Source organism: Mesoplodon mirus, assembly GCF_964341445.2.
Source record: "Mesoplodon mirus genome assembly, chromosome: 16".
Lineage (NCBI taxonomy): Eukaryota > Metazoa > Chordata > Mammalia > Artiodactyla > Ziphiidae > Mesoplodon > Mesoplodon mirus.
In genome coordinates this window covers 40,288,991-40,577,348 of record NC_138992.1, presented here as the reverse complement: position 1 = coordinate 40,577,348, position 288,358 = coordinate 40,288,991, and the positions used below count along the sequence as shown (strand labels likewise).

Here is a 288,358-nt window from a genome sequence, read left to right as displayed (position 1 = left end):
CATGGATGAAGATGCTGAGGAATGAGGTCAAATAACTTGTTCAAGGTCACAGAGCCAATAGGTAGCAGAGCTCCACACTCGGTCCACAGTATTAACCACTGTTGTTTAGAGTAAGGGATACACTTCAGCCCTATTCTCATGCTAGCCCCACCTCAGCCCAGCCCCTTCCTAACCCCCCTCAAAAGAGAAGGAGTTTTTATTTGATTGGCCAAAGCCCATGACCTTCATTGGACCCCATATTAATGGGGAAGGTCTCTCTCTCCTTAAAGGCATGAACCACGCTGTTCTCTGTCTTTTCTCTGGGTCCTATGCCTGGGTGAGAAGGTAAACTTGGGATTCTTTTGGGGGCCTGACTATCTCTCTTGTCTTTGTCACTGTCACTCTTTGTCTCAGCATAGAGACCTGTGCAACTACCCCCATGATTTCAAAAAGGGACAAGAGAGGGAGGAAGAGGCGGGGAAGGAGGGGGAGAACTTTTGACCAGGGCTGGGACTGAGGCGTAAGGGACTTGCACAACCAAAAATGTCATATTACTTTGAACCTCATCCCTTGAAAATTCTAGGGAAGACAAGATGATGGGTAGGCCCAGGTTACGTACATCCTTGGGTCTGTAATACTATCCTAAAAGCCATAAAACCACTCAATCTTTAACATATACTTCCTCATCTATACCGGAGACTTACTGAAACCAAGGTCATGCTTACTCATGCCACCAAGTCAGTGCTACTCAGTGATAAAGTGACACCATCCATCTTCACCACCAACAAAGAGAAGTTATAGACTGGACACTGAAGAGGTGGTAAAATAAATGGGTTTGGCTTTTATTGCTTTTTAAATGCTTTGCCTTTTGATGCGTTTAGGCAAAGCATGTTCTCTAATTCCCCCACAGTCCTCACTACTCCCTCATGTTTTCTACTCCAGCCAGCTTCTCTCATTTAGATTATCTACCTGGCCCCCAAAGGCACTTGCCTTTGTGACCCCTTCAAGGACTGAAAGAAAAAATAGGGGATTCAGCATTAGAAAAGCAAGTTCAAACCTCGGCCTTTCCTCTTTGGTGATCCTGGATGTCACCAAAGCCCAGAGGTCTTGGCTTCTGCTGCTGTGAGGACTAAAGAGCGGCTGAGCATGCAGCGCTTTGTTAACCACAGGGCACCATGTCAATGCGAGTGATTATAATGATGACGCAGGAGCCAAGGCTTGGAGCTTGGCCACCTGCCATTGGTTTGGCTGCCCCTGAAGGCTCATGTTAAATGAATCCAGCAGAAATCAGGACACATGGGGCAGAGGGAGGCAGGGTGGGAAATGTACTCCTATTGATGTTACTGGGAAAAAATAATTAGTAAGGAGAGTGGTATGGTTAAGTCCTTTGTAACCAAACAAGGATCTGGGGTCAAATCCAGCACACAGAATAGGTCTACACCAGCCACAAAAGCGCTGGGAGGAGCTGGGTGGGAGGCAATGTGCAAAGTGTCTGAGCACAAAAAGAACCTCCTACCCCCTCTGGGAAGTCTAAAGAAGGAAAGAATTACTATATGGAAAATCATTGTTTTACAGAAGGGGAAAAAAATATTCCGGTTGCAAAATCAAGAGAGCCCTGATCAAGAGAACGTAAGGACTGAAGAAAAGATGGCTAAGAATAACCTCTCAACATCCAGAGGCCTGTGGGATCCAGATGGACACTCCTTCCAGCTGCATCCTCCTTCAGGCTGGCCCCAGCTTCTCATCAGACCCCTGCTGGGCAGATTTAATTTTCCACTGAAAAAATTTTTAGCTGTCACACTTCCTCCGCTCCATTAGCCCAGGCTGCTGCAGGCCTTTCTTGCTCCTTCAAAACTCCTGCAGGGCAAGTGCAGAACGTATCTCAGAAGGCAGAGGGGAGGTTCCTGAAGTAAATGGGCCTTCACTGCCCAGGTTCCTCCATTCATTACAATAACTACCGAGCACTTACCTCTTACCAGAACCTGTTCTCAGGGCTAGGGGTAATTACATTCATGGAACTTATATTCTGGTTAAAGAAATAATAAATAACAAATAAATAAAGTATCACCATATTCATTCATTCATTCACTCATTCACTCGTTCTTTCTCTGAGCTTGCCACTCTTTAGCCTCAGGTTTCTCATCTGTAAAAAGAGAATGATAACACTGGAGACAATGTATAAAGTAGGGGTCAAGTACACACCCATTCAGAAGTCTGACAACAGCAAGGTTGATGAAAATGTGAAGAAGGAGAGTACTTGTGCCCTGCTGGTGGGAGTGTGAATTGGGAGGCCACTTTGGAGATCAACCATCAGCATCCAAGATAGGCACATCCTTGGTGACCCAGCGATTCTGCTTCTCAGTGTGCATCTTCTATATCACACAGGAGACAGACACAAGGATGCTCACTAAAGCACTGTTTGTAATAGCAACAATCAGAAACCACCTAATGATCATCAATGAATAAATGCACGGTGCTATATTTTTGCAATGAAATATGCAGCAGTGAAAGTGAATGAACTAGACCTACTTGTATCAACCTGGATAAATATTGAGACCATAATGGTGACTTTAAAAAGCAGATTGCAGGATATCTACAAGAACAATAATTTATATAATTTTCTAAAACCCCACACTGATATCTTATAGTTAAATATATCTAGTAAAAGTATAAGAACATGGATGAGAAAAATACATACCAACTTCAAAATAGAGATCACCCCAGGGAATAGGGGAATGACAATTAAGTAGATGGACACCAGGCTTCTCAAAGATAGCCAAGAAGCAAGTAGACAGTCACATATTAAGATCAAAGTGTTTAGGGAAAATAATCATCAAACTGGAATTTTATGTTCAACTAAACTGTTGTTCAACAATGTGAGTTAAACAAATATTTATTGAGCACTTGCTATTACTAAGCAATAGCCTAAGCCCCAGAGACATGGAGTTATATAAGCCCAGGGGCATATGCTCAAGGAGCATAAAGTCTGGTGTTCCTTTCCCCAGAAATTACCAAATCCATGAGAAGATCATCCAAGAGCTGCATTAAGAGCTTTGGCCAAGGGCTTCCCTGGTGGCGCAGTGGTTGAGAGTCCACCTGCCGATGCAGGGGACACGGGTTCATGCCCTGGTCCGGGAAGATCCCACATGATGCGGAGCGGCTGGGCCCATGAGCCATGGCTGCTGAACCTGCGCGTCCAGAGCCTGTGTTCCGCAATGGGAGAGGCCACAACAGTGAGAGGCCCATGTACCGCAAAAAAAAAAAAAAAAGCTTTGGCCAAATGTATATTTGGTTTCCAAACCAACATGATGTTTTCCCTGAGGTTCCTTCCTTCAGCAACAGAAAAATCAATGACACTATAACACAAGGAGTCAAAACCAGTCTAAGGCTAAAGCCTTGATTTAGCCAATTGTAGTGACCCAAGAATTCTTCAATGATAAATCTAGAAAGGCCAAAAGAATGAACAGTAGTTGGGTTGAGGACATGGGCAGTTAACACCTTTCCTACATGGCTGTAAGTAAGCTCACATTTTGATCTCTATCTGTGTCTCATAAATCTATATCTCACTGGGTTGAGAACTTTGAAAACAAATTGAGATTTAGTACTCTCTCAAACCCCAGCTTAGGTGAAGGTGGAGATCACATATGATTTATTTACCACTGCACAGCAGGTGTCTAGCACGGTGCCAGGATTATAGCTAGCATTTAATAATTATATTGGGTGATTGGCTAAAGAATGAGATCCCTTCCAGAGAGAGTGATTCTCAAGTCTTTATAGTAGTGATATTTAAGATGAGTATTAAATGTAATAATACTCATAACATTAATGAGAATAACATTAACTAACTTTTATTGAGGTCTTTCCATATTCTAGGCACTCTGTAGATTATCTCTACCCTGTGAGCTAGGTACTATCATAATTAACATTTTACAGATGATTAAACTAAAACATAGAAAGTTTAATTAACTTGCCCAAGGTTCCATTGCTATAAACTGGTAAAGTTGAGATTTGAACCCCAACTGCTGATTCCAGAGAACATGAACCTGATTGAGTAGCCCACTGGGAGCCATCAGTTCAACAATGTCACTCAACAAACAAATGTGAAACAGTTATTATACACCAGTCTCTAGGAATACAGGGTGCATAACAGTCCCCGTACAAGATGGTTGAGAAGAAAAACTGAGGAGTTGATAGTAATAGCTGCCCTTTATTGAGCCGGGTATTTTGCTAGGTGATTTACCTGTATCATCTCATTTAATTTTCTCAATAAACGTTTATGGTTATTATTAACAGTATCCCCATTCTACAAATTAGGAAACTGAGGCATGGAGATATTAAGTAACCTGCCCAGGATCACGCAGCCCAGTGATGGAGCTGTCATTTGTAGCCAAGCAACTTGACTTCAGGGACAGAGCCCTCATATCCAAAACCATCACTGCAAAGTGACATGACAGGCAGTGTCACAGAGTATGTGTGCAGAAGAGTGGAAGAGCAAGAGAGGGTGATGAATCATGCTCCAGTGGGTCAGAGAGAATCTCACAGAGAAAACTTCAGTTTGAGTTTTGAGGTACAGAGAGCAATTGGCGGGTGGCGTGTGCATGTGTTCTGTGCATGTTCTCGCACCACCATGTGGACAGGGGCTGGGAAAGAGGAAGCATTCCAAGGTTAAAAAAAAATAGAAAAGGCTCAGAAGTATGGGCATTTGGGGGATTACAAGTAATTTCAGGTGGCTGGAGAACACGTTGGAGGGAATGAGAAGTAGGGCCAAAACAGTGGTCAGGAGTCCTCTGCAAATTCCAAGCTATGGGAGGACAGTCCCAATATGCTGTTTAGTCCTACCCACGAACTCAAAGTTCCAGCAGGAGCTCAGGTGATGGGAGGCGGGGAAGAACCTCTAGAGGTACAGGAGCAAACAAGGAGAAGCCAGCTCTGCCAGCCTTGAAGGCCAAGTGGTTGCGGGACAGTGACATGCCAGTGCATATTTGCCCTTTCCCATACAAGGAGCAAGAGGTGCCCACAATTGCTATGAGGGAGCAGCTCCATTAAATGGAGCTAAGTGGCTCACCAGACCCACGGGCTCTGCTCCAGAGGAAGGGGGCAGGCCTGGGATCCACCAGGGCCAGCCAGACCACCGAGGAGGGACAGGCCGCACATAGCGCCACCAGCTGGCGCAGGGAGAGTTTTCCTGCACACTCATCATTCACCACTTCCCCTTTCTCCTCCTCACTCCCTCTTGACGCCTCTCTTCTTTGTCCTTGGTCTACATTATTTTCCTGAGCATCCAATACGCAGCAAACACGGTTTGTGCTCAGCCAGGGATTCTCATATATACAAAAGACATCACGGTTGGATGGGGAACAGATGTTTCTACCCATTAAAATTTACATGAAAACTATAAACATTCCTCTGATGGGTGAAATAAGTGGAAGCCTCCATGAAACTGTGAAGTCATCTCTCCAGGAGAGTTCAGCAGGAGTGATGCACGACCCAAGGGCAAGTGGGATTATCATTTTTCTCAACATTAAAGCACAATCTGAAGTAGAAAAAAGCAAGATCCCTGGAAATGACATGTAGACTCAATATTCTTATCTGTATCCCACACTAGGGCATTCACAACTTGAGGGTTAAGAACTTGCATAGCATAGATACCATCATCGTAATGAACACCCTAATGAATTATACTGGGCATCTATCCATTTGCACGCTCAGATTATATAATTTACTATGTGGTTTGGTTTCAGGTTTTGGATCCTGTTTTTGGTACCTTCAAACTGCCACTGAGAAAAATAATTTATTCTGGCTTTCACTCAATAAGTTTTGATGGAGGACCTATTAGGTATTAGGCCAGGTAGTTCAAGGTACGCGAATGAAAGCAACACAAGCTTCGCCCTCAATAAAGGCACAATCATTGAACCCACATTTAGTACTAAAGTGTCTGTTCACCAAGAAGGCCAAGCCCTGTCAGCACACAGGGGCAGGACCACAGTGAGACTTCAAATAGGGAAAGGGGGACACTGTACCTGAGAATATGGGCATGGGGCCCCCCATTCCTACTGCACTGAGACAGCCTCTGCCCTCCAAGAACACAGACATACAAAGGGCAATGAGAAGAGAAAAGAGCAGAAGTATCCTCATATAGAAATTGGTATTTGATATTTGAAGGTCTAACTCCATTAGTTCCATTACATCAGATTTTCCAGCTATGGCTGTTAGTCCCTTCTGGGTTTCAAGAAAATGAGACATACCCAGCTGGGAACTTCTTGTAAGAGAGGCAAGAAGCCATCTTGACAGCTGCCCTACTAAGCTTCAAGGAGAACACAAATTTTGTGCAGGTTACCACACTAGCTCTATGTTTTCACTGAGACTCCTCTTTGCAAACTCTGAACACTACCTTGAGCCATGTTCATTTTTTAAATGGTAGTGGATATTATAAAAGTACAGGCACCTTGAGGCTCTAAGGGAGGTTTTGGGAGGATCAGAGCCAGGAAATGGAAAGCTAGCAGAAGCCAAGACTCTCACACTGTCTCCCTCCTTCTCTCCACATGGCTTCTCCAAGTCTGCTTCTCACTGCACATCTGTTTCTTTCTTTTCTCTCCACACACCAGCTTTGTCATCTTCTCACCCCATAGCTCCACATCCTGTTGCTCCAGCCACACAGAGAGACAGACTGTCTTTCAGTCCCAGTTCCAAAGCCCCAAGGGGGAGCACCTGATTGGCTCAGGAAGGATGACACTGCCACTCTTGATCCAATCAACTGAAGCCTGAAAGGTGGGGCTATGTAGCACAAACATGGTTGTCACAGAGGAGGCTTAAGAGGATGAAGGAAGGGCATTATCAGATGAAAGGTGTTGTGAACTGAGCACCACCACAAGAGGTGTAACTAATCTTCAGTATTTTGTCATCTTTAAGTTTCTCCCCTCTCTTATTTTATAGCTTGTGGCTTCTTTTTACTTGTAACTACTATTGTTTCATGCTTTCTATTTACTTCCTTTCTCCATGTCTCTTGGCTTCTGTGCCACTTTACTACCAGCATCTCTCAGAGCGAATGGAATTCACTCTCCCCCAAAGTAGATTGGATTGGATTGGCTTTCCAACCTCAACTGACCTGTAGCTGTCTCTGGGCCAGTCATCAACTCGGCAGTCCATCAATCCCTGGTCCCATCAGCTGTGGTCAGGGTAGTGGGGTTACAAGGCTACAGAATAGAAACCAAGAATAAAGAGCCGTCTAATCTTGCTTTTCCCAGTAAAGAATTATGGGCCTGCCAGTTTTCCTCAAAAGTACTATGAGCTTTTAGCACACAGATTATAAAAGACCTGTCCTACCTCCAGACCCTCTCTAGACATAAAGTGAGCTCCTCAGGAATCTCTATGAGCATTTAAATTTTTCAAACAATAACCAATTTAGCATTTCATATACATTTAATAAAATTACTACTGTGCTATTCACTGTACCCCCAACTGATATTTTAATAAGACTTATTCTTTTCAGATACAGCTGACCTTTAACAACACAGGTTTGAACTGTGCAGGTCCACTTACACACAGATTTTTATCAATAGTAAATACTACGATACTACAAGATCCAAAACCCACAGTTGGTGTGAATGCAGAACTGTGGATACAGAGGAACCAAGGATACAGAAGGCCAGCTATAAGTTATATGCATATTTTTGACTCTGGTGGGCGCCCCTAACCACCATGTTGTTCAAGGATCAACTGTACCTACTTCTGAGAATCTTAAAGTCAAATAGGGCAAGTAATTGATAGATTAAAAGAAAAACTCACATATCACAAGATCATTAAAACTGCTACATAACTTCTTCGTGACTGAGGCCTTACAATGTTGGAGATAAGATTGCGATTCTTCCTGTAAAGTCATCTGTAGATTGCTTATTTAAATAAGTAGAGACAAGCAGTATACTCTCTCTCCTGTTCTGCACTGAGTAATATGAGCTAATTAATATTAAATGTTACAATGCCTCAGCTCTCACCATAAATTAGGGAAAAATATAACACACAAACACGAAGTAAGAGGAAAGAATATATCACTGAGAACAAAAGAATATATCACTGAGATCCAATGAGAGTTTTAGAAAAAGACAGACACTCAGAATCAGAAGTCAGGAGACATAACCTGTCCAAGAAGAACTATAGCCCCACTTCTCACAATGAACCCAAATCCTGTTTAGAGCCCCCCTCCGCCGCAGGTCTCTCCCTCCCATCTTGTGGTATAAAACAGCTTTTACCAAGTAGGAGTTCAACATAAACTCCAGGGTAATTTCTCTTGAGACACTGGATCTAAAACTGAATAAATCCTTATTAGCAAAGTCCAAAAGTAGCATATGATATCCAGAAAATCTGGAGTAAAAAGCAAAATAGAACACGTATGTGCATGTGGGAAATCCAGTGAGTTGAATTACTGAAAATTTAAACACAGATATTCCTAGGTAAGTCTTTTAGAATGAAAAACCTGTGGAAATACATTCATTAGACAGTGAACCCCTCAGTAACAGTAACATACTGTGGTGTCACAAACTACCCCAAACCTTAGTGGCTTAAAACAACTATAATTTATTAGCTCATGACTATGGGTCATTGGTTTGGGCTAGACTCAGATGGGTGTTTTCTTTCCCCTGGTCTCACCTGGGCTTACTCTTGTCATAATTATCACCTAGCAATTCATCAGGGACTGGATGATCCAAAATGGCCTCACTCATGTGACTGAAAATTAGTGCTGGCTCTGATCTGGGCTTCTCTCTCTCCATGTGGTTTCTCACTACCAAGGAGGCTGCCTTCTTCCCATAGCAGCAGCAGAATTCCAAGGAAGCAGGACTGGAGGCTGCAAGCCCTGGAACTCCCATAGTTGAGAACTCCCACAAATATCTCTCTTGCCACATTCTATTGAAGACAGCAAGTCACAAGATCAACCCATATTCAAGATGGTGGGAAAAAGACTTCACCAACTGATGGAAGGAGAGGCAGAGTCACACTGTTAGAGAAACAGGACACAGAGATGGAAGGAGTTTGGGGCCATTTATTTCAGTCTGCACAAGCAGGGATACATTTTAATGAGCTCTATTCTCCCTAGAACCTAGTATAAAGTTAGGCATACATAGAGGATATTTCAAGTCTGTTGTTACATGAATATACAAGTCTTTGGAAATACAGCCAATCAGTTGCCCCTAGGTGAAAATGAAAACTGCCAGCACTTTTTAAAACTATGGTGTTAATATCTTGCTCAACTCTACTCTTATATCACCATATTTCCTTTTCTTCTACATCTATTGGTATGAAAATTTATTTTCTCCCAATAACTGAGCTTGGCTGAGGTTAATTTTGACATCTCCTTGAAAAATTGTGCTAGTTCTCCATACTAGCTTCAAGTATCAAAATAACATGGATCATTCTAGATATAATTGTGTAAACTGCTTATAAGTATAACTCTGATGTTCTGCTCCACAACATCTGGAAACACAACCACAGTCCTTTACCAAAAAGAAGGCAGGCTTACTTGTAGCTCATCACAAACAAACTGGGGGACTATTCTACACATTCTGTCTAGGAAGGGAACCCAGAAATACCCTCCTTTTCAATTCTTCCTCCTTCCTTTTCTATCTACATGCCCTTCCCTTTTCAGGAAATGTGATACATATTTGCAGCTGAGTAGTTTTGTCAGACTGCTTCTCACCTCTAGAACTTTGGAGGTCCAACAGCATTTTCTCATTTCTTTCTGTCCCTTTCAGTCCAAACTGACAGTGCTTCTGCTGGTATAAAATTATCAAGAACATTGTGGGTCTCCTGTGTGTGTCACAAGGATTCACTCTATTAAGCAAGAGGCTTGTCCCCAGATCTCTGCAAGATAATCCCATCTGTGCTTTTGCTTATACTGAAATGGATGAGGGACAATGCTTTTAAGCTTTCCCTAGGCTCTCTGGTTTGATTGAGGGGATCTGTGAGCCACACCCTTCAAAAAGCCTTTTGTGTGACTGGATACTCTTACGGTTTTGAACCTTCTGAGGTATTAGCAAAACGTGGTACAGCCACACCCTCAGCTTTTTCTTTAGAGCATATGCTTTCCTAACAATAAATCTCTCAATTTTAGAATCTTTTGCAATCTGGATAGGCTGAGAGTTTCCTAAAACATCAAGTCTTGGGTCTTTTTTGTTTAACCATGATCTCTGTCCTCTTGCATTTTACTCTAAGCAACAAGCAGAAACCAGGCTGCATCTTCAACACTTTGCATGGAAATCTCCTCAGCTAAATATCCAAGTTCATCATTTACAGGCCGTGCTTTCCACATAAATGCAAGTCACAATTCTGCTAACCTTTCCATTATGTAACAAGGATCCACCTTCCTCAGTTTCTAATAACATGTTCCTCATTTCCTTCTGCTTCTTCATCAGAAGTGTCCTCAAGGGCCAGATTTCTATTAATAGTCTGTTTACAACCATTTAGATATTCTCTACAATGATTCTTCTGAGCCTTCATCAGCAGAGACTTTAACATATATATTTCCACCATCAGTCTAAGGCAATTTAGCTTCCTCAAAATTTTTCCAGCCTCTGCCCACTGCTCAATTCCAAACCTATTTCAACATTTTTAAGTATTGGTTACAGCAGCACCCAACTTTCAGGTACCAAAATCTTTATTAGTTTTTTACTGCTGCTATAATATATTAACACAAATTAAGTGGTTTAAGATAACACACATTTATTATTTTACAATTCTATAGGTCAGAAGTGGGACAAGGTCTCACAGGGCAAACTAATACAGATGTGTTGGCAAGGCTAGCTTCCTTCCTGAATGTTTGTGGGGAGAATTTGTTTTCTTGCCTTTTCCAGTTTCTGGGGGCCACCACATTCCTTGGCTTGTGGATCCTTTACTTCCTCCATCTTTAAAGCCAGAAATGGCAGATTGAGTCCTTTTCATGTCAACCTCGCTGACCCTCCTTCATCATCACACCCCTCTCTGACCATAGCCAGGAACAGTTCTCTGCTTTTAAGAGCTCATCCAGATAATACAGGAAAATATCCCAGTCTCAAGGTCTGTAACCTTAATCACATCTACAAAGTCCCTGTTTTCATGTAAGGTAACATTCACAGTTTCTAGAGATTAGGACATAGATATTTTGAGGAGGCCATTATTCTGCCTACCACAGAAAGAAACTTCTATCTTGTCTAAGTCACTATTATTTTGTCCTTTGCAATAAAAACCAAATTGGCATCCCAAATGATATAATCCTCCTGTCCAGTTTCAAGGTTTTGAGTGGTTAAATGTCCTGCCTTTTTCAAGTGCTGTTTATAAGGCAGGACGAGGTAACAGTCCACTGAGAAGTAGAGATAACAAACAATGTCCTATGTAATCTAAATGTACCTCACTTTATTTAAGAGTTACCCAAGATTATATATATAATTATGATTGTTGTAAACTGAATCATATTTTAAATATACCAGGAGAACTTACTATGGAGAATCATTTATAAAGTGAAACAATGCTTTATATAGTGAATAAGCATTAACTAATATACATTTTCAATCCAGATTTTTACATATTTTGTTTGACTAAAGTAGGACATACCTACATATAAGATATGAACATGTTACATAGCTGCTCTTTATTTTTGGATGCCTATAAGGTACTAGACTCTGTGCTAGATGTTTTAAAGAACTCAAAAGACTTTTAATAGAGTATTAATGTGTGTTTTATTACTGAGAATATTTATCTCTGCTAGAAAAGACAATTGAAATAAGTGGAGATTGAAACTCACAAAATGTAAGTAAGTTATATGAGTTTAAGTTAAATTTAGGGGAGATGTTAAACACAGACAATGAGCCAACAAGTAGCTTGTGAGAATTAGGCAGAATTCTTCAGTTATGGGCATCCAAGGGCTCATGCTTTCAGAAGGTGCTTTTTACCCTTAGTAAACACCTCGCTGAGTTCCCTCTTTCAGTGGGTGTACCCCAATCTATTCAGCTACAGACAGGAATTTAGGAGTCAGGCTTGACTATTTCATCTCTCTCTTTCCTCACATCCAATCCATCCCAAAGTCCTGTTGATATACCTTCAGAATAGTTCTTGATTTCATCCACTTCTCTCCATTTCTCCCATAATGGCGCTAGTCCAAACTACTGTCCTCTCTTGTCCAAATTTCAGCAATTGCCACCTAATGGGCTTCTCTGAATTCACAGACTGCTGAGTTATTGCTTTAAAACACAAATCCCAACTTGACCTTCCTCTGCTCAAAGCCCTTCACTGGCTCCACAATCTTTTTAAAATTTTGTCTCTGTGAGAAACAGTCCCTGCCTCCCACTCCACTCCTGTCTCCCTCCATGTTCCTGCCGCCCCCCCTTTCTAGACTATTTCAATATTCTTACCTCCTTTCCTTTGCCAGAACATGCCAAGTTCTCTCCTCCCTCAACCCCTGGCTTGAAACACTCCTTTCCTACCCAGGGATTGAGGGAGGAAAGAACTTATTTATCCTTAAGATCTTGGCTCAAACATCATTTGCTCAGAGAAGCCCTTAACCCTTAAGTCTACACTAGATCTCCTGATGTTTACTCAGATTTTTCTCGACTTTTCCTTCCTAGGGATTACCACAAGTCCAAAAAATATTTATTAAGGACTTATTGAGCATTCTAGGCACTGTGGACACAGCAGTAACAAAGCAAAGTTTCTGCTCTCATACAGTATACATTCTACTATACTAAGTTTGGTGGTTATTTGGATAATGTCCATCTCCCCCTCTAGTCTACAACCTCAGTGCAGGCAGGCACCTCACTGACTTATTCACCATTGTATCCCCAGTGCCTTACACTGTGCCAGACACAAAGAAGGTGCTTAGTGAACATTTGTTGAATAAATACACCCTCACAGTCAACACTCCCTATAGTACAGTTCATATCTTATCATTAAAATCTAGTTTCTGTACCAGAATCACACTTTCTCTAGCACCCATGGGCTTAAGGTAATTTTAAGTGGTGCTTCAGCAGTGCTGACCCTTCTGAACAATAGCTTTCATTTATATAGTAGTGAACAAAGTAGATAGCCACATGTAAATCAATGAATTTAGAACACTCCCTCACACCATACACAAAAATAAACTCAAAATGGTTTAAAGACCTAAATATAAGACGTAACATCATAAAACTCCTGGAAGAGAAGATAGGCAAAATATTCTCTGACACAATTCATAGCAATATTTTCTTAGATCAGTCTCCCAAGGCAAAAGAAATAGAAACAAAAATGGGACTTAATCAAACTTAAAAGCTTTTGCACAGCAAAGGAAACCATAAACAAAATGAAAAGACAAGCTACAGAATAGGAGAAAATATTTGCAAATGATGTGACTGACAAGAGGTTAATATCTAAAATATACAAACAGCTCATACAACTCTATATTGAAAAAGCAAACAACCCAATCAAAAAATGGGCAGAAGAACTAAACAGACATTTCTCCAAAGAGGACAAACAGATGGCCAACAGGCACATGAAAAGATGCTAATTATTAGAGAAATGCAAATCAAAATCTCAATGAGGTATCATCTCACACTGACCAGTACGGCTATCATCAAGAAGTCTACAAAAAACAAATGCTGGAGAGGGAATGGAGAAAAAGGAACACTCATTCACTGTTGGTGGAAATGTAAACTGGTGCAGCCACTATGGAAAATAATATGGAGGTTTCTTTAAAAACTAAAAACAGAACTACCATATGATTCAGCAATCCCACTCCTGGGTATATATCCAGAAAAAACAAAAACTCTAACTCTAAGAGACACATTCACCTCAATGCTCATAGCAGCACTATTTACAATAGCCAAGACATGGAAACAACCCAAGTGCCCATCAAGACAATTATCTTAAGAAGATGTGATACACACACACACACACACACACACACAGAATGGAATATCACTTGGCCATAAAAAAGGATAAAATATTGCCATTTGCAGCAACATGGCTGGACCCAGAGAGTATTATACTTAGTGAAATAAGTCAGACAGAGAAAGATGAGTATTATATGATATCACTTATATGTGGAATCTAAAAAATAATACAAATAAATTTATATACAAAACAGAAACAGACTCACAGACAAAGAAAATAAACTTACGGTTACCAAAGGGGAAAGTGAGGTGGGGAGATAAATTAGCAGTATGGGATTAATAAATACAAACTTCTATACATAAAACAAGGATTTACTGTATAGCACAGGGAACTATATTCAATATCTTGTGATAATCTATAATGGGAAATAATCTGAATATATATATATATATATATATATATATGTATATATGAATCACTTTGCTATATACCTGAAACTAACACAATACTGTACATCAACTCTATTTCAATTTTAAAAAGCAGAGAGGAAGGAGTAAAATCCCTGTTTAGTACAGCAGAGAAAGCTGTAACTAAGGGTGGAGCCATTTTGGGAGGCTCTGAGATCAAGATCAGCAGAAATAGAGAGTGGGACTGGGAAGGTGAGCAGAAATCCGCATGATAAATGGAAGGCCTGTGCCTGGAAGGGTTGGCTACACCTTTACATTTTGAGAACAACTGTCAGCTGAAGGAATTCTCCTTGGAAAAAAACAAGAAACTACTAAAGAGAGTGAATGATCTTTTCAGGGAGGACCAGGATTGCTGGTTCATGTGCTAAAAACTGCAGTTGGGCACCTCTCCTTTTGCCTGAACTGCATGCATTCTCCTTTCTTTTAGAACCCCAATTTTGCTTTGGGGAACCACTCATCTTGCATTGCCGACAGTCTGGTCAATCAAGAAACTTGCAGACTGAAGTTTGACCAAGGGGTGACCTCTTGACCAAGGGGTGAACACCTGACCCAAATGAGGCCAATCAGATCGTCTAACAGACCAACACAAAGACCAAATAGAGCTCAAGTTCTTTCCTCCACCCTGAAGAAGCTGTTGGTTGCTAAACCTTGGTTATTGCCTAGAGGTGAATCCCCAGTGATATTCTGGTTACTGTTGGTCCCCACTCCTGTCTTACCCTGACCCTGGTTCTTCTATTTTACCCTAAACTTTATACACTACCCCGTATCTTTTCTGTAAGTTTCCTTCACATCCAAAGAATCATGACTATTATATAAACCCAGAGTCAAGCCCTTCTCAGTTAGCATTTGTCTCCTCTCCCATCTACCCTATAGCAAAGGCTACCAGTCCACACACGCTAGTTCCAGGCTGACAATGACAACTTCCTTGCAAAGGATCTGAAGACCTATACAACATGAAAAAGCAATGGTACAAATTAGAAGGACCTAGATGATCAAACATTTGACCTCAAAACTAAAAACTAATTTTAGTCAGTATACCTAGAGAGATTTAAGACAACAGTGCTTAGAAAATGGGATTCTGTAAAAAAGGAACAATAAAAAATAAAATAAATAAATATTTTTAGGTTATTAGAGAGGCTACAAGACAAAGTCACAGAGATCTCCTGGAATATACAGCAAAAGTCCAAGAAATAGAAAGTATAAGCAAAATGTTGAGTCATATAGAGGACTTATCGAGGAATTATCCCCCATATGAGTTTCAGAAAGAGAAAATAGTGAAAATACAGGAGATGAAAATAGGAAATAAATAACAGAAAAAAATTTCTCAGAGCTAAAGAAAGATAGATAGCTTGAGATTATAAGTGTTCAGCAGGTACAGAGCAGAGAAATAAAAAAGACCCACACTGGCATACATCGTTGTGAAGTTGCTGAACATCAAGGACAAAGGAAAGATCCTTTTGTCCTGAGACCAAAAAAAAAAAAAAAGGAAAAAGTTAACTATAAAGGACAAGAATTAGATCAGTGTCACATGCATCAGCAACAATAATATGTTAGAAAATAGTTCTCAAAGTTCTAAGGGAAAAATTATTTCAAACCTAATATTCTGTACATAGTCAAGCCCTCAATGAAGTGTGAGGTAAAAATAATGATATTGTCTCCCATACAAGAACTTAAAAAATGACCTCTCACACAATCTTTTTGGAAAATAAATTCTTTTAAAAGTAACCAGCAAATCAAACAGAAAATGAAGGAATCCAAGAAAAAGGAAAACATGAGACCTAGTAAACCGGGGACCTAAACCAGTAGCCCAATTTTTTTTAAAAAGCCTAGGATAATTGTCGTGCAACAACTTAGGAAGTAATCAGTCCAGTTAAAACAAAAAATTGGAGAGCTCTGAGAACAACTCTTCAAGAAGGAATGGATTCATATTGATAGTCTGATTAAGCAGCTGGGTGGACTTGGTGATAACGTGAAGCTATATGCTTCTTTTGTCCGCAAGAAAAAAGGCAAACAAATTCAGGGGTGGAGGGAGGTGAAAATAAGAAAATCAGAACCCAAATATGAAGCTAACTAAAATGCAGAATGATTTTGAGTCATTGTGAATGTGAGATGGCAATCCATGTGATGTTGATGTTTGGAAAAGTCTGCTTCATGAAGCTCAGTTTTTGTGACATATGACTACATTTCTTTCCAACTGCACATCAATGTTCTACGTGAAACAATATTAACGTGAATCAAAAAATTGTAAACATCTTTGCTAGTGTCCCATTCTTACTGAAAAATAAAGATTCAGGAAAACCACAAAAGTATAGCTTAGTGAATTACTTTGTGGAGAATATCCATTTAATCTTCACTCAGCTCAAGGAATAGAACTTCGCCGCCCACCCAGAAACTCCTCCATTTTCAACATCCCAATTTCAACCCTCCTGGTGATTATAAGTAATCATTTCCTTAGCTAACCATTTTATCACCCAAATGTGCATCCTTAAACATTCTAGTTTAATCTTGATAATTCTTCAAAATTTTAAAACTTTTTAAAATTTCCCCTCCATCCCTTTCTTTTTCTTGAACTTTATCTACAGAAGAACATGTAGTCTGGACTTTGCTGAATGCATACTCATGCTGCAGTTCTGCCTGCAAATGGGCATCTGGATCCAGAGACTGGATCAGACTCAGGTTCTAACAAGACTGTAGGTGATGATGTGTCCTTCCTTCCTTCCTTCCTCCCTTCCTCCTCCCTCTTCAGTGACCCATTGGATCTTTTTTTTTTTTTTTTTAGGAAGAAAATTATAAAACTTTAATTAAAAATCTTTTAAAAGACCTAAGTGAATATAGAGTTATACTATGTTCATGAGGGGAAGATTCATTGTCATAAACATAGTTATTTTTTTCAAATTATTCTACACATTAAGTGAAAATATAATCAAGATATCAATAGGATTTTTTTTTAATTTTTTTTTATTAGTTTCTGCTTTATAACAAAGTGAATCAGTCATACATATACATCTGTTCCCACATCCCTTCCCTCATGCATCTCCCTCCCTCCCACCCTCCCCATCCCACCCCTCCAGGCGGTCACAAAGCACCAAGCTGATCTCCCTGTGCTATGCGGCTGCTTCCCCCTATCTATCTACCTTACGTTTGGTAGTGTATATATGTCCATGCCTCTCTTTCGCTTTGTCACAGCTTACCCTTCCCCCTCCCCATATCCTCAAGTCCATTCTCAAGTAGGCCCATTGGTTCTTTACTAGCATATTGTTTAGCCTCCACATATGTGGTTTTTGCAGTTTTTTCTTATAGTTGACTTCTAGTCTCATATATATCATTGTGGTCAAAAAAGATGCTTGATGATTTTAATCTTCTCAAATTTATTGAGACTTGTTTTGTAACCTAACATGTGACCTATCCTGGAGAATGTTCCATGTGCACTTGAAAAGAATGTATATTCTTCTGCTTTTAGATAGGATGTTCTATATATATATTAAGTTTGTCTGATATAATGTGTCACTTAGGGCCAATATTTCCTTATTGATTTCCTGCTTGAATGATCTGTTCATTGATGTAAGTGGGGTGTTAAAGTCCCCTACTATTATTGCATTACTGTCAATTTCTCCCTTTATTTTTTTTCATTTGTTTATTTTTTTATTTTATTTTGTTTTTGGCTGCATCGGGTCTTATTGCAGCATGCAGGATCTTCGTTGCGGCATGCAGGATCTTTTGTTGTGGCACAGGCTCTTCATTGCAGCGTGCACGTTTCTCTCTAGTTGTGGTGCATGGGCTCCAGAGTTCACGGGCTCTTTGTTGTGGCAAGCAGGCTTCTCTCTGGTTGCAGCATACAGGCTCTCTAGTTGTGGCATGCAGGCTCAGTAGTTGTGGCACGTGGGCTTAGTTGCCCCACAGCTTGTGGGATCTTAGTTCCCTGACCAGGGATCGAACCCACATCCCCTGCATTGGAAAGCAGATTCTTAACCACTGGACCACCAGGGAAGTCCCTCCCTTAACAAACAAATATTATATTTGTTAATATTTGTTTTATGTATTTAGATGCTCCTATTGGGTGCATATATATTTATAATTGTTATATCTTCTTGTTGGATTGATCCTTTGATCATAATATAATGTTCTTCTTTCTCACTTGTGACAGTCTTTGTTTGAAAGTCTATTTTGTCTGATATAAGTATTACTACTCCAGTTTTCTTTTTGTTTCAATTTGCATAGAATACCTTTTTCTATCCCCATGCTTTAGTCTGTGTGTCTTTAGATATGAAGTGAGTCTCCTGTAGGCAGCCACTATATGATTTTGTTTGGAGCATTTAGTCCATTTGCATTTAAAGTAATTATTTATAGGTATATACATACTGCCATTTTGTTCATTGTTTTCCGGTTGTCTTTGTAGTTCTTTTTTTGTTCCCATCTTCTTTTGCTCTCTTCCCTTGTGATTTGATGACTATCTTTAGTATTATGTTTGGATTCCTTTCTTTTGTGTGTGTGTGTATCTATTATAGGTTTTTGATTTCTAGATATGTATATGTGTGTGTGCATAGATACATAGATAGATAGATAGATAGATGTAAAATTATGTTAAATTGAAGATCTCTTAAGTTTAAATGTGCTCTAATATTCACCCTGCACCCACATTTATTTTTGACCTCACATTTTACATCTTTTTGTTTTGTGCATCCCTTAACTATTTATTGTGATATAGATGATTTTACTACTTTTGTCTTTTAACTTTCCTACTATATTTGTAAGTGGTTTATCTACCACCTTTACTGTAAGTTTGTCTTTACCAATGAGACTTTTCCCTTTGTAATTTTCATATTTCTACTTGTGGTCTTTTCTTTCCTGTTTACAGAAGTCCCATTAACATTTCTTGTAAAGCTGTTTTGGTGATGCTGAATTATTTTAGCTTTTGCTTATCTGTGAAACTGTTTATATCTCCTTCAAACCTGAATGAGAGCCTTGTTAGGTTGAGTATTCTTGGCTTTAGGTTTTTTCCTTTCATCACTTTGAATGTATTGTGCCAGTCCCTTCTGGCCTGCAAAATTTCTGCTGAAAAGTCAGTTGATTGTCTTATGGGAGTTCCCTTGTACATAACTAGTTGCTTTTCCCTTGCTGCTTTTAATAGTCTCTCTTATCTTTAATTTTTGCCAATTTAATTATAGTATGTCTTGGTATGGACTTCTTTGGGTTCATTTTATTTGGGACTTTTTGTGCTTCCTGGATCTGGATGTCTGTTTAATTCCCTAGGTTAGGAAAGTTGTCAGCCATTATTTCTTCAAATAAGTTGTCTGCCCTTTCCTCTCTCTCTTTTCTTTCTGAAACCCTATAATGTGATTGTTAGTGTGCTTGATGTTGTCTCAGAGGTCTCTTAAACTATCCTCATTTTTAAAAATTCTATTTTTCTTTTTTGTGTCCAGAGAGGGCGATTTCACTACTTTGTCTTCCAGTTCACTTATCCATTCCTCTGTATCATTTAATATACTGTTGATTCCTTCTAGTGTGTTTTTTATTTCAGTTATTGTATTCTTCCACTCTGATTGGTTCTTCTTTATATTTTCTAACTCTTTGTTAAGCTTATCACTATGTTTATGCATTCTTCTGAGTTTTTTGAGCATCTTTATGATCATTACCTTGAAATCTTTATTGAGTAGACTATTTCCACTTTGCTAGTCCTTCTAGGGTTTTGTCTTGTTCCATCTTTGGAACATATTCTTCTGACTCCTCATTTTGCCTAATTATCTGTGTCACCTCACTTCTGAATTTTCTATTTCTGATTTATGTTGTTCTTTCCTGTCTGGTATTATTTTACTAATATGCTTTAGCTCATTTTGAAATAGAAGGGTACCATTTTAATCTGTAGGCAGGTCTTCCTGGCATGCATTCATTGTTTATAGGGATATCATTCTGCTCCTCACTCTTTTTTTCTTATAATAACTTTGTATGCAATTTGACCTCAATAATTTTCTGTTCTTTATTTTTATGTGAAGTTTATTTTCCTGAAAGAAACAGTAACATAGTTTTTCTAACCTCACAGAGTTTCCATTCAGTGTAGACATCAGTAACAGTTGTTTTGTTATTGGTGCTGGTGATGGTGGGTTTTCTCTTTCTTTTTTTTTGAAAGGTGGAGATTGTTCAAAAATATAATGCCTTGATTTCTAAGACTTTCTGTCTATTCTCTTCTCTCATTTTTTCCTGGACCTTCTCTTTCCTTCCTCTCTATATTCCCTATCACAGTCATTTTTTATTCTACTCCCAACAGTTTCCCCTCAAACTGCTGGATGGGAGCTCTGGCTGATCCAACCCCTTCAGATCTTACCATGAGCTCCTTGTATTCATTCAATAGTGGAAGGTAAAAGTCTTCTCACATTTGGTTCTTTTCCCAAATTGGCTTTCCATGCTTGTCAGTGAATATCTATTGGGTTTCTCCTGGTCTCAGGGATGGTCTGTTACTTCCCTGTGGTTTATTCTTTGCAGATACTGATACCATACAGTTTCTGAGGTTAGTAGTGGTTTGTCTTCTCCTGCTTGTGTTTTGGGGTTCCTGGAGATTCCTTACAACCTAGTTGTATTGTAAGTGTTGTCCATAGGTTATTTACTTTATTATCTAGTTGTTCTGTCTGCTTTTATGTGAGAATTCAGAGAAAATGAAATACTATTTCATGGCCACTCCCCTTGCCACTGCCATCTTCTCCAAGGCCCCAGGTTAAGAATCATTTATATGTATGTATCAAAGAATGTACCAAAGCATTTTCATTCAATTTATAGAGCATAGTATGATGATGAAAAGTAATAGTATGCTGGGTGCAGCTGAGAAGGGGAGAGGAAGGAGGTATGGAGGGAAGTGAATTGAGCACTAATTTCCTCATCTTACGCAGTGAGGGAACTAAGAGATACCTTCTAAAGTTGGTGGATAAAATGACAATACACCTTGATTACCCAGAGGATTCTCTGAAGAACTGTTAGAAAAAAATAAGAAAATTCAGTAAAGTGGTTAATTGTGAAATTAGCTGATAGAAATTAATAGCTCTGCAACATAATTAACATCTCAAGTGCTTGCTATGTGGCAGGCACTTTTCAAAGAATTCTTCAAAAATAATTTGCTTAATCTTCTAAACAATTCCCTGAGGTAAGCACTATTATTATCCTCATTCTACGGAAAAGGAAACTGTGGCACTTAGAGAGATTCAATAACTTGCCCTAATTCACAAAGCCAGAGACCATATTTAAATTAGGCAATAAGGCACCAAAAGCCTACGCTTTGGTTGCTATGCTATTATACCACTGCTTCAGAAAGAAACCACCACCAATTCAAAACTATAACAAAGAGAATATCTTGTTAATCAAAGCACAAAATAGACAAAATGTTTGAGAATCATATAAGAAATGTGCAGACCTACCTGAAAAAAACCTTTAAATTTCTATGAAGACACACAAAATAAGATTCAAATAAATAGAATTATATACTTTAATATTAAACAAGGCAAGACAATAGTAATAAAATATCAACTCAATTATCTCTAAACTTTAAATTATCTCAAAATTGTTCAATTATCTCTAAATTTAATTTGATCTCAATTTTTTAAAAACTAACATGATTATTAGTGGGACTAGACAAATCGATTCTAAAGGAAAAAAGTATGGGTTTCATATGGACTATAAACATGCAGGATACTCCACGAAAAAATATTTTAAAAAGAATAACTGCTGTAGAGTGGGAAGGATTGCCCTACCATATATTTTTAAATAACATAAACCTACAGTAATTGAAAGTTTGGGACCAGCACAAGAACAGAGAGACAAATCAATGCAAAAGAGATTCAAATACATATGGAATTGTTATATATGTTAAAGTTAGCATTTCAAAACAGTAGAGGAAGTTAGATTATTCAATAAAGGGAACACTGGCTAAACATTTAGAAGAAAATAAAGCTGGAACCTTTTATTCCCCCTATATTAAAATAAATTCCAGGTAGATCAAAGATTGAAAACTGGGAGAGATAGAGATGTTGCTTAAAGGGGACACATTTCCAGTTGTAAGAGGAATAAGTTCTGGGGATCTCACAAGCTACTTGTTTACTCACTATCTATACTTAACCCTCCCCCTAAGTTTCATCCATTCTATTTGTTTTCTTTTCTTCTATAGCAGAATTGAATATTCTCAAATAACAAAGCAAATACATAATATACATGGAAGACTTTCCTTTTTCATCTTGTACCCTTCTAGGCTTTTTGAAAAGAAAAAGTTATAATGGGCCTGAACTACTCCAAAAATACTAATAATTGACAATAAAAATGAAAATCTTCTATACCTATATCTATGGATGATTATAAAGATTTATCCATTATTAATGGTTTTACATTGAAGTATTAATTTATTTTAACAATTTTTATATGGTTTCTCTGTGTCCGAAGATTTCATAGCTAAGAGTTCCATTGTGTAAATCACCAAGTAGATCATGAGAGGAAATACAAAGCAACAGCTAAGACCTCAGGCTTTGAGGTCAGGTGAATGTGGGTTTGAATCCTGGCTGTTTAACCAAGGCGAGATATTAGAACTCTGTTGCCAGTTTCCCTATCTGTAAAGTGGAAACAATAAATAATAAGACTACTACTTCCTAGGGTCATTGTGAGAAGGAAATTAAATGCATGTAAAATGCTTAACACGTTGCCTGGAACATTTTAAGTTATCTGCTATTAGCCTCATTACATTGAGGGTGAGGCCACAACTTACATTTCATGTTCCCACAAAGGCCTAGTATTCGTTCTTGGTAAAACCTTAGTGAGTTGAATCAACTGTAGCTTCCATAGAGAAGAAAAGGGTGGGAGGCAGGGGAGACCAAAGCAAAAACAGTCAATATGTTTAAAAGGAAGCAATTAAGGAGAATAGCATCAGCTAATATGAACCAGCCTCTAAGACTTGCAAAGTACCTATAGATTTCCTAACAATTAGTCCTTATGAAAAGTTTTGTTTGTTCCTTAGGAAGAGTCTGAGATTTTATTTAATTACCTTGATTTTGGTCCCAGGTCTTGGCAATATTCTTCTGGCATCCTCTACTCCATGAGGTTTCAGGACAGGCAAGTCAAAGCACAGCCCGCAGGGATTTTTGTTCTTCCCCAGCAGTAGCCTCTCCATTGTTAATAATTCAGTGGATTTTAAGGAAGCAATTGTTTAAGGGATAATTCTGCTTGGCTTTGTAAAGAGCCCTGAGACAGTAGATGCACAGTCTGGCTGGTACGAGAAGCCAGTTCAGCAAGGAATCAGCCCTAGGGCTGGAGAGTCTTCCGGAAGAACTGACCTTTATGATTGCCTCTGGAAACCCAGATGTTGATGAATCGGGAAGAGAACACATAGGACTTGAATTCCAGAGGATGTAAATTCTGATCCTAATTCTGGCACTCACAGTGTCTGAGCATTTCAGTTAGTGTTGTTCATTCACTTGTTCATTCATTCATTCAATATCTGTTGCTCATCAACCATGCTAAGTACTGGAAATATAGACATGAATAAAAACAGTTATCTCTATATCAGATAGATATATTTATTAGCGATATAGATGGCAGCATTCCCCAGATATTTAGTCAAATACTATTCTGGGGACTTCCCTGGTGGTCCAGTGGTTAAGAATCCGCCTTACAATGCAGGGGACGCAGGTTCGATCCCCGGTCAGGGAACTAAGATCCCACATGCCACAGGGCTACTAAGCCCACATGCCACAACTACGGAGCTCACACACCACAACTAGAGAGCCCACGTGCCACCACTACAGAGCTCCCGTGCTGCAACTACTGAGCCTGCGTGCTCTGGAACCCATGCACCACAACTCGAGAGAAGCCCACACACCACAACAAAGAGCCCATGCACCGCAACGAAGAGGCTGTGCACTGCAACAAAAAGATCCCACATACCGCAACTAAGACCCAATAGAGCCAAAAATAAATAAATAAATAAACAGATATTTTTTAAAAAACATTATTTTGGGTGTTTCTGTGAGAGTGTTTTATGGATGAGATTAACATTTAGATGGGTAGACTTCAACAGTAGATTAGATTATAATTTTAATCACTAGGGTAAAGTAGATTGCCCTCCATAATGTGAATGGGCCTCATTCAATCAGTTGAAGGCAGTTGAATAAAAAAAAGACCAAACCTCCCCTAAGAGAGAATTTTCCAGCAGACTGCCTTCAGACTTTCTCTGCAGCTCTTCCTGCTGGCCTTCAAACTGGAACATCAGCTCTCCCTGGGTCTCCACCCTGCTAGCCCATCCTGAAGGCTGGACTTGTCAGCCTCCATGATCACACAAACCAATTCCTTATAGAAAAAAAAAGAAAAGAAAAGAAAGAAAATATAAATACACACACACACACACACACACACACACATATACAATCATCCCTCAGTATTGGCAGGGGATTGGTTGCAAGACCCCTGGGGATACTACAGATGCTCAAGTCATTTATATACCCTTATATAAAATGGTGTAGTACAGTTGACCCTTCATGTGCACAGATTCAGAACCAGCAGATACAGAGGGCCCTAATATATATATCTCCTATATGTGTATGTTTGGATATGTATATGCATGCTTGAATATATATATATTATATATATATATATTATATATACATATATATATATATATAATATATATATGTTCTCTGGAGAACACTGACTAATATGTCTTTCTGAGAATTACAAGGTGTTCCAAGGTTGATACTGGCCCCCACTGAGGGAGGGAGAGGGGACTCCCGGCATCCTTGGGCAAGCACACCTTGCACAACTATACACAGCAGCCATGTACGCATGCTTCTTGCCCAAGTCATTACTGAATGAAGGTCTTTTATCCTCATTACCCTTAACACTAGCAATAGCATATGACAACAGATAGGTGAACTGTGGGCTGGAAAACATCAATATATTTTGGTACTTTCAGTCAAAAAGATGACTAGCAATGAAATATGATGGGAATTGATCCAAAATGCCAAAGACAAATATGAAAAATTGAAAGATGATAGATGAAAGTTAATCTATAAAGAAAAATTCATATATCAGTGAGAAAAAGATGGATAACACAATGTTTAAGAGGGAAATGGACATGAGCAGATAGCTCTGTAAATGGAAAATAAAAGCACTGTTCAACGTCAGTAATAACCAAAGAAATGCAACCTCGCAACAATAAAAACACCACTCTGCCTATCAAACGGGCACAGTTCAGCTAATGTGTGTGTGGGTATAGAGTAACAGGCACCTTCCAGGCTGCTTGTGGGAGGGTAAACGGGTCAATGTTTCTGAAGAACCATTTGAAAAAAAGTCTCAAAAGTCCTTAAAATGTTTATATCCTTTGGACCAACATACACACTCGTAGGCATTTATCCTGAGGAAACTGAAAGACACATGAAGATTTATGAACAAAGTGTTCATTAGAATGTTATTTTTAATGGTATAAAATTGGAAATAACCTAAATGCCAACAATAAGGAATGAATAAATAAAGTATAGTCATTAATACAATGAAATAAGATGCAACAATTTCTTCAAATATTTTTCTGCCCTGTCTTCTTTCAGGGACTCCAATTACATGTATATTATAGACCATTTGAGTTGTACAATAACTTACAGAGACTCAGTTCATTTTTTCATTCTTTTCTCTGTGTTTCCTGAAGACGTTCACGCCCTGGCATTTCTAGCCTGCCCGGGACATGGAAAAAGAGGGTCTTGGCAGCAAAGCAAGTCCTCATGTAAAGAGATTCAGTATTGGTATTTGGAAGTAGGACAGGCATGAATGGAAATGGTGAGGTCCAAGAAGATGCAGGCAGAGAACCAACAGCTGCTCTGGTCTCAACCTGGCCCTTCCATAGGTTCAGGTCCCAACATGGTTTGTGAACCAACTTCACCATCAACTGAGATTTTATGTGTATCTCCACACCCAGGGAAAGAATTATGCTGTGGGCTGGGACAGGGGCAGGAAGGAATGCCTCCACAAGGCCAGGAAAAAAAGGGAAAGAGAAGACAGAGTCCTAGGTGTAAGCTCTGCCATGGGGAAGATTGTACAAACAGCCCTAGCTGTCTTCCACTCCTATTGGATGGCCATCCGCCATCCTTGTCACCATCCATCCCAGTATTGGTCAGTGGAACTTGGCAGGTTACAGCCCAAACTGGGCAGGAAAAGAGAACAGCTGGGGCCTGATTGAGCCTGTGAATGAGGGTGGAGAAGGCTAAAAGCTGGAGTCAGATGGGCAGGGTGCAGTCTGGCTGACAAAGGAAAGGGTGCCATGCTGGCCACCATCCTCAGCCACAGTTCAGGCAAACCAACCAGTCCAGACAGAGCAAAGTACTGTATTTCAAACACCAGCTCTGTGCCAGACACTGGAGGGCAGAGGCTGCTTCAAGTGCTTTCCACTGAAGGCCAGATCTGCCTTGGAACAGAGAAATGGGAAAGGAGGTGGAAAATCAGGGTTACAGCTGGTCCATAAACCATGAGGCAGGCAAACATGGCAGGACTGGGTGTGGACCACTGGCATCCTTGTAGCCAAGTGCTCTGAGTTTGCTGTCAGCGACTGCTGTTGGGCCACATTAAAATGTATTCCTAGGTGATACTGAAGAAACATTCCCAGGCGCCAACCATATTTCTGGCGGTCTTTCTTCATAATCCTTGTGTTTTCAGTTTGTAGAAAGTTCAGAAGCTATCTATAATTTATTCCTTCAGCTTTGTCTCCCTCTCCTCCTTCACACAAACCCTCTACACTGGGCAAACCCATGTACACACCGATCCTCAACAAAAGGCTTCCATTTCCTGCCTCCACAGCTTGACCTTCAAAGTTCCACCCCTCACCCAGGGCCTTCCCTCTCCCCACATGTCAGGGAGAACACACACACACACACACACACACACACACACCTGTCAAGAACTATGAAGGGTCTGAGATTTTGCCCCACTTGCAACCTAACAACTGAGTCACTCACAATTTCATGGATGTCACTCACAGAAGCTACGAGACTACTGGGTCAAAGACAAAGGGTTTACCACTCATGGTGCAGCAAGGAGCCTCAGCATCAGCACATTCGGTGCTGGTTTCCCAAGCTACAGTCCCCACAGAGCAGCATGAATAGGGCCAGTGAACACTTGATCACACAGTGGATTTCACTACAGGAGAGGAATCAGGGCTTAGGGAACCTGAATTTTTTATAATGAGCAGTGAGCATGCCTACCCCTTGTTCTGAAAGGAGACATCATTGCTATCCTCCAAGAGAGTTCGCTATAAACACATCTTGGAAAAGATAATACCAAACAGAAAGCAGCCAGTTCACTCACAAGACAAACAGAAACACAATAGGCACATGGAGAGTTGTCTCCCAAGAGCCACCAGAATAGAGACTTTGGAACTAGACTCACTTCTGTTCAAATTCTAGACCCCCTTCTTACTAGCTGTGTAACCTTGGACATGTTTCTTAACTTCTCTGAATTAGTTTTCTCATCTGTCAAATAGATATAGTAGCATCCACCATAAAGTTGTTTAGATTGAATTAATAATATCTGCATAATGCTTAGTAGTAGAGTGCTTATACCTGATCAGAGCTCACTAAGTGGCTGGAATCATTTTTATGACTAGCTGTCCAAAATCCATAAGTCTTTAAAGCCCAGCATGGTTGATCCCTTTGTGGAAGCTCTCCTGCCCCTCCCCCCATCCCACCTTCCTACTTCTCACCAACCACAGAAAGCTCAACCTCCTTCTAAAGTCGCTGGCCTCTCCTCAGTTAGCTGTGTCCCAACCAGGGATGACTCTTGCTCTGTTGTTTAAGTCTTATCATTTCACTGAAGATGTCTAAGTCTTGTCTTCCCAGCTGGAGTATTCCATTCTAGAAGTCAGGGTTTCTGTATTCTACCTCTCAGTATCCGCACAGCAGGCAGCATGATACCTGGTACACACTCCAGAAAGCATTGACAGGAAGATTATCCAGCTCGAGGCAACTGAAAAATATCACATTCTTGGGTAATTAGACCCCTCTCGGCTACACAAAAGTGTAGCTGAGGAAAACAAGACAGAGGCCCTTCTTGACAGAATGGAGGATGAAGCCTGGCCTGTTGCCTGAGAGCTGCCAGCCCAGCTCTGGCACCACAGCCCCCAACTCTCAGCCCTGGAGCCAGACTCTCCCTCTGCATGACTTATCTCCAGCACTTACAGGAGGGACCTGTCAGGACCCCTGGGAGGAGTTGTTCCCTTGGCATTGGGAGAGAAATCCTGGCCACAAGGAGGAACTTGTTTGAAAAGAGCCCGTTGATTCGAAGTCCAAAACATGTTACCCCGTGGAAAGCCAACTTCCAGCCAATCTCTGGAATAAAAAACAAACCCCCTCTGATTAAATGCCATGCCCCAGGGTGGCAAAACACACGCACCTCTAACCTGGCTCTGAACTGGCAAACCAACAGCATCTTCTGTGGGCATTTTAGTCTTTTGTAACCTCCTGACAGCTGATTAAATCCAGATGTGCACTGCAGCCTTCTCTGGTCAGCAAAGAACAAACAGGCTTTCCCAGCCATACCCGTCCCCTCCCCCAGGGCCGGCCTCTGAGCAGTCACCCTGAAGCTCTGGCAGGATCTGGGGGCTGCATCCCAGCTCTCATCTTGCCCACACCTAACCATGGCCACTTGGGAGAAGAGCTGGCTCACTGCAAAACTCTGACAAATCTTCACCTCTCACCTACCTGGAAAGCACCCTTTCTTTTAAAAGTCAAGGTGCTGAAAACCAGTAGTATTATTTTATTTATTTATTTTTGGCTGCATCGGGTCTTAGTTGTGGCATGCTGGATCTTTCCTTATGGTGCGCGGGTTCTTTGTTGCTGTCTGTGGGCTTCTCTCTAGTTGTGGCGTGGGGGTTTTCTCTCTCTAATTGTGGCATGCGGGCTCCAGGGCTCCAGAGCATGTGGGCTCTGTAGTTTGCTGCAACGCAGGCTCTCTCACTGAGGCGCGCGACCTCAGTAGTTGTGGCACGTGGGCTAAGTTGGCCCGTGGCATGTGGGATCTTAGTTCCCCAACCAGGGATCAAACCAGCGTCCCTTGCATTGCAAGGTGGAGTTTTAACCACTGGACGACCAGGGAAGTCTCAAAACCAGTAGTATTAGATACTACAAAATGTATTGATGGGGAGTGAACCTAGCCTGTGGTTTTGTGCATGAAGAGTTGCAAATTGGGAGCATTCACTCTCCTCCCTTCTCTACTGAGGTTCAGTGAGAGGGAAAGCCGGGTGCAGACACAGCACTGGCGGCCACCACAGCAGGAGTAGGGGCGGGGAAGGGGGGGCATGCCACCTGCCTCCCACACTCCCGAATGGGAAAGACCTTGTACAAGGCCTCTTGCCTGTTTTGTGAAACCAGAGTAGTACCACAGGCTGTCCTAGTGTGTATGTGCTGGGTGTGGTGAGAACAGAAGCAAAAGACAACCAAATCAGGAGAGAGCACGTGGTGGCCATTCCAACATGGAGGCTGCGACCGCACAGTGGGAAGCTAAGGAAGAGGTGGGAGGCTGTGAGGGTGGGAGTGTGGGCCCCACTTCACACAGCTAATGAGGAGACACCTCACTCTGTCTCAGAGGGCCCTCAAGTCAGACCTGGGGTCCAGATCTAGCTCTCCACTCATGAGCTGAATGGCCTGGGTCAGGTTGCTTACCTCAGTTAGCTTCGAATTTCCTCCTTATGTGAAATGAGGAAAGTATATTAATATTATTTTACAAGGCTGTTGTGCAGCTCAAGTGCATGTTGAGTGGTCGGTAGAGAGCTTGGGGAACGGTATGGGCTCAGTGAGAGACAGTGATTTTTAAATCTGCCTCAGCTGACTATCACCAGATGGCTACCAAGTTGGCTTCAGAGTACAGAGTCTTCTTCCCCAGAGATTATGTGAGAGGAATCATCTCTGTTCATCACCTGGGCCAGGGAGCAGGGGCAGGGGATGGTGGTTCACTGCAAATCCCATCCCAATCAAGGACTGGCCAAGCGCATCACTCTCTCCATCCTGATAAAGTCCTGCCTGCCGCCATTCCACGTTTCCCACCACCATCTCCATCCAAGGAGCTTGGAACCTGAAAATCTGGGGGTTCACAGTTTTTTGTTGGAGTCCCTCTGTTTCTCAAAAAGCTTTTCAGTGAATGCTGCAATGTATTTATTATCTCTGGGTCTCTCAAACTGGGGCAGCTGGACCTACTGACATGGAAGCTACAGGCTACACCAGGCATGTGTTCCCAAAGCATCAATTTCACTGCATAGTATTAATTTAATACATTTTACTCTATAAAGAAAGACTTGTTGTGGAAGAGTCATGGCGGGATGGGGCTGGGATGCTGATGTGAGAGAAGTCTGGGCCGAGGCCACCTGATGTTTGTAAGGCAGATGGTGCAGGTGGCCCCCAAACAACACTGCTCCGACCCCAGGGCCGCAGCTGAAGTTTCCAGATACCATCGCCACCTTCCTTGGAGATCAAGCCCTGGCCCGTGACCCAATTCTGGCCAGAGGATCCTATGGGGAAGTCTGCTAGGGGAAGCAGCAGTTGAGGGGCTTCAGGGGAGGGTGTTTCCTTCCAAACAAAATGAGATCTATGGGAGGAAAGGTCCTCTTCTTTAGCCAGGTGACCTTCCACACTAGGAGCCTAAGGCAGCAGCAGCCATTTTCTGACCCCGAAAAGACAGGCACACAAACGAGCCAGTGTCCAAGGACCCCTGAGAAGGTGGATGGAGGAGACCAGGTCATGGTTAACCCCATCCAGCTCCAATAACCAACCCAGAGAGGCTTCTATTCCCCTCTCTGCTTTAAGGGTTGGTGTCAACGTTCCACAAACACAGTCGAATTTACTGACTTTCACTGCCCTTGCGTCAAAGTCCCTGGAAATTTGACAGGGATTGCCCAAAGCTGAGAGAGTTCCCTAAAATCATATGCAAAATGCTGTGTGGCTTAAGGATGTTTTCATTGGAGAAACTCAACAGTTTTCAAAGAGATCTGTGACGCAAAAAAGGTAAAGGATCTTTCTCCTCCCACCCGTGTTTATTGCAGCATTATTCACAATAGCCAAGATTTGGAAACAACCTAAATGTCCTTGGACAAATGAATGGATAAAGAAAATGTGATACACGTATGTAATAGAATATTATTCAGCCATAAAAAAGAAGGAACTCCTGCCGTTTTCTACAATATGGATGAGCCTGGAGGGTATTATTCTAAGTGAAATAAGTCAGACAGGAAAAGAAATACTGTATGGTATCACTTACATGTGGAATGTAAAGGAAACAAAATCCAACTAATTTCATACATACAGAGAATATGTGGTATAGCCAGGGGCTGGGGTATAGGGGAAATTGGGTGATGTAGGTCAAAGGGTACAAATTTTCAGTTATAAAAAGAATAAGTTCTGAGGATCTAATATACAGCACAGTGACTATAGGTAATATAATACAGTATTATATACTTGAAAGTTGCTGAGAGTAGAGCTTAAGCATTCTCACCACAAAAAAATGTTAACTATATGAGGTGATGGATGTGTTCATTTTCTTGATGTTAGTAATCATTCCACAGTGAACATATATATCAAATCATCATGTTGCACACTTTAAATATATGCAATGATATTTGGCAATTATTCCTCATTAAAGTGAAAAAATGAGATAAATGTTTTTAAAAAAAATCAGCCATCTAAAGAAATATCAGCCGGGCCCCACCAAATTTTTTACCATTCAAAAGGACCTTAGAGGCCATCAAGACCAATGCCCTTGCACTGTGAAGGAAAACAAAGTCAAGAAGTACACTGACTTGCTAATGCCACTCAGCTAGTGGGGAACAAGGCTGGGACTGGAACCCAGAGCTCAGAGCACTAACCTTTCCCCCGGTGGTCTGTTGTACTGCCTGAGATTCCACCATCAGAATTTCCTCTTCTGAATTAATAAGCCCTGAATCCACATACAAGTGAGTAGACATTCCTGCCATATGCTCTAAGGCACGCTGTCCCTCCCTTTTCATGCTGTATTGTTATTGTTTATTTAATTGCCTGTCCTGCCCTCTAGATAGACCCTCTTGCAAGCTCCATCAGGGTAAAAAGCTTGCCATTGTCTCCCAGGATCTAGCACACGAGGGCTCTTAATAAATATTCATCATTTGAGAAAATGAATGAATGAATGAATGAATGGAAACCACCTCCTAAGAGAACGGCCTTTGTAAGTTTACATGAGACTCAGTGTAAGCAGCTACTTTCCTCCTCAATGCTGCTGAGTCAAGGCTCATGGAGGAAAGAGGACTGTTAATGATATGATGAGGAAGAAAGGAAACAAATCCACAATAGCGTTTGGAGGAGGGCTGGCTGAGGCGAGAAGCTCAGTGGATGTAGAAAAGTCCAGAGCACCTGCCTCCAATGGAGAGATGCAAGCACATGTGGTAGAGGAGCATCTGAGAAGCCCACACAGACTCTGCCTGGTCCACGGCACGGTATAGGACTCACCAGTCTGCCAAACCAGCGCCCAACCTCTCCAGGCACCAGCAGGTGTTTTCCAGCCACGAACGCTACTGTCATTGCCCATGCCCTTCTCCTTCCCCAAGCGCAACTTCTGAGCCATTAATTTTCTTTCAGCATGCAGGGAGCATGCCAAGAACTTCCTGTCACTTGTGAGTCATGGCCTCTGGGCACAGAACATCTCCCTAGGAAAGTGAGGGCTGTGGGGCCCCCACGCCCTAAGGGAAGCTCTGTCCAAGGGTGCGCTGACCCAAAAGAAGCACCCAGGAAAGGCCCTGTCAGAGATGCTGTGATAAATCATGCAGGGTGCCATGGAAACCTCACTGGGTGGCCAGGGCTGAAAGAACTCAAGAGCCAGCAGAAAACCAGGCATGGACCTGGGCATGGGCAGCCTGATGTTTGTTCTGAGGAGCCCAGGTTTGACAGGGTTATTGAGGTACTTGAATGAGAAAATGTATGTGAGATTGTTCCTCAAGCTGTAAAGTACTGTTACTACTAGTTGCTGTGGCTAAACAAAAACTAGACATCAGACCTACGGGACGTAGTGTTCCCTGTTCCTCCTTTCTATTCCCTTTGACTACCATTTTCCAGGAAAGAATAAGAAGGGAGCTCTCAGAATGTCATGATTGTGGAATTGAGTTCAACTGGATTTGTTGCAGGTAGCCATTTATAGTCTCTTCACTAGTGGGAAGCTTCAAAGACTAGTACAAGGGACAGGAGAAGGAGAGTGACATTCATGCCCGGAACTGTACCCATTGAGACCTGCAAACCAAAGGCAGAAATGGCAGCCTGGTAATTTTGCACACACCTTTCAAGGTTGCCTTTATACTCTGGGGTGTGACTACTTGTTACAATCCCACTTGAATCTATCAACAAATATTTATTCAGCACCTGCTCTGTGCCAAGACTGTGTTGGACAAGTGGCTTCCAGAAACTATCCAAAATCCTTCCCTTCCTTAAAATTCTAATGCATTCCTCATCAAACAACAGCACTGCATGTTAGTATTCTCATCACTGCTTTGATCCGGGTGCTGAGGGCAACAGAGACACTTGGAAATTTACCTCCGTGTCAAATGCTATCATTTTCCCAGTTTCCAATTATATCTTTTTCTGCTCTCAGCTTTCTATAGAATCTGTTCTCTTTTACTTCTTCCTTTCTGTTCCTCACACAAACTAAACACACACATACATGGAACTAAAATGCTGACAATTTCAAGACACTTTGCCCCTGAGGGTCTGTTTCCTCACCTGAAAAATGAGGGTGTTAAAGAAGGTAAGTTCTAAGGACCCTTCCAATTCTGTCTTTCTGGGACACTGAGGTTCTAAATAGGAAGGTCTTCATTTTTAAATAAGGGAAGGAACTCAAGGCAGGGAGAAGCACTCAGGTCATGGGCAAAGCAGAGATCAGAGACTCTAACATTGTGGAGTCACTCTGCTCCATGCCCAGCATGTAATAGCCTGAACTGCAAGAGACACTCTGCACATGCCCAAAACAGAAGGAAAACTGTTAGACTGGGGTGAAGGATGAAACATTAAATGATAAAAGGCTCAATGTTCTTTAGGGAGCTCTTTTGTCACTAGGTCTTTACCAAGAGGGTTGATTCTGGCCTGAAATTGGGGATAGGAGCCTGGGATGGCAGCAAGTCAAGGAGGAGCAGGCAAGAAGAGGATGGCTTTTTATCCCTCCTTTGACTGGACGTCAACCAGGCAGCATTGATGCGTGGCCCCCTGGAAGCCTCCTCAAAAGGAGGGTTGGGTAGCCCAGAACACAGCCACCCCCAATGCTTGTACAGAAGGACAGAAAATATTCCACAGTAGTCATGGCCTTCTCTGTCCTCACGTATTCTTAGTGCCACTCGGAGAGAAATGGAGGAGAGAATAGCCCAGAATGACTAAGTGGACTTGCATTAAAAGGGCAAAGACTATGGACCAAAGAAAATAATTCTTTCCTTGAGGAGGAAGCAGAAGGCAAGCCAGCCAGCATGAGCTGGAGTCTGAGAGAGGAGAAGGCCGAGGGAGAGCAAAGACAGGGGGAGGGCACAGTGGGTGTACTTGGGTACTTGGTGCAATTTGGAGGAGATGTGACACTCCAAGAGGATTGTTGTTTCTCTATGTATCATGCATGGTATCACGCCCCATCCAGGGAGTTCAATAAGATTTATATCCCTTTCCAAGGTTTTATTGAAGTGTTTCTGGAAGTGTTTCTTTGAATGCCACCCTTTGCTAAGCCTGTTGCAAAGGCACCCCGGTTGCATCCTGGTACACTTTGGAAGAGCACTTTATGCCAGAGGTGACCTCAGATCTGTTATTTACTGGGTTCATAGAGTGTGCATCAGGGAAACAGCCTGGGGTTTGAGGTCAAAAGATATTGGTTTCAATTATTAATTGCCTAAAGGAGTTTGGCCTCTCTCCTTCCTCATTTTGAAAAACAGATGATAATTTCTGAAAGAATATAGTATATATATGGTGGTCCTCAACCATGAGACCACCAAATCACCCTGAGCTTTTTGTAAGCACACAGTCCAAAAAGGAACAAAGTACTGACACAGGCCACAACATGGACACATCTCAAAAACATGAAGCCAGACACGAAAGGCCACATAGTGGATGATGCCATTTATATGAAAGGATGAGAGACGGCAAATCTATAGAGGAGTAGATAAATCTACAAGGAGTAGATTAGTAGTTGCCTAGAGCTGGGAGGTGGGAATGGGGAATGATGGCAAATGGGGTTGAGGTTTCTTTGGGGGGGACGGAAATTATTTAAAATAAGATTGGTGATGGTTGCACAACTGACATTAATAACCTTTGAGTTGTACACTTAAAATGCATGAATTTTACGGCAGGTAAATTATGTCTCAATAATGCTTTTAAAAATATACATGTCCCTTGTTACCCCCAGTTTGAAAGTCCTTGTGGGGGAAAGAGGGGAATGTGTATTCTGAAAGAATTTCTTCCGACTGGTGCTTACGTACACCTTCCCTGCCTCCCCATGAGAATCACTGACACAAGCCTTTGAGCAGTCCATGGGGCCAGCATCGTTGGTTGTCCCCCGAAAGCTGACTGAAAAATCAGAATCTGAGGCCCCACCACAGAACTGTGATTGTGGTTTGAAATTGGTGAGAATATCGAAGATTGAGAAGCACGAATCTAGAACAGTCTGCAAACAATGAGTCTCCTGCCCTCATAAGGTCTTACCTCTTGCCCTGCCTTCATCCTTTTTGTAGCCAACATTTGCTAGGAAAACGTCTTTCTCTGAGAACATTCTTGCCTTTCTAAAGCCAGGTAATAGAAAAAAAAAATAGCTTTTCTGAAAATTAAGGTTTATTGGTTATAAACACTAATCAGTGTTGCCGGCCTGCCTCAAAGCCTTGACCAGAAGATGTTTACGTGAGGTTGCAACCGGGAGTGAAATACCAGGCATCCAAGGGGTGCAGCCCATTTACTGTAGCTGAGAGGCCGCCCCACAGTCTGTCATGTTGGTAAGCTGCCCCTACTGATGCTTCTCTCAGGAATCCCACTTAACACAAATATCAGCTGGTTGGACTTGTGCACTAGAAAACAACCTAAATGTGAGCAACTCTTCCATATTTTGTTGCTGCAAAGTGAGTGATACAGCAGGGGCCTGGATCGTAATTGCTCCGCTTCTGGCCTGGAGGACAAGCAGAAACTGAATTTGGAAACTGCTTTGGGGACTGTTAGTTGCAGGAGCTAAAGGCTGCCCCATCCCCAGAGAAGATACAGGCATTGAAGTTAACCTCAGATATCTACATAATAGAGGCTTTTCCTTGCAACTTTTACTGTAAAATTCTTACTTTACTCTTAAGAGACATTATCTCAATTGCCTTAGAGATTTTGACTATCTCTAAACCACAAAACAGTTTAGAAAGCATTATGTTGTTTTAGCACGATCCCACAGTGTTAGGCAAGGCATTTAAAGAGTCCTGTCCTGCTCTGTTACTCAAGGTGGCAATCCAGCCCAGGGTTCACACCTGCCTTTCTTTGGTCCCATAGGTATCTTCATTTTGATCATTTTTTCCTTCATCACCACTACCTCCAAATGCGCAAGAGAAAGGAAAGGTTGCCAAAGCTGGGTTAGTCAAGTCCCTATTCCTCTGGAGGTATGGGGACAATAGTGGACAATATTTTTATTTTTTATGTGATGCTCCTCCCTGAGTCAGAGAAGTCAAACTCACAAGGGGATTCAACATAAAATGGCGGATGAATTCTGAGCCAAGTTAAAAATAAACTTTAGAAATTGATACAAAAGTACATTCATTCACTCTTTCCAACAGTGACAAGTGTAAAGAATTTTCTAAACTCTGCAAAAATGTAAAAAGCTTTCTTCATGTATTGCCTTACTTATGCTTGTTGTGGGCAGATAAAGAATGAATTCATGACTGCTGGGGCTCTCGAGCCAAAGATGTAGAAACAAAAGCTGGAAAGGGGAGAAAAGGGAGAAGACAGTCTGGAGCTGGGACAGGTTAGCTGTGGCTGACCATCTGTGGACATCAGATGCGGCTGCTCCAAATACAGCAGCCAGAGAGCAGCTTGATGATATGAGGCCCTTGTGATGTCTTCCACACACCATAAAAATGACACGATGTGCCTCTCAGGGCCCTCGTTTTACTTCCCAAGATTTGAAGAAATATACACTCAAACTATGACATTGGATAAGGGACAATTCTTGCAGCCTAGATTCCCATCACCAGCCACAAGAGCCATTCCCAGCAGAGTCTGACACTACCTCCATCTATGTGTCATTATGAATAGCCATATTAACCTATCAAATTGATCCCAGAGATCCCAACAATTACCAAAAAGAAAAGAATAACTAGGAACTATATTCAATATTTTGTAATAACCTATAAGGGAAAAGAATCTGAAAAAGAAAATATATATATATATATATATATATATATAACTGAATCACTGGGACTTCCCTGGTGGTGCAGTGGTTAAGAATACATCTACCAATGCAGGGGACGCAGGTTTGATCCCTGACCCAGGAAGATCCTACATGCCATGGAGCAACTAAGCCCATGCGCCACAACTACTGAGACTGTGCTCTAGAGCATACAAGCCACAACTACTGAGCCCACACGCCATAGCTACTGAAGTCCGTGCCCCTAGAGCCCATGCTCTGCAACAAGAGAAGCCACCACAATGAGAAGCCCGCATGCAGCAACAAAGATCCAACTCAGCCAAAAATAAATAAATAAATTTATATTTTAAAAAAGAACTAGGGCTTCCTTGGTGGCACAGTGGTAGACAGTCCGCCTGCCGATGCAGGGGACACAGGTTCGTGCCCCAGGCCGGGAAGATCCCACATGCCACGGAGCGGCTGGGCCCGTGAGCCATGGCCGCTGAGCCTGCTAGTCCAGAGCCTGTGCTCCCCAATGGGAGAGGCCACAACAGTGAGAGGCCCACGTACCACACACACACACACAAAAACTGAATCAATATACTGTACACCTGAAACTAACATATTATAAATCAACTATACTATAATTATAAAGAAAACAATAACTACATCCAAACCAGAGCAGCCTTGGGTGATTAAAAAATGTTTAACGATGTACCTTCAAAACATGTTTGTTGGAGGAGCTTCAAGATGGCGGAAGAGTAAGACGCGGAGATAAGCTTCCTCCCCACAAATACATCACAAGTACACCTACATGTGGAACAACTCCTACAGAACACCTACTGAACGCTGGCAGAAGACCTCAGACCTCCCAAGAGGCAAGAAACTCCCCACGTACCTGGGTAGGGCAAAAGGAAAAACAGAGACAAAAGAATAGGGACGGGACCCGCACCAGTGGGAGGGAGCCGTGAAGGAGGAAAGGTTTCCACACACTAGAAGCCCCTTCGCGGGCGGAGACTGTGGGTGGCGGAGGAGGAAAGCTTCAGAGCCACAGAGGAGAGCACAGCAACAGGGGTGCGGAGGGCAAAGCGGAGAGATTTCCGCACAGAGGATCGGTGCCGACCGGCACTCACCAGCCTGAGAGGCTTGTCTGCTCACCTGCCGGGGTGGGAGGGGCTGGGAGCTGAAGCTCGGGCTTCGGTCGGATCCCAGGGAGAGGACTGGGGCTGGCGGCGTGAACACAGCCTGAAGGGGTTACTGTGCCACGGCTAGCTGGGAGGGAGTCCGGGGAAAAGTCTGGAGCTGCTGAAGAGACAAGAGACTTTTTCTTCCCTCTTTGTTTCCCGGTGCGCGAGGAGAGGGGATTAAGAGCGCTGCTTAAAGAAGCTCCAGAGACGGGCACGAGCCGCGGCTATCAGCACGGACCCCAGAGACGGGCATGAGACGCTAAGGCTGCTGCTGCCGCCACCAAGAAGCCCGTGTGCAAGCACAGGTCACTATCCACACGCCCCTCCCAGGAGCCTGTGCAGCCCGCCACTGCCAGGGTCCCGTGATCCAGGGACAACTTCCTTGGGAGAACGCACGGCGCGCCTCAGGCTGGTGCAACGTCACGCCGGCCTCTGCCGCCGCAGGCTCGCCCGGCATCCGTACCCCTCCCCCCCCCGCCTGAGTGAGCCAGAGCCCCGGAAGCAGCTGCTCCTTAACCCCGTCCTGTCTGAGCGAAGAACAGATGCCCTCAGGTGACCTACACGCAGAGGCGGGTCCAAATCCAAAGCTGAACCCCGGGAGCTATTCGAACAAAGAAGAGAAAGGGAAATGTCTCCCAGCAGCCTCAGGAGCAGCAGATTAAATCTCCACAATCAACTTAATGTACCCTGCATCTGTGGAATACCTGAATAGACAACGAATCATCCCAAATTGAGGAGGTGGACTTTGGGGGCAACGATATGTATATTTTTTTCCCTTTTTCTCTTTTTGTGAGTGTGTATGTGTATGCTTCTGTGTGTGATTTTGTCAGTATAGCTTTGCTTTTACCATTTGTCCTAGATTCTGTCTGTCCGTTTTTTTTTTTTAATATTACTTTAAAACTTTTTTTCTTAATTCTTTTTTATTTTTCATTTTAATAACTTTATTTTATTTCACTTTATTTTATTTTATTTTATCTTCTTCTTTCTTTCTTTCTTTTCACCCTTTTATTCTGAGCCATGTGGAGGACAGGCTCTTGGTGCTCCAGCCAGGCGTCAGGGATGTGCCACTTAGATGGGAGAGCCAAGTTCAGGACACTGGTCCACCAGAGACCTCCCAGCTCCACGTAATATCAAATGGCAAAAATCTCCCAGAGATCTCCATCTCAACACCAAGACCCAGTTCCACTCAACGACCAGCAAGCTACAGTGCTGAACACCCTATGCCAAACAACTAGCAAGACAGGAACACAACCCCATCCATTAGCACAGAGGCTGCCTAAAATCATAATAAGGCCACAGACACCCTAAAACACACCACCAGACGTGGATATGCCCTCCAGAAAGACAAGATCCAGCCTCATCCACCAGAACACAGGCACTAGTCCCCTACACCAGCAAGCCTACACAACCCACTGAACCAACCTTAGCCACTGGGGACAGACACCAAAAATAATGGAAACTATGAACCTGCAGCCTGCGAAAAGGAGACCCCAAACACAGTAAGTTAAGCAAAATGAGAAGACAGAGAAACACACAGCAGATGAAGGAGGAAGGTAAACACCCACCAGACCTAACAAATGAAGAGGAAATAGGCAGTCTACCTGAAAAAGAATTCAGAATAATGATAGTAAGATAATCCAAAATCTTGGAACTAGAATGGAGAAAATACAAGAAACGTTTAACAAGGACCTAGAAGAACTAAAGAGCAAACAAACAGTGATGAAGAACACAATAAATGAAATTACAAATTCTCTAGATGGGATCAATAGCAAAATAACTGAGGCAGAGGAATGGATAAGTGACCTGGAAGATAAAATAGTGGAAATAACTACTGCAGAGCAGAATAACAAAAAAGAATGAAAAGAATTGAGGACAGTCTCAGAGACCTCTGGGACAACATTAAATGCACCAACGTTCGAATTATAGGGGTCCCAGAAGAAGAAGAGAAAAAGAAAGGGACTGAGAAAATATTTGAAGAGATTATAGTTGAAAACTTCCCTAATATGGGAAAGGAAATAGTTAATCAAGTCCAGGAAGCACAGAGTCCCATACAGGATAAATCAAAGGAGAAACACACCAAGACACATATTAATCAAGCTATCAAAACTTAAATACAAAGAAAAAATATTAAAAGCAGCAAGGGAAAAACAACAAATAACACATAAGGGAATCCCCATAAGATTAACAGCTTATCTTTTAGCAGAAACTCTGCAACCCAGAAGGGAGTGGCAGGATATATTTAAAGTGATGAAGGAGAAAAACCTACAACCAAGATTACTCTACCCAGCAGGGATCTCATTCAGATTTGACAGAGAAATTAAAACCTTTACAGACAAACAGAAGCTAAGACAATTCAGCACCACCAAACCAGCTTTACAACAAATGCTAAAGGAACTTCTCTAGGCAGGAAACACAAGAGAAGGAAAAGACCTACAATAATAAACCCAAAAACCCAAAACAATTAAGAAAATGGTAATAGGAACATACATATTGATAATTACCTTAAATGTAAATGGATTAAATGCTCCAACCAAAAGACATAGATTAGCTGAATGGATACAAAAACAAGAGCCGTATATATGCTGTCTGCAAGAGACCCACTTCAGACCTAGGGACACATACAGACTGAAAGTGAGGGCATGGAAAAAGATATTCCATGCAAATGGAAATCAAAAGAAAGTTGGAGTAGCAATTCTCATTTCAGACAAAATAGACTTTAAAACAAAGAGTATTACAAGACACAAAGAAGGACACTACATAATGATCAAGGGATCAATCCAAGAAGAAGATATAACAATTGTAAATATTTATGCACCCAACATAGGAGCACCTCAATACATAAGGCAAATGCTAACAGCCATAAAAGGGGAAATCAACAGTAACACAATCATAGTAGAGGACTTTAACACCCCACTTTCACCAATGGACAGATCATCCAAAATGAAAATAAATAAGGAAACACAAGCTTTAAATGATACATTAAACAAGATGGACTTAGTTGATATTTATAGGACATTCCATCCAAAAACAACAGAATACACATTCTTCTCAAGTGCTCATGGAACATTCTCCAAGATAGGTCATATCTTGGGTCACAAATCGAGCCTTGGTAAATTTAAGAAAACTGAAATCATATCAAGTATCTTTTCCGACCACAACACTATGAGACTAGATATCAATTACAGGAAAAAATCTGTAAGAAATACAAACACATGAGGGCTAAGCAACACACTACTTAATAACCAAGAGATCACTGAAGAAATCAAAGAGGAAATCAAAAAATACCTAGAAACAAATGACAATGAAAACACGATGACTCAAAACCTATGGGATGCAGCAAAAGCAGTTCTAAGAGGGAAGTTTATAGCAATACAATCTTACCTTAAGAAACAAGAAACATCTCAAATAAACAACCTAACTTACACCTAAAGCAATTAGAGGAAGAAGAACAAAAAAACTCCAAAGTTAGCTGAAAGTATGCTAACACATATATATGGAATCTAAAAAAAAAAAAAAAATGGTCATGAAGAACCTAGGGGCAAGATGGGAATAAAGATACAGACCTTCTAGAGAATGGACTTGAGGATACGGGGAGGGGTAAGGGTAAGCTGGGACAAAGTGAGAGAGTGGCATGGACATATATACACTACCAAACGTAAAACAGATAGCTAGTGGGAAGCAGCCACATAGCACAGGGAGATCAGCTCAGTGCTTTGTGACCACCTAGAGGGGTGGGATAGGGAGGGTGGGAGGGATGGAGATGCAAGAGGGAAGAGATATGGAGATATATGTATATGTATAGTTGATTCACTTTGTTATAAAGCAGAAATTAACACACCACTGTAAAGCAATTATTCTCCAATAAAGATGTTAAAAAACAAAACAAAAAAAAGTTTGTTACATAAAGCAGATTTTGGTGATATGTCCCACTTTAGGTTTATCTTCCTGTGTGAAAGACAGTACATTACAATCTGTGGCTGTTTAATGTTATATATCTAATGACTAGAACCTATTACTGAAGAATAACAACAGCTTGATAATTTACATGCACATTGTTGTTTCTTCAAAGTTAAGTGAGTTTCTTGGCACATAATGCACTAGAAAACACTGTGGGAAAACATCTGCCGTATTCTCCATGCTGAGGGCAAGGAAGCAGTGTATTGACTAGTGATTACACTGTTTGTATTGGAAGTGTTATTCACTTTGCCATTGAAATCGTCAGCTAGGGAAGGTAAAGGCTTGTGGATCCTCCCAACTTGGCCCAGAAATAGAGTTCAGGTTCCAGCTGCTCAGAACCACACACAACTGGAACAGTCCTCTAACCAGATATAATGTAGCTGGGGGCCATATCAGCACCACTTGTCAACTGATAGAGCCATTTGGCAGGTCGAGGGTCTCCTCGGAGAAGTCCAGAAAAGAAGCACAGTGTTTAACATATTGTATTTTGGGGAGAGATAGTAAATTAAATGTCAGTTTGATGGAGTAAGTAAAGGAAACTTACTGGGGTAAGTAGGCGCTAATTATAATTGGAGAAAACAAATTGCATCTGGCAGCATGAAAAGAAATGATCAGGTTAAAGAAAAATTTCTTCTGTTTGAAGTGGGGAAATACTTTGGAATCTGAAGGGGAGTTACTACCTGGGTAGGAGAGAGAGGAGAACATTATGAACTTAGAGAATGAATATGGTATGTTTGATTCTGGTTGAAGTACAGAGTTAATGTTGAAGATAATGAGAAAGTGAGACCAGACTGAAGAGGCTGGTTGTTTATCCTCTAACTGTGATGACGTGAAAATTTTTATCTTGCAGGCCAACTTTGTTCAATAGGGATCAGCTGCCCGGAACACGGTGTCAAGGATTCCAAGTCAGTGTTTGGGCTTTTATGAAAGAGCTGTGGTTGATTAGCAATGTCTTGTCCTGGGCGTTGAATGGTGATGCACGTTTCATTGGCTTAGTCCTAAAGTAAGGAGCACCGTTAGAGGTTTGAAAGCAAAACTAACTTGATTAAACAGAGAGATAGTGCTCATATCAAGCCTATTACAAGATAAAATTTGCCACTAAATTTTTAAATTTCAAACCTTGTGCTGAAAAGAAGGTGGAATAATAATTGTATCTTGGATTTAACTTGTTTATTGATTCATTCCACGGATATCTTTGTGTGCCTACAAGAAGCTTGGCACTATAAATAAACGATAGGCAAGACAAATGCTCCTGAGCTCCAGGAGTTCACAGTCTAGTAAAGGAGATGGACAAGTAAACTGACCACAAGAACTACAGAGGAGTAAACTGAGGAAACTGTGATTGGCTGAAAGTGGCCCAAAGATATCCACGACCCAATTTCTGGGACCTGTGAATGTTAACTTATATGGCAAAAAAGGCTCTTTGCAGATGTAATTAAGTTAAGGATCTTGGGATGGGGAGATTATTCTAGATTATCTGGATGGGCCCTAACTGCAATCACATGCATCCTCATAAAAGGGGGAGAGAGGGAGATTTGACACACACAGAAGAGGAGAAGAGAGTGTGATCACAGAGGCAGGAATGGAGTGATGCAACCACAAACCACAAGCCAAGGAATGATGGCAGTCAGCAGAAGCTGGAAGCTGGAAGAAGCAAGAAACAGCGAGATTCTTCTCCCTTACAGCCTCTGGAGGGAGCATGGCCCTGCCAACACTTTGATTTTGGCCCAGCGATACTGGTTTTGGACTTTGGGCTTCTAGAACAGTGAGGGAATAAATTTCTGTTGTTCTATTCCACAAAATTTGTGATAATTTGTTAGGATAGCCATAAGAAACTAATACAGATGTTCTGTGAGCTCAAGGGAGCGTAGTTCATTCAGGGTTCCTGGGTCAAGCTTGGGAACTAATTCTGGCTGATTTAAGCCAAAAAGTTTCCTGAAAGGCTATGGGGGTTTCGAGGAGGTTTGTAGGAGACTTATAGAATCTAGAAGGGCTGGAGCAGCAAGCTCAGAAAATGGGAAGGACCCCAGAAGGTTTCAAATGCCAAGGGGGAGGAACAATCCTTCTAGGAGACAGCTGCCCCTGCCATTGGAAACGAGAAATGAATTCTAGCCACCTCTTTTGTCTTTATATCTATCATTCATTCATGGTCCAAATTTTCAGAAAGTAGAATCTGATCAGATTGCCAGCGAATGGGAGAGAAATCTCCCCCCATTCATATTCCTCAGTGGGAAGAGGAATAAGAGTTCCCACAAATACTACACATAAGGGAATTCTTCCCCAAATTCAGTAGGGGTTTTGGATGTTAATAACCAGAAACAACAACAACATACCAGGAGACACCTAATCCAGCCTTGGGTGGCTTTTGGGAAAAAGTGATATTTAAGCTGACCTAAAGAACCAGTAGAAGTTAGCTGTCAGTGTTTGTAGAGTTGAAGTATTTCACAAGCATACACACGCACATGCACATGCACACACACACACACACCCGAGGTAAAGCCCAGAAATGCTGATATCTCAGCTAACTGATATACTCAGCACTAAACAGCTGATCAGTCCCCTCTCCCACTCTGACATGTCTTACTCTACTTCTAATTACAAAGTGTGAAATCGATCCAAAGGGATTTGGAAAGGAGAAAGGAGAATAAGGGATTCAACCAAGCAATACCACATATGACCCCTCCGTACCTCACTGTACCTATGTCCTCAGGACTTTAGCTGGAATCCCACACAAATCATGACACTGAGAGCAAACAACGCCATTGCTGCAACTAATGAAGTGTGTATTATATTGCTTAGCAACCCGCACTGTTTGTGTGTCTAACTCCTTGTCTGGACACATATGAGTATAACTTTGGCTCTCTGGAGAATGTAACTGAGTCACAAATCCATGTTTATGAGATTGGGGGAGAATAAAACCATTATTTAGCTAAGTGGTTGCCCACAGCTCCTGAAATAAAGCAGAGCTCTAAGCCCTTTAGGTGAGATGACTCAGAAGACCGTAGGGAGGATAATGAGGATGAACGCTGATGACAAGTTTCAAGAACAGGCTAGGAAAAAATTCTATTAATATCATCCTTCTAAGGAGAAGCAGAAGATGCAGTCTGGGGGTCTGTCAGCCAGGGCACCTGTGAGGAGGGCACCAGGGCTGAGACAGTCAGTAGGATTTATGCCAGACACAATCAAGTCTCTTGCTGTTGTTCTTAAATTGGGCTTTTATACCTAGGAGTTTATTACAGGGAAGATGTAATACTCATGATCTGTGGATAAGACTGAAAGCAAATTTACTGAACATTTAGCTAAAGCACACCCAGCTATTTACATACATCCTATATTGTTATGCCTATACATTAGCCTGTAAGCAAGCAATTTTGACCACTGGAATCTTTCACTTCATGCCACAGGCTCCTCCTCGGCATCCTGGTCTGCGTCTCCCTTGCCCTGACACCCTATCTCAGTGCCACGAGAAGCACAGTCAAAGAAAGGTGTCAAATAACTCTTCTGCCACTTGGTACTTTTACGCCATGAGCAACTCTTCAAGTCCCAAATTCCTCATCTGTAAACTGGGCAAAATAACAGTAATTGATAGGGTTAATTTAGTGGAAATTGAACAAGATAATATAAATAAAATGCTTATCACTGCCTGAAACACTCAATAAATGGTAACTATATCAGGTTAGAATCCTAGCTATACCATTTACCAGATGTTGCCCTTGTATAAACTACCCATCTATCCGAGCTTCCATTTTCTTCTCTGTAAAAGAATGATAACAATGCTTAACTTACAGAATTCTTGAGAACACTAAATGAGATAGCCTATATAAAAGAGCCTGGCCCAGAATGGGCATTCAACTAATATTCATTGATCAGAGGGAATAGCTTTTTTGTTTCTACCCACTGTTTCCTCTTGTGTGGATTAAGCTGATGCTTGCATATTTGGGACTGTCTGGCTCTTTCTTCCAAACAGATAAATCTCTCTAAGTTACTAAGGCTTTTATAAACAACTTAAGGAGTGAGACAATTTCTCCTATAATTTGGTGTCCCTCATACCTGGCTTACATAGATACACAATAAAATAAAAAATTAAATTAAAAAAGAATTTCTCCTCTGTCTCTGACTTCTAGCCCTGTGCCAACCTCCCAACAGCCCCCAACTCCATCTCATACTGTTTCCTGAGATCTTATTTATTGCTTTGATGAAGTAAAGAGTAGGCTCAGAAAGTACAATACTGACAACAAGATTAAATTCTGAAAATTATAGATCATTTCCTTTCCTGCAATTAGATTAAGAGAAAATTTTTTAAACCTCTTTCTTTAAACTATTGAAGTCACTATTTAAACCATTATGTGAAGTTAATGTGATTAGGAGAGGTAGGAGTGATTCATGCAACTCAAAAAGTACACAAGTTGATCCATGAGGGTGTGGGAAAAAAATATGGGAACTTCAATTCAATTAGTACAATAGTAAATGTATATAGTGTATAAATAAATAAATTCTATATACAGGGGGTGCATACCCAAAAATTGTGATGCAATTACAATTTACATAATCAAAAGTGTTTGGAGGGCTTCCCTGGTGGCGCAGTGGTTGAGAGTCCGCCTGCCGATGCAGGGGACACGGGTTCGTGCCCCAGTCCGGGAAGATCCCACACGCCGCGGAGCAGCTGGGCCCGTGAGCCATGGCCGCTGAGCCTGCGCGTCCGGAGCCTGTGCTCCGCAACAGGAGAGGCTGCAACAGTGAGAGGCCCGCATACCACAAAAAAAAAAAAAAAAAAAAAAAAAAAGTGTTTGGAGATCATTGACTTAAGTTGCATATTTAATGTCACAATTTCCCATTATTCTTATATCCAAAACTTATCATGACATTTCAACTTCATTACTATGGATCTGTAATTAGAGTTTCTCACATAAAAGCCTTAGAAGGTCCGATACCTTTATTACATTTATGAGGGGAGGGGAGGGGTAGGGAAGGAAACAGGGGATTAAATTTCTTTAAATCTGAAGAGAATAACTTCATCATCTCATGTATCCTGCTAACATTTCTATGACTAACACCCCAAGTGTTGGCCAAAGTAGAAGAATACTTGTGAAAACTTGAGTTTTGTCAGCCAGTATAGAACAATACACAAACACTAGGTCCAACCTGAGTCAACAGAGACCAGCGTTCTCCCCAGGAACACAACGCTCAGTGTGGCCCTGGCCAGGTGTCTGATTTGCTGCTCTCTCTACCTGCTCTCCTCATCCTTGACTCTGACCTGCACATGGTCCTTGGCTCTTAGCTTCTGAGGTTGTTTGTAATCATGTTCTGCTACCCTTTGCTTGTCCGTTGTTTTTTTGTTTTTATTAATGTATAGTTGAGTTAAAATATTACATTAGTTTCAGGTGTACCGCACACTGATTCAGTATTTTTACAGATTATACTCCATTAAAAGTTATTATAAGATAATGGCTATAATTCCCTGTGCTGTACAATATATCCTTGTTGCTTATCTGTTTTATACATAGTAGCTTGTATCTCTTAATCCCACACCCTTATTTTGTCCCTGCCCCTTTCCTCTCACCTCTGGTAACCACTAGTTTATTTTCTGTATCTGTGAGTCTGTTTCTGTTTTGCATATACATTTATTTGTACTATTTTTTAGATTCCACATTTAAGTGATATCATGTACTATTTGTCTTTCTCTGTCTGATTTATTTCACTAAGCATAATATTCTCTAGGTCCATCCATGTTGCTGCAGATGGTTTGTCTCTTGCTTAAAGAGATGTTAAGTCATGACCGGGGACCCCAAGGATGCCCCAGGCTTGTGTTGGGCCACAGATCATTAATTCAAATTGCCTAAACAGAGCAGTTACGTGAGATCTTCTTAGAGGAATGTATTTTCTTAAGTATTATATATTTTTAAAATCTCCTTCACTTCATTATTGAAGCTTCTCATTCCACTGTCTAGCCATCCAGGCACAAATTGAGGTGCAGTGTCGATTGTGTACAAGTGCCTAGAGTGTGGCAGATATGCCCACTCCCATGGGCAGCTCTTGCCCCCACATTCAAGGCTGCTCAAGGCCCATTAAAGCTGGTTTCTGGACATACTCATCATCTGGGAAGGACTCCCTTTCTGTTAGCTGAATAACCATTATTAATAAAAGGCCACTAATGAGTCAATCCTAGTCTTAATTATTTGGACAAGTCATCACTGACTAAGTTTCCTCTCATACTTGTGACCCAAGGGTTTGGTGCCAACATGGAGGAGTTGCTTTCTCTTCTTTGTGGTCTTAGGGTCAAAAGTTTAGCCAGCTGGAATACAAAGTGAACTAGTAACAGAGACAGAATTTTAAATAATTTTTCAATATAAATCAGATTTTTCATTTAAATGAAATTTCAAATTTTGGTTATTGTTAAAATGCTTTTATGACTCTTCAACACTTCATTAAGGGTCTTCTTAAGAACCTCCATGTTCTCTCCCACCCAACCTCTTATACTTCTATTTCATGCTTCCAGAATATTTCCCTTCCCCTCTGACACCTTGAATCCTGCACCATCTGATCCAGCTGTCCAAACCTACCCTATCATCAAGGTCTAATTCACGTCACACATTCTCCTAGAGCTTTTGCTGATATTTGCAACCCATACTGATCTCCCCCTTCTCCCCATATTTGTAACAGCCTCTGTCAATTTATGCCACTTTCTGCTCTTCTCCAATGATGCAAGGAAATCTTGCATGAGTTTAATAATTATGAGCATATTTGCTTTCACCACACCACCAAACTCAATATTCAATAACATACTAAGTATTTATGGAGCTACATTCAATCAGCATATTTAGAACTTTGACCTGGAGGCTGCCTGTTTCTGTGTTAATCAGAGGAGATGTGCCCCCAGGCCAGGAAGATCCTTGGTAGGAAGGAAACAATGTTCCTAGAAACAACACATGCCAGATTATTGGGTTATTAACCTAAACCTTCCTACATATTAATGATATGATAGCTACTGTTTATTGAATTTTTTAATTAAAAAAAAGAAAAGTATAAAGGACAATGTTATAATACTTGTCATATCTATTTCAGATCGAGTTTTTAGAGAAAATAATGTTACAGGTATATCAGAAATTCTTTTTCCCTAGTCCCATTACTCTCCCTCCCTAGCCGTTGGCAACTAATATCATGAATTTGTGTGTATCCTGATTGTGTTGTTTATTTTATTTTATGCACACACACACACACACACACACAATGGATCTCTGTTACATTAGTTGCCTCTAATGAAAAACACCTTCCAGAATTCACACCATTCAGTAGACCCCTCCCTTGAGTCTGATCTGGCCTGTAAGTAGTAGAAATGATGCTGGGTCATTTCCATGTCTAAGCTTTAAGAATGTCCAGCTGCTTCCTCTTTTGCACTCTTGGGAGCCCTGACCCACCATGTAAGAAACCCAGCCTATCTGAGAGACCACATGTACATACCATGTGTAGTAGTTACATGGAGAGGGTGAAGTCCCAAAATGACATGGAGAGAGAAAGTCCAGCTGTCCTGAGCCCTTGCTGACTCAGCTCCAACAGACCTGCCAGCCACCAAATGACTGACCAGCAGAACTGCCCAGCTGAGCTGAGCCCAGATTGCAGAACTGTAGCCAAATAAAATGTTTATTGATTTAAGCTACTAAGTTTTAGGGTGGTTTGTTATAAAGCAAGAGATAATCATAACATGTGTTCATAAACAATATTATTTTATGTGGCTTTTTTTAACATGAGTGTTATCAGTGTACATAACATTGTGAAATTTGCTTTTTCTTAGTCAACATTATGCTTTTAGGTTTATTAATATTAAATCCATAGATCTAGTTCATTCATTTTAATACTGTACATTCCATTTTATAAGCAACACAATTCGTTTTGAAAATTGGGTTGTTTTCAGTTTTTCTCTGTCACAGACAAAGAAGTAATGGGCATTCTTATGTAGGTCTCCTTGTGTTTATGTTTGAGAATTTTTCTAGTTTAAATATCTAAGTGTTATTGAAGATTTTCCATGTACTGGGCACTGTATTACTAAAACAAATCTTTTAGGTAGCCAATATTATCCCCATTTTACAAATGAAGGATCTGAGGCTCAGAAAAGCTAACTGGCTTAAGGTTACATAGCAAATAAGTTATAGAACTAGGATTTTATTGGGTTTATCTGACTCCAGAGCCTACATCCTCAACGTCTATGGTGTTCTGTATAAAAGTAGCCTGTGGGGGGCTTCCCTGGTGGCGCAGTGGTTGAGAGTCCGCCTGCCGATGCAGGGGACGTGGGTTCGTGCCCCGGTCCGGGAAGATCCCACATGCCGCAGAGTGGCTAGGTCCGTGAGCCATGGCCACTGAGCCTGCGCGTCCGGAGCCTGTGCTCCGCAACGGGAGAGACCACAACAGTAAGAGGCCCACGTACCGCAAAAAAAAAAAAAAAAAATCCTGTGGATCTATGTCTGTTGATTTTATTTCTTCACCAGAATTATAAATCCTTTGAGGGTTTATAATTACAATACTATTAATAATAATAATAGCTACAACTTATTAAGTACTTATTATGTGCCAGATGCTGTGCATAACATTTGAAATACTATTTAATTTCATTTAATCCTCACACAAACTGATGATTGAGGTACTATTCCCGTATTAGAAATGAGGAAACTGTGAATTTAAGTAGCTTACCCAGAGTCATACAGATAGACAAAGGCCTAAACAGAAACAAATCCAAGTTCTGCAGGGCTTGGGGCTTAAACAAGCTGGAATAGGGAGGCTCTCTTAAAGAAAAAGAATTCAAATATACAAATACAAAATTAGGTATGAGAGTGAATAGTGAATATGCCAAATGAAAATAGAAACCACAACTAATTACTTGAGTCCCAGGTATGCAAGTCTCTTTCTTCTGAGATGGCTTTGGAAAATTTCCCTGAGAAGCTCACAGAGAAAATGCTCCCTGTTTGCTACCTGGCTTCCCCTCACCATCTAGAACACTCTGCAACTCCCTTCACTCACAGGGGCTGTAATAGGGAGGGGCTCTGAGGTTGAACCAGCATTAGCTCATGATGTCTACCTCTGGGCAGAGCTGGGGCTTAATCTGGTCTACTCTTCTCCAAAGCCTAGATCTCAGGTGCCATTTTGGATTCAGATAGTCCAGAGAGCCTGGCACATGTGCTCAGTACATATTAGGGAGCCACACTCTTGCATGGCTCCCTCATGTCACAGTTAATTTTCTTCACAGTATCTATTATTACCAACAGTTATCTTATTTGTGTATTCCTATATCTATTGGCTGCTTGTTCCACTAAAACATAAACTCCATGAGATCAGGGACCTTGTCTACCTTTCTTCCACACTGTATCCCCAACATCTAGGATGGTGCCTAGGCCTCATTCATAGTATAAATAAACATCTGTCGAATAAATGAGTAAATAAATATTAGATGAATAAACAAATCAAAATTCTTTTGGATTACAATAGCTCAAAGCTTAAAGAAGTCATACAGAAAAAGGTTTGTAATGGTTTGTAGTTTTTGAAACAATGAGTTCACATAACCTTCTTAAAAGCACATTCATACTTTGCACAAATCATGCATTATATTAAACTCATTTTCTATCAAAATATTCAATATTTCAAATCCCAGGTGTGATCCACAGTTCTTGAGCAAGAGTCATTATCCTTCCTCTATAGTATTTACAATAAGTTTGCAATCTAAGATAAAAATATTTGAGAATTATCTTTATTAACACGGTAATCAAAAAGTCACACCACATATATTTTGGAAATCAACAGACATCTAAAAGAACTAGCAGTAGTAGCTTCTTTTTCCAGTGGAGAAATGTCAATTTTGCCCCTTCATGGATGATTTATCCTAACAAATCATCAGGAAATCAAAATAAGGAGAGATGTTCATTTCTAGACTATGAATCATATGAGAAAATTGCAGAAACCCTCTGTTTTATATCTTTTCACACTGGTCTATTTGACTATTTCATTTTTTATCTTCATTTCACATTTAACTAACATGATTAAAATTAAAAATAACAAACTTGTTTTCTTAAATTACATAATTGTTACTGAGGAAAAATTACAGACTATATGAAGTTATTGTGTGAGGTAAATATTTGAGGTTAAAATGTCTTTTGTTTTCTGTTCTTCTATTAAATATGGCAAAAAATATCCTCAGAGTAACCATAATTAATGTTTCATTGGGCATGTTTCACTTGCCTGTTGACTTTCCAAGCATCCCACAAGTCTCTGTTTCTGTTTATTTTGGTTAACAAGATTTCCAAATCTTCAGCCAGTATTGTGATGAGATTTAAGAGTATACTTCCAATATCAATTTATTTATATTGCTGTCAACTGTATGTGTTGGGATAATTAACTGACCATCTGAGAAAATTTAATAGATACCTCACTCCTTACACCAAAATAAATTCCAGTAGAACCATACACTTAAATAGAAAAAAAAAGAAAAGAAAAGAAACCACAAAAGTCCAAGAAAAAAATATAGGGAACTTCTACTTCTTGTAATAGTAACTTAGGTAATTCAATTGACTGTCCTCTTAAGAACAACACGGGAAAATATTTTTAAACACATACCTAGTATAGGATCCAACTATTCCACTCCTAGATATTTGCCAAAGAGGAATAAAAGTATATGTCCACACAAAGACTTTTACATGAATGTTCATAGCAGTTTTATTTGTAAGAGCCAAAAACTGGAAACAATCCAAATGTCTATCAATAGGTGAATGGATAAACAAATTGTGGATATATATACACAGTGGAGTACTACTCAGTTTTAAAGACCCAAATGTAAGGCCAGAAACTATAAACTCTTACAGGAAAACAAAGGCAGAACACTCTATGACATAAATCACAGCAAGGACCTTTTTGACCCATCTCCTAGAGAAATGGAAATAAAAACAAAAATAAACAAATGGGACCTAATGAAACTTAAAAGCTTTTGCACAGCAAAGGAAAACATAAGACGAAAAGGCAACCCTCAGGATGGGAGAAAATATTTGCAAATGAAGCAACTGACAAAGGATTAATCTCCAAAATTTACAAGCAGCTCATGCATCTCAATAGCAAAAAAACAAACAACCCAATCTAAAAATGGGCAGAAGACCTAAATAGACATTTCTCCAAAGAAGATACACCAATTGCCAACAAACATGAAAGGATGCTCAACATCACTAATCATTAGAGAAATGCAAATCAAAACTACAATGAGGTATCACCTCACAGCAGTCAGAATGGCCATCATCAAAAAATCTACAAACAATAAATGCTGGAGATGGTGTGGAGAAAAGGGAACCCTCTTACACTGTTGGTGGGAATGTAAATGATACAGCCACTATGGAGAACAGTATGGAGGTTCCTTAAAAAACTAAAAATAGAACTATCATACAACCCAGCAATCCCACTACTAGGTATATACCCTGAGAAAACCATAATTCAAAAAGAGTCATGTACCACAATGTTCATTGCAGCTCTATCTACAATAGCCAGGACATGGAAGCAATCTAAGTGTCCATCAACAGATGAATGGATAAAGAAGATGTGGCACATATATACAATGGAATATTACTCAGCCATAAAAAGAAACGAAACTGAGTTATTTGTAGTGAGGTGGATGGACCTAGAGTCTGTCATACAGAGTGAAGTAAGTCAGAAAGAAAAACAAATACTGTATACTGACACATATATATGGAATCTAAAAAAAAAAGTGGTTCTGAAGAATCTAGGGTCAGGACAGGAATAAAGACGCAGACGTAGAGAATGGACTTGAGGATATGGGGAGGGGGAAGGGTAAGCTGGGACAAAGTGAGAGAGTGGCATAGACATATATACACTACCAAATGTAAAATAGATAGCTAGTGGGAAGCAGCTGCATAGCACAGGGAGATCAGCTTGGTGCTTTGTGACGACCTAGAAGGGTGAGATAGGGAGGATGGGAAGGAGACGCAAGAGGGAGGAGATATGGGGATATATGTATATGTACAGTTGATTCACTTTGTTATAAAGCAGAAACTAACACACCATTGTAAAGCAATTACACTCTAATAAAGATGTTAAAAAAATAAGAATAAAAAATAAAAAGGAGTGAACTACTGACATATGCAACAACATGGATGAGTCTTAAAATAACTATGCTGAGTAAAATAATCCAGACAAAAAGAGTAAATACTTTCATCCTTTCATTTAAATAAAATTCTAGAAAATTCAAACTAGTTTTCAGTGATAGAAGGTAGATCAGTGACTGCCTGAAGATGGGGCGTTGGAAGGGGGAAGAGGGTAGGGAAGGAGGGATTACCAAGGGACATGAGAAAACTTTTGGCGGTGATAGATTCATGATTTTGATTGTGGTAATGATTTCTTGGTTATATACATATGTCAAAACTCATCAAATTGTACATTTTATATATGTGCAGTTTACTGTGTGTGGACTATACCTTAATAATTAGCTCAGCAATAGTTAAAACAATGACTTCAATAATATACCTTGACAAAATAAGTGATAAGGTAAACAGAATCTGGCAAGATTTATCAAAAAAAAAGAAGAAAAGTAAAAAATAAATACACTAGGATGAAAAAGGGGGCAGAAGTATACAGAAAGTAGATATCAAAAATCATAAGAAATATACAACATTATGCCAATATATTTGAAAAAGACACTTTTAGAATAATTTTACTTACCAGAACTGACTTAAGGAGAAATTTTTTAAAACCTAAGTAAACTAACAACCATTAAAGAAAGTGTTTCAGTGTTTTAAAAATCTACGCCTCTTGGACACATACACACACACCCGCACACACACACACCACAAATGCCAAACATAAAGAGTTTCATAGGCAAGTTCTAGCAAATACTCAAAGAACAGACAATCTCATTCTTGTGTTCCAGAGAATAGAAAAGACGAATTCTGCAGTTCATTTAACAAAGCTAATATGACCATTCTACTAAAACAAACTAAGGAGATTATGAAAAAGGGAAATTATGCACTAATAACATTTATGAATATAAATGCAAAAGTCCTAAATAAAATGCTTCTTAAATTCTGAGTATATTAAATATTCCTCTTTACTGAACTGTGTTTATTCTAGGAATACAAATATGGTTTAATGTTAAAAAATTTATTAGTGTACTTTACCTCATTAACAAAGCAAAAAAAATTATGAGTCTTTCAACAGTTGCAGAAAATGCATTGATATAACTGAAAATCCATTCATAATTTTTTTAAATCATAGAAAACTAAGAATAGAAAGGAATATCCTCAATCTGAGAATAGGAATCAACCAAATTCAAACATCTTATTTTATGGTAAATGATAGGTCTATTCCCTTTAAAGTAGAGAAAAGTAAAGGATGCCCATTATCACTGATTCTATCCTACAATGTACTGGAAGACCTTGTAAAACAAGAAAAAATAATATAAGGGTTACAGATGAATAACAAAACTGTCATTACTCACAGATGATATGCCAACAGACAAGCCAAAAGAACTTACAAACTATTAGAGTTCAGCAAGTTATTAGGATACAAGATCAACAGGCACAAATCAATTACTTTCCTATGCACCAGCAACAAAGAAGTAGCCACAGTAATTTTTTTTTTGGGGGGGGGGTACACGGGCCTCTCACTGTTGTGGCCTCTCCCATTGCGGAGCACAGGCTCCGGACACGCAGGCTCAGTGGCCATGGCTCACAGGCCCAGCCGCTCCACGGCATGTGGGATCTTCCCAGACCGGGGCACGAACCCACGTCCCCTGCATCGGCAGGTGGACTCTCAACCACTGCGCCACCAGGGAAGCCCAGCCATAGTAATTTTTTTTTTTTTTTTTTTTGCTGTACGCGGGCCTCTCACTGCTGTGGCCTCTCCCGTTGCGGAGCACAGGCTCCGGACACACAGGCTCCGCGGCCATGGCTCGCGGGCCCAGCCGCTCCGCGGCATGTGGGATCTTCCGGGATCGGGGCACGAACCCGTGTCCCCTGCATCGGCAGGCGGACTCTCAACCACTGCGCCACCAGGGAAGCCCCATAGTAATTTTTAATAGCATGTTTTTCACAAAAAATAAATACCACCTATGCCAAGGACTAAATCTACAATTTATGTGCAGTATTTTTGTGGAAAAGGTTATAAAACAATATTGAAGGACACAAAACACAATTGAAGGGTTAAATAAATGGAAAAAGATGTGATATTCATAGATGGGAAGCCCCCACATCATCAAGAGAGCAAGTCTCCCAAAATGAATCTAGATAAGTCAGTACAAATCCAATCAAAATACCAAGACTGTTCTTTGTGTATCTTGACAAGCTAATTCTGAAATTTATAGGAAAAGCAAAGGGCCAGAAATAGCCAAAGCATTTTGAAGAAGAACACATTTGGCAATTAAGCTATAGTGAGTAATACAGCTTAGGACTGGTACATGGACAGTCAAGTATATCCATGAGAGATCACAGAGAGCCCAGTAACAGAACCAAAAATATAAAAACTTGATATTTTCAAAGACAGCCCTAAAAATCATGGGGAAAGTATCAACTAGTCAGTAAATAGTGTTGGAATAAATAGTGATCCATGAGGGAAAGAAAAGTAAAATTAGATCCCGATTAAACAGCATATACAAAAATAAATTTCAGGTAGATTAAACACTTAAATGTGAAAAGGAAAACATGAAAACTTTTAAACTAAAATATAGAAAAATGTGCTTATGACTTTAGGGTAAGGAAGGATTTTTTAACCAAAACATAAGTAAACCATAAGGAAAGACTGAATTTAAAAACCTCTGTACAACTGAATCACTTTGTTTACACCTGAAACACACACAACATTGTAAATCAACTATACTCCAATAAAGTTAAAAAAATAAAATTAAATTTTAAAATATTTATTGAGCAAAATGATACAAAATTAAAAAATGTACATCAAAGCATACTAGTAACAAAATGACAATACAAACTACTTCAAAGCAGATACTTGCCATGCAACTGAAAAGATTAGTGTCCAGAATATGTAAAGAGTTCATACCAAAAAAATAAGAAAGTCCAATGTTTAAAGTGGACAATTCTCAGAGAAAAAAGTCCAAATAGTCAATAAAAATATGACAATATACTCAGTTCCACTTGCAGTTAAATACAATTTCACTAACATACAATTTCACTCCCTCAGAGATTGGCAAAAACCACCTGGAGAGTAATTTTCCCATAAGGATGGAATAGCTTATGGCTGAACAATTCCACTTCTAGACAAAGTCTTGCTCACATGTACAAAGAGACATGCACAAGAATAAATTTGGGAGCATTGTTTATAGTGGAAAAAAATGGAAAACAACCTAAATGTTCATCAATAGGAGAAAAAGTGAATTGTGGTATGTTCATTCTATGAATATTACTCAGCAATTAAAATTAAAAACCATAGCTACTTGTATCAGCATGGATAATTTGAAAAGATATGTAGAGTAGAAAGAGTAGGTTGAAAGAATACTCACAGGACTATAACATTTACGTAAAGTTTTACAGCCCACAAAACAATACTATAAAAACTTGATGGGGCTTCCCTGGTGGCGCAGTGGTTGAGAGTCCGTCTGTCGATGCAGGGGACACGGGTTCGTGCCCCGGTCCGGGAAGATCCCACATGCCGCGAAGCGGCTGGGCCCGTGAGCCACGGCCGCTGAGCCTGCGCTTCCGGAGCCTGTGCTCCGCAACGGGAGAGGCCACAACAGTGAGAGGCCCACGTACAGCAAAAAAAAAAAAAAAAAAAACTTGATGGACAAATTCAGAATACTATTTCTGGGAAGAGGAATGAGGTCAGAGTAGGGTTCATTGTATTTGTTAGATTTTAATTCTTTTTTTATTTCATTTATTTTTATTTTTTAATTTAGATTTTATTTCTTAATGAAAACACATCTAAAGTAAACACAGCAAGATGTTATAATAATGTAAAGTTCTGTGATATATACAGAGGTAGTTATTATGATATTGTACTATATACCTTTTTGTATGTTTAAAGTATTTCATAATTTTAAAAAGAAAAAGATTGTATAAACAGATACTGAATAATAGTCTGGTGACAGAGTAATGTTGAGGAAAAACACAGTAACCAAGGTAATCAAGTCATTAATGAATGAAGACATGTGAATGCATACATGTAACAAGGAAGGGTGGGTGAAAGCAACAGAGAGGGCTATCAGGCACCATCGTCTAATGGCATGTCTTTCACAGGGTCTGGGATGGAAGAAGGAGCAAGCAGCCTATTTATCAACATTAAATTTAAATCCCATTCTTTTTACTCATAGTAGTGGTTTCTCCAGTGCAGGAACCATCAGAGTTCTTTACGTAGGTATTAGTTAACCAGCTCTGCTAGCTCAGGGCTCAAATAAAAAGATCTCTGTTGACCAAGATTTCTGCTCATGACCATGGGGCATGACAGTGTTTCTCAAACTGTGGTTGATGGCACAGCACACTGAAATTTCTGAGTCAGTGGTGAAGGAACACGTTGTGGCAGTACTGCAAGAAGGAGAAAATTGGATTCTGTTCTGGCTGTTAGGGGATTCGTTCCAAGGGAGACACTGAAATCCTCTCTAAGATGGAATGAACCTGAGCCAATCTAATTATCAGAGCACTTAGAATTCTCAGTAGAAGCAAGTGAAGCTCTGAATCCCAGGAGAAGAGCTTAACTCCTACAGAGAGCACCCCCTCCCCACAACACCTCCCCCCGCAAAATTCAAATTTGGTATTGTCTAAAAACATCTTGCCAGGATTTGTTTATGTTTCCAGGTTTCCATGGATTTTATCTACATTATAAAGTGTACTCCAAACATCAGTTAAAACTGCATTTTTTATTTACTGGAGGTAGAAAATACTAACACTGACCGGTACAGAAAACCTAGAACACAAAATGACTCTTCTGGCACTTTTAGCAGAGTAGAAATCTTAAGCTGTTTTATGACATTTTATGGGTGTGTCCAGCCAGCAGGCCTACTAACAGTCAAAGAAACAATAGAATTATAGCATCTCAGATAAGAAACTTACCTTACTCCCCAGAGAAAACAAATAAACATTCCTCCAAGAAGTAAGAAATCTCAGAACCACTGACATTGTTTTACTTAAGATTTGGAAAGGGACTTTCCTGGTGGCGCAGTGGTTAAGAATCCTCCTGCCAATGCAGGGGACAGGGGTTCCATCCCTGGTCCGGGAGGATCCCACATGTCATGGAGCAACTAAGCCTGTGTGCCACAACTGCTGAGTCTGTGTTCTAGAGCCCGTGAGCCACAACTACTGAGCCCATGTGTCACAACTACTGAAGCCCATGTGCCTGGAGCAGGTGCTCCACAATAAGAGAAGCCAGTGCAATGAGAGGTCCATGCACCACAGCGAGGAGTAGCCCCCACTCACCGCAACTAAAGAAAGCTCATGCACAGCAGTGAACACTTGATGCAGCCAAAAATAAATAAATTTATTTTAAAAAAAGATTTGGAAAGACTTGAGCACAAAACTAAGCCTAAAGATGTCAGCTCAGAGAAACAAAACATTACAGCTAAGATTTGGGGATGAAGATGGACATAGGCCATTTTTTAGAAAGACTGTATTTAAGTAGTGGCAAACTGGGGTTTCTTAATATAATTTAGAAAGGGACTGAGTTGTTAGAAGGTGTTCAAAGATTGACTGGTGCAAAAAGAAGAAAAGGAAGAGGGTCAGGGACAAGAGTACAGAGGGAGGGAGACAGGGAGAAGAAACTGTCCTAGTCAAGGAGACATAACCAGGCTTATTATTAAAAAATTATAGTGGTTTTCTGGAGTGATAAGATCTTCTTTTCAATTTTTTAAAATACATTTGTATTACTATTAAAATGGACTAAATAGAGAATGAGTAACTAAAAAACAATGTCAATGGCTCTACGTAGCTTTAAAAGCTGAAACTAAAATTAATGGAAAAGAGCAAAAGATCAAAAACAAGTCAAGTACAAATTTTAAGCCAAATGGGTGAACTTTCCATTCATATGTCAAGGTTTATTACATGGTTATGTTATTTAAAAGAATGTAATATTTCTTCAGGGTTAGGCTAAGGAACCAACATAAAAGAACACAAAATGCAGAACTTATCCATGCAACTGTGGAAACTTGAACTATGACTGAGGTGACATTACATTCTAGTATCAAAGGGAGAAATTTGTTCAACAAATATTATTAGGACAATTAATTATGCAATCAGAAAAAAAAACATAGACTCCTATCTCATATCACTTGCAAAAATAAATTCCAGGTGAATTAAAGACCTAAATAGAAAACATGAAACCTGAAACTTTAGGAGAAATTATAGAATCTCTTATGACTTCAGGACAAGAAAGAATTTCTTCAATAAATTAACAAGTAAGCAAACAAAACCCACATACTATAAAAGAAAATATAGATAAATTTGGCTACTTTAAAACTTAAGAATTCTATACATAAAGAAACAAAGATTGCTAGAAGAAGATCTACTTGTAACTCATACAACTGACAAAAGATTAGTAACAAACCAAAATATTAAATATTAAACTAACATTAAATATTAAGTCAATGTTAACATTAAACAGTTAAATCAACCTGAGTATTTTCAATCTTACATATCAGTAAGAGGAAGAAAAACAATAAGGAAATGGACAATATAATGAACAGGCAATGTACAGAAGAGGAAATCCAAATGTCCTATTAAACATATGAAAATATATCTATCCTTATTAGTAATAAGGAAATTAAGAAATGAAACAAGATTGCAGTTAACATTCATTAGACTAGAAACTTCAAAGTCTGTGCTATGGTCTGAATGTTTGTATCCTCCAAAATTCATATGTTGAAATTCTAGCCCCCATATTAGGAGGTGGAGCCTTTGGGAGTGATTAGGTCATAAGGATGAAACCCCTACAAATTGGATTAGTGCCCTTATCAGAGACCACAGAGAGTTCTCTGCTCTACACTACATGAGAGTACAATGAGAAGTCAGTAGTCCACAGACCCAAAGAGGCCCCTCACCCAAACAACCATGCTGGCACCCTGATCTCAGACTTCTAGCCTCCAGAACTGTGAGAAATAAATGTCTGCTGTTTATAAGCCACACAGTCTATGGTAGTTTGTTATAGCATCCTGAACGACGAAGACTGTCAGTGCCAAGTGTTCATAAGGATGTGGAGCAACAAGAGTTCTAGTACCCTGCTGGAGTACACCTACTCTCCAGAGCAATCTGGAAACATCTAATAACGATGAAGATGTGCAGCCAATCCACTTCTAGTATGTACTAGTATTTTCAGTGCAGAAATGTATGTAATTGCAGAAGAATTAGAAACAACTTAAATGTTCATCAACAAGAGAATAGATTTGTTAACCCAAAGTTAAGATGAAAGAACAAAAGGTACATCTGTCAGCATGGGTCAATCTCTAAAACATATTTTTGAGTGAAAAAAAGACAATTTGCAAACAGATATATACACACACTCACATATATGTATATACACATACATACATTTACTTATTCTAATATATACATATTTCCCATGAAATTTTAAAATAAGAGAAAATAGTTCTCTTAGAAAATATAGTGTTTATGTTACATAAATATGAAGTAAGAGCATATGAACGTTTATAAAAATGTTAAACTTCAAATTTTGACTCAAAGAGAGAAAAAGGGGAATAGGGTTAGAGGCAGAGAGCAGAATTCAACAGTATCTGTACTGTTTTCTTTCTTTTAAAAAAATCTGCAACAAATATGGCAAAATGCTAAGATTTGAAAGAGATAGGCAGTGGGTACAATTCATCTAACGAATATTCATATAGAACATGCTGAGCACTGCTGCCGGTGAGGGAGCAGCATGAACAGAACAGCCAAGTCTCCCCCCAACACATAACTTACAATCCATAGCAGGAAACAGACCATGTAAATATAAAATAAATATTTATGTCAGACAGTAAGTTCTATAAAGAAAAATAAAGCAAAATAAAAAGTTAATAGGGTGGGGTATTATTTAAAAAGTGAGGTTATAAACACCTACGGTCAATTACTTTTCAACAAAGGAGGCAAGAATATACAATGTAGAAAAGACAGTCTCAGTAAGTGGTGCTGGGAAAACTAGACAGCTGCATGTAAATCAGTAAAGTTAGAACACTCCCTCACACTATACACAAAAATAAACACAAAATGTCTTAAAGACTTAAATATGAGACATCATACCATAAAACTCCTAGAAGAGATCATAGGCAAAACATTTTCTGACATAAATCATAGCAATGTTTTCTTAGGTCAGTCTCCCAAGGCAATAGAAATAAAAGCAAAAGTGAACAAATGGGACCTAATCAAACTTATAAGTTTTGCACAGCAAAAGAAACCATAAACAAAATGAAATGATAACTTACAAAATGGGAGAAAATATTTCCAAATGATATGACTGACGAGAGCTTAATTTCCAAGATATACAAACAGCTCATACAACTCAGTAACAAAAAAAACAAACAACCCGATCAAAAAATGGGCAGAAGACCTAAACAGACATTTCTCCAAAGAAGACATACAGATGGCCAATAGGTACATGAAAAGATGCTCAACATCGTTAATTGTTAGAGAAATGCAAATCAAACTACAATCAAACAACACTTCACACCAGTCAGAATGGCCATCATCAGAAAGTCTACAAATAACAAATGCTGGAGAGGGTGTGGAGAAATGGGAACCCTCCTACACTGTTGGTGGGAATGTAAATTGGTACAGCCACTATGGAGAACAGTATGGAGGTTCCTTAAAAAACTAAAAATAGAGTTACCATAAGATCCAGCAATCCCACTGTGTGTTTGTGTGTGTGTGTGTGTGTATATATATATATATATATATATATTCCATTATACAATTTTTCATTTTAGTAGTTTGGGATTAGCAGATACAAACTACTAAATATAAAACAGATAAACAACAAGGACCTAATGTACAGCACAGGGGACTATATTCAATATCTTGTAATAAACTATAATGGAAAAGAGTCTGAAAAAGAATAAATAAATAAATAAATATATGTATACATATATATATATATATATATATATATATACCTGAATCACTTTGCTGTATACCAGAAACTAACACAACATTGTAAATCGACTATACTTCAATTTTAAAAAAAACAGCGTGAGGGACTTCCCTGGTGGTCCAGTGGTAGAAAATCTGCCTTCCAATGCAGGGGAAGCAGGTTCGATCCCTGGTCAGGGAACTAAGATCCCACATGCTGCAGGGCAACAAAGCCCGTGTGCCATAGCTACTGAGCTCGCACGCCCCAACTAGAGCCTGCGTGCTACAAACTACAGAGCTCACACGACCTGTAGCCTGCACACCACAACTAGAGAGAGAAAACCCACACACCACACTAGAGAGAAACCTAGCACCACAGCAAAGAGCCCGCGCCACAACGAAAGATCCCGCGTGCCTCAACGAAGACCCCACATGCCGCCGCAACTAAGACCCGACACAGCCAAAAAAAACGAATAAAATAAATAAAATTTTTTAAAAAGCGTGGGATTTCCCTGGTTGTCCAGTGGTTAAGACTCCACACTTCCATTGCAGGGGGCACAGGTTCGATCCCTGGTAGGGGAACTGAGACACCACATGCCACACGGCACAGCCAAAATTTAAAAGAAAAAAAATTTTGTGTGTGGTTGCTATGAAATAGACAAAAATGTTTTTTAAAAAGTTTTTTTTAAAAAGCGAGGTTAGAAAGTGACTCTAAGGAGGTGACTTCTCAGCAGAGAAATGAACTAATTAAAGGAGCCAGCAATGTTTATTGTTTCTTTTCACATAAAGAAAATAATACATTTCCTAGGAACATAAAAGAAGACATGAATACCTAGAGAGACAACCCATATTCCTGGACAAATACTCTAAATATATCATTTTTCCCCAAAATCAATTGGCAAAATAATTTTAAGACCCATCCAGAAAAATAACTGATATAGAATAATGAAAGAAATATTGAAAAAGAAGCATATTGAAGGGATGTTTGCTTTACTAAATATTAATAAACCTTGTAAATCCACAGTAATCAAAATACTGTGTCTAAGTTCAAGAGCAGACAAATCATGGGGAGGGGGAAGGGTAAGCTGGGACAAAATGAGAGAGTAGCATTGACATATATACACTACCAAATATAAAATAGATAGCTAGTGGGAAGCAGCCACATAGCACAGGGAGATCAGCTCGGTGCTTTGTGACCACCTAGAGGGGTGGGATAGGGAGGGTGGGAGGGAGATGCAAGAGGGAGGGGATATGGGATATATGTATATGTAGAGTTGATTCACTTTGTTATACAGCAGAAACTAACACAACAGTGTAAAGCAATTATACTCCAATAAAGATGTTTAAAAAAAAGCAGACAAATCAATAGAAAACATAAAAAGTCCAGAAATAAACCTGTAGGATATGGGTGATATATGACATCAGTGGGGGAAAACGGATTATTTAAGTGTTATTATTACAACAGCCAACTAAAAAAAAATCCAAGTTTTTTCTAAAAGTTAGATTCCTGACTCACTCCTCACTTCAAAATTGCAGATGACAAAACCAGCAGAAATGAAAGTCAGCATCTCTGAACCTAGGTGTTTAACAAAAAACCTAGAATATCATATGTACAAATAATGTATGGCAGATGAATGAATAAATGAATGAGATAGACCTAGAGCTCCTTCCTGAAGAAATGAAAGAAGTTCTCTTGCATTATATTATTTGTCTTATTCATTCGTTTCTTCATTTAACTCACATGTATTGCTCACTTGCTTGGTGTATTGCTCACTTGCTTGGTGTCATCTATATCTCAGCATATAGGAATGATTGAAAGCTCAATGTGTCCTTCCAGGTTGATCATACTTCTCCCGTTAAAGGGCTCCATCCAGGTCCAACTTTTGGGCAGACCTCCTTTTATCTACAAGGTCCTCAGCATCCTCTAAGCCTCAGTATTTGTCCCTTCCATTAGAGGAGGCCGGATGTGGTCTGCTGACACTTTACTAATGAAAAGCCTGTTTCTTCTATCTCCTCCTCCTCAGCAGTACGCTAGAATCAGAACCAGGCTCAGAGGTAGCAAGGCCTGTGGGACTAAGCCATTCAGAGAGAAAGTAATGTCCAGGTCAAATCATCACTGTCTGACCATGAGAACCTTCTAATCTGGGCCTCCAGGGACACTGACGGGAGTAAGACCCAAGGCTGGCCTTCATCAAAGCTCAGAAACTGCAGACATTTTCAATTTCTCTTTATGAGCACTTCCTCAGACATAAATACAACACCCCAAACACTTACTTATCTTCTACTATTTATGGAATAAACATTAATGCTTCCAAGTTTTCAAAGACATCTGACAGTCAAAGAATTCCTTAATAATTTTTATGAAGAACTGGAAATCCATTACTGGAGCTCTCTCAAAACATTCTCAGTAAAACAAGAAATCTTTCATTCTGTGCAGAGGTTAGTTTATTAAACCTTTATTCATCTTACAGCAAAATCAGAGGTTAATAACTAAGGTGTTACTTATTTCAATGGTCTAGTCCATCAGTTTTTTAAATGTCTGCACACTTTTCACTTAATAATTTACTACCCACCCTCTTCTACCCCCACAGCCTACTGCGAAAAAAGTGAATGTAAACTCTGGTAATAGAAAATGTTCTGGAAAATAATCCTGTCAGTCATATTGATAGCTAGAATGATTTGCCAATTTTTACAGCTATCATAACAGCAGCCTGTGATTTGAAGTCTCATAAAAAACAGGAAGCTCGTGCTTTAAGATGTGCCTGGAATTCCTAATGCGACGAGAGAAAATTGTGATCTATTGCTGCCACCAGCAGGTCATTCTCACAAAACGATATTTTCCCCTTCGCTCTTGGCTTTGTTTCCAACTCATCTACAGATATTTCTTGAATACCAGATTCTTTAATCAGGATAATTATTACCTAATAACGAATCTCTTTCATGGGTACCCTCAGTAACAATTAAATTTTTTTAAATCTACTGTATATTACATTTTTTTTTCTTTTAGAAATAGGTCTAATCTTTTCCCTTGTCTATTCCTACTTTCATTTTTCTTCATAAGCTCCCCAATTCTTGCTTTTTTGAGATAATCTTTCTGGTAAGTGTATCTTAATTTGAGAACAAGTGATCTGACTGCTACAAGACGTTCCTTAAATTTTCATTTAGCTTGCAAGTTTAAGGCTGGAGAATACAAGTGAGTTCCAAAGCCACATCATCCTGGGATTATAACCAGCTTCTACCGCTAACTAGCATTGTGCTCTAGGGAAGTATTTAACTTTTCTAGGCCTAAGTTTCTTCCTCTTTAAAATGAAGATAATAATATGTACATCTCAGGATTGTCAAGATGAATAAATGAAATAATGACTATAAAGCATTTAGCAAAATGTCTAGCACATAGTAAGCAATAAATAAATGATTTATAGTTTTTATTACCCAAAAGGGTAAAAATTAAATGACTTCTACACGATCAGAAGCCAAATGAGACAGTTCTGCCTAGACCTCCAGATGGCAGACTCCCAAGCCAGAGCTCTGACCATCACTCTGCTCTGATGCTGACTTTATATTTGTCCCTTTAATTTTAAGGCTCTGGTTCCCTTGAGATAGGCATAGAAGTGCTGCAAGCATCATTTTAAAAAAATGAAGTCTTTGATAGTCCCAGAATTATACAAACCATTAGGTTCACTGGATGTCCCACTAACACCTGATAACAGCTTTCTTCCCAGTGGATGAGAGAAGTGGTGTTTCCATGGTAATATTTCTTATAAAATACATGGATTTCTCTCGAAGCTTTGAAATTTCCTTCTTTTGAGGAGTTTCAGAGAAATAAAGCACCTATCCGTTATTTGTTTCTGTCAAGCGACACCATTAAATATATTCATGGTGGAGTGTAACTAAGAGGGTTGCTCGCCAGTGCAATTAGTGGAAATGATTTCTAGTCTAGGCCAAGACAGTAACCAACGCCACAGATCTTCCTTGCCTGACACTGGTTGAGACCGATTCCTTGGATGTCTTGCTGAGGAGCTTCCGTGAAGTACAAGACAGGAAAACATGAATTCCCATCTAGCCTTGCTCTAAAATATCATGGAGTCAGGAGCTGGGGAAGACCAGAGACGTCAGACAATGTCTTAAAATATTATCCTGCAACTAGATTCTCATTATACCTCCCTTTCTACTTGAACAGTAGCTATTTTGGATTTGCTGTCTCATCAAATGTTAAATTATATGTTGATTATTCCTATCTGAAAATGCATTCTAACAAAGGATTTCCAAAGGCTTTTCCACACTTTGGAGATAAACTTGCTGCATAGAAACTAAATGCTGGAGGTGAGTGAGTTCCAGGACGAGGGAGAGAATTTACAGTGTTTGCTTCTTAAACTAACTAACTCTATTAGACTAGAGAGTTTATAAAGGGTCATGGATCATTAGCAAGTGATAGAAAACTCTGGCTATTAATCTCATCTCCGTGCACAGGCATTAGAGACTTCTTTATTGCTTATTCTGGTTTTTTTCTTTTTTTTTGAGGGTCTGAATGAGCAAAGAAAATATTTAATAGTTTGTTTTGAAATTAATCTTCTTTTGGAAGATTAAAGATGAGATGCTTCATCTGTAAGGTGGAGAACACTAAAACCACAAACAAGTATAACATGGAATCTCTCTGTAGGATTAAATTAATACTTTTTGTTCTTTTTTTTTTTTTTTTTTTTTTTTTTGTGGTACGCAGGCCTCTCACTGCTGTGGCCTCTCCCATTGCGGAGCACAGGCTCCGGACTAGCAGGCTCAGCAGCCATGGCTCATGGGCCCAGCCACTCCACGGCACGTGGGATCCTCCCGGACCGGGGCACGAACCCGTGTCCCCTGCATCGGCAGGCGGACTCTCAACCACTGCGCCACCAGGGAGGCCCTGTTCTTTTTTACATTAATTTATTTTGTCATTATCAAGAATTAAAAATTATTGGGCTTTCTCTGCACACGCAGGATCACCCTAAGTATAGTCAAAATTTTGTCTCCTTTCTGTTTGATCTTTAAAATAACTTCTAAAAGATGGTTGGGAATCTTTTCATTCAGACTCAAGGTCAGGATGGGCAGTGTTAAGATAAAGAAAACTTGGTTATGGTTATCACAGGGGAAACGTGGTGGGGGAGGCATAAATTAGGAGGTTGGGATTAACACATACACACTACTATATATAAAATAATCAACAAGGACCTACTATACAGCAATGGGAACTCCACTCAATAGTCTGTAGTAACCTATATGGGGAAGGAGTCTGAAAAAGAATAGATATACATATACGTATAACTAAATCACTCCGCTATACACCTGAAACCAACACAACACGGTAAATCAACTACACTCCAATATAAAATTACAATTAAAAAAATACAATAAAGATAACTTGGCAATATCTATGATGGAATTCTGATTGTTGTGTCACATATTACCTTCACAATGCCTTGTGAGGTTTACATGAACTTTAGTGTTCCTGTTTCAAAGAAAGAAAAGCTAAAGATGCACAAACGATCAAGAATAAGACATACACACGTTGGCTTTCATGTGAATGTTGCTGTTGAATTTAGATGACTGTTAGATCACAGGAAGATCCATCAAAAGAGCCATCTGATGGATGGACCTAGAGTCTGTCATACAGAGTGAAATAAGTCAGAAAGAGAAAAACAAATACCGTACGCTAACACATATATATGGAATCTAAAAAACAAAATGGTGATGAAGAACATAGGGGCAGGACAGGAATAAAGACGCAGATGTAGAGAATTGACTTGAGGACACAGGGAGGGGGAATGGTAAGCTGGGACAAAGTGAGAGAGTGGCATGGACTTATATATACAGTACCAAATGTAAAATTGATAGCTAGTGGGAAGCAGCCATATTGCACAGGGAGATCAGCTCGTGCTTTGTGACCACCTAGAGGGGTGGGATAGGGAGGGTAGGAAGAAGATGCAAGAGGGAGGAGATATGGGGATATATGTATACGTAGAGCTGATTCACTTTGCTATAAAGCAGAAACTAACACACCATTGTAAAGCAGTTATACGCCAATAAAGATGTTAGAAAACAAACAAAAAAGAAATGCTGAGAAAAAAAAAAAAAAAGCCATCTGAAAGGAGGTTTTACTTACCACCTGTCTGTTTTGACCGTGTTGTTAACTTCAGGGTCCTCATCTCAAACACAGTAATAGTACCTATTTTACAGCATTGTTGTGAAGTTTTAGTGAGATAAGAATGTTAAATGTGGAGTATAATAAGTGCTTAATAAATGGAAGTTATTATCAATCTTAATAATTGTATTTTTTATTATCAACAGGATCCAATTGATGTTCAGATTGACAGGTTTCTGGATCAGAACTAACCTTTATTTTTTTAATTAATTTTTATTGGAGTATAGTTGCTTCACAATGCCGTGCTAGCTTCTACTGCACAGCAAAATGAATCAGCCATACACATTCATATATCCCCTCCATTTAGGACACTACAGTGCATTAAATAGAGTTCCCTGTGTTATATAGTATGTTCACATCAGTTATCTATTCTATACATAGTATCAATAGTGTATATGTGTCAATCCCAACCTCCCAATCCCTCCCACCCCACCCCTTTCCCCCCTGGCAACCATACATTTCTTCTCTACGTCTGTGTCTCTATTTCTGCTTGGCAATTCAGGTCATCCATACAATTTTTCTAGATTCCACATATATGCGTTAATACATGATATTTGTTTTTCTCTTTCTGACTTACTTCACTCTGTATGACAGACTCTGCATGACACTCTCTAGGTCCATCCACATCTCTACAAATGACCCAATTTCATTCTTTTTATGTCTGAATAATATTCCATTGTATATATGTACCACATTTTCTTTATCCATTCATCTGTTGATGGACATTTAGGTTGCTTCCATGTCTTAGCTATTGTAAACAGTGCTGCTATGAACATTGGGGTACATGTGATTTTTTGAATTATGGTTTTCTCTGGGTATATGCCCAATAGTGGGATTGCTGGGTCATATGGTAGCTCTATTTTTAGTTTTTTAAGGAACCTCCATACTGTTTTCTATAGTGGCTGTATCAATTTACATTCCCACCAACAAGGTAAGAGGGCTCCCTTTTCTCCACACCCTCTCCAGCATTTATTGTTTGTAGATTTTTTGATGATGGCCATTCTGATGGGAGCGAGGTGATACTTCATTGTAGTGTTGATTTGCATTTCTCTAATAATTAGTGATGTTGAGCATCTTTTCATGTGCTTGTTGGCCATCTGTATGTCTTCTTTGGAGAAATGTCTATTTAGGTCTTCCACCCATTTTTTGATTGGGTTGTTTGTTTTTTCAAGGTTGAGCTGCATAAGCTGCTTGTATATTTTGGAGATTAATCCTTTGTCCGTTGCTTCATTTGCAAGTATTTTCTCCCATTCTGAGGGTTGTTTTTCATCTTGTTGATGGTTTCTTTTGCTGTGCAAAAGCTTTTAAGTTTAATTAGCCCCAATTTGTTTATTTTTATTTTCATTACTCTAGAAGGTGGGTCAAAAAGATCTTGCTGCAATTTATGTCAAAGAGTGTTCTGCCTATGTTTTCCTCTAAAAGCTTTAATGTGTCTAGTCTTACATTTAAGTCTTTAATCCATTTTGAGTTTATTTTTGTGTATGGTGTTAGGGAGTGTTCTAATTTCATTCTTCTACATATAGCTGTCCAGTTTTCCCAGCACCACTTATTGAAGAGGCTGTCTCTTCTCCATTGTATATTTTTGCCTCCTTTGTCAAAAATTAAGTGACCATAGATGCATGAGTTTATCTCTGGGCTTTCTATCCTGTTCCATTGATCTATATTTCTGTTTTTGTGCCAGTACCATATTGTCTTGACTACTGTAGCTTTGTTGTATAGTCTGAAGTCAGGGAGCCTGATTCCTCGAGCTCCAATTTTCTTTTTCAAGATTGCTTTGGCTATTTGGGGTCTTTTTTGTTTCCATACAAATTGTAAAAATTTTTGTTATAGTTATGTGAAAAATGCCATTGGTAATTTGATAGGGATTGCATTGAATCTGTAGATTGCTTTGAGTAGTATAAGTCATTTTCACAGTATTGATTCTTCCAATCCAAGAACATGTTATATCTCTCCATCTGTTTTAATGGTCTTTGATTTCTTTCATCAGTATCTTATAGTTTTCTGTGTACAGGTATTTTGCCTCCTTAGGTGGGTTTATTCCTAGGTATTTTTTTCTTTTTGTTGCAGTGGTAAATGGGATTGTTTCCTTAATTTCTCTTTCTGATCTTTCATTGTTAGTGTATAGGAATGCAAGAGATTTCTGTGTATAAATTTTATATCCTGCAACTTTACTAAAATCATTGATGAGCTCTAGTAGTTTTCTGATGGCATCTTTAGGATTTTCTATGTATAGTATCATGTCATCTGCAAACAGTGACACTTTTACTTCTTCTTTTCCAATTTGGATTCCTTCTATTTCTTTTTCTTCTCTGATTGCCATGGCTAGGACTTCCAAACTATGTTTAATAATAGTGGCAAGACTGGACACCCTTGTCTTGTTCCTGATCTTAGAGGAAATTCTTTCAGTTTTTCACCATTGAGAATGATGTTTGCAGTGGGTTTGCTGTATATGGCCTTTATTATGCTAAGGTAGGTTCCCTCTATGCCCACTTTCTGGTGAGTTTTTTATCATGAGTGGGTGTTGAATTTTGTCAAAAGCTTTTTCTGCATCTATTGAGATGATCATATGGTTTCTATCTTCAATTTCTTAATGTGGTGTATCACATTAATTGATTTGCATATATTTTGAAATCCTTGCATCCCTGGGATAAGTCCCACTTGATTGTCCCACTTGATTTTAATGTGCTGTTGGATCTGGTTTGCCAGCATTTTGTTGAGGATTTTTGTGTCTATGTTCATCAGTGATATTAGCCTGTAATTTTCTTTTTTGTGTGTGATATCTTTGTCTGGTTTTGATATCGGGGTGATGGTGGCCTCGTAAAACGAATTTGGGAGTGTTCTTCCCTCTGCAGTTTTTTGGAAGGTGGTACTTTTCTAAGAATTTGTCCATTTCTTCCAGGGTGCCCATTTTATTGGCATATAGTTGCGTATAGTACTCTCTTATGATCCTTTGTATTTCTGTGGTGTCAGTTATAACCTCTCCTTTTTCATTTCTAATTTTATTCATTTCAGCCCTCTCCCCTTTCTCTTGATGAGTCTGGCCAAAAGTTTATCAATTTTGTTTCTCTTCTCAATGAACAAGCTTTTAGTTTTATTGATCTTTGCTATTGTTTTCTCTTTTTTAAAAAACTTTACTGGTTGCTTTCTTATATTTTTAATTTATTTTATTTATTTCGGCTGCGTCGAATGTTAGCTGCAGCACGTGGGACCTTAGTTTCAGCATGCAGGATCTTTTGTTGCGGTGTGCGGGCTTCTATCTAGTTGTGGCTCATGGGCTCCAGAACCTGTGGGCTCAGCAGTTGCAGTGCGCAGGCTCTCTAGTTGTGATGCATGGGCCCCAGAGTGTGCAGGCTCAGTAGTTGCAGCATGCGGACTCTCTAGTTGTGGCACACAGGCTCTAGAGTGCACGGGCTCCATAGTTGCAGTGAGCAGGCTTAGTTGCCCTGCAGCATGTGGGATCTTAGCTCACTGACCAGGGATCGAACCCATGTCTCCTGCATTGGAAGGCAGATTCTTCACCACTGGACCACCAGGGAAGTCCCTGCTATTGTTTTCTTTGTTTCTATTTCATTTATTTCTGCTCTGATCTTTATGATTTCTTTCCTGCTAACTTTGGGTTTTGTTTGTTCTTCTTTCTCTAGTTGATTTAGGTGTAAAGTTAGGTTGTTTATTTGAGATGTTTCTTGTTTCTTGAGGTAGGATTGTATTGCTATAAACTTTCCCTCTTAGAACTGTTTTTGCTGCATGCCATAGCTTTTGGGTCATCGTGTTTTTGTTGTCATTTGTTTCTAGGTATATTTTGATTTCCTCTTTGATTTCTGCAGTGAGTTCTCAGTTATTTAGTAGCGTGTTGTTTAGCCTCCATGTGTTTGTATATTTTACAGTTTTTTTTCCCTGTAATTGATTTCTAACCTCATAGCATTGTGGTCGGAATAGATGCTTGATACGACTTTAATTTTCTTAAATTTACTGAGGCTTGATTTGTGACCCAAGATGTGGTCTATCCTGAGGAATATTCTGTGAGCACTTTTGAAGAAAGTTTATTGTGCTGCTTTCAGATGGAATGTCCTATAAATATCAATTAAGTCTATTTTGCCTATTGTGTCATTTAATGCTTGTGTTTCCTTGTTTATTTTCTGTCTGGATGACATGTCCATTGGTGTAAGTGGGGTGTTAAAATTCCCCACTATTATTGTGTTACTGCTGGTTTCTTCTTTTATGGCTGTTAGCATTTGCCTTATGTATTGCAGTGCTCCTATATTGGATGAATAGATATTTACAATTGTTATGCCTTCTTCTTGGATTGATCCCTTGATCAGTATGTAATGTCCTTCCTTGTCCCTTGCAAGTCTTTATTTTAATGTCTATCTTGTCTGATGAGTATTGCTACTCCAGCTTTCTTTCAATTCCCACTTGCATGGAATATCTTTTTCCATGCCCTCACTTTCAGTCTGTATGTGTCCCTAGGTCTGAAGTGTAGACCTTGTAGACAGCATATGTATAGATTTTGTTTTTGTGTACATTCAGCTAGTCTGTGTCTTTTGGTTGGAGCATTTAATCCATTTACATTTAAGGTAATTATAGATATGTATGTTCCTATTACAATTTCCTCAATTGTTTTGGGTTTGTTCTTGTAGGTCTCTTTCTTTTCTTGTGTCTCCCACCTAGAGAAGTTCCTTTAGCATTTGTTGTAAAGCTGGTTTGGGGTGCTGAATTCTCTTAGTGTTTGCTTGTCTGTAAAGCTTTTGATTTCTCTGTCGAATCTGAATGAGATCCTCACTGGGTAATCTTGGTTGTAGGTTTTTTCCTTTCATCACTTTAAATATGTTCTGCCACTCCCTTCTGCCCTGCAGAATTTCTGCTGAAAAATCAGCTGATAACTTCATGGGAATTCCCTTGTAGGTTATTTTTTGTTTTTCCCTTGCTGCTTTTAATATTTTTTCTTTGTATTTAATTTTTGTTAGTTTGATTAATATGTATCTAGGTATGCTTCTGCTTAGGTTTATCCTGTGTGTAACTCCATGTGCTTCCTAGACTTAATTGACTATTTCCTTTCCCATGTTAGGGAAGTTTTTGACTATAATCTCTTCAAATATTTTCTCAGGCCCTTTCCCTTTCTCTTCTTCTGGGACTCCTTTAATTTGAATGTTGGTGCATTTAATGTTGTCCCAGAGGTCTCTGAGACTGTCCTCAATTCTTTTCATTCTTTTTTCTTTATTCTGCTCTTCAGCAGTTATTTCCACCATTCTATCTTCCAACTCACTTATTCATTCTTCTTCCTGTAATTCTGCTGTTGATTTCTTCTAGTGTATTTTTCATTTCAGTTATTGTGTTGTCCATCACTGATTGTTTGTTCTTTAGTTCTTCTAGGTCCTTGTTGAACATTTCTTGAATCATCTCAATCTGTGCCTCCATTCTATTTCCAAGATATTGGATGATCTTAACTATCATTATTCTTTATTCTTTTTCAGGTAGATTGCCTATTTACTCTTCATTTATTTGGTCTTGTGGGATTTTACCTTGGTCCTCTGTCTGCAACATATTACTCTGTTTCATTTTGTCTAACCTACTGTGTTTATGGTCTTTCTGCAGGTGGCAGGGTCGTAGTTCCTCTTGCTTGTTGTCTGGCCCCTGGTGAGTGAGATTGGTCCAGGGGCTTGTGTAAGCTTCCTGGTGGGAGGGACTGGTGCCTGCTCTCTGATGGGTGGAGTAGAGACTTTTCCCTCTGAAGGGGAGGGTCTTGCCAGGTGGTGTGTTTGGGGGTATCTGTGAACTTAGTACAACTTTAGGCAGCCTGTCTCCTGATGGGTGGGGCTGTGTTCCTGTCTTGCTGGTTGTTTGGCATGAGATGTCCAGCACTGGAGCCTGCAGGCAGTTGTGTGGGGTGGGTCTTGGTGTTGATATGGATATCCCTGGGAGTGCCACGCCAATTAATATTCCCTGGACCCAGGAATTCTCTGGTGGCCCACCATCCAGGACACTACGCTCCCACCCCAGAGACCCAGGGAACCAAGAGCCCACAAGCCTCACAGTGCAGCCAGACAAAAAAGAAAGAAAAGGAAAGAAAAAAATGAAAAGGAAAACAAACAAAACTAAAGACAAATAGCAAAAACAATAGCAAACAAACAGCAGCAACAATACACACACACAAACACACACACAGAAAAAAAAAAAGACAAAAAAAAATCAAAGAAACCAAGGGAACAGACAAGCAAAGAAAAGAATTCTAATATGAGAACAGTCAATAAGGACTAAACTGACAAAAACAAAGAATGAAAACACAATAACAGAAAGCAAACAAACAAAAAAAGCAAAGAAAATATACATATAAAAACAATGAAAAAAAAGTAAATGAAAGTAAAAAACAGCAATTATACTCCAATAAAGATGCTAAAAAAAAGAAAAGAAAAAACAAAGGACAAAAACAAGAAAAAACCCACAAAGCAACAAAAAAGTAAAAATAGAAAAATAAAAAATTGTATATATTGAAAAAAGATTAAAAAATAAACATAAAAATTAAAAATAAAAGATAAAACATAATAAAAGCTACAACACCAACAACTGAGCAAAATGAAACAAACAAAAGAAGAAGAATAGTACCAAGAATATTTTCCTGGGGCCTCGTCTGTCAGTGTCCTTGCTCCCACAGTGAGCCTGAGCCTATCCGCGCCTCCCCAGGAGGCCTTCCAATACCTCTAGGTAGGTCTCTGGACCTACTGTGGGCACTGTGGAGCCAGCCCAGACTCTGACCTGGCCCAAGTATCACATGTACTTGTCCCTAGAGTCCACTGCTGTGAAGGCTGGACCAGTCTCAATTGTTGAAACACTCATTGTCTATTCAGGTTTCCACAGACACAGGAATTACCCAGCAGATACTGGGGATTTAACCCACAGCTTGTGCAGCTGCACAGAAAGATTTCCATTTCTCTTCCTTAGTCGCACCGCCCCTGGAGCTCAGCTTTGATTTTGACCCCACCTCTGTGTGTGTGCCGCCCTCAGGTGTCTGCTCCTTGCTCAGGCAAGGGGGAGTGAAAGCAGCAGCTGCTTGGGGCACGTTTACTCACTCAAGCCGGGGCAGGGTTACTGCGGCCACAGTTGAAGTGTCTACAAGTTGCCTGTGGCAGCGGGACTGAAAAGCAACTGTAACAGACTGTGGCGTGCTCGCTCTGGTAGGTGTCCCTCCCAGTGCCCACAGAGGCAGGAACTGGAGAATGAGGGCGGTGGCGGCCCCACCCCCATCGCACCTGTCAACCATGGCACCTCACTTTCCAGGCAGACCACTCTTCCCCTGGGGGCATTCCTGGCCACGCGTCCCCTCACTCCTGTCCCCTCTGCTGTATCCATGCAGCCAACAGCGTTCCTCTCCCCAGATCCATCCTCCCAACCCCACGCTTTAGCACCCAGTCTTCACCAGCACTGAGAGACTCTCATCCCAGGCAGGGGCACCCAGGGCTGATTCCCAAGGAGGCTTTGGGATTGACAGCGCTCAGGGTCCTGAAGCCCAGGCGGACAGAGGAGACCCCAGCCCAAGGTGGGAGCAGGCTCGCTCAGGTGGGAGCCCCTCCCAGCACCCATGGAGGTGGAAGAAGCTGACAGTTGGGGAGAGGGGTTATAAGGGCAGCTCCGCCCCTTGCGCACCACTCAACAATGACACCTTACTTTTATGGTATCTCAGGCTTTTTCTGCAGACTTTCCTGGTTGTGGAACTCCTTACTGCTGTCCCTTCAGGCTGTCTTTTCACAGCCAACAGCTGTCCTCCCCCTGGGTCTGCGCTGAAAACCCCCCTTTCCAGCACCCAGCCCCCTTTCGCAACAGGCAACTCTTGATTCAGGCTGGAATGTGCAGAGCTGCAGTGTAGACCTTGCGTGCAGTTCCTACTTTGTCCTGCCTTCCACAGAACATCTGCTGCATTCTCTTTTGATCCCCTGAAGGTCCTTTTCTGTCCCAGCTGACCCCCCACTATGAGGAAGTTTTCCTGAGTGTGGGGACTTCTGCTTACCTTCAGCTTCCCGCCAGGGTTGCTGGTCTCTTTTCTTTTTTTTTTAATTTTTGTTGTCTAGTTTTATTGAGATATACTTGCCATGTAGTGCTGTGTAAGTTTAAGGTGTACAGCAAAATGATTTGACTTACATGCATCATGAAATGATTATCACAATAAATTTAGTGAACATCCATCATCTCATATAGATACAAAATTAAAGAAATAGAAAAAAATATTTTTCCTGTGATGAGAACTCTTGGGATTTGCTCTCTTAACAACTTTTATAAATAACATGTGGCAGTGGTAATTATACTTATCATTTTGTGCATTACATCCCTGGTGCTTATTTATCTTACAACTAGAAGTTTGTAACTTTTTAAAGCACATAACTCATTTTTTACTATTAAAAATGTTTTTTAAAGAACCTACACAAAGCATGAACACATCTACAAATCTCTATATTTTCATCTCCTAGCTGGTCCCTTTTTTGATTCCTCCTTTCTTTTTTTCTTCTTTCATTCTTTTAGGTGTCTGAAGTCTTCCGCTAACGTTCAGTAGATGTTCTGTGGGAACTGTTCCATCTGTAGGTGAATTCTTGATGTACTTGTGAGGAGCGACGAATTCTTCAGCCTCCTGTTCCACCATCCTGTCTCCCCACCCACTCACACCCCCACCACTTACTGTGTTTTCTTAAGGCTCTAGTTCTCCACGACTGATAGTGGGTCTTAGTGTATACGAAAAGTAAACATCAATGCTCTTTGGCATCCGGTCAACCTTCTCAATCATGCAGTTCCTTCTTAATTACCTTTCAAGGGTACAGTGACACCTAAGAATTTTGTCTCTGGCAACAATATGTCAATATATATAACGGACCAAAAAACCCATTTTTAAAAGTGCCTTCACTACAAGGAAAGTCTTGGTACTCATCTGATGGCTTTTTCCTGTCTCCCATTCCTTCTTGTTTCCATAGAAAAGGTTAGATACCGTTGGACACTCCTTCCTTCAAGTTCCCAATCAGTTGCTGAGAATCTACTCACTATGGGCCATGCCCCAGGGCACCTGGACGGGAGCCTGCTTGACATTCAAGGAACGGCGAGGAGGATGGTGGGCATGGAGTGGAGTTACTGAGGGAAGATGAGGTCATAAAGGTAATGCAGCCAGATCATGTCTGCCTGGGGCCATTGCTAGGACTTAGACTCTCACTGTGAGAAGAATGAGGTTTGGAGGGAAAAAGCAAAACTTTTTTTCCTTTGTTGGTAAGAGCAAAATTACCAAATTATTAAAAATGGATGCCCTAGTATTAGGTACCATGTCCCCATCACCCTGGGCATCGTCACAAGGGCTTCCACAGACACCCCCAGGTTTGAACCAAATGTTCAGATTGGACTATTGCTCGGTCCTACAAAGTAACCCATGGACTGGGAGCTGAACAGGGGCTTTGGCTCCACATCCGTCACCTCCCTCTTGCTCTCTTACACTTGCCTACCCTTCCTACTTTCCCTAATCTCCTCTCCAGGAACTCCGCATCAACTATAAGAGTGAGCACGTTAGTGGCTCTTCTGTGGGATGAGCAAAGTCCCTTGTTCTAGCTGAGATGACAGAGCCGTGGGCCCCTCCTCACAGCTTATGGACTCTGGTGTACCGTGAGCTGTCTTAACTTAGCTTTGCCCCTGAGCAGAAGAGAGCATAAAAGTCAGGAAGAAAGAAAAAAGTGTCACCCACAATGGCCTTAGTGCTACATTTTTTGCTGGCCCCTAATTAGAAACTGATTTTCAAAGCCAACCCTGAGGGGAAATTACGGCTACATTTCCATCCTGACCATGTTTAATGAGGCCTCCTGAAGAAAACAAGAAGTTTCTCCTTGATGGTTTTCCTCCTATGGTTGAGAAGGTGTGAATGAATAAATGGAGACAGATAACAGCAACTGGTTTCCTATAATAAAGCTGGCAGTGTCTGCTATTCCAGTGATTGAATTTTAAAATATAAACAGGATCCAAAGAATAAAGGTTAACGTGACACCCTATTGTGATGGTTATTGCTAACAGTAGAAAATTGTCATTACTGTGTTAACATTTCCAAGTGCTGATATAAGCCACAGGCTATTAGCATTACTGCTGTTTTCATTATGACAGATTAAATAGCAATCATATAAATAATCACACTCTGTCCAAAACTTGAAAATAAATTCAACAATGCCTAAAAAACTCGTAGCCTATATGTACATCAGTCTTTTTTACAAAACCCTCTTACAAACTACTTTTTCAAATCTTATTGGATACCACACTCCCCATCATCCCCAGTTGTCTAGTGAATGGTTCTCCATATGTTGATGTTCATTAAGATTGTGCAGACTGAGCATTATTAGGGGGATGTGCTTCTTTCCCAACATTCCAGTAAAGAGAGCTCGATTAATATTACTCCTGCCTCTCTTTGCTCCTTTATTCCATAACCCCTGGGAGCAGGACTGACTTATCTGGCGCATTTGTCAAGAATAATTCCACCTTGGCATGTGACGAGTTCTGGCCAATATAAGTGAAAGTGGGGCATGCAATTTCAAGAATGGGCCCTCAATGAAGAGCTTGTCCTCCTCCTTCCTGTCTGCTGTAATACAGACTACTGCTAGACCCAGTCTGGACCGCAAGGCAGAAGCTTTATAATAAGAACAGAGAGATAGCAGCAAGCTGGGAGCCTGGGTCCCTGATGGCTGAAATTACCACACCAGCCTGGACTACCAACCCAGACTTTTAACTTAAGAAATAAACTTCTGCCTCATTTTAGCTCCTGTTATTTTGGATTCTCTGACAATTATAGCCACAGAATGGCAGCAGAGAGTCTAGGAATGCAGGGGCAGGGGGAGATGCAGCCCAGGAAAAGGAAACTCAGTCAATAAGTCCAAATGAAAGAGTAAAGTGATTAAGGGTGAACAGAAAGTAGATGAACGGTGGTGGGGGAGAACATATTTGGGGAACAATCTAACAAGTCACGATCTATATTCATACACAAGATTTGTATTCACCTGCACATATAATAGATTCTCATTAATAAGCATAAATACACTAAATGAGTTAATATTTATAAAGCACTTAGAAAAATCCCTAGCACACAGTAAGTATTATAAAGGTGCTACTAACTAAAAATAAATAAATAAGAATGAATGGTGTGGTGGTTAATTTTGTGTCAAGTTGGCTAGGGTATGGTGCCCAGCTGTTTAGTAAAGCACTGGTCTAGAGTCTGTGGTGAAGGTATATTTTAGATATGATTAAAGATTACAATCAGATGACTATAAGTAAAGTAGACTGACCCTGTACTGATTCTATTTCTCTAGAGAACGCTAATACAAATTGAAAGTTAACATAAACCTGTACTAGAAGCCACTGGAATTTGTTTGTTGACAGCTGGGAGGTGGGTTGAGGGACCAGAGTAGTCAGACTAGAAGCCTTGTTCAACACACCATCCATCACTCCCCATACCTCCTCTCCTCTCACAGCCGCCCTGAGGAATAACCTCTCCAGGACCCTAAATGTTCAGTCACCCTCCTTTCCTTGACAGTGATTTAGAGCAGAAGATGAGAGGGCCAATAATGGTAACAGTCTACCCCAGCACTGGGAGTAAAGCTTTATAGGCACAGTGTTTCTTTTTGGGGTGATGAAAATGTTCTAGAGTAAGAGAGTGGTGATGGCTAAGCAACATTTTTTTTTTTCCGCTACGCGGGCCTCTCACTGCTGTGGCCTCTCCCATTGCGGAGCACAGGCTCCGGACGCGCAGGCTCAGCGGCCATGGCTCACGGGCCCAGCTGCTCCGCGGCATGTGGGATCCTCCTGGACCGGGGCACGAACCCGTGTCCCCTGCATCGGCAGGCGGACTCTCAACCACTGAGCCACCAGGGAAGCCCCTAAGCAACATTTTGAATATAATAAATGGAAGTGAATTATTCACTTTAAAATGATTGATTTTATGTTATGTGAACCTCACCTCAATAAATTCTTTTCTCTTTTTTTTGGCCGTGCCTTGCAGCATGAGGGATCTTAGTTCCCTGACCAGAGATCAAACCCATGCCCCCTGCAGTGGAAGCACAGAGTCTTAACCACTGGACCGCCAGGGACGTCCCCAATAAATTTTCAATGATGAATTTTATGTGATGCGAATTTTACCTCAATAAAATATTTCCACCTCCTTCCTCCTTGACGAGACATAGAAAGCCCAAGCTCTCCTAGTGCCTCCATGTCATAGCTTTTCCAGGGAAGCATTTCCTCATGGGCAGCAAAGAGTTCAGTATTACACTCACTTGGTAACAGACCTCAAGCCAAGTCCACCAACTAAGCTACTGTCGATAATGAAAGGGATATCTTGGCCTCCATATTGACTCTTTATTCCCCAACCTTAACAAGGCATAAAGGCTGAAGGACGCCAGGGCTGATGGCCCCCAGTAACTGAGGTTGTCCACACCAACTCAGTCTTATCTCCCATGACCACGTGTACCCCAAGTACAGAGTGGCTGCGACATTTGGAAGCCTTACCTGGAGTCAGGAAACTTCTGCTCTGCTTTTACAATACATGCTTTCTTTTTCCCCATCCTGAATATAAGTAACCCTAAAGCTGGATGCAGCCTACTGTGTCTTGTGAGTTTGTCAATCTGAACGACCTGAGCAGAATAGGTGGTACAATCAAATCAATTGCATCGACAGTAAAATATCATTTCTATACTGTTCTGTGACAGTATGAACATCTATGTGGACCAAATATTTCCATCAATATAAAAATAAAGATAACAGGGCTTCCCTGGTGGCACAGTGGTTGAGAGTCCGCCTGCCGATGCAGGGGACGCGGGTTCGTGCCCCAGTCTGGGAGGATCCCACATGCCGCGGAGCGGCTGGGCCCATGAGCCATGGCCGCTGAGCCTGTGAGTCCGGAGCCTGTGCTCTGCAGTGAGAGAGGCCGCAACAGTGAGAGACTCGCGTACAGCAAAATAATAATAATAATAATAATAAAGATAACAGCAAAGGTAAGGGATAAGATGTTGAAGTGAGCTTCCCTCCCACCCCATGCTACGTCCCTACCTATGACATTAAACATATTTAAAACTACTCAAAAATGTCTTTTGTATTTGCTGATATTTCCTCAAAAAATAAAAATAAAGGAATTGTTTGGTCTGCTTTGTTGGATTTTCATTATCTCTTACTCAAAGAGATTTATAATTTTTTTAATAAAGATTAAATTACATTTAACACTTTAGGTTTTCAAATAAGTGTAACAAACTCCAACAAACCATTCTGTCTGCATCAATAATGATTTTTTTCCCACAGTTTTTTTTTTTTTTACCATAAAGGCTGTATGCTGAACTGGTTTTGATTTTGTAGACAACAAGGGCTCTCAGGGGATGAAAGTTTGTAATGGCTTGAAGCAAAGAACACAGAACAGCTATAGAGGAGTGCCACAGGAAGCTATTCTAAACCAAAAAACAAACAAACAAACAAAACTCCGTGCCACACAAGGTAAGAGAAAATAATACCCCTTAGTTGCGTCCTTCCTTCAACAACAAAAATAGCATGTCTACAAACCCCTCTAAGGCCCAATATACTAATTCGGAACCAACTCAGAGAAACAGTGCCATCTGCTGATTACACATGCTGTTTGCTGCAAGTCACAGAATTTCAATCTTGCCAACATTAATATGACAAACACTAAAGTTGCCAGGCAAGGGACTTCCCTGGGGGTCCAGTGGGTAAGACTCCCCACTCCCAACGCAGGGGTCCTGGGTTCAATCCCGGGACCCCTGCATTGGGAACTAGATCCTGCACGCGTGCCACAGCTAAGAAGCCCGCAGGGAGCAACTAAAGATTCTGCATGCCACAACGAAGATCCTGCATGCTACAACTAAGACCCAGTGCAGCCTAAATAAATAAATAAATAGATAAATAAATAAATAAATAAATAAAATGAACAGCGATACTTAAAATAGAATTATACTGTATTATCAGTGGGTAATATTTTTTTAACATAAATAAATAAATAAAGTTGCCAGGCAATGTGATGTACGCCTAGATTGCAATACTCAGAAACAAAATGACAGCAGGGTTTTTTGACTTGTTCCTTTATCATACACCCTGTTCAATGGATGGATAGATAGGCTGTCGGGAAGTTGAATTCTACAGATCAGAGCTACTCACATTTTAATTCATCATTAGTGATTCAGTCCTAATGAGAATGTGATTAAAATGTCTTTGAATGTGATTAAAATGTATTTATGTTGTCATTGAGAGCAAGATTTTCACATGAATATGTGTCAAAGGTGTATTTGTGTAATTAGAAATGAATCATGTATGTGACTCAAATAATACCCATTGCACTGACAACTTTTGTCAGCTCGTGCAGCAGATTGATGGAAATCATGGAATCAAAAAGGGAAATCTCTATGCTGCCAGAAGGGAAAAAAAAAAAAAACCGCTGGCTCTGCCTTCTTCAGTGTCAAGCACAGCTCCATGCTCAGAAATTGGCTTAAAAAATACCCTGGAACTGAGGTCTCTGAGCAAGGAACCCGATCATGGCAGCTAAGGGGGAAAAACAACAAAGTATTCATTCATTCATTCATTTCTTACTTAAAAGTAGCTGTCTTGTACCAGGGACTATACAAGGTACTGAGATATTAGGATGAATAAGATAAAATCCCTGTCCTCAAAGAATTCAGCTTAGCATGAGAGGGAGAAAGGTAAATAAACAGTTACAAACTATGTTAAATGCTACATAGCAGAGGTACGGACTAGGAGTAGATGATGGACAAAAGAGTTTTTTTTTTTTTTTTTTTTTTTTTTTGCGGTACGAGGGCCTCTCACTGTTGTGGCCTCTCCCGTTGAGGAGCACAGGCTGTGGACGTGCAGGCTCAGCGGCCATGGCTCACGGGCCCAGCCGCTCCGCGGCATGTGGGATCTTCCCAGACCGGGGCATGAACCCATGTCCCCTGCATCAGCAGGCGGACTCTCAACCACTGCGCCACTAGGGAAGCCCAAGAAGAGAATTTTTTATAAATTGAGTATCTACAACAGAAGAGGTGCTTTGTATGTGTAACCCAGATGTTAACACGTACTCTTTACCACCTGCGTTCAATGAGTTTGAACCCCCGCAAACCTCCGGCCTGTCAGAGTCCCAAAGGCTTCCTCGATTCCCAAGGGCTGGTGGGTACTGTGCTTCTCAGCCTCTGGCCTGCTGTGTCATGCACGCTGCCTTTGTCCCATGTCAAGTGGATTCCCTCACCAAACTCAGCCTCTCTTCTGAAATTCTGGTACGATTTCAGGGTGGGGCAGAGATGAAGGGAACGTTACTTTCCACATTACTTAGCAAACAACCAACTGGAGAACAACTGTAATTCAAATATCCTCCCTGGTTCTCATCACAGAGAGTTTCCCTTATCTAACCCAGTCCCAGAGTCCCACCGTATTCTCCCCTCACCCTTCCCTCTCAGATGGTCTCCAAAATTCCAAATTTTTCTTCCTCCATTACACTTTGACAGCAACCAACACCCACGTTCTTGAAAGGCTCACCCAAGTATTAACACATGTTTTTCCAAATGCAGTAAAGACAGTATTTCTCCACAGACACAGAAAACACATTTATGGTTACCAAAGGGGAAACGGAGTGGGGAGGGATAAATTAGGAGTTTGGGATCAACAGATACACGATTATATATCAAATAGATAAACAACAAAGACCTACTGTATAGCACAGGGAACTATATTCAGTATCTTATAATAGTCTATAATGGTAAAGAATCTGAAAAAGAATAGATATATATGTATAACTGAATCACTTTGTTGCACACCTGAAATTAACACAACACTGTAAACTAACTATACTTCAATAAGAAAATAAAAAATAAAAAGATAATATTTGTCTACCTGGCTGGCCATATATTACTTCATTTAAGCTTCATAACTACCCTCAGACATATCATTGAACAGATAGGAAAACTCAATTCATCTAAGACAATACTAACCCTATGTCATAGGTTGCTGATGCATGGAAAGCACTTAGCATTTAGAACACAGTAATAAACACTTAATAAATGTTAGCCATTATTATTTTTATCACTATAATATTTGTTCTATCTCTTTTGTAGCTACACTTACTACCTAGGTAATATCCTCCAATCTCATGACTTTATTAAATACCATCTACATGCTGACAAATCCTAAATTTATCTCCAGCCTTGACCAATGCTTCTGAATTCAACTCATGTACCAAACTGCTTATCTAACATCTCCACTGGATATCTAATAGGCATATCAAACTTGACATAATCAAATGTGAACTTGTGCTTTTCCCCCACAAACCTCTCCTCTCCCAGTCTTCTTATCTCAGTAACTGGCAACTCCACTTCTCCTTTGGCTCAGACCAGAAACCTTGGATCATTCCAAATGACTCCAAGATCACTTGTGATTTTTCTCCTTTTCTTATACCTTTCATTCAATCCATTCAGATACCTTGCTGGCCCTGCCTTCAAAAATATGCAGAATTCAACACTGCCCTGCTACCACTTGGTCTAAATCACCAACACCTCTTGACTGGATTATGGCAAGAGCCTCCTAACTCATCTCATTGTTTCCACCACAGGCTGTTCTCATCACAGGGCAACTCAGATCATGACTTTCCTTGGCTCAATTTCCAGAGGTTTTCCATCTCCCTCAGAGTAAAACTAAAGCCCTCAGGGCTTCCCTGGTGACGCAGTGTTGAGAATCTGCCTGCTAATGCGGGGGACACGGGTTCGAACCCTGGTCTGGGAAGATCCCACATGCCGCGGAGCAACTAGGCCCGTGAGCCACAACTACTGAGCCTGCGTGTCTGGAGCCCGTGCTCCACAACGAGAGGCCGTGATAGTGAGAGGCCCGCGCACCGCGATGAAGAGTGGCCCCCGCCTGCCACAACTAGAGAAAGCCCTGGCACAGAAATGAAGACCCAACACAGCCATAAATAAATAAATAAATAAATAAATGAATGAATGAATGAATGAATGAAAAGCCAAGCATTTGAAGCCCTTAAAAAAAAAAAAAAATACTAAAGCCCTCAAAGTGGTTTTCAATGCCCTGTAACATTTGACCCCCCATTGCAATCACCTCTTTCACCTCAGCTCTAACTTGCTTCTTACTTTCTCCACACGGCCTCTGGCTGTTTCTCAGATATGTCGAACACTCCTTCACCTGTCTCAGGACCTCTGCTCTTGTGGTTCCTTCTGTCTGGAACACGTTTTTTCCAGAGAATGTCATGGTTCTCAATCCCTCAGTTTTTTCAGGTCTCTGCATAAATCCACCCTATATAAATAGCAACCCCCAGCCCCACCTTGTTTAGTATCTCCCTTATTCTGCTTATTTCTTTTCATAGCACTTATCGCCATGTGCAATATTATATATGTGTATTATTCTCACGGTGCTAGAACGAAAGCACAATGAGGGCAGAGACTTTGCCTATTTAATTGTTATATGCATAACCCCTAAGACAATGTCCAACATGTACTAGGTACTCAATAAATATCTGTGGAATGACAAATGAGTTTAATCATTTAATCAAAATTAAGAAAGGCAGGAATTTCAAGAAGTTTACCAATATCTAATGTGAACAGAATTCAAGATAAAGACTGCAAAGAGCTCACTGCATTTGTCAACTAGGGAGTTGCTGGGATAGAGGCCTTGAGTGTTGGGAAGGGACACATTAAGAAGAGAACTCTCTTCTGAAAATGGATAGTAGTGATGATTGTACAACATCGTGAATGTACAAATAGTAATTCATTTTGTCATGGTCTATTTTTCAAATGTGGTATAAAGCAAAACTTATGATACACGATTATCTGTAAGGCACTGAAGGAAGCAGGCCTGGAAAGACAGACAAGCTGGACTGCAATGAAGCTGCAACACCGGCCTCAACTGAGGAGCTCTGGAACTGGAATGATCCTGAAGGGTTGGCCCAAATTGAGGCAAGGAGGCTGGGCCTTTCTACCCTGCATCAACAAATCACTGGATGCCAGCCACCCACGGGAGGGAGGGTAACCTTGAGTGAGGCGGCTCCTTTCAGCTGTGGGATATTCTTAGGGAGAGATGTGGCTATGAGTGGTCAGAGGCAGCACTCCCAATAGCTGGGTAAATGAGCACATTGGTCCTGAAGGCGGCAATCTGGGCAATACACCCTAGTATCCACTACAGTTAAGATAGACAATAAAGTTGCTAGTCTCTTATCATTTTTTTTAAGATTTTACACCTGAGAATATGTAATGCAAGATATATATTGGAAGACGTTTTATATGCAAAGCCTCATATAGAAGGCATATACAAAGGGCCAAGAAACATCATTTTTGCTTTTTATTAGTTGACTACTTCCTTACCGACAAACTTGATCCCCAAACTGCCAGTTCATGAATCCTAGATGTACAAATGCCCAGGCATGGCACTACAGATCTAAAGAACTCAGATTTGATGATACACAATTGAGTCTTTATTCAACACCTCAAGACAATATTCAGTCTAAAAGAAATTTCCCTAAAAGGAAGCAAAAGTTGATTACAGAAACCCCAATTGGAGATTAAATGAGTAACTCCTTTCTCCTTGCAGACTTCAGTCTTCTAAAGCTTGCTTTGTACATTAAAACTTTCTATTTAATGTCAACAATTACTACAGAAACCCCTTGACATGATGGTAGCTGAACCATTAACCAGTGTACAAACAATGCTTGGTGGACATGGCTTTACAGTCTGAAGTCCCAGATTAGAAACCAGTACTTTGAAGTGTCCAGTACTCCTCCCTGTCATGCCACAACCCATAGACCACTCTCACCCAAACCGCCCTGCAGCAACTATTATATCCAACTGAATCTTCAGCATTAGCAATCCTAGTCTCTGATTCTCTTTCTCCTTTGAGCTGTAGTTTAAACTTATCAAATTTTTCAGTTGTCTCCCACATCTATGTCTAATATTCCTAATCAATTTAGATTTCCCAAGGATAGAAACTGGGCGTTTTACCTTTTAATATTCCTTATGAAAATTCTTTAGAAATTATTTAATGGGGCTTCCCTGGTGGCAGAGTAGTTGAGAGTCCGCCTGCCGATGCAGGGGACGCAGGTTCATGCCCCGGTCCGGGAAGATCTCACATGCCGTGGAGCGGCTGGGCCCGTGAGCCATGGCCACTGAGCCTGTGCATCCGGAGCCTGTGCTCCGCAACGGGAGAGGCCACGACAGTGAGAGGCCCATGTACCGCAAAAAAAAAAAAAAAAAAAAGAAATTACTTAATGAAACTGCATGAATTATGGAGTTATTAATAAACAATTATAGGATGATAGAAGTATGGCTTTAATGTTTCAATATTTAAGAATAGATACAAAAAATTAAACAACTCAGTTTTGATTATTATATCAAAACTATAATACATTTTGCAATAAAATATATTATTATAATTAAAATAATTCTATTTGTTTTCCAAAATTACATTTACTTACTAGATTAATTTTTTAAAGGGGGTTATATAGCAGTAGTTTGATTGGTTATATTCTGAAAAAAGAATGACACATTTTCTCTTATTCTTTCAAGAAAAGGATCTGTAAGATTTAAATGATCTCCAGAAAAATGTTTCCATTGCTTCAGCTGTGACATGGAGACAGGTTTCAGGGAGTCAGACTTCTGCTGATGTGTACCAAGCTGACAATTTCTAAAGACAGGGAATTTTTCCAATGAATCATCTGAAATAAGTAAAACAATGAGAAAATCCTTAGGCCAATCAATATCCTATTACATACAATACTTTTTTAATATATAATGAGTTTATATGATTTGTTACATTTGATCACCATGGTTTATGTTAAAATAAGCAAATTCAATTAATTCATTCCTTCTACAAATATTTATAAATTGTTTACAATGTGCTGATTTGAGCAATGGGGGCCAAAATGGTGAACAAAAATAGACATGGTCTCTGTTTTCAAGGACTTTATGGTCTAGTGGGAGAAATACACATTAAACAAATAATCATCCAAAGAGATGTATTACAGGTCCACAATTCCTTACCTAAAAGCCTGTGGGGCCAGATACGTTTCCAAATTCAGAACATAACTGTAACAATGTGGGTTAACGCTCCATAATCAAACTCATTAATATTCTGCAGCAAGGGCTTCCCTGGTGGCACAGTGGTTAAGAATCCGCCTGCCAATGCAGGGGACATGGGTTCGAGCCCTGGACCGGGAAGATCCCACATGCCCCGGAGCAACTAAGCCCGTGCACCACAACTACTGAGGCTGCACTATAGAGCCCATGAGCCACAACTACTGAGCCGTCCGGCCACAACTACTGAAGCCCCCATGCCTAGAGCCCGTGCTCCCTAAAAAGAGAAGCCACCTCAATGAGAAGCCCACGCACTGCAACAAAGAGTAGCCCCCACTCACCGCAACTAGAGAAAGCCCACGTGCATCAACGAAGACCCAACGCAGCCAAAAATAAATAAAATTAAATCTTTAAAAAAGAGAACATCAGACTGGATAAAAAAGAAAATCCAGCCTCATATTATTTACAATGAAAGATACCTAAAACATAAGGACACAGAAAGATTCAAGGTAAAAGAATAGAAAAAGATATACCAGACAAATACTAACAATAAGAAAGTCAGTGTATTTGCTGTACACCTAAAACTAACACATCGTAAATCAACTATCCTCCAATAAAAATTTTTAAAAGTCAGTGTAATATATTAACTAAAGACAAAATGAAAGCAAAAGACATCAGGGATAAAGCAATCACTACATAATAATAAAATAAATAAATAATAATGAAAAAAATTTTACAAAGAAGATACAAAATATATAAACCAAAAATTGACAGACTAACAAGAAACTGACAAATCCACTGTCATACTGTAAGATTTTAACATATCTCTTTCAATATCAGATATGTCTAACACAGAATTACGTCATTAATAGAAAAATGGGCAAATGATATGAGCAGGTGGTTCACATAAAGGAAATACAGCTCTTAACCATAGGAAAATATACTCAACTTCACTCATAATAAAGTTAAATTAAATTAAAACTAGACCAATATACCATTTTTTTACTATCAGATTGGCAAAAATCCAAACAATTGATAATCCTAAACTGGTAAAGCTGTGGGGAAATAGCATATTGTTGATGGGGTATAAATGATACAACCCCCAGTGGAGGGCACCTTAGCAAGATCTATCAAAATTACAAATGCACATATTCTCTGACACAGAAACACTGATAATTTACCTTATAGAGATATTTGAATATATGGAAAAAGATGTACGAATAAAGATATATACTGACTGGAAAGAACCTAATTATACAGCTGTAAGGTCAGATGAATAAATTATGGTCTATTCATACAAGGGAGGATTATATAGCTGAGAGAAAAAAAGAATGAGGAAACTCTTTAATGATACGGGAAGATCTCAAGATACTATTCAATGAAACAGGTACAGAACTATACACATATTACACCACCATTTATTGGGGGGGAAACTGGGCAAGAGTTCCTTGCATATGCATAAAAATATATCTAGGGCTTCCCTGGTGGCGCAGTGGTTGAGAGTCCGCCTGCCGACGCAGGGGACATGGGTTCGTGCCCTGGTCCGGGAAGATCCCACATGCCGCAGAGCGGCTAGGCCTGTGAGCCATGGCCGCTGAGCCTGCACGTCCGGAGCCTCTGCTCCGCAATGGGAGAGGTCACAGCAGTGAGAGGCCCGCATACCACAAAAAAAAAAGAAGAAAAAAAAAAGAAAAAAGAAATATATCTAGAAGGATACACAAAAAAGTAATAATACTGGTTTCACATAGGGTAGCAGGACTAGAAACTAGGCAGATGACGGCATTATGGGAGGAAGAGTTTTCACCATATACATTTTATATTTTTAAATAGTTGAGACAGGTAACTATATTACCAATTTTTCAGTTAAATTTGTAAATTTTTAAATCTGTAAAATAAGAAAAAATTAATTCAGTAACAGAAAAATTGACTAATATGGCGAACTCTAAACTAAGCAATTAAGAGAATACACATTCTTTTCATGTACAAAAACATTTACAAAGTAAACACACCAGGCCATACACCAAGTCTCTATAGTTTCCAAAGAATCAATATCATGCAGACCATATTTGCGACTACAGTGCAGTAGCCAAAATTCAATAACAAAAACTAAAATACATTTTAAAACATACTTTTAAATACCTCATGAGCCAAAGAATGAATTATAATGGAAAAAAAATATTTAGAACTGAACAATAAAAAGACTGCATATCAAAATTATGAGACTCAGCTTAGAGGAAAATTTACAGCCTTAAATTCCCATTTCAGAAAAGAGGACTGAGAACCATTAAGCTAAGGATTCAGCTTTAGAAAATAAGAAAAAAAAATTAGATAAATACAGGGGAAAAGAGAAATAATAAGAGAAGAAATTACTAAGATGGAAAAATCATACTATAGCGATCAGTGTGGATTATATAAAATGTAAATTCTTCCATGTTAGTCTTCTACAGTTTTACTTCTTACACCCATCCCAACACAACTCATCAAGTGGTTTCCAACTACTGGACAACGCTTGCTCAAGTCCTGCTCCTGATCCAGTACCTATTTGAATGGTGTTAATTCTGGAGGGTTGATGCTTTCAGCCTCATTTAAGCAGCACGAGCAGTGCATGAAGCACTGAGAAGTATGGCAACCCATGCTTACTGCCCCAGAAAAGATGACCTCAGTAGGAGTAAGTTCTACACAAGATAAACAGTAGGGTTATTCTGTCAAGTGTTATATTTTGTGTGACACAGAAATAAGGATTAAAAACATTTCCCTAATTCTGAAGTCATTATTATCAGGATTTGAAAGATTTTACCAATAGGCCAAATTTTTCACAACTGATTCGGAAATAAGAAGCTAAATTGAGAGAACTAATAAGGTTCTAACTAAAATTTTCTCAAATATCCATGTGGCAGCTGCCTTGTGACCTGAGGAAAAAAGAAAACTAACATATGCAAGGGAAATATTTTAGTTATTCTGTATTTAAATATTTTCAACTACTAAAGAGAGACCAATTAACTTTACCATCATAACAATTAAAATACAACTAACCTGTATGATTTTCTCCTGTACATTCACAGTCAAGCAGGTCATGAGTAACACAATGTGAACTTTCATGTAATGTGAACAAATTTTTAAGTTCTTCTACTGAAAACTGAATATGATCATATGTCTTGGTTAGGTCTACAACTGCCCCAGAAAGACCTTGCTTACTGATCTGCCTTTGATAGATCTTTTCTTCTATTGTACCTGAAGAGAAAACATTCATTAGATTTCCTTCAGATCTTTACATCTGTTATTTTTGTAGGGTAAAGCATGTTTATTAGTATACTAGCTAACAAAATAACAGTATTCCTGATATTGAAGCACAGATTAACAAAAAAGAACTTTAATTATTCAAAGGGAATACATTTTTGTCACACTGAAGGGTTATTACCTGTGGTTAGGAGTCTGTAAATATGTACAGGATGTTTCTGACCATCTCTCCACACTCTAGACATTGCCTATAGAAAATTAATGAGAATTCTGAGAGTACAAGTAGAAACTAATAATAACCCTTCCCACATAAGCAACTTGCATTAATACAATCAAGATTAGGAATTCTAGATTTCACTTACAGCTTCAAAAAACAAAGCCCAGGCATACCTAAGCATTCTCCACTTCAAATTTTTTTCCTGGGATAAAGAAAGGGATGAATGAACACTCACTGTGGTACTGTAAAATAATTACAGGGTGCCATGCAATAGTGAGAGGGTCTATCTGCATCAAAAAATGGGACAGCGAGTTTGGGCAGTAAGAATGCAAAGAATCAAGTATAACATAGCATGGAGGGTTATTCTCAGTCCAAGAGGCTAATGATTCACCCCTAAGGAATCCCTAGGCTACCTGCAATCAGCTCAGGCTCTAGGTAGGTCTCTGTGGTTTTAGGATTTATCAATGATACTGTACAGTAAAAGGTTGATGTTCAAACCTTGCACATTCCAAAGAAAAGTCTGGCCTTCAACCAGCTCCTGGAAGCCCTGGAATATCCTGCCCGATAAGAGCATCTTAGTTTACCTGGGGCCTTGGGCCACACCAAGTAGTTTATGCTAACAGTGTGATTTAGGTGGGGACTTGGGCCAGTTGACCTCTGCAGGGATTGAAGACTGAGCAACTAAGGTCAGTCACACAGGCATCCATGCCTACATGACTGACCTCCAACAAAAACTCTGGACACCAAGGCTCAAGTGAACTTCTCTGGTTGACAATATTCCATGTGCTGTCACTCATTAATGTTGGGAAAACTAAGTGTTGTTCCATGCAGATCTAGTGGGAAAGGACAACTGGAAGCTTGTGCCTGGTCTCTCCTGGACTCTACCCTATGCACCTTCTACCTGTGTTGATTTTAGTCTGTATCCTTTCACTGTAATAAAACTTAACTATGAATATAGCTGTTCTTCTTGATTCTGTGAGTCTTTCTAGTGAATCACTGAACCCGAGGGTTGTCTCCAGGTCTCCTAACACAGATACCATATGAGGTGCAAATCCATAGGTAGAAATCTCAAAATACATGAAAATGGACTGTATTCTGAAGAAAACCAAAGGCTGCTTCTGAAATATTTCCCTAAATAAGCTAATTTTATATCTTTACCATACCCTGCACAAACACTGATCACAGTACCTGTAACACTTTATTGTCTTCCCCTGATGGTCATGAGGATCCTGAAGGCCCAACTACACAGTATATTAGAGCCTAGAGACATACAGGTTTGGGTGTGAATCCTGGCTCTGCCTCTTATAAGCTATGTGACTAAGAACTAGTTTCCATATCTTCATCTGTAAAACAGGGCTTAGAATATCCACACTTGTAGGATTATTGTGAAGATTAAACAGATGTAAAGCACTTAGCAGAGTGCCTGATACAAAATAAGGGTTCAATATGCAGCAGTTATTATACATCATCATCATCCTTGTATCCCCAGCAGGCACTGTATCCCCCATAGGCATTCTATAATGTTTGTTTAATGCATAAACAGTCCTACCTGGATATCAGTGGCTGGATTCCAATCAATGTCATAGAGAATTAAGTGAGATCCTCCAATAAGGTTAAGTCCCACACCACCAGCTTTTGAACTTAACAAAAAAATAAAATCAGAAGAGTATTTACTATTAAAGCCATCAACAATTTGTTGCCTTTGAGAGATCTGTGTTTGTCCATCAAGTCTTGTATAAGCATATCCATGACGCTTGCATACTTCTTGTAAAATATTCAAGGTTTGTGTATAGTTGGATACCAACACCACCCTGTCAATCAAAAAGAAAGAATCTTTATACACAATTTAAAAGCAATATTAGATTTTTTTTAATTGAAGGAAAATACCATGATAATACTATCACTGATATTTATAGAACATCCAACAATGACCTTGTACAATTAAAACACAGATTCTCCTTCAAATTCAATTTTAAAATCAGTATCTAAGAGGGAATTCCCTGGCCATCCAGTGGTTAGGACTCTGCACTTTCACTGCCGAGGGCACAGGTTCAATCCCTGGTTGGGGAGCTGGGATTCCCACAAGCCACGTGGCCAAAAAAAAAAAAAAGTCAATATCTAAGAGACTTCTAGCATCAAGATAGTGGAGTAAAGAACTTTCTGCTTTCTTCACCTCTCTTAAGTCACCCTAAGAACAGCAGGAGAATAAGAAACAGAAATACAAACTCTATGTTTAATGAAACAGGAGACATATATGAAAACAGAGAATAGTGGAATGGTGACCTGCTTAGGAGTACAGAGAAAGTGAAATTTAAGTGCCCAAAGAGAGAGATTCCAATAAGAAACAGGTACAAGTTCATTCACACCATAGAATCTCGTAAAGGCAGCTCAGAAGAAAGGAGTTTGGACTGGAGCTACTACAAGAGCACTGGTAAGTAGAACTCAGGCCCTCATCCCATGTAACTAGTTGGCTTTTCTTTCTCAACTAGAATGTTTATTCTCTGGAGAAAGCAAACCAAAGAAACTTAGACCAGGGAACTCTAGAAGGCAGGGATACAGTGACAAACCAAAATGAAAGTCTGCATAATGGATGGTAAGATCCCAGTCCCCTTTTTCTGCCAACTCCCAGAACACCAGCAGCCAAGCATTCCTCTCACATTCCACACCCCAAGAAAGATATTATTGGAAGATTCATCTCTGGAATGACTTATTTGAATGACCCCAGAGAAAAGGTCCACAGATAGGGAATCCCCAAATAAAAAAGCCAGCTCGCTACCTGTTACCTAATGCAGGTCAGCAGTCCACAAGCCCTGCCCATGCACACAGAGCATTCAGTTAGTGTTTTACTGCCTTACTCTTAAATAAAAATGGACACCAAGGGCCACCAGCTACTTGAAGCCAGCCTCCAACATGAAAAATAGAAACCAAAACAAATAAACAGAAAAAAAGAAACATGAATAAAACAGAGCAATGGAGGAAACAGAAGACAATTTTAAGGACATAATTAATACCCTCATATAAGAGATAGCATTCATAAGAGGTGGCAATAAAAAAGAACAATCAAGAATAAGAAAATTATCTTGGAAATTTAAAATGACAGCCAAAATAAAAATTTAATAGGAGATTTAGAAGAAAGAAAGAGAATCTTCCCGGAAATAGATTAAAAAGGAAAAGTGATGACCAATAGGAGAGGAAAGATAAAAGAATTATAGAATCAATCCATGAGGTTCAATATATGACTGACAGAAATTCCAAATAAAACAAAAGAAAATTGTTTTGTGAAAGAGACTTCTTCCCAGACATGGGGTCTTCAGATTAAAACGACTTACTATAGAGTTTTCAGTTCAATAAATGAAAACATGATCCATATTAAGGCACATCAAGATTATAACTCAGGACTTCCCTAGTGGTCCAGTGTTTAAGACTCTGCGCTTCCACTGCAGGGGGCAAGGGTTCAATCCCTGGTCATGCAAGTTCTGTGTGCCACCAAAAAATAAATAAATAAAATAAAATAAAAGCCATGGGAAGCTATTAAAAAGCATTATCATATTTTAAAAAAGATTATAACTCAATGTATAAAGAATGAAGAAAGATTGCTAGAGTTTTTCATGAAGAAAATATGGAAAAGACAAGAGATAGCCATATAAGTACATGGTCTGGCAACATACTATGGGAGCTGGTGATTGACTCTGAGAAACAGGATGCAAAGGGGGAGAGATGGAACTATGAACTCCTGTCTTTTTTAATGATAAGCCCTTTAACATTTTGAAAAAATAAAAAATTTAAACAATAAAATATGGTAAAAAGTAAAACCAGAATTTATCTAATAGCTTAAGTTTGATAATTAAGCAAAAAATAAAAAACAGATCAAGAATATTTCCTACAAGTTTTATAACTAGTGGGGTAATTATTAGCACTAGAAATTTTAAAAATAAAGCAAATGTTTAACAGTTAGAATTCTCTTAATTATCTATGCTAACAAGGTAAAGAGAATGTATATTTGTATTCCTGTATCAGTTACCTTTGGCTACATAACAAACCAAACCAAAACTTAGTGGCTTAAAACAACAACCATTTATTTTATATTTAGCTCACAATTCCGTAGGTTGGCAATTTGGGCTGGGCTCAGCTAAGAGGTTCCTCTGCTGGTCGTGGCTGTGCTGACTCAAGCATCTGCAGTCAGCTGCCAAGTGGACTGGGAACTGGCTGACTGGTGAGGGGCCTCGGCTGGGAAGCCTCATCAGAGTTTCTCAGGTCTCTTACCCTCTAGCAGACTAGCCCAGGCTTATTCACATGGTGACAAAAAGTTTCCAGGAAGCACAAAGGAGGACAAGCCCCACTGCACAAGACCTTTTCAAGCCTCTTCTTGTGCCATGTTTGCCAGCACCTCATGGACCAATTCAAGTCATGTGGCTGAGCTCAGAGTCAGAATGGTAGATCACCCAAAGTTACCCAGCAAAGGAACATGGATATACGGAGGGAGAATTTAAGACCATTTATGCAATCTGCCAAAATTCCTATACTAATTTCAGTCATTTTTTCCTTCCTTTTCTATACTATTACAGGGATGAATAACATTATCTAAACATAGTTTTTCTGATACAACTTTACTGGACTGGAGGAAATCTGGCTTTAGAATATTTTCCCCCAACAAGTTCTTACAAGGCTAGATGTAGACTGACGGGATAGGTGACTATCTTGGTAAAAAGTCTTGGACAATCCCCTTCCAGAGGTCTAGAACCCCACCACACATACATACCACTTTCAAACAAGGTTATTATTTTTATGGTCACTATACTGTCCCTGAAAGCAGCTGAAATCCGTAGGCAAGGCTGCCATGTCAGGTAGAGTGCAAGCTGCACCCAGCACAAGAGTGTCCAACCAAGAGATGCACAGGGGGTGGAATTCGGCATGAACTCTACTCTCCAAGCCATGAAGACTAATGCGTGAATGCAACAACCAGGAGGGAAGAGGAACTTTTTAAATTTTGAAGTATTCTTTTAAAAAATTCCATAAAAGGGCCACCAGCCAGACAAGCCAGGAGTTCTCAGATATGCCTCCACCCAATTCGAATTCATCTCAATATGCACAAAAGCACTGTAGAAGAGTTCTGTCTGTAGACCGAAAATAGAACTATCCAGTTCTAGTTAACAATAACACAGTATATCAGGTGTAGACAGTAATACTATCCCTGAAGTCAAACACTGTGAGCAACTTCTAGCTACATATTTTAAAGGTTTAGGAGATGTTTGTGCATAGGCAGCTCAGATGTGGAAAACCTGGCCTCTATACCCAATTGGCCATAAAAAAAAAGGGGGGGGGTTACAATTCAATAACAACAACAACAAAAAACAACCCAATTTTAAAAAATGGGCAAAGGACTTGAATAGACGTCTTTAAAAGAAAATATACAAATAGTCAACAAGTACATCAAAAGATGCCCAACATTACTAATTACTAGGGAAATGCAAATCAAAACCACAATGAGATATCATCTCACACCTGTTAGGATGGCTACTGTCAAAAACAAAGCAAAACAGAACAGAGAATAGCAATGCTGGCAAGGTTGTTGAGAAATTGGAACTTTTGTCCACTGTTGGTGAGAATGTAAAATGGTGTGGCCGCTACGAAAAAGATTATGGAGGCTGCTCAAAAAATTAAAAAGAGAATTATCATATGACCCAACAATCCTACTTCTGGACATACATTCAAAGGAATTGAAAACAGGGTCTCAAAAAGGTGTTGGTACAGCAACATTATTCATAATAGTCAAAAGGCAGAAGCAGGGCTTCCCTGGTGGCGCAGTGGTTGAGAGTCCGCCTGCCGATGCAGGGGACATGGGTTCGTGCCCCTGTCCGGGAAGATCCCACATGCCGCGGAGCGGCTAGGCCCGTGAGCCATGGCCACTGAACCTGCGCGTCCGGAGCCTGTGCTCTGCAACGGGAGAGGCCACAACAGTGAGAGGCCCGCATACAGCAAAAAAAAAAAAAAGGCGGAAGCAACCCAACTAACCATCAACAGATGAATGGGTAAACAAAATGTTATATATATGCAGTGGAACATTACTCAGCCTTAAAAAGGAAAGAAATTCTGACATGCTACAACATGGATGAACTTCGAGGACACTATGCTAAGTAGAATAAGCTAGTCATAAAAAGACAAAACATCATATGATTTCACTTATATAAGGTACCTACAGTAGTCAGATTCATGGGAGACAGAAAGTAGACAGGTGGTTGCCAGGGGCTGGGAAAAAGCAGGAATGGGGAGTTGTTATTTAATGGGTATAGCTCAGTTTTGCAAGATGAAAAGAGGACTGGAGATTGGATGCACAACAGTGTGAGTATACCTAACACTAATGAACAATACGCTTAGAAATAATTAAGATAGTAAATTCATGTTATGTGTATTTTACCACAATTTAAAAAGAAAGGTCCATCTCTTCAGATAATGTGAAGCAACAGAACAGTCTGTGCCACTGATGGAAGTGTTATTTCTTCTTTCATCAGACAAGGCAGGATCTAGTTTTCTTAGGATACACAAGCAGTCAAAATGACTCCAACCCAACCCCTACCCCCAAATTATATTTTTCTTCCTCATTCCTTCCTTCCCACCACAAGAGGGGAACTTTCCTCTAGAACATCTTCAAGGATAAATCCTCACACCTACAGTCACACTTATCTCTTCTCATTTCCTCTAAAATTCTGTTCACTCATATTCCTTGTCCAAAAATAACCACCTATCCCATGCTCAGAAAAAAGGGAAAAACAGAATCCAGTGAAGACAAGATGCAAATAAAAGTCTAACTAAAAGTTTATACTCTAAGTTCAAACTGGGTCACAATCTGCATATATATATACATACATTACACACTCTTGTATATATAAAATATTATCTAATAAAACATTTTAATCAAACTGTATTAAAGAGTTCATAGAAAGTTGCCTTATTTTAGTCACTTCATTATTATGAAAAATAAATCTAAAATTTTTCACAAGTCAAATGATACTATTAATGCTCCAAAGAGGTTAAGAGGTTAAGTAGATTCCTTGACAATTAAATATTATTATTTTGCAATCTTTTCTCTGCATCTTTGCCTTAATTCACAAACAGTCTGAATACCTCTTACAAGAATAATTAAGACATAGTCCCTGCACTGTAGGTGCTGACACAGAAGAGAACTAATGATTACAACATAACGTGAGAAGAGCTCCATTAGAGGGAGGTACAGGATGCTAAGGGAGTACAGAAGAGGGGCATCTAACTCAATATGAGGCCACTGGCTTCTAAGAGGAGAAAGCATCCAAGCTGAGTCTTAAAGAAGAGAAAGTTGGCCAGAAGAATGAGAAGTGGAGGTACAGCAGGCATAGGAACCTGAAACAGGTAAGAACAGAGGTGAGAAGTAGAGCAAGTTACAGGTTTTGCAAATAGTCTGGTATGATTGGACCACATGATAAGAGTGAAGGAGTCAAGAAGTATGAGGCTGGAAAAGGAGGCACCACCCAGGTCATGAAGAGTCTTGCTCAATGTGCTATAGTTTAGAAATTTCTGGAAGGCAACAGGAATCTTTGAATGATTTTTAAGAAAAGGAGTAACATGTTCACATTCATATTTAATATAATTTAGGGCAATATTGATATGCAATGGGATTGAAAGTAAGAGGGACATAGTTTATAAGAGACCACCACAACCCAATCAGTAATTACAAGAATCAAAACAAAAATCTTGGTGCTGTACAGCAGTAATTAACACAACATTATAATTCAACTCTACATCAATAAAAAATAAATTTTAAAAAATTTAAAAATTAAATTTTTTAAATAAAATTTGAAATAGTTACTAAAAAAAAAATCTTGGTACCTGAAAGGAAATGGATTCCTGAAATTAAGAAATAAAATCAATAGAATAGAATGTAGTGACTGGTGACATTGGGAAAGTGAAGGAGAAAAGTAAGTCTAGACTGACGAGTGTTTTTTGCTTGCATTATGGTACCATTCATCAAGCCAAGGAATAATAAAAAAGGATCAGTCTTGCAATGGCAAAATGATAAAGCTGGTTGAGTACATGAGAAGTTGAGGTCCAGACAGATTTAGATGTCCATTATATAAAAAGAAGGATGTGGAAACTAGAAGAGAGGCTTGGACTAGAGATAGAGATTTTGAATCAACACCCTGTGGATGATAGCTGGAACTACAAAGAGTAGAGCTAAACCAGGAAGGGTGTTTAGAGTGAGGAGGAGGCTGAAGAGAAAGCCCTCAGGAGTATCAATGTTTCAGGACAGAAAAAGAACAAAGGATTCTGAAAGTGATAAAGAAACGAGTTAGGTGTTATAATACCAAAAGACATCTCTAGGGTTTTTTAAATATATGTATTTACATTTAGTTTTTTTTAAATAAAAACTTACAGACACATTGTTAATGATAAGTTTACAAAAGACTGGGAGCTAACCATGCCCCCAAAGAAGAAAACAACTTATTTTTAATGTTTTCTTCTTTTCAAAAAGAGGCAGTGAGGGGAGGGACTAAGGACAGGGTCTAAGCTGAAATTCCATAAGCACTTACAAGTGGTATATTAAATTGACTTCTTACTTTTCATCAGGACAAAGTTCGTGGATAACAGCTAAGAGCTTTGACAGCACCTGTAGTTTTCCTGACTCTTCCTCAGTAAACATGAGTGGGTTGTAATCAGCGGGAAACACATTTATCAAGCCTTCATATAGATTCCTTTCTTCATTCTCATCCCAAGTTGAGCTGCATTCTTTTTCCTGTTCAAAAGGATGACTGTCAACACTGGTTCATGTTTTTTTAATCGGGAGGGAAAAAATGCTAAAATTATGGGGAAAAAACTGAAGATTAATAGCCACCTTAAAAGCCCAATCTAATTGTTATGTTAATCTTCATAGGTCACAATCTGGTCATTTTTGATTACAGAGCAGTTCTAATGCTGTCTCCAAATGCCTGTTCCCTGAACCCCACAAGTGCAGTATCATTGCCGATGTGTGATTGATGGGGAGGTGGGTAGCAGAGAAATAAACAGGAGGAAAATAGAGGGCAAACAGTTCTAGGAAATCTATCCTCTCCAAAACCCTGAGACTTCTCATCATTGCTACCTCTTTTTCTCTCTTCTTCCCTCCTTCCCTCCCTATTACTTTTCTCTCCCAGTTTGCAGGCTCACATAGCACCTCCCAGGTGATATTCAAAATCAAGTACAACAGTCCACTCAATCTTATCAATTTCTTCTACAAGAAGGAACAATTCTGCCAAGAATTTAACAGAGAAATCTATTGTTATTTATAATATTTTGTTTATTTTACCAATAGTTTTTATATAATTTTATTCCAAAGAGATTATCACCACCTCTGAAATTCCCCCTCAAACTGCCTAGCTGACATGTGAACACATACTGGAGATTACATTTGTTAATGACTGCATCACTTTTTTAGATAAAATTTCTGGGATTGGCAGTTCTCCTCACTCTCTCCCACATTTACCAGATTTATCATTGTTCTTGAAACTTTGTTCAACCTACTACCCCTGCCTGGAATGCGCCATCTTTTTTTTGCCCAATTATCCCAATCCTATAAATACTTGAGGACCCAATGCAAATTCCACCTGATTACTCACATGCCCCCTTTGGGGGGCACTGACTTTTAACCTTTATGGTTACACAGTACATTTCAACTTCGAATTTATTTAATTATTCAATTAACTATATACTTTTTTTAATAATTCCCTAATTTTTTTTTTTTTTTGCAGTACGCAGGCCTCTCACTGTTGTGGCCTCTCCCGTTGCGGAGCACAGACTCTGGACGCGCAAGCTCAGCGGCCATGGCTCACGGGCCTAGCCGCTCCGCGGCATGTGGGATCTTCCCAGACCGGGGCACGAACCCGTATCCCCTGCATCGGCAGGCAGACTCTCAACCACTGCGCCACCAGGGAAGCCTGATTCCCTAATGTTTTAATGTGTGTTGTAATCCTTTAATAATACTAGAAACATCTTAAGGGCAGTGAATCAAGTAGTATAAAATGCTGGGCACAAAGTACTAATTTTAATCTGGCTTATTCCCCAAACATAGCAATATTTGGGTAAAGTCATTTGATTAAAAATACTTGGAACCCTAAGATATTTACATAACTGGGATATACATGAGAGGAGAGATGGTTGCTGGCTGCTTTGGAAAACTAAAATGCCTACACCTTGGTGAGGTTATCAAAGGACCACAGACCCAGGGTCTAATCCACAGCTTTTCATGTTCAGAAACTTGCATATGCTTAAGCTCTAGGGAAATGAGCCATACTAACCAAATTAAGAGAATGAATAAATCAGAATATAAATTTGTTGACCTATAAATGAGACCTGCCTCTTTAAACCAACTGGTCTATGCATTCTGTCCTATTAAAGGTGCATGGGGAAGCCAAATCATTAGCAGAAAGTTGTCTGGTGAATATTAAATCAAAATACAAGGGAGATGAATGATCTTAATGCACAAGTTCTTAGCCAGGAACACATAATCAGAATCACTTGGGAGAGCTTTTTTAAAATCTTCATGACTGGGTCCTACTCTCAGAGAATCTGAATCAGCTCATATGTGTCTGGGCTGGACAAATGTAGTCTTAAAAGCTTCCCTGAAGACTGTAATGTATAATCCTAATTAAGAATCAACTAACAGATAATATCTTTATGCTGAGACAGCCTGATGCACGGAGGTGCATCACAGAGACTTACCAGTTAGATTTCTCACATCAACTAGACAAGGCAATCTCTTCTCTGACTCTCTGAAACCCAATACTCTTCAGTTATGAGTTGTAATATTCAGTTATAGTTGTAATAAAAATTCATCAAATTGCCACAATAACATTATCAGGAAGTTATTATTGTCTCTGTGTTTCAGTTAAGACAAACTAAGGCTCACAGACACAACCTGGCCATGGTTAAACTTGCCTTTAGTTAAACAAGTAGTAGAGTAGGGACTGATACCTAGTTCCAACACCAAAACAGAAAACTCTCAGTACACCCCAGACTGTCTTATGTTCATTAATATCCAAATGGTCAGCTCAACTATGTAGCCATTAAAAATCATACTTGTAGAAGGCATCTAATTTGGGGAAATGTCCACAATTTATTTAGTAATAATAATAATAATAGATTTTTAAATAATAAGCATAGCATCATTAGAATTCAGTTCCTCTAGAAAAGACTACTTATGGGTATCTTTGAGTCCATTTCCTCACCCAAAAATGGGGATGGTAGTAATAGTACTTACTCCATAGAATTTTGTGAAGAATAAATAAAATAATACTCGAAAAGTACTTAGTGTTTGGTACATGGTGTTTAATAAGTATTAACTAAGATTATTAATACCAAATGTGGTTTTCTGTGGCTGGAGAGCTTTATCTCTTTGTAACAAATTATTCAAAGTGGTATTGCCAGGTCACAAGATACATAACATTTTAAGGTTTTTGATACATATTGCCAAACTGTCTCCCAGTTGTACCAATTTACATTGTAACCAGTAGATGATCTTTATTTTCTTCTTTGTGATTTTTTGAATTTTATAGATTTCATACAACTATCATGTATTACTTTTATGAGGAAAAAATAAATTATTTCTTAATGGTAAAGTCTGTATTTGTTAGCTCTAAACAAACGGACTGGCTATATTAATATAAAATAGGAAGGGAAACCAGGACCGAGCATTAGATGAGGCGCCAAAGGGCAGGGGGCACAAACTCTAGAAGGCAGAGCCTCAAGCCCATTTCATCCCTCGTTCAGCTCTATGAATATGGGCATGCTCTGAAGAACAAGCAGTAGGCTGGATAAACTCTAAAGAATCACACTGGAGAGGCTGCACAGCTTTTGGAAAACCCACAAATGCAACCCCAGGGATTAGTCCAATCTGCCCTCTTAGGTTCACATGACATAGAACCCTCAGCTCATATTCCTGATGCAGGCTCATACACTACTTACCTTTACTGAGCTGAACAAAAGGCAGGGGTGATTGCACAGTTTTTTAAGAGCTCCAATACATATTAGATGAGAACTATTTTCCAACAGTCCTTGAAGACAGAATCTGACAGCCTGAGAATTCAACAGTTTTCGATAAAGTTCAATCTGTAGGGCTCCTGGTCGGCAAAAGACTACATTCTCTATCTTAGGTGGGAGATATTTACTTATGACTTCTTGGGTTCTTCTAAGGACAAAGAGCCTAGTGAGGCAAGTAAGTTCAGCTGCTCTTCTCTCTCCTAACTCCTTTTCTTCCTATGGAAAAACAGCAGACTTAAAAGTGTTTTAGAGAAAAAAAAAAAAAAAAAAAAAAAACCACTGGGCTGGCCAAAAAGTTCCTTCAGTTTTTAAGTAAAAATAAAAGACACATTTTTCATTCTCACCAAGATCTTTATTGAACAACACATTCACCGTTTTGTTCCACTACCTACTGCCATTTTCCAGGCAACTTCATAATTCCATCTTTCCAAAACTTTCTGAATTTTTGAGCAAAGAACTGTTCCAGGTGCCTTTTACAGTCTTCTAGGGAAGTGAAATTTTTTTCCACTAAGAGAATTTTGTAAAGACTGAAATAAATGGAAATACTAAGGTGCAATGTCTGGTGAATACAGCAGATGAATCAGAACTTCCCAGCCAAGCTGTAACAGTTTTTGCCTGGTTATCAAAGAAACATACGTTCTTGCGTTATCCTGATGGAAGATTATGCGTTTTCTGTTGACTAATTCCGTATGCTTTTCGTCGAGTGCTGCTTTCGGTTGGTCTAATTGGTAGCAGTACTTGTTGGAATTAATCGTTTGGTTTTCTGGAAGGAGCTCATAATAGAGGACTCCCAATCCCACCGTATACACACATCACCTTCTTTGGATGAAGACCGGCCTTTGGTGTGGTTGGTGGTGGTTCATTTCACTTGCCCCACGATCTCTTCCATTCCACATTATTGTACAGTATCCACTTATCATCGCCCGTCACGATTTGTTTTAAAACTGGAACGTTTTCATTACGTTTAAGTAGATAATTGCATGTGGAAATACGGTCAAGAAGGTTTTTTTTTTTTTTTTTTTGCTTAACTTATGTGGAACCCAAACATCAAAGCGATTAACAAAACCAAGCTGGTGCAAATGATTTTCAATGCTTAATTTGGATATTCTGAGTATGTCGGCTATCTCCCATGTGGTTTAATGTTGATTAGTTGTTCTCAATTAATGTCTTGATTTGATCGCTATCAACTTCAACTGGTCTACCCGACCATGGAGCATCATCCAGCAAGAAATCTCCAGCACAAAACTTCACAAACCACTTTTGACACATTCAATCAGTCACAGCACCTTCTCCATACACTGCACAAATCTTTTTTCTGCATTTCAGTTGTGTTTTTACCTTTCTTGAAATAAGAAAGCATAATATGCCAAAAACGTTGCTTTTTTTCTTTCATCTTCAGTATTAAAATGGATACACAAAAAATCACCAATTCTGATAAGTTTTTTTTAAATGCACGCTGATATGACAGCTGTCACAATACAATCTAACAAAATTGTTTCAAACGAAGTTAAAGACAACTAAGCGCTACTAGAGCCAAATCTTACAGAAAAAATCAAACGAACTTTTTGGCCAACCCAGAACATGCAGTTAAATGAACGTTAAACATTTTATAATGATCAACCATTTACTAATTGCTTCCCTTCAGATTTTTTTTAAATAAAAGAAATGAAATACAGTTTAGAATAGAAAAGTCAACAATCACCTCTTTAAATGTTTAGCACAATCATTTAATTAAGTGAAGCCACAGTCTCCCAATACTTGTTTGTTTGGCTATTGCCACCATTGAGAACCACTGGAAATCAATAATCCACAAACCGAATTGTCTGAAAGTAAGCTTTTATGAGAAGACTGTAACAGTACATAGTCCTAAAATCATTATCAAAGCACTAATAGAGCAAATTCGTGGAAGAAAATATTTTAACAAGTAATCGATCCTAAAACTAAGCTTACAAGAAATTACTGACACAAGGTACTGCTGACTATTTCAAAATCATTACACATTGTTCGTTAAATAATAGTACATTTTTAAAGTCAAAATACAGTATGAATGAAATTTATGTTTAAGTTCTCTACATAGGGGACGTCCCTGGTAGTGCAGTGGTTAAGAATCTGCCTTTCAATGCAGGGGACACGGGTTCGACCCCTGGTCCGGTAAGATCCCACATGCCACGGAGCAACTAAGCCCGTGCGCCACAACTACTGAGACTGCGCACCTAGAGCCCATGCTCCGCAACGAGAAGCCACCGCAATGAAAAGCCCGCGCACCACAAGGAAGAGTAGCCCCCGACTCGCCGCAACTAGAGAAAGCCGGGCGCAGCAGTGAAGACCCAACGCAGCCCAAAAATATAAATAAATAAATAAATAAATTCTCTACATAGAATCTTTTGAGTGTATAGAACTTCACAGGGAAGCTTAAAATAAATCCCATATGTACATATTTGTTTCTATATAAATCACAGAAAATTTCCCTTATATTTTAAAACTATTCTCAATTTTTATTACAAAATAATTGGTTCACTGGAGAAAGGTCAGAAAATATAGTTATGCAAAAATAAGAAAATTAAAGCCAACTTTCATCAACCAGAAACAGCCAATGCTGCCAAGACTTTTTATGTATATCTTCAAAACCATTTTGTTTGCATAAATATGTAAATATATTAGATGTTTTATTTTTATTTGTAACAAAAACAAGATCTCAAACCACAAAGCTTCATGGGAACAACCAACCAGTTTGGCTTATCACCATATTCCCCAGTGTCTGGCACTTAGCATTTGGCCCACTTTAGGTATTTAATATGTAAGTGTTGGGTAAATAAATGAATGTGATTTTATTTTTAAATAATGTATCATAAACATTTCCCATTCTATTAAATATATGCATAAATCATTATTTTTCCTTTTATATATATATAATTTTAATTTTATTTATTTATTTATTTTTGGCTGCATTGGGTTTTCGTTGCTGCACGCGGGCTTTCTCTAGTTGCTGTGAGCAGGGGCTACTCTTCGTTGTGGTGCGCAAGGTGCACAGGCTTCTCACTGCAGTGGCTTCTCTTGTTGCAGAGCACGGGCTCTAGGTGCGTGGGCTTCAGTAGTTGTGGTGCACGGGCTTAGTTGCTCTGCAGCATGTGGGATCTTCCTGGACCAGGACTCGAACCCATGTCCCCTGCATTGGCAGGTGGATTCTTAACCACTGTGCCACCAGGGAAGCCCAATCATTATTTTTTATATAGTTCCTAGTTCATGGAAAATGCTCAGTAAATATTTATACCCAGTTTTAAGGCTTTTGATACATATTGCCAAACTATCCTCCAGTCGTACCAATTTATAATCCAATCAGTAGAGAATAGTACTCCTATGTATACTTGCTATTACAATGTAAATCTAACCAACTAAAACATCAGTAGAAAAGTACAAAAGTTACTTCATGGTTATTTGGTTTACCTCTTTCAATACCAGTAAAGATGAACGTTTTTATGTGTTTTACTGTCATTTATAATTCTCTGTGAAGTGCCTATTTATGAACCTTTTTCAAGTGATAGGGTCATTTTCTAAAGTAAGAAATGCAAAAGGAGTTGAACGATTGTGGGTAAAATTTTAAAAATCACTCCACTAATTTACTTTTTGTAAATTAAAATAATACCCAAGTTATGAATGATTTTCCCAAACTGCTCATTTTTAACCTAGTTATTAAAGTAAATTATACCTCAGAAGCAGAAGGTTGTCTTGATTTAATAATGGGTTCTTCATATATTTTTCTATAAGATGGCAAAGAGCCTAATATTCCTGGATTTACAAAATCAATTAATGCAAAAAATTCTTGGAGATCATTCTGAACTGGAGTACCTAAAGAGATAAAAGTGATGAGAGGTCAAGTTTGTGTTTTACAGTATCAGGTCTTTATAGAAATTTGTACTCTCTTCCCTAAGAACACTAAATACAAGCAAAGTCTCAAACTAAGAAAGACCAGCTAAATCAAGTTTTAAAAAATTAATAATCGTATAAAATTTTAACTCTGCTTTTAACTGTGAACTGAAGTCTATTTAGTACAGCATTTTGGCTGAGTAAAGGCTCTAGAGTCTGACTGCTTGGGTTCAAATCCTACCTGCATCACTTATTCTCTGAGTTACCCTTAAAAGTTACTTACCCCAATTTTATTTGCTGTAAAATTAGGATAATAATAGCAGCCCCTAGGGTTGTGAGGATCAAATGAGTTAATTCATATACTATTATGCCTGCAGCACAATAAACGTTCCATAACTGTTAGTTGTTATTATTATAATTGTGTGACTCTGGACAAAGTTGCTTAAGCTCTTTTAAGTTAAACTCGGGATTTTTTTCACTTATAAAAGTGGGAAGAGGGCTTCCCTGGTGGCGCAGTGGTTGGGAGTCCGCCTGCCGATGCAGGGGGCACGGGTTCGTGCCCCGGTCTGGGAGGGTCCCACATGCCGCGGAGTGGCTGGGCCCGTGGGCCATGGCCGCTGGGCCTGCGCGTCCGGAGCCTGTGCTCTGCAACGGGAGGGGCCACAACAGTGAGAAGCCCACATACCGCAAAAAAAAAAAAAAAGTGGGAAGATAATAATTTCCCAGTGGTGTTACAATGAAAAGTAAAGACAATGGATGTGAAGTGCCTGACATTTAGTAGACACAGTGAATGGTACTTATTAATACCTTACAAAGTTATCAGATAAAATTGGGATCTTCATTGATCCTAAAGACTGACACAGACTGTAACGGATTGATATACCCTGCACATACTACATACTCAATAACATTCGGCTAACTAATTTTCAAAAAGACACTAGCATGTTTCACTAATTATAATAATATCAAGTGAACATATATATCAGCATAGTAAAACAGCATAATTTCAGATGAGTTTCAAATAACAGACTACAAAAAGTTGTCCAAAGATATAAATAATAGAAGTAAATAAAAATGCACTTATTTCAATAACAGACAACACGAATTTTTACAATGTTAAGGAGTTTCATGATCACTTCCTTTGAAAGTCAATGCATAGACTCGAGGTTGGACCAATGCTTACTAATTTTTTTTAATACACCTAGTTAGTTCTAAATTTTTTTAGACACATCATAGAATTAGAGAAAATATATTTATATTGGTATGCATTTTGTTAAACCTTTAAAAGAATATCCATGACAAGGATTAATAAAAATAGGGGGAATAGGAAAAGCAAGAAGGAAAGAAGGGAACGAAAGGTACAAGGATCATTGTGGTTGGCTTCCAGACAGTCACCCAAATGATGAATCCAAGCTCATCATGGTAGTTCTACCCCTTCGCCAATGACTTATATAAGAACGGGTTTGCCTTAGACTGGGTTCTCAGAAGCAGAGCCTGAGATAAGGATTAGGCACACATGATTTATGGAGAAATTATTCTCAGGAGAAAGGGAATAATGGAATCAGAAAATGCAGGGGAAGAAACTAACAATTTAGCTTGAGCAAAATTACAGGGAGCCTTAGAGCATAAACTGCATTATAAAGTTGCTCCTGAAATTATCCTGAGGCAAAGGAGATGGCATTTTACTTGCTCCTCTATACGAGTCAATCACTGATCAAGCTGCAGGGGAGAGAAGGACCTCTCACTCAACCAATGATAATTCTCCAGAAAAGGCAGGAGACATGGGTTGTTTAATCAACAGTTCCAGCAGCTATGGGGTGGGTCCAACAGCCCAGAAAAGGGGAGCTCGTGGGGCACCGACAGTTTCCACCAACCATATGTGACCCATCCTGTCCAATGAGATATAAAAGGAAGTCAGGGAGGAGCCTGGGAGGACCCTGTTCTCCTTTAAATATCACCACATCTAGATGTGATGTCTGCAACTGCTCTGGCCACTTGTTACAAGCATGAATATGAAGTCAACATCAAACGTGGCACAGCAGAGAACAAAAAGAATCAGAATCCTTGACAACACTGTTGAGCTGATGTATCCCCACCCCTGGAACATGCCCTAGCTCTAGACCTGCAGTTATGTGGGAGAATAAGCACATTTGATCCACATATCTGTTACTTACACCTGAAATCACGCCAACTGATACACAAGGGAAAGAGGCAAAAGCAAAGCTGGAAAAAAGAAAGGCAGACCATAAGAAGGGGATCAGAAAAAGGATTTAGGGCAGAAAATAATAAGGAAAAAGACTAAAGAAGAAAAAGAAAAGAAAAGAAGGGCCTACAAGATAGCCAGTACACTAGTATAGTATCATTCTGAGTTGTCACAAATGTTGTCTAGAAGTAGTTTAGTCCCCAGTTCGCTGCGTTTAGTATTCTTTTCTAATTCTAGACTATGCAGAACCTGTAGAAGAAGCTAAATAATATAACATTAATAAAAGTCGAGCAGCAAAGTCCTGTGACAAGAAAAAAGGAAACACTAAAGATTTTCAAGTAAAGTTTGTATGTTTACTAAAACTATTTTCAGGGCTATGGAAGTGAAACTTCTAGGGAAATTGAGAGAACTCTTTCTCTTTCCCTACCTCTATCCCAGCAATAAAAGCTTTTTCTTTGTTTTATTGTTTACTTTTTAAGGAGACATAAATCTACCACCCAACCCAAGTACTGGAACATTGCTAATAACCTACAGCTGTATCCGCATCTATTATCTCCATAAAAAGCTCTAAGAGCTCTTTATACATATTCATACATGTATCTTTCCTTCAGGTCCTATAATTCCACTTCTAGGAATCTATATAGAAAAGTATGTGCTTGTAGATATCCATCACCACATTTCAAAATTATGCACTATCATAGGAAAATGTTTACATTAAGTGTATTTTGGTGTGCATGTGTGTCTATGAATAAAGACAGATTTTGTATGTATATATAAAAAAGAAATATATATGTATGTTCTCTGTGTGCATGCGTGTGTGTGAATAACGAAACATGACAAAATATTAATGGCTCATTAAGAAATTGAGATTGAAGGATGATTTCCATTCTCTAGTTTCTAAGCATGCTATAATATAGCAATATGTCTATGTATCTGTGTGTGTCTGTGTCTGTGTGTGGTATATATTTTTAACTCTCACTTTTTAATGAGAACTTTGCTTCAAATCTCAGATTTTTCTTTTTTATAATATAAAGAAAGGATATCTAACAGCTAATGAAGGATATCTAACATAATAAGATATTGTGGATTGAACTGTGTCCCCTCAAAATTCATATGTTGAAGCCCTAATTCCCAATGTGACTATATTTGGAAACAGGGCCTTTTAGGAGGTAATTAAGGTTAAAGAAGCTCATAAGGGTGGAGCCCTAATCCAATATGACTTGTATCCTTTCAAGAAGAGAGAAAGACATAGGGATGCACACACTCAGAGAACAGGCCATGAGAGGACCCAGCGAGCAGATGGTCATCTGCAAGGTGAGGAGAGAGGCCTTAGGAGAAACCAAACCTGCTGACATCTTGACACTGGACTTCCAGCTTCCAGAACTGTGAGAAAATACATTTCTGTCATTAAAGAAATTTACACCCAGTCTGTGGTATTTTGTTACGGCAGCCCTAGAAGTCTAATACACCTCTATTAAATTTTAATTTAATTTAATTTTAATTTTAAAATTTCCAGTAAATATTAACTAAATATTCTTCACAACACTGGCCTAGATAGCAGCAGGAAACAAAATCAAATTACTTTCATTTGATTCTTAGATAGCTTCTGAGCACCTATTATATATGTAGCACTGTACATACTCATACAAATGTTACTTCCTAATAAGACACAAATCACATTGGGAGTAAGATATCCTGCCACTGTAAAAAAGAAGAATTTATTCAGGCAATTCTAAGGAGATAAAAACCAACTGTAGGTATTTCTATTTATTTATTTATTTATTTATTTATTTTTGCGGTACACGGGCCTCTCACTGCCGTGGCCTCTCCCATTGCGGAGCACAGGCTCCGGACACGCAGGCTCAGCGGCCATGGCTCACGGGCCCAGCCACTCCGCTGCATGTGGGATCTTCCCGGAGCGGGGCACGAACCCGTGTCCCCTGCATCGGCAGGCAGACTCTCAACCACTGCACCACCAGGGAAGCCCTGTAGGTAGTTCTAAATGTAAGAGGTTAGTTAGTGCTAGTTTTCACCTACATTCACAGCTCAGGAGCAACAGAGACAAGGACAGGAAAACAGAAACAAGATAAAGAAGACGAAGTACAAATAAAGGGGGCAATGCTAATTCCTCAAAGGAAACAATCTCACTGGTCATCATCAGGACAGTCCTTCTGAATGAAGTCCCAGAATCATTTTCTACTGAAAATATTAAATTTCATTTGTAACGCTAGTTGAATTGGTATTTGCTTATAACTGAGAATATTAGTAAAACTGTCCGTTTTTGCTAAAGGACATTATCTGTTTTTCAAATAGAGGAGAATCTATTATTTTTTTTATTATTCTATTATTATTACCTAAAAGTAATCTTTTAGGAGAGTTTCTCACTTTCCCTTTTTATTTCTTTTTCTTTCCCCTTCGAATGTCAATCTTTTTAACTCCATAGCTGTTACTACTCTTTAAATAAGCAATATTGACCCCACATTGAGCAGTAAAAAGAAACAGTCTCTGCTTTTTTCTTCCAACACAGTGTAACTAAATTCAGCTAAATCTTTTTTCCATTGCTTTTCTGGCCCCAAGGATCTCAAAATCAAAAGATAGTCAAGAAGTATAAGGAATCCACTTAGTTTCTCAAATAGCCAAAGATACAGAAATTAGAAATTACCTAGATTAAGTTTTCCATTTCCCCAACTCATTTTTTTCTTTAAAAATAGCCTCTACTGGGGCTTCCCTGGTGGCGCAGTGGTTGAGAGTCCGGCTGCCGATGCAGGGGACATGGGTTCGTGCCCCGGTCCGGGAAGATCCCACATGCCGTGGAGCAGCTGGGCCCATGAGCCATGGCCGCTGAGCCTGCGTGTCGTCGCGGAGCCTGTGCTCTGCAACGGGAGAGGCCACAACAGTGAGAGGCCCAAGTACCACAAAAAAAAAAAAAAAAAAAAAAAAAATAGCCTCTACTAAATGTTCAAAGTCTGTTTTTCTATTCTCTGGTTTCCATATCACCAGTATTACTGACAAACATTTGTTGAACATCTACTAAATTTTGGGGGTAGATATAACTGTGAGATTTGAACCCTGTCCTTTTTATCTTTATTATCTTTAAGTGACTAAATGTGAAGAATGTAAAGGTCATTTAACAGTTCCCAAAATCATTTCTAAAAAGCAAATATAGTTTTAAAAATCACATTTGGTAATGGCTAATACAATCCTTCTTCACAAATTGGAAGTCAAATGATCACAAATTACTTAAAGATGGGAACCCTCCACACCCCAACTCAACGAGAGCACAACAGGGGGGGTTTTCTCTGTTGCTCCAGGACATACTTCTACCCTAAAGATGTGGAATGGAGGAATAAACTCTTGGTCACACCCTGTCTCCCTCCTCATTTAAACTTCAGAGGAGAGCTCTGACATGCATATAGGACACATGAAGGACACCATGAGATATGATGTAATAAGGATAATCATGCCCTACCCATCCCTTCCAAGAGGATTAAAGATGATAGGGAAATAGAGCCGTAAATAGAAAACGGAAGGGTCGCAAACCTTAGTAATGAATACAACTCTCTTCTTTCCTCTGCTACCACATAAGACCAAAGTGAGGTGTGGGAGAAAAGCTACACTGAGTTATTCAGGCCTAATTCTAGTCTAGGCCTTAAGCTAAAAAGGATTGGGTAGAAAAGGATTCTTGTATTTACAGTCTATCTCATCCTTCCAGACAATCTGGGCCAGAAGCTTTGGCCAGCAAAAAACCATATGCATACAGCACAAACATATAAAAATAAAGGATATTTATATTAAACACTTACCATGTATAGGGTAGTCTTCCAGGAACTTTACATGGATTAACTCATTTGACCCTCACAACAACTCTATGAAGTAGATGGTCTTACTATCCCTATTCCACACATAAGGAAATTGAGGTACAGAGAAGTATAACTTGCCCAAAGTTGCACAGACTTGGAAACCAAGCACAAGCAGTCTAGTCCCATCTCCTACCTTCTTTACCATGACACCATTGTGTTTATTCCTCAAAGAATCCAAAATCTGGATTGCAGAACATTACATAGGATTTAAATAATTCAGAATCCTACCAAGACTCAACTAACATAGGTTTATTAGTATGAATTCCACTCAATACCATCAAGTCTCTGGATGCCAAACATCATATTACAAGTTCTGCATATTCACTAGGCAAAAATACCATCATATCTCCCCAAAAGTAAATACAGACCAGTTAGAATTATCCTTTTCTCACAGGCGAGGCTAATGAGGGCTGTAGCTGTCTTAATGGTACTGTTCTTCAAACGATGCCCTTCATCACAAATTAGAAGATCAAATTTTATATTCTTAATTTGATCCAGGGAACGAAGTATCATTTCGTAACTGATGATAAGAACAGAATAAAATGGAGATTTGGTGAATTCTTCTACTTTGTGGTCCTAAAAAAAAAAAAAAGATAATATTTAACAAATCATGGGCAAAAACTGTGTGAAATCAAATTTAAGCAGCGTATTCCTGACAACCATTAACTAGGTATTAGAATATGTTAACTCATGACCAAATTGTAGGGCAAGATTCCATTTATCTGCAAAGGGTCAGAGTTACTTACACTTGAAAAACTGCTACGTAGAGAGTGAAAACTGCAGTATTGATTTGAAAATCTAGAGATTTAGTAAATGACCAGGGCTAAACTTTTAAAAGTCTCTTACCTGATCAACAGTAAATATCTTGATCCTTTCACTTCCTAGCCATTTTTGAAATTCTTTCCTCCAATTATTCACCAAGCTTCCAGGTGAGACAATAAGTGTCTTCTTTATTACTGGCTTGCCACCGTAGGGTCCCTGACACTGTAGAGTCCAGATGAGCGAAATACATTGCAATGTTTTCCCTAAACCCATTTCATCAGCAAGAATAGCTCCACATCTGCCATTCACCCTATGAGAAATAATTATACTTCCTTCAATTACAAAAGGAAAATATTTTATGTCCCTAACATCATCACCTATTAGTCAAGAACCAGAAGTTGATATTTTGTACGTAGGATGAATTCTAGCTCCCACTAAACACTTTTTCTAGCTCTTCAATCAGCTGATTTATGACATATCTCTTTTTTGCACTTTGCTAATTATATTCATTACATATTTGTCAACTAAATTACTAAAACAACTTGAAATTAGAGTTGAATCTAAATCATCTGTTACTATCATGTATCTATATTTAGAGATTAGAAATGAATCCCAATTTTATATCTACTTTGAATAATTTAACTATAACCATGCTTCTCATCACCAACAGTTGAGCAGTTTTTATCAGTTACAGTATTAGATATCAAAACAGTTTAAAATATATTGAAATGTAAACCAGAAAGATCTATTGGTCTGTATTTATGATTCTCTGGCAGTAAATGAAGTCCTCAACCAAAACAGCTCCTTGAGCTGTAAGAAATATTAAACACTAACTATTTGATCTAATACATGTAATTTAGTAAAACTCTCATCCAACAAACCTACTTGGTTAATGTAATTTAAAATTAAATATTATAAGGAATATAATAATAAGTAAGTGGCATTTTATACCACTTCATAGTTTTTAAAGCTCTTTGAATGTATTAGATATACATTTTAAAAGTTACAAAATCCAAAGGAATTAAGGATATTACCAAAAATATGTGTAGTTTGTTAATCCATTGTATTTCTTACTAGTAGAAAGAATAACCAAAAACAATTTTATAGGGGACTTCCCTGGTGGCCCTGTGATTAAGAATCTGCCTTTCAATGCAGGGGATGCGGGTTCGATCCTTGGTCAGGGAACTAAGATCCCACATGCAACGGGGCAAGTAAGCCTGCGCACCACAACTACTGAGCCCACGAGCTCTGGAGCCTGCACACCACAACTAGAGAGAAGCCTGCGCACTGCAACAAAGAGCCCGCACGCCGCAATGAAAGATCCCACAGGCCTCAACTAAGACCCGACGCAGCCAAAAAAAAAAACACACACACACACAATTTTATATATGTTCTCCATTTCAAAGGGTAGAGAAAAAATTACAAACATGCATCATAACCACTATTATTATTTTAGATCAACAATTTGCCACTGCAAGATGTCAGCTAACTGAGACATAGTGAGTGGCAGAGAGAAAATAGTGATCCGTCATCCACCATCCATCATCCATCATCATGGTATAGGAAAGAGAACAGGAAGACTTCCCTTGAAGAAGACGAAACTTGAGCAGAGTTTTAAAGGTAAATAGGAATTCACTACATTAATCAGGTAGATCAGTATAGTTGGAGCTTGAACTGAATTCCAAGCAAGAAAATAAAAGCTAGGAAGCTGGCAAAATAGGAAGAAGACAGAAGATGAGGATACTTATCCTTGAAAGCTCAGACTGTATCTTATAGGTCAGAATCTCCCAAACATCAGTCTTTCATGACTACCATTACAATTTTTTGCCATACATGTGATACTACGTTATTATTTATTATTTTTCTTTAAATCAACTCACTTTTTTACTTAGATTTATTTGAAAACTTTCTAAGCACAATTTATCTGGGAAACAAAAAGTTTAATGTGCTATTTCTTTCTAATTATTCATTAACTCAATATGCTACTATTAAAAGTAAAAAATAAAGTTTGTCCATGTATACCTAAAATGATCCCATACACAACCCAGTAAAGTGCATATCACAGATTAGGAAACACTGCTCTAAGTTCTGAGAATTGTAATAATTTTAAGCAAGGAAATGCCATGTTCAGAATTGTTTTCAGAAAAATCAAGCTGGTGATAAGGAGAATGAATCTGAGAAGTATCAGAAGCAGATACACAAGTTAGAAACCATTGCAATAGTCCAGATAAAATATAATTTTATGACACCAGTTATTAGAGCTGCTACAGTGAGGTGCCAGAAATAATTAGGACCCAAATGATATTTGGGAGGTCAAAATAATCAAAAGTTTAGGTTTGATTAGATAGAGAAGGTGAGAGAGAAGAAATCAAATATGGTTCTCAGGCCAAGTGAGATAAGATCTCCAAAAGGAAGAACAGATTTGAGAAAGAACATGAATCTAGAAAGTTTCTAGGAAATAGTTTTCCCTTAACTTGTCATCATTCAACGGGTTCTTAGAGTTTGGGGGAATTTACATTTCCAACTCCCTAGTAAATGACCAATATAAAAATCAAGGTCCTATGCATTAAAAAAAAAAACAAAAAAGGACTGGAAGGAAATGTACTAACATGTTAGCAGAGACCTTTGATTTCTTTTTACCCCCTTTGTCTGGTTTGTATGTATGTATGTGTCTTCTATTGATACTTCAACTGTACTTCGACTACAATTCTTTAAGAAAACTCAATTTTAAAAGGGGAGGAGGGGGACTTCCCTGGTGGTGCAGTGCTTAGGAATCCGCCTGCCAATGCAGGGGACATGGGTTTGATCCCTGGTCCGGGAAGATCCCACATGCCGTGGAACAACTAAGTCAGTGAGCCACAACTACTGAGCCTGAACTCTCGAGCCTGCAAGCCACAACTACTGAGCCCACATGCCACAACTACTGAAGCCCACGTGCCTAGAGGCCGTGCTCCGCAACAAGAGAGGCCACCGCAATGAGAAGCCTGCACACCATAATGAAGAGTAGCCCCCACTCGCGGCAACTAGAGAAAGCCCGTGCACTGCAACGAAGACCCAACGCAGCCAAAAATAAGTTAAAAAATAAATTTAAAAATAAAATCTGCTTAAAAAAAGCTGGGTGGAGGGCTTCCCTGGTGGCGCAGTGGTTGGGAGTCCGCCTGCCGATGCAGGGGACGCAGGTTCGTGCCCCGGTCCGGGAGTATCCCACATGCCACGGATCAGCTGGTCCCGTGAGCCGTGGCCGCTGGGACTGCGCGTCCGGAGCCTCTGCTCCACAGCGGGAGAGGCCACAACAGTGAGAGGCCCGCATACCGCAAAAAAAAAAAAAAAAAAAAAAAGCTGGGGGTAAGGAGGGACTCTTTCTTTGTGTGTGTAAGTAGAGGTGAGATAAGAAGAAAATCTTTTTGCAAAATCTTCATAAGCCGTATGCCCAGTGCCTAGAAAGACGTCTGGCACACAGCATCCATCAAGAACTACCTGCGGTGGGCTTCCCTAGTAGCGCAGTGGTTCAGAGTCCGCCTGCCGATGCAGGGGACACGGGTTCATGCCCCGGTCCGGGAAGATCCCACATGCCGTGGAACGGCTGGGCCCGTGAGCCATGGCCACTGAGCCTGTGCGTCCGGAGCCTGTGCTCCGCAACGGGAGAGGCCACAACGGTGAGAGGCCCGCGTACCACAAAAAAAAAAAAAAAAAAAAGAACTACCTGCGGAATAAACATACACATTAAGTACCATTTGCCATTCCTACCAACTAAAATATGTGCGGTACCCACTGAGACGCATTATATATCAGGCTTGTCCTAGAAAACCATTATGTTACAGGTTAAATCAAAGCTCAGATTAAACAAATTATTTTCCTACCTCATTCCCATCACACATTCATAAAGGAATATGATCCCTTCTTTCTGATGTGGTCGAAGGTGAAATACAAGGTGAGGATCTATCACTACATCCACAACAGGAAAACGGTTCTTATTGAACATCCACTGGTGATTATTATCTGGTCGTAGCATAACAAGGGAACCTTAAGAAAAAGAGAAAAGTATAATTATAAATGTATTCCAATTTCACTCTGTCAGTAACTACATTACCTTTGCTCTTGTGGCAAAAAAACTTTGAAATTCAGTAACATCAATACTAAGCAAAGGTACAAAATTAAAAAAATAAAATCTCTTGCCTTATTGATGTAAGATTTCATGCAAAGAATTGCGAAGAGCTTTCCAAACTTCATGCCCAAAAGTGCTTTGAAACCACTGAAATTCACTGTTGTCTAATAAAGAATTCAGCCACAACACTTAATAGTGCAGTATTCAGAGCAAAGAGAACTATTTCCAACTCAAAGCACAGGTTGGAACTTTGCCAAGATGCTCTTTCTAATGCTCACAGCTTCTTATTCTGGAAAGGCTTTCCAAATTTAAAATAAAGGCTCCCTTTTTTCATTCTTGTGCTCACTAACAATGACCATTACTCCTATTATTCAGAAGAACTGAGAAAGAATGACAAATTTTCCATTGACTTCACCACCATTATTTGCTTAAAGTTAATTACTTCATTCATAAATGTAAAATTCATGAATCTTTGCAAAGCAGCATGAAGTAACCTTCAAATAACAATGTAATTCTTTAGAAATATGCTAATACAATTTATAAGATTTATTAAAAGTCACCCCAAAAAACAAAATCAAACATAACTAGAAAGCCAGTCTCAACTGATAAATCTGAAATCAGAAAATAAACTCATCAAAATAATTTTTTGGATATATTTGTATGTCTACATCATGGTTAAACAAAATAAATTTTAAAAAATAAAAAGAAAAAAAGAGAACAAAGATGAGAAAAGGAGATTTTTAAAAGATGGGTTCCAGGAGATCAAATACGGGAATGCCCTGGCGGTCCAGTGCTTAAGACTCTGAGCTTTCACTGCCGAGGAGGCGGGTTCAATCCCTGGTCGGGGAACTAAAATCCCACAAGCTGCATAGTGTGGCCGAAAAAAAAAGGAGATTAAATAAATAACCATCAATGTGGAAATACATAGTCACAGGAATGAGAGTCTGATTGTGTTTACTGGTAGCAATTACCCAGAGGAAAATTTTCTGTGATCTTCCCACGTTTCTGAGCAACCAGGAATTCACCTCTCATTTTTGAGGTGAATTCCTGGCAGGTAGGGGACTAGGGAGTGAACATGGAAAACTTGGCCCTTGGGTTTCCTCTATATCCCAGTAACAAAGCAAGAGTGTGGGCCTCCCTGGTGGCGCAGTGGTTGAGAGTCCGCCTGCCGATGCAGGGGATGCGGGTTCGTGCCCCGGTCTGGGAGGATCCCATATGCCGCGGAGCGGCTGGGCCCGTGAGCCATGGCCGCTGGGCCTGCGCGTCCGGAGCCTGTGCTCCGCAACGGGAGAGGCCACAACAGTGAGAGGCCCGCATACCGCAAAAAGAAAAAAAAAAAAAAAAAAAAAAAAAAGAGTGTATGCCTTGTGGATTTCCAACCAAGAATGGCCCCATTTTTTTCTATCTTTTAAAAAGGACAAAGGGAAAAAAAGAAGATAGAGGTAAAGATGATACACAGCTCAAGCAAGAAGGACCACAGAATCATAAGTCATCTAACAAAGTACCCAGCTTCAAGAAAAAACCTAAAGCACACAGCAATAGGACACCAATTCAAATCTTAAGATGCTCCTCTACCTTCACAATGATGAGGCATCATTCAATGCTAACAAAATCTGTCATGCTTTAGTTTTAAGTGTACAACTTAGTCCTAACCTTAGCAAGATAAAAAAAAGACAGAGAGAGAATAATCAACTATTTACCATTTACAAAAAGGGCTTGCTTACACACACCCACACATGCTCATATACACATATATATAAATTGACAATAAAATTTTTCATTCACTCAGTCAACAAATATTTATCATACACAACATATACCAGGCACTCTAAGTCTCTATGGTAGTTATTAGAACCCACATTTTACACATGAGGAGGCAAAAACATTAAAGAAGTGACTCCCCCAACAGGTTGAAGAACCAGTTAGTTCAGTGGTAAAACCAAGACTCTAACTCAAGTCTTTGACTAAGTACAGTATTCTTTTCAGTTCCCCACAGCCCTCTATTATTACATGACAGGAAGGCAAAGAGAAATAAGAATAAAGGAGAGAAGGAGGCTTGTTAAAAGAGCTAGTGGGACAGACAAAATATTAGATAAAGAGAAAAATCAGAAGCATAAGCTTCCACTCTCTAAATTTCAATTAAGGCTCGAACAAGCTAGAATAGAGCTAGGAATTTTTAATTTGGGGGTTTTAATCTCAATTATGCCAACAGTTATTTTAATTCAAGCAAGTCAGTTCATCCTTCTGGGACTCAGTTTACTCAAATGCATAGTGAAGGGATTGGTCTAAATTACCTGAAAGGTCCATTTCAAAAATTCTATGTTTCCATAATACTTGCAAGAGGGGAAAATAGTTATTTTAATACTTTTATTTATGATTATTTTAATAGTTATTTTAATACTTTTATTTTACTATTGTTATGAAAAAAGCCTATTCTCCAACTTCTACATCTACTACACTATAATTCAAATTTCTTGTCTGTCTCCTCACCAAATGAGAAGCTCTGTCATGATAGTTTCACCTCTGGGCCCAGTGTATAAAAGGCACACAAAAAATACTTGTTGACTGAACAATCAAATTTTAAAAAGTCATAAACAGACATGGTTTTATTTTTTATGTAATTTTTTAATTCATTAATGTGAAAATTAACTTTATGAACTGAATTCTCGTGAATAAAATTTGAATTCTTTACATGACATCTGACCTTTCAATATTTTAATACTGAATTAAATCACTAATATACGTGATCAAAGCATATGGTCTTCAAAATGGAAGCTCAAAAATACTCCTAACTCATGAATTTACTAATTTTTCTCCCTACTAAAGATATCAGATTTTACTCAAAATCATATACATGTATGTATGTGTGTATACATCTACAATTTACACAATTTTCCTTTAACACACGTATAGTATTTTGATTACTGTATTCTTGCAATTGTATTTACTTATGAAATAATTCTCACACTATATTGTTACTCATCTTCAACATTATCCCTTATGTCAGACTGTATGTCTGAAAAATAATATATACTTTTACCTGAAAGCTTTAATACAAAATTTAAACTTTAAATTCACATACCAAAACATCTTTAGACAGTAAAAACATAATACTCAAACTAGTTTTGAAATCTTACTTGGTGCATATGGGTCATGGCGTGGTCTGCAATTTTGGAAACTGTTCTGTCTATTTTCCTTTGAACTTAGTTTACAGACACTTTTGAAAGGGTTAGAGAAACACTTCTTGACAGCTTGAGAAGAACATAAGGCAGTAGAACTTCCTCCTCCAAGCTGAAAACATCTGCCACTGTTGAAATCATCTCGAGAGATTATACCCATGACTTCTATTTCTTTTCCACCAATCATCATTGTTTGGCCCTCTTCAATCTTTTCAAGCTCTTTGAATTTATATCCAATGCCTTTAAATTGAGAAGAAAAAATTTAATTTAATTTATTGACACTCTAAAATGACTTAATTAGTGTAACCAGAGTCTTCTTCTTGTAACTGTACAGAATAAAAACTACTTGGAATGCAAATAGCCTCATATAACCATTAGCCAAAACAAAAATATAATTTATCATTTTAGTAAAAACACACACACATACATGCAAAAATCAGAAGGCATGAATAATTATATAGTTATAAAAATTAGGCAAGTTTTAGAGAGGCAAGGCTTTTCTTAATTACTGAAAATACAGCCTATTGTATTCATAGTTTTGCCATCTGCTGTCTGTAGAAAATCAAGCCAAGAAAAGAGTTTGATAGACTATATGGACCCTCCTTTCTTGTGAACAAACTAGAGAAATACCAGGGCAGCTCTATTTCCACTTGGAAACAGCTGGAAATGTGCAGAACTAGCAATAAAAACAATTTCTACCACAACTAGTACCGTACTGTTCCACCTGAGATAGCATAGTAAAAATATATTTGTCATAGAAGCCACTGATAGTCCAAGTTCTAGCTCCTGAATAAAAAGTGGCATATTTTATAATATCAAACTTGAGTTATTATTAATTCAACAGACATTTATTAAGTGCTGCCATGTGTAAGGTGCTGATGCAATATAAATATGAGTAAGTTAGTCAGAGTCTGTTTAAAATGAACTCATTAACCAGACAGAGTGAGGGAATTTTAGACTCCTATGCTTGTCTACATCAAATGCATGGTTTCTGTGCGACTAGGAGGGGCAAAAACTGTGTACAACAAAAACTTTTTTAAGTCTCTAAAAACAAAAAATAAAAGATCATCACATTTTAGAAAACATGACATGACCCTTTTAAAACTAGCTGGAAATTGCTACAATTCCCTATTAAAACTGGGCTAATAGTTACAATCCATGACAATTGGTAACTACATAATATACATTCTTCAATTATTTATGATAGAGGTCTGATACAGGAAGAAGTTATTTGGCTGCAGTTCCTCAATGCTAAAGACCCATCCCTCCATTTCCCAAACTATCTCAATTTAACAATAGTCTTGATCTCTCCACACGAAGGAAGAGAATAGTTTTATCTTCATATAGAATCCAACACTATTAATCCAATTCCTATTAATCACATGAAAATGGGAGATAAGAATAAACATAATTTTGAGGCACCTTCAAAAGTCTCTAATTCCAAGATCTCTCATTTCACTCTGATCCATAGAGATGACTGTCTCAAACATCTCTAAGTCTCCAGAAGACTTTCTTTAAACTCTTGAACTCTGTTTCCCACACTTGTTCTTTTCTGGGTATTGTGTAATGACAGTCAATTGAATCTGACGACATTATCACAAGCTATTAGCAATTTCAGCATTACAGCCTTCAGTTTTCTTAGAGTGTTTATTCCTACATTAACAATATTTAAATGCTGTATATCCAATTTATTTAAAAGAAAAACCGCTTGCATTATAGGCAATAACTTGCAAGATTAACTCCAGGTTGATATATTTATTAATGTTATAATTAAGCAACCAAGTCTTATGTTTGGATGTTTTCACTTTGAAAGCCAATTAAAACCTCCATTAATGTTTAAACCAGTGGATTCAACTCCTGCTGGATATGACAATCATCTGGAAACCTAAAACACATGGATGTCCAGCCCCTCTCCGCACCATCCAGACCAAATAATCAGAGCCTCAGAGGTCAAGGCCTAAGCACTGGCATTTTTTAAAAGCACCGTAGGTGATTGTGCTTGGGTAGTCAGAGCAAAAACCCACTGTTTATAACCTAATTTGCATTTATCATTACTTGCAACTGAAAGATCATTTTATTACAAACTATACATACTCAAAACCATATATACTATACCTTATGGGTAACAGATGTTCCAGGGTAATTCTGATAATTTTTACCTCTCTACATAGCTTTAGAATATAATTTCACTAAATAGGTATAAACAAGTTCTCCAAAAATTTTGCCACAATCTACCCTAACTAACAACATGGAATGTGTACTGCAATTTTTCTTTTTAAATTTCTCTAAACACTAAGAATAACTGTGAATATATAGCATTTGTTCAATATTTTTATAATAAAAAATTCTATTGCAGATAATTCCATTCAGCCTCAACTCTTGCCTCTTTGTCACTGCACTTCATACACTACATTCCTGAAACACTGAAGTAGTTTTGCCTGTGAACCTGTACATATGCCTTGCCCCTTTCTCATCCCCCACAAAATTATCCATCCTTCAAATATTACCTTAAACAATAACTCCTATGAAGCTTTCCGTTAGCCTCGAAGGTCAACTTAAATGGTCCTTCTATATATGCTCCTATTGTGCTTAGCAAAAATTCTCATTGAAACAATTACCTTAGTGCTTCCTAATTATCAATTACATTGCCCTGCCCCCACTAAACTATAAACTATATCCATCTTTGGATGCTTACTCCTAGCATAGTGCTTAGCACATAACAGTTACTGAAAGCTATAAACTATGGTGTTTTCAAATGAATGAGTGAACTTGTAGAACAGATTTTATAATTATGGGCCACACTCAGAACTGAACAGTAAGAGACAACGCAAAAAAACCATAATGGTTTTAGGTACTCTGATTTGTGGGCTAATTTGTACAAATCATGCTGGCAACATTTTATAACGGAAATAATGGTAACCTCTAATTTGTATGTATTAATCTAGGTCATGTCTAGTCATTATCTCCTTGTTATTTTCAATTTTTTTTTAGGTATCATTGAAGTTAAATATCATTCCACTCCTAATACCAACATTTTTTTAACTTTTAATCACTCAGCATTCTGGAAAAAAAAAAAAAGATGTAAAACACACCAAGACAAACTGCTTTATCTCACAAAAATGCCAATGTAACTGTATATACCTGGCTGGCCATTTTATTTTTGGAGAAAATGAAACCATGGGATGAGATTCATCTCACTGAGTATACATAAGACTGTCAGACTCACGATTAAGAGATAATTTTATGTTTATGAGATAATTTAGACATGACAGTCAATTAAGGAACAACTTTATAAAACCCAATTACATTTCAATTTTGTAGCCAGAGTATATATTAATTTTAGACCAAATCATAAACATCAGGTAATATCACAATACCTCTTCCAATGTCTTTGCCTTCCAAATCCTTTAATGTAAATGACTTTCCTTTTACAATAAGAACAGCATCACCTTCCCACTTTTTGTGTTTTTTCTTTGAAGGCTTACACCAAACAACACTGAAATATTTAACTAGGCTATCAGGTTCCTCTTCTTGTTCCTTAGACACTGTTACTTCTTTAGGGGCTAAATGAACTAGAATAAAAAATAAAATAAAAACCACATTATTAAAGATGACTAATATTTAAATAGTAAGATCATTCAACAAATAAAAGCACAGGTGAATTAGATTGAATTAAGTATTTTTTCATGCACATGTTAGCATTTTATAAACTGGGAAACTGCAAATGTCACGTGCTAACATTACCATGAGTATGATGAATGTAAATTTCTTATCATCATACAAACTATGTTGAAATAAAATAACATAATAATCACTGGCAACATTTTAAACTCTACTAATTAAAGATAAAATTTCAGCATCCATGGAAAAAGATCTATAATCACATTTTGAATAAACAACTGATTTAATTAACAGTGACAGGACGAAATCAAGGAAAAGTAATATAAGATCACAGAGTTCTCTCAAAGAAAAACCTGTTGTTTTTTCAAATAAGAACAAAGGTAAAACAGTAAAGTAGCAATCAGACTAAATTTCATTAATATACTCTTGTCTCCTAGTTAGGGAGCAATCAGGTTGGACCACTGATTCTGAGAATTCAGTAGTATATAATCAGGAAATCAAAAGTTTCTTACAAAAGTCTATACTCCTCTTGAAAACATTTCCAATATCACCTTACAAAAACATATCCAAACAGTCTAACACAGAAAATTCTCCAGCAATGGGGAAACTAATTTATGGTGATAGAAACCAGAAAGTGGTTGCTGCCGCTACAGTTGGGAAATTGACTGGAAAGAGGCAGGAGATAAAAACTTGTTCTATTGTCATACTGAGTGAAGTAAGTCAGAGAAAGACAAATATCATATGATATCACTTATATGTGGAATCTAAAAAAGGGGTACAAATGAACTTATCTACAAAACAGAAACAGAGTTACAGATGTAGAAAACAAACTTACCATTACCAGGGGTAAGGCAGGGGTGGAGGGAGGGGGAGGGATAAACTGAGAGATTGGATCGACACGTACACACTACTATATATAAGACAGATAACTAATAAGCACCTACTGTATAGCACAGGGAACTCTACTCAATACTCTGTAATGGCCTATATGGGAAAAGAATCTAAAAAAGAGTGGATATATGTATATGTATAACTGATTCACTTTGCTGTACACCTGAAACTAACACAACATTGTAAATCAACTATAATCCAATACAAACTAAAAATAAATAAATAAAAGAATTTGTTCTGAGTGACAGGTACATGCGTATATACACTTAACAAAAATCATCACTGATCATTTAAGAGCTATACATTTTATTGCATGTAAATTATAGTTCAACTTAAAAAAGATAAAACGTAATAAAATAAGACAAAGAATAACAGCAGAATAGGTTGAAAGGCATGTATATGATATTCTATATAATGGTATCTTTTAGTATTTTGAAGCAAAAACACTAAAAGTTATCTATTAATTCAAAGTACACTTGACACTAGAGACAAAATCTCTCCTTATTTCTGTTTTATTTTCTCTTTTCCCCTTGGCAGTTACAGTTAAAACATGAGCACTTCCATGAGGAATACAGACCACCCTCATACTGAGCCCTAGCTCTTACTTCTCACCTAACTTGTACACTATATTTTCAATGTCTAGATAAAAGTTATTCCAGCTGAAGAGAGGAAAATCTCATTCCTCCATTACTGAAGAGCTATTCACTATGTCTTTTACCAAATACACACTTGACCCCGGGAAGCTATCAAAACAATATAATTTACAAAACAAAAACCAAATGATTACTTTATCTTTTAAAATACACCACCTACTTAATGGGACTTCCCTGGTGGCACAGTGGTTAAGAATCCACCTCCCAACACAGGGGACACAGGTTTGATCCCTGGTCCAGGAAGATCTCACACGCCACAGAGCAACTAAGCCAGTGTGCCACAACTACTGAGCCCACGTGCCACAACTACTGAAGCTCACGCGCCTAGAGCCAATGCTCCACAACGAGAGAAGCCACCGCAATGAGAAGCCCATGCACTGCAACGAAGAGCAGCTCCCACTCGCCACAACTAGAGAAAGCCTGCGTGCAGCAAAGAAGACCCAATGCAGGCAAAAATAAATAAATAAATAAATTTACAAGATACACTTCACATCCACTAGGATGATAAGTATCAAATAGATAATAAAAAGTGTGATGCAGACATGGAGAAATTGGAATCCTCACACACTGCTGGTGGAATGTAAAATAGTACAGCCACTTTAGAAAACAGATTTGCAATTCTTCAAAAGATTAGAGATACCATATGATCCAGCAATTCCACTCCTAGGTATATGCTCAAGAGAGAGAAAAACACATCCACACAAAAAACTTGTATATGAATGTTTATAGCAGGATTATTCATAATAGCCCAAAGGTAGAAACATCCCAAATATCCATTCAACTGACAAATGAATAAACAAATTGTGGTACATCACTACAATGTAATATTATTCAGCCATTAAAAGCATTAAAATACCGATACATGCTACAACATGTATAAACTTTGAAAACATTATGCTAAGTGAGAGAAGCCAGTCACCAAAGGACTACACATTACATGATTCCATTTATATGAAATGTCCAGAACAGGGAAATCTGTACTGACAGAAAGTAGTTTAGTGGTTACTTAGGGCTGGGAGGTGAGGGTGAGATGGCGGGGGGGAGACATGGTGGGGGTGGGTTGAAAGCTAAAGAGTACAGGATTTTTTAAAATAAATAAATTTATTTATTTATTTATTTGTTTATTTATGGTTGTGTTGGGTCTTGTTGTGCGCAGGCTTTTTCTAGTTGCGGCGAGTGGGGGCTACTCTTCTTTGCGGTGCGCAGGCTTCTCATTGCAGTGGCTTCTCTTGTTGCAGAGCACAGGCTCTAGGCATAAGGTCTTCAGTAGTTGTGGCGCGTGGGCTCAGCAGTTGTGGCTCACAGGCTCTAGAGTGCAGGCTCAGTAGCTGTGGCGCACAGGCTTAGCCGCTTGGCAGCATGTGGGATCTTCCTGGACAAGGGCTCTAACCCGTGTCCCCTGCATTGGCAGGTGGATTCTTAACCACTGTGCCACCAGGGAAGTCCCCAGGATTTCTTTTTGAAATGTTGAAAACATCTTACAATGGTGGTGATAGTTGCACATAACTGTGAATATACTACTAAAAATTATTAATTATATATTTTATGTGGGTGAATTATATGATATGTGAATTATAAATCAATAAAGTTGTTTCAAAACATGAGATAACACCACACACTCACTAAATTGACTAAAATTTTTTAAACTGACTATATTAAGTGTTAACAAAGATGCAGAGTCAATTATAACTTTAACAAAAAAAGATGTAGAACACCTAGAAATCTCACACACTACTGGAAGGAATGTAAAGTAGTACAATCACTTTGGAAAACAGTTTGGCAGACTCCTAAAAGTTAAACATACACCTCCTATAACCAGTCATTCCACTGGAAGGTATTTACCAAAGAGAAAACATATGACACACAAAACAAAAAACAAAAAAAACTTGTACTTCAACCCAGGTAAACCAATCTCCTGAAAGCCTGAAAAACCACTGTCACTACTAGAATTCATATAATGCATATATTCATCATTGGTATTCATGGATTTAGAAAGTGAATCTTGACTCTCTCCAAACAATAAATTATCCTCAGAACCATCAAAGTTTTTTTCTGAGAAAACAAATGATTGATATGCAGCTGAGACAGCTGTGTTCAGAATGCTTGGCCCAATGACCTTTTATCAGTCCCTGAAAAGACTCTGGCTGCTGTAATCCCAAACAGAACAGTCAAGCAGGCAAAGGACTTAAGTGCAGTGGCCCCAGTTTCCGGCTTTCCTCTCATAATGAGGGTGTTTGAACAAAGGGTAATTTTATATACTTCTTTGGGGGAAAACATGCTTCTAATATACCAGGAATTATGATGTAGAGTTTTTTTAGCCTCCTTTTTTTTTTTTTTCTGGTACACGGGCCTCTCACTGTTGTGGCCTCTCCCGTTGCGGAGCACAGGCTCCGGACGCGCAGGCTCAGCGGCCATGGCTCATGGGCCCAGCCGCTCTGCGGCATGTGGGATTCTCCTGGACCGGGGCACGAACCCATGTCCCCTGCATCGGCAGGCGGACTCTCAACCACTGCGCCACCAGGGAAGCCCCTAGCCTCCTCTTTTGATATATTATTGTGAATACATTTCCCATATCATTAAATTAAAATGTAAAATGGTGTTTAATATCTGCATAATGATATTACCAATGATATTCCCACCAACCGAGAGGATCCACTTCACTACTATATATCAGCATATTACCTTACCAATTTTTCTCTAACTGCAGTTATTTTTTGTTACAATTATCATACAGTAAAACTGACTTTTTCTCTTGGTGTACAGTTTTACAAATTTTAACACAGGTATAAATTTATTTACCCACTACCACAGTCAGGATGTAGAAGAGTTCTATCACTCCAAAAGACTCCCTCAGGCTATTCCTTTTTAGTCAGACCCTAACCCTATTCAGTTACTGATCTGTTTTCTACCAATATAGTTTTGTCTTTTTGAGAATGTCAAATAAATGGAAATCATAACAGTATACAAACTTTCAAGCTGGTTTCTCCCACTCAGCATAATGTCTTTGAGATTCATCCCAAGTTGCTGCCTGTATCAAGTTTGTTCCTTATTATTGTACGGAATACTGACAGACAATTGAGGTGTTTCTAGCTCTTAACTATCACAAATAAAGCTGCTATGAACATTTATGTACAGATTTTTGTGTAAACATTCATCTTTACCAATTTAATAGACAGAAATGGCATTTACTTAACATTATAATTTGAATTTCATTATTAGTGGTGTTTTTTATATATACTTACATCTCCTCTTTGCTTGACTCCTCTAATTTCACATTATAAAGGATGCACCTAAAATAAGTTTCATTTCTTTAAACTGAATTTTCAATCTGATCTGAAAACCCTCAACATTCATTTGTCCAACAACTTATAGACTGCCCAAAATGTAGTCTAAACCCAAACTCTTATCTTATTACAAAATTTCAGTGAAGTCTATGAGTAGAAAACAGGCATTAAAGAGAACCTGAATTATAAGAAATTATGTCAAAATTAAAATATAAAACACTATTAAATTTTAGTATGTAAAAGGCTAATACTTAAAAAGTGTTGACTGTGCTAGAAGAATCAAGAATCCATTTACATCTTCTTTAATATAAGGAATTCACTATACCTTCTATTGTAATAAAATTTTACATAACTTGTGGAATTTTAAATAAGCCCACGTCATTTAAACACTCCTCTCTATCCCCCCCCCAAAAAAAGAATACTATTATGTTTTGGCAACATGTAGCATTTAACAGTTTAAAATGTGTCAGGTTGAAATAAGCCCACTCACTAGAAATTATTAAACATCATTCTGTAACTCAATAAATGATTATGTTTTAGCAACAGGTCCAAAGGTTGATTCGTTTTATTTCTTAATGAGAATTAGTTTCTCATTAAGAGAAACTTAATGAGAGAAACAATGAAGAGGGATAATTAGTGCATTATTTTAGGGGTAATAAAGAGCTCTTAAAAAGATCACTCTTGACTTCCCACTTGCTAAACTCCTTTCCCCACAATAAATCACAGAAAAAGGCCACAGCATGGAAAAATAAAGTTAAAGTTATTCTGTGATGCATTATGTTCAGGGATAAACTAGAACACACGCATAAAAAGGGAACTTATACTGCCTGAAAAAGCTGCCTGCCCCCATGTTTCCACTTCAAGCACCCAAACACCCACTTAACTCCCTCCGTTTCTTCACATTCCCAGTCACTCCTCAACTTCTCCAATCTGGCTTCCAGTCTGATCCTCCCCCAAAGCTGCCTGGTTAAAGGCCACTAAGGAGCTCTTTGTCAATAAATCCACAGGTTACTTTTTAGTCCTGACCAAAGTTCTCAAAAAGCATTGGACAATGTTGACCACTTGTACCTTGAAATATTGAACTCCATTTTTATAGCTTCTAACACACTTCAAATTTTCCTCCTCCTTTGGTTGCTGTGTCTTAAACATCTTTGCCAGTACTTACTTTTTTGTCTAACCTTTGTTTATTGGAGTTCTTCAGACCTGAGTTCCAGGCCCTCCTCCCCTCACTGTGCACCACTTCTCCTTAAATTACCTCATCTACTCCCACAGGTTCAATACCTTCCCTGTACTAACTTAAATTTTTTTTTTTTTTTTTTTTTTTGCGGTACGCGGGCCTCTCACCGCCATGGCCTCTCCCGCTGCGGAGCACAGGCTCCGGACGCACAGGCTCAGCGGCCACGGCTCACGGGCCCAGCCGCTCCGCAGCATGTGGGATCCTCCCGGACCGGGACACGAACCCGCGTCCCCTGCATCGGCAGGCGGACCCTCAACCACTGCGCCACCAGGGAAGCCCTAACTTAAATTTTTTTCTCTAGCCCAGATCATGATTCCAGATCTGTAAGTATACCAGTATATCCAGTTGGATCCACATGAATGTCTCATAAACATCTCAAACTCACCAGGTCCACTTCTCTTCTCTCCAAAAAACTGCTCCTCCTTCAGTTTTCCCATTTCTCAGTGAAAGTACTACCACCCTTATTCAAGCCAAAAATTGGAAATCATCCATGACATTCTTCATTTTCTCAGTTCCAGAGCCAATCAACCACAAAACCCAGATGATTCTATCCCCTCCATGGTTCTCAAAGCTGTGTATTGTTTGCCTTCTGCATTCTCTCTACTCTTTCCAAGTCATCATCTCTGGTCTAGACTACTGTACCATTATGGTAGGGTCTTCCAAACAGTTCTGCTGAAGTCTTCTCTTGCCACCTCTACTCTCTAAAGCCATTTTCCATATTTACTATATCTATTTTTAAATGTAAATCTGATCATCCATTTGTCTTAAAGGTACTGAAGAAAACACTACTTCCAACCAAAGGGCCTTCTACCTCTCTTCCTCCAACACACTGATCTAAATTAACTTCTACTCAGCTTTCCATACAGTTTAAATTTCCCTGACTGCCAAACTACGTCAAGTTGCGTTATTATCTCAGCATTAACTCAGCAATTAATTATGTGACAAATGATTTAATGTAAACCTTCCCCACTAAACTATAAAGTGTTGAGAGGAGGGTTTCTTTTGATCTTGGTCATCACCATATTCCCATAACAACAGATAGCTTTCAAAACTGCCATTTTGATTCTAGGCACATTTTTCCTTCATGATTATAAAAATATTAAATTAAAGCAGAATTACCTCATTAGAGAAATGTAAATCAAAACCACAATGAGGTATCACCTCACACCAGTCAAAATGGCCAGCATCAAAAAATCTACAAACAATGAATGCTGGAGAGGGTGTGGAGAAAAGGGAACCCTCTTGCACTGTTGGTGGGAATGTAAATTGATACAGCCACTATGGAGAACAGTTTGGAGATTCCTTAAGAAACAAAAAATAGAACTACCATATGACCCAGCAATTCCACTATTGGGCATATACCCTGAGAAAACCATAATTCAAAGAGAGTCATGTATCAGAATGTTCATTGCAGCTTTATTTACAATAGCCAGGACATGGAAGCAACCTAAGTGTCCATCGACAGATGAATGGATAAAGATGATGTGGCACACGTATATAATGGAATATTACTCAGCCATAAAAAGAAATGAAATTGAGTTATTTGTAGTGAGGTGGATGGACCGAGTGTCATACAGAGTGAAGTAAGTCAGAAAGAGAAAAACAAATACTATATGCTAACACATATATGTGGAATCTAAAAAAAAAAAAGGTTCTGATGAACCTAGGGGCACGACAGGAATAAAGATGCAGACGTAGAAAATGGACTTGAGGACACGGGGAGGGGGAAGGGTAAGCTGGGACGAAGTGAGAGAGTAGCACTGACATACACACTACCAAATGTAAAACAGTTGGCTAGTGGGAAGCAGCCGCAGAGCACAGGGAGATCAGCTTGGTGCTTTGTGACCACCTAGAGGGGTGAGATAGTGAGGGTGGGAGGGAGATGCAAGAGGGAGGGGATATGGGGATATATGTATACATATAGCTGATTCACTTTGTTATACAGCAGAAACTAACACAACACTGTAAAGAAATTATACTCCAATAAAGATGGTAAAAAAAAGCAGAGCTACTTTATAATTAATTTCATTGAGAAAGTAGCCTTAGAAATTAACTTTGAACCCAGCCTCATTATTGTACCTACTGTACATTCAGGATTATTTTCCAAGTAAATGTTATTACAAAGATTTGATTCATCGGTCACTTCTTTATATATAGTGTTTTCCTGATTATAGCTTTTGCCAACATGAATTTTCTTTTATAACTATAATTTCTACCAAATAGTTTTACTAAATCAGATTTTGCCTAAATATTATGAAGATTGTACTACTCCATTAGTTTTTAGTCAAAAAAAAGTTACCAGTTTTTAGGTAAGTTATTTGTCATGTGTTATTTTTGTTGTTTTACGAAACTTGACTTTTCCAGATAAAGTTTTGAGGGTTTTAGCATTAACGAAAAAGATGGGATGCTTTGATCAGCTTTTTAATTCTAAAAAAATTTGTGATGTGCAATTTTGGACAATTTCAAGTAGTTTTCTTTTTACATTATTTCTACCAGTAGCAGTCTCTGTACACTAAATAAAAGACTGACAATATCTTTCTGCATTTTTCAAATTTGTTCCCATTTTTTACTTGGTTATCTAACAGAAAAGTGCAATTCCTCAGGACTGCTGTTAAAGAGGGGATAAAAAGTGTGTCTTCATCAAAAATGGCTGGGAAAAACATTCCTAGAGTCAAATATCCTGTTATATTCTCAGGAGCTGACTGTTATGCTGTTATGTCCAAACCTTCCCCTGCAAAAAAAAAAAAAAGCTGACTAGAACAAAAGACAGTAGTTAAATTCTAAGAATCCAGAATTTCTTATAATCACTTTGAAATACCATAAGATTCTCAGAATTAGATATATCTTTTCTTTTGCAGAACAGAAGAAAGATAAAAGCATGAACTCAGAAGCCAAGACTGGTTGAGTATGAATCTTGAGTCTGTCCCTTACTAGCTATGTGACCCTGGACAAGTTACTCACCCCTCTGCCAGTTTATGAATTGCCAAATGAATGTAATACTAATACCTACCTCACAGACTTGTTGCAACCATATTTCATCTAATTAGCTAATATGTATAAGATGCTTAGAACAGTACTTGCCATGCAGTAAGTGCTCTCTAAATGTTAACCACCATCATCATCATCTTGCAGTAGTCCCTTCCCATTTAGCCCTATTTTAAATGTAGGCTAATAGGGCAGGGAAGGGAGAGGGTGAATGACTGCAAAAAAGTAGAATGAAGATAACTGGGAATTAAACATATATGGAACATAACTGCCTTCATCTAGACTACTTGTAATGTATAAAATAATGACTAATTTGCTATATCCCAGACTAACCACCACTAACAATTCCACTCTACCTGTTATTTTTGTTTCTGAACTTGGTTCTGATCTATTTCCCCTTTGACCCTGTAATTTACTTCCCAAATAAAAACCAAAAATGGTCTTCATAAACAAGAGGCTTGAATGCCTACAGCAAGATTCACAAGGTAAGAGTGCTTAAAACCATGCTTTGATAAAAGAGAAAGGTGTCATTTTAATATTAATAGTGGACATTATCATCTTTTTTTTTTTTTTTTTTTTTTTTTTTGCGGTACGCGGGCCTCTCACTGCTGTGGCCTCTCCCGTTTTGGAGCACAGGCTCTGGATGCGCAGGCTCAGCGGCCATGGCTCACGGGCCCAGCCGCTCTGCGGCATGTGGGATCCTCCTGGACCAGAGCACGAACCCATGTCCCCTGCATCGGCAGGTGGACTCCCAACCACTGCACCACCAGGGAAGCCCGGACATTATCATCTTAATGAATGAGTCCTAAGCACAGTAACTCTAGGGTTGCATGGTTTAATTATACATTCCATAAACCCAAGCCTTTAATATTCTTTTTTTTTAACAATTCTAAATACACACACTGTTTTCAATGGAGCAAATAAAATCTAAAATGTCTCATATATCATCAAATTCAATAAAAAATGTAAATACTCTTGCAGACTATATTTTTTGAGTTTCAAAATTACCAAAAGCTACCAGAACTTTTAATATGCATTAACATATAACTGCAATATAAATATAAGATTTGAAACATAGTTTTTATTACACTAAAAAATATACAAACATTAATATACAAATTACTTCAAACTGGTAATCATCCATAGTTTTCTTTAACAAAACAGAATGAAGGTCAACTAAGTACAAGTATCATTACGTACAAAATAAACCTAGAAGGTATTTCTTTGCATTAAGATCATTTTCAGAATGATACTTCATGAGCATGGCAGGGACTATATATACATTTTATCATATTTCTCAGTACTTCATGTCAAAGCATATATGCAATAAGTGCTAAAATAGAAAAAAATCAGTAGAACTATAATATTCCCAGATATCTAAACTATCTGCCCAGCATTTTAAATTCATTTAAATATCAAAAAAGGTTATTCATCAATTTCGATTCTGACATTCCAATCAATGAACATGCAAAGCTTTATTTAAAAAAACAGTAATCCACAGACTATGGAGGGAAGTGTAAAATGGTACAATCACTTTGAGAAAAGGTCTGGCAGTTTCTTAAAAAGTTAAACATATATCTTCCTTAATCCAGCATTAAGTCCATAACACATTTATACAATAATATACATAATAGCCAAAATCCGGAAATAGCCCAGAAGTCCGTCAAAAGATAATGGATAAACAAACTGTTGTATATTTATAAAATGGATACTACTCAGCCACAAAAAACAATGAACTAGTGATTAGAAGATGGATGAATATTAAAAACATTAAGACGGGTGAAAAAAACAGAAACAAAGGATCTATACTATATGATCTCAATTATATTGTGTCATAGAACTAGCAAAACTTATGTTTTTTAAAAAATTAGTGGTTTTTAAAAAAAACAGTGGTTGCCTGAGGTACCAGGGTATTGGTTAGGAAGGGGCAGGAGAGAACTTTCTGGGGTGATAACTTTTAAAATCTTGATGGGGGTTTAAGTTACACAGGTGTAGTCATTTGTCAAAACTCATCAAATGGTGCATTTAAGATCTGTGCATTTCACTGTTTGCAAATCTTACCTAAAAAATCATACACACAGGGCTTCCCTGGTGGCGCAGTGGTTGAGAGTCTGCCTGCCAATGCAGGGGACACGGGTTCGAGCCCTGGTCTGGGAGGATCCCACGTGCCGTGGAGCAACTAGGCCCGTGAGCCACAATTACTGAGCCTGCGCGTCTGGAGCCTGTGCTCTGCAGCAAGAGAGGCCGTGATAGTGAGAGGCCCCACGCACTGCAATGAGGAGTGGCCCCCGCTTGCCACAGCTGGGGAAAGCCCTCGCACAGACACGGAGACCCAACACAGCCATAAATGGGTAAATAAATAAATAAATTACAGGCTCACACCTAAAAAAAAAAAAAAAAAAATCATACACACACAAATAAATATTGAATTCCAGTTCATAATACTCATGCTGAAGTGTTTATGGGTAAAGTATTCTAATTCTGCAACTTGTTTTAAAATCACAGTTTTCTTTAAAAAAAAAATTTATGGATGGACAGATAAATATGATAAAGCAAATACAGCAAAACATTAATTGTAGAATGTAGGTGGTAGGCATATGAATGTTTACTATAAAATTATTTCATTTCTATACATTTGAAGGATTTCTTAATCTTTGTAACAGAGGTGGTGAATTCACACTCATGAAAGGTCTACTAACAAAGTGTAAGTCTAATGATACTAACAAAGTGTAAGTCTAATGTATCATTAGACTTACACAAAACAATTTAAATTGTTTGGGCTAACTTGGGTGGTATTTTTATTTATTTATTTACTTTGCTTTCTACTATTTACAAAGGAATTGAAAACTAAAAATAAATTATATAAATTCACATTATAGCTGCTACTTTTAATGAAACAACTTAAAGAAGATACATTCAAAAATACGGAACCAATTTCTCAAAATTATATATAAGATCTAGCATGGGGCCTCCCTGGTGGCACAGTGGTTGAGAGTCCGCCTGCCAATGCAGGGGATACGGGTTCGTGCCCCGGTCTGGGAGGATCCCATATGCCGCGGAGCGGCTGGGCCCGTGAGCCATGGCCGCTGGGCCTGCGCATCCGGAGCCTGTGCTCCACAACGGGAGAGGCCACAACAGTGAGAGGCCCGCATACCGCAAAAAGAAAAAAAAAAAAAAAAAAAAAAAAAAAGATCTAGCATGACTGCCAATGTTTAATTAGGTTGCATATTTTAAGAATTTACTCTTTTGTATTTGTTAAGTATTGCAACCATATTTCATCTAATTATTTTTAACTATTTACAATCAAAGTCACCATCAAATATTTAATTGATTTTGAGAATTTGTGAATCTTAACATTTGACAAAAATAGATATATTATGAAATTTAGACATGGTACACCTAAAGAAATGTATTTCAATTATGTCTCATCAAAAAAATTTACCTCTATAGTACTGAATTCTTTGTTTTGTGGCACACACAAAGAGTACACAAATCAGTACAATGTATTACCATGTATTTAAAAGAACATGTATTAACAACGCTTTAACCACTATCATCTACAGTATGTATTAATTACAATTTACCACACAATTATTTAAACATATCTATTTAAAACTTGACATTACTCTAAAAGAAGGCACATGGAAAATAATTCATATTTCAAACATTTTCATGTAAGTAAAGAGGCAATAGGGTAGAGTGAATCTTTCAAAAATAACACCAAGTTGATGTCGCACTATACAAAAAAGGAAAATATTTAATTTGAGTATTTTAAGAAATCTGGCATTTGTTAGAAATGAAAGAGCTTCATTAACTTTTTCAGAATGCCATTATAAATCATACCTAGGTTTATAAAATCATAACTTGTAAAAAAACATGCATTTAAGTTCAAATGGATAAGAAAAGACAAGGTGGCACGAATAACTAGGCACTACCTAAATTTCTAATATAGTGGATGAAATAGTATTTCTACAGAACCAAGTCTACATTTTAAAAATAAAAACACTCTTTCCTATGTTTTTCCAGCATTACATTTCGTAAGTAAGTAAACTCACGGCCCCAAACAGTTCTCTACAGTAGGATGTCTGGTGGCTTCAGTTGTATTCCATTGGTACTAATAGAATTTGCCCTTATGTATTCCCCTTAGTGAAACTTGTCCTCAGCAAAAACTGCTAATGTAAGTTGGCAAGTAGTCAAAAACTCAAAAAAGTCTCAATATAGAAAGAAAAAGAAAAAAGCTTTAGCTCATAATTTCCCTAATATACTCTGTAGGATAATAATAAACAGCCTCTACAAAGAGTTCAGACATCAAACAAGTCTTCTTTACACAGAAATTCCCATAAACTATACTATGCTAATTGCATAGGTGGGGAGATGGAGCAATGAAAATTGAGCAGAACCACATTCACTTTAATTCTTGCAGGTTAAAATTAAACAAGATTGACTCAGAAAAACTGCTGCAGTAAACTCACTGCAATGAGTGTAATTCTGTTGTTTAAAAATATGTAAAATAAGGTTTTTATTCTACTCAGTCCCTACATGCTAACAAGTTTGTCACATGACATAAGCAACGAAACAACAATCTTGAACACTGCTGGAGAAAAATACAACTGTAGCAGACTATGTTTACACTATTTTCTGGGCAGCAAAAAACTTTTCAAGGGCAATTTTATATAGTATACATTTTTACCTTCCACACTTATGTTAGAATCTAACCACCAAAAAAGATGTATATTGCACTTTTTTGAACACATAACTTGGCTAAAAACATTTCACAGAATTAATGTTCCACAGAACACACCTAGAAAACTGATTTAGCTGTACAAAGTCAGCATTCAAATTGAACATTCATTAACAATTCTGAGTAGTGCCATGCTAAGATTATAACATGAATTACATTTTGTATGGTAATTTGCCTTCAATCATTTCAAAAAGTTAAAGCTTACTACTGTAAAGATTTACTGGAATAATATTGTAAAAACATTATCTCAAATAAGAATTATAAGATTCATTAGACTGAAAGAAAAGTCACAGCACAGATTAAAGATGACATTGTCAAAAGGATATATCATACATTCAAGGCATTTTTATAATAAAATACTTAACTCTAACAGCAGATACAAAATGCCAATGAAATTAAGCAGTCAACAAGCTAAAACAGTACCATAAGAATCCATTTTATTTTTATTCTTTCTATTCCTATAGCCACAACCTAAATTTCAGATTTAATTTCCCCTCACTACAATGCCCACCCTGAAATGCCATTATGACATTAAGTCAGAGCTCTAGTCATATGTCCCTAGTCAAAAGCCTTCCATGGCTTGCCATTATATATTCACATTCAATTCCTTAAAAACAGCATTTAATGTAATCCATAATGTGGCACCAACTAGCTTCCAACTTCCAAATTGATATCCCTCAATTTACCTTCACCCACTCTTCAACAAAAATTTCTGAAAATCTAATATGATTTAGGCACCATGTTAGGTTTCAAAATACTCTATTCCAGTGGTTCTTTGAGTGGTTTTTTAGCTTGCATCAGAATCTCTAGAGAACTTATTAAAACAGATTGCTGTACTCTACCCCTCAAGTTGCTGATCCGAAAGGAATGGATTTACATATCTCACAATTTTTCAAGAGTTGCTGATGCTGCTGGTCAGGGTCTACTCTTGGTGAACCACTGCTCTACACCACAGGCCATGAGCCGAAAGCCCACTGGCTGAATGAGGCCCACTCACATGTTTCGTCTATTTATTATTTTAAATAATTTTAATTATTTGCAAATGTTTTACAAATAAAAATTTCTCATAAAAATGCAGATTTCTGCATGTAAAAATTCTCCTGGAGCTCAAGGGTAGCTACCCCAGTTAGTCAAGGTATATGTCCTTGTCCAGATTATCACAGCCCTAATTGGCCCTCTCTATGCTCACTTAAAATCACTTAAAAATCACCTGGCTTAGCACTGTATTTGTGCTTATACACTCTGACCCACCTTTTCCCATTCTCTATGCCTTTTTCATGCTGCTCACTCTGGCATAAACATCCTTTCTCCCCAATACGGCTGAAATCCTACCTACCCCATTCTAAAGCTTGGCTTAAATATCCTCCCTCAACACAGCCCCAGCAAAAATAGAAATCCTTAAGTAATAAACATATTAAAGATTTAACATAAATATCTATGTGTGCTTTAAGAATCAAGGTTTGATTTATTTCCACAAATACTAAAATAGCAATATTTACAAAAACATAAAAGACTAGATATTATAAATTATAAACATATAATTTTTGCTATTTTTATTCTAAATAAAATTTTAATTTTGTTCATTAAAGTTTTTACTGTGATTTTACTGTGAAAGAAATCTTTTTCAGACTAACACATTGCAAGTGAATTGACGTATTAAATCTTGTAGTCAAAATATATAACAGCTCCAACAGAATATCTTATTTTGCTGGACAAAAAAAGGAGGAGGAGGAAGGGGGTAATTGACACAATTCCCCTGATTTCATAACCCACCAATTTTTAAAAGCAATTTTCATGAAATAAATGTTTCTAACTTTTTAACATGTCGGATATTTTAGTGGATTTTTACTTCTGTGGAATAGTAGGGGGAAAAAAATTACAGAGAAACAAAAACTGAGTGCTGGTCATTGTTCTGCCATAAAGAGCTTTGTTACATCAAGTAAATCAGAGTTCTCCCTGGACCTCGGTTTCATTACCTCAAAACTGAGGTGGGAAAAAGTGTTCTCCAAATACCTTCCATCCCTAAAATCCTAGGACTTACTCAGTCAAATAATGAAAGCATAAAAATCAATGTCATACAGACAAGCTTCTATTAGGCTAGTATTGCTTCTAAATTAGATTGACTTAAAAACTTTGAACTACATACAGCTTTCAAAGTGCTAATTAAGAATGTTGAAGATTCAGAACTTTGAAAGAATACTTATGTATTTATATATGTTATTTATGTATATGTTAATAATCAAAATAAAACATCTTTTGTAAGGCCAACAATTAAAACATCTTAGGAAAAAAATTAGAGGAAGACAAAAAATTTATAACCATACCAATCAGCGTTTTAATATATATCAAAGGAAAATTAAATAATTAGAAAATCATGTCAAAAAAGCCTTTTTCATAATAGAGATTAACAATATTTTTTAAGAATATATACTCTGGGACTTCCCTGGCGGTCCAGTGGTTAAGACTCTGTGCTTCCACTGCAGGGGGCGTGGGTTCGATCCCTGGTCAGGGAACTAAGATCATACATGCCCTGCGGCGTGGCCAAGAAAAAAAAAAGAATATGTACTCTGCTTCAGGATATTCCCAAATGAAAGTAATTTGGCCAAAATTAAAATTATCAAATTGCAAGACTGCAAAAAAAATCTTAGAGACTATTATATTCAGATAGATCATGCCGTAAGCGAATTGCTTTCAGCTTCTCCACTTCAATTTTTGCTCTTAGCAGCTCTTCCTCTAGCTGCTGCCTTCTTTTCAATCCATCCCTCTTCTCCTGAACATATAATCCAAAATTCTTTTGATTTTCTAAAATTATCTGATGCTCCTCTTTCAGCATTTGCAGAATCTGAGGATCATACCCTAACTGTGACCTAAAATTTTCTCCACTTTCATGCTGAAAAAAATCATCTCTCCTTGGGATAGAAGATGGAGACGATGTCATTCTCATATCAACAGAGGAAAGTGACGGTGACAAAGATCTTTCCATAACATGTACTAATTCATGTTCTTCTCTTTGCTCTAAAGTATCACTCTGTTGAGAATTTAAAACCAGTGGAGGAGGGGGCTTAATGTCTTCTTCTTGCTTCACCTCCACTGTAATAGCAACTGGATGGTGGTCCAACATTACCTGTAGTGAACTTGTACCAGCCTGTGCTTCCTCATCCAAGTTTGCACTACAGCACACAAAAAAGCATTATAAAATGTAAATCAAATGAATATAAGAGCATTTTAAAGCATAATTTCATATTTAATATACATTAAATTATCAAGCTATAAAGAAAATTATGAAACAAAAAATATTTTTAACCCTTGCAATAATAAAGTGACTATGGCTGGGATTTTAATTTTATATATATATATATATATATATATATATATGGCTCTCTCCATCCTTAACTTTAAAATTGGCCTCTTAAAAGAACAGGAACTTACAAATACTACACAAGGCTACTGAGGTAAATACAAAAGAAAAGGCATTTTTGATACTCTCAAAAAGATACCAATTGTCCCTATAAGCCTGAGGTTCTTAAATGGTGTAAAGTGTCATTTAATTCATTCTGCGCCTTGCTATCCCAACACCTTAGTCCTAGACCTCCTGCTTCTCCACACACACACACACACACACACACACAGGAAAAACAAGATTGTGTATGATTTTGGGTATGCCCAACTATCAGGGGGTTCTCCTAACTATCCAATTTCAGATGCAATGGTGTTTCCCCTTTACCTATCCTAAACCACATGACTCAGGTGATCTTTAAGTCTTTTAACCAGTGGTCAGGTGAAGTGTACAAGGGCAAGGGTTTAGATCTACCACTGGATCATCAGTACCCAGTATAATACTCTACTGGGGTACTGATGATCCTCATAGGTACTCATCATATGTTGAATGATTGAATAAATCAAATGGTTTTTTTTAAAGCAATGTTTTTTAATGGCCTATATATGATATATTGAAAGTTTATTAAATTTACATGAAATTTCCATAAAATATGCATTCCTATTAGAGGCAACTACAGTTTTAGCATAATTTAAACTTTAACATTACAATATTTGTTATGACATAAACACAATGTTCCTGAAAATTGTTGGTTTTTAAATAATTTCATGTATAACATGAAGTTGTGAATTAAGAATACATAATGTTTCTTGAGGGTTTTTTTTTTTTAATTTATGTTTCTGCCTAACTTAAAAATAAAAGTTATCGAGGTGAAAGAGATTATTGGAACATTAATGAAAACGCTACACTTCACATTATTTAAATAACATTTTATAAATTATAAATAAGTAATATAGGTTAGAATACATTCTACATGGATGACTAAAATGCTGGAACAAGTTTAAGTAGAACATAAGGAAAAGAATTTAAACTCCCCATATGTCACTTACTAATAACATTAAATTGCCAGAAACATCAGATATTTGTCTAAGAGGTACAAATGAAATAATAAGATATTTAGTATGTTATGAAAAATCTATTTGTAGATTATATAAATTCCTTCATTTTCATTCTTGTCTTTTTTTGTCATTTTATGATTTTCAAAAGCAAAACAATGGAAGATAAATGTAATTCAAATTAGTAAGATTTGCTTTTATTAACATCTCTAAATCCTGGATTGGGAAAAAGTTAAAACAACAGATATAAATTAAATTTTTAAAATCCACATAATTACTTTTCCAAATTAGTATGTATAATAGACTATAAGACTCACAATTAAACATAGATAATATACTCCCATGTAAATTAAAAATATGCCTTATATCTGCAATATTCCATTCCACTTTACTTAAAACATTACAAATAAGGCATAACAAAGTCTAAAAATGATTTAGAGGTCACAAAAAAATGATAAAACAGAAAAGGACTTCTAAAATTTATGAATATGAACTCTGAGGATCAAATTGGTTATAAAAACACAAAATATAATCTGATGTTAAAGAGAGGTAAATATAAAGACATAAATCAATGTCAGTTGTAGAAATAAGTAGCCTTACAAAATAGTTGTATATACTTAAATACGTTAAATTATATAGCAGTAATATTTTCCTTATTAAGTATAGTTTGAGGAGATTAACAGTCATATTTATATAGAAGCATAATTAAGATAGTGAATTATAAACTTCTGAGATAATTAAGATTTGAGATGATGTCAGACAAGTATAAGTATATTAAATGCATAAATATATTATAAATTAAAATGCTAGTATAGAGAAAGTGGCAGAGCAGACACGCTAACAAAAATAAGCATTTAATTGGCATATTTCTGATATTCTTACCTTTAGAATCTGAAAAACTGATTGTTTAAACAGTAGGTATAGAAATGTGTAAATCAACTCATTTTATCAGAGAAACGTTGGTGTCCCAAAGATTGACTGTGTAGGTATATATATTCTATGTATGTACGTGTATATATACCATATATACATACACACACACACACACACAAGCAGTCAAAATGTAAATATATCTTTGTATCTTATATATTATTTCTCTTCTATACCTGTGTATTTTTAAAATACACAACTTGATAAAACTACAGTTTCTATGTGTAGTTTTCAAATTATAAAAACCTATACCCAAAGGGTAGTTTTATACCTATAATGCAAAGCCACTGTTCTTTATGATTCAAAGAGGGAAAAAATTTTAATGAGTATAAAACAGTCTTACTGTGGAGTTTTTTTCTTTTTTTGGACATTCAGCATACTAGGATTTAATCATTTGTCATCACAGCGAACAGTTTAAGCAGTGATCCCATGAATTAATATACCGTGTATACACATCTTGGATTCCCACTGGTGCTATTTTTTTGCTATGTTATCAACTAGAAATAAGAAGTATATGGTAAGAAGCTGGGCTCAAAAATATTATCCTAGTAAATTATCAAAATAACAAATATGTTTGGCTAAAAAGGTTTTTTCCATTTCTTCCCTAACTTCAAAGGGATTTCATAGGTAATTAATAATTTTGCTTATATAATGACTCTTCCACCAATAGGAAAGTACCTTGTAAAGTTTTGTTTGAAAGGTTCCTCAACTAACAAGGAGTTTACAGTTTGCTTAAATTACCCTAAATGATTCAGAAGAAGCCTGTAGCTGCCATTTTTATCTTTTGCCAGAGGTTAAAATCTGAATCAGCAGCAGGATAATAGTTTTTGAAGATTTCTAGGCAAGTAGTTATGTGTAGAGCACAAATTCAACCAAAAAAACTGTTTCTAATCCAGTTGCTCTTATTGATATATTAAAATTCATAGTTTGATACCCTTGCAGAATAGTATGGGAGAGCTTACCCTTTCCTGTATGACCCCAAATCAAAGTGAAACTAGACCATTAATGTGTAAAAACAACAAAAGTTTTTAGTTTTATTAAGTAATCTGAATCCCTAATTAGGCATTAACTCCTTTTCTTGTGTTCTTGTCTTTTTTATTTTGAATGTAAGTTAGAAAAATACTTTAAACTGTACATTTAAAAATACTTTAAACTTTAATATATACAATGATGCCATTAACAAGTTTACTTAATTGATCATTTTAGATTTTTAGCTCAATTAATATTCAGTAAGTGTAGACACTGATAATTCATAAAAAAAAGCAAGGGTTCCATTTTTCCTGACACTGCTAACTTTATACAAAATTGAAAATTCTAATGAAATGTAATCTTAAATGAAATAAGAAAAAGGTATCTCTCGGAAGCTAATTAAACAATTTAATTTTAAAGCTTAAAAAGTTTATGAGGTAATGTCACAAATTACATCCCATTTATTCCTCCCTAACCTTTACTTTTTAGAAACTACAGAAGGAGGGAAGGGGGAGGGGAAGACAATAAAAAGTGGCTTAAATCCAGTGCAGCAGAAAAATTCCTTATAGCCTCACTTTTCTTGTTTAAGAATGCAAAACAAAGACACTATTCACTGCTCCCGTAGTGGGGATGCTTACTATGCATATCTTTATCACAACTAAGCCAGAGCCCAATAGATAGGAGGCGCCATAATTTTCACAACAAAATAAAATAAAGCTTACCTTTGTATGTGGTTCCTGTCTCTTATCAGGCAAAAACTGGAAATCTGGGGAATCATCTCCATAACTTTCTTGGTTGGCTCAGAAATATTGCTTTTAAAATCTGATTGGGTCTCTTTTTGCTGCAATAGCTCCTGTTTGGCATATTCTTTGAGCCTTTTGTAAAGAGTGCGTAGGCCCTGCGCTGTTCGAGGAGGGCGGTCTACTCCACTTGCATTATAGTTAACTGCTATGATATCCCAACATCTATTCTTTTCCACTATTACTGAATGTTTGTTAGTGTGTTCTTCCAGAATTTTAACATATGGCTTCACAAGCTTTAACAAATCAAGCTTTTCAGATAAGGTAAAATTGGAAGATCTAGCTTTTCCTACCATTGTTCTTTTCAAATTAAGTAGGCAGTTTCTGAAACCACCATGCAGCCTTCAGCTCTGCTCAGCTCTTTTCACAAACAGAAAAAGATCAGGCTTAACTAGGCTAGCCTCATTTAGGCCCACGCCTACAGGGGAGGGTTTATTAAAATTCCTCCAGCTTAAGCTGACGCAGGTTCAGGAAATCTGCTTAAGCCAAGCCTGACCTACATAAAGCTTCTCACTGAAGAAGACAGGAAGGCACAAGCAAAACACACTTGTGTATAAAGAGAACAGCTCGAGGTAGGATTTAATACACAAAGGTCTAGAGATAAGCATGGAACACAGCTAAAAATTAGCTAATTTAGGGAGAATATCGAATTCCAACACGTTTGCCTAGCTGATAGACTTAAACTGCACTGCAGTATCACTTTAATAAAAACAAAAGAGGAACTGTTTTGTACTATTTGTTTACAAATCCAGTAGACAGAAAAATGAAAAACTAAAGATATGAGTGGTGAATGTAGTGATTCCTAACAGAGCCCCTAATCACTGTTTCTGAGCTGCTGTTCTCTCTTACAAAATCTGCATAATGCTGGTCCTGCTGTCAATCAGGAATTGCATATCCTCTAGCTAGTTAGGTTACACCCAGCTCAGACTCCACGGTAAAGCTAAGCTTCTCCTTCATTTTACAGTCTACAGTAGCCACCGTGTATTTTTTATTTTTTCAGTTACTTAAGAAGAAATTTTTGTTGAACACTAAATCTAAAAAGCAGATAAAAATTATGTTTTTAAAGCAATGCATTATTCCAGCTGTAACGTATATGAATATGCTAGCCTGCTTTAGCATGTGTAAAAAACACCATTCACAGTAAGAACAGCATAATAACACCTTAAGACTGCACACAACAAAATCGCATTTGCTATTATTATAGAGTACGATCTTTATTTAGCCATATTCACACAATTTGGACTATGAAAGGAAACAGCTAGTCTAGTCATTTGCAAGGCCACCAATTTGTGTGTTTAGGATATATTTTCTAATCTGTGTCTGAAACATGATAAATAACAATGTAAACAAAGAAGCCTATTTTCTCCTGACATACATGTTTCTCCAGATAGGAGAATGAATTAGAACATACTTGAACACGGTTCCATTCAATCAATTACTGAACACCTGTAAAAATGTTCCCAAGCACTGAGAAAGGCCCAAAGAAAACAAAGGTAAATCTAGATACAGCCCCTATCCAGAGAACTATACTTCTACAGAAATGCCATCAATTTTCAATTACTTTGTTTTTCATTCTTTCAACAGAAGAGAATTAAATTAAATTTATTAAGTTCTCACTCTGAGCCAGACAATGTGCTAGAATGTGTTATTTGTCAGGAAAAAAAAGTGAAAGATTGCAGGGTGCACTATAGGATGCTAGGTGTTTTCTGGCATACTCTACTGGGTAATCTGATTTTTAGTAGTCCTAGCCTTTCACCGTCTTTGAGCAGTTTTATTGCTGAGTAAAATTGTAGAAAATATTAATGCAAATGATTCTTGCCCCTAGAGATGCAAACTGAAAATTGACCTGCTCCAACAACCTGACCACAGTTACTCAAAGGAAAGTAAAAACACAGGATATGTACTGTCTTTAAACAATATTATTATTTTTGGAAGAAATACAGGCATTGTGTTAAGAAATGAAGAGCTAATGGAAATGTGAAAAACGTTCAATCTCACCATCAAGGAAATGTATACCAAAAATGATTTTCATCCATAAGACATCCATAAGGATGTGAAAAAACGTTCAATCTCACCATCAAGGAAATGTATACCAAAAATGATTTTCATCCATAAGACATCCATAAGGAAATGTGAAAAAACGTTCAATCTCACTATCAAGGAAATGTATACCAAAAATGATCTTCATCCATAAGACTGGCAAAATTCTTAAAGACTGAAAATGTCAGGAGTGGATGAGGGTGCAGGGCAGAGTACTCTTCTGTACCGTTCATGAGAGTGTAAAATGGCATTTGTGATGGCAATCTCAGAGTACGTATTAACAGTTTACATGTGTAAAAACTTCTAAAATTGCAGTAATTTTACTTCTCAGAGTCTACCTTGAAAAATACTCAAACACACAAGGAGCAGCAGAGCCTTCTTAGTAGTTGCATAGTATTGGAAGCAATCAAAGAGCACATCAGTTGGGGACAAGTTAAAGTCACTAAAGTATATCCATACTATGGTCTACTCTGGGCAGCACTAAAATGCAAAAGGTAGATTTCTGTGTATTGACATAGAACAAGCTCCAAAATATATGGTAAGTGAAAAAAGCAAGTAAAACAAAAATACATACAATATAATCCCATTATGCTTACCCAAAACACCCAAAGCTAAATATTTCTGTAGGTACAGAAAATATATGTTTAGGTATAGAATGCAGGTCCATACATAGGTATGAAAATGTACTCCAAGAAGGTCTGGAACTCTTCTGCCCAATTACAGGAGCCATGAGTTGCAGGTAGCTATGGAGCATTTTTTTTTTCTTTTTTTTGGCCCCACTGGACCACCTGGGAAGTCCAGCTATTGAGCATTTTAAATGTGGTTAACGGGACTGAATTTTTTACTTTATTGGATTTTAATTAATTTAAACAAAATTTTTTGCCTGAAGCAGCATATTTTTCCATTAAACACAACTTTATTGTTTGGGTAGGATTACATTTTACTTAACCCTTTTGTCACAAATGATACTATTGCTCCTAGTATTACGGACAAGAACTCCCTCCTGGACCAAACAGTTAGTCAGGCTCCTCTGAGCCTTCTTCTCAACTAGGACTTTAGCAAGGATGCTGCTAAACCAGTTTATAGAGAATCCCCCTACCCTTGATACCTAACCAAATTCTTCATACTCCCACCCTTAATACCTAACCAAGTTCCTCTCAGTAATTTTCCACCCACTGCCTCCCTTACCCTGCCCATCGGCTATACATCCCTGTTGTAGTAGCAGTTGAGTTCAGTCTCTCTCCCCTGTTGCAATAGTCTTTATTTTTTTAAATAAATTATTTATTTATTTATTTTGGCTGCGTTGGGTCTTTGTTGCTGCACATGGGCTTTCTCTAGTTGCAGTGAGCAAGAGCTACCCTTTGTTGTGGTGTGTGGCTTCTCTTGTTGCGGAGCATGGGCTCTAGGCACGCGGGCTTCAGTATTTGTGGCATGCAGGCTCAGTAGCTGTGGATCACAGGCTCTAGAGCACAGGCTCAGGAGCTGTGGGGCACAAGCTTAGTTGCTCCGCAACATGTGGGATCTTCCTGGAGCAGCGATCGAACCCATGTACCCTGCACTGGCAGGCGGATTCTTTTAATTTATTTATTTTATTTATTTATTTTTGGCTGCATTGGGTCTTCGTTGCAGTGCATGAGCATCTCATTGAGGTGGTTTCTCTTGTTGCAGAGCACAGGCTCTAGGCGCATGGGCTTCAGTAGTACTTGCAGCACACGGGCTTCAGTAGTTGTGGCTCACTGGCTCTAGAGTGTAGGCTCAGTAGTTGTGGCACATGGGTTTAGCTGCTCCACGGCATGTGGGATCTTCCCAGACCAGGGCTCAAACTCGTGTCCCCTGCATTGGCAGGCGGATTCTTAACCACCCTGCCACCAGGGAAGTCCGCAGTAGTCTTGAGTAAAGTCTTCTTGCCTGTTTAACTTGTCTGGTAGAATTTTTCTTGACATCACACATAATCACATCAGCAGTGTAGTCAATCTTAAATTGATTTTGCTTGAATGAATTTTTTCTATGCAGTGATATAACATTTAATGGATTTGTTTGAATATTTTGTGCAGACAGCACAAATTATACTGATACCCTGTGTAAACTGTAATTGATTATTAATCTGAATTACTTATTCTGTCTTAATTATAATTAAATTATTTTTCTAGCTAAAAAAATAATGGGCAAACTTTTTAATATAAAAAAGTATACTACTGATGCAGAATCAAGTGCAGATGCAGAAGCTAGTACTCTTACTGGAATAATAAAGAAAAATATGAGAGACCGAACTAAAGCATATTACATATTTCATACTGAAAACCAAATGCAATTTGCTAAAGCAGAACAACAGGAATAAGCTGTTTAATGCATTTTTAAAAGTTAAAGAAAATAAACTAGACAACACTAAGAGATATTGTCAACAGACACATAGTAAATCTGACAAACAGTTTCCTCTCAACAAACAAGAACTGATGAAGTTTAGTCTCCTCAAATCAGAATTAAATATCCAGAAATATTTTTAAATAATATGTAACAACGTCTGACCTTGTAACTTTGGCCAGCTATAAAATGGTTTGGTTTCTTGCACACACAAAAAAAGAAAACCATGTTTAGTAAAGAGATGGTAAATCCATATATACTATTTCAGTTATGGAAATTTTGTCAGAAAATTATGGGGAAAAGATTTTAAATGATATTTTAAAAATGAAAGATCTTCAATTAAGCAATCAATAATTGCCTGTAGAATACAAAACCTAACATATCAAACATCAATTGATTCAATATTTTAAAAATTGCAAGTACTTCTCTTTAGATTTAAATGAGTTATACAATAAGTTATACAATAAAAGTTATACAATAAAAGAGATACTGCCCTATTAACGCATGGGTCACATTTTATCTCAAGGCCTTCAAAATTTACAGAGAAATGTTATCAATTCATGACCAAATAGATATATGAACTCATAACACAGATATTTTTTAACCTATATCTGTCAAAGAATTTCAGCTAGACATGGAAAAATAATAGTTCTACTGCAATACATGATGCTCTGTTAGGTTAAGTTTAAAAATCTGGATTTATTGAAATTTTAAAACAAGAAATTAATATTTCATTTATTACTCTGTTCCACACACATTATGAAAATATTGTGCTCAACTTTCTAGAGCAGACTCTATGAAAAATGTCAAGAATATAGTTGTTAAAACCATTTGGAATACATATGCAAATACCAGTTTATGGAACTGGTTAAAAAAGAAAAAAATAGAACACTATTTAATGATTTTTTTTGTTCTTTGCCAGTGCTCATTGGTTGAGTCATGGAGAGTTTTATAAATTATTATACTGTCTATAAAATTTATAATTATTATTGTTTATAATTATTGTACTGTTAACTCCAACTCAAGATTTTTCTTAAAACAAAAAGAATACTTGCTAAACATTCAATAATCAAAGACAAAAAAATGGCAATGTGATTTACGTTTTCTCATCAATATCACACTGTATATGAGTGAGCTAAATTTGAAAATCCAAGGAAAAGAAAGGCATATTTGTGACCTGGTTAGATAGGTAAAAGAATATATGTTTAATGTAAAAATTTCCATAAACATACAACTCAGTAACTAACCGTATATATCCCTCTAACATGAATCGACAGAAAATTTTAATTATAATTAAGTTTTATGTAAATTGCATGAAAAAACTACAAGAAAAATTTGAAAAACACTTTGTTGATATTGATAAATTTAGAGCTGCTTTTAAATTTATACACTGCTCTTTTGAATTCAATGTTAATAATACTGAGTTGACACAGGAATTAGTAAATTTGCTTAACTTGGACGGACAATTTTTGAAACTGATATGCTTTTGTTTCCAAGTCATATCAATTCTTCTAAAAAAGATGAACTAGTTGTTGATGTAGATACAAATATAAACAGAAATTTTTTAAAACTCAATTCAGCTAATGGACAACTTTTATGTATGTTTAGAACTTATTTATTTCATAAATATTATGAAATCTAAATACTAATCAAGAATTCAAAATAAAAATACAGCATCCAAATTGAGATATGCTGTAAATGTAAAATATACACCAGCTTTCAAAGACGTAATATGAATAATAATAATTAATAACTTTTAATTACATGTTGAGATGATATACATATTGAGTTAATTAAAATGTATAATTAAAATTAATTTCACCTGCTTCTTTTTACTTTTTAACATGGTTACTAGAAATTTTTTTAATATTTATATATGATTTATATTATATTTCTATTGGACAGCTTTGGTATAGAAGGATAGGTACCAAACTAATGACAGCAGCTATTACTGGAAGGAGGCTAAGATTGACAGGAACAGTTAAGAACTTTTAACTTAACTGTATTACTATGAAATTTATAAAAATATATTCATATTACTTAATCAAAATTAAATTATAAATAATTCTTACAAACTAAGAAAAACAATGCAACAGAAAAACAAATATAGAATACAAACAGAATTTAAAGAATAAAATATAAATGTCCAATATATAAAGAGCTCAACAAGTAATCAGGGAGATGGAAGGTAAAAGACCATAGTTGTTTTTACCCATTCAACTGGCAAAAGTTAAAAAGTTTAATAGCATGTGTTAAGGAATTTGGGGAAATAAATTCTCTCATACAGTAATGATGGCAGAGCCATTTCAGAAGGCAGTTAGCAAACCATATTAAAATATAATGTAAACACATTATGATCTGACAACTGAGAAATATTTGCATAAGTTCATAAGACCACATGCACAAGGATGTTCACTGAAGGATTGTTTTTAATAAAAATCCTAAATAAATCATGTTATATTCATACCATGGTGTACCCTGCAGCAATTAAAAGAATAGGTACATCTGTTGTTCTAAAATGAAAACAAAAGTCTCCAAAGCATACTAGTGAGAACTGCAAAGTACTCTCAGCACGGAACAACTCCATCCAAACCCCTGCACTAAGAGACCTGACCAACCCTAGGATGGCCTCTAGCAGCCTAAAGGCCCCAACCTAGCCTCCTTGTGAGCTCCATTCTGGAAAAGCTCAGAGCTATCAAAAGAATTTACTGTTTGTTCTAGCTAACACCTGACCCTAGGCCCCTGACCTCCCTTTGGTAGCGCATTTACTAAATCGCCCACAACTCAGGAGTGTCTTTCTCAAGGACCTGAAAGTCATTCCTTTGAAATATAATTATCAGGAAGAACAGAGCCAAGGCCTCCCAGTCTTAGTGAGAAGGTATAATCCTTCCTAACTTTGATAACTGCTAGCTAGCAGACAGAGCTGCCCTAATCTCATTTACACAGACCTACCTTTTGTAATTTTTCACTTCCCTGACTCTACTTGAGCTCCCTCTCTGACTCCCTCATCCTCCCTTCAAAAGCTGCACAAATAAGAATGGAGCTCAGGTCTCTACCCCACTGTCAGGAGTTATTGAATAAAATCTGTTTCCACTGCTTTAACTAATGTCTGGCTTTGTTTATCTTTGACATTAGTGAATGAAAAAATCAAGTTGTAGGTAGATATATGTATACTGTATGGTATCATTTATTTGAAACACACCACTCACATCAATAATACCAATTTCTACAGGTAAAATATATAAGAGCCTAGCTTTACCTGTAGTATTTTAGATAATTTTATGGGGAGAAACGTATTCAGGTACATTAATCTTAATGAATGCATGAAGTATTCTGAGGAAAATGTACTGATGTCTGCAACTTTAAAATTCATTTTTAAAAAGTAAGATAGGGACTTCTCTGGTGGTCCAGTGGGTAAGACTCCACGCTCCCAATCCAAGGGGCCCGGGTTCGATCCCTGGTCTGGGAACTGGATCCCACATGCATGCTGCAACTAAGAAGCCCGCATGCCACAACTAAAGATCCCGCATGCTGCAACTAAGACCTGGCACAGCCAAGGTAAATAATAAGTAAATATTTTAAAATAAATAAATAAATAAAAAATAAAAGTAAGATAGACTGATGGATGAATGGATGAATAGATATGCAATAAAGCAAATACAGTAAAATTTTAATTCTGGAATCTAGGTGGTTGGTATATGAGTAGTCAATGTAAAATGATCAACTTTCCTTAATGTTTGAAAATTCTAATATGTTCAAAAAAGCATCCTTAAAAATAAAATAATAGCAGCTAATATATTTTAACTCTTTAGCTATTAAAAATGTGAGAAGTTTGAACAAAGCTAAATTTCTAAAATAGAATTTAGATAATTAGATCTATTAAATTTAATAAATAAGGAATAACTGTGGGTAGGAGTGATTTTTTTTTCTATGAACTACTTGTTAGGCAAAAAGCTCACCATGACTACTGAGATTATTTCTATATTTTAGGAGATAAAAAAAAACAACACCAAGGTAAGGATATTATGCCTTATTAATCTTTTTCTTAGCCCAGGTTCTCTGGCAAACAGGGCCTGAAGCAATGACTAGAATGCTGAGGCTTTACTTGGGCGTTGCATATACAGGGCATCAAGAGTGAAAAAAAATAAACTGAAGCAAGGAACTATGTAAAATGGTGGCTGGGGGACTCCTCTGGCAGTCCAGTGGTTAAGACTCCATGCTTCCACTGCAGGGGGCACGGGTTCGATCTCTGGTCGGGAAGGCCACGACGCCAAAATATAAGTAAATAAATAAATACTATTTTTAAAAGTGCTGGCTACGTCTTTACAACAAGCTATGAAAACACAGAGTAGGTCGCTTGGCAAATGCATCCACTTGGTACTCTCTTTGGAATATCTCCTGATAGACTACAAAAAGAAACCATTCCTCAGAGTAGTCCATGGAGGAAGATGTGGAATTTATCAGGCAGGTTCCCTCCTGTCTCCCATTTCCCAGTAGCCAAGCTCACCCCACTAGGAATAAACTCTACCACACTTTCAACCTGTGTCATCCAGCCTCCACAGGGGCACAGGGTGCTACCCCCAAGCCCTGTGGTGTGGTGTGTCATCCACCAGACCCTCTCAGAGTGTGGTTCGTCGGCCCGGTGGGGTGGCAGCCACCGTGAGGTGGTGGATCAAGTGGGGCAGCACAGCGCGGTACAGTGAAGCAGTCAGTCTAGGAAGCACACGGTGGCAAGAGAATCTGAGAAGGCATATATCACACTGCAGTACGTGAGGAAGATGACACTTTAAAAATCTGCCACATAAAAACAGGGTTAAAAGCCAGGGTGAATCCAAACCCTAAGAATCATTCTCAGTTATAGCATTTATATCTCATACTTCAGCACTGTGCTTTGGTGATGATACCCTGTAATGTTAAGTACTCAAGACAATCAAAATCGTGAATTCCCTGGCGGTCCAGTGGTTAGAACTCAGCATTTTCACTGCCACGGGCCTGGGTTCAATCCCTGGTCAGGGAATTAAGATCCTGCAAGCCACGCGGTGCAACCAAAAAAAAGACAATCAAAACCTAGGTTAACAGGGATCTTGAAAACCCTTACAGAACTGAAAGAAGTCTAAGAAGGAAAAACTCAGTGCTCCTGCTGTGTTTCTCCTTTACTTTCATACCACTCCGACACCAGCTGGGTGTTCTACAATTCAACTCAATCCTGACACTATCTATCTGGAGACAGCAACACATCCCACAGCTTAAGGGCTCAGTCCCACAAGACTGCTCCCACCCCACTTGAGATGCCAATCACAAGTCCAGGTTGTCAGCTGTGCTTCTGACCAATCGGCTATAAATCAGAGGTTCCTAGGACCCCCTCCTCAGGTTCAATTAATTTGCTAGAGCAGCTCACAAAACTCAGGAAAACAGTTTACTTACTTTTACGAGTTAATTATAAAAGTATATGATAAAATTGGGAGACTGGGATTGACATATATACACTAATATGTATAAAATAGATAACTAATAAGAACCTGCTGTATAAAAAAATAAAATTCAAAAATAAAAAAAAGTATATGATAAAAGATGAACATTCAGACGGAAGAGATGCATAGGCAAGGCACAGGTAAAAGGCTCGGAGTGTCTATGCCCTCTCGGGGCACCACCACTCTCTCAGCACCTCCATATGTTCACCAACGCGGAAGGTCTCCAAACCCCGTACTTTTGGGATTTTTATGGAGGTTTCATCACATTGGCATGATCAACCATCAACTCCATTTCAAGCTCATCTCCCCTCTCTGGAGAAATGGGAATGGGGCTGGAAATTCCAAGTTTCTAATCACGGCTTAGTCTTTCTGGTGACCAGACCTCAACCAGGAGCCCACCCAGAGTCACCTCATTAGAACAAAAGACATTTCTATCACCCAAGAAATTCCAAGGGATTTAGGAACTCTGTGTCAGGAACTAAGGTCAAATACCAAATATCAGAAGAAAAAAAGATGCTCCTAAAGCTCTTATCACTGAGGAAATTACAAGGGTTTTAGGACCTCTGTGCCAGGAACTGGGGGTAGAGACCAATACAGACATTTTCTATTATCTCACAGAGTCAAATTATGAAAACTTAATCCAGCCATGCTATGTGAATCACAGACCTACTCTATACAATCTAAATTTACATACATTTTCTTTAAATAGCTCCCAGCCACCTATTAAGGAACTCAGTTTGACCAAGTCTTACCTTTGGGGTAAAAACATTGTAAGCTAAAGGAAATTAGCCTTTTGTTAAATTTTGTATACTAAAAATGTTGCTAAAGCTACTCATCTTTATTTTAACTTAACATTTTTCACTTAATCATTTTTCAGTATAGTTAACATGGGTGTTCGCCCAGCAGGTAGCAGCCACGAAATTTTGGTGAGATAGCTCCCACGTCCAAGGAAGGGACGGAGAGTGTGTATCTGATGATTCTCAGAAGTCACTTAGGCTTCTTCTTCACTGAGGTACAATAGGTCTAAAGTTAGGAATCCCTCTGGACACAGGAAAGTAACTCAATATCAGCACAAAGTTAAGAAACCTTTTTTTTTTTTTTTTTTGCAGTATGCAGGCCTCTCACTGTTGTGGCCTCTCCCGTTGCGGAGCACAGGCTCCGGACGCGCAGGCTCAGCGGCCATGGCTCACGGACCCAGCCACTCCGTGGCATGTAGGATCCTCCCGGACCGGGGCACAAACCCGTGTCCCCTGCACCGGCAGGCGGACTCTCAACTACTGCGCCACCAGGGAAGCCCAAGAAACCTTATTTAACGATTATGAGTAGGGACCATCTACATATCGTCAGATTGACGAGAAAAAGGAAGTATGTGGTCCCAATGGTTGCTGGTATCTATCATTTAACATGAGGGGAACCAGTCTAAGAATGAAGCCAATCTTGTGGATGACAGAAGTAGACAGAAATTGGGATCATAATGACATCATTTAAACTGCTACATCAGTCAATCCTAAAGCCTGCAATTTCCAGATATACATGCTAATAAAATTCAATTTTATAATCCAGTATTTTTAACAATATTTGAACCAAAAGCATATTAACCGAGCTGATCTCCCTGTGCTATGCAGTTGCTTCCCACTAGCTATCTGTTTTACATTTGGTAGTGTGTATATGTCCATGCCACTCTCTCACTTCGTCCCTACTTACCCTTCCCCCTCCCCATGTCCTCAAGTCCATTCTCTATGTCTGCGTCTTTATTCCTGTCCTACCCCTAGGTTCATCAGAACCTTTTTTTTTTTACATTCCATATACATGTGTCAGCATACGGTATTTGTTTTTCTCTTTCTGACTTACTTCACTCTGTAGGACAGACTCTAGGTCCATCCACCTCACTACAAATAACTCAGTTTCGTTTCTTTTTATGGCTGAGTAATATTCCATTGTATATATGTGCCACATCTTCTTTACTCATTCATCTGTCAATGGACACTTAGGTAAATGCACATACCTTGAGACCTTTGATACTTAAAGGTATCCTATGAATACATTCTCACATATGATTATAATACACAGCTATTCATTGTAGCTTTGTTTGTAATAAGAAAAGATACCAAGCAACCTAAATATCCATTAATATGGCACTGGTTAAGTACATTTGGCAAATCCACACAATGGAATATTCTGTAGCTTTTAAAAAGAATGAGGTAGGGGAGTTCCCTGGTGGCCTAGTGGTTAGGATTTCGGGCTTTCACTGCCATGGCCTGGGTTCAATCCCTGGTCACGGAACTATGAGATCCCACAAGCGATGCGGCAGGGCCAAAAAAAAAAAAAGAAAGAAAAAGAAAAAAAGAATGCAGGAGTTCTAAATGTACGGAAAAAAGATTTCAAAGATAAATCAAACACTTATAAATTAATTATAAACCAATAAAATTCAAAAATCACATTAATTTAATGACAGTGTTATTTTACTGAAATTAAACTGCTAATCACAATATAAGTATGGTACCAAAATATTTGGCACATACAAGTCCTTTTGTGTCCAACAAGCTTCTTCTCCAATACGGCACATGAGGGCTCAATTCTTTGACTATCCTTAATCTGAATATATGAAATTTTCATTTGGTAGGAGTATACCCCATTCTGTCTACCTCTGTTCTCATTTGTGGACACGAAATCTTGTAATAATACTCAATTAGGGCTTCCCTGGTAGTGCAGTGGTTGAGAGTCCGCCTGCCAATGCAGGGGACACGGGTTCATGCCCCGGTCTGGGAAGATACCACGTGCCGCAGAGCGGCTGGTCCCGTGAGCCATGGTCGCTGAGCCTGCGCGTCCGGAGCCTGTGCTCCGCAACGGGAGAGGCCACAACAGTGAGAGGCCCGCGTACTGCCAAAAAATAATAATAATAATAATAATACTCAATTATAGGGCTTCCCTGGTGGCACAGTGGTTAAGAATCTACCTGCCAATGCAGGGGACACGGGTTCAAGCCCTTGTCCACAAAGATCCCATGTGCTGCAGAGCAGCTACGTCCTTGTGCCACAACTACTGAGCCTGCACTCTCGAGCCCACGAGCCACAACTACTGAGCCCATGTGCCAGAACTACTGAAGCCCACACGCCTAGAGCCCGTGCTCCGCAACATGAGAAACCACAATGAGAAGCGTGAACATCACAATGAGGAGTAGCCCCCGCTTACTGCAACTAAAGAAAGCCTGCGCGCAGCAACGAAGACCCAAAACAGCCAAAAATAAATAAATAAATTTATTTAAAAAAAAAAAAAAAGTCAAGTAGCACTTAAAAAAAAAAACCTCAATTATGTGGTGGCCAACCGAAAGACCCAACATAGGCTTATATACTTTTATTCATATTATTGAAAAGAAAGCACAGAATTCTAAGCTTCTCTGAGAATTTATGAATCCCTGAAAATATGTCCAAACATCTCCAGGGACCTAAAAATCATTAGAAAAACACTTATCTCTCCAACAGAGATTTTATCACTCCCTTTTTATACCTTTTATCTTCCCCTCTTCAATACCTCTTTCCTCTCAACCCACAACATACTACCTTTAAAAACAACAACCAAAAGACCTCTATGGTTCCCTGCAATCCCTCAAGATACTACTCCTTCCCTTCAAAACCAAATTTCTTTATTGATTTACATACATTATTTATTTACATTCACTGCCTCCATCTGCCTGTCTCATCACATATCCATTACAATATGGCTTTTGTTCCAAACACTTTCTGAAACTATTCTCTTTTAAGTATTACCAATACTTGCAAACTATAATGTTCCAGCAGCTTCTTCTTGACTTGGTGACTTATCTGAAGTACTTCAGAGCCAAAGGGCTTAGCCAAGGGACTCAAGTACAAGTTTTTCAAGATCCCTCCCATCAGTCATAAAATGTTTTTGAATTTATACTGTTTAACTTAAAACCCAAACAAGAGAAAGTTCCTGCCTTTGTAAGCCAGTTTAGTGAAGGAGACTCAGGTAAATAGATAAAATATAAAGAGTATAGCTGAACAGCCTGAGGGAGAATTAATGGTCTCATCTTACACTTCATCACAATGAAAAGGAATCAGAAAGAATGAAAAAACTTCTTTGTTTTTCTAAAGAATGTAAGTATAGCCGTGAGTATCAGAAGGTCCAGGGCTCCCTTTATTAATTACCAAGGACTGCTATAACAAAGTACCACAAACACTTAAAACAACAGAATTTATTGTCTCACAACCTGGAGACCAGAAGTTCAAAATCAAGACGTCAGCAGGGCCATGCTCTCTCTGAAGGATCTGTGGGAGAATCCTTCCGTGCCTCTTTCTAGCTTCTGGTGGTTGCCAGCAATCCTTGGTGCTCCTAGGCTTGCAGCTGGATTACTCTGATCTCTGTCTCCGCTGTCACAAGGCCTTTTTCTCTCTGTATTTCTATGTCTCTCTCCTCATAACCACCCACTGGATTTGTTAGGGGAACCACTGACCGAAAACTGCCCACCCTGGCCAGGCACCACAGTAACCATCTGCATGAGCTGTTTTACAAAAGGAGGTCCTGGTAAGGAACATGGAACTAACAAGCCACCACCAACCGGAAGAATTCAGGAAAAGTCAAAAGGAGACGCCAGCCCGTATGTCCTACCAACCTCCCAGAATCCTCCTCGCTGGACTCCTTCTTGGCTGAGCCATGCGTGCACCACCAGGAAGGACCCTGAGTCAGAATGATTGGCCAGAGACTAACCCAGAAACTAATCCCATCACCATAAAACCCGGGATGTGAGCCACGTGGCACAGCAGTCCTCCTGGGTTCCCTTTCCCTCCTGCTCTCCATGCGGGTGCTCCTTCCCACAAAGTCTCTTGCTTTGTCAGCACGTGTGTCTCCTCGGACATTTCATTTCCAAGTGTTAGACAAGAGCCCACTCTCGGGCCCTTGGAAGGGGTCCCCCTTCCTGCAACAGAGTTAGGGTCCATCCTAATCCAGTACGACCTCAACAGACTTGATGAGACTTGAAGTGCACAGTAAAATTCAATAGAGTGAAAATGTACTTATTAGGGCTCTTTTGGTTGTTAAGAAACCAAACTTAAACTAGCTTAAGTAAAAATGGTTTTCCTGATGAACTAGATATTAAATATTATGAATTACTGTTAATCTTGTTTTGTGTAATAATGTGGTTATATAGGAGAAAACATTAATCTTAAGATATACATGCTGAAGTATTTAGAGGTGAAGTGGCATGATATCTGCAACTTATTTTCAAATGATCCAGAAAAAAAAAAATTGCATACACGGGGCGGGGCTGGGTGGGGAGGGATAAATGAGGCAGAATGTTAACAACTACTGAATTTATGATGATAACTGGAGTATTCTTTCAACCTCTCTACATGTAGGAAATTTTTCAAAATAAAAAGGTAACAGGAAATGAGGACACATTTTAACTGGGACATGCAGGCTTGGACCTGACTTCAAGGTGGATTAGAACTGGAATTAAAAGAATGTCAAAAGGTGAATATATACTAAACAGGTCTTTCATCTCCATATGTTTCTATATATAACATTCCTCTCCAGCAATCACCACAGAAAGCAAGATGTTTCTCACAATGCTCTTTTCCCCAGTTAACCTCTCTCTCTAAATGAGAGGCAGGAGGGTATCAGGAGGCTGGCACAGGTTCCCCAGTCCAGTGAATGTACTAAAAAAGAGAAGGGATTAAGGGATTAAAGGTTGAGTAAATTAACTCCCTCTTCAATTTATTTTAACTCTTAACTCCCTTCTCATATTTAACAGGGAACAGAATGAGAAACTATAGTAGAATGCAAAAAAAGCCCCAAATCAGTAACATGAAATGTATTATATTCTAGAGTCTAAATATCATTCTCTGGTGAAGAGATTAGCTACCAAGATAGAAAAGAAACAGGCATAGATGGATCATTATCCATCACAGGCTTAACAGTAGAGAAAAAAGTCTGGGAAAATAGGATATTCACCTAACGAAGATGGAAGGAAGAAAAGAGAAAAGGAGGGAGGTAAGGAGGAAAGTAATAAAGAGAGAGCAAATCAGTGAAACAGGGCAGAAGCTAAACTGCCATACCCAGAGCTGTCTCTAGGGATCTCCCTAAATGGATACCACCAAAAGTCCTTCTCAACTTCATCCTGACACTTGCTACAAATTTGAGAGCACGTAAATGGTACTAAGGATCCTGGCCAGTTGGGAAAAATCAGAAGTCCCTTCTGCCCAACAAGAAATGAACCCATTTATATGTAAAATTTATTCATTATCACAAAGCTCAAAAACTTCCTTCAAAAGGGTTAAGCGCTTAAGGCACTTTGTTGATTTGCACTGGTACCCTAAAATAGTAGTTATATTCTATAGACCAGCAAATGAGGCTCTCTCCCTGACACTCCTTGTTCAACCAAAAAATAAAATGTTATTTAGAAAAATGTAGTCTTAATGGTGCCTTTCACAGGCCAAATAAACATCCATGAACATCCTAGATAATTTTTTTAATTACCTGAAAAATACTAATCTCTTACAGATGCAAAAAGAACCATAGTCATTATTTTAAGTCAATTCAGCTTGTTAAATGCTTGGTTTTCCTGCAATTATATACTTTCATAATTCAAATCTAACTGATTTTAAGTTACTCCAATGGACTCAAATGAATCAACAGTTTTACTCACTTAAAGTTCACCTCTTCTTTTAGTGCTGTTAATGCATTTTAAAACTTTTTAAAAAATCAAATCTTTAGGACTTCCCTGGTGGCTCAGTGGTTAAGAATCCACCTGCCAATACATAGAACATGGGTTCAAGCCCTGGTCCAGGAAGATCTCACATGCCACGGAGCAATTAAGCCCATGCACCACAACTTCTGAGCCCATGCACTAGAGCTCGCAAGCCACAACTACTGAGCCCACGTGTCACAACTACTGAAGTCCACACGCCTAGAGCCTGTGCTCTGCAACAAAAGAAGCCACCGCAATGAGACGCCTGTGCACTGCAACGAACAGTAGCCCCCACTCACCGCAACTAGAGAAAGCCCACATGCAGCAACGAAGACGCCAAAAATAAATAAGTAAAAATAAGTAAATTTAAAAAAAAATCTTTAAACACAGTTTATTTTGGTACTTGAGATAAAGACCATTATTTGACCAATAAGTTTACAATGAATAACCTTAGACATATGCCTACTACAAAATGCAAGATTTGAATGATGTGGTTATTAATCCATCATTAAAGATAAATTATGACAACAAAAAATCTGAACTGCCAGCGACCTAGTGGTATTACATCAACTATTTTCAAATATAACATATTCATTCTTGTAAATAATCAATTTAAATAATACTGTAATAAGCCTGGTCAAGTATAAACCTGAACAGTCTTACCTGTATGATGTGGGTCTGATGTTGTCTTTGCAGATGCTTCCAAACAATATTTTTCCCTGTAATTATCCTCATGATTAATTCCTCTAGAACTTTCTTCAGTAGGCAGATTAAAACTGCATATTCTGGGATCATTTTGTGACTGCAGAAAAGTATTCTTATTTCCAGCAACCTAAAAGAACAAAATATGTATTTTATGCTGATATTAAACTTAATTTCCCATATTTTTAAATAATAGATTCCTAATTTAAAATGTGAGCTACTGGTTTCTCATACCTAAATGGGGAATACTTAAAAATAAAAATTATAATTTTTATTGTTTGTTTTTTAAGCTAGTTTTATTACATAATAAAAGCTGAAAGATATCACAGAATAAAAATTATGCTTACAATTATAGTGCATTTTAATCAACATATCAAATGAGGTTTTAAACAAGTCACAATATGCCATTCTCAGTCAACCGCTTTTTTTCTTGCTAAATTTCTCAATATTAAAAGAAACACTTAAATATTGTTAATTTAAGTGATAATGATACCTGCACTGTATTGTTCTTGTTTTAACAGTACCTTATGTTTTAAAGGCAAATATTAAAATATTTACAAATGAAAAGATATTCCTGGAATCTGCATCAAAATAATGAGAGGGGAAAAAGGGGGGAGGGAGCTGGAGAGGAAACAATGAAGCAAGAACAATTGTCATAAACTGACAATTGTTGAAGCTGGATGATGGGTACATAGAGATTCTTCATATACTCTTTTCTCTATTTTTGTATATGTATTAGCTTTCTGTTGCTGCTGTAACAAATTATAACAAACTTAGTGGCTTAAAACAACACAAATTTATTTTATAATTTTGTAAGTTTGAACTCTCACTTGGCTCTTAATGGACTAAAATCAAGGTAATCAGCAGGGCAGCATTTCTTTCAGGAGGTTCTAAAGGAGAAAACATTTCCTTGACTTTTCAAACTTCTAAAAGCTACCCACATTCCTTGGCTTGTGGCCCCACTCCTCTACTTCAAAGCCAGTTCCTCTGCATCTCTCTGCCCCTGCTTCCTTAATCGCATCTCTTTCTCTAACCCTCTCATCTGTCTCCCTCTTCTACTTTTAAGGACCTCTGTGATTATACTGGGCCCATCTGGATAATCTAGGATGACCACCCCCCATCCCATCTCAAGGTCCTTAACATTAATCCCTTAGTCAAAGTCCCTTTTGCCACGTGAGGTAACATATTCACAGGTTCCAGGGATTAGGACATGGACATTTTTGGAAGGCCACTTTTCTGCCTACCACAGTACGTTTGAAATGATTTTTAAATAACAACTCACAATAACAGAGTCGTTATATCTCTATAAATATTCATTATAATAAATTTCAGAGACATTCAAACATCTATCCGATAAGATTTTAAAGTAAGTCAGGTGAGGGAGGAGTCAAGATGGCGGTGTGGGAAGATGCAGAGTTAGCGTCTCCCCACAACTAGGGTGCCTGCTGGCCATTGGTGGGGGATTCAGACCCCCAAGGAGACGGGAGGAACCACAAGGTGAGCCAGTAGGACGGAGGGGTACCGAGGGGGGAGAAGTGGAGGCCAGACAAGATCAGCGCCTCTGAGGCCAGGGAGATCAGGAGAGGCAGGTAGGACGGACTCTCCAGGAAGAGAGGGTGAGGAGCAGAGGGCAATTGTCTGGCCCTCTTGGGCAGGGGAGGCTGCTGAGCTCCCAGGCCGGTCCCCTGCCCTCCAAGGCCCCCCCTTCTCCCGTCCTCCCCCACGCACCGGCTGCATTGGTCCTGGGGCATAGGAGGGAGACTAGGGAGATCAGGAGAGGCAGGCAGGAAGGGCCCTCCCAGACCCCAGACCGGAGGAGCAGGAGAGAACAGGAGGGCGTTTGCCCCACCCACTCAATCCCAGGAAGCCTGCTAGGCTCCCAGGTGTGGTTCCCTGCCCTCTGAGACTGGGGTTGGGGGCACAACTGGGCCCCTTCTGTTCCTTGAGCCTAATCTGCACCACCAGGGCCTCTTCCAGCCCTGTGGGTCCTGATCATGGGCCAGGCCCACCACCCAAACTTCGCCTTTGCTTAGGCCCTGCTCTCCACAGCCAAGGCCTCCCCCACCACTTTTTTTTCCTTTCCCTCCTCCTCTTCTTTACTCTTGTGGTACTGATGTACCTTCTGGTTGTTGATTCATCTATATTTTTATTTTTACATTCTTTCTAACATATCTGTTAGTCTCCTAATCTAATTTTATTTTCTACTTTGTTATTTTTCTCTCTTTTATTTTTTTGCCACCATACACGGCTTGCGGGATCTTGATTCGTGAGCCTGGGTTCGGGGGAAGCTCCTGTGGTGGGAGCTCCGAGTCCAAATCACTGGACTAACAGAGAACCTCTGACCGAAGGGAATATTCATTGGCGTGAGGTCTCAGAGTTCCTCATCTCAGCACCAAGACACAGCTCTACCCAATAGCCTACAAACTCCAGTGTTGGAAGCCTCAGGCCAAACAATGAGTAAAACAGGAACACAATCCCACTCATTAAAAAAAAAAAGAGGGCTTCCCTGGTGGCGCAGTGGTCGAGAGTACGCCTGCCGATGCGGAGAGCGCGGGTTCGTGCCCCGGTCCGGGAGGATCCCACATGCTGCGGAGCGGCTGGGCCCGTGAGCCATGGCCGCTGGGCCTGCGCGTCCGGAGCCTGTGCTCCGCAACGGGAGAGGCCACAACAGTGAGAGGCCCACGTACCACAAAAAAAAAAGAAAGAGAGATGGCAAAAAAGTATGTCACAGATGAAGGAGCAAGGTAAAAACCTACAAGACCAAATAAATGAAGAGGAAATAGGCAATCTACCTGAAAAAGAATTCACAGTAATGATAGTAAAGGTGATCCAGAATCTCAGAAATAGAATGGAAGCATGGATTGAGAAAATACAAGAAATGTTTAACAAAGATCTAGAAGAACTAAAGAACAAACAAAGAGAGATGAGCAACACAATAACTGAAATAAAAAATACACTAGAAGGAAGCAATAACAGAATAATGGAGGCAGAAGAATGAATAAGTGAGTGGGAAGACAAACTGGTGGAAATAACTGTCGAGGAGCAGAATAAAGAAAAAGAATGAAGAGAATTGAAGACAATCTCAGAAACCTCTCGGACAACTCTAAATGCACCAACATTTGAATTATACCGGTCTCAGAAGAAGAAGAGAAAAAGAAAGGGTCTGAGAAAATATTTGAAGAGATTATAGTCGAAAACTTCCCTAATGTGGGAAAGGAAATAGTCACCTGAGTCCAGGAAGCACAGAGAGTCCCGTACAGGATAAACCTTACGAAAAACATACCAAGAGACATATTAATCAAACTAACAAAAATTAAATTCAAAGAACAAATATTGGGGCCTCCCTGGTGGCGCAGTGGTTGAGAGTCCGCCTGCCGATGCAGGGGATACGGGTTCGTGCCCCGGTCTGGGAGGATCCCATATGCCGCGGAGCGGCTGGGCCCGTGAGCCATGGCCGCTGGGCCTGCGCATCCGGAGCCTGTGCTCCGCAACGGGAGAGGCCACAACAGTGAGAGGCCCGCATACCGCAAAAAAAAAAAAAAAAAAAAGAAAAAAAAGAACAAATATTAAAAGCAGCAAGGAAAAAAACAAAAATAACATACAAAGGAATCCCCATAAGGTTACCAGCTAATTTTTCAGTGGAAACTCTGCAGGCCAGAAGGGAATGGCAGGATATACTTAAAGTGATGAAAGAGAAAAAATCTACAACCAAGATTACTCTCCCCAGCGAAGATCTCATTCAGATTCGATGGAGAAGTCAAAAGCTTTTCAGACAAACAAAAGCAAAGAGAACTAAGCACCACCAAACCAGCTTTAAAACAAACACTAAAGAAACTTCTCTAAGTGGGAAACAAAAGAGAAGAGAAACACACACAAAAACAAACCCAAAACAATTAAGAAAATGGTAATAGCAACATATATATCAATAATAACCTTGAAGGTAAATGGATTAAATGCCCCAACCAAAAGACACAGACTGGCTGAATGGATACAAAAACAAAACCCATATATATGCTGTCTACAAGAGACCCACTTCAGACCTAGGGACACACACAGACTAAAACTGAAGGGATGGAAAATGATATTCCATGCAAATAGAAATCAAAAGCAAGCTGGAGTAGCAATACTCATAACAGATAAAATACACTTTAAAATAAAGACTGTTACAGGAGATAAGAAGGGACCCTACATAATGATCAAAGGATCAATCTAAGAAGAAGATATAACAATTATAAATGTTTATGCACCCAACATAGGAACACTCTAATAGATAAGGCAAATGCTAACAACCATGAAAGGAGAAATCAACAGTAACACAATAATAGTAGGGGACATTAACACCCCACTTACACCAATGGACAAATCATCCAAACAGAAAATAAATAAGGAAACACAAGCTTTAAATGACACAACAGACCACATAGATCTAATTGATAATTATAGAACATTCCACCCAAAAGGGGCAGAATACATTTTCTTCTCAAGTGCACATGGAACGTTCTCCAGGATAGATCACAACCTGGGTCACAAATCAAGCCTCAGAAAATTTAAGAAAATTGAAATCGTATCAAGCATCTTTTCTGACCACAATGCTATGAGATTAGAAAACAATTACAGGAAAAAAAATTGTAAAAAACACAAATACATGGGTGCTGAACAGTGCACTACTAAATAACCAAGAGATCACTGAAGAAATCAAAAAGGAAATCAAAAAATACATAGAAACAAATGACAACAAAAACACGATGACCCAAAACCTATGGGACGCAGCCAAAACAGTTCTAAGAGGGAAGATTATAGAAATTCAATCTCACCTCAAGAAACAAGAAAAATCTCAAATAAACAATGTAACCTTACACCTAAAGCAACTAGAGAAGAACAAAGAAAACCCAAAGACAGTAGAAGGAAAGAAATTATAAAGATCAGAACAGAAATAAATGAAATAGAAACGAAGAAAACAATAGCAAAGATCAATAAAACTAAAAGTTGATTCTTTGAGAAGATAAAATTGATAAACCTTTAGCCAGACTCATCAAGAAAAAAAGGGAGAGGATGCAAATCAATAAAATTAGAAATGAAAAAGGAGAAATCACAACTGACACTGCAGAAATACAAAGGATTATAAGAGACTACTACAAACAATTATATGCCAATAAAATGGACAACCAAGAAGAAATGGACAAATTCCTGGAAAGGTACAATTTTCCAAGACTGAACCAAGAAAAATTAGAAAATATAAACAGACCCATCACAAGCAATGAAATTGAAACGGTGATTAAAAATCTTCCAACAAACAAAAGTCTAGGACCAGATGGCTTCACAAGCAAATTCTATCAAACATTTAGAGAAGAGCTAACACCGATCCTCCTCAAACTCTTCCAAAAATTGCAGAGGGAGAAACTCCCAAATTCATTCTATGAAGCCACCATCACCCTGATACCAAAACCAGGCAAAGATGCCACAAAAAAAAGAAAACTACAGGCCAGTATCACTGATGAACATAGATGCAAAAATCCTGAACAAAATACTAGCAAACAGAATCCAACAGCACATTAAAAGGATCATACACCATGATCAAGTGGGATTTATCCCAGGGATGCAACAATTCTTCAACATACGCAAATCAATCAATGTGATACACCACATTAACAAACTGAAGAATAAAAACCATATGATCGGGCTTCCCTGGTGGCGCAGTGGTTGGGAGTCCACCTGCTGACGCAGGAGACGCGGGTTCGTGCCCCGGTCCGGGAGGATCCCACATGCCGTGGAGCGGCTGGGCCCATGAGTCATGGCCGCTGGGCCTGCGCGTCCAGAGCCTATGCTCCGCGGCGGGAGAGGCCACAGCAGTGAGAGGCCCGCGTACCGCAAAAAAAAAAAAAAAAAAAAAAAAAAAAATATATATATATATATATATATATGATCATCTCAATAGATGCAGAAAAAGCTTTTGACAAAATTCAACACCCATGTATGATAAAAACTCTCCAGAAAGTGGGCATAGAGGGAACATACCTCAACATAATAAAGGCCATATACAACAAACCCACAGCTAACATCATTCTCAATGGTGAAAAACTGAAAGCATTTCCTCTCAGATCAGGAAGAAGACCAGTATGTTCACTCTCACCATTATTATTCAACATAGTTTGGAAGTCCTAGCCACGGCAATCTAAGAAGAAAAAGAAATAAAAGGAATCCAAATTGGAAAGGAAAAAGCGAAACTGTCACTGTTTGCAGATGACATGACACTATTATAGAAAATCCTAAAGATGCGACCAGAAAACTACTAGAACTAATCAATGAACTTGGTAAGGTTGCAGGATACAAAATTAATGCACAGAAATCTCTGGCATTCCTATACCCCAACAACGAAAAATCAGAAAAAGAAATTAAGGAAACAATCCCATTTACCATTGCAACAAAAAGCATAAAATACCTAGGAATAAACCTGTCTAAGGAGGTGAAAGACTTGTACTCAGAAAACTATAAAACACTGATGAAAGAACTCAAAGATTACATAAACAGGTGGAGAAATATACCATGTTCTTGGATTGGAAGAATCAATATTGTGAAAATGACTATCCTACTCAAAGCAAGCTACAGATTCAGTGCAATCCCTATCAAACTACCAATGGCATTCTTCACAGAATTAGAACAAAAAATCTTACAATTTGTATGGAAACACAAAAGACCCCGAATAGCCAAAGCAATCTTGAGAAAGAAAAACGGAGTTGGAGGAATCAGGCTCCCCAACTTCAAACTATACCACAAAGCTACAGTAATCAAGTCAGTATGGTACTGGCACAAAAACAGAAATATAGATCAAGGGTACAGGCTAGAAAGCCCAGAGATAAACCCAGGTACATATGGGCACCTAATTTACGACAAAGGAGGCAAGAACATACAATGGAGAAAAGACAGCCTCTTCAATAAGTGGTGCTGGGAAAACTGGACGGCTACATGTAAAAGAATGAAATTAGAACACTACCTAACACCATACACAAAAATAAACTCAAAATGGATTAAAGACTTAAATGTAAGACCAGGCACGATAAAACTTTTAGACGAAAACAAGGAAAAACACTCTCTGACATAAATCACAGCAAGATCTTTTTTGACCCACCTCCTAGAGTAACAGAAATAAAAACAAAAATAAACAAATGGGACTTAGTTAAACTGAAAAGCTTTTGCACAGTAAAGGAAACCATAAACAAGACAAAAAGACAACCCTCAGAATGGGAGAAGATATTTGCAAATGAAACAACAGACAAAGGATTAATCTCCAAATATACAAACAGCTCATGGAGCTCAATATCAAGAAAACAAACAATCCAGTTAAAAAATGGGCAGAAGACCTAAATAGACATTTCACCATGGAAGACATACAGATGGCCAAGAGGCACATGAAAAGATGCTCAACATCACTAATTATTAGAGAAATGCAAATCAAAACTACAATGAGGTATCACCTCACGCCCATCAGAATGGCCATTATTGAAAAAGTTAGAAACAATAAATGCTGGAAAGGGTGCGGTGAAAAGGGAACCCTCCAATGTAAATTGATACAACCACCATGGAAACAGTATGGACGTTCCTTAAAAAACTAAAAACAGAACTATACCATATGACCCAGCAATCCCACTGCTGGGTATATACCCTGAGAAAACCATAATTCAAAAAGAGACATGCACCACAATGTTCACTGCAGCTCTATTTACAATAGCCAGGACACGGAACCAACCTAGATGTCCATCGACAGATGAATGGATAAAGAAGACATCATACATATATACAGTGGAATGTTACTCAGCCATAAAAAGAAAAGTAATTGAGTTATTTGTAGTGAGGTCGATGGACCTAGAGTCTGTCATACAGAGTGAAGTGAGTCAGAAAGAGAAAAACAAATACCGTATGCTAATGCATATATATGCAATTAAAAAAAATGGTACTGATGAACCTAGTTGCAGGGCAGGAATAAAGAGGTAGACATAGAGAATGGACTTGATGACATGGGGTGGGAGGGCGAAGCTGGGGCAAAGTGAGAGTAGTATCAACATACATACACTATCGAATGTAAAATAGTTGGCTGGTGGGAAGCAGCAGCAAAGCACAAGGAGATCCCCTCGGTGCTTTGCGACGACCTACAGTGGGATAGGGAGGATGGGAGGGAGGCTCAAGAGGGAGGGGATATGGGGACATGTGTATGCATATGGCTGATTCACTTTGTTGTGCAACAGAAACTAACATGGTATTGTGAAGCAATTATACTCCAATAAAGATCTATTAAAATTTTTTTTAAAAATTAAAAAAAGATTACTGCTGATCCCAAAATATAAATAAAATATAAAGTAAGTCACGGCAATAAACTAATGAAGGCCTAAATTTTATATTCTGCAACATTTTATTTTGATATAATTTTAAACTTATAGAAACAATCCAGAAATAATACAAGGAAGTCTCATATACCCTTTACCCAAATTCACCATTTGTTTACATTTTGCTCCTTTTACTTTCCCTCTATCTCTCCGTGTGTGTGTGTGTGTGTGTGCGCGCTTGTGTGTGTGTACACATCTGAAAGTAAGCTGGACACACTGTGCTCCTCTACCTCTAAATACTACAAAGGGTGCTTACAAAGAGCAAAGACACTCTCTTACATAATCACAGTAAAATTATCAAAACCAAGAATTTAGCATTGGTAGTATAATAGTATTACCCAATCCACAGTTCATATTCAAATGGGGTCGCTTGCCCCAACAATGTCTTTTGATAGTTTCTTCCCTGAGCCAGGATTCAATCCCAGATCACACAATACATTTAATCAACAAGTTTCTTTAGTCTCCTTTAATCTAGAACAGTTCCTCAAACTTTATTTATCTTTTGTGATTTTTGACACTTTTGAAGACTACAGGCCAGTTATTTTGTAGAATGCTCCTCTATCTGGATTGTCTGATATTTCCTAATGATGAGTTTCAGGTTATGCATTTTGGACAGGAATATCACAGTTCATCATAACAGGGGCACATAATATCAATTTGTCCCATTACAGGAGGCATTCACTTGATTAAAGTGGTGTCTACCAGGTATTCCTGCAAAGCTAGTATTTTTCTATTTGTAATTTTTTAAAGTATGTTGTAAGGAGATGCTTGAATCTATTCAAATATCCTATTTCCTGATCAAACATTCACCCATTTGTTTTGGAATCCATTAATATTTTCCAACACCATCAATTACATTACGTTTATTTTTATGATTTAGCATTCCACTCTGAGAAAGAGCTTACGCTCCTCCCCATTTATTTATTTAGTTGTATTAGTATGGATTCAGACTCCTACAATAACCCACATTATTCAGTGGGTTATTATCCATTAGTATATTTATTTTGATGCTCAATTTGTTCCAGATTTTATATTTATCAAAACCACTCAAGTATAAAACCCCTGAAGTCACCAAAACAATACTTTCTCAGTCTGGATTAATCCAATCTAAGATGAGAAATAATTCAAGAACAAAAATTTAAGAATGGAATAAACAAAGTAACGGGACACTAAAGTTGACTGCTAAGCTTAATACTTTCGCGCTTCGCGTGTTGCCTTGCTTAAAACAGCTGTATAATTTCAAAAAATGCCTACTTCATTAGTTTTTAAAGACAACTATTTAGTTTCTTGATATTAATTATAACAGGAAAAGAATAAATCAGCATTTTGGGTTTGGAATTAGTCATTAGAAACTCCATCAGAAAATAAAGTCAAGGGTGTCAAGACGATTCAATGCGGGAAAAACAGTCTTTTCAACAAATGGTCCTGGAACAATGAGATATCCACATGAAAAAAAGAGAAAATTGGATTCCTACCTCACACCATACATGAAAACTAATTCAAAATGGGTCACAGGCTGAAATGTAAGAACTAAAACTATAAAACTCTTAGAAGAAAATATAGTAAATCTTCATGACCTTCTTAGATATAACAAATCACTACTACCAACACCAAAAAAAAACCCAGATAAACTGGACTTCGTCAAAATTTTAAACTTTTGTGCTACAAGTGAAACCATCAAGAAAGTGAAAGGCAAAAACAGAATGGGTGGAAATATTTGCAAATCATATATCTGATAAGGGACCTATGTTTAGAATATACAAAGAACTCTTACAACTCTATAACAAAAAGCAAATAATCCAACTTAAAAAAAGGACAAAGGATCTGAATAGACAGTTCTCCAAAGAAGACATTCAAATGGCTGATAAGCACATATAAAGATGCTCAATGACATCAGCCATCAAGAAAATGTAAACCGGGCTTCCCTGGTGGCGCAGTGGTTGAGAGTCTGCCTGCCAATGCAGGGGACACGGGTTCGAGCCCTGGTCTGGGAGGATCCCACACGCCGTGGAGCAACTAAGCCCGTGAGCCACAACTACTGAGCCTGCGCGTCTGGAGCCTGTGCTCCGCAACAAGAGAAGCCGCGATAGTGAGAGGCCCGCGTGCCACGATGAAGAGTGGCCCCCACTTGCCACAACTAGAGAAAGCCCTCACACAGAAACCAAGACCCAACACAGCAAAAATAAATAAATTAATTAATTAATTTAAAAAAATTAAAAAAAAAAAGAAAAAAAAGAAAATGTAAACCATAACCCCAGATGAGATACTACTTCATCCACAGTATGGTTTATAATCAAATAGATAATAATAAGTGTTGACAAGGATGTGGAGGACTGAAACCATCATACATTAATGGTGGGAATGAAACAGTACAGCCACCTTGGAAAAGAGTCTGGCATTTTATTAAAAGGTTAACCACAGAATTATCATATGATCCAGCAATTCCACTCCTAGGAATGCACCCAAGAGAAATGAAAACATACGTCTACACAACAATTTATACACTAATATTCATCAGCATTATTCATAATACCTAAAAAATTTTAAAAATGGAAACTAAACACCCATCAACCAACAGATGGAATAATAAAATACGGTATATTAATAAAATGAAATATTATTCAGTGTGGCGAGCAGAATAATGCCTCCCAAAGGTGTCCACACCCTAATTCCCAGAACCTGTGGGTATGTTACCTTACGTGGCAGAAGACGCTTTGCAGATGCAATTAAGGTTAAGGACCTTGAAATAGAGAGATTGTCTTGAATTATCCAGGCAGGCCCAATCTAACCAAATGAGTTCCAGTTTCAGAGAACCAAAAAGATGGCAATATAAGAACTCAAACCGCCACTGCCAATTTTGAAAACGTAGGAAGGGGACCTTGAGCAAAGGAATGTAGGTGGTCTGTAGAACCTAGAAAAGGCAAAGGAAACATTCTTAAAACCTCCAGAAATAAATGCAACCCTGCCAACACCTTGATCTTAGCCCAGTGAGACCCACATTGGGCTTCTAACCTACAGATCTGTAAGATAATACATTTGCATTGTTTTCCTTTTTTAAAAATATTTATTTGGCTGCATCAGTTCTTAGTTGTGGCACACGGAATCTTTCGTTGCGGTGCACAGGCTCTTCGTTGCAGCGCGTGGGCTTCTCTCTAGTTGTGGTGCATGGGTTCAAGAGATCGCGGGCTCAGTAGTTGTGGTGTGTGAGTTTAGCTGCCCCGCAGCATGTGGGATCTTAGTTCCCTGACCAGGGATCGAACCCACGTCTCTTGCATTGGAAGGTAGATTCTTAACCACTGGACCACCAGGGAAGTCCCACATTTGCATTGTTTTAAGTCACTAAATTTCTGGTAATCTGTTACAGCAGCAATAGAAAACTAATACATTCAGCAATAAAAAGAAATGAATTACTGATACATGCTACGATGTGGATGAGCCTTTTGAAAAACACTATGCTAACTGAAAAAAGTGAGTCACAAAAGGCCACATGTGTGATTCCATTTATATGAAATGTTCATAATAGGTAAATATATAGAAACAGAAAGTAGATTAGTGGTTGCTAAGGGCTGGGGGATTTGGATGGGCTGATGTGTATGAGGTCTCTTTCTGGAATGATAAAATGTTCTAAAATTGGTTTTGGTGAGCACTGCACAACTCTGAACATACTAAAGACAACTGAATTGTAGTAGGTAGGTTACAGGTATGTGAACTGTATTTAAATAAAGCTGCTTGTACAAAAAGAAAACTTATTTAAAATTAAAAACTATGCTTACATAGTTTTCTCCTTACATTGTGGCCAGAATTCTAAAGGAGTGTAGGATAAAATAAACAGATGCAGGCCAAAAAACACAGAGTCAAAAATCAATAGATGTTTTCAACAACAAAAAGACAAAACACCAGTTAAAAGCCAAGGACTTGAACAGATATTTCTCCAAAGAAGATAAGCAAATGGTCAATAAGCACATTAAAAGATGCTCAGCATTACTAGTCATGAGGAAAATGCAAATCAAGACCACAATGAAATGCCACTTCACAGCAATGGCCATAATCAAAAAAACAACAGCAGCAATGAAAACAGAAAATAACCAGTGTTGCTGAGGATGTGGAGAAACTGGAACCCTCATACATTGCTGGTGGGAATGTAAAATGGTTCAGTAGCTATGGAAACAATTTGGTAGTTCCTCAAAAACTAAACACAGAATCACCATATGATCTAGCAATTCCACTCCTAAGTATATAAACAAGAGAACTGAAAACAGGTACCCAAACAGAAACTTGTATGCCAGTGTTCACATCAGCATTATTCATAATAGCCAAAAAGTGGAAACAACTCAAGTATCTATCAATAAATGAGTGAATAAACAAAATACGGTATATACATATACAACTGAATATTACTTAACCATACAAAGCACTGATGTTCTGATACCTGCTACAACATGAATGATCCTGAAAACATCAGGCTAAATGAAATAAGCCAGAGACAACAGGGCAAATATTTATGATTCCATTTATATGAGGTACCTAGGGTAATCAAATCCATGGAGACAGCAAGTAGAATAGTGATGACCGGGCGGGAGAACAGGGAATTATTGCCTAATGGTTACAAAGTTTCTGATTAGAGTAATGAAACAGTTTTGAACACAGACAGTGGTGATTTTTGCACAACAGTGTGAACGAAATTAATGCCACTTACCTGCATGCTTAAAAATGGTAAAATGGCAAGTTTTACGTTATACATATCTTACCATAATAAAAAAAAATAGAAGAAATATTAGTAGACTTTAATCTCCATAACATAAATGAATCAGGGAACTGTAGAGTAGCAGAAGTGTGGATTGCCCATTTTATATATGCTCTATATAACATTTATATAACTTCTATATACCTAAGACTAAAACAATCCTTCATTTTAGTAGTAAAGAATATATATTAAGACTGCTTCAGGGGCTTCCCTGGTGGCACAGTGGTTAAGAATCCGCCTACCAGTGCAGAGGACACGGGTTTGATCCCTGGTCTGGGAAGATCCCACATGCCGTGGAGCAACTAAGCCCATGCACCACAACTACTAAGCCTGCACTCTAGAGCCCGTGAACCACAACTACTGAAGCCTGTGTGCCTAGAGTCCACGCTCCACAACGAGAAGCCACCGCAATGAGAAGACTGCACACCACAATGAAGAGTAGCCCCTGCTCGCCGCAACTAGACAAAGCCCGTGCGCAGCAACAAAGACCCAACGCAGTCAAAAATAAACAAATAAATTTATAAAAATTAATAAAATTAAAAAAGGAAAAAAAAAAGACTGCTTCGGGACTTCCCTGGTGGTCCAGTGGCTGGGAGTCCGCCTTCCAATGCAGGGGGCATGGGTTCGATCCCTGGTTGGGGAACTGGGATCCCACATGCCGCAACTACTGGGCCTGCGCACCCTGGAGCCCTCACGCCGCAACTAGAGACACCTGCTTGCCGCAGCAAAGGACCCCACAGGCCACAAAGAAGATCCCACGTGCCGCAACTAGGACCTGACACAACCAAATAAATAAACAAACAAATAAATAAATAATGTAGATTTGTTTAAAAAAAAGACTGTTTCGAGCACTTACTTTTTACAAGCATAAATGAAAGGAAGTGTCCAGAACAGTGATATAAAGCATTATTTATGTTTTCTCTTTAAATTGCTTTATTTAAAGTTTTCACTTATGTGTTACCTTTAAAAAGAACACTGATCAGAACAACTTTTTTTTTTTTAAACAAGAATCTCCACCCCTTCCCTTGCAGAGGTATTTTTCACTGTTACCAAAAGTTTATTTTACAGACCTAACCCAAGTTTATTTTATGTCGTTCCTTTAAAATATATATATTTAGTCATTATTTCTAAGGTTTTTAGAAGAATTTATCAGAGATACTGAAAATTCCTATAGGCATTAAGTATTACTACCTGTTTACATGGCACTTTTTAAAAAATGCATGCTTCTCTAGATTATACTTCCTTTACTGTTTTGTTTTGTTTTTTTACCTCAAATAATTTTATATCTGAATTCAGCTTTGTGACCTCTTCATTAGGACTTGGATTACTTCTTGCTGGCGGTATAAATTTTGGCTTTTTGAAGGGATTCCCTTGCAACTGACTTGGTGCTGCCGATCGTCTCATATTCAGCAGTATTAACCTGAAAAATACCCAAAACAAAAATGATCTAATCATAAGTCAGATTAGAATCACCTCCAAGTACATCATCACTATAATCATGACATCTTTAAAAATATAAGAGAATAAACCTGTAAAAAGCCTTAGGAAACAAATTCAACAGCTGGTAATATTTTATTTTCCATCACAAAAGGCTTCTGAAAAATATTTAAGATTTAAATTACATGGTGTAAACCTGAGCATATATTGTATCAATTTTGATAAAACTATAGATTAGATAATGATTATATAGCCTTAAACTCAATTTAGATAGTAGTTTCAAAATCAAAAGAAACATAATTATTCACAGACATACATCCAGCATGTTACTTTTTTTCTATTCCATTAATCCATAAACTGCATGAGGGTAGCAATCATTCTTGTTTTCTTCACCACTCTGTAAGCAGCTTTGACCACAAAGCCAGATACATTATAATCACTAAAGAATATTTTTGAATGAATGAATAAAATCCTGGCAATTAAAAGAACACATTTACAGTTCAATTTCCTTTTAAAACTGTGGGATATTTTAAATATATAAATCAAGAGACTAGAACCAGGTTTCCAAACTTTTGCTCAATATTATTGCCACCAGGACAGAACAGGTGAGACAGATAAAGGCAAGAACATTACATGCACATATCATGCTTCTGCAATGGACGGCAGTAAGCACTCTTATTCAAAGTAATCTCACAAAACACTACACAAGATATGGCATCAACAAGGATGTACATGGCTACCAAAATCATTTGTTTAATCCAGAAATTCCACTTCTGGGAATTTACCCTAAGGAATTACCAAAGATATACTCAAAGAATTATGTATAAGGGTAATCATGCTAATATTACTTATAGTAAGAGAAAAAAAAGGAAATTTGGATATCCATAACAAGGTACTAGATAAATAAGTTATGTCACATCCACAAAATGGAACACACTCTCTTCATACGCCACTAAAATGGTGAGTAGTACTGCAGTTTCCCAAGCAAGCCATGTTCTCTTTTCCTCTAGGCCATTGAACAAACTTTCCCCTATACAGTGTTGGGAATGCCTTTATGCATTTTCCTTTGCCTGATGGATTCCAATTTATCCTTTAGGACTCTTAACTATGAGCCCTCTTCATCTCTGCTCAAAGACTGGATTAGAGACCCTTCCTATGTGTGCACTACCCAAGCACTTTTCACACTGTAATGAAACTACCTATTAATTCCCCCAAGCTGTAAACTCCTGGATCAGGCATGAAGTCTTACATTCCATTCATCACTATATTGCCAGTACCAACACAAGAAGGCATTCAGTATTTGTTATATAAATAATTCTACAGCCATTAATGGGGAAAAAAATCACATTTTAAAAGAATGTTTAGGGACTTCCCTGGCGGCACAGTGGATAAGACTCTGCGGTCCCAATGCAGGGGGCCTAGGTTCGATCAATGGTCAGGGAACTAGATCCCACATCATGCCGCAACTAAGAGTTTGCATGCCACAACTAAGGAGCCCACCTGCCGCAACTAAGACCCAGTGCAACCAAATAAATAAATAAATATTTAAAAAATAATTAAAACTGGTATCAAAAATACTTCCAAGTTAATAATAAAAAATAAGTCCTTAAATTAAAAAAATAAAAGAATGTTTAATGATATGAGAAATGTTTTTTTATATATCAAATAAAAAATGGCTACAAAAAGCAATTTTAGCAAGGTTGCAAGATACCAGGTTAATACCCAAAAGTCAATTGTCTTCCAACATACCAGCAATGAATAAGTGGAATTTGAAATTAAAAACACAATACCATTTACATCAGCACCCCATAAAAATGAAACACTTAAGTGTAATCTAACAAAACATGTATAAGCTCTATATGGGGAAAAACTATAAAACTCTGCTGAGCGAAATCAAAGAACTAAATAAATGGAGAGATATTCCATGTTCATGGATAGAAGGACTAAATATTGTTAAGATGCCAGTTCTGGGCTTCCCTGGTGGCGCAGTGGTTGAGAGTCCACCTGCCGATGCAGGGGACACGGGTTCGTGCCCCAGTCCGGGAAGATCCCACATGCCGTGGAGCAGCTGGGCCCGTGAGCCATGGCTGCTGAGCCTGCGCTTCTGGAGCCTGTGCTCTGCAGGCAGGAGAGGCCACAGCAGTGAGAGGCCTGCGTACCACAAAAAAAAAAAAGGGCCTCCCTGGTGGCGCAGTGGTTGAGAGTCCGCCTGCCAATGCAGGGGATACGGGTTCGTGCCCCGGTCTGGGAGGATCCCATATGCCGCGGAGCGGCTGGGCCCGTGAGCCATGGCCGCTGGGCCTGCGCATCCGGAGCCTGTGCTCCGCAACGGGAGAGGCCACAACAGTGAGAGGCCCGCATACCGCGAAAAAAAAAAAAAAAAGATGCCAGTTCTTCTCAACTTTATAGATTCAATACCATCCCAACTAAAATCCCAGCAAGTTATTTTGTGGATATCAAAACACTGATTCTAAAGTTTATATGGAGAGGCAAATGACCCAGAATAGCCAACACAATATGGAAAGAAGAGAACAAAGAGAACTGACACTACCTGACTTTAAGACTTAACATATAGCTACAGTAATCAAGACAGTGTGGTATTGGTGAAATAGACAAATGAATCAATAGAATAGAAGAGAGAGCCAGAAACAGACCCAGATAAAGACAGTCTTTGACAAAGGAGCAAAGGCAATACAATGGAGCAAAGACAGTGTCTTCCACAAATGGTGCTGAGACAACTGGACATTCACATCAAAGAAAATGAATCTAGAAACAGACTTTACACCCTTCACAAAAATTAACTCAAAATGAATCAGAGGCTTACATGTAAAACGCAAAGCTATAAAACTCCTAGAAGATAATATAGAAGAAAATCCAGATGATCTTGGGTATGGTGATGACTTTTTAACTACAACACCAAAGGCACAATCCATGAAAGACGATAATTGATAAGCTGGACTTCATTAAAATTAAAAACTTCTGCTCTGAAAAAAGGCAATGTCAAGGGAATGAAAAGACAAGCCACAGACTGGGAAAAAATATTTGCAAAAGGTGCATCTGATAAAGGACTATTATCCAAAACGTACAAAGAAATCTTAAAACTCAACAATAAGAAAACAACCCAGTTAAATAGTGGGCCAAAGACCTTAAAAGACAGATCACGAAAGATATAGAGATAGCAAATAAGCACATGGAAAGATGCTCCACATCATACGTCATCAAGAATGAAGAAAACCCAGAACACTGACAACACCAAATGCTGGTGAGGATGTGGAGCAGTAGGAATTTTTGTTCATTGCTGGTGGGAATGCAAAATGGTGCAGCTACTCTGGAAAACATTTTAGCACTTTCTTGCACAACTGAACATACTTTTAACATAGGATAACTCCTTTCAACAAAGAGTTGAAAATTTATGTCCACACAAAAACTTGCATACAAATATTTATAGCGACTTTATTCATAATTGCCAAACTTGAAAGCAACCAAGCATTCAGTAGGTGAATGGATAAATAAACTGTGGTGTATCCAGACCATGGAATGTTATTCCACACTTTAAAAAAAAAAAAAAAAGCTGTCAAGCCATGAAAAGACATGGAGGAACCAAAAATGCATATTACTAAATGAAAGAAGCCAATCTGAAAAGGCTACATACTGTATGATTCCAACAATGTGACATCCTGAAAAACTATGGAGGCAAAACTATGGAGACAGTAAAAAGATCAGTGGTTGCCAAGGGTTAGGGGAGGGGCAGGGGTGCAAAGGCAGAGCACAGAATTTTTTAAGGCAATGAAAATATTCTGTATAATGCCCTAATGATGGATACATGTCATTATATATTTGTCCAAATCCACAGAATGTGGAATGCCAAGAATGAATACTATTGTAAACTATGGACTTTGGGTGCTTATGTGTGTCAACTGTAAAAAATGTACCATTCTGGTGAGGGATGCTGATAATGAGGAAAGGCAGGGGTATATGGGAAATCTCCACCTTCCCCTCAACTTTGCTGTAAACCTAAAACTGCTCTAAAAATAATAAGTTTTAATTTCACAAATGGCTACCAAACATGTTCACCATCATTCCAATTTTATAAAACAAAAAAAAAAGACAGGGCCTCCCTGGTGGCGCGGTGGTTGGGAGTCCGCCTGCCGATGCAGGGGATACGGGTTCGTGCCCCGGTCTGGGAGGATCCCATATGCCGCGGAGCGGCTGGGCCCGTGAGCCATGGCCGCTGGGCCTGCGCATCCGGAGCCTGTGCTCCGCAACGGGAGAGGCCACAACAGTGAGAGGCCCGCATACCGCAAAAAAAAAGAAAAAAAAAAAAAAAAAGACAAAAAAATAGTATGTGTGTTTGTACTTTTTAAAAGACTAGAAAGCAAAGGGGCATGAGGAACTTTTTGGGGTGACTGAGATAACCTGCATCAGATTGTAGTGTGATTACAAGTTTGTCAAAACTCATCTAAGTATACACATTGAATTATAAACTGTAAATTATACATCTATAAAGATTTTTAAAAGACTAGAAAAACACATGCCACAACATTAACACTGACTATGTCTAGATGTTAGAATTACCAGTAATTTTTTATTTTTTTCTGAGTTCTTTCCTACATATTTCCAATTTTCTACAAAAAAAAAAAAAGAACTGCAGCCAATTAAGCTGTGACACACCATCACTGATGGTTAGACATTTCCCAATTACAGCAACTTAAAAATGATGACATACATGAGTATTCGATAAATAACCAGGCTTAACAGAATAATAATAAACAGAATAAACAGAATCCTCAATTAAAATACAGACCAGAGGGCTTCCCTGGTGGCGCAGTGGTTAAGAATCTGCCTGCCAATGCAGGGTACACAGGTTCAAGCCCTGGTCCAGGAAGATCCCACACGCTGCAGAGCAACTAAGCCCGTGCACCACAACTACTGAGCCTGTGCTCTAGAGCCCGCGAGCCACAACTACTGAGTCTGCGTGCCACAACTACTGAAGCCCGCGTGCCTAGCAACACGTGCAACAAAGACCCAACACAGCCAAAAATAAAAATATATTACTTAATTAAAAATTTGTTTTAAAATGATGTCCACATCATGAAATTTAATAGGTTCCATTCTCTACATTTAGTCAGACCCGCCTGCAGACTGACACCTTTTTAGAAGGAACACTAGAAAAATACAGTAACTAGAAACTTTGGGCAAGCTATTTAAATGCTCTGTATATCAACTTCCTCATTTATAAAATAAAGAGAACAGACTAGCTGCTAAAACTTCTTTCAACACTAAATTCTAAGAATCACTTTTCTACACCTAATACACAATGTCTAATTTTTCAACCCTTCTATTTAACCTGTAAACTAAAGAAAGTAATAATGAATTTGAGTATGCAGGCATGTGAGAAGCAGCACAGGGCAGTGGTTAAGAAAACACTCTGGAGCCAGCCTGCCTTGGCTTGATTTCTAGCTCTGCCATTTATATATGACCTTGGGCATCCATCAAGCCATTTAACTTGTTGATGCATTTCAAAGTAAACTGCAGACATCAGTATATTTCCCCCTAAATGCTTCTGGATCCTTATTACTTCTTAAATTAGTGCTATTTGAGCCCTCTTCCCACGCCCTAAAAATAACACCCACTTGGCAGCCCTACTGTGATGCTCCAACATCTGTTACACTCTTAACACCTACTGCTTCTGTTCTCCCAAGTAAAATGGCAAATCCAAGCTGATGACACATCACAAGGCCTACAGTACTTGGCAATTTAATACACTGTACTGTGTAATAATTAAGAATACAGTTTTGGAGGCAAATACCTGAATATAAAACTGGACTGACACTTCCAAGCATGTGATCTTGCACAGTTTACATAACCTCTTTGTGTCTCTTTCCTCATCTATGACAGGCGGTACAACAATAATTACTCGTAAGATTGATTGTTGGGAGGATTAAATGAAATACTTAAAGTACTTAGAACAAAGTTTGACACACAGTAAGCACTCAATGTTACCTGTAATATTACTATCTATGATAATCATTATTAGATGTTTAATACATAAGGTCCTATAAGAGCAGATATAACGAAGTTTCCGCGAGGGGGGATAGCAAAGGATGAAGTTCGACAAAGGGGATTATGACCAGAATCTGTGGATTCGGTTTGGCTTTGAAGGGGGGATGGGGTGCAACCATCAAACCTCTAGGATGGAAAAAAAAAAAAAAAAAAAACCTCTAGGATGCAAGAATGCAAATAAAACAGTCAAGAACCAGCAACGCACCTCCCCTGCTGTTTCTGCTTTTCGCCTTCCAACTATATTAGGTAGTAATTATTTCACTTCGTGGCTTAAGTCGCTCCTTTGATTTTGTGGCCCCGCTAAACCGGCCTACAAAAATCTTCCGTTACTTACTATTAATTAATACCGTGCAGGAGAGTGGAAATTAGTTCTGGGGAAAGAAACCCAAGAGCCACAGAAGCCGAGCGGGCTGACCGCAGTGCGGGCGCGGAAGCACCACCGCCCGGAGTCGCCTCTCGAGTCGGCCTCCCCACCACAAACTCACCCCCACGGCGCGCCCTCCGCCACCAGCCACCCCACAGCCAGCAGCGAAGGCGCCCCTCACACTTGAGACCCCTCCGCGCTCCCAGACCCGCAGGAGGCGGCCACAGGCGCTCCGCCGCCTTCTTTCCCTCCTCCGTCGGAGGCCTGCTCCGGCGCCTCTCCCCTCTTTGTCCCACACAAGCCTACAGGCTGTCGCAGCCTCACAAGCCTCCCCCTCCAGGGACGCACCAGAGAGGATCCGAAGGAAGCTGCGCCACCAGCCAGGAGGAACCGGAGGAGACAACGCTCCCTCAACCAAAGAGCAGCTCAAGGTTCCCGCCTCGGCGCTGCCAATTGCGGACGAGCCCATCGCGCGTGCGCACTACCTTCCTTCCGCAGATCCCCGTCCAGCTCGACTCTGATTGGACGACCTTATTATCGCATCACTACGCAAGTGCTTTTGCGTTTCTCCTTGACCTCTGCCAAGTTTGCTTCGGGATTATGGTTCAATTCGAAAAGTATTTATCTGCTGCCTACGGTCAGACATGATGTTCATGCTGAGGCTACAGACCACATCCTAGGACAGATGAGGCATATTTCTTAAATCTGAGAACATCTACATGGATATGTTCATGCAGTTTGATGGGTCTGTCTGCATTGTAAAAATATACAAATATAATGGATTTTTACCATATAGCTCCTAAATTATGCCGCATTTTAGGAATGAGGGAATTTCAACGACTTTGTTAATATGTTCCTTTTAGGTACCCAGCCGAAATAAGTGAACTGACGTTTTAAAATTGGTCCAACACCTTTTAATATGGTTACTAGTTAGAAATACATAGGTCGTGGGCCCTTTAATGTAAAAGTATCCCCAAACCAGGTCACCGTCTGTTAATATGTAGAAAAATATTCCGGTTTGAACAAAACACTTTAAAACGTGTTAATACAATAATTTTCATTATTTAGCATGATTTTCAAAAGCCATTAACTCTAAAAATACGTGAAGAATTACAGTATTAAATCTTACCAAATTGTAGTAGAGTAGCTATCTTTTTTATATAATAAATTGTTACAATTTTTTGGACTTTATTTTGGTAAAATCAGGAAGTGGTAGCTGAAGCAGAGTGAGTTCAGAGAGTAGTAGATGAGGTCAAAGAGATAACAAGGAGGGGGAAAATCATGTAGAAACCTGTGGACCATTATAAGAACTCTGGCTTTTATTCTGAAATGGGAGGGTTTTGAGCCGAGTTAGGAGACTATTTACATAATTGAGACAAACAATGGTGGCTTAGCCCGGGTGGCTGCAGCAAAGGCGGTAACATTTGGAGTCAAGATATGTTTTGAAGGTAGAAGCCAGCAGAGGTAGAGTGTGAGAGAAAAAGAGTAGGTAAGAATGACTAAGGTTTTTCGCCTGAGAAACTAGAAACATGGAGTTGCCATTTATTGAGAAAAAGACAATATCAGAGGAGTAGTTACCATGGAAGGAATGTGTTCATCACCTTTGTGATGTGGACCTTTTGGTGTGAGGTGGTTCCTGCTGGGTTCCCATTCCCTTTGTGATGTGGGCCGTTTGGTGTGAGGTGGTTCCTGCTGGGTGCTTACTAGGCAATGGTGGAGATGTCAAGATACAAATCTGGGGCATCACAGGAGAGGTCTAGGTTGGAAATTTAGAGGAATCAACATGTAGAGGTGCTATTTAAAGCCATGACCCCAAGAACAAAAAATTTTAAAAACAGACAAATAAAATAAAGCCATGACTCTGAATGAAGACAAGATAGCGAATACAGTTTAAAAAAAAAAAACTTCATCCGGGGGAATTCCCTAGCGGTCCAGTGGCTAGGACTCAGCGCGTTCACTGCAGTGTCCTGGTTTCAAACCCTGTCCGAGGAGCTAAGATACCTCAAGCCGTGAGGCGCAGCCAAAAATAAATAAAAATAAATAAAAAATAAAAAATCTTCATCCAGGCAATTCTATGGATACAGATATCTTTGGAAAAAAAACATTTTGGTAAACTTTAGTTCCTTTCCTTCTTTAATCATTAATTAAATACTAAAGTGTTATCACAATTAAATACTTTTTATAAGGACATTATACTGTGTCCTCGGGTTCAGTTAACTTTAGAACTACTGAAAGTAAAAGTTTCTGTAACTTTAAATTTTGAATTAACATTTGTTAATTGGGTTTTGATAATGTTGGCTAATTGATTAACCAACACCAACATCAGAGCTGAATGTTTCTCCTAGGGGGAATGGAGAGGAAAAAAAGAATTTGAATTCCTCCTTTTCGTGAGATTACCCTTCTTTTTTCAGTTGTGTTTATTCCACTTGTCTCAGCCACTACATTTCATCAATTTTGGACTGCTACTTTTTACTTCAACTGTTCAATAAATATCTGTAATAACACCTCTTATGATTCATACTCAACAGTACACACATTCTGAATCCTATTTTTTTAATTTATTTTTTACTGAAGTATAGTTGAATTACAACTGTGTTAATTACTGCTGTACAGCAAAGTGACCCAGTTATATTACATATATACATTCTTTTTCATATTTTTTTCCATTATGGTTTATCACCTGAATCCTATTTTATACTTGAGTATATGAGAAAACAGAGGCCCACTGATAATTTAATTTGTTCATATCACATAGCAAGTTAATGAATAGGATAGTCAGGACTAGTACCTAGCCTTTTTCATTCCTAATTTTTATGCTTTTTCATCAAAATGAGTTTTGGAGATACAGTTATTGAACAGCTTTTTAAAATTTCACATGCTTATGGAACAGCTTTAGATATTTGTTTTACATGACTTTGGCTTACAAGTGAATTCTTTCTGATTTCTTAGTTAACTTAAAGGAACCAATGATTCCAGAGGACCCTAAATTGTTCTAGCAGAGCCAGGTGAAATGTTTAGTCAGAGTAAGTAGCAATTGTACTGTTCCAGGTTTACCAGAACATTGAAAAGCTTTATCCCTAAACGACTTAAAGCAGCTGCAGACTTAAGGGGGTCCATTAGGCCTGCTTTAGTTCAAACCTTTACCAAAATACTCCCAAAGCCTCTCTTTAGCAAACAAAGAGAACTTCACTGAGGAAGAATATACAATTTGTCAACACAAATCATTTTTTCAGATTAATTAATTTGAAGGACTTCCCTGGTGGTCCAGTGCCTAAGACTCCACGCTCCCAATTCAGGTGGCCCGGGTTCAATCCCTGGTCAAGGAAATAGATCCCACATGCCACATGCCACAACTAAGAATTCGCATGCCACAAGTGAAGATCCTGTGTGCCACAACTAAGACCCAGCACAGCCAAAAAGAATAAATAAATAAATATTTTTTTTAAAACAGATTTACTAACTTGAAAAAATTTTAAGAATTTTCTTTGGCTTTTTAGTCTTCTCCTTTGCTTTAAAATGAAAACCTGCAATTCAGCATTATATTTTTCCAAATTAATACCTCAAAACATTATTCAATTTAAAACCCTTAGGGAGGGCTTCCCTGGTGGCGCAGTGGTTGAGAGTCCGCCTGCCGATGCGGGGTACACGGGTTCGTGCCCTGGTCCGGGAAGATCCCACATGCCGCGGAGCGGCTGGGCCCTTGAGCCATGACCGCTGAGCCTGCGTGTCCGGAGCCTGTGCTCCGCAACGGGAGAGGCCACAACAGTGAGAGGCCTGCGTACCACAAAAAACAAACAAACAAACAAAAAACAAACAAAAAAAAACCTTAGGGAATTCCCTGGTGGTCCAGTGTTTAGGACTTGGCGCTTTCACTGCCGTGGCGTGGGGTTCAATCTCTCTTGTCAGGGAACTAAGATCCCGCGTGTGGCTTGGCCAAAAACAAAACAAAACTAAATAAAACAAAAACCCAAGAATACATAATAAACATACTAACCAGAATAGGGTCATTAAAAAACTACACTTCGGGGCTTCCCTGGTGGCGCAGTGGTTGAGAATCTGCCTGCCAATGCAGGGGACACAGGTTTGAGCCCTGGTCTGGGAAGATCCCACATGCCGCGGAGCAACTAAGCCCGTGCACCACAACTACTGAGCCTGCGCGTCTGGAGCCTGTGCTCCCCAACAAGAGAGGCCGCGACAGTGAGAGGCCTGCGCACTGCGATGAAGAGTGGCCCCCACTCGCCGCGACTAGAGACAGCCCTTGCACAGAAACGAAGACCCAACACAACCAAAAATTAATTAATTAATTAATTAATTAAAAAACAAAAAACAAAAAAAACTACACTTCGAGGATACTTAGCATGAAACAATGCAGCATATTTAAGAACATCTTAGATATGAAAGAAGCAGATATAAGAACCTAGGACACAACAATCAGAAACGCAATTTCCAAAGCAGTCAGTAATCACAAAAAGCACAACTAGATTCGGCAGTCACAATCTAGGACAATAAACCCAAAGGCAATCTTTATATGTAAACTATTGGCAAGAGGAGGGCTTTGGCGCACATAGCTTTTAGCAATCTCTTCTTTGTTCCCCACAAATTGAACATATACTTTCTTACTTCTCAATCATGCTACAAGTAGCATTATGAATTCTGTGTACCTTCCCACAAATTCACTCCAATATAATTGCCATGACAAAAGTTATAAAATCTTCCAAACTGCCAAATCTAGGCCATCTTTTCATCTTCACCTTTTGTGATCATTTGGAGCATGTGGCACTACTTACCACCCCTAAACCTCAGGTCTCTTCAGCTGTTTCAGTTCTGCTTTACTGACATGCTTATTCCTCATCCTGCTCAAGCACCTGCCCGTCTCTTTTCCCACTAGAAAGTACTTTCAAACCAGTAACTGCTTCGTATAATTTTATGCCATCATGGCCTAATATAATTCTAGAGATATGAGTGTCTTAGAAATATCTTTTCTATTTGATCCTTCCATTTCCATTACCACTATCTTAGCTGAGGACATTACTTTTCATCTAGGTCACTGGATCCAAACCTGGCTGATCAATCTCCTGAGAAGTTTTTAAAAATAGATTTGTAGCCCCTGGAACTTGGGTTTTTTTTTTTAACTTTTTATGCTATATTGGAGTATAGTTGATTAACAATGTTGTGTTAGTTTCATGTGTACAGCAAAGTGATTCAGTTATACATATACATGTATCTATTCATTTTCAAAATCTTTTCCCATTTAGGTTGTTATGTATTATTGAGCAGAGTTCCGTGTGTTATACAGTAAGCCTTGTTGGTTATCCATTTGAAATATAGCAGTGTGTACATATCAATCCCAAACTCCCTAGCTATTCCTCCCCCACCCCAACCCCCGTAAGTTCATTCTCTAAGTCTCTTTGTCTTGTAAATAATTCATTTGTATCATTTCTTTTTTGCATATAAGCAATATCATGATACTGCTTTCTCTGACTTACTTCACTCAATATCACAATCTCTAGGGTCCATCCATGTTGCTGAAAATGGCGTTATTTCATTCTTTTTAATGGCTGAGTAATATTCCACTGTATATATGTACCACATCTTCTTTATCCATTCCTCTGTCTGGAACCTGAATTTTTAATGACCTCCCCAGATGATTCCTAAACTTGAAATCCAATGATATACAAACTTGGGGGGGCATCAAACTTTAGCACAGTCGCTTGCAGGACTTGTCAAAGCACACATTGCTAGGCCCCACCTCCAGTTTCTTACATCTGGGGTGGTGCTTAAGAATATGAACATCTAATATATTCCCAGCTGATGCTGGGCTGCTGGGCTGAGAACCATTCTTTGAGGATCACTGATCTATCAACAGATCTTTGCTGTAATTGCTTAACTGCTCTTCCTGACTCAGACTCTTCCCTCTCTAATCCATCCTCCCTGCTGCACCAGAGGAAGAGTCTTTCTAAAGCAGATGATTACGAGTTAATTTATGGAAAACGCCTTTTATAGTGACTGGCTAATAGTAGATCCTCATAAAAATGTACCAAACTTAAAAACGTCATTCAAATTAACAACAACCAAACTTTGGTTGCTCCCTATGGCTTATATAGCAAATAATAAGACCTTTAAAAATTTTCATAATTTAGGCCTAATCTCCAAGTACACCTTCCCTCCATTTCCTCTACTCCCACCCCTGCATTCTACACTAGCCAAAGTAGACTATTCACTGTTCTCTGCATTTTCATACCATCTACAACCTTTTAAAGTATAAATACTATATTTTAAAAATACTACCACATGCCCCAAAGTATCCTGAAAATTCTTAGAAAGTAGACTATTTTCACTTACAATCTATGTCTATAAGACCATTATAAAATAGTGCCCCCAAACTAAAAATCTCCCTAAAAAAACACATCTAAATTGTCTGGTAGAGCTATAAATTAGTATAATTCTACTAACTTACATGTTACTTCTCAAGCAGGCACTAATTCCAATGACTTCAGAAATAATTTATCAAGTACATCATATATGGTATACTTTTTTCCAGGCAAATATTTGAACCAATATTGCTCTACATATTTTTTAAAAAATCAAATACAGACTTTAATCTCCAAAATTCAGTGAGGTAGGCATAGCAGAGAGATTTGGCTCCAAAGTACTTCTCTACAGTATCATGTCCTATCACAAACTTACTCGGTAAATTTTACCATCTCAAATGAAAATAAGTTTTTATAGTAATCAAGTTCCAATTTCTAAAACTGATCTTATCTTCGGGCTGGAACCCTCTGGCCACATTTTGCCCTGCACATTTGCTTGGCTCATATAATGTTTTAAATTATTTAATTTCAATTGCCATACTTGAAAACTGATTACACATCAACAATCCAGATTTTTGGCTTCTTTTTAAGAGTCGAAAGCACATCCATTAGGATGGATATTATTAAAATAAACAAAAAGAAAATAAGTGTTGGTGAGGATGCGGAGAAATTAGAATTCTTATTGGTAGAAATGCAAAATGGTGCAGGCACTATGGAAAACATGGCGATTCCTAAAAAACATATAAAAGGAACTACCATATGATCCAGCATTCCTGTTTCTATGTTCCCAAAAGAATTGAGAGTAGGGTCTTGAGCAGATATTTGTATATCCATGCTCAAAACAGCACTATTCATAATAGCCAAAAAGTAGAAGCAACTCAAATGTCTACTGACAGATGAATGAACAAAATGTGGTATACACATACAATGGAATATTATTCAGCCTTATAAGGAAGGAAATTTTGACATATATTACAGAATAGATGAATCTTGAGGACAACATGCTAAATGAAATAAGCCAGTGACAAAAAGGCAAATGCCACTTAAATAAGTTATGTAGTCAAATTCAGAGACAGAAAGTAGAATGGTGGGTGTCAGTGACTGGAGGAAGAGGGGATGGGGAAGTTGTTGCTTAATGGGTATAGTTTCAGATGTGCAAGATGAAAAAGTTCTGGAGGTTGGCTGCACAACAATGTAAATATACTTAACACGACTGAACTGTAGACTAAAAAATGGTTAAGATGGTAAATTTTGTGTTTTAACCACAAATAAATTTTTTTTTATTTTAAAACTTAAAACATTAAAAACAAATTTCTTTAGAAGATGCATCAGCATTGTATCTGTCAGTTTTCCAATGTATCAATCAGCTGAAGCAGAAGAGTAGTTTAACGCTGTAAGCCCTCTCCAGGGCCACCAGCTCCAACTCTCCAAATTTTCTCCCTCATACCAAGGCCAAAGTGTCAACGGCCAACTCTTCCGCAGTTTTCACTGCCTATTCTTCACCTGGTTCTCTTCTCTCATTTGTTACTTTCAAGGCCATTGCTAGTACTTGAGTTTGCATCCTTTTCTCTGGCTCATGAATTTACAGAATGTTTATAAGATCTTGTTCATTACTTCCCAACCTGTCCTTTGAATTTAAAAATACATATCACATGCATATTTTTTTCCATCCTAACGAGCCTGTATACAAAAACCATTTCAAAGATGTTATCTAGGGCTTCCCTGGTGGCGCAGTGGTTGAGAGTCCGCCTGCCGATGTAGGGGACACGGGTTCGTGCCCCAGTCCGGGAAGATCCCACATGCCGCAGAGTAGCTAGGCCCGTGAGCCATGGCTGCTGAGCCTGCGCGTCCACAACGGGAGAGGCCACAAGAGTGAGAGGCCCGCGTACCGCCAAAAAAAAAAAAAAAAAAAGATGTTATCTATGGTCTAACAATATAATTGTAATGTCAAGTCTTTTCTTTTTTTCCTTTGGTTATTTTAAATATACACTTACTTTAAAAACTCCACAATAAAATCAGTTTGAAATGTACTAGTTGGATTAGTCAAGAACTCCAAGTTGTTCCGTATTCATACACTCACCTATTACTTTAAAAAAAAAACTTGTTTACATGATTGTTTTCTCTATTAGATATGAGCTACTTGAGGGCAGAAATTGCATCTTATTCATCCTGATATTCCCAAGGCTGTACTACGGTATATGGAACACGATAGAAGACTTACTCTCGTTCCTACATTCTCTGTCTCTGTTTTTGCAATTTTTTTGCACTAAGCAATAAAACTAAACTGGACCTGGTATTGCTTCACATACCCTGATTACTACCATTGCTCTTAAATGAAGCATAGCAATATTTCAGAGCATTTTTTTCTTTGGGGCTTCCCTGGTGGCGCAGGGGTTAGGAGTCTGTCTGCCAATGCAGGGTACACAGGTTCAATCCCTGGTCCGGGAAGACCCCACATGCCGCAGAGCAACTAAGCCCATGCACCACAACTATTGAGCCTGCGCTCTAGAGCCTGCGTGCCGCAACTACTGTAGCCTGTGTGCCTAGAGCCCATGCTCCGCAACGAGAAGCCACCGCAATGAGAAGCCCACGCACCGCAACCAAGACTAGCCCCGCTCAGTGCAACTAGAGAAAGCCCGTGCACAGCAAGGAAGACCCAACACAGCCATAAATAAATAAATAAATAAATAAATAAAAGCAATCATTTAAAAAAATAGATCATCCTATCAACTCCTTGTGTTATAGATTAAATGTTTTATTTGTAAAGGTATTCTGAGTTTTACATTAATTTCTAAACACCACTTAAAACTTTTCCTGAAATCTTACGTAAAAAAATTTTGCAAATAATACATATACCTATTCTACCAAAGTACTCATAAAACTGTTTATTTTTGAAGGTACGTGGTCTTACATACACATCTAAATGTATATGACAGCAACCATCCCCCAGTACCTATCTGGCTCACTTCTGAAATGACTAAAACAGACTGGTAGGTCTTTGGAACTCCACTTCCATAGAATAAATTAATCTGATCTCTAATACCATTCAACCTAAAAAGTAGCTTCTTAGCTCTCCATGACGCAAAGGAGAAGTAAAGAATTAGGAGCTAGCCAACCTGGTTTTAAATCCTGTTTCTATCACTTTTGAGTAAAGCTCCTCAACTTTCTCCATCTGTGAAGTTAGAATAATACCTCCTTTGCTGGATTGAGTGATATATGCCTGGTATTAATTTGCTTCTACATTAATAATTTATTACTTTGGCTTGCCTGAATTACTGGGTACTAACCTAACAAACAAGCAGAAACGGCTCTCTGATATTTCTGAGTTTATATTCAACCTAAAGCTTAAAAAAGAAAATCAAGAAACATATCTATATATGGCCATATATTCTTATTAAGAAATATAATTATTTAAACAATTATTTTTACATATATTGTGTCAGACATTAAGGACAAACTTCAAATTCTATCTAATGTGAAAAATGCATATTTAGAGAAAATGAGCTTATTAGTTTCAGGATTAAAAGGGGTTTAGGTTACCTTGGGTTTTTGAGGCCATTAGTTATGAAAAGATTTCCGTTACCTTTCACTTAAATACCAGAATCTTTAGAACTGAGCTTTTCTTCAAGGTTTTCCTAGCAAACAAACTTTCTATTCACTCACAAATAGTTCGACAAAACAGCATTATAAAGGGATGGAATGAGACTCATATACTCCTTTGTTGTTTAAGAGAACTCTATATTTTATGCCAGATTATATAGGCTCAGTGTGTTAAGTTATCTCTTGGGGAAAATATGACTATTTTCTCAAAGTATAAACTTCATTTCTGTATATAAAGTACAGATATTATTAGCTGTTTCTGATTTCCAAAATAACAGTATTAGGATATGCCTCATTTTAGGATTTAAAAAGCTGCATAATAAAATAGTGTAAGTAGGTATAAAGCTAAAACACAAAGCACGTATGTATTTCTTTCTAACGTAAAGGAGAAGAGTGTCATGTTTCTTTCTGAACAGCTAAAAGGTTCCCAAAATTGTGCACTAGGTCACCCTAGTAAATTAACACGAGTGTCACATGACATTTAAAATTTTTGAGAACACATCTGTTGGACACAACACAAAATGCTAGCTCGAGGTAGTTTACATTTTCAGTGTTAGATAGCATTATATTCCTTCCCATGGCAGTGTATCTTTGCAAAACTGGATTTTCAGCAGTTGAAGTAAGTACTATGCAAAAAGCATAGTGGAACAGGAATACTGGCAGTGTTCAAGCTGATTCCAAGGTTTGAGAAGTTGTGTGGCAACCATTACTTGTTAAATTCTTATTAAGTTGTTTGGACCTAATTGCTTAATAAATGGAATCATTAGGCATTTCTTTTGGCCTAGGTGTATTGTGAAAAAACTACTGAAACAGTAAAGGGCAACATGAGCTGAGGAAGTATTGGGGACGTCTGTGGTATATGCAAGAAATACACTAAAACAAAAACGTTATTTCACTGTTCATTTTCTACCTAAGAGATTTTCTAAATAGTCATATAATAAGGGGAAAAAATTTATACAAACATACAAAGTTTTGATTTTTATTGAAATCTTGTGTTAGGTATCAAACAAAATTTGCTTTCTTCAGATAAAAATATTCTCTCAGATGTATCCAGATAACTGCTAAGTCTAAATTGGTCCTCCAATGTCTTGTTTTATTTTTACTGTCCTCATGAAATGTTCATATACACTTAGGATGTTCCCAAAAAAATGTTTATCGTGTAAAGGACCGTACATGACGACCTCTACCACTGCCTCCACTAACAAACTTTCCTCTTGAGCCTCCACTGCCGCTATTTGCACTTGCCCAGGAAGGCCCCAGTCCCCCACGACCTCTGGAAGCACGGTCACGAGGACTTGGGCGATAGCCTATAAAAGAAAAGAATATAATTTTTAGTTGCAACATCCTTTCCTTTCCCATTATATAAATACTAATCTATACCACCGAGCTCAAACCAAGACAGAGATTACTGTTTGCTCCTTTAAAACCCAAGTGCAAGTTCTGTGAATGTGTTGAAGACCACTGAGTTGTCCACTTTAAATAGGTAAATTGTCTAAACATAAGAATTACATCTCAAATAAAGCTGTTATTTAAAAAATGTCCATTTGGGACTTCCCTAGTAGTCCAATGGTTAAGAATCCGTGCTTTCACTGCAGGGGCACAGGTGTGATCCCTGGTAGGGGAACTAAGATTCCGCATGGTGTGTGGTGCAGCCAGAAAAACAAAAAATGTGCATTTGAAACCAAAAGCTACATCTGACCAGAATTTTGGACTTGACATAGGAATGTTTTAGGGGGGGAAGAAAGGTTATATACTTACATACACAAGACAATACTGTAAACAAAAACAGAATACAGTTGACCCTTGAACAACTCAAGGGTTAATCCAAGTATAATTTATAGTTGGCCCTCATATCCAGAGGTTCCTCTGCAACCTCGATTTCAACCAACCATGGATCCTATTTATTGTTAACAATATCCACATATAAGTGGACAACCCTGCAGTTCATACCTTCATTGTTCAAGAGTCAACTTGTATACTCTACGAAGACATCTCGGTTTACTTTGGTCAAAAAGGTACCTTAAGGATTGATTTTCCTTCTTTATTGAACTATAAAAAAACAGCACATCAACATGGAACTACTCATTATACACACACAGTTCAGAATCTAAAATTCTGAGTATTTATACAGAAGATGTACACTGGGCACTCACTCACAGAAATAAAATTAAATTGACTTTAGAATTATGTGTCTACATTCTAAAATATTCTCTCCCAGAATGAGAATATATGACCTTCAACAACCTGAAAAGGATTCACCACCCTCTCTCTCAGAAGTATCAAGTAAGAAGAAAGTGTACCTGTAGAACTAAGTGGTCGTAATGGTGGAAGAGGGCCCCTGTTAAAATTGCTCTGGCCCCCACGACTTTCATTGTAAGTTCCTCGAGGAGTATTCTGAGCACTCCAACTGGAACCTCTTGTTCCCTCCCGACGACTGTAGTTTCCTAAACATAGGTAACATGATCAAAATCTACTTTTTCCACAACTTCAACTGGATTAAGGAAGATATGACATGTTTTTCTTAATTTTCAAAAGCAATGGAAGAGAAACTATGAAATTTTGTACATGGAATAAAGGTAGAGTGGCAGCATCATATGTAGTCCGAAGCAGAGGCTCTGGAGCCAGACTGCCAGGGTTCAAACACTGGTTCTGCCACTTATATTTTATGTGTCTTGGTCAGCCAACTGACAAGTTTTCTCTTCTATTAAGTGGGGCTACTAAAAGAACCTATCTCATGGGGTTGATAAGAGTATTACATGCAAAGTGCTTAAAACAGTTCCTAACAAAGTTATGTGTTTATTATTAATGTAAACACCTATTCTCTGTTGCTCCCACCCTCTTAACTCAGAAGCATGAAAACATGTCATCAATCCACTAGTAAAATATAATTTCTATAAGTTTATGTTTTAGAACTCAGATTCTAAAATCTTGAAAAATTTAAAACAGATTAAATATAACATTAGGAAGCAAGTAGATAAGAGAATCAATGGTGAACTACACAGAACAATCCTAAGGGAACTGTTGATAAACACAACTGTGAAAATTATGTATGGATATTATTCAGAAAGGATAAACACAATTCTCAACGTAAAAAGGAAAATAATTAGCCAATACTTCTTTTAAAATCATCACTAAATATGCAATTAATCAAGTTAAATTAAAAAATGATTTTTCCTATACAATAAAGGACTTTGCAAACAGTACCACTGGCCTAGAGCCAGATTAACTCTAGTAACAGAAAAATACTTTATCTGAATTGCTTCTATTCAAATCACTTCTATTTAATATTCTAATATTAGAATAACTCATTAGAAAACATACATAATTCATTACCTTTTGAAGCAGGTGGTGTAAAAAACCTATTCTGACTGTGAAAAGCACCCCGTCCTCCCCGATTGCCTGAAAATCCACCACGAGAGGAAATCTTCTGAGATACTTTGAGTGGCCGTTTTGGTGGGGGTATTCCATCTTGAGGGACCACTTCTTTACTTTCGGCTGCAACAAAGTCATCCACATGCATAGACGGTGGTCTGCTTGTGTTCTGTTTTCTCTGACGAAAAATATCATGGGGTCGTATACCCTGTCCAAATCCTCCCCTGCCCCTTCCTCTTGGTGGTGGCACAACATGAGCTCGTTTGGCAGGTTCAATGTATTCAGATTTTCCACTATGAAAACAAAAATACTCCATGAAAACTTTCTCCTTTACACATTTCCAGTGAAAATATAAGTCAATCTTTGCAATACTGAAAACTACATATCAATTATTTCTTATCCCAATTTTGTTATTGCAAATATCTCTATGACTTTCCAGGGAAATACAACAAAACTAGCTAAGAATGGTACTCACATTTTATTGATATGACTAACAATTTTTTTAAATAATCCAGTTTGCTCTTTTTCAAACCTTCTGAACTCTCATTAAGTACAACAATATAATGTATACCAGGTATGTCCTGGCCAAATTACTATCCTTTAAAAAATTCAAAACAATATTCATGACTCAAGTATTATGTCAGCTTCCTTTCTCCTTGTGTCTATCAAAACACATTAAAATAAATAAGCTTACTTGACCCCAACCAAGATCTTTATTAAAAGAAATTTTACCTTGAAGTTATAAAGGTCTCATGCTTGTGCTTCCCAAGTTTGAACCCTTTAGTAGTCTTGGTTCTTCCTGGAGATGATGGTTCCGACAAAAAAGAGCGTTCTAATTCCGAGTGCAAGTCAAAGTCACTACAACATTTTTCAGAGAGCTCAATCAAGTCAACCTTTACCTGTAGTCATAAAAATGAAACAAAACCAAAGATATATCTTAAATGTAACTATTAATGTGATATTACATTTTAAATGTACTATTAATATAATATTTGATTATAGGAATTCTTATCTCCTACAAACTATATTTGAGTCTCATAATAAATCAATGATAGGTCCTTCATCGTTTCAAAAACCAACACCATTGGTAGTTTTTAAAAAAATATCTTAGGAATTCAGCTGCTTTCATTTGGGGGTGGGGTGGGTAGCATTCCTCCTCACAGAAGGGCTATTAGTCTGGGAGACCTCTGCTGCCTGACAAGGATCTCAGTATTTCTCTATATAAAGTAACAATGGAGTATCTCCAGAACTTTTCCAAAATAATCTGAAAATAACATACTCCACAAGCCTTGTATACTCACTACATATTATAAAAGGATTCTGTGCCACAGATCTCCTAGTTCTATGAATTTAATGAGGTTCCAACCTAAGTCAACTTTCAGAAGAATGAAAATTATGTTTAAGTTTTATTCATATTAATCAAACCTAAAAGACCAAAAATTTCCCTAAACCCCATAAGGTCATAACCATCATCTCAAGACAGCTGTGATTCAACATAGTTAGAACACAAATATTTTCAACCTGTGATCCTAAATATGGTAGCCACTAATTACGAGTGCCTACTTTAATTTAAATTAAGTAAATCAAAATAAAATTCAGTTCCTTAGTCATACTAGCAACATTTCACTGCTCAAAAGTCACATGGGGCTAGTGGCTAACTGGACAGGGCAGATTATAGAACATTCTCTCACTACAGTTCTAAAGAATCACTGAACAACTTACACTAAAGAAAAAAAATTGTTTAATGCAATTTTAATTCAATTGCATGTGTTATTTTAAAGAAGGAAAAGGAGTCCTCAATACACCAAATACACCTTAAATGTGAAGCAAATCATTCTTTTAGTTTTATTGTCCATAATGAATACTAGCATTTTTTGGACCAGGGAATATCCAAATATATTTCTTTCTTTGAGTATCCACTCCTTCTGGAGCACCCTTCTTCCTGATTTACAAATAAATCTGATGTTATCAAAAAAATATATATATTTTTTAAATCAAGAAAAAACAATATATGGTACAATAAGATGTGACTGAAATCATCCTCCCTATGAGAATCATTAAACAGACTGCATTAAAATCTTTAACTATACTTTTACCTATTCGGTATTACGTTAAAGAATGTCAATTTAGATTCATACTATATTATTTTAACAAATATATTTTTTACATTTCCCCAAATTAAGAGCAGATACCACAACAAAGCATATTCCTCCCCTTAAACCCAAATATAGGAATTAATTATAATTTTGTGGGATACTATTCTATACCCTACAAATATAAGAAACCAAAGTGCTTCAAAGTACTTACGCAAAAATGTGATTTTCCACGCATTCTCAAATATACAGATCACTAACTAGAAAGAGGCAAAACAGGTAGCATAAAAAAACGAAGAGTCCTAGACACCATTAAGTAGGCAACTGACATAAAAATAATGCAGTACTAGTCCCAAGACAGACTTTTAACAGCCATATAATATGTAATCTATTTTAGTCCTAACATATGCAAAGAAACAAAAACATCAACAGAATTTTTTTCTAAATATTTAGTAATAAAATGACTTATACCAAATCCAGATCTGTATCAATCTCTTCAGCCTGAAATGGAGTGAACCACATAGATTTCAACTGATCATCCATGACATCAGCTAGCACATATGCAGTTCTAGAATACAGAAAGTATTTGTTAAAAAGCAGAATTCCAAAATTAAATATTTTAGCTTAACTTCTAAGTAAAACATGTGAACAGCACAATTAAAAATATTACCCTCTAAAAGTATTAGTAATATTAGCACTTAAAAAGACTCCTTCAAGAAGTTATTTAAGAATTAAGTATCCTTAAAAACCAGTAACTTGGAAATTAATCCTGTTGTGACAAATTTTGATCTTTCAATAAAATAAAACAGAGCCCTAGCCCTGGCTTTATTCCCAAAAAGCCAAGTTTATAACACTGTACCATAATGTGTAATTTTTCTAAATTTAGATAATAATTTCATCATATTAAATATTCACTATGCTCTAAAAGGGCAGTGCTCCAAAGATCAAGAGGCATATCCTCTAGACCAGGGATCAGTAAACTATGACCCCCATTCTGCCAGCCTGTTTTTGTACAGCCTGCAAGCTAGGAATGGTTTGCACATTTTTACAGTTTTTTTTAAAAAAAACAAAAGAAACAAGCAAAAAGCTATAGAAGTATATGCAACAGAGACTGAATGTGGCCTGCAAAGTCTAGATTTTTTATTATCTAGCCCTTAGAGAAAAATAAGTTGCTGGCCCTCTCTAGATCCCAGCCATTAAATATATAATATCTATTCAACCACAAAACATTGCTTGCTTTACCTATTGTTAAACAGATTCTGGAGAGATTCTGGAGCTGAAAGTACTGGTTCTACATCCTGGTCACCAAGAGGTAAAGGATCACCCGATGACTCCAGCATCTGCTTAAGTCCAACCACATTGTCCAACAAAGAATCCAGATTGTCATCATCTTTTGAATGCTCCTAGATACAAACAAAAGCAGAATAAGAAGGTGCAGGTAAAACCTGAACATTTATGCCCATCATCTACTGACTCTTTAGTAGAAAAGGCGGTATTATTTCACTACTAAGAAATTTGGAACACCATCAAGAAATTATCAACTTAACATTAAACATATTAAAATAAAACAAACACCAAAAACGATTGTTGTTATTTCTAAAGAGTGGTAGCAGGGGGCAACCTGCATTCAAACAATAGATAATTCAAAAAGTACTGCCTTCATGTACTCCTTAAAATTCATAATAGTATGGGGACTTCCCTGGTGGCACAGTGGTTAAGAATCCGCCTGCCAATGCAAGGAACACGGATTCAATCCCTGGTCTGGGAAGATCCCACATGCCGCGGAGCAACTAAGCCCACATGCCACAACTACTGAGCCCATGCACCGCAACTACTGAAGCCCGCGTGACTAGAGCCCGTGCTCCGCAACAAGAGAAACCACTACAATGAGAAGCCCGCGCACCACAACGAAGAGTAGCCCCCGCTCGCCGCAACTAGAGAAAGCCCGCGCACAGCAACGAAGACCCAATGCAGCCAAAAATAAAACATAACAAAAAATTTTTTTAAATTCATAATAGTATGGAAGACTTCACTCCAAATTATTAATTCAGAGTATAAATACCCAACTGAGAGTTCACTGTTTTAAAAAGTCACTAAGAAAACTTGTACAAGTCAAACTGAGAAGAAAATATGTCTTGGGAATGAGCTCTTCTTATTTTGTTTTGTTTTGTTTTTTTACCAAAACAAGCTTCTCTAGTTCAAGGAACAAATTTTCTGGACTTTCTTCTTTGCTTTGTAGAAGCTGTTTTAACTCTGCAGCATTAATACTCATTGTCCGTGATGGATGAGCTCCCTCTACTTCCATGAGACCACTATCATCTCCACAACATCCCTGTAAATGTCACACACAAGTTAAATTTGAGAGCAGAGAAATTTGCAAAAAATGCTTCCAAACTTACTCAGATATTTAAGACTGCTGCAATCTTCCCCTCAATGTTTTGCTTTTACATCAGTATGAATGGCTAGTTTTAAGAATTAGCTCAAAGCTGAAACAAGTTTTCTTTGAGTTAAGACTCACAAAATAAATAGGTAAACACTTGTATTCAAATTAATGGCACCAAGATTTCTCAACAGAAATATCCAATGACAAATACACTGGCACTTGCAGGAAACGTAATACATTAATTGATACTCAAGTTAATAAAATGCCTGCCATAACAGAGAACTAATGGAAGCTGAATTTGTTTTTCTGGAGATAAGGCAAATAACTAAAGAAAACAGTAACTATCACATTTAAGACTATGTGCGGTCATACAGAAAGTTAACATTTTCTGCTTTAAATAGTATGCCACATAATAAAATGAATATGGGAATGGTGACAAAAATTCACCAGGCAAAACAAATCTCAGTTCATGACAATAAATCCATTCATATTGTCACATATGAAAGAACACTTAAGTAGTTTCAAATCTTCAGAACACAGCCCTGTTTTAAATGGCTCAACATGAATATTGGTCCTACCAATCCAAATGTAAGAGTCAGTATTTTTAAATTAAGAGTAACAATTAAAATTTGTTTGTAGCTCCTACCATTTGTCCTATAACTGGACACATTTCGGTGTAAACTAAATGAAAATTGTTCTTCACAGATTCCCACTCAAACTGATAACTGTGCTTGAAGCACACTTGTTCCTTTCAGAAAACACTAGACTAAGGAAGTCATTTACATTGTTCTATGGAAGAGGACATACAGTTTTAATAAGAAATTCAATAAACCATTATGTCTACAAGAGTTTTAACTGCTCTGTTTGGAGGTAGCAATGAAGACTAGGTTGCCGATGGTCTAGTTCATGTTTTATTTTTATAAAGTTAAGCTAAATGAGTTAAAAGCAATCAAAATGCACTAACAGACTGTGAACAGTTATCTTTAAAGGAAATTTCCCCTACATGTTGTTAAAATGTATGAATTACAGACTAAATTTATTTTATAGAAATAAGTATATTAACCAGAATACAGATTATCAAGGGATCTATCTGACTTCTTTCCTCACTCTTAGTTATTCATAACACTTTAACCAGAGGTGGGAAGTTCAGTATAGCTGAATCAGAAAGTATTATAATGATTATTATTTTTAAAGGTCAGGGAAAACAGAAGAAAATCAGTTTTTTAAAAGAGAGGGGAAAAACTATGAACTAATTAAAATATTTGGAATGATGTAAAATTTTCATCTCTACTACCTTGCTTTTTCATTATTATAAACAGAAACAGCTTTAAACCACATAAAATGCATTTTAAATTCTATTCTACCTACTTGTTATTAAAAGTAGTCTTAGATCTAAGGTCAAATTTATCACAATTTGATGTTTTCTATATATACATTACTGTGAGAAGTAATAAAAGAATTTTTAAGGAGATTTTTTAAGCTACACAGTTATTTCAGAAAAATGAAAATTCTATCAAATTTGTGATACCATTTCAAATCTCCTTAATCATTTGTCAAATGCTTCAACTATTAAATTATACAAGACACTGTACAATTACACTGGGAAAAAGCTAGTAAGACATGGTCTCTGACCTAAGTGACCTAACAGTCAGATAGTGGAGTAGGAAATGGTAAATAGGCATATAAATGATCTATAAAAAGAAATCATTCAATAACATGCTGTGAAGTGTACAGAAAGAAAAGTAATATCAAAAGGCTCCACAAATTGGAATGCATTAAAATAGGCACTAAGAATAGGCACTATAAATAGGCATAGTTTGACCAGGGAGGGAGAGAGGGAGTGGGGGGGAGGGGGGCGGGGCGGGGAAGAGAGAGAGAGAGAGAGAGAGAACAACAAACTAAGAGAAGCATGGCCAAGGAGATACATATAGTAGATGAGACTTATGGATGATGGCTCCCAGTAAGGGAGAAATGTTTGCAAAGGTAGCTTTTTGGCCATACAGTGAATAGTCTTGAATGTTATGCTAAAAAGTTTGGAATTTATTCTACAGATATTAAAAGGTATTGTAGGGTAGAGTGATATGATCTGATGTCTGCTTTAGGAAGTTATGCACTCACACAGAACTATTTAGAATGTACCAAAGAAGTAAATGTTTGGAAGGAAACTGGAGAGAAGGCTGATACAGTACTCTGCAAGAAAATATCAATCAACAGCTAAGAGTTATACAAAAACTGAATATAAATTCTGGAGTGGAAAAGTACAATGAGTGAAACAAAAAATTCACTAGAGGGACTTCCCTGGCACTTCAGTGGTTAAGACTTCGCCTTCCAATGCAGGGGTTGTGGGTTCGATCCCTAGTTAGGGAGCTAAGATCCCACATGCCTCTCAGCCAAACAACCAAAACATAAAACAGAAGCATTACTGTAACAAATTCAATAAAGACTTGAAAAATGGTCCACATCAAAAAAAAATCTTTTAAAAGAAATATTTATTTATTTATTTATTTGGCTGTGTCAAGATCTTTAGCCTGCAGCATGCAAACTCTTACTTGCAGCACGTGGAATCTATTTCCCTGACTAGGGATCAGACTCTGGCCTCCTGCATTGGGAGCACAGGGTCTTAGCCACTGGACCACCAGGGAAGTGCCCTCCCCCAAAAAAATCTTTAAAAAAAAAAATGCACTAGAGGGGCTCAACAGCAGATTTGAGCTGGCAAAAAAAAAAAAAAAGAATCAGTGAACTTGAAGAGGGTCAACTAAGATTATCCATTTTAAGGAACAGAAAGAAAAAAGAATGAAGAACAAGCATAGCCTCAGAGACTTGTGAGGTACCATCAAGAGCACCAACACACACATAATAAAGAGTCTCAGAAGAAGAAGAAAGAAAGAGTCAGGAAAAAATACCTAAAGAAACAATGACTGAAAACTACCCAAATATGATGAAAACATTACACTTTCAAGAGGATCAACAAACTCCAAGTAGAATGAACTCAAAGAAATCCAGTCTTAAACACATCATGATCAAACTGTCAAAAGCCAAAAAAAAAGAGAGAATCTTGAAAGCAGTAAGAGAGAGGTGACTCAACTAATAAAATATTAACAACTGATTTACTGTCAGAAACCACGGAAGGCAGAATGCAGTAGGAAAACATATTCAAAGTGCTGAAAGAAAAACACTATCAACAAAGAATTCTATAACTGACAAAACTATCCTTCAAAAAATGAGGGAGAAATAAAGACATTCTCAATTCTTTTTTTTAAGTGAGACAGAATCTGTCACTGGCAAACCTACTCTACAAAAACTACTAAAGGGAGTCCTGCTGGGTGACATGAAAGGATATTAGACAGTAACCTGAACCCACATGAAGAAACATTATGTCAGTAAAGGCTAGGTAAAAGGCAGTATAAACATATTTGTGTTTGTAACTCTTTTCTTCTCCTATCTGAATTAAAAGACAACAGAATAAAGCAATAATAATAAAACTGTGAAGATGGACTCACAATGTATAAAAATGTAATTAGTATGATAACAGCACAAGGGAAGGGAACAAAGCTACACTGTAGCAGTGAAATTATGTTGGGATTTATCAGAAAGAGACTATTAAATTAAGGTGTTAAATGTAGTATCTAGGGCAACCACTAAGAAAATAACTTTTTTTAAAAAGGTAAAAGAGAGAAAAAGGAAATTTAAAAAGCACAGTAAAACATGTTTAAAGCAAAAAAAAAGAGGTAAAGAAAAACAAAAAGATATGTAGGAAGTAAAGAGCAAAACAGCAGACATAAATCTTACCTATCAATAATTAAACATAAATGGTTTGAATATACCAATCAAAAGGGAAAAATTGGCAGAAGGTAAAAAACAAAACAAAACAAAACATGATCCAACTATGCTGTCTATAAGACACACACTTTAGATTATAAAATACAAATAGGCTGTATGTAAAAGGGTAGGAAAAAATATACCATACAAACAATAACCAAAATAAAGCTAGAGTGGCTATACCAATAATACAAAATAAATGTTTAGACGAAAGCTATCACTAGAGACAAAGAAGGACATTTTATAACAATAAAAGGGTTGATCCATCAGGAAGATATAACAATTATGAACATATATGCACCTGACAATAGAGCCCGGAGATGCATGAAACAAAAACTGACAGAAGTAAAAGGAGAAAGAGACAATTCAACAACAGTTGGAGACTTCAGCATCCCACTTTCAGCAGTGGATAGAACAACTAGACAGAAAATCAACAAGGAAACAGAAGGCTTAAACAACTATAAACCAATACTCCTAACAGACCTGTATAGAACGTTCCTCCAAATGGCAGCAGAAGACACCTTCCTCTCAACTGCACATGAAACATTCTCCAGTATAGAAAATGCCCCTAGGCTGTAAAAGTAGCCTCAATAAATTTAAATGGATTGAAATCATACAAAGTATGGTCTTTGGCCACAACGGAATAAAACTAGAAGTCAATTACAGAAGGAAATTTGGGAAATTCACAATTATGTGGAAATTAAACACACTCCTAAATAACCAAGGGGCCAAAGAGGAAGAAAATTTAGAAAATATTTGGATATGAACAAAACCAAAAACATGACATACCAAAGGCAGTACACAGAGGGAAACTTATAGCTGTAAATACTTACATTAATAATGAAGAAAGATCTCAAATCAATAACCTAACCTTCCAAGTTAAGAAACTAGCAAAAGAAGAGTAAACTAACCCCAAAGCAAGTAAAAGGAAGGAAACAATAAAGATTAAAGCAGAAATAAATTAGAGACTAGAAAATAGAAGAAAATCAAAAAAAACCAAAATGTGGTTATTTAGAAAGATCAACAAAACTGACAAATCTTCAGCTAGACTAACAAAAGGGGAGAAAAAAGGAGAGAAGACAAATTATTAAAATCAAGAATGAAAAAAGCGCCATCATTAACAACCTTACAGACATAAAAAAAGTTTATAAGGAAATATTATAAACATTTGTGTGCCATCAAGTTAGTAATGTAGTTGAATGAAGAGAAACAAATTCTTAAAAAGACACAAACTACTGAAACTGACTCAAGAAGATACAGAAAATCTGAACAGATTTATAAGTAAAGCTATTTAATTAGTATCAAAAACACTTCCCACAAAGAAAAGCTCAGGTGGCTTTATTGATGAATTCTACCAAATGTTTAAAGAATTAACAACAATCCTTCACAAACTTCCAAAAAATCAAAGAGGAGAGAATACTTCCTAGCTCACTCTATAAGGCCAAAGATATCACAAGAAAGCTACATACCAATATCCCTATTGAATATAGACCTCAAATTCCTCAATAAAGTAAAGCAAACTGAATCTAGCAACATATCAAAAAGATAGTACGCAATGAACAAGTGGTATTTATTCCAGCAATACAAGGTCAGTTCAACATGGAAAAAGCAATCAATGTAAAATATAATACAGAGAAAAACAACATGATCATTTATTTCAATAGACACAGAGAAAGTATTTAACAATATCCAACACCCTTTCATGATAAAAACACTCAGTGAACTAGGAATAGAAGGGAATTTCTTTGACTTGATTAAGGATATCTATGAGTAACCATAGCTAACATCGTATTTAATGGTGAAAGATTGAAAGCCTTCCCCCTAAGATTAGGAAAAAGACAAAGATGTCAACTCTTGCTACTTTTATTCAACATGAAATGGAGGTTCTTGCTAGGACAATAAAGCAAGAAAAATAAATAAAAGTATCCAAATTGGAAAGGAAGAAGTTAGACTATCTCTATTTGTAGATGACATCCTTGTATTCAGAAAAGTCTAAGGAAACCACTAAATACACTTTCAGAACTAATAAACAAGTTCAGCAAGGTTTCAGGACACAATATCAATATATGGAAATCAACTGCATTTCTAAACACTAGCAAAGAACATTCAGAAATGAAATTAAGGAACAATTCCATTTACAACAGCATTTTTTAAATTCCCAATTTAATTAGAGGCATAAACTTAACAAAAGAGGTACAAGACTTACACATTGAAAATTATGAAACATCATAGAAATATAGACAACCTAAATAAATGGAAAGCTATGCCATGTCCATGAATATGAAAACTTAATAGTACTAAGACAGTTATATTTCCAAAATTGACCTAAAGATTCAATACAATCCCTATCAAAATCCCAGCAGTCTTTTTGCAGAAATTGACATAGAGACAGAAAAGGAGATTAGTGGTTGCCAGGAGCTAGGGAAAGAAGGAATGGAGAGTTTCTGTTAATGGGCACACAGAGCTTCTTTGTGGAGTTATGAAAACATTCTGAAATTAGATAGTGGTGATGGTTGCACAAGTCTATGAGTATACTAAAACCCACCAAATTGTTTAAAAGGGTGAATATTATGGGTTGTTATGAAAATGTTATGCAAAAAGGAGCAAAAAGGAGAAACCAAGGTAATAGCAGTGAAATACAAAATAAGGAATGAAGTATGAAAGGTTTTGTGAATGAAACTGACAAGAATGAGCAGCTGCTGAAGATGGTGAACAAAAGGGGAAAGTTAGCCAGTATTCATGGTTTCTAACTTGAGGGTCAGGAAAGATCAATGGTATAAAAGCAGGGCACATAAAAGATGGACCAAGTGTATGGGGAAAGATAACAAATTTGATTTTTGATATTCAGAGATTCTATCCACTAGAACGCGAGGGTAGACGGGAGAGGGAAACATAGAAGATGGAAAAGGAATCGGGCAGGTTATTAAAAGGGGTAAGATCTACCTCACAGATAGAAATGAAGTGATACAGGGGTACATTTTCCTCTGATTAAGGAAGAACACAACAGAGTAGAAAGAACAGGGAAAGAATCTAAGGGAGAGGGAAAGAATTTAGAAATTAAACAGGGTGGCACTGATCTTCTCAATGAAGGAAGAAAAGCAAATGTATTGATGAGGGATGAATAAAAGCATTAATCAGCAGTCCTGAGGGCCCAGAAGAACCTGGACAGCATGAATGAACACTGGTTAGTGGTTTCTCATTAGAAACTGTTTAACTGATGACATGTTTAAGAAAACTGTCCTGCAACAGGCATGGGTCACGCTCTCACTTGCTCTCTTTCTGCCACCATCTTGGTTCCACGTTCCCCGCACCAAATGCCTGGTGAAGCCACAGATACCGTCCCTGCTACACAGCAGGAGCTGCCACAGTCCCAGGGTGAGACAGGGTCTCGAACAGAATCTGATAGTGATGAATCAGTACCAGAGCTTGAGGAACAGGATTCTACACAGGCAACCACACAACAAGCCCAGCTGGCAGCAGCAGCTGAAATCAATGAAGAACCAGTCAGTAAAGCAAAACAGAGCCAGAGTGAAAAGAAGGCACAGAAGGATATGTCCAAACTGGATCTTCGACAGGTTACAGGGGTTACTAGAGTCACTATCTGGAAATCTAAGAATATCCTTTTTGTCATCACAAAACCAGAAGTATACAAGAGCCTAGCTTCAGATACCTACATAGTTTGGGGGAAGTCAAGATTGAGGATTTATCTCAGCAAGCACAGTTAGCAGCTGCTGAGAAATTCAAAGTTCAAGGTGAAGCTGTCTCAAACATTCAAGAAAACACACAGACTCCAACTGTACAAGAGGAGAGTGGGGAGGAAGAGACTGATGAAACAGGTGCGGAAGTTAAGGACACAGAATTGGTCATGTCACAAGCAAATGTGTCAAGAGCAAAGGCAGTCCAAGCCCTGAAGAACAACAGTAATGATATTGTAAATGCTATTATGAAATTAACAATGTAACCATCTGAAAAGAGGGCCTTTTTTGGTGTTTCAAAAGAGTAACTGCAGCTGGGTTGTAAATCTGTACTGTTTTTATCATTAATAAAGTTATAGCTTCTTGTTGGATGAAAAAAAGAAAAAAAATCTGTCAAACTGATTTATTAACAACATGTCACTTAGCATCTGGTAAAACTAATAAGTGGTCTTCCATCAAGTAAGACACTAAAACCTCTTTAGGGTAGGTAGCTACAGTCCTACTGTTAAGTATACCAATCTTTCAGAATCAAAGCATGTGGTAAATTTAATCACTTTAATAAACTACATATGACACAGAACAAACAATAATTTGCCAATAAAATTGGCACAACAATAACTACAAACACAACAGGCAGCCAAGAAGGGCTTACTGGAGGAAATATTCTCAATATAAATTGTATGCCTAAGAGAAATACACGAAACAGTAAATTTAATTTTTCCTTATGAAATCATCACATACATTTATTTTGTTAATACTGTACTAAACAGGTCCTTGGTAACTCTTTCTAAACAGAAATCTTAAATACGAGCTGCATTTCTTAAATCAATGTTGACAGAATATCAAACCCATAGGATGTTAACAGCCATACACACACACATACACATACACACAGATGCACAAGTATTCTGCAGGTAATACATTTGGACAAAACTGCATTAAATTGCAGTAAAGCAAGTTTCTATTCATCCAGGGCCTTTTAGAGCTTTTAATATACTAATGTGCAGTTGAGCTCCATCTGGGTAGACATTTCCAAACTTATTTGACACTTTAAAGGCAGGCCTGTTAGTGGCTTCTAGAATTGTGTCCACAATATATACCACAATTTTGATAAATACTAATGAGAGAAATTTTTAATTAGATTTTAACAATAAGATTTTAAAGCTGGGGAAATAATCTTTAATTCGTATCTATGATGGATCCAAAATATTCCAGTATAATAAACTTTACATTCACCCCAAAAATCACAACATCCAAAACAGAGCCAGTAAATGTACAATTAAGTGACAGTAAGTAAATACGTGATTAAGAGACTGATAAAACAACTATTCTTATTGACCCTAGCACGGTAACTCAATGTAAAGAATTAGGTAAAAAAATAAATGCACTATACGTAGTATTTTTCTCTCTTTTAAGAAAATGCAAATCATAGGGTATTCACAAATTAATAATGATGCCTAATAAATTAGATTTCAATAAATTCTACTCTTAAACATCTACTTTTTTGATAAATCAAAACCCCGTACTTATAATGGGGTGAGGACATAGAAAAAAACAGTAGTGTTAGTTCCAAGTTCCAAAAAACGTTATTCCAAGATATTTTTGAACCCAAGCGATTTTTTTAACATATGTAAAAGTTTATAAATATAAGAAATACCAAATACATATATATACTTACCATTGTATCAGAATTAAGAATTTGTCTCATAAATTCCAAGAATGAAGATGCAAGTTCACCCGTGTCTTTACTAAATGTGCTGACCACTCGTTTCAGTAAACTATGCAGAGCATTATTGTTTTTCCTTAAAGAACTGTAAATAAAGAAAACAAGCAATTTCTTAAAATTTGAGCATATAAATCTAGTATAAGAAATGAACTATCTCGGGACTTCCCTGGTGGTGCACTGGTTAAGAATCCACCTGCCAGTGCAGGGAACGCGGGTTCGAGCCCTGGTCTGGGAAGATCCCACATGCCGTCGAGCAGCTGAGCCCATGTGCCACAACTACTGAGTCTGTGCTCTAGAGCCCACGAGCCACAACTACTGAGCCCGTGTGCCACAACTACTGAAGCACACACACCTAGGGCCCATGCTCTGCAACAAGAGAAGCCACCACAATGAGAAGCTCCTGCACTGCAACAAAGAGTAGCCACCACTTGCCGCAACTAGAGAAAGTCTGCGCACAGCAACAAAGACCCAACGCAGCCAAAAATAAACAATAAATTAATTAATTAATTTAAAAAATGAACTATATCAGTTCAGACAGCCTAAAATTTAGTAAAATTAAAATTTTACACTTCAAGAAATGTAAAAAAGTACTTTTGGTGTTATCTGTCACACAAACCATTTAACAAAGCATTTTTTATAGTCGATATCTCCTTTTAAAGAAGATAAACTTCAAAAACACTGAAAGAAAAAATTTCCCCCCAATAATAAAGCTATAAAACTTAGCAAAATAAACTTGCAGGTTCCCTTTTTTACACTTTTTATAAGCTGAGGATTTCTCTAATGTGAGGTTATAGCTGTCTCAAAAGCCTGACCAGAAAGCCTAACTTATGTAACTACAAAGAATGATTATTTTTATGACATTGTAATCTGACAGAAAGAAATTAAGGGTACAGAGTAGGCATCAGCAAACTTTTTATGTAAAGAGCCTGATGATAAATAGTCTAGGTTTTATGGGGTTATACACAACTCAATCTGTTTCTCTCTATACAAAAACATCAGTCTCAGTCACAACTACTCAACTGCTGATATAGCGGGAAAGCATCTGCAGACAACACATAAATACTGGCTATGTTCCAAGAAAGGCTGGATTTGGCCTGTGGCCCACAATTTACCAACCCCTGATATAAAGAGGTTTCAGCATAAGAAACAATCATGATATGTATTCAAAATCATGACAATATACAGCCCTGCTAAAATTATCCTATGCATTTACACAGTTCATAGTTGATCAAAAGAAAATTTCAAGACTTGGGTAAAGCAATACAAAAGAGAGAAAGAAGACTCGTGCTCTTGAGAACTTTATAAAATGATGAAATGGAAAAGGCACAACGAACAGGAATGAGATTAAATACAGAGATAATACAATTAATGGAAAAAGCAAAGGTTCAAAATTGGACTATACCAATTACTAGCCTCTACTTATAATCTTAAGAAAGTGAACCTTACTTAGACGGTCTATCAAAAACTGGGGTCCACTACACACCTTTTAGAATGTCTACAAAAAAAAAAAAAACTAGCAATATCAAAATCTGGCATTTTGTTGGTAAACTTGTAGAGAAGTTGTCTATAAAAGGGTAGCACACTGGACTGCTGGGGTGATGGAGATAGCTCTGCATGGAAATGAGATGCTAGACACATGACTCTACACACTTGTCAAAATCCACAGAACCATGTATCATAAAACATGGGTGAGGTTACAAAGAAAGGGGGAAAGCTAGAATCAACCTTCTGATATTGTATTAGAATCAAAGTATCTGTATGGACTCATTTTAAAAAATACATACATACAGGGACTTCCCTGGTGGTCCAGTGGCTAAGATTCCATGCTCCCAATGCAGGGGGCCCAGGTTCGATCCCTGGTCAGGGAACTAGATCCTACACACCGCAACTAAGAGTTCACATGCCGCAACTAAAGACCCCGAATCCCGCAACTAGACTCCACATGCCTCAATTAAAAGATTCTACATGCTGCAACTAAAGATCCTGCAACTAAAGATGCTGTAACTAAGACCCAGCGCAGGCAGGCAGGCAGGCAGGCAGACAGACAGATAGAAAGATAGATAGATAGATAAATTTTTTTAAGTACATACATAAAATAAGTAGATGAAAAAATAAACGTAGATTTGTGTATACACATGACTTAGGACACATATATGTCCCAGCTCTAGCCAACGAGAAGAACCAAAATCAGCAACATAAGTTGAACAACAAAATAAATAACAATAGTGTTCAATTATTATACAAGAAAAAAAAGTCCATGAATCCATATTGATATACCCAAATAAGTAAATAAATGAGGGAAAAGTGATGAATTCTTTCTTACAGAAGGACAATTAAATGAGAAAGGAATGAGAAAAACAGGAAATCACTATTAGAACACCACAGTAATAACTGCCACATGCCAAGATTCACTGATGGATAGTAAAATGAGTGGACGAAAGTTTTAAGTAGAAAAAGGACATTTACATAGTCTCAAAGTATATTCTTCAAAATGTTTAATACTTAAAAACAGAAAATTAGTAAGACTGCTGTGCAGAATCCTGGCAGGCAGGACCTCAGTCAAGTGACCGAGGTTAGTATCATCACTAATACATGATGTATTTCCTGATATGATGTACTCAGAAAGGTACATTGCCTCTGTAGTATCCTTCTCAATAAAGCATAATCTCAATCTAATTATGAGAAAACATAAGACAAAACTAAATTGAGGGACATTCTACAAATGCTCTCCAAAAATGTCAAGGTCATGAAAAATGAGGATACAGGAGACAAAGGATACATTAAAACTAAAAGCAAGGTAGGATCCTATTTGGATCCTGAAACAGAAAAACAACATTACTAGAAAAACTGGTAAAACCTAAATAAATTCTGTATTTTAGTTAATAGTATTATGCCAAGCTTAGTTTCTTAGTTTTGGTAAATATTCAATGGTTATGTAAGACATCAACATAAGGGTAAGTTGGATGAAGGGTATATCTGAACTCTGTACTATTATTTTTGTAATTCTTCCTAAAGTCTAAAATTATCTCAAAAATTTTTTTTCTTGAGTGGGGCCTGCTTCAGGACTAGATGAAAAGTATATAGTGATCTGTTTATTTAAAAAGCCAGATCATACTACACCTCTGCTCAAAACCGTACAATGGCCCTTATAAATAACCCTAGAGGCCCTTGATGATCTTCCCTCCCCACACCCACCCATTACTTCTCTGACCCTAGGCCCTATCATTTTTCTCCTTGCTTACTCACTTTAGGAGCAACCACCATGGCCTCAAGGCTTTTTCTCAGACAAGTTAGGCATGCTATTGGCAATTGCTCTCCCCCAGGATATTAACATGTTTCACTCACCTCTCTCAGTTCTTTGTTCAAGGGCTACCTTCTCTGTGAGGGCTTCCCTGATCACCTCCCCATACTTCAAATGACAACTGTCACCCTCACTTTGGCACTCACTAATCCCTGCCCTACTTTATGTTTTTCTGTAACATACTATGTATTTTATTTTCATGTTTAGCATCTGTCTACCTCTAATAGAATGAAAGCATCAAGAAGACAGGGATTTTTTTTTTAATTAAATCCCCAGCACCTAGAACAGTGTGTGGCCCAGAGAAGAGGGCATTCAATAAATATTTGTGGACAAAATGACTTGTATTCCTTCATAATGTCTACTATGAACCAGGTTTCTAGGTGCTGGTGGGAGTACAGTCAAGAAAATAGTCCCTGTCCTTGTGCAGCTTATATTCTAGTGACGGAGACAACCAAATAAGCAATAAGTCTATATAATGTAATCTCAAACAGTATAAATACAGTGAAAAATATAAAGGGGAATAAGGAATGGGGACACAAAGGATAGGCTATTTTAGACAGGCATTTAGACAGGAAATATATTGATACAGATACCTGAGTGAAGTGAGGAAATAAGTCCTAGAAGAATCTAGGGGAAAAGCATTTAGGAAAAAAAAAGTCTGGAGGTAGGAATGAGCCTGACAGGGAGCAAAACTGAGGATAAAAGAGCTATGAGATAAGTCAAAGAGATAAGCAAGGGTCAGACTGTATAGAGGCTTAAAGATCATTATACAGCTTGAATTTTATTTGCAGTGCAACAGGAAGCCATCAGAAGGATTTAAGCAAAACAATGACATGTATCTTGTTTTAAGTTTAAAAAGATCAGTCTGAGTGCTAAGAAAATGTATTTTAGGGGGACAATAGTTGAAGTAAGAAGAGAAGATGGGAGGCTACTGCAATGGGTCATGAAAGAAAAGAGTGGACTGGATAGGGGTGGTAACTATGGAGGTGGAGAAGGGTCATCAGATTCAGGAGGTATTTTGGAAACATAATGAACTGGACTTACTGATGGACTGGATGTAGGGAGTGAGGAAAAGAGAAGAATCAAGAATCTTGAAGTTTAACATTTACCAGGACAAGCAGGACAGAAACATGTTTGAAGCAAGAATATCAAGAGCTCTGCTTTAGTTCAGTTTGGATGCCCATTACATAGCCAAGTAGAGATGTCAAACAGATACATGGGTTACTTGGAGCTTAGCAGAAACATCAGAGCTAAAGAAAGAAAAGGGAATAGGTTATGATGACTTACATGAATCTAGCAGAGCCAACGACATCACATATCATGCTATGGCAGAGGTATGCAAAGGGTATTTGTGAAAGCACCTAACGCAGTTAGGAATGGAGGAATCAAAGAAAGCTTTTTGGTTTTCTTGTATGTGTAATGTATGAGTCTTAAAGGATGTAGGGTAAATATCCAGGCAATAGGAAAAAGGACATTCAAGAAGTAAAATTTAAAGACTTTGGTGAGAGATTGGGAGGTGGGGCGGGGGGGAACTTGGATGTTCAGCAGGTGCCTTCAACTGAGAGAGAATACAGGAGAAGAGACAGACGAAGCAGGTGGAAAAGGTAGCAGCCAGCACCAAGCACAGTAGCTGGAACATAACTTTTCAACCAATGTTATAAGAATTAATGAGAGGTACAAATACATGTTTCCTAATCCTTTCTATCTCATAATTCTACATACTTCTAGAAATTCCAAGGAAAACTATGTAGTAGCCACTATCTCCCTAGTGAAGAAAAAGATGAGGGCATGGACAGAGAGACGGGAGCAGAAATTGCACTTGAGAGACTGAGCAGAATGAGATTCACATCATTTCAAACAAATTTCATCTCAGCCATTCCTCTAGAGAATAAAAAACACAGAATCAGCACTTTCAGCTTTAGGGTCCATAATATCACACTACCGTCATCTTTGAAGAACTACAAGTGAATATACCAACAAAACAAATATCTTAGAGCATGAATTAATGACCCTGGAACAATAAGATTTCCTTGTTAAATACTGCAAGATGTCCACATTAATATGTCTATTCAATTTATATTTTTAATCCTAAAGATTTTATTACTAGCACTTTTCATTGCTAATGAATCTTTTCCATAAACACGAAATTTCTCCACATGAAAGAAATCATACCTTCAACCTTCTACAACAGCTATGAATTAATTAATATGGGGGATTTAAATACAAGAGTATTATTAAATTAGATAAAGCATTACCTTTTTAAATGAAATAATCCATAATCATGCTCTGCAAGAAACATCATTGTTCTGACACATGTCAGTAAACAGTTGTAACTACTCTCAGAGTTAGCTAGCACAGCCAGGAGACAGTCACAGATTGAGGCCATCAATTCTTTGTTTGGCAGAGAATTGGAGAGCTGCTCCAGTTCAGAAATAGAACCTTCAGAAGAGTTTGGCAAAATTAGTGCAATGTCCTGTGAGGGAGGAGGGGAGTTGGGAAAAAACAATTTTTTTAAATGATTGTCACTATCACTTAGCGTTTTTATTTCTGAAATACACAGCAATTAGTAACTATCAAAATACTATGGTTACTGTCCCATCCCAAACATAGACTCAAACACATTAAGAACAAAGGAGTTGTTTTGGCCTTCTATAAAGGTTAATACAAGGATACACACCTAAAGAAATAAAGACAAATATGTTGTATCACAGTATTTTTACTTTATGAGACCAACACCTTACCACTTGGCAACTGTGCCTGACTCACAGTATTCTTATTTTAAAAGAACATCTCTTTGAAAAATTTTTGCTTCTGGATTACACTGAGTGTAATTTCTATCTTCAGATGGTTAGGTTAGTACTTCTGGTACTAAAATATTTTAAATTACTGTATTATTCATTCATTTGAATATTTTTAAATTTATTAAAAAAGCATCAGAGAAATAAATTTTAATAAATATATCCAATTTGAATTAAAAACAACACAAAAAGAAATGGATGGAGCAAAAAAAAATTTAGGCACAGTCTTCCAGTATTTTCCTGTAGTTTTTATATATGTTTAAAATTCAAGTTTTTCAACGTCAGCAAGTTTACCTAAAAATAACTAAAAACTCACAGTACGCATTTTATAGAAGTAAAGCAGACATTACAGAAACATTTTTAAGTATGTGTTATCGCCTTTAATCACCTCAACATACTGGAAGCAAGTATTCAAGTTGGGTTAGAACTATAAAACAAAGCTTGAATAGAACGGAAATATAATAAGGTGAGGCCAGCCAAGAATGAGGTTTAAGTGATCAGGGCAGCTAGGATGCTAAAGTGTAACTCATCACAGCCATACAACCCAATGTGAATTACATTAACAAACACCAGTTGACTGCACATTCTGAAGTATAAAGACTTAAAATAAGCCTTTTTACCTGGTCCAAAACTATTTTCTACCAGATCCCCTTTTTGTGAAAACAAGTCACATCAAGAATGTTCCTTGAGTGTTAAATGTAACCAAACTGGATTTTGGTTAGCTAGAAAAAGGTAATCTTCCATGATGGGATCCTATTAAAAATATTCTGCCTGGAAAAATCATATTTGATTGATTTAGATAGTAAGAGCATTTTGATAAGCTAAAATGCCATTAGGCATAGAAATCTCCAAATATTGCAATAACAATGGGCTCTAAAAGTTAAAACAATTCTCATTAACTCATGGAACTATAAACTGGAAGTCAATAATATAAACAGCAGGAAGAAATACTACTTTTAGTCAACACCTTTATAGATGTTTATAACACAGCAGTCTGAAACACACTAAAATGTAGTAGCCTGTGACGCCTTCAAAAGTGTCCAGGGACTTCCCTGGCGGTCCAGTGGTTAAGACTCCATGCTTCCAATGCAGGGGGCGCGGGTTTGATCCCTGGTCAGGGAACTAAGATCCCACATGCCATGGGGCACAGCCAAAAAGATTTTTTTTTAAATTGTCCAAACAAGAAATCATGGTATTAATTCAACCAAGCACAAAACTATACTATTCAAGAGTGAATTGGTGTATAATATAATTAGAAGGAAAATGAACATACTAGACATAACCAACCCCAAAGAATACAATGGCACATAAGGTAAATATGCAAAGACAATGTCTCATAAAGAAAATGAAAAAAGCTATTCAGAGAAACCTGTGAAGTACAAAGTCAAAGAAAGTTATATAGCACCAAATCATTTTATTGTTGGTTCACTGGTCAAACTTATCTCCCTAAACAACAGTAAGAGTAATGAAACAGATGTGATCTCTTTGGTAACAGCCAAGATTTACATCAAGAGAAGCTTTTAAGAAACACATACACACACAAACAATTTATAAAAATAACTATAAATACCTGATCACAGAGAGACTGCAAAATGGATGTGATAAATTCAACACACTGTTGGCGAATAACACTGTCTCCAGGAGACCGCACCAAAGCCAACAGATCCTGGAATATCTCTGCATATCTTTCATCACCTTTAATAGTTCCATTAATTAGATGCAAAATAGCTAATTTACAAGCTTTGTGTGAAGCCAGAGCATCAAGAAGAGCAAGCAACCTGGTGGTTTGGCTAGTATACTGTTTTTCTTTATCTTCTGAAGTGCTGAAATAAAATCAACACATTTAGTAAACAAAGTTCTTGATTTTAAGGCATTATTTAATAATTTGTTTTTCAACACATATCAACTTACACAAATCTTATATAAAAAATTTCATTCCTTGGGTATGACAACTTCTCTGGAATTTTACAATTACTATAAAATTTTGTAAATTCAGGTTTTTAATAATGTATTTTCTTAAATCAGAGTACTTCATAGCTCACCTTTCAAACACCCCAATCTTGAAACACTTCCAAGATATCTTGCACGTGATATAATGACATAAAGTTTCCTAATTAAAATTAATCTATATATATTCATGTGTCTGTGTGTCTGTATATATGTATATGTGTATATTTATATGTACACATATTATCTGAGCACACTAAACTCTGGTTTCCAAATTCTAAGTTAAAAAAAATGAATCTGTGTCAAAAATAACTTGAGGAAAAAAATTTTTAATGCAAAATCAAAATACCTTTGCAAGTCTTCTACAATCAAATCCAACACAGTTCTCATAATCAGAAGTGCAGTTGGTGAGGCAAGGTCACATAATTGAACACAAATACGCCGTAACATATGTTGAATTGGCTGGCAGGTTGTGCCAGAGAAAGAGCGAACTATTTCTTGGAGCAACTTTGCTTGAACATGAAGGTGCATGCTCCACAATTTTCGGGTGTTGAGTGCCACTGATATATCATGTGACTCAATAACCTGTTAAAAAAGTATAATGTGTGTGTACGTAGATTTTTTTAAATATTTATTTATAGTCACAAAAACTGTTCAGGAAGAACTGTTATGAAAAGAACATCTTTACTGCATGCTTAAAACATAATTTTCTGTTATACAATTAAACATTTGCTTGAATTCAATGCACCTAAAAAATCTTATTGTTCTCAGGTTAGCAGTCAGTAGAGCAGAGTCCATTGGTGAACCAACCTAGTTAATGGCAAATTCTAACACACGATAAAGGTGGGGGGAAAGGATTTAAAAATAACAAAAGTACAAGTATACATAACAGCATAATAAAATTCACATTAACAAAAATTTATTTTAAATGTTACTCCCATATTTCCTTAATGACCAACTTGCTTCAGTTTTATCTCACCCTCATCCAGTTATTTTATGTCTTTCTTAGGGGAAGGAGATGAGGGTTTGTCTTTTTTAAACAAAATCACTGGCTTTTTAAAAAGTGTTATTGCAGTCATTTATAAGATGCATGTTATATGGAAGTGATACCTGAGTTGTTTGCATGGGCAATGGTAGAGGCAGCAGCTCTGAAAGGAGTATGAGTCCAGAAAAAAATCCTTCAGGAACCTTCAAGATCGAAGAAAGAACTTCTTTTAACATTAAAGACCAAGTATTGTTGGCCAGAGTCTCTTCCGAGATTGTGAGCTTTTCATTAACTCCTTGTGTAAAAGTCAGTAATATATCAATGATATCATTCTGAATTTTCTGTTCATCACTATCCAAACGACCTGAGAGAGGGATAGAGCACAGGAGCATGTGTAAAGTCACAAGTGCTGAAGGGACACGCATGTCCTTAAACTCAAAGGATCCACCTCTCAGGAGTTCCGTTAACATAGTTTTAAGAAGAGTAAGTGTGCAGCGAGCCATTGAAATAGTAGTAACTCTGTGAAGGGTAGTCCCCATGTTGACATGGAGTCTCCAAGGCTGAGTCAGAATACTGTTCAATTTTTGCAGCACCCGAATAAAGGTGTCCATTCCTTCAGCAGAAAAAAGCTGAATGACAGCAAGATTCCATTTCAGGTCTTTCTGTTGACCTTTATATAAATAAGGGAGAAAAAAAAAACTCTAATTACTTACATATTAATCATTGGTTAAGATTTTGAATATTTTATTTAATAAATGATATTTATACTAGGCCTAAAAAATAGTAGTTTTTAAGTATAGTAGCCACATTACCTTCAACAGGAGGTGGTGGACATGCCACATTACAGAGAACACGCAAGGCAGTAGTAAGGCCAACTCCTTCTGGGGTCATCAAGTTATCAATATTCTTCAAAAATAAAAATGAACAGAAAGTTTAATTTCTCGGTACCTATCAGGCCCAGAGAAGGTATTAGTTAAAAATATGAGTTTCAAGTTAAGTACTTACATCATTTTAAACTTCTTAACTAAATTTAAAACATGAATAAGGCTAATGAAGTTTATAAAGGTTATATGATCTTTGGCATATGTTGTTGTACCATATATGACATTCTGAACATAAAATGAGTAATTGCAAACACAAGTATATTAAAAAGTACTGACTAAAACAAGGGCTACATACAGATTATGTATGAAACTCTCTGGATTAAGAATTTAAAATAGCTCCTTTTTGGATACTCTTACTATACATCCTCTTTCCCAAAAAGGAAGAAACGACTCTGATTTTACAAAGCCCTGTGGGTACTAAAGCTCTTTGAAAATTGAGGAAGCATGATGGAATGTTTTAACACTATATAACATCCATTTTTAAAAATGCAGATACCACAAGAATCTAGTTATGATGGCCATTTGGGGCATGGCTAGAGGAAAAAGAAATACAGTTGCCTATGTCCTTAGCACCTGCCCACGCTATGCTTCCTGGCAACAAATAGTTATGTTTAAGTTGCTTTATTTTTGTAGTTTCCAAGGAGCAGCATATAGATGGTTAAAAAAAACTTAAAAGAAATAGCACTTTAAAATGTTACTATTTCAGCTTCTAAACCTCAAAGGAGAAACCTAAAAATAAGAAAATCCTTTTCCTCATATGTTTCCCACCTTAGGTTATCTTTTCCTCTAATTTCTTCCTTGCTGCCTTTCAATAATTCACAAATTACATAAGGCAGCAGGGAGCCACAGAGTGAAGTTTCAGTCTTAGATCAACTGTCTATAGTACGTTTTAAAATGAGAGTCATTTATAATAACCATAATTAATGGGACAAGGATTTACACAGAAATTAAAACTCTTAATTACAGCATGTATTCAAATTTCTACTACTGAACTTTTTATTGGTTAAGTACTTTAAGCGAAACCATCTGATATTTATTGGATACTTCATATATTCTCCTAACCATGCACAAGTACCCTAAATACCTGACAATCTAAATTTACAGGACACTACTGTACTTCTGTTAAATAAAAGACCAAACATAGGGCTTCCCTGGTGGCACAGTGGTTGAGAGTCCGCCTGCCGATGCAGGGGACGCGGGATCGTGCCCCGGTCCGGGAAGATCCCACATGCCACGGAGCGGCTGGGCCCGTGAGCCATGGCTGCTGAGCCTGCGCGTCCGGAGCCTGTGCTCCGCAACGGGAGAGGCCAAAACAGTGAGAGGCCCGCATACCGCCAAAAAAAAAAAAAAAGACCGAACATAATGAAAACCTCTAGGTATCATTTGAGGCATAAAGAACAGAAGAATATGATGGCATTATAGGAGGAAAAAGTACTGTTACGGGAGATGGAGGAAAAAGAGAAGGGAGACAAGTTAGTGAAGAAAAATCTGAAGCAGATAAAACCCAAATAGCTCTTTGTTGGTGGGTCAAAACAGCAACAGATTAGATAATATACATACACTACTTCAATAACACACTGCAGCTCCAAGACCAAGGTGGTTTACACACAGAGACAGACACACACACACATACACAACACATATAGTTCATCTATTAAATGAAAAAGGAGATAATTCAAGGTCCATTCTGCCCCTCTAGTTTAAAACTTTTTATGCATCTATGAGCACTTTTAGCCCTTCTTCCTATGATACACATTGGATCAGCTAAGGAGCAAAGAAAACTTTTCAAACTTCCAAAACTAACAATGCAATGATTTTAATGAATTTTTTCATTATGAATTACTTGAAGTGTATATGAATTTTTCAACTGTAATATTATGAATTATATGATTTTCAACTCTCATTAATTACTTTAATTGCAGATTTAACCATCCCAAATTAACAGATAGAACTAGCCCCCATTGCAATTATCTGGAACTGACTCTACCAATTTTCAAGTACAAATTTTGAGGGAAATTCTTTTCCACTACAGTTTAACTATAATTATATGTTACATTATCATAGCATTTAACTTTAAAACATTTTTGTAAATGTCATCAAAATGGTAGGTGATAATATTCCTATTTGAGAGGGAAAATAGTAGGACAGAAGCTGGTAATAGAAAGCAATAAGGCTGTGTGCATGTGTGTTCATTATACACACAATTACATACCCATCTATACCCAGTACCAGTCTATACCCACAAGACTAGTAAATCAATCAAGTACACTTAACTGCATTACCTATACAAGTGATTTAAAACAGTATTACTATATACTACCACACATTTCTATAAAATCAAGGCACTTTTAAGTTTTACTTACCTGTTTAACATATTCAATTAGGTTTGGGATGCAGTTAATCTCAAATCTAAGGTTTTTCAGAGGTTCAAGCCACTTGCCAAGTTCTTAAAAACAAAAACAGTAATTCATAATATAATATTTTAAAATAAAAGCCTTTATAACAAAGCCTTTAAAACAAGGGAGGTAAAGGTATTCTTTTCCTGAGAAAAACCATGGTTTTAGATTATCAGATCCATGTTCATTTCAATAAACTAAATTTTATACAGGAATGAACTTATGTCTAATTATTTGAACAAGCTTTAAAATGAAATGTAATGTCCTACTATACTGGCTTAGAAATAAAACAACCCAATCCAAAAATAGGCAGGAGACCTAAATAGACATTTCTCCAAAGAAGATACACAGATTGCCAACAAACACATGAAAGGATGCTCAACATCACTAATCATTAGAGAAATGCAAATCAAAACTACAATGAGGTATCACCTCACACCAGTCAGAATGGCCATCATCAAAAAGTCTACAAACAATAAATGCTGGAGAGGGTGTGGAGAAAAGGGAATCCTCTTGCACTGTTGGTGGGAATGTAAACTGATATAGAGAGATATATAGAGAACAGTATGGAGGTTCCTTAAAAACCTAAAAATAGAACTACCATATGACCCAGCAATCCCACTACTGGGCATATACCCTGAGAAAATCGTAATTCAAAGAGAGTCATGTACCACAGTGTTCATTGCAGCTCTACTTACAGCAGCCAGGATATGGAAGCAACCTAAGTGTCCATCGACAGATGAATGGATAAAGAAGATGTGGCACATATATACAATGGAATATTACTCAGCCATAAAAAGAAACGAAACTGAGTTATTTGTAGTGAGGTGGATGGACCCAGAGTCTGTCATACAGAGTGAAGTAAGTCAGAAAGAGAAAAACAAATACCGTATGCTAACACATATATATGGAATCTAAAAAAAAAAAAAATGGTAGCGAAGAACCTAGGGGCAAGACAGACCTACTAGAGAATGGACTTGAGGACATGGGGAGGGGGAAGGGTAAGCTGGGACGAAGTGAGAGAGTGGCATGGACATACATACTACCAAACGTAAAATAGATAGCTAGTGGGAAGCAGCCACATAGCACAGGGAGATCAGCTCAGTGCTTTGTGACCACCTAGAGGGGTGGGATAGGGAGGGTGGGAGGGAGGGAGGGAGACGCAAGAGGGAAGAGATATGGGGACATATGTATACGTATAACTGATCCACTTTGTTATAAAGCAGAAACTAACACACCACTGTAAAGCAATTATACTCCAATAAAGATGTTAAAATATATATATATATATATATTTAAAAAGAGGTTACCGCCCTTAGTTTTTTGGTTTCTGAAAACTTAAACATTTACATGATTAAACCATTTAACTATACTGAATATTTTTGCAGCAATCAACTTACAACATTAAAAAAGAATTATAAAATTGACTGCTCATAAACCAATGTAATAACGTAATGTTTATTCACCTAATGCTGCCACTGATTCCCACACCCCCAAAAAAGCATACACAAAATGTATTCATTTCTAACAGGATCAAACCCATGGGGAGACATTTGCTGAGTGCCTTTTCCCTTATCATGAATTTTAAATTTTATCAATTTCCTAATTTGCCTTTACAAAGTTAAAAGTAATCACTATCACCCCAAAACTAATAACAGCAAGCTTTGTTTATAAAAGAAACACATGAAATATACCATTTACTGCAACCGAACTCAAAACTCTCCTAGAAGCTATGCCATAAAACCTATACTTTATCACCAAAAATGTTTTTAGAAAAGCATTCTCACGTAATAAGTTCTGGACACTTTATAGGAATGACTGAAGGAAAGTGCAAATAGTAGTCACCCTTCCTTGGTACTAAAATCCTGAGGATTACAACTGTTTACATCTGAGTATTTTCCTATGCATTTTTAAATTAACTTTTTCATATATGTAGAATATATAGTGCTCAAATGAAAGATATAAGGAATAATAAAACAAATACTAGTGTACCCATCACACAGAAAATGTAATAAGGCATTAATAATACCTTTGAAGACGCTGCATACCTCCTTTTATAAAGGCATACTTCAGGGGGAAAAAATTCTATTTTCAATATAGAAAGTTGAGTGCAGTACCCAACTTTCACTGGTGGTATCACACATAAAATTTAGGATTAAAAAGAAAAGAGGCCTGGGACTTCCCTGGCGGTCCAGGGCCAGTGGTTAAAACTCTGCACTTCCACTGCAGGGGGCACGGGTTCGATCCCTGGTTGGGGAACTAAGATCCCACATGCCACGCATCGCGGCCAAAACAAAAAAAAGAAGAAAAGAGGCCACATGCTATCATAACATTTACTCAATGTTATCGAATTTTGTATTTGGCAAGGTCAGAAAGCCAAGAACCAAAATAAAATAATAAAAAATTGTAATTAAATACCTTAAACTTTTCAAGACTGCCCACATAATAAGGTTTGCCATAAACTTCATTCAACATACATTTAGAAAATAATGTTCATATTCATCATTCTTCACTTGAGAATAGCACACGTGTTAACCACAAATGGATTTCTAAGTTGTACTTACAACAGTGTTGTACTTAGAAATACATATATAGAAAACACACACACACGCAAACTATAAACAAAACTGAACTTCCGAGTTCATCTTTAATTCTACTTTGATTAGGAACTTGAACCACCCAAAAATTTCCATGGCTTTTCAATAAAAGGTACTTTGAACAATTTCCTAAAAATATTTTTAAGAACACCATATAAAATATCTCCATAAAAGGTACCTTAACTTTCAGAAAGTTAAAAACAGGGTATTACCAGGTATATTATCAAAACATGATAAAGGACTAACTACAGATATTCAAAGGCTTTTTTTCTTCACATATCATAAAATGCTTAAAATAACTTCAAGTACCATACCTTGCAATTTAGCATTATTTTCATCTGCTTTACAAAGCTTCAAGAGAGATGCTGCATGCTGTTCTAGCATTTGGACATCACTGGAAGACTGAACCACCACCAAAATAAGTATGCATGCATAATTATAAGCTACTGACTTCTTAGACTTGGAATCACTGAAACAAAATAAGGTTTTAAAGTTTTTGATATGAAAATAAATTTTAGGAACAATTTTTAACATTTTTTTCTACTTGGTTTTAAAGAGATCAAGAAATTTCACAATGAAACCTGACTGACTTCCTGAAAACAGGAAATCGCACTTCAAAGTTTCACCTTCAATTCACCTGAAACCACTACTTAAAAGTATGTAATAACAAAGCACATGCATCAAAATGGAAAGTGAAATTCTATTAAGAAATAAGATCAGAACAATGAAATATTAATAAGTGTACTTCATTAGCAATGAAAGATTAGGAAGTACAGTTCATCGGTCTCCTTTAAAATGGTTGTTCACTCTGGATAAATAGGAACAAGTGTGATGAATCAACCTACCACCATGATTATTCAGACTTCCACTGCAGAACTGTTAATATACAGCTAGGCATAGAAGTCACTGTTTGCCTTTTATAGGTCTCCCCAAAAGATCCATCACTCAAGGAGTCATATCAAGACCCTGATGCAAAGGATGCCACTGCTTTGCATGGCATGAACCAGGAAGAACATGTGTCTCTTCTCATACACTAAAACCCTCTGCCCTATAGGGCAAGTTCTTGGAAACTACTGTCATTCTCAATCCCCCTCATCCAGTCAAAACACTTCTGAAATCCGAGCATCATGAATAGCTTAGACGGTGAGGGCAGAAGGCAGCAGGACAGTCCTCATGACTCCTATGGTATACGTATGTTCCTGTACCTTAGCACTCCCCTCCACAAAACTTAGCAGGAGTACTACAGCTGCAAATCTCTGTTAACACTGTGGGGAAACTGGAAGAAGCTAGTTCATTTCTTTACAGCCACATCTTAGAGATTTCATCACTCTAATCCTTAATTAAGAAGTTATGTGTTATGTCAAAAAATTAAAGTTTTTATTTTCAAAACACTTTCTTTCAAGAAACTACCCCATTAGTGATGTAGTTTTCCAATAAAATAGAAAATTTAAGGATTAAGCATAAAATTACCCTAAGGCTTCTTTGGAATAATACTCCATTAGAGTAATAAGACTTTGGAGATTTTTCTCAAGACTGAAAACATGGCCAACAGCTGATCTTCCCACAGGATTAAAAGTAATCAAGTAAAGATTGTGAAGAGTTCCCAAGAGATCTGAATGGTCAGTTTCTTCACTGGCTGTACAACGCTGAAAATGGCTGAACAGTTCTGTAATACACTGCAAAGTTTGTGTTGAGTCCTGTAGCCACAAGGCAAATGCATCATCAATAACACCATCAGATTGGAGACCTTCTTCTTCATCTTGATCATAAAGGTGACACAGAGCTCGGATCAACAAATTTGTTGCTTCATATTCTGACATAAAAAAAAGAAGACCCTTTTGTGACTGTGCAAGAAACTTTAAAACATCTTTTGTGGCTTGCAGCACACCAGGGTGTGCACTTGTTACTGGAATTGACAAAAGCAAGGTAACCAACTCCAAGAAGTGATGACTGTGAAGATACCTGTAGAAGAAGTAATAAAATATATGTTAAGTCAGTGTAAAACATTCTTCATTTATTCAATATTCATTAGACAGGAGAGAGGTAAAAAATTTAATGGCAATAATCCTTATCTTCAGCAGTATACTGCTTTAACTAAAATAGTACTGTAAGTAGCAAGTCTTCTATCCACTAGGCCAAACAAAAGTGAAAGTTCTGTAAGGCTTTTTCCTAGCATTCAAAGGATGTTTAATAAGTAACTGTGACAAGTTTTCTCTTTCCAGAATCAACCATGACTTTAAAATCTGGGACTTCCTTCCAGGCCACTTATCAAATGCTCCTTTCTTTTAACCATGGTCCTACTCGACCCATGGCATATCAATATATCTGAATTAGTATATCTAGGGAGAATATAGTACATATACCATAAAAAACTTATAGTATATTCAGATTTACTACAGGTAGTGTATCTGAATTTGTACCTCTAGGGGAAAAAAACCTCAAATTATCAATTTTCAGTATTGAATACAATAGACTCTTTTATCAAATCCAAGAACCATTTTTTAGTACACGTAGTTTTAGTAGAAAAAGTCTGAATTTACCTAACACCCCTAAATAGACCCAACTGCTACTGATAGAGTACTTTCACTGTCCTAAAAATACTCTGTGCTCCATCTATTCATCCCTCCCTCCCTCCCAATCCCTGGCAATCACTGTCTCCACAGTTTTGCCTTTTCCAGAATGTCATATAGTTGTAATCACATAGCATAAAATTGCCTCTTCAATCAATTTCTGCTTAAACTCAGGCTTCTGTATCATGATAAAAACACCTCCACTAACTTCTTACCACAAAGGTGAACATTATTATGCTCTAAGAGCATCCTTAACCACCTCATGGAACGTTCAGAAAATAGTTAACACGGCAGGCCTCATAATGTTTATTCTTAGAAAGGCCTGCTTGCAAGGTTGGCCCTTGGCTGGCCTCTGGGGACTTGGATTTTGGGAGGGTTTCCGCCCATCAACTGGTAAGAATACTCACTGCCCCTAAACTGTTTATGCAAATAATATGGTTTACGCTGAACACCTGCTTTCCTTCTGGGAGTCTGGAATTCTGATACATGCTAGGTACTGGGTGCCTACATGGCTATCCCCCAATAATAAGCTTGGATGCTGAGATTCCAATGAGCTTCCTCAGTAAGCAACATTTCACACGTGTCACAATTTGTTGTTGGGGGACTTAAGTGGGTCCTTTGTGCTTAAATGAGGAAAGGACGCTGGAAGTTTATGACTCGTTTCCCCAGGCTTCGTCCCATGTACCCCTTCTCTTTGCTGATCATGTTTTGTATCCTTTTGATATAATAAATCGTGGTCGTGATTACAACACAGTCCTGTGACTCCATCTAGCAAATCTCGGGGGTTATCTTGAAGATCCCAACATGGGACATTAGAGCCTTGCCGTCACTTCAAACTAATCTTTCCAAAATGTAATTATTTCTTTCAAAATTCACTCTCCTTCCTAATTTACCAGTTTCTGTCGATAAAACCACAGTTCCAATAGTTACCTTGGCTAGAAACATCAAAGCTCCTTCTTACTTTCTCTTACTAGGTTCAGTTGCCAAGTCCTAGTAATGCTTTTTCACAAACTCTCAATATTAGCACAATATTTGTCTTCCCATTTTCTGTAAATTCCACTATATCAGGCCAAGTACTCAGCACAACACCTACCACCTAGAATCTTCAGACAGGCTTATCTACCTAATAACTCCAATTTCTCTTCCACTGCGATACATCTTGTAACTATAATATAATCTTAGAACACTACTTTGATCATACCAGATCTGCTACTCCAAAATATTCAAGTGTCTTCCCACATTCTAAAAACAAAATCCCTGGGAATTCCCTGGCAGTCCAGTGGTTAGGACTCGGCGCTCTCACTGCCAGGGGCCCAGTTTGATCCCTGGTCAGGGAACTAAGATCCCACAATCTACACAGTGCAGCCAAAACAAATAAACAAACAAAAAAAAAATCCAAATTCCTTAGTGCACAGCATTCAAAGCCCTTTATTTCCTAAAGTCTGATACCCAAACATACCTCCTCCAATTATGGGGGGAAAAACAAGACTTAGTAGACCATTAATTACTAGTTTCCCCTCAATGACTATTTGAGAGCATCACCCTTTACTTACACTCAGTCATCCTCAGTTCATGACTTCAATTCCTACTTTATTAAAAATAGGATCAGTGAGAAGTGCCTTGTCTTCTCTACTGTCTCCACACTACAAAGATATCTGTATTTGTATACATATAATGTTTCCTTTCTCTTGTTCAAAGCCAAACTCCTACTTTGTACTCTTGACCTCATCTTCTACCAGACCTTGCTTTACCAATTATCATCTTACACTCCTGTAAGAACTCAAACTAAGGCAAGATCTGATAGTTTCAGCTAAAAACAGGAATGGACAGGTACAGATTTTAGAATGGACAAGTACTGATTTTCTGTTAATGCACTATGTTCCAAAGCAAGGCAAAAAATAATCACAGAAATAAGGAGTAAAATAATAAAAATGCCATTTTTGCATTTAGCTAAAAAATTATTTACAGGCAAAATGCCAAAAAAGAAACTCTCAAAAATTAAAACAAAATTTTACAAATCTACTGTGGGTACCTAATAATGGCAAAACTGTACCAATAGATAACTAGAGAGTTAGATGGCAGAAACAAGTGGTAATTAAACCTTTAATATATCTTTAACCAGGACTGTAAAATTAATTTAGTAAAGTATCAGTTTAATCTACAATGTATTACAGTGATAAGGTACCAAGCGGTTTACACTGCAAAGCTCTCTCCTTCCTGTTCCATCCTCTTTGTACCACCTTCCCAGAAGCCACTCAGCGGTTTCTCATTTATTCTTGCTCACAGACATGCTTATATAAGCACTGTTGTTGATTACTACTATCTTTAACTTAAGTTGCTATTACAACTTTAAGTATTAACTAAATATAGTTCACCCACAGTAACATACTTCTCAGTTCCACTTATTTTAAAATATCAAGTATCCTTGACCTACAGACAGAGTAAAAAAAAAAAAGAAACCAACCACATAAAATTGCCTCTAATGACTGGTAAAATATATTTCCCAAAGCCAAAAATATCTTACCTAAAGAGAACAGGGTATGGATCATCCCTCTCTGGTGGTCCAGTAATACGTGCCATTGTTGGGAAAGACTTAACAGGAGGTTGGATCATTGTATGAGGTGCAGTTTCCATTAAATGAAAAACTTCCTCTAAGAGATTAATAAGCTTTTCTATTTCCCCTTCACTTATATTTGAGGATTCCAAAAGATCCATATCCATTGAAGCCTCTACCTCATTTTCATATTCTGGGTTTGTTCTCTCAAGTCCAGTATCTGTATCATGATCAGGTTCACTGTGGTTAGGAACAGAAGAAGTCTTCTCTGCTAAATGGTCACCAAGTCTTTTTATCTCTGACAAAATTTCATAGAAATGGCATTTCTGAAGAATAGCTGAACCAGCAGTGACAACCCTCACAGTCTGATCTAAAAGTATGAGCTCCAGCAGTTTTTGATAGCCACTTTTTTCACTCTGCCTACTTCTTAAAAATGCTTCCATTCCTTCTGTCATACTAATGACACTGTCCAAAGCTTTAAATGCATTTAACTTAAGGGAAGATGAGACATGATCAGCAAACAGGAGCTCAAATAATCCACTGATCACTCCTGCTTGTAGCAGTCCCATGACTCCTTGGGCCCCACATTCTGCTAGTGAGGACACTAATTTGGTCCCAGCTTTGAGCTGTCGGACATTTAAGGCAATGGGTTGGCGAAGGGCTACTTGTAAATTTAAAGCTTGCATGGTCCAGTCTATCAACTGGCCAAGGGCGTCTTGTTTTGTGTTTTTCAACTGCAAATAACTTAATCCTTTTATTATTAAACTTGGAATTTCTTCTAAAGCTGTTACCCATTTTGCACCTCTATCTTCTTGATACAAATCCAACAGTTCAGTTAACTTCACTGAGGCTTCTACTGCCCCTGAATTTTCTTTATCTGGACCTTGATCCTTCATCCTACTGATTTCAATTTCAAAAGTAGTCTTGTATGGACAGCTGAAGTATAAGAGTGGTACAAGCTCCCTGTCATATGGATCATACGTCATAGGAGGAACTGAAGCTAAGTCTTCAGCAGTGTATTCAACATCAAAGTTTGGATACTTAAATGTTTCACGTTCCAAGTCAGCAATTCCGTCTTCATCACTGGAAATTTGTTCATAACCATCATCCCCTGAAAATCAGTTTGAATAATATTTAGTTGTTACATCATTGTTGTTTAATGCAGAACAATCTGGTTTGTCAAAAAAATCATTTAATAGTGTGGCAAAAAATAAAAATTAATGATTTCCTCAACAAAATTAATTTCTGCCCCAACATCTTATCAACAATTACTAACATTTTATAGTTTCTAATAGAATAATTATGGAGAAACTTCATAAGCAAAGTCTTCTATTATATCTGTTCAGCCTTACAACTAACTTTGCTACAGATCTTTTCCTCACAAAATTAAATTAGAAATGCCTCAAAAAAGAAACCAAAAATACCTCTCTCAGGAGGAAAGAAATTAAGCTTGCCCTCATGAGAGACTATTTTTAAGATAGAAAAAATAAATTGATGGGCCAAAATTATTAAATTAACTAAGAATTAGTACCATAAATACCAAGATACACCAAATATTTCCAGAAAAAACATTCTATGTTCTTTTTATAACATGAATTTCATATTCCTTCACTTTCACTTCTCTGTATTTACCTGTCACACAGTTTCCCCAGTTCTGTACTATGTTTTTAGGGAAAATTTGTTCATATAAAGTGCTCAGCTTTGCCAAAACAAAGAGTTTTCATATTATGACACGTGCAGCTTTTTCCTCTATTTATTAATACAGGATTAGAAGTAATACAGGACTAGATACAGAAAACTTGTTGGTTTTACTTTTTAACACTACTATTACCTGGCTGTGGTAAAACAGAGATGTGCAATTACAGCCTAAGAAAGAAAAGGAGGGCTTCCCTGGTGGCGCAGTGGTTGAGTCCTCCTGCCGATGCAGGGGACACGTGATCGTGCCCCGGTCCGGGAAGATCCCACATGCTGTGGAGCGGCTGGGCCGGTGAGCCATGGCCGCTGAGCCTGCGCGTCCGGAGCCTGTGCTCCGCAACGGGAGAGGCCACAACAGTGAGAGGCCCGCGTTATCGCAAAAAAAAAAAAACAACTAAGAAAAGGAAATGGTTCCACAGTATTCCTCGAGTAACAGCCCTCTTTTGACATCCTTTAGCTCAAAACAATTTAGCCATAGCAATACACTCATATCTGAAAAGGAAGGGCCTACAGAGACTTGACTCTGGAATAACCACCAGATGTCTTCTGGTAAAAATCAAATTAACCAGCCTCATTCTCTCACCTTCTCTATTAAAATGCCCTCTGATTAACAAAGCCTGCATGAAATCTAACTACTACTTTCCAGTCAAATACAATAAACCTAAAAAGGATTTTGTGGTAATCTGGAAATGGGGTAAGCTAAAAAGGTTATCACTCAATAAGCCAATTATTTATATTTTGTAAAAGGGCCCCTGTGATACTAGAAGGTCCCCTCTCTCTCATGTAGAATGATGCTCACCCTTACTATCTTATAAAAGAAAAAGGCAGATAATCTGTCATTTTACATAAATACTTTAACACTACATTCCATTTATTGGAGAAATTAAGAGCCAATTAGCTTAAATATCTCTTTTTACTTTCAAAGGAAAAATAAAGCCTAACTAAAGGACTGCATAATGCTGCCATATGTCCCTGTGTAATTGAGATTTTTCCTTCTGAATTTCTAAAAATAATGTAGCATTTTGCCAAAATATCTAGGTGGCAGACATCTTTAGCAATTCCACCCAGCTTAAAATACCTCTCCTTTACTCACAAAACAGATCACCAAATCCCTAATCACCATGTATTTGCTGCATATCCCTGCTTCCCTGGACAAAGCTGATGGTATCAAGGGGCAGCTGATACCATAGCAAGCCAAACAGAATCTCTCTCCCAGAAAACTGGATCTGGATCTGAGACACAGCCAGGTAGTTTAGACTGGCTGGTTAAAGAGAGGAGATTACAGATGTGGGGTGAATACAGATATAACAGTTAACAGAATATAAATTAGAAACACAAAACAAAGAAGAGACAGAAGTCCCAGCTCTAGCCAAGTCTTAAGACCCAGCTACAATCTGACTCAGGTTTCTTGAAAGCCATTTATTATCTCTGCTACAAATTCTTTTGCATTACTAAAAGCTACATCAAGCTAGTTTCTAGCACGTAAAACCAAAAAGTCCTAGCTGATGTTACCCACCTTCACCTTCCTCATCTTCTTCACCTTCTTCCTCTTCATCTTCCTCTTCCTCCTCAGGGATACTATCTACTGTATGGCGATCATCCTCATCCTCATCCTCTTCTTCCTCGACATCCACATCATCTTCATCATCTTCTCCTTCTTCTTGTTGTTCCTCTTCTACTTCTCCTTCATCAGAATATTGACCTTCCTGAGGAACAGAATTCCGATCAGGAGAAATGGGCTCAAAGTAATCTTCTCTATGAGGAGCATCCTCTTCCTTATCACCAGACACTGAAAAATTGAGGTTTAAGGCACAGATTATTTTAACTGTTTTAATAACATGAGGCAGAAGGACTGGATACTGCAACTACTTAATGACATTTTGGATGATTTAGCTCATAACACCCTTAAAAGAAAAAGTGGTAGAATTACTTGCTTTTAAAAAATATTAAGAGTATACAGTACACAACTTTATACAGTGAGAATTAATAAAGTATGCTATGTTATGTTCTAATACAATAATCCTCTTCTTTTTTAGCTATTAAGTAACTATACAGATTTTTATCTCTTCCAATACCTACTGTTTATTTTTACTGGTGCTGTTCTGTACATACCACTATAGCACATTAACATTTTATTTTCAAAGTAATGTTGCTTCAGCTTCGAATGAATTAACTGATTTCTTTTTCTTTTAACAAATTCACTTGCCAACAAAAGACACAAGAAAACACTGCACAGAATGGGGGAAGAAGATATTCATCAAGATTTGATTACCAGCATCTAATTTTTTTTCTTTAGTCAAGAAGTACTATTAACATTAAGAGGGGAAAAAAAAAACTATCACTGATATTATTTCTACCTGGCAATGGCATGGGATCATCCTCATCATCATCAGGTGGAGGGGGTCCTGGTGGAGTTCTTGGTCCCCTTGGCTGTGGTCTTGGAGGGCTTCCATTAAACTGATCTTCTTTCTCCCCATCAGCTAATTTTATTAGAAAAAGAAAAAGAACTTTCAAATGACTAAAGTATAGTGAAATAAATGCATGACAAAAATGCTATTCATCATTTGAGTTTTCATCTTCAGAATTTATTAACTTTTTCCTTCCTGACGTGTAACAGAAATTTTGCTAATTAGTTTATAATGGGAAAGTTAGAATTTCTGATGTCCCATATATCAAAATATAATGTATGTAACTCTTGGGCATTATCCCAGAAAAACGGAGACTTATTTTCCTGCAGGAAGAGTACATGAATGCTCATAATAGCTTTATTTTCAAAAGTCAAAAACTGGAAACTACCTAAATGTCCTTCAATGATTGAAGTTAAATAAATTATGATACATCCATACTATGTATTACTACTCAGCAACAATAAAGAATGATCTACTAATACACACAGAAAGTAGATAAACGTCAAAGAAATTATGCTGAATGAAAATTGCCCATCTCAAAAAGATCCCAACTTCATGATTCCATTTTGTAACATTCATGAAATAATATAATTACAGAGACAGAGAATAGATTAGTGATTGCCAGAAGTTATGGACAGGTGGGATGGGTTTGCCTATAAAGGCATAACACCAGGGAATACTGTGATAGTACAATCAAGTCTCTTAATTTTGGTGGTGGTTATACAAAGCTAGACATGACATAAAATTACACACACATACACACGTATACATGTATAACTGGTGAAATGTGAACAAGCTCTACAGATTGTAACAAGGCCAATTTTATTTTGATATTGTACTACAGTTGTAAAAGATGTTAACTAGGAGAATCTGGGGATGAGTACACAGGGCTTCCCTATACATTTCTTTGCAACTTCCTATAAATCTATAATTATTTCAAAATAAAAAGTTAAAAACATATACACATACATATATATGTGTATGTATATGCAATATATGAGCTTAAGTGTCCATTTTAAAACAAGTCAGCGAGAGTGAAGTCAGACAGAGAAAGACAAATATCATATGATATTGCTTATATGTGTAATCTAAAAAAATGGTACAAATGAACTTATTTACAAAACAGAAATAAGAGTCACAGATGTAGAAAACAAACTTATGGTTACCAGGGGGGAAAGGGGGTAAGGGATAAACTGGGAGATTGGGATTGACATATGCACACTACTAAATATAAAACAGATAACTTATAAGGACCTACTGTATAGCACAGGGAACTCTACTCAATACTCTATAATAGGGAAAAGAATCTAAAAAAGAGTGGATATATGTGCATGTATGACTGATTCACTTTGCTGTATACCTGAAACTAACACAACATTGTAAATAAAAATTATACTCCAATAAAATTTTTTTTACAAGTGAGTAAATTTTTTATCTACTTGTCTTTATTTATTTATTTTTATTGAAGCGTAGTTGATTTACAATATTGTATCAATTTCTGCTGTACAGCAAAGTGACTCAGTTATACACATATATATATCTTTTTATATTCTTTTCCATTATGGTTTATCCCATACTGAATATAGTTCCTTGTGCTATACAGTAGAACCTTGTTGTTTATCCTTTCTATATGTAATACGTTGCATCTACTAAGCCCAAACTCCCCATCCACCCCTCACCAACCCTGCCTCCCCCCTGGCAACCACCAATCTGTCCTCTATGTCTGTGAGTCTGCTTCTGCTTTGTAGATAGGTTCATTTGTGCCATATTTTGACTCCACATATGAGTGATATCATAACGGTATTTGTCTTTCTCTTTCTGACAAGTCAATATATTTAACAAAATTTTAGAGTAACTACTTACCTATGTCAGACGCTGTGATAAGGCTACGGACAATAGGAAAGATCAATGAAACTACAAGCTTAGGAAAGATAAAATTAACAAACCTTTAGCTAGACTCACCGAGAAAAAAAGAGGACTCAAAATCAGAAATGAGAGAGATACTACAACTGAAACCACCAAAATACAAAGGATCACACCAAGCTACTATGAACAATTATACACCAACATATTGGACAACCTAGAAGAAATGGATACAGCCCTAGAAACATACAACCTACCAAGATTGAATCATGATTAAATAGACTATCTGAACAGACCAATTATTGTAAGGAGATTGAATCAGTAATCAAAAACCTCCCAAAAACGAAAGTCCAGGATGATACGTCTTTACTGGTGAATTCTACCAAACATTCCAAGAAGAATACCAGTCCTTCTCAAAGTCTTCCAAACTCGTTTACAAGGCCAGCATTACCCTAATACCAAAACTAGACAAGGATGCCTCAAGAAAAGAAAGTTACAGACCAATATCCCTGATGAACATATATGCAAAAATCCTCAACAAAATATTAGCAAGCCGAATTCTATAATACATTAAAAGGATCATACATCATGATCAAGTGGGATTTATTCCAGGGATGCAAGGGTGGTTCTGCATCTGCACATTAGTCAATGTGATACATTAACAAAATGAAGGCTAAAAATCATTTGATCACCTCAACAGATACAGTAAAATCAAAATTTTCAAAATTCTAATTCATTTATGATAAACACTCTCAACAAAACAGGTACAGAGGCAATGTACCACACCATAACAGGCCATATGTGACAAGCCCATAGCTTTAACATCATTCTCAATGGTAAAAAGCTGAAAGCTTTTCCTCTAAGATCAAGAACAGCACAAGGATACCCACCTCTTGCCACTTTTATTCAACATAGTGTTGGAAGTCCTAGCCAGTGCAGTTAGGCAAGAAAAAGAAATAAAAGGCATCCAAAGTGGAAAGGAAGAAATAAAACTGTCGCTCTTTGCAGATAACCTGATACAGGTACACCCTGCTTTTTTGGAAGTTCATTTTATGCCACTTCACTTTTACAAAAGACCTATATCTTAGTACATGTTTTCACTAACCAAAAGAAATCCAAACTGGATTTTCACTTTTACAAAAAAATGTGAGAAGAGAAAATAAGTGTTAAGCATTTGTTTTGCACTGAGCTGTTACAGAGGCAACATAACCCCAAAGAGTGAGAGTGGCACTGCCAAGCTCCTTCCCTGGCAACTACACTCAGCATCTCAGCATTTAGCCACCATAGCTTTGAACTATGTCTGTGAGCATCTGGGCTTTATCTCAATTTATTTTGTGCATCCATTAGCAAGATGTGTCCTAAGGTAATTGTTTCTTCGTTTTATACCATTTTGGTGTATGAAAGGTTTCATAGGAACACTCTATTTCAGATAGCAGGGGAAACCTGTATAATATAAAGAAAATCCTAAAGACTCCATTAAAAACCTATTAGAGGGACTTCCCTGGTGGTCCAGTGGTAAAGAATCCACCTTCTAATGCAGGGGACGTGGGTTTGATTCCCTGGTCGGTGAACTAAGATCCCACGTGCCGCAGGGCAACTAAGCCCACACACCACAACTACTGAGCCCGTGCGCCTCAACTAGAGAGCCACGTGCTGCAAACTACAGAACCCAAGTGCTCTGGAGCCCACGCACCACAACTAGAGAGAGAAAACCCGCCTGCCACAACTACAGAGAAGCCCATGCACTGCAACGAAGATCCCGCGTGCTGCAACGAAAGATCCCGCATGCTGCAATGAAGATCCCTCCCGCATGCAAACCCGATGCAGCCAAAAATAAAAATAGATAAAATTTTTTTAAAAACCTATTAGAACTAATAAACAAATACAGTAAATCTGTAGGACACAAGATCATTACCCAAAAATAGGTTGCATTTCTATACACTAATAATGAACTACGAGAAAGAGAAATTAACAAAATCCCCTTTACAATTGTATCCAAAAGTATAAAAAGCACTTAGGAATAAATTTAACCAAGGACATGAAATACATGTATGTTGAAAACTACAAGACATTGATGAAAGAGACTGAAGGAGACACAAATAAATGAAAAGATATTCTGTGCCCATGGACTGGAAGAATTAATACTGTTAAAATGTCCATACTAGGGGGACTTCCCTGGTGGTCCAGGGGTCAGAATTCCACACTTCCACTGCAGGGTGCCCAGGTTCAATCTCTGGTCAGGGAACCAAGATCCCGCAAGCCGCACAGCGTGGCCAAAAAAAAAAAAAGTCCATACTCCCCTAAGCAATATACAAATTCAATGCAATCCCTACCAAAATTCCAATGGCATTTTTCACAGAAATAGAACAACAATCCTAAAACTTGTATAGAACCATCAAAGACCCCAAAGAGCCAAAGCAATCTTGAGAAAGAAGAATAAAGCTGGAGTATCACACGTTACAAACAATGTTACAGAGCAATAGTACTTTAAACAGTATGGTACTGGCATAAAAAGAGACACAAAGGTCAATGGAACAGAACAGAGGGCCCAGAAATAAATCCATGCATATATGGTCAATTAATTTACCTGTGCTTAGCAGGTAAGATATAAGAAAAAAGATTAAACTACAGTGTGTGACCACCATTAGAGCAAAGATCTCACACTACACTATTATATAAGGATTTAAGAGAAACAATGGTCATTTTGTGCTCATCAAATGCTAACTGTAAAGGAAAATATTTTTCCCTATGACCGCAATTATAATTTCAAAATTTATTCTCAAATCTCCTTAGCTCAACAGCTTACGAGTAATACTAGAGTGAGGAAAAGAGACCCTGGAAAACATGAGTCCAGCTGTCTGTTCTATAAAATGAAAGTCACTAAAGTTCATTAGAGGCTTTTGTTTGTTTTTTTATAAAGTTGCTTGTGCTTTATTTTTATTTTTTTAATATTTATTTATTTATTTGGGCTGCGCCAGGTCTTAGCTGCAGCACGCGGACTCTTAGTTGTGGCATGCAGACTCTCAGTTGCGGCACATGAACCCTTAGTTGCGGCATGCATGAGGGATCAGTTTCCCGACCAGGGATTGAACCCAGGCCCCCTGCATTGGAGCGCAGAGTCTTACCCCTAAACCACCAGGGAAGTCCCTGTTTATTTTTTTTCACCCCGCCATGAGGCATGTGGGATCTTAGTTCACCGACCAGGGATTGAACCCACGCCCCCTGCATTGGAAGCGGGGAGTCTTAACCACTGGACCGCCAGGGAAGTCCCTAGAGTTTTTATTTTTCTTGTCTTGAGTTAATAAGCAAAAGGTTCTCAAAAGCAGGAGAATCTGCCTTAACTAAGATTTAGATATCTAAGGAAATCTGAAATGCAGTCCTAATAAAACAAATGCCATTAACATGAGTATTCCAAAAACACATACCAAATTTACTGCCTATTCTTCAATTCTTTGAAAGACAATTTTCATAGTAAACCGCGAATAACCATGGATTATATTATCATATACATATTTTAAATTAAAAAAAAGAAAAACCTCGGGTCATTTAAAAAAGCATTCTCGCAAAGGAGAGGAAGAAAATTTAAAAAATTTTTTTAAATAAAATAAAAAAGGCTTCCCTGGTGGCGCAGTGGTTGGGGGTACGCCTGCCGATGCAGGGGACGCGGGTTCATGCCCTGGTCCGGGAGGATCCCACATGCCGCGGAGCGGCTGGACCTGTGAGCCATGGCTGCTGGGCCTGCACGTCTGGAGCCTGTGCTCCACAGCGGGAGGGGCCACAGCAGTGAGAGGCCCGCATACCGCAAAAAAAAAAAAAAGAAGAAAGAAAAGAAAATGCAACCGCTTCATCATAAAAGACACTCTTATAGGAAAGAATGGGAGACTGACAGATAACTTGTCAAGCCTTAAACAAGGTTCAAAAAGTAGAAGAGTTCTCTGAGTTACCTCTTCCTACTATAATGAACATAAGTGTCACTGATAAAAGCAAATTTAAAATTCTCACCATGGGGAAATCCCTGGTGGCACAGTGGTTAAGAGTCCACCTGCCAATGCAGGGGACATGGGTTCGATCTCCAGTCCTGGAAGATCCCACATGCCGTGGAGCAACTAAACCCATGAGCCACAACTACTGAAACCCACATGCCCTAGAGCCCACGCACCACAACTACTGGGCCCATGCACAACTACTGAAGCCCACGCACCTAGAGCCTGTGCTCTGCAACAAGAGAAGCCACTGCAATGAGAAGCCCACACACCGCAACGAAGAGTAGCCCCTGCGCGCCACAACTAAAGAAAGCCCGTGCGCAGCAACGAAGACCCAAAACAGCCAAAAGTAAATAATAAAATTAAATTAAATTAAATTAAATTCTCACCATGTTTTGGATTCCTTTTCAAACTTGGCTGTGGCTGGGGAGGTGGTGGAGGTGGAGGTGGAGGTGGTGGAGAGTCTCTGTCATGACTTATGACTCTATCCACTGATCCATATATTGCCAGTGTCAGACAGTTGTACCAGCCTCTTAGCACCAAACCATCAGTATTCACCTGATTTGGGGGGAGGGGGAAGGGAAGAGATATCTTTCAAATGAATGTTTTACTATGTCAGAAGTAAACTGGTATCAAATTACTTTGTGGTTCAACTAAAGTATAAAAGTATGCTGAAAATGCAAAGGTCAATATTGGTGGAAATTCACCCAGAGGCACAACTTTTGCATGGCCCTCCAGAGTTACCATACCTAAAACTGTCTCAGGACTACATCTCCCCAGTTCTATACTTTAGGCCAATCCTATTCAAAAAGCATAACCAGATTCCCAACCAAGAGAAGAGAAATGAGAAGGAAATTAAGGGGGAGCTACTGCCAATTCATAAATCAAACCCAAATAGTTACAGGGGTCATGGAGATACACAAGAGTACAAATTGTGCCCAGTCTCAAGAATTATAAAGCCTATAAAATTATACAGCATTCTTTTTACATGACATGCAGGTATATTCTATGTATCTACACTGTACTTAAAAAGTAAGGGTAACCAGAGGCATTAAACAAATTGTTTTTGCAAAGAAACTTTATCCTAAAAAGAACAAAGACTTTATCAATGCCATTAACCCTCAATATTTCCTTATAAAACAACTTTATGTTTTTCAGAGCTTATCTATTAATCACTCTATCTTCACAATAACTATAAGAGGTAATCAGAGCAAATATTATCAACAAATAAGAAAATGAGAGTGTCAGTAGAAAAATCTGGCTAGAAACCAAAGCCCCTGACTTCTGAGTTCTCCTCCCACTCTACAGTGTTGGGTAAAGATGAAATAATAAGTAGTAATGGAACCCTAGAGGAAGGGTTCTAGAGGAAGAAAAAATATATTATTCTCCTTGCTAACCTTAGCAAACTCTAGCAAAGGGAAATCGGGGACCAGAAGAAAGGCTCAAAGACTATGCCCATAGATTGACAGACTCTAAACAGAAATACCACTGGAAGGAAGATAAATAGATAAAGAATAAAATTTTTAGTCTAAACAAGGTGCAGAGGATTAAATATCCATCTCCCACCAAAAACAAACAGCAGGCTGAGTAGTCCCGTATTAGATCACCATTATTTTTGGATTTCGGCTCTTCCATGATTCAGATCTTTTAGATGCTTTCAGAATGGCATTTGATATCAAGAAAAAGACACTTTTGATACACAAGGAAGAAGTATGAAATATGAATTTTTAAAGAAAACTTAATTAAGGTACAATGGTGTTTAATAATAATTTATCTGCCTGTCATCTTCTGAATTTGCCCACCTAAATGAAAAGAAGGAAAAGCACAGATGCTGGCTTCTTCCTGACCCAAGTATAAAATTAGAATAAAGAGCTATATGGGTAGATAATAGCATTACAATGTCTTTGCTCCATTTTAAAATAGCTTCTGGAATACAAGAGGAATCAGACAAGAAATGATGATGTTCTGCAGAACTAGAACCAAGTAAGCTGACATTCTGAATCACTGGTTTATCTGAATCAAAAACTCTGAGTGGAGGTGACAACAACAGTAGTAACAAGTTGAAAGCTGACTTCTGCAATTACCTTTGAGTTGGGTCTAAAGATGATGGAAGTATTCTCATCATATTCCAGGCTGCCAAAAGAGTAGGAATAAATACATAGGCTCAAACACTGAACATCACAGTTCATGAAGAAGTTTTTCTAGATTCATATATTTCAATCACATGCTAGATTTGTGTTTTAATGAACTACAAAGTTTGGGTTTAATTTACTCTCCACAAAATGATATCAAGAAAAAGTATTAAACAAACCCCCCAAGATTCTGGTTCAATTGCTTTGAGGTGTGTGTGAGAATCAATGTTTGTTTAAAAGCACCCCAGGTAATTCTAATGTACAGCCAGAGTAGAGATCCATAGCATTCCAGTCTTCCAAAACAATGTATACTGGGACCAAAATTTTTTAAAAGCACCTATTTTTATCAGGTACTGACATAAGAATGACATTCTATAATATTAAAAATTAGCTGCTTCAGATTACCTAGGTTCCCTTCATTTTAAAAAGAGGTTAAATTATCAATATAATTTAATAATAAATGAGTGGAGAATCAATAAAAGAATAAGCAAAATCTAGAAAACTTAATTCCTGACAGGGACAGAAAATTTTCCATTTTTAAGCTGCCTTTAAAAAATTTTTATTTTATAAATGAGTAAACCCATCTAACGGTTAATTAATTTGCAGACATCAAAACAACTAGTGTTAGTCATACCTAGCATGTATTATATAATTCAAAATAGGAGTAACTATAACAAAATTCTCATTTTACAAAAATGTGACTATGGAATTTTAAATTATGTAGTAGTGTGACGTAAAAAACATAGACAAAATCTCAATGTGTTTATATAGGTTTTTTTAAGAATCAAAAAGTAATATTTTCCAAATTAGAAGGTTACTATCAAATCATGTGATATGTATAATGCATACACCAATAAAAAGCAAACAAAAGATGGTTAATGTTTCACACATTTAAAATTTTATTTTATAAATAAACTCAACATGTTCTTAGGAACTTGACATTTCCTTAATATTGTCAATTGAGAAAATTAAACCCTGAATTCTTGGGTCTACCACCATACATAGCCTTTTCTTCTATCTAAAGAATAAAAAGGTTTTGCTTACTAACTTATGAGTTTCCGGTGAAATTACCTAGTAAGTACATACCTTCCCAACCTATCGAAAACTGGGGCACTTGGTTTGCTTACATTGTTAAAGAATAAGTCTAATTGAAATGTGTGCGGTGATGTCTCCCTGTGAATGAAACAAAGTTGAAACGTCAGCCTTTACAATAATCAGTTCCTAAATTAAAACAAAAAACAAAGTAAGTACAAATTTAAGAGCAATTCTAGAATTAAGATAAATTATTCCTCATATGTAAATAACAAAAACACGGAGTTAACTGCAATATTTCCTGTAATTTTATGCACATCCAATTCTCAAGAAGTCAACTATTCACTTTGAGTATTACTGAAAAATTTTTGGCCATCAAATATCTTTCGCCTGCTACTTGGACCATTTTAAAATACACAGATATTTAAATTTTTTAATGTATTTTAATGGTAAATGCTAATTAATCATGATATCTAGTTTTATAATTCCTTATATCATTATTCTATTAGCAAAAAGAATCAGGAGTTAACTAACTTTAAGTTATAAATAATAATTACCATTTAATTTCAATTTAACCCACATTTATACAGGACTGTAATAATAATTTGAGCATCAGAGCCCTAAATTGTGACTTAAAGCCCAGATTGAAATTTGTATAGCACTAATTTACATAAATATTTTGATTTTTCTATAGACTTCTATAATCAAGATTAAAGCCTATTTAATTTGCATTAGAATGAAACCTTGCTACACCCTTGCTGAAATTCCTTAGGCTCAACTAAAACCTTGATTTTTAAACAATGCATGCTTTGTTGTTTATTTACAAAAAATCCATATGGTAAAAAGTGTAATGCCCAGAGTACTCTGAAAGAGATTCCCTTATGTATTTCTGGTAGAAGTACAAACAGGTACAATCATTCTGAAAGACAATATGGCAATAAAATTCAGGAGACTGAGAAAATGTTCACACCATTTGATCCAGAAATACTTTTCTCTACAAAGTGTTTCTATGGAAACACTAACATACAAAGACTTTTTTTCAAGAGGAGGTGCATTATACTAATAATTTGAAAACTAAAAACCATCTAATGGTCTCCACTTTAAGAACTAGCCAAATAAATAAGAGTACATTGATTTGTTAGATTATGCAGTCATTAGAAATCATATTTTCAAATAAATTTAAATGATGTTAAGTACTCCTGACATAATGTCGAATGAAATAAAGGAATACACAGAATAGCACGCAGTGGGATCAGAGCAGCATCATACATTTTATCTTACCCAAAATCAACTATATGTGCTCAACAACTCTAGTCTCTCTCTCCTAGCCTTCCTCTTCAAACCAGACCCTGGCCTCCAATATCTCAAGGAAAGGAAAAAGGACTGAAATGCAAATTCTTTCCTCTGGAGGCACCAAAGACTCAGGTCCTGGTCACTGAAAAGCGATTTAAAGAATCAATAGTAATTTGACTTCACTAGACTTTCATCTTAAAACTTGTTGACTCTAAAACCTAACCTCACATAAGATACCACATTTACAAAAAACAAAAAACAAAAAATATATATAAACGCACACATATAAATTTAAAAACACATGGCCTCAAATGTTAAGATTCTCTCAGAATGGAGGGATAACAGGGGTTTTAATTTTACCTGACATAGTTCTGAATTTCAGATTGAGAAAAAATACTATCATAAAGTGTGCTGCACAAATATATCATCTCTAATATTACTTTCAACCTTGAGATTTCAGGCTTCCCAACATCTTACATATTTGTATTACTGAATCAATACTTTACTTTACTGTTCTATAACATACTGTGCATAAAGTTGTTTCTGATAATAATTTCATATTTGGAACTATTAAAACATGAACAGCCATTCACGCCCAGCTAAGAAAAAGGAGAGAGATAAGAAGAGGGGAAATATAACAAATACTCTTACCCACTGAGCTAATGGCAGAGATTCATATTGCCTGCTGTGGTAGCCAGCCTCCAAAATGACCCCCAAAGACCCCTGCTTCCTGGTATTCACACCCCTGTGTAGTTCCCTCCCACACTGTACCAGTAGAATATGTAATCAACAGGATATAGTAAAAGCAGTATATTGAAGTATGTCACAGTATGCCATTTCTGATATTAAGTTATAAAATACAGCGACTGTGGCTTCCTTCTTGGGCATGCTCTCTCACTTTCATTCTTGGATCACTCACCCTGCAAAAAATACATGCTGTGACATAAGCAACCCATAGAAAGGATCTCCTGGCAAAGAACTGAAGATCTGCCAACAGTCATGTGAACAGGCTTCTAAAATTCCCCAGCCTCAGTCAAATCTTCTGAGACTGCAACCCAAAGCCTATATCTTAGTTATAACTTTATGAGGGAACTTGAGCCAATCAAGCAGCTCCCAGGCTTGTGACCCTCAGAAATAGTGGGGGATTAGATTGCTAAATTTGCTACAGTTTGTTATACAGCAACAGATAACTAATAGACCTTTCTTGACCAAAAGCAGTAAAATTAGAGAAGACTGCTGGATACACTATCATTACTCCATCTTTCTCATTCTACACACATAGGAAAAGTAGAAAGAAATACAGGAAAACAGGAGATTTTATTTTCTTACACATGGCAAAAAAGATATGAAGTCAATTACAATGATTTGTCATTATAAATACTAATCATTCTTACTGTTTTGTTTTGTATTTGTTTTACCTTTGAATGACCTGAAAACATTTGAAGATTTTTATATTCACCTCTAGGAATAACCAACTACTTTTCACAATTATGAAGAAATGAGCCCTTAACTTTGGATCTGTACCATTAACAGTCACCCCTGTAGCTGGCTTAACTCTTTCAGGTAATAGAAACTGAGCTATCACAGCATGGACATAACAAAATGTGGCATTGATACGTAAGAGTAACACCTAGGCTACAAGCTAAAACCCCACAGATATATTTATTATACATATTCATGTTTCTATAACCAAAATTTAGCTTTCATCTCCAGTTCATGTAATTAAAATCAGAAGAAGATGATTATTCATGTTACAACAAAGATCAAATTCCTCTGTTTTATGTCAGTTGTTAAAATTATCAACAACTCCACAACAGGGAATTCCCTGGAGGTCCAGTGGTTAGGACTCAGTGCTTTCTCTGCCATGGCCCAGGTTCAAACCTGGGAACTAAGATCCCACAAGCCGCACTGCACGGCCAAAAAATAAAAATTAAAAAAAGATTAAAAAAAAAAAAAAGAAACTACATCAGGAACCATGTCTTACATTTGGTTTATTTCACAAAGAGCCTAAGAAAGAGAAATGATGCTCAAATAACTGCTTGTTCAGTACAACTAATGGTAATGTGAAGCTACATATTTATAAAAAGACACACGCATCAGGCTAAGGAGATCACCAATAAGTCATGAAAACCGATACTATAAAATAATATAATAAAAAATGTAGCAACATAATAAAAGATATATTTCTAAATATTCAGACTCATTCTTACTTATTTTCAAGGAAAAAGTCATGTTAAAAATACTTCATCTACTATACTGTGCCACCCTAGAATCGTTTGGAAAATATAAACCTATTTCCACCAATTAAAAAAAAGAAATGAAGAAAGAAAAACTTAATCTAGTACTCAGGTCAAATAATGACTCTTTTCAAGTTTATAATATATGGATTATAGAGAAAACCTAGAGTCAATTACAATGCAACATAACATAACCATAACTGAATAAAGTTTTAGGTTTTTTGTTTTTAACTTACAAAGTATTACCTTAAATTTTTGCATTTAAGAGTATGTTTCTAGATCAACTTTAGTCAAAAGTACTTTTAAAAAAGAAAACTGACTTACCCATATGCTCTACTGTCAGGCAAGCTGCTATGGGCTCTTACTCCTGGGGGTATGACTCGGACTTCATTGATATAAACCACACATGGAAAACGAACCACATCTATATGAGAACTTTGCTTTAAGAAAAGGGGGGAGAGGAATATACTGTAAGCAAAACACTTTGTCTATTCAAAATTTATTCACTTCAATTTGTTTCATTCAGAATGCCACATATAATTTTAAAATAAACACCACATCATTAAAACAGCGCTATTACATTATTCATAATGGTATTAAAAACCACTCTTAAAAATAGCTGATGATAAAATGTACCTAGTTAAATCTCTCCATTTGTATAACAACATTTCCTGCATCTGCTTCCCTGCTGATGTTTTGCTTAGGCCAATACAGACCTACAATCCTTTACTGGAAACCTCTGGAGCCAGACACCATTCAGAATCCTGACTTTTAGAATTCCTTGGCGGTCCAGTGATTAGTACTACGCGCTTCCACTGCAGGGGGCATGGGTTTGATCCCTGGTCAGGGCACTAAGATCCCGCACACAAGGCAGTGCCGGCCAAAGACAAAACAGAATCCTGACTTTTAGATTTTTAGAAAGCAAATGATACAAACACTACATATTACTTAACACCCCCAGTGGCTTCTGGGGCAGTACCTTGTAACCAAAACATTAATACTTCTGCAGCAACATGTATAAACAGTCACACTGAATAAAGATTATAACTAGCATCATATCAGTTCAAATCAGAGCACATGGCCAGATGTATTTAGGGCAGATTTTTCTGCCTTTTTTTGAATTTCTGAATTATAGATGAGAGATTGTGAATCTCTACTTAAATTAGCTTAATTTACCAAACTTACATACTAGTATCAAGAGATAAAGGGAAGCCATTTAGGCACCGAACAGTTAAGGTAAACCCTCTCAAATTTAAAAAAGGAAAAATATCCACAAACTAAGAATTTATTATAATAACATAAATGGATAGCATAAATTTAGTGTACATTTATTTCTATGTATCATTTGACACAAGATCAGACAAATGTAGTTCTTGCGATCAATAATTTTAAAAGAAATTTTTCACATTGTTTTTTGATGATTGTTTTATATCAGCTTTACCTAGCAGTTCAGCCAAACATCATTACCTAGTGGTCAAAGTTTATAATAAGAATGGTTCATATTATTTGCATCTAGAAAGACTGAGTCCTAAGTGCCTCTTGAAACTACAAAGAATACTGTGCCTATCAACAGACCAAAAGGCTAGTCAAATGAGTCTTTCCTAAAATGTGACAGAGGATGACTTTCCAATTTTGCATTTTAAGCTCAGAGATTAAATATAATTAAATATATAGGTATAGAAATCTTAACATAATGTTAACTATTCAAGTGTACTTTATACTCTCAAAGATATAAAAGAGGGCTTCCCTGGTGGCGCAGTGGTTGAGAGTCCGCCTGCTGATGCAGGGTACACGGGTTCGTGCCCCGGTCTGGGAAGATCCCACATGCCGCGGAGCAGCTTTGCCCATGAGCCATGGCCGTTGAGCCTGCGTGTCCGGAGCCTGTGCTCCGCAATGGGAGAGGCCACAACAGTGAGAGGCCCACATACCGCAAAAAAAAAAAAAAAGGTATAAAAGAAAAAGGATGAATGCAAAGTGTGGCTGATTGCTGGTTGTTTTCCAATACAACTCTTCTTCTAGAAGTTTGAGTTGGACAAAAGTGAACTAAAAACTGCATTTCCCACATCCTGGGAAGCCAGTGTGAACATGTGATTGCTAGATTCTGATCAATGGGATGTAAATGGAAATGATGTAGGCAACTCTGGGTCATGTCCTTAAAGAGAAAATTCAGACTTCAGAAACTCCTGCCACCTCTTCTTCTATACTCTGCTGCCGTTCTAGAACACGTTATGGTAAGCTGTCTTGGACAATGCAGGCAATTCCCTAACAATGGGAAAGGAACCTGTCTCTGACAATGCAGAGCTGTCACATTAGCCCTAGAATACTTAAAACAGATTGAAAGAGAAAACCCTATTTTATCTAACCCACTGTTATCCTGACTTTATGAGAGCAGCTGAAATTGTATCCTAATTATTACAAATATACTGTAGGTATTCAATAAATACTACAGTAGATTTATAGAAAAGAAAAAGCATTCTGCCTCAAACTTTGGTTCTATGTTTCCATCCTGCAGAGAACTCCTCTACTTAAAAAGTCTACTATACAGAAGCTCCTTTGCTTATATGGTTAAAAATTCTCATTAATATTTACAAAGGAAACTTAGAACAAAACTTTATTTATTCTAACCTCCTTCCACCCTGCCCCCTGCTAATTAATGAATGGTATTAGTAGTAGTTAGGGTGTCGTCACTGTGGACCTAAAAAAATGAACTTGAGGTTTTACAAATAGCCTTTCAAAATTTATTTTGTTTATAAGTAGAAGAGCTTCTATATTAGCTGCTACCACTTTTATTCAATATTTATTTTGAAACACTTACTAAATGTCTATAATGTTCCAAGGTATGCTACATCCTGAGAATATAAAGACAAGACATAATCCCTGCCATTAAGGTACAATCTACTGTAGTAGATGAATAGATAAATTGCTATGATACAGACTCACACAGGAAACTATGAAAATTCAAAAGCGTACTTACCTAAATCAGACTGTGGGCAAACATTTGTGGGGGGAAAAGAAGAGTGTCAGGGAAGGCTTCCCAAAAGAAGTAGCACCTGATCTAAGTAAGTGTTTAAGGAAAACAAGAATCAGTGGAACAGAGGGAGAAAGAGCTTTCTAGGCAAAGGGAGAGGCATGTGCAAAAGGAATGCAAACAAGAACTTGGAAGATTCAAGAAATTACAAGCATAGTTCACCAAGGCTAGAGGGCAAAATGTGGGAGGAAAATAGGGCAGAGTAGCTAAACACAATCAAGAATTACAAGAAATAGGGCTTCCCTGGTGGCGCAGTGGTTGGGGGTCCGCCTGCAGATGCAGGGGACGCGGGTTCGTGCCCTGATCCGGGAAGATCCCACATGCCGCGGAGCGGCTGGGCCCGTGAGCCATGGCCGCTAAGTCTGTGCGTCGTCGCGGAGCCTGTGCTCCGCAACGGGAGAGGCCACAACGGTGAGAGGCCCACGTACCGCAAAAAAAAAAAAAAAAAAAAAAAAAAAAGAATTACAAGAAATAAGTTTTTCATTCACTGCCAGAAGTCAACTCCAAAAATCTGTATTGCCATTTAGGACCTCTCTCCTGAGCCCCAGACCACTATACCCAAGTGTCAACTGGACATCTGCATTTGAATGTCCCTCTGGCACCAAAAACTCAACAAGTCCAAAACTAGTGTCCTACATCAGTGATGGCACCACCATCCAGACAATGGCCAAGACAGAAAACATTGTCATCCTTGGATTCTTTCTCATTCTCTCTCACCTAAATAATTCCTTCATCCAAACATCAAGTCCTATTGATTAAACCTCTAAACAGCTCTCAAATCTGTGCATTTCCCTCCATTTCTGCTGTCACTCCTCTGGTTCTAGACACTAGGCCAAATTCCTCGGTCTTATAAACAAGTATGGTCCCTTCTCACCACTCCAAATTTATAGCCCCAACATACCCTGGTTTTCCTCATCTTTATGCTGTCACTCATGCTACGGTCTCTGCTTAGAACCCTTCCACGCTCCTCTCCCAACTCCTTTCAGATGTCAACTTTCTCTTAAAAGCTAAGCCAGATCAAGTCTAGATGAGTGCTTATCAAACTAAATTCTAATTGCTTCTTTTAACTCTCCTGTTGGAGTGGTATTTCAAGAAGACAAGAACCAAGTCTCAGTTTACTGTTATATTCATAGTGCTGAGCATATTCATTTAATGAATGAAAGATTTTTAACAGGTGCTTAATAAGAGTTGACTGAATTGTGCTTTCAAAGTTAAAAATAGTACAATGAAGTAGGGGCTTAAAATATCTAGAGGAGTACCTAAACCTAGGAAAACAGTGGGAAATCAAGGAATGGAAGGTTTACGATTAGAGAGGTACCCAGAAAGTGAAGAACAGACTGATCAGGTTCCATGACTCAGCCACATCTATCTAAGGAAGAAGACATTGTGTGTTTAAAGGTCACAGTATAGCTGTCTCTCCTTACTTTCTTATTCCTGCAACTATCTTCTCTTCCCTATCCTCTCCTAAGGGTAAACTAAGGCTATGTCACCTATTCCTGCCACTTCCATTATCACTGCTGTTTGCATGAGTTCCAAATTGGCTTCCTACTCTAAAATGAAGTAGGACTTTCTAACATCAATAACCCTCATAAGACTGAATTTTAAGCCAGCAATCCCACTCTGGAAAGTAATAAAGAACTAATTAAAGACATATAAAACAATTTAGCCTCAAGAATATCGTACCACTGTAAAAAGTCAGAAGCCTAAATGTATGAGAATTTAATATATAAATAATAGCATTACCACTTAAAGAACTATTACACAACCAATAAAAATGATATTATACAGAATATCTTGGGAAGGAAACAGGATGGCTTGGGACAGGGATAAAAGATTTACTTTTTACTGTACACACTTTTGAATTGGTACCTCATATATGTGTTACCTAGTCAAAAAAGAGAGAATGTTTGAAAATGAAGTTTACTTTTAAAATGTTGTATAGGTGTACTTCTTCATTTATAAAGATGCACAACACATTGTTAGGTGAGAAGAGAAACCAGAAAACAGTATTATAGTTATCAGTACCTTAATGTGTGTGGTGGGTGTATACATTTAAGTGTACGTGTGTATGTATATATATATTTTTTTAATTACTAGAGGACTTGTGAAATATTTAAGAAAGTTGTTAATGATAGATGAGACTACAAAGGTGGAACTATGAAAGCCTTTGCTTTTCTGTAACTTCTAATTATTCTATAATAAAATTAAAATTTACTAAAAATAACATATTTTTTTATTTTTTAAAAAGTGGCATACAAACCACAACACAATTTGTGCACTATTCAAACCCCTTCAAATATTCCCCTTGTGAAACTTGAATAAATGCCTGTCTTCCCTACCAGGTTACAAATTCCTTTGAAAGCAAGTGCAGTAAATTTTGGTTTTTTGTTTTGCTACCTGTATTGCCCCTCCTAGAGCTATGCCTCACCTTCAAAAGTGTTTTTCATAAATAATTGTTAAACGGATTCCCAACTTCCTACTGTGCGAATCTATCTGGTGTCTGACTAAACAAATCAAAAACTAAAATATCTTGTTCCCATCAAAGCCAATTCAAACCCACTTCCAGACTCTTCTATGACTAACAACGGCCCCACCAGTTCTCTAGTTCCACCAGTTCTCTATAACTAGAATTCTATCATTTTTAACTACTCTCACACAATCAGTTGCCATCCTGTCAATTCTACAACCAAAATTTATATTGTACCTATTCCCTCCTCCTTAATCCCACTGGGACACAGCACTGCACAGCTTTAGAGCCAGGAAATGTGCATTGGTATGTCTTAATTCAGCTATGCCACTTTAGGAAAGTCACCTAACTTCTCATGCTCAGTTCCTTATCTATCAAATGGGGATAACTATCTTCCAAAATTGTTTCATGAATTAATGTATTTAAATTACCAAAGCACTGCGTCTTGCACAAAATAAGCATTCAATAAATGATATCAGTGATTACTGCCCATCTGCTAACTCAAGTTTTCATTATGTCTCACCTTTTCTTCCCAATTTGCCACCTCTAATGAACCATTTTAGGCATTACTGATGTACCAATGTACTGGTGTACTAACCTACCTTAATTTTACTAATCATATCATTTGCCTGCTCAAAAACTACTTATTTTTACAAAATAAAGCCCATACTCCTTTGCTGACCATTTATGGAACTCTGTGATTTGGCTTCAAACTGCCTATCAGGGGCCACTTCACACTACTGCTTCAGCATACCCTTCCAAAGGACTGACTACTCCAGGAGAATGCCCTCCTTTCCTATGTATAACTGTGGAACATATTCTCTTCCGCCAAAGACCAAGTTCATACGCCACCTGCCTTGATGAAGGCTTCCCTGATACTCTCAAATGAAAAGTGATCTGTCCCTCCTCTGAAATCACGTAGCCTTTTTTGGTACCACCAAAGGGAGCTAAATAAATATTGACTGGGGTCCTAATATATCAGACACTGATAAGCATTTTGGAAATAAAGGAGACAAACCTCAAGAAATTTCTACTCTGTCTCTATGCACTCATCATAATCTAACTTGAATCATAATTTTGTGGACCTCATGTCCAATACTAGTTATAAACTCCTTGAGAACAAACATCCCAATATTCCATATCCCCAAAAAACCCCTACTCCTACTTCAAGACTCAGTTCAAATATGATCTCTACTAAGCCTTCCTCAATCAATGCCAGAAGGTATTTACTACTGCTCCTATCCTCTCCATGGTCCTCAGTGCTTGCTTAAGAATGAATGAAAACTAGATTTCTAAATATATAGTAAGTGAATGAATGCTAACTTTCCTAAAGTAGTAAACTACTACACTAATTCATCATACGCTTTTCTTTCATTTTTAACTGTTCCCTATTTCTGTACGCGTGATAGGTGTGTTCTTATCCAACTACTGCCTCCACTGTGAGTTTTCTAAAGCCTAGCTGGAACTGCAGTCAGAAAAGTATGGTCAGTGAACAAACAGAGCTAAGTGACCCACATGAAATGAGAGACCACAAGGTAATTCATTGTTAGTAAGATATGCTAAAGTTCCCAAGTATTTGATTTTTACTGACCTATAAACCATTCGTTAAAATAATCAGAAGACCAAGGTTGTCAAACTTTTTATTTAACAAGTACCAAAGCACAAGTGCTACCCACTACCATCCCTACCTCTGAAGACAGAAAAGTTCTCTCTGAAGGTACAAACTACTGTATGTATAGAACAAATAAGCTACAAGGATATATTGCACAGCACAGGGAATGCAGCCAATATTTTATAATAACTTAAAATGGAGTATAATCTATAAAAATTGTGAATCACCATGTTGTACACTTGAAACTAATATTGTAAATCAACTATACCTCAATTTTTTTTTTAAAGTTCTCGAGAAGACTTCCCTGGTGGTACAGTGGTTGAGGCTCCACGCTCCCAATGCGGGGGGCCCGGGTTCGATCCCTGGTCAGGGAACTAGATCCCGTATGTCGCAACTGAAAAAGGACCCCGCTCGCGGCAACGAAGATCCCGGACTCGGCGGAGCCAAATTAAAAAAAAAAAAAAAAAAAAAAAAAACGTTCTCTAAATTAAGTTTACACTGAAAGAGAAATGTGAGCTCTAGGGTTTCTTTGGATTTCTCTATGAACTTCATTTCTGTACGTTCTTGGCCGGTTGACTATTCAACTTACATGTGACACAAACAGTCATGCATTCAGGGGCGCTGAAGTTCATACAGAACGATTACTCTACAACAGCCCACTCTCGCCCCTCAAAACGACAACACAATTGTCCTTTACAGTTGTCCTTTACAGTTTGACTACAGTTCTCTCCTCTTCATAAGTATGCTGCACACAAAGAACGTTCTGGGTAAGTTCTTCTTGTCCTAATGTGTGAAATCTTTCCCAAAGATAAGTTGTATTAAAGTTTCAGGACAAACTGGAGAACACCGCAATCCTAAACCGAATGAGTGTCACATCTAGGTGGCCTAACTCCCGTTAGAAAAGAGACCTAGCAAAAGGGATTTGGGAACCAGGAAGCCAACGTGACCCGCTCGGTCACTAACACTACTGTCAAACACAAGGTGTCCGAGACCCCTTCCAAAACATCACCTGAGGTAAACGTGAGAACCATGATTCTTTTCAAGGCCCAAAGCGGACCCAGGGGGTTGGGGAGGTGGGTGGGGGACCAAAGAAAGTAGAGCAGCCAACTCAACCAAAGACGACGCGGGGCCGAAACTACCGCAGGGAAATGTAGCGGGTGGGGGTGGCTACCGCCACCCACCCCTCCAGACGCGGCGCCCACACCCAAGCTAGGAGGAGGGAGAGTGTGTGTGAGGAATTAAAGCGGCCTCGGCACGAGGAACAGTCGAGACACGCCTAACGATTTTTTGTAAGAGTCCCCAATTCGAGAAACAGGGTCGGAATCAAGTCGCGAAGGCTTACCTCAGCGCTCGGGTGTTTAAAAGTGTCTAAAAATAGCAGCTCCATCGCCGAGTCCACCGCCATGTTTGCCGCGGGCGGGGGAAAGGGGAGGACTTCCGGGGCAGCCCTCCAAGCTCGGCGACGGCGGCTCAGGAGAGGGAGAGACGGCGGTACTTCCTGTGACCAAAGCGCTGGCGCCGCAAGCCTGAACCTATCGCGACGCGTCGCGCTTCCGGAAGTCGCCGGCCCAGCCTTCTCCAGCGCGGCGGAGGGCGCCCTCAGAGCGCCGTGAGGGGAAGAGGAAGAAGGGGAGGGACTACGGCGTCTCCAGTGGTTCAAACCGCGTCGTCCTACCGCGTTTTAGAGCCGCGAGAGCTTCGGTAGGGGTGGAGTGTGGAGCAGGTTTAGGAGAGGCGGAGGAGGAGTGGGGAACGCAGCCAATTCAGGACTCCCGGCCCAGTGAACCGGCCAGCAAGAAACCTTTGCAGGGCTGGCAGGAAAAAGGTGCAGTCAGCGAGGTTGGAAAGTAAGACTTATTTTTAAAAAAAGAAAGGAAACTGTCTCAAAACGAAGAGATTTTTTTCCCCTCATCTGGGAACTGTGCATTGTCAATAATAATACCTAATCCACAGGCTTATTGTGAAAATTTATTTAGATAAAATTTAAAAAATTGTAAAACGTGAAATGCCATGAACAGTTAAAATGTCGAGTGAAAAGTAAGCCTCCCTACCCTGTTAATGAACATTGCAGCAATTGGAATTATTTAGTAGTCTACATTGGCACAAGTGCTTGGGAGAGCAATTAGGAATTATCTAGTAAAATTACATGTGCCTACCCCACTTCTAGGAAAATTCTTGCACATGTGCCCAAAGAAATACCTACAGATACAAGAATATTCATGGCAAAACTTTATAGTTTTAAAAAGCTGTAAACTTAATTGTCATTAATAAGAAATAATCAGTAAACTCTGGTATATTTATGCAATGCACTAGTATAAAACATGTAGAAAGAATGAACCAGTGCTATATCTACTAACATGGATAATCTAACAAATGGTTAAGCAAACACTTATTCTTCACACATTGAAGAATATATAGAATGTAAATAGTTCAAAAGATATAAAATAACAAATTTTTAGGAGCATATATGTTATAAAATTAAAAAGGAATGCACTGGAATGATAAACACTGAAATTTCAAGATAGTGGTGAACCAGAGGGAGATGTAATTGAGAAGTGCACATGGGCTTCAAATGCTTTGTTAATGTTTTATTTTTTAGGTTAGTGGGTGTTTCACAGGTGTGCCTAACATTATTGTTTGTACCTTTCGGTATGTCTGAAATATTTAATAATAAATTAATTTTTACTTTTTTAAGTAAATCTCCCATCCACCTCCTTCCTCAGCCATCCACTTTCCTCTCTATTAGCTAACAGTTGGTCTCTTTCACTATTTGTTTTTTTCAGAGAACCACTTCTTGCATTTATATTTATTACTTTTATCATTTTTGTTTTCTGATTCTTTTGTTTCTGCTTTTGAATTTGCTAATTCCTTCTGCTCTCTAGGCTTATATGCTGTTCTTTAATTTCTATGGTGATACTTAAGTTACTTATATTCTTATTTATTACTGTATATTTATGTCTACCAACTCTTCCGTAAGCTCTGCTTTAACTGTAACTAGTATACCGTGTAGTGCGTTTATTATTGGTATTTTTTCACATAGTCTGATTTTCTTATCTTTGATTTTCTTTTTAACCTAAGTGTAGTGTGAGGTAGCTTTAAAAAAATAATAATATTGGGGGAATTCCCTGGCAGTCCAGCGGTTAGGACTCCAGGCTTTCACCGACAAGGGCGTGGGTTCAATCCCTGGTGGAGAAACTAAGATCCCACAAGAGGCATGGCCTAATAATAGTAATAGTAAACTATTATTTAGAGCAGCTTTAGTTTTATGGGAAATTGAGCAGATAGTACAGAGTTCCTATCTATATATCCCATTTTTTCTATCAAGGATTCCCCTATTATTATTTTGCGTTATTTAGGGGGGGTACATTTATTTTATATTTATTTATTTATTTTTTGGCCGCACTGCGCCGCTCTAAGTTTTCCGACCAGGGGTTGAACCTGGGCTGCCACAGCAGTGAAAGTGCCAATTCCTAACCACTGGACTGCCAGGGAATTCCCAGGATGGTACATTTATTACAATTGATGAGCCAGTATTGATACATTATTATTAATTAAAGTCCATATATTACATTAGGCTTCCCTCTTTGTGTTGCACATACATACTATGTGTGTATTTGAATTTATAGACTATCTCTGAAATAATTATGCAAGAAACTGATCGTTATTTTTGCCTCAAGGGATGGGAGCTTGATGGCTAAGGTACAGAAATATAATTTATTTCCATATACATGTATTACCTAATAAAAAATAAAACTTTTTAAGATGAATAAGAATTGAGTATAAAAAACGTGTATAAACAACTCTTTTGAGAACTTTTGTTGCATAGAACAAAGAAATGAGGTATTCTTTCATGTGTTTGTTGGCAATCTGCATATCTTCTTTGGAGAAATGTCTATTTAGGTCTTCTGCCCATCTTTGGATTGGGTTGTTTGTTTTTTTGATATTGAGCTGCATGAGCTGCTTGTAAATTTTGGAGATTAATCCTTTGTCAGTTGCTTCATTTGCAAATATTTTCTCCCATTCTGAAGGTTGTCTTCTCATCTTGTTTATGGTTTCCTTTGCTGTGCAAAAGCTTTGACATTTCATTAGGTCCCATTTGTTTGTTTGTGTTTTTATTTCCATTTCTCTAGGAGGTGGGTCAAAAAGGATCTTGCTGTGATTTATGTCATAGAGTGTTCTGCCTATGTTTTCCTCTAAGAGTTTGATAGTGTCTGGCCTTACATTTAGGTCTTTAATCATTTTGAGTTTATTTTTGTGTATGGTGTTAGGGAGTGTTGAAAGAATGCTTAACATCATTAATCGTTAGAGAAATGCAAATCAAAACTACAATGAGATATCATATCACACCAGTCAGAATGGCCATCATCAAAAAATCTACAAACAATAAATGCTAGAGAGGGTGTGGAGAAAAGGGAACCCTCTTGCACTGTTGGTGGGAATGTAAATTGATACAGCCACTATGGAAAATAGTATGGAGGGTCCTTAAAAAACTAAAATTAGAACTACCATATGACCCAGCAATCTCACTACTGGGCATATACCCTGAGAAAACCATAATTCAAAAGAGACATGTACCACAATGTTCATTGCAGCTCCATTTACAATAGCCAAGACATGGAAGCAACCTAAGTGTCCATTGACAGATGAATGGATAAAGAAGATGTGGCAATATATACAGTGGAATATTACTCAGCCATAAAAAGAAATGAAACTGAGTTATTTGTAGTGAGGTGGATGGACCTAGAGTCTGTCATACAGAGTGAAGTAAGTCAGAAAGAGAAAAACAAATACCATATGCTAACACATATATGTGGAATCTAAAAAAAAAAAAAAAACCTAGGGGCAAGATGGGAATAAAGACACAGACCTACTAGAGAATGGACTTGAGGATATGGGGAGGGGGAAGGGTAAGCTGGGACACAGTGAGAGAGTGGCATTGACATATATACACTACCAAACGTAAAATAGATAGCTAGTGGGAAGCAGCCACATAGCACAGGGAGATCAGCTCGGTTCTTTGTGACCACCTAAAGGGGTGGGAGAGGTAGGGTGGGAGGGAGGGAGACGCAAGAGGAAAGAGATAAGGGGACATATGTATATGTATAACTGATTCACTTTACTATAAAGCAGAAACTAACACACCATTGTAAAACAATTATACTCCAATGAAGATGTTTTAAAAAAAAAAAAGAAAGAAGTGAGGTAATTGTTGGAGGGGAAATGGAATCAAAGAGTATTTTTAAGATGGAGGATAATAGAGCATGTAGACTGCTGGGAATAAAGCAATGGAGAAACACTGATGATGAAGAAAGAGGGGGGATATTTCAAGAAGCAATGTATTGAGTGGAGGGAGGGATAGTATCTGGTAGACAAGTAAAAAGTGACCTTTGCTAGAAAGAACACCTGCTGCCTGATAACCAGGGGCAAGAAGGAGTCCATGGGTACACAGCAGATGGGAGTAATGATTTAGTATGTGGAAATAAGGGAGTTCCTTTTTGATGGCTTCTGTTGTCTCTGTGCAATCATCAGCTATGATTGAGAGGGCAGAAAGATGTAGAGGAGGTCAAGAAAGAGAGATGTATTAGCCAGACTTCTGGGAGAGCTCAGAATCCCCGATTGGCTATCCATAACCTCTCACAGTGTGTAGGGCCCCAGATTCACTTCTCCTTGCTGACTCTTTCACCTCGTCCCACTCTGATGATTCAGCGATTCCCATCTAGATATGGCTCCCTTAATCCAGAGGTATTTCACATCTCTGTGCCCTTGCTTACATGTTTTCCTCTACTTTGAATATGACTCCCTCAATATGGCTTTCAAAAACCTACGTACAGTTACAATAGTGTCCAAAAGAATGAAGTACCTAAAGAATGAGTTTAACCAATGAGGTGAATAGCTTATACACTGAAAACTACAAAATATTGCCAAAAAAAATTAAAGAAGTCTTAAATAAATGGAAAGACATTCCATGTTCATGAATTGGAAGACTTAATATTGTTAAGATGACAGTATTATCCAAAGCAATCTACAAATTCAATGCAATCCCTATCAAAAGTCTAACAGCCTTTATTTTTTTCCTGAAATGGAAAATCTGCTCCTCAAATTCATATGGGCCACATATGGGCGAGGGGCCACAAATAGCCAAAACAATCTTGAAAAAAAGAACAAATTTGGAGGCTACACACTTCCTTATTTCAAAACTTACTACAAAACTACAGTAATTAAAACTGTGGTAATGGCATAAGGATAAACATATAGACCAATGGAATAGAAGTGAGTCAGAAATAAAAGATTCTCAACATCACTAATTATTAAAGAAATGCAAATCAGAACTACAATGAGGTACCACCTCACACTGGTCAGAATGACCATGATTAAAATGTCTACAAATAACAAATGTTGGAGAGGGTGTAGAGATAAGGGAACCCTCTTACACTGTTTGTAGGAATGTAAATTGGTGCAGCCGCTATAGAAAACAGTATGGAGGTTCCTCAAAAAACTAAAAATAGAGTTGCCATATGATCCAGCAATCCCACTCCTGGGCATATAACCAGACAAAACTATAATGCAAAAAGATGCATGCACCCCTATGTTCATAGCAACACTATTTACAATAGCCAAGACATGGAAACAACCTGAATGTCCATCGACCAATGAATGGATAAAGGAGATGTAGTACATATATACAATGGTATATTACTCAGCCATAAAAAAGAATGAAATTATGCCATTTGCAGCAATATGGATGGACTTAGAGATTATCATACTAAGTGAGGTAAGTCAGAAAGAGAAAAATATCATATGATATCACTTATATGTGGAATCTAAAATACGACACTAATCAACATATCTACAAAACAAAAACAGACTCACTGATATAGAGAAAAGACTTGTGGTTGCCAAGGGGGAGGGAGGGGAGGAAAGGATTGGGAGTTTGGGATTAGCAGAGGCAAACTTGTATTTTTTAATTTGTTTAAATAATGCACTTTTTTTTGGCCACACCACGCAGCTTGTGGGATCTTAGTTCCCCAACCAGGGATTGAACCCAGGCCATCGGCAGTGAGATTGCGGAGTCCTAACCACTGGACCACGAGGGAATTCCCAAACTTTTATATATAGAATGGATAAACAACAAGGTCCTACTGTATAGCACAAGGAACTATATTCAATATCCTGTGACGAACCATAATGGAAAAGAATATGAAAAAGAATATAAGTATGTATAACTGAGTCGCTTTGCTGTGCAGCAGAAATTAGCACAACATTGTAAATCAGCTATACTTCAATAAAGTTTTTAAAATGAGTCAGAAATAAACCTTTACATATATGGTAAATTGATTTTCAACAAGGGTACCAAGACCATTCAATGGAGGAAAGAATAATCTCTGCAATAAATGGTGCTGGCATAACTGGATGTCTATATGAAAAAAAATGAAATTGGACCCTTAACTCATACCATATACAAAAATGAACTCAGAATGGATCAAGAACCTGAATATAAAAACTAAAACCATAAAAATCTTAGAAGAAAACGTATCGCTAAATCTGTATTACCTGGGATTTGACAATGGGTTCTTAGACAGGACACAAAAAACTTGAGCAGAAGAAAAAATAAATTGGACTTAATCAAAATTAAAAACTTTTGTGCATCAAATGACACTATCAAGAGACTGAAAAGACAATCTATAAAATGTGAGAAAATATTTGCAAATTATATGTATAATAATGGTCTATTCTCCAGAATATATAACAAACTCTACAACTCAACAACAAAAAGACAAACCACCCAATGAAAAAATGGGCAGAGAACTTGAATAGACATTTCTCCAAAGAAGTTCAAATGACCAATACATACATGAAAAGTTGCTCAACATCTTAAGTCATTAGGGGAAGACAACTCAAAACCACAGTAAGTTACTTCACACCCATTAGAATGGCTACAGTTTTTTTGTTTTCTGTTTTTAAATCAGAGTTGGTGAGGATGTAGAGAAATTGGAACCCTTGTATATTGGTACAATGTATACTGGTACAGTCACTGTGGAAAGCAGTTTGGCAGTTTCTGAAAAAAAATATGGAATTACCATATGACAGAGATATTACCATATTACCACTGCTAGGCATATACCAAAAGAACTGAAAAAAGTACTCAAATACTTGTATATGAATGCTCATAGCAGCACTATTCACAATGGCCAAAAGGTGGAAAGAAGCCAAATATCCATCCATGAATAAATGGATAAACAAAATGTGGTGTGTATATACTTCCTGCACCACATGGCTCCCTGACTCCTCAGATTTGATATTTTTTATCTGTACTTTGGAGTATATTCAACAGATTAAGGTCTAGTGCCCAACTAGCTTTTGCCATTTCTTCATAGGTTAGTGTCCACCTTCTAGCCTATGAGCTTCTTCCAAAGTAGTGATAATACCCTGTTCCTGGCACACCCTAAATACTCAAAAATGTTTATTGAATGAATGGATTCCTTTTTCACTATTTCAAATCAGATATAGAATTATGTATTATGCATGGTTTATATACCAAATGCTTGGATTGTACTATTCTTTTTCTTTCATTTCTGTCTCTTTTGCTCATCAGATTAGAAACTCCCCCAGAACAGTGCTCTGTAAACAGCCCACAGTAGCTATTGCTGTTTTACCAGCTACAGTGTCTTTCCTTCTTTGATTTTCACCACCCTGCAGTGAAAAGAGCCATTTGAAGAAAAACAAGAATTGCCTCTAATGTGAAAAGCAACTTATGCAAATCTGAACACTTGCCAGGGGCAATGTGACAGAAAGGCAGAGATGGTGGGAGAGAGCTAAGCAGCCCACAGTAAGTCCATGCTGCATTTGTTTGATAACAGATGAGCTCTTTTCCAAGGTGACTGACATGCACATCAGTACACAGAGCAGGAGGAGGGTTGGAGTGAACTGCCAAGCATTTCAGCCTCTCCAGAGAGCAAGTACATCAAGAACAACTGAGTTGGGAGTCTGGCAAACTGCCAACTGCACGACACCCATCCACCAGTGGGAACACAAAGGGCCTTCATTTTCCTCTCTCTCTGAGCACACTGATTAAAAGTAACAGCTGCCCCCTTTATCCATGAGACTTTATTATGATAATTCCCTACAAGCCAAGGGCTTGCTGTGAAACTTCCACATCATTCTTCAGAATGTAGTCTGGAGATTACCTAAAGATTTGAGAAGCATAGATTGTAAACTATTATCTACACAAAATATCTCAAAATAAGCACACCCATTAGTGCCAGTTGTTCAGAAAGTTTCAATGACCCTAGCTATTTTCCAACTCTTTTCCAACCTCATAAAGGCATAACACTCTGGGATCCTGTCTATTTTATCTTATTTTATTTTATTTTATTTTATTTATTTGGCTGTGTTGGGTCTTCGTTGCTGTGCGCAGGCTTTCTCTAGTTGCAACGAGCGGGGACTACTCTTTGTTGCGGTGCATGGGCTTCTCAATGTAGTGGCTTCTCTTGTTGCGGAGCACAGGCTCTAAGCGCGCAGGCTTCATTAGTTGTGGTGCGTGGGCTCAGTAGTTGTGGCTCACGGGCTCTAGAGCACAGGCTCCGTAGTTGTGGCGCACGGGCTTAGTTGCTCTGTGGCATATGGGATCTTCTCAGACCAGGGCTCAAACCTGTGTTCCCTGCATTGGCAGGCGGATTCTTAACCACTGAGTAGGTGGTAATTTTTTAAAAAGATCATCCACCACTGATAGTTTGAGAAACACTGGTCTGGAGGAATTCAACCTCTGATAAAACTTCAGGGCTTCCCTGGTGGCGCAGTGGTTGAGAGTCTGCCTGCCGATGCAGGGGACACGGATTCGTGCCCCGGTCCGGGAAGATGCCACATGCCGCGGAGCGGCTGGGCCCGTGAACCATGGCTGCTGAGCCTGCGCGTCCAGAGCCTGGGCTCCGCAACGGGAGAGGCCACAATAGTGAGAGGCCCGCGTACAGGAAAAAAAAAAAAAAAAAAAAAAAAAACTTCAGCTTTACCTCGCTTCAGGAGAGAGCTAGGGAAAATGCATTCCTCAGTCTCTCTTTCCTCCCACACTCTGACCTCTGTTTCTCCCTTGGGCCAAACCCAGTTAGAAGCCAGATGGCAGAAAGGCCCAGGTGATACATTGTACAGCCAACCAGGTCATGGAGCAGGGCAGAGAAGGACAGGAAATGGATCTGGTGGAGCAAACAGAGAATTAGCTGTGCTCTGGGCTGTGACACTCACTCACTGTGTGACCTTGGGAGAGTTACTTAGTCTCAGTGATCTTCAGTTACCCCCATCCCATAAAATGGGGATCCTTAGACCACCATCCACTTATTCCACCACTCTTCATTAACTTGCTTAAGCCAGAGACCTGGCAGTCATTCAGGTCTCATCCAGTCAGTCCTGAGCATCTCACCTCCATGATGACATTCACACGTGGCCCCTCCTCTCCATCCTTACTGCCCTCCCTGAGCTGCGCTCCTCTGATTTTGTCCATTGTACTGCAGCAGCCTTCTGACTGGTCTTGCTCTCCTCCAATGCATCCTCCGGAATGACACCTGAAGGATCTTTTATTTTTTTTTAAAGATTTTTTTGGATGGGGACCATTTTTAAAGTCTTTATTGAATTTGTTACAATATTGCTTCTTTTTTTTTATGTATTGGTTTTTTGGCCCCCTAGGCATGTGGGATCTTAGCTACACGAACAGGGAACGAACCCGCACCCCCTGTATTGGAAGACGAAGTCTTAAGCACTGGACCGCCAGGGAAGTCCCCTGAGCGATCTTTTAATATACAGATTTGGCCAACTAATTTCCTAGCTTAAGTACAGAATTTGAGAGTGAGCATTTAAAACTACATAAGTGTTTAGAATGCTCGAGTGGTTTCGTTTTGTTTTGGTTTTGGTCCTCAGGTTATAAATGTTTTCTTATGCTTCTAATCATGCTCTTTTCCTCTGAAATGCCCGTGCCCCTTCTTTGCCAGCTAACTCCCTATTCATTTTTTAGAACTTGGGGAAATTTGTCTGACCACCACACCCACTACAAGCAGGGGGCTCCTAAATGCTCTTACTGTACACTTTATTACATCACTTATTCCTGCACTATAATTAAACTTCCTTTTAGAAACTGCAAACCCCGTGAAGGAAGGAACTGCACAATTTTTATGGTCGTATTTCCCTGCCTAATAGTACCTGAACACAATTAGTACCATATATATACATACACACACACACACACACACACACACACATATATATATATACCCTCTATATATAGTTGAATGAGTTGTTGAATAAATGAGAATTGGGATGGTCAGCTAAGTCTTTATGGAAATGGAATTTGAGGTAAATGGTTTCTGAAGAATAGATAAAATTGAGATGGCCAAAGAGGAGGGGAGAGAGTTTCTGGTTGGTTTAACAAATTGAGCAGAGGCAGAAAGACCAGTGTGATTAGTGAGTAGATGAGTTTGAATGTAGGAGCTAAAGGTGGGAGAGGTCAGTTGAGGTCCAATGGAGGATTGCCGTGAATTCCACACTGGAATTTATTTTGTAAACTGGGAGTGAACTGAGGAGTTGAGGTTGAGCCTTGACTTTTTTTTTTTTTTTTTTTGCGGTACGCGGGCCTCTCACTGTTGTGGCCTCTCCCATTGCGGAGCACAGGCTCCGGACGCGCAGGCTCAGCGGCCATGGCTCACAGGCCTAGCCGCTCCGCGGCATGTGGGATCTTCCCAGACCAGGGCACAAACCCATGTCCCCTGCATCGGCAGGCGTACTCTCAACCACTGCGCCACCAGGGAAGCCCAAACAGACTGTTTATAATGCTTCCAGTTTCTATATTTATTTCCCACAATTTCAAGTAAAATTATTTGTAAAGTTTGGAAAACTCTCTTAGGCTGTGAGTTTCTTGAAAGTCAAGAACTGTCATATCTTTGAACCCTTTTTGCCTGGTACATAGTGGGTTCTAGAAATGCTGATTTGATGAAATTAGAGCAGGAAGTTTTGATTACACTTGTGTAGGAGTGTAAAAATGGGAACAATACACTTTTTTTGGAACATCCTTGTCATAGCAACAGTAAACAATTACAGATCACAAAGGAAAGTGAGACTGAAATTCACCTGGAGGGACAAAGGAGTAAATTTTTTAATGGTTAAATCAATATTTGGTTTCTTAAAAGAGGTGATAACCCCTTATAGTGTATGTCTTACAATGTAAGCAAACTCTACCAGGAAGCAGGAATTTTGTCACAAATAATAGAAAACCAAGCTCAATTGGTTTAACAGTAAAGGGAATTTACATACAAAATGCCCAAAGGTAGGGCTAACTCCAAGCCTAACCCTGAGGACCAGTTTCTTGCTGTTTGTACACTGCCTTTTTTGTAAAGTTCCTGGGATAGCTTGCTTTCTCACATCCAGCAGGAGAAAGCCAACACAGTTCTTCCATCAGCATTTTCAGGAAAAATTCTGATTGGACTGGTTCTGTCAACTGCCTACCCCCAACCAAGCACTGTAGCCTATTGGATGGAACACTCCCAGGCTTAGCCTAGGTTATATGTGTCATCCCTGGATTCAGAATAGAATCAGTCTCCCCAGAACCTTAGGATTCCAAAAAGGAAACTGAGGATTGGAGGAAAGGAGAGGATGAGAATATTGCTGGGAAGTCAACTGACAAAAGTCCACTACATAAACTATCTTAAAGCCACATTTTAAAATCCACCTCATGTTTATGGTCTAAAGCCCAAACTCAGTTATACTTAATATTAGTCCAGTGGGTTGCTCCTCAAAGAAAAAGTCCTCTGATCAAACAAAGCTGGCACATAATTTATACTGTAACCCCCTCTTAGAGGTTCCCTTTGCTCACTAGTTTAGCGAAGGCTTTGAGAAATGCTTTGGCGGAGAGGCCGTTGAACTTTGTTTAGTCAACTGTTTCACAAGCTTCTTTGACTGAAGAAACCTCTTTTTGAGCAACACCTATTAACAGCCATGGAACAATGGAACGTGTTTTGAAAAGGACTGTGTCATTGCAAAAGTCTGACGTCTTCAGACTCGACTCTGTCTTTGGTGGCAGCAACTTCTTTCTACTTAGTCACCAACTCAACAATTACAGAGGGCTTCCCTGGTGGCGCAGTGGTTAAGAATCCGCCTGCCAATGCAGGGGACATGGGTTCGAGCCCTGGTCCGGGAAGATCCCACAGGCCGCGGAGCAGCTAAGCCCGTGCGCCACCACTACTGAAGCCTGTGCACCTAGAGCCTGTGCTCTGCAACAAGTACTGCACTGCGAAGCCCATGCATGAAAATGAAGAGCAGCCCCCGCTCACCACAACTAGAGAAGGCCCGCACGCGGCAACAAAGGCCCAACGCAGCCAAAAATAAAGAAAGAAATAAATTTATAAGAACAAACTATTTCAGAAATTACAGAACCAGGAGTGGTTTTGCAACCAGAAGATTGAATGCTGTTTTACAATTTTTTAGCAATATGAGATTATTGTGTCAATTTCACGAGCCTTTTGTCTGCCAATAATTGCCATTCTTAATCTTTTCTATCTCGTTTGTGACACGGTGGTTAGAAAGAAATGAAACAGTATTAAATAGTCATCTCTGGGAATAGCAAACTGTTAAGGACACTGTCACAGGGTAAATTGTAGACTCTAAAATCACAAGAGCTTTACAGGAAAATGACACCCAGACTTTCCAATATTCCCAGAAAATGTTCCCTGTTAAAAACTGTCCTTAATGATCATGAAGAACCTAGGGGAAAAATGGGAATAAAGACACAGACCTACTAGAGAATGGACTTGACGACATGGGGAGGGGGAATGGTAAGCTGTGACAAAGTGAGAGAGTGGCATGGACTTATGTACACTACCAAACGTAAGGTAGATAGCTAGTGGGAAGCAGCCGCATAGCACAGGGAGATCAGCTCAGTGCTTTGTGACCACCTAGAGGGGTGGGATAGGGAGGGTGGGAGGGAGGGAGACGCAAGAGGGAAGAGATATGGGAACATAAGTATATGTGTAACTGATTCACTTTGTTATAAAGCAGAAACTAACACACAAAGATGTTAAAAAAAAATAAACTGTCCTTGCTCCACTCCCATCCCTATTTCACAAAGTGAAGAGATCTCACACATGTCTTGGTAAAACATCTTGTGAGAATGTCCCCTTTATAAAAAAAAAAAAAAAAAAAAAAAAAAAAAGGGGTAGGTGCTAAATATGCCATTACCATTAGTAAATTTTCTCCAAAATATCTCATGGATTTAGAGGGCATTGGAGAAAAAAAGTCCAAAAGTGAGTAATGTAAAAGAAATGTGAAAACTATGATTCTTTATCAAAAAGTAAAAGAAATGTGGGCACAGATGAAATTCCCTTTGATATCCAGTGAAGGGCTTGAATGGTGTCAGATTCCCAGTGGTTAATAATCTAACCTGCTTGGGGCCTCATATGATTCTTTATTCCTTTCCTGCCCTCACCCACTAGCTTTGTTTAGTTCTCCTCATCGTGATACCTCAGTCTTCGGTAATGTATTTATATGAAATGCCCAATTTCAGACTAAACTCTGGTTTCAGAGACTTTTTAAAACATGTTCCAACAAATCAATCAAGTGCCCAGCAAGGTATATGGTCTTTTATGGGCAACACAGCTGCAGATTTGCTTATTTCTGCAGAAATCATTGCTTAGTTGGTAGGCCATTTGGCTTTAGTTTTTTTAATTCCAATGATCATTTAAACAATCCTTCTAAATCTATATTCTTATCCACAATGCTGTGGTCCAGGAAAAGCAAAGGGAAGTGTGATGTTTGTGGAATGAATTATGGTCATGTTTTCTTCAGCAGCATATATATTCTTGCTGAATCTTGCATGATGTATTTGTAGAGTTAGCTTCTAGAACTCCAGTTTGTATTATGATAGTAACTAGAAATGTGGTTCTAAAGCCAAAAGGTGGAGATTTCATTGGAATGCAAAAGAGAAAAAATGTAGCTAAATTTGTAAATATTATTTGAGTTCATTCCATGTACCAGGAATTATACCAGGCACTAGAGATTCAAAGATGAATAAAAAATATTTTTTGTCTCACCCAGTTCAATCCCTCATCATCTTTTCACCGGCCTGTCACATTAGTATTTTGACTAGACTCCCTCCCTCCAGTCTTACCCCTCTTTAAGCCATCGGCTACACTGCAGCACAGCAGCCCATCTGAAATGTAACTCTAACCTGCATTAAGCGCAAATTCTTTAGCATCATAGCCAAGAATGTCAAGACACTCCTCTCTCTGTCTCCTGTCACTCTTTGCCTTGACATTTATGTTCTAACTGTATCCAGCTCCTTGAGCTATCTGTGCATGTGTCATATTAATTTACACCTCTGAGCCGTTGCTCAAGGCCTGAGCCTCTGCCAGGCTTGCCTTTCTCAGCGCCTTCTTCCAGGTCAATTTTGTTCTTTCTTCAAGGTTCAGCTCATTTCCTCCATGAAGCCTTTCCTGAATGTGCTGGGTACTCTAAGTTCAACCCTATGTCTGGGCAATCTTCTAACATGGTACCCTGCATATTATATTAAAATTATGTGGGCTTCCCTGGTGGCGCAGTGGTTGGGAGTCCGCCTGCCGATGCACGGGACGAGGGTTCGTGCCCCGGTACGGGAGGATCCCGCATGCCGCGGAGCGGCTGGGCCCGTGGGCCATGGCCGCTGGGCCTGCGCGTCCGGAGCCTGTGCTCCGCAATGGGAGAGGCCGCAGCGGTGAGAGGCCCGCGTACTGAAAAAAAAAAAAAAAAAAAAAAAAATTAGGTGTATGTTTCTTCCCTCTCACAATTGGCTCCTGGATGGCAGAGACTGTGCCTGGCTCTGCCCTGTGCCCTGGTTCATCTTTGTACTCCCAACTTTCAGCACAGTACCTGGCCTGTAGTTTACCCTCAACTATTGTTTATTGAATAAAATAGAACTGAATTGATCATCTTAAATTTTAAATTTTACATTTGCTAAATGAAATTAAATTTTGCAAGTAAATTTTTATAGAAAATAACACAACCTACCAAACTCTAGAGAAGAATTTTTAAATAGTGGAGCATTATGTAAATTCACTATGGTTTTCTTCTGTTAAGGGACTTCCCTCGTGGTCCAATGGTTAAGAATCCACCTTCCAATGCAGGGGACACAGGTTCGATCCCTGGTCAGGCAACTAAGATCCCACATGCCATGGGGCAACTTAGCCCACATGCCGCAACTACAGAGTGCACGTGCTCTGGAGCCCATGCACCACAACTACTGAGCCCGAGTGCCACAACAAAAGATCCCACATGCCACAATGAAGATCCTGCATGCCGCAACTAAGACCCGACACAGCCAAAAATAAAATAAAATAAAAAAGTCAGATAAGCTATTTCTAAATAATAAGATAATGAACATAATTAATTTCGGAGGTACCTTTCCTACCAAACATAAATGTTATCCTCTAAGAAAGTCTCTTCAGTTTCACCACAAACCCTGAGATCTATAATGATGCAAATTACAACTTTATTCTTTTTATGATTTCATAAAAATAATGAGTAAATCCAGCAGTATTGTCATTTTCCAAATGAGGACAATCCAAACTTAGGCCCCACAAGGCTGTTCACAGATAACAATCATTTTGAAAGGAAACTTGAGTGGACAAATGTGACTTATCTGCCCAATATGCCTTCCTTTGGTAACCACACATTCCCCACTCCTTATGGTCCAGGTGGGAGTGCAATCATAGAACCCCATGCCCTAAAGGATACCTTTGGATTAACCTGTCCACATGGCAAAGTGAATGCTTCAGAGCTGAGTCCATAACTCAACCTGGGAGAGCCACAGCCCTTCCCATGACTACCCACTCCTATGATACAGAGAAGCTGCAAGCACATGAAACTAAGAAGGTCAATGTCTATCAAACTGAGTTGCTATCACTTGCAACAAAAAGAGTTTTGTCTAATGTAATAACCTAGAGTATTTTTAAAGTAGACTATTTCTAATAACGATATAGTCAGCAAAACAACCTTCTACAACATTTTATAACTGTACACACAACCAACCTTCTACATTCAATAACCATAACAACATTCTAAAGCATTTTATAACTGTAAGCAAAACAACTTTATGTAACATTTTACAAGTATAAACACAACCAATCCTCTATACTTTATAACTGTGAACAAACTGCAACATTTTATAACTGTAAACAAAACACCTTTAACAATATTTTATAACTTTAATCACAAGTTTAACAGGCTTGGAAAGTCCTGCCACCTATTTGACATTTTGAACACATATAAAGGCTTGAAAAACACTGGCTTATTTATCAGTTAGTGAACAGTTTCACATACTAAAATTTTGATTATTTAATTCATTTAGTTTTTTTAAGCACACTATCTCTTAGCATACATCTCAATCACTATCATTTGTGTCATAAGCATAAATTTGTATAATAACTATAATTAATTCTGGTTAATTAAAAAATTCACCAATTGTTTTTAAAAAGAAACCCAGAAAATCCAAAGAAAGATTAAAACTACAAATTTTAAAGAATTTTTTAGTGACTGATCAAATTATCAAACTGAATGAAAGTAGCTATATCTTCCAAAACATGTACTAACATGTCCTAATCTTTTTTCTTTTTGGTTTACAAGTAAAACCAGAACATGACTTTTTAAAAATTAAATTATACCTTTTTTTTTTTTCTGATATGGCTGTGTCTTCACCAGGATAACAGTCTATCTTGGCCAGAAAAGTTCACAGAATATTTATCTCTATACAAACGGTCTTAAAATTGAGAAGGTTATTAAGACTGAAATATATATATGTATATTTTTTGTTTGTTTTGTTTTGTTTTTGGTCACATCACACAGCTTGCAGGATCTTAATTCCCCAACCAGGGATTGAACCTGGGCCCCAGCAGTGAAAGTGTTGTGTCCTAACCAGTGTACTGCCAGGGAATTCCCTAAGACTGAAATTTTTATCTTACCAGCATATAAAACCCACAAATGACAAATTTGTCCCTGAATTATTGAGTGCCACTCCATACGTTTGTCTTTATATTTCACTAGACTATGAATAAAGGAACTACAGTGACAGGCCAGTCCTAGCATGGTTAGTGCCCTGTCAGGGACCAAAGCTGACCCAGGCAGCAAGCACAGGGTAGAATATGGAGAGGCCCAGATGTATGAAGATGAAAACAGCTTATTGTTTATGGAGACTTAAGCCAAGACAGCTATGAACATGAATTATTCCTTCCTGGCAACAGCTAAGAAACTGCCAGAATGGACCCTAGAATCTGGGGGTGCCTTAGGCCAAAGCCTGGGTATGGATCTCCAAGAACAGTCCCAGCAGAATAAGAGCCAGTGTTGTAGCAACTGAGCAGGTGGCTAGCAGCAAACAAGTGTTGAGCTAGCATGAGAACTAAGAAATAACCTCCATCCCCACCGCTCAGCACACAGCCCCTACGGTAGAAGCACACTAAGCCCTGGCTCCCAAGGCCTGCCTCCTAACAGCTCCATCATGGCACTTTTTACCACTCTAGCAACCAACACCAGGCAGCTGTTGCCACTGGCCTCCAGCCCCTACCCTGGGGCTTGGGAGTCAGATCCCCCAGAACTCACCTTCTAAAACAAACTTTCTTTACTTTGAATTATAGGTACAAGACAGTGACCTACTTATCTTTCCTCCTCCTCCCCATTTTTTCAGAAAATATTTTTCATCTCTTGCCCCTTCCCATTCTGCTTTTGGTCAATCTGCATCCCCTTTTCCTCCTCTCCCCAGGATGGAGAAGGTGGTGAACCCAGGAACTGAGGAAGGAGGTTTTCTGTTCAATGACATTAAAGTCCCCGGGGGAAGGTAAAGCTCAGAGCAAGAGGGAGTTTTTGTTTTTATTTGGTTGGAGTTTCTCATATTTGAAAACACTGCAGTATTCATGAGTTGGCCATGTGGAGGGTGTTTCTAAGTAGAGGCGAGGATGGGAAGAAAAATCTTGGGCACCAGGTGGGAGTCATGTTGTTAGTAACTGAGCAGAGGTGAAAGAGGTGGAGATGCAGTGTCATCTGTGCCTCTGGATCTCTTCCAAGACCTAGTTTCCCCTCACCCAACCTCTTAGATAGCTTTTCCCCCATAGTGAGGGAGACTCTGGACCCCAGAGTCCTCCAAAGAATCTTCACTGGTTGCCTGAATCTTGGGTGCTGCTGTGATCTAATTGGAGGAGGGACAAGTTTCTGACACCCATGCTCTGATTTATACATAAACAATTTTTCCCCTCTGGCTTGCAGATGGCCTTAGCCCCAGCCAGTAAATCCCCCTGCACTTTGTTCTTTAATGGTAGTTCAGTTGTGATAGTTGTTTTATGAGGGTTCTGACTGATTTACCTGCCTTCTTTTTAATTAAATGGAACCCAAGGTGTATTTGAGGTTCGGGGAGGGGCTGTAGAAAACAGTATGGGCGGCAGCTACTCCAACCCAGTCTCCACTGTCAGCTTCCTCCAATTCTGATTCTTACTTCACCTATATTCTTGCCAACCCAGCTCTTGGGTAGAGGTTTGCCTTCCCTGGGGAATTAACTGAGAAACTGGAGGAGGATCTCAGGATAGTGTAGACCACAGTAGGGGGATGAAGAGGAGTCAGGCAAGAGGGAGGGGTTTTCTATCCTTTCCCAGGGTTCACATTAAGTTTGATCCACTGATTACCAAGCTTTTTCTACTTCCCTCTAAATAGGTATGATCTTCAGTTCCACTGTACAGTCTGTTCTGTCCCCCACCTCCCATGAGTCCTATTTCTTTTCTCCTTTGTTAGTAATTTTAGTTTGGTCCCTCCAGGCTTATGCCCAAACCCACCCACCATGCAACCAGTGGTTTAATCCTTGTACCACTGGAGGTAGCACCACAGAAGCCTACCTGTGGCCCCTTATATCATAACACGTGTTCCTGTGGACAGGGAACAACTGGCACTGAAGGTCCCCCACAGCTGTCTCACAGCAGCAGAGGACTTTCTAAATCTCTAGCCTCTCTTCACATCCCTCGTCAGGTATTTTAGGATGTCTTTGGGAAGCCATCAAGGCCAAAGAGAACTCTGAACTCCTTTTGTTCTAGCCCAGAGTTTTGAGAAAATTGTGAGAAGTAGGTAGGAGAGACCACATTGACTTAGGATGGAACTTTTCTGCCTTCTTGGCCTACAGACTGCTTTCTGTCCCAGAGCAACGGAGAAAGCCATAAAGCTGAACTTCTGAAGGACCCAGCTTAGGTTCCCCCACTTAGGCCTTCAATTCCTTTCCTTTCCAGGGGCAGCCTTGGTGCCCGTGGCCCTGAAACACACATACATTTCCCCCTTCCTTTGCTGGCACCCACAGTGCATCCTTACAAGTGGAAGAATTAGGATAGCTCTCAAATTTCTTTTTTTTTTAAATAAATTTATTTATTTTTGGCTGTGTTGGGTCTTCGTTGCTGTGCACGGGCTTTCTCTAGTTGCGGTGAGCGGGAGCTACTCTTCATTGCAGTGAGTGGGCTTCTCATTGTCGTGGCTTCTCTTGTTGCGGAGCACGGGCTCTAGGCGCGCAGGCTTCAGTAGTCGTGGCACGTGAGCTCAATAGTTGTGGCTCGCGGGCTCTAGAGCTCAGGCTCAGTAGTTGTGATGCACAGGCTTAGTTGCTCCGCGGCATGTGGGATCTTCTCAGACCAGGGTTCAAACCCGTGTCCCTTGCATTGGCAGGCAGATTCTTAACCACTGCGCCACCAGGGAAACCCTCAAATTTCTTAAAAATGAAGTTTTTCTCTGTGCTGCTTTCTTCGTGGAGCAGGAGAGAAGATGTTTCATTGCCTTGGGAGCGGGAAACCATTTCTCCAGGCTTCTTCTCCCCTCCCCCACCCCCCTTAGGAACAGGATTGGTCTTAGCTTCTGGACCTATCTGCTGCCTTTCTTCTGCTCCCTACCAGCTCTTTTGCTTTCCTGTGAGCTCTGTTGGGCTTGAGGAATCTTCGTGTTTACTTCCCAGCTCTTCATTTTTTTTCTTCTGCTCAGTTTTTTTTTTTTTTTTTGGGGCGTGTGTGTGTGTGTATATGTGTGTTTTTCTACTAAGAAAGTGTTTGACTTTTTCCCGCCTTCTTCCTCTTCCAACATAACAATTGTAATGGAATTCAACTGCTGATTTACTGCTGCATTTACTCTAAGTAAAAAAGGAAAAAAAACAAAGAAATTAAATGAATGATAGCAATGACCAGAAGAGAAATAGAGACAACGAAAAATTTCTTCTACTGAACTTTATATGTGTGTGTCTGTCAGTAAAAAAAAAAAAAATTAATTAAGTAATAATGTAATAATAGTAATAAAGTACCTACCAGTTTTTCCCCCCCAAGGTAACAGTAGTGTTTGTTTTTTTTTAATTGCACACATCTATAAACCTAATAAACAGGTTTTTTTCTATTTTTTTTATACAGCAGGTTCTTATTAGTCATCAATTTTATACATATCAGTGTATACATGTCAATCCCAATCACCCAATTCATTACACCACCACCACCACCACCCCGCGGCTTTCCCTGCTTGGTGTCCATACGTTTGTTCTCTATGTCTGTGTCTCTATTTCTGCCCTGCAAACAGGTTCATCTGTACCATTTTTCTAGGTTCCACATATATGTATTAATATACAATATTTGTTTTTCTCTTTCTGACTTACTTCACTCTATATGACAGTCTCTAGATCCATCCACGTCTCAACAAATGACCCAATTTCGTTCCTCTTTATGGCTGAGTAATATTCCACTGTATATACATACCACATCTTCTTTATCCATTCATCTGTCAATGAGCATTTAGGTTGCTTCCATGACCTGGCTATTGCAAATAGTGCTGCAATGAACATTGGGGTGCATGTGTCTTTTTGAATTGTGGTTTTCTCTGGGTATATTCCCAGTAGTAGGATTGCTGGATCATATGGTAAATCTCTTTTTAGTTTTTTAAGGAACCTCCATACTGTTCTCCACAGTGGCTGTATCAGTTTACATTCCCACCAACAGTGCAAGAGGGTTCCCTTTTCTCCACACCCACTCCAGCATTTGTTGTTTGTAGATTTTCTGATGCAGCCCATTCTAACTGGTGTGAGGTGATACCTCATTGTAGTTTTGATTTGCATTTCTCTAATAATTAGTGATGTTCAGCAGCTTTTCATGTGCTTCTTGGCCATCTGTATGTCTTCTTTGGAAAAATGTCTGTTTAGGTCTTCCCCCCATTTTTGGATTGGGTTGTTTGTTTTTTTGATATTGAGCTGCATGAGCTGTTTATATATTTTGGACATTAATCCTTTGTCCGTTGATCTGTTTGCAAATATTTTCTCCCATTCTGAGGGTTGTCTTTTCATCTTGTTTATGGTTTCCTTTGCTGTGCAAAAGCTTTGAAGTCCCATTTGTTTATTTTTGTTTTTATTTCCATTACTCTAGGAGGTGGATCAAAAAAGATCTCACTGTGATTTATGTCAAAGAGTGTTCTTCCTATGTTTTCCTCTAAGAGTTTTATAGTGTCCAGTCTTACATTTAGGTCTCTAATCCATTTTGGGTTTATTTTTGTGTATGGTGTTAGGGAGTGTTCTAATTTCATTCTTTTACATGTAGCTGTCCAGTTTTCCCAGTACCACTTATTGAAGAGACTGTCTTTTCTCCATTGTATATCCTTGCCTCCTTTGTCATAGATTAGTTGACCATAGGTGTGTGGGTTTACCTCTGGGCTTTCTATCTTGTTCCATTGATCTATGTTTCTGTTTTTGTGCCAGTACCATATTGTCTCGATTACTGTAGCTTTGTAGTATAGTCTGAAGTCAGGGAGTCTGACTCCTCCAGCTCCATTTTTTTCCCTCAAGACTGCTTTGGCTATTCGGGGTCTTTTGTGTCTCCATACAAATTTTAAGATTTTTTGTTCTAGTTCTGAAAAGAATGCCATTGGTAATTTGATAGGGATTGCATTGAATCTGTAGATTGCTTTGGGTAGTATAGTCATTTTCACAATACTGATTCTTCCAATCCAAGAACATGGTACATCTCTCCATCTGTTGGTATCATCTTTAATTTCTTTCATCAGTGTCTTATAGTTTTCTGCATACAGGTCTTTTGTCTCCCTAGGTAGGTTTATTCCTAGGTATTTTATTCTTTTTGTTGCAATGGTAAATGGGAGTGTTTCCTTAATTTCTCTCTCAGATTTTTCATCATTAGTGTATAGGAATGCAAGAGATTTCTGTGCATTAATTTTGTGTCCTGCTACTTTACCACATTCCTTGATTAGTCCTAGTAGTTTTCTGGTAGCATTTTTAGGATTCTCTATGTATAGTATCATGTCATCTGCAAACAGTGACAGTTTTACTTCTTTTCCAATTTGTATTCCTTTTATTTCTTTTTCTTCTCTGATTGCCGAGGCTAGGAGTTCCAAAACTATGTTGAATAATAGCTGTGAGAGTGGACATCCTTATCTTGCTTGCTGTTCACTACAAAGTCTTTACCAAAGATTTAAGAACAACAGTTGGGAAATAAAGAGTAAATACAGCTAGAGAGGAGATCACCTTCCTCCCCACGGATACGCCAGAAATACAGCTACACGTGGAACAACTCCTACAGAACACCTACTGAACGCTGGCAGAAGACCCCAGACCTCCCAAAAGGCAAGAAACTCCCCACATACCTGGGTAGGGCAAAGCGGAGAGATCCCCACACAGAGGATCGGTGCCGAGCGGCACTCACCAGCCCGAGAGGCTTGTCTGCTTGCCCGCCGGGGCGCGCAGCGCTGGAAGCTGAGGCTCGGGCTTCGGTCAGAGCGCAGGGAGAGGACTGGGGCTGGCGGCGAGAACTCAGCCTGAAGGGGGCTAATGTGCCACAGCTAGCCGGGAGGGAGTCCGGGAAAACTCTGGAGCTGCCGAAGAGGCAAGAGACTTTTTCTTCCCTCTTGGTTTCCTGGTGTGCGAGGAGAGGGGATTAAGAGCGCTGCTTAAAGGGGCTCCACAGACGGGCGCGAGTCGCGACTGAAAGCGCGGAGCCCAGTGACGGGCGTGGGACGCTGGGGCTGCTGCTGCCGCCGCCAAGAAGCCTGTGTGCGAGCGCAGGTCACTGCCCACACCGCCCTTCCGGGAGCCTGTGCAGCCCGCCACTGCCGGGGTCCCGGGATCCAGGGGCGGCTTCCCTGGGAAAACGCACGGCGCGCCTCGGGCTGGTGCAACGTCACGCCGACCTCTGCCGCTGAAGGCTCGCCCCGCACTCCGTGCCCCTCCCTCCCGCCCGGCCTGAGTGAGCCAGAGTCCCCGAAGAGGCTGCTCCTTTAACCCTGTCCTGTCTGAGCGAAGAACAGACGCCCTCCGGCGACCTACACGCAGAGGCGGGGCCAAATCCAAAGCTGAGACCCAGGAGCTGTGAGAACAAAGAGAAAGGGAAACCTCTCCCAGCAGCCTCAGAAGCAGCGGATTAAAGCTCCACAATCAACTTGATGTACCCTGCATCTGTGGAATACATGAATAGACAACACATCATCCCAAATTGAGGAGCCCGGAGTCAGTGCTGTGCCTCTGAGGTGGGAGAGCCAACTTCAGGACACTGGTCCACAAGAGACCTCCCAGCTCCACATAATATCAAACGGCAAAAATCTTCCAGAGATCTCCATCTCAACACCAGCACCCAGCTTCACTCAACGACCAGCAAGCTACAGTGCTGGACACCCTATGCCAAACAACTAGCAAGACAGGAACACAACGCCACCCATTAGCAGAGAGGTGGCCTAAAATCATAAAAAGTCCGCAGACACCTCAAAACACACCACCAGACGTGGACCTGCCCACCAGAAAGACAAGATCCAGCCTCATCCACCAGAACACAGGCACTAGTCCCCTCCGCCAGGAAGCCTACACAACCCACTAAACCAACCTTAGCCACTGGGGACAGACACCAAAAACAACGGGAACTACGAACCTGCAGCCTGCAAAAAGGAGACCCCAAACACAGTAACATAAGCAAAATGAGAAGACAGAAAAACACACAGCAGGAGAAGGAGCAAGATAAAAACCCACCAGATCTAACAAATGAAGAGGTAATAGGCAGTCTACCTGAAAAAGAATTCAGAATAATGATGGTAAAGATGATCCAAGATTCTATTTCCAAGATCCAAAATCTTGGAAATAGAATAGACAAAATGCAAGAAACAGTTAACAAGGACCTAGAAGAACTAAAGATGAATCAAGCAACGATTAAAAACACAATAAATGAAATGAAAAATACTCTAGATGGGATCAATAGCAGAATAACTGAGGCAGAAGAACGGATAAGTGAGGTGGAAGATAAAATAGTGGAAATAACTGCTGCACAGCAAAATAAAAGAATGAAAAGAACAGAGGACAGTCTCAGAGACTTCTGGGACAACATTAAACGCACCAACATTCGAATTATAGGGGTTCCAGAAGAAGAAGAGAAAAAGAAAGGGACTGAGAAAATATTTGAAGAGATTATAGTTGAAAACTTCCCTAATATGGGAAAGGAAATAGTTACTCAAGTCCAGGAGGCACAGAGAGTCCCATACAGAATAAATCCAAGGAGAAATACACCAAGACACATATTAATCAAACTGTCAAAAATTAAACACAAAGAAATCATATTAAAAGCAGCAAGGCAAAAACAACAAATAACACACAAGGGAATCCCCATCAGGATAACAGCTGATCTCTCAGCAGAAACTCTACAAGCCAGAAGGGAGTGGCAGGACATAATTAAAGTGATGAAGGAGAAAAACCTGCAACCAAGATTACTCTACCCAGCAAGGATCTCATTCAGATTTGATGGAGAAATTAAAACCTTCACAGACAAGCAAAAGCTGAGAGAGTTCAGCACCACCAAACCAGCTTTACAACAAATGCTAAAGGAACTTCTCTAGGCAAGAAACACAACAGAAGGAAAAGACCTACAATAACGAACCCAAAACAATTAAGAAAATGGGAATAGGAACATACATATCGATAATTACCTTAAATGTAAATGGACTAAATGCTCCCACCAAAAGACACAGATTGGCTGAATGGATACAAAAACAAGACCCATATATATGCTGTCTACAAGAGACCCACTTCAGACCTAGAGACACATACAGACTGAAAGTAAGGGGATGGAAAAAGATATTCCATGCAAATGGAAACCAAAAGAAAGCTGGAGTAGCAATTCTCATATCAGACAAAATAGACTTTAAAATAAAGACTACTAGAAGAGACAAAGAAGGACACTACATAATGATCAAGGGATCGATCCAAGAAGAAGATATAACAATTGTAAATATTTATGCACCAAACATAGGAGCACCTCAGTACATAAGGCAAATACTAACAGCCATAAAAGGAGAAATCGACAGTAACACACTCATAGTAGGGGACTTTAACACCCCACTTTCACCAATGGACAGATCATCCAAAATGAAAATAAATAAGGAAACACAAGCTTTAAATGATACATTAAACAAGATGGACTTAATTGATATTTATAGGACATTCCATCCAAAAACAACAGAATACACATTTTTCTCATGTGCTCATGGAACATTATCCAGGATAGATCATATCTTGGGTCACAAATCAAGCCTTGGTAAGTTTAAGAAAATTGAAATTGTATCAAGTATCTTTTCCGACCACAATGCTATGAGACTAGATATCAATTACAGGAAAAGAGCTGTAAAAAATACAAACACATGGAGGCTAAACAATACACTACTCAATAACGAAGTGATCACTGAAGAAATCAAAGAGGAAATTAAAAAATACCTAGAAACAAATAACAATGAAAACACGATGACCCAAAACCTATGGGATGCAGCAAAAGCAGTTCTAAGCGGGAAGTTTATAGCAATACAATCCCACCTTAAGAAACAGGAAACATCTCGAATAAACAACCTAACCTTGCACCTAAAGCAATTAGAGAAAGAAGAACAAAAACATCCCAAAGTTAGCAGAAGGAAAGAAATCATAAAAATCAGATCAGAAATAAATGAAAAAGAAATGAAGGAAACGATAGCAAAGATCAATAAAACTAAAAGCTGGTTCTTTGAGAAGATAAACAAAATTGATAAACCATGAGCCAGACTCATCAAGAAAAAAAGGGAGAAGACTCAAATCAATAGAATTAGAAATGAAAAAGGAGAAGTAACAACTGACACTGCAGAAATACAAAAGATCATGAGAGATTACTATAAGCAACTCTATGCCAATAAAATGGACAACCTGGAAGAAATGGACAAATTCTTAGAAATGCACAACCTGCCAAGACTGAATCAGGAAGAAATAGAACATATGAACAGACCAATCACAAGCACTGAAATTGAAACTGTGATAAAAAATCTTCCAACAAACAAAAGCCCAGGACCAGATGGCTTCACAGGCGAATTCTATCAAGCATTTAGAGAAGAGCTAACACCTATCCTTCTGAAACTCTTCCAAAATATAGCAGAGGGAGGAACACTCCCAAACTCATTCTACGAGGCCACCATCACCTTGATACCAAAACCAGACAAGGATGTCACAAAGAAAGAAAACTACAGGCCAATATCACTGATGAACATAGATGCAAAAATCCTCAACAAAATACTAGCAAACAGAATCCAACAGCACATTAAAAGGATCATACACCATGATCAAGTGGGGTTTATTCCAGGAATGCAAGGATTCTTCAATATACGCAAATCAATCAACGTGATACACCATATTAACAAATTGAAGGAGAAAAACCATATGATCATCTCAATAGATGCAGAGAAAGCTTTCGACAAAATTCAACACCCATTTATGATAAAAACCCTGCAGAAAGTAGGCATAGAGGGAACTTTCCTCAACATAATAAAGGCCATATATGACAAACCCACAGCCAGCATCTTCCTCAATAGTGAAAAACTGAAACCATTTCCACTAAGATCAGGAACAAGACAAGGTTGCCCACTCTCACCACTCTTATTCAACCTAGTTTTGGAAGTTTTAGCCACAGCAATCAGAGAAGAAAAGGAAATAAAAGGAATCCAAATTGGAAAAGAAGAAGTAAAGCTGTCACTGTTTGCAGATGACATGATACTATACATAGAGAATCCTAAAGATGCTACCAGAAAACTACTAGAGTTAATCAATGAATTTGGTAAAGTTTCAGGATACAAAATTAATGCACAGAAATCTCTGGCATTCCTATATACTAATGATGAAAAATCTGAAAGTGAAATCAAGGAAACACTCCCATTTACCATTGCAACAAAAAGAATAAAATATCTAGGAATAAACCTACCTAAGGAGACAAAAGACCTGTATGCAGAAAATTATAAGACACTGATGAAAGAAATTAAAGATGATACAAATAGATGGAGAGATGTACCATGTTCTTGGATTGGAAGAATCAACATTGTGAAAATGACTCTACTACCCAAAGCAATCTACAGATTCAATGCAATCCCTATCAAACTACCACTGGCATTTTTCACAGAACTAGAACAAAAAATTTCACAATTTGTATGGAAACACAAAAGACCCCGAATAGCCAAAGCAATCTTGAGAACGAAAAATGGAGCTGGAGGAATCAGGCTCCCTGACTTCAGACTATACTACAAAGCTACAGTAATCAAGACAGTATGGTACTGGCACAAAAACAGAAAGATAGATCAATGGAACAGGATAGAAAGCCCAGAGTTAAACCCACGGACATATGGTCACCTTATCTTTGATAAAGGAGGCAGGAATGTACAGTGGAGAAAGGACAGTCTCTTCAATAAGTGGTGCTGGGAAAACTGGATAGGGACATGTAAAAGTATGAGATTAGATCACTCCCTAACACCATACACAAAAATAAGCTCAAAATGGATTAAAGACCTAAATGTAAGGCCAGACACTATCAAACTCTTAGAGGAAAACATAGGCAGAACACTCTATGACATAAATCAGAGCAAGATCCTTTTTGACCCACCTCCTAGAGAAATGGAAATAAAGACAAAAATAAACACATGGGACCTAATGAAACTTCAAAGCTTTTGCACAGCAAAGGAAACCATAAACAAGACCAAAAGAGAACCCTCAGAATGGGAGAAAATATTTGCAAATGAAGCAACTGACAAAGGATTAATCTCCAAAATTTATAAGCAGCTCATGCAGCTCAATAACAAAAAAACAAACAACCCAATCCAAAAATGGGCAGAAGACCTAAATAGACATTTCTCCACAGAAGATATACAGACTGCCAACAAACACATGAAAGGATGCTCAACATCTTTACTCATTAGAGAAATGCAAATCAAAACTACAATGAGATATCATCTCACACCAGTCAGAATGGCCATCATCAAAAAATCTAGAAACAATAAATGCTGGAGAGGGTGTGGAAAAAAGGGAACACTCTTGCACTGCTGGTGGGAATGTGAATTGGTACAGCCGCTATGGAGAACTGTATGGAGGTTCCTTAAAAAACTACAAATAGAACTACCATATGACCCAGCAATCCCACTACTGGGCATATACCCTGAGAAAACCATAATTCAAAAAGAGACATGTACCACAATGTTCATAGCAGCCCTATTTACAATAGCCCGGAGATGGAAACAACCTAAGTGTCCATCATCAGATGAATGGATAAAGAAGATGTGGCACATATATACAATGGAATATTACTCAGCCATAAAAAGAAATGAAATTGAGCTATTTGTAATGAGGTGGATGGACCTAGAGTCTGTCATACAGAGTGAAGTAAGTCAGAAAGAGAAAGACAAATACTGTATGCTAACACATATATATGGAATTTAAGAAAAAAAAATGTCATGAAGAACCTAGGGGTAAGACAGGAACAAAGACACAGACCTACTAGAGAATGGACTTGAGGATATGGGGAGGGGGAAGGGTAAGCTGTGACAAAGTGAAAGAGCGGCATGGACATATATACACTACCAAACGTAGGGTAGATAGCTAGTGGGAAGCAGCCGCATAGCACAGGGAGATCAGCTCGGTGCTTTGTGACCGCCTGGAGGGGTGGGATAGGGAGGGTGGGAGGGAGACGCAAAAGGGAGGGGATATGGAAACATATGTATATGTATAACTGATTAAAGTTGTTATAAAGCAAAAAAAAAAAATCTGCTGTTAAGTCAAAGGAGTTTAGGGCAGTAAATCTTTTCCGAAGGTGTGAAGAAAAAAAAAAAAATACAGCTAGAGAATGTGATCTACAAAATCTCCGGAGTGCACAGCACACAACTATCCAGCTCATACTCTGCCTGCTATGGGCTGAACTATGTGTCCCTCTGACAAATTTGTATGTTGAAGCCCTAACTCCCAATGTAATTGTATTTGGAGCTAGGGCTTTTAGGAGCTAATTAAGATTAAATGAAGTCATAAGGGTGGGCATCCTAATTTAATAGGATTGGTGGCATTATTAGAAGAGGAAGACACAGGGAATTCCCTGATGGTCCAGTGATTAAGACTTGGCAATTTCACTGCCTGAGCCTGGGTTCAATCCCAGTTTGGGAAACTGAGATCCCGCAAGCCATGTGACATGGCCAAAAAAAAAAAAGAAAAAAAGAGGAAGATACATTCTCTCTCTCTCTCTCTCTCTCTCTCCCTCCACCCCCCTCCTCTGCATGCACAAACCGAGGAAGGAACATGTGAGGACATATCAAGACAGCCATCTGCAAGCCAGGAAGAGAGCTCTCACCAAGACCGAATTGGCAGGCACCTTAATCTTGGGCTTCCCAGACAGGAGTGAATTGGGAGAATTTCCAGTTAAATAGTTGTCTCCTGTCACACATGGAATCAGCTATATGCACTCATTTCAAGAGTAAGTTCTCTATGAGTAATGAATTTCTTTTGTTTAAGACACTCAATTATGGTATTTTTTAAAATTTATTTATTTATTCATTTATTTAATTTTTGCCTGCATTGGGTCTTCGCTGCTGCACGCGGGCTTTCTCTAGTTGCAGTGAGCGGGGGCTACTCTTTGTTGTGGGGCACAGGCTTCTCATTGTGGTGGCTTCTCTTGTTGTGGAGCACAGGCTCTAGGCATGCGGGCTTCAGTAGTTGTGGCACACGGGCTTCAGTAGTTGTGGCTCGCGGGCTCTAGAGCGCGGGCTCAGTAGTTGTGGCGCATGGGCTTAGTTGCTCCGCGGCATGTGGGATCTTCCCAGACCAGGGCTCGAACCCGTGTCCCCTGCATTGGCAGGCGGATTCGTAACCACTGCACCAAGAGGGAAGCCCCTCAACTATGGTATTTTGTTATGACGCCCTAGCAGACTAATACACTGCCCCATGTAGTGAACTCCACCTTGCTCTGACAGGAGTTGCCGAAGATGTGGCTGTAATCAAGGAGGATATTTAATCCACGGCAAGTAGAGGAAGAAC

General features: G+C 38.3%; 2 protein-coding genes and 1 pseudogene across 6 annotated transcripts; 1 reads left to right on the top strand and 2 right to left on the bottom strand.

The window, feature by feature from the left end:
• Positions 1 to 89,341: 89,341 nt before the first annotated feature.
• RAD54B (RAD54 homolog B) lies at positions 89,342 to 186,745 on the bottom strand. Of its 3 annotated transcripts, XM_082601217.1 has the most exons (15): positions 186,599 to 186,745; positions 179,656 to 179,806; positions 165,226 to 165,394; positions 126,862 to 127,056; positions 123,443 to 123,724; positions 120,061 to 120,223; positions 116,285 to 116,510; positions 115,807 to 116,014; positions 109,218 to 109,357; positions 105,437 to 105,727; positions 102,058 to 102,233; positions 95,019 to 95,280; positions 93,434 to 93,500; positions 93,049 to 93,246; positions 89,342 to 89,657 (listed from the first exon to the last, which is right to left on the bottom strand). In XM_082601217.1, the coding sequence occupies exons 2-15, from the start codon at positions 179,788 to 179,790 to the stop codon at positions 89,440 to 89,442; spliced, it is 2,730 nt and encodes a 909-aa protein (XP_082457343.1). In that variant the 5' UTR covers positions 179,791 to 179,806; positions 186,599 to 186,745; the 3' UTR covers positions 89,342 to 89,439. The 3 variants fall into 3 exon arrangements, with proteins under 3 accessions (XP_082457343.1, XP_082457344.1, XP_082457345.1); XM_082601218.1 differs by lacking the exon at positions 179,656 to 179,806 and having other exon boundaries at positions 186,599 to 186,676; XM_082601219.1 differs by lacking the exons at positions 165,226 to 165,394; positions 179,656 to 179,806; positions 186,599 to 186,745 and adding exons at positions 143,924 to 144,066; positions 147,910 to 148,298.
• A 10,381-nt stretch (positions 186,746 to 197,126) lies between these two features.
• VIRMA (vir like m6A methyltransferase associated) lies at positions 197,127 to 258,502 on the bottom strand. Of its 2 annotated transcripts, XM_082600799.1 has the most exons (24): positions 258,374 to 258,502; positions 250,249 to 250,364; positions 246,449 to 246,535; positions 245,315 to 245,363; positions 243,620 to 243,788; positions 237,334 to 237,456; positions 236,493 to 236,765; positions 233,252 to 234,392; positions 229,628 to 230,119; positions 228,472 to 228,626; positions 225,528 to 225,610; positions 223,093 to 223,186; positions 222,406 to 222,950; positions 221,645 to 221,880; positions 220,919 to 221,171; positions 218,806 to 219,023; positions 213,202 to 213,334; positions 203,806 to 203,958; positions 202,869 to 203,029; positions 202,098 to 202,194; positions 200,266 to 200,432; positions 199,495 to 199,826; positions 198,462 to 198,605; positions 197,127 to 197,468 (listed from the first exon to the last, which is right to left on the bottom strand). In XM_082600799.1, the coding sequence occupies exons 1-24, from the start codon at positions 258,434 to 258,436 to the stop codon at positions 197,314 to 197,316; spliced, it is 5,439 nt and encodes a 1,812-aa protein (XP_082456925.1). In that variant the 5' UTR covers positions 258,437 to 258,502; the 3' UTR covers positions 197,127 to 197,313. The 2 variants fall into 2 exon arrangements, with proteins under 2 accessions (XP_082456925.1, XP_082456924.1); XM_082600798.1 differs by lacking the exon at positions 203,806 to 203,958 and having other exon boundaries at positions 258,374 to 258,486.
• On the top strand, positions 211,128 to 211,984 carry LOC309792098 (nascent polypeptide-associated complex subunit alpha-like; annotated as a pseudogene). The gene has a single exon. The product of its transcript is annotated as a nascent polypeptide-associated complex subunit alpha-like (transcript).
• Positions 258,503 to 288,358: the final 29,856 nt, after the last annotated feature.

What these genes read in the sequence shown, in the direction of transcription:
- RAD54B (XM_082601219.1), bottom strand. Translation starts at nt 148,283, where the DNA reads ATGGTAGGAAAAGCTAGATCTTCCAATTTTACCTTATCTGAAAAGCTT. An exon ending in GAATGTGTGATGGGAATGAG is followed by an intron (nt 116,511 to 120,060) that starts GTAGGAAAATAA and finishes TATTTCTCATAG; the next exon opens with GGTGAATGGCAGATGTGGAG. An exon ending in TTTTGTTCAGCTCAGTAAAG is followed by an intron (nt 102,234 to 105,436) that starts GTAAGTAGTGTA and finishes CCTTTTGAACAG; the next exon opens with GAAAAAGAATGCAGCTCAAC.
- VIRMA (XM_082600799.1), bottom strand. Translation starts at nt 258,436, where the DNA reads ATGGCGGTGGACTCGGCGATGGAGCTGCTATTTTTAGACACTTTTAAA. An exon ending in TATTCCAAAGAAGCCTTAGG is followed by an intron (nt 228,627 to 229,627) that starts GTAATTTTATGC and finishes ATTTTGTTTCAG; the next exon opens with TGATTCCAAGTCTAAGAAGT. An exon ending in TACACCACCTGCTTCAAAAG is followed by an intron (nt 198,606 to 199,494) that starts GTAATGAATTAT and finishes ACCTATGTTTAG; the next exon opens with GAAACTACAGTCGTCGGGAG.